At 41.3% G+C, this 231,190-nt stretch overlaps 2 protein-coding genes across 11 annotated transcripts; both read right to left on the bottom strand.

The window, feature by feature from the left end:
- Positions 1–31,464: 31,464 nt before the first annotated feature.
- PARVA (parvin alpha) lies at positions 31,465–101,831 on the bottom strand. Of its 3 annotated transcripts, XR_008238735.1 has the most exons (14): positions 101,548–101,831; positions 57,097–57,186; positions 56,927–56,997; positions 56,185–56,287; positions 54,099–54,239; positions 51,980–52,095; positions 46,485–46,543; positions 45,394–45,413; positions 43,951–44,012; positions 43,209–43,277; positions 41,481–41,582; positions 40,567–40,639; positions 33,240–36,542; positions 31,465–33,208 (listed from the first exon to the last, which is right to left on the bottom strand). XR_008238735.1 is itself a non-coding variant. In XM_052811295.1 (13 exons), exons 1-13 carry the CDS (start codon positions 101,681–101,683, stop codon positions 36,466–36,468), a joined length of 1,119 nt encoding a protein of 372 aa, XP_052667255.1. In that variant the 5' UTR covers positions 101,684–101,831; the 3' UTR covers positions 31,465–36,465. The 3 variants fall into 3 exon arrangements, 2 of the variants coding, with proteins under 2 accessions (XP_052667255.1, XP_052667256.1); XM_052811295.1 differs by having other exon boundaries at positions 31,465–36,542; XM_052811296.1 differs by lacking the exon at positions 101,548–101,831 and adding an exon at positions 68,553–68,595 and having other exon boundaries at positions 31,465–36,542.
- Positions 101,832–107,781: 5,950 nt separating this feature from the next.
- On the bottom strand, positions 107,782–230,126 carry MICAL2 (microtubule associated monooxygenase, calponin and LIM domain containing 2). 8 transcript variants are annotated; one of them, XM_052810461.1, is made up of 36 exons: positions 229,958–230,126; positions 222,456–222,813; positions 201,218–201,425; positions 200,262–200,378; positions 199,024–199,125; positions 197,152–197,307; positions 196,101–196,201; positions 194,178–194,435; positions 193,235–193,350; positions 191,855–191,981; positions 191,561–191,651; positions 191,316–191,463; positions 188,959–189,158; positions 188,336–188,448; positions 183,984–184,055; positions 183,241–183,390; positions 181,955–182,059; positions 180,209–180,427; positions 179,883–179,984; positions 179,107–179,238; positions 170,585–170,692; positions 170,052–170,147; positions 168,459–168,645; positions 167,318–167,406; positions 164,755–164,854; positions 144,914–145,106; positions 141,119–141,291; positions 139,768–139,842; positions 135,660–135,757; positions 132,109–133,459; positions 123,963–124,057; positions 121,779–121,871; positions 119,725–119,818; positions 113,575–113,674; positions 112,253–112,326; positions 107,782–111,290 (listed from the first exon to the last, which is right to left on the bottom strand). In XM_052810461.1, exons 2-36 carry the CDS (start codon positions 222,717–222,719, stop codon positions 111,106–111,108), a joined length of 5,892 nt encoding a protein of 1,963 aa, XP_052666421.1. In that variant the 5' UTR covers positions 222,720–222,813; positions 229,958–230,126; the 3' UTR covers positions 107,782–111,105. The 8 variants fall into 8 exon arrangements, with proteins under 8 accessions (XP_052666421.1, XP_052666422.1, XP_052666427.1 ...); XM_052810462.1 differs by having other exon boundaries at positions 170,067–170,147; XM_052810463.1 differs by lacking the exon at positions 170,052–170,147 and having other exon boundaries at positions 107,783–111,290; positions 229,958–230,125.
- Positions 230,127–231,190: the final 1,064 nt, after the last annotated feature.

Here is a 231,190-nt window from a genome sequence, read left to right as displayed (position 1 = left end):
GGACAGACCCCCGCCAATCCCGAGGAAACGCAGGCCTGCCCCCGGAAGGCCACCGGCAGCACCCCGGGGCCCAACAGAGCCCCGGAGCAGGGGGGGGAGTAGGAAGGCTTTGTACGCATCGCGCCCCAAAGCAACGTGGACGTGGCGTGGCCCAGGGGTCCGCAGTCTTCGCCCCGGACCCAGGTCACGACTTCTCTCACAAAACCGGCCCCAGCTTCAGATTTCACAATGCAAGTGTTGCACCGCTCTAGTTGGGAGCCTAAGTGCCGCCAGACTCTCTTTACCCTTCCCGCACTGGCGCAACCCATCCCCCAGAAACGCTCCCCAGGCGTTATCGGAAGGCACGTCTCCTTCGGTTAACAATCCGCTACCTTATGGAAATAATCACAGGGCAGGCACAGCTGTTGTGCTTGTGAAAATTATGCAAATACGGCATAAGCGAAATGGGTAACTGGACACCTCGGTGCCTGTTTGTGAAATAAATTGCCTATTTTGATGTGCAAACAGACATTTCTATCCACCTTTGAAAGTTTGCCCAGCAGGGCCACCACTTTTGGAGATGTCAGGAAAATCACATTACAACCTCAGTAGAACCACATGTTGGTGTCATCAAACGGCATTAACATGCTCACATCACATATGACTTCATGGCATGCTGGGGGAATTCACAATAAATGCCCTGTATATTACTTTTGTGTGATATTAAGAAAAGATGTTGAGCGTGTCTCTCTCTGAATACCAGAAACGTGCTCGTCCTGGTGCTTTCCCACTACCAAACTTGTAAGACAGCCATGCTGATAACAGCCACCATTTTAGCCTGTGACCGACCCAGGAGCCTCTTGAAAATGAGTCACTTAAAGCTCGCGTTGCAGTTAACACAGGGGCTGCAACTGTTTTTTACCTTTGTGGACGAGGCACAGAGTGTGTATGATAGGCAGTCCAAGCAAAAGATGTAAAGTTCCCACTGATCACACGAGTGATACTGACTGAAATCTACTGAAACCCAACCCTACAGAAATGGCATGCAACAATGGCATGCAACAATACCAAATGAAGCCAAAGTTTGAGCAGGTCAAAGGATTGGGAGAATGCAAAAATGAACATATTTTAGGATATTTTTTCCCCACACCATTCCGCACTGGCTGAAAAATTTCTTCCCCAAAGTAGGCTACAAGGAACACCCTCACACACAGAGAGAATTTCCTTTCTCTTCCCCTCCTCCTTTCCAAATAGCACTAGTAATATTGTCTAATAACTGTCTAAGTGCCTGCACAATTTGTAAAATTCAGTCACTCTGCAGAGGTCTATATGAAAGCCATAGTCTCTTGAATGTACCCGAAGTTTACCAACTCTTTTCCGAAGCCAGAACAGAAAAATGGGAAAAAACATTGCCCCCTAACACCTATACCATAGATTTTTTGGTCACTAGACTTAAACTCACTCCATTATGTTCACTGTATGCACAGAAATGTGAAATGTCTTTAAATGAATGTGATTTTTTTTTTTTTTCTTTTCCATAAGGCTTGCAGAGAAAGTACCAAGAATACTGACTCTAACTTCCATGCCTGTGCAGGGCCCAAAAGGTATCATAGCTCTGTAGACATGGAGGGACAATAGCAAATTTTCGGACAATGGATAAACCGAGTTTGAAAACTTCTTACCTATAGCAGGTCTCACAAATGAAAGTGAAGAAAAATTTGCAGGACTATGCTCTCCTAGTGGAAAAGAAAAAAAAAGGGGGTTGTTTCTACACCAGTGGTTGTGGATGAACACAAATCAAACTCAAACCAGGTTGTAGCTGTTTGACCACATCTGCAGACAGACAGTTCAGTAGCTCTTTTGCCATTCAGAACTCTTTCAAGAAGAATAATTAAATTTACCTGATACCTGCTCATTTTGCTGTTACCTGCGAGCAGCAGGGAAAGCTCACAAAATTCTGATTATTTCTCAGGTTCTGAAACTTCATATGTTAGTGTTCTTCACAGGCAGTGAGCTCTCAAAAACAAATGCTTGGGGAAGACCGGAGGTCTTCCGTTAGCACAGTGTAAAAGTTCATCCACAATCCACAGTTTCCAACTCAAAGCTGAGTCCTGACAATAAATTGCTCACAGACAACTATACCAATTAACTACCAAAACTGAGGCCAAGATGAACAGCAAACTAGTATGGTGACTAAATCATGGCACTTGCTGAGCATAGGTCTGTGGGCCAGTGAGCTCCCGATAAAACCAATAGCCTCTGAACACTGAGGTAAGGAAATTCTGTCAAGTATTGATCTTTCTTGCCTCTTGGCTTATATAACCTGTAGGTTGTCATGTCATGCCATGTCATAGCATACCATATTGGCAGTCACTTCAAAAAATACACACCTGGAATCCCAATGAATTTCTGACAGAAAAAAAATCTGTACTGGGGAGAGAGAGGTCTGTGTGTTTTGACAGAAGGTGAGGATGAGGAAAGACAACATCAGTATCATCCAGCCTGTTGGTCCAGCCACTGCCTTCATGCGAGGGTAGGCTTCTTTGGAGGCCCTGTGGATGAAGAAGGAAGGTACATTTGGAGGCACATTCACGCACAGAAAACTTTCTCTAATGAACTGCTGGCCCTGTGTTTATTGATGAATGGCTTCTTCAGGCACACAGGTGCGCTAAGAGTTACAAAAGCTGAAGAAAACAAAGGGACATTGGGACAAGCCCAGACAGGGGCATTTCCTGGGGACAAATGCTTATCTCAGCTAGAAAGGAGACATACAAGTGGGGAATATGGGAAAATATAGTAAGAAAGAGAAAGAATGAGACTCAAGAGACAGACACCAATAAAAAGACTTCAGGGAGAGAGACTGGGGAAAGAGAAGAGACACAGAAAAGAGGAGAGAAGGGAAAGTGAGAGAAATATTTGTCACTATAGAAGGAAGGCAGGAAGAATAAAATAAAAAGTTTAAGAAGGGGGATAAAAATGGAGAAAGGGAAACCTGAAGATGAAAAGGAATCGATCGGGGCAGAAAGAACAGCTCAAGGGAAATCAGCTGGGAGAGCAAGGGAGATTGTAGTTTATGAGAAGAAAAATAAGAAGTAGTAGAAACAGGAAAGCTTAACAATAAAAGGACTAAGCTAAGGAAGGCTAGAAAGAACAAGCAAAAGAATATACAATTAGAGAATAAAGATCTACAGTACTATCAAGTCTTGCATTTGTCAGTGAAATATTATTTTGAGTGCAAGTCCTATTGAGACTGGGGCAGAGGCAAGTGTGAACATACTTAAAGATAAGATGGAAGCTGGATTGTAGTTTACATATAGGAACCGCTTTTGTCTTCATTAATGAGACCACTGATAGTAGGGGGCATTAGGGAGCCTAACAGAAGAATTGTAGTTCCCTTTCCCTTTGCCGTTAGCTATGCCAGGTACAGGGCACATAACTTCGATGTTTCATCCCAACACCCAAAAACAGATGATGCTTTTAAGTCTCCAAGAGATGAAACAGTACCCAAAGATACAGGGTTAACAGAATTCCTAGTTTACTCTAGGAATAAGTAAATTCTCATCTGCCTAGAGAGTACTGTCAGACAAAAACAAGATGGACTCTGCAAATTCTAGATCGAGAGCCCATTTTGGACTTGGAATGAACCTAAAAGCTCAACCATGCTTGGATACAGCATTTTGGTTACAAATACTGAAAGGATTTTAAAACTTTGTAACTGGATTGCAGTTCAGATTAGGAAAACCGCTAATCTCAGGAAATGCTTAAAAGCAGTATGTAGATTAGGATTAATCTATAGTGTGCAAAGAATTAAATACCCAAATCAACGTGTTGTTGAACATGCCAACAAAAATACTACAGGGAAGCTGTAATGTAATGGAACAGAGCTCTCCATATTATAAATCTAGCTGCTGAGCTTTGTAAAGCGGCAGACAGCATAAAGAATGAAAACAAATAACAGTTTAATAATGAATTACAATAATTGAGTCAAGAGGAAGCCAGGACATGAACCATGGCCTCAGAGCCCAACTGAGTTAAAATAGTACAGAGAGTGGGTATATATAATTTCAGACAATTCTGGTTGCTTATTTCTAAAGGTGAACTGAGAGCTTTTTAAAATTACACGACCAGAGTCCAGGGCTGTGTATTCCTCCCATTGATGAAATCACTAACGCCAAAATGGTGTGGCTCTTGTCCTGCTTTAAAGCAAACAATGTAAGCACAGCAGCCTATTCCTTCTACTGATAGCAATAATTCTTAGCACCACTGATTGAAACAAATTGCTGTGAAAACCACTTGGGTGGTTGGGGTTTTAAAAAATATTTTGCACTACATATTTTGTTGTGTTATCATCATTTTCTGCTGGAGGAAAAAAAGGAGAAAAAAATTTCCTATTCAAATTCCCAAAGAATCTCTTTTCTTTGATTCATCAAAATTTCAGGTTTCTGAGCACTTCTCAGCCTGCTTAATAGGCAAATGGCATATTTTGTTCTCTCCCTTCACTTTGGCCCACATTTCTAATGGTATGTAGATGCTTGAAGTTAGGTGTAGGTATTTTTAATCCTCTTCAGTCCCTAAGTGCCTAATTTCTTTTGATTTCAATGGTTTTTAGGTGGGTACCTATTCTGGAACTCTCAATACTTATCTAGACACCTGAATAATAATAATAATAATAATAATAGCAATAAAAATAACAATAATAATAAAAGACACCTTAATGTTTATCTTAACCACTTAAGTACCGTTAAAGGCTTCCTTTAGATCATGCTCAAAATTTACATCCAAGGAATATTTCAAAGCACTTAAAAGCACCACCTGCTGTGAGATCTGGTGTACAAGGTCATTCGCAAGCATTCATTTATCTCACCAAAATGACTCCACATATGACTTCTACAGGAAGAGGCAGGGGCCAGACTTTCTTCTTTCCAAGATGAATTATTTCTAAGTAGGCCTTTTCCAGTCACCAAGAAGGACAGGCAAACACCATTCCTGGTGTCAGTTTGTCCCAGCACACCTCTGTGGCAGCGCGGCCAGCTCTCTACCCTCTGTCTCTGCCTTGGAGGCTGCAGTGTGTCCTTTCACGGGCAGGCCTTGCCTTTGTCCCCTGTAATGCTGCTACTTCCAAATTAGCCTGTGGCCACCTTGCCAGCACCATAAAGGCAGTGGGTCCCACTCACCCGGCTCCCCGCTAGGCCTGCCCTGGGCATCTGTCCGCACCATTTGTATGGAAAGAAGTATGTTGTGGGATGGTAAAGTCATTAACCAACCACATTTCAAAGAGCAGCAGCAAACACAGGAGTTGTTATACCATCTTAACACTTTCTTGTGGAAGATATTTCACTAGAGAAAGTGCCAGGCAGCTTCACCAGAGATAGCGACTCCTTCTGTAATACGACAAATTCCACTTTCACAATCGACTTTGCTGAGACTGCAAAAGGTGTAAATCAGTGCAGCATTTGGACCTATCTTTATAAACAACTTTGGGCATAAGCAGGCACTTGGGTGACATGGAGCCACTGGCAAAAAGCTGAGCTGCGTTTCCTGCTGAGGCTCCTCGGCCTCAGGTCAGGAGTGCAAAGGCTGCTTCCCCTGTCACACCACGGACAGTACACCTAGGGGCTCCCTTGGCTGCTGCTTCATCTAATCCCTGGAAAGCCATATGCTAAGGGAGAATTTGCCAGATACTGGGAAAGGCTACCAAAACCAGTGAACCACAAGTGACAGTGTCTAAAGTGAAAACAAACTCTCCCAAACAAGGAAGAATTGTTTAATGCTCCTTATCCATACAGGGTCCAAAGTATCATTGGAAGCTCTGATAAATACAAAACCAAACTTCACCTGAAGTAGAAGGGATACCCAGTATATGATCAAGGCAGGTAGGACGGACTGCACACTTAAGGTCCAACTAGAATATAGTTACCCTTATTTTACACTGATTTTTCCATTTCTCCACTCATAATGCAGGTAGAATCATACATGGTAAATAAAACTGGGAGAAAACCAAAGTGAGAAAGTCTGAGCTGTGCAGAGGTGTTAAGGGTGATCTTGCTAAGAAAGGAAAAACTCAGAAGACATACGTCCTCACGCTCTCTTCTGTGTCATCTGCATAATGAGACCTGCAAAAAGTACCCGAGTTCCTCTTGCCTCATTATTTTCTCAGTGCATATTCTTCTGGTATAATGTAGAAACTTGTTGCAGCCACCTGCAAAGCTCAGGGTTTGTTCAGGACAGAACTGGAGAGCTGAGAGAGCACAGCACTCTTTCTGAGGTGATTCAAACCTAGCAGGATTCAGTCTTTCTACTTTTGAAGGTGGGAAGTGGGACAGCAGAGGCAAAGAAAAGGGACTCTTAGAAGAATATGCTGCTATTTCCTGTTAAACTTGACTATTTGGATGTTCAAATGAGTATAAAAGGAAATCTAAAGAGAGGTAATGCACTCCTTACTGCAACTAATCCTTGAAGGCCAGGCTTCCATGGCTTTTTGGTAGGAAAATTACAAAGAGTAATTTGCAGTTGGTTGGGTAATGAAAGAAGAAAAAATTACCTAAAGCTGCTGGGAAATCATAATGGGGTATGGGTATGTAGTTAGATGGACTCAGTTCATGGGGATGAGAACTACAAGTTTCTGGAATGGCCATTGCAGAACTTGTAGTAGTAAATATCACCATGTAAATCCCGACCTTTCCTCATCCTTCCCAGCGGGAACCACAAATACTTCTCATCTAGCCTGTGTTTAGGAAGACAGTTTTGGAAACAGGAAAAAGGAAAGTCATCTGAAGATGTAGGAGCTACTGAGGCTAGCTGCTGCTGTAGTCTATCAGAATAGGATCCCCACCTTTAATTTTTAATTTTGGACTGCCTCTTCTCTCACTGCTTTTTCTCTGTCATGTTCCAGTAATGACAAACAGTAACCAAACTGACAGTGTTACTTACTTGAAATTAAAACAACTGCTTAACGCTCTTAAAATTCAGAGTTTTGTAGCTTTGCAAGCTGCAGTTGATGGACTGGATGCTGTGAAGCTTAATCGTGATTGCAAATGCTCTTTGTTTCTGCTTTTCTGCTCATATGCTCATGATATGTTACATCCCATAGAGAGCCAGTCAGGATACATTGCCGGTGTTTGAAATGGTCCATGGAAATGGAGGACCACCTCAAACAGGTATCCTGCAGGAAAAGCAATGCCTCCCAAAGGTGGGGGAATAGCTGTACAGTCTTAATGAACAGGTTTTGGCAGAAGGAAGATGGGGGTGACCAGAAGTCATGCTAGTTTGCAAGTGTTCACCACTCAGGGCCATGTGCCACACAGCACACAGGGCAAAGTGCTCTGCCCACACTGGGTGTCACAGGTAAGTGGGACACATAAGGAACTGTGAATCACAGGTCCTGTAAATGGTCATTAAATAGTTGGGTAGAAGTGTGTCAAACAATGAGATGATGTAATGGACAAATGCTTATCATAAACATAGAGAAACCTGACCTCATTTCACATATGATTTCATCTTGCGTGACCTCACAAGTGCAGTTACTCTACCACCTGCACAGCCTTGTATGTTTTATGTGCTTCTTTTACCCTCTAGATCCTGAAGAAATTAGTTAATTTGTTGTTTTTCACAATCAATCCCAGATGGATGATGTCTGTCAGCATTTCCTGATTTACATAACATTTATCATTTTCAAAGCACTTTATAAACACTAAGCAGTTGATCCTCACACCACCCCTGTGCCCTAAGCATTAGTACTTCCTTTCTACCAACTGGAAATTGTTATGGAAAGTCAAAGCAATCCTCACAGTAGCTAAGGTAACAGCAGAACTCAGTACCATCCAATTTTTTAACTGCTCTTTATGCCTCTAGCATGTCACACTTTCCTAATGCAAACGCATCTACCACACTGCCCTCCAGTAGTTCTTTTTTCTTTCTTATTTACATATAAAAATCTTCTCCCCAGCTCTGTTAGTTCTTGCAACTTTTTGGTCTCTGGTATAGTTAAAAGCCAAGCTCTCAACTTGTCTACAAGTCAACTTCCAAAATACTCTAAAAACAAATGAGTACAACTTTTGTGCCTTAAGGTATTGATCCCAAATGTCTGTCAGGTACAATTAATAGTTTTAAAAAGTCATCTTTTTAATTTATTCACTTAATATGAGGTCACAGAGTCATCTAAGTTCCTTGTGGGTACAGAATTGAGGTTCACTGAAAATCAGGCCCCAGCTGAGCTTTGGTAAATTTTTAAAGAAGTAAGCAATTAAATGGCTTGTAAAATAGAGGTATTTCAGAACTGACATCAGTAACTGTTGGAAAGAACTGAAACTCAGAACGGCTGCATTATTAGCTGCAGTAGAGCATTCAGCAATGTTAAACTCCTTCCAAGTACATACAAAGGGAATGAGTTTGATTTATTAATAATAATGGCCTTACATACAAAGTTATAGGCAGGTGAAGGCTTTTGAGTCACTTCTAACTGCTGAAGGCAAGTAAAGAAGAAACACTGGGTAGTAGCTAGACAAAATTAGAAGCCTGTAACCCCTTCTTTGGGCAGTGTTTCTTCATCTAATCTTGTCTATACTAGCAAAGAGTAGTGGTGCATGGCTGAACTCTGCTAGTACACCACCACCTGACAGCCCCTCAGCACAAAAAGGCTCTATAAGCCCTCCACACATTTGAGTCATACCATTCACACAAAAAATTACCTAAACAAAAACACAGCACAAGAACTTTTGTTTACGATATTGCCTTTTCCTTCCTTCCTTCCTTTTTAAAATGTTTTCCCCATACCGGCATAGGTGACCCCAGACCTGATGCTCTTAAGGATAAACCTCCCTAACATTCAGTGTTGCAATTCATGACTTATGGGTTTGCTTTCATGTTAGATGCAATGGACAATGCTTGGGAAGAGCCAGATGCCTGAGAATAAGATTCACCACAGGTAAGTTAGAGGTACCTAGAACTAGCTAAAAGGGAAATTCTTAGGAAAGCAGGTAGAGATCTGCCCTCTGTCAGCATAATGACACCTTGTTTGGCATAACAGGAGGTGTTCTCCTCTTGCAATTCAGACCCTAGTTGCCTCTGCTGAGGGTGGGTGTCTCTGCTCTTGCTTTTCAAACTGGCAGCTGGCCTCCATGCTTTACAGCAATGAGAGGAAGAAGGTGACATTGCCATTCAATGTCCTCTGGTAGCAAAGTAGATAAGCTTCAGTCCACCTAGGACTGAAGGAAACTTAAATTTGATGTCCTTCTCCACCTGAAAGAAATAGATTCCTCCAAGCCCCATGGAGAAAGCACTCTCTAGCAGGAGGCAGATCTGTTGCAGAGCTATTCATTGCATTTTACTGTGCTCCCTGGAGAAGAAAGCAGTGGGTCTGTCCCAGCTTTTCTGGGCAAGCCATTAGTGGATGTAGCCCTCCAAAATGGGAACTGAACTGGCACATAATCTCTCCGTTCCACAAGACCAGGAGCATGGCCACCAGTATACCTTCTCAAACAGGTAAGCGGGCTTCATCAGTTTTGTGGTCTTGGTGTAGCCTGGGCAAAATTTACTTTCTGGCTGCATCTGGACTGGAATCAGGCACTAAGGTATCTCTGCATTATAACTCCTGCTCACTCTGCTCCCTTTTGCAATAAAAGAATTAAAGGTTGAAAATGGGCCATAGGGAATAGGAAATCTAAAGCCAGTTGGAAGGGCCAACTGCTCAGAGGGAACATTCATTGACTTTACATTTTATATCAGTAGGCTAGCCATGCACGCTCCTTCTGACCATGCATTATAGCAAAACAATGGGGAAAATAAACTTGCGTGGGATCTAGAGTTGCTTTAGTAACATATCAATATTAACATCCTATATGTATAAAACATTGTCCATACCTTTTTGTTCTATTTTCTCTAGGTGACTGTTGTCTAACCTATAGGTGTCTCATGAATTCAGGCCAGTGGAAAACAGTAAGTAAAAACTGTTTGTTTGAGACATGGGTTTGTTCTGCTGCCCAGGTTTGAAGGGGGTGAGATATTCACCTACATTTTATTCCAGCATGGGCTCAGACACACAAGCCAGTTACAGTGGCTTAGCAAGGCAATGCATATCAGCTGAACTATGGCTGCTCAGTTACGTCAGAGCTCTTCATGGCATATATGTGAATCCTACATACAGAATACGAAGTAGGCATCCAGGCTGCAGCATTGGGAAGGGACTTTTACTCCTGCCTACATAGTTTTTAATCGCCAAAACCATGAAAGGAACTACTACAGTATGGCAAAGGAATGACTGGGTAACACGTTTTGTGCTTCTGTGGCACCACTATTAATAACTGATGGCTTATGTTATTGGTGAGGAGGAGAGTTAAACTATTAAAAACTTAATTTACGTCTCTCTCTTCACTGTGTGACTCAAACCAGTTTTGCAATCTGTTACAGGTTAACTAGCCAGGGTTAGGCAGGGTGGGGCCTGTAGCAGATTGCAAAACTGGTTTATTCAATTCACAGAGCGACAAAACATCCTTAAAAATAGGCAGTCTAGAAGAAGACCAGATACCTTGCTGTCAGTTATGGCACATCATGCAACAAAACAGATTTTCAGGCCCCTCAGCTTTTGCTGCTGCATTGAGTGAGACACTGCATGCAAGTCACGTGCAAGCAGAGGCCACCCAGTATTGTGCTGCAGCTGAAGAGCGTGCCTTTCTTTCAGCTTGGAGCTAAGCTCAGAGGCACACCCTCACCTGCAGCCTCTCTCCTCTCCTCCATAACTCTGTGTGCCAAGTGCAGCTGGTTAATAGATCACAGATCAGACCGACCAGCTGCTTCCAGCGTATGGGGTCATGGAGAAGGGGAAGCTGCAGGGTTGCTCTGCAAATGTGTGAGATGCAGGTCTGGAGCTGTCTGGAGATCAACAGGTGATTTCAAGTAGGGAAAGAAATGGAAAAGAGCTGTACTGTTTTCAGCAAAAGAGAGAGGGAATGCAATCTGTTGTCTCCTGCAGAGTTTTGCTCTTTTTGAGAGGGTAGGCAGAAATGCAGATGATGAGAGTTGCAGGCTTACCTTTTGGGGTATCTTGTACAGCTTCATCTGGATGTGGGATGTATCACACAAGGCGGTGACATAGGTGTATCTGAAAGCTCCCCTTTGATGTTAAACTGAGGAAGATGGAATACACAAAGCATGGGAAAAAAACTATTAAATTACATCAAAAGTCTATTGTATACATGTTAAAATATGTGGCAGATGATAGTTTCAGAATCTTGCACCCTCTCTTGTTATCAATGCAGTTCTTTTTATTGCTTCCTGACAATTCAAATTTTGGGACTGTACAACACTGTCAGAGAAGAGATGCAGTATATGATCTACCTTTCTTTATGCAGCCAATACCATCATTGTCCTAGGGAGTATTCCTAGTCTACAGCCATAGAAAGATCATCAGAAACTGAGCGCCTCACTTTCACTTACATTAGTGGGCCCTTCATATTGCTCTGGCAATATAAAAAGGTCATAAAGTTTAAGTTAAACCTAATGTGAAACTCACTTTAGCAATCCTTTACATTGCCATGGCAGTGCAAATTTGTCCCTACCATAAACATAACACAGCCATGTTCTGAATCTCTGTTATGTTGCATTATAACGGTGAGACACCACAACAGACCAACTGGGGAGCCAGAGGAGCTTCCTTCACGGGAAGTTTTTGAGAAGTTAGGATGTGCATGTGCCAGGGTGATCTGAGAGTATTTGTTCCTGCCTCAGTGCAGGGCTAGACTGAGTGATTTTTCTGAAATCCCTCGCAGTTCTGCAGTTCTGAATGTTTATGTTTTCTAAAGAGACAATTTCTTTGTGTGTCAGTCAGTGTGGTCTGGTCTTAAATGTTACTCTGTATTTTTGCAAAGGCTATCAGTTTACCCACCGTAGTAGCGAAAATTAAAAACTACATTCTTGAAATTGGCCTGTTTCCTAACAACATACCAAAGAAAAGCAAACCGAAAAGGTATCACACATAATTTAGTTAAGATTGCTTCTTTTGTATTTGCTACAATGTAAACATATATTCCCTTCTTGCTTCCCCACACTGTCCAGTCCAGCTGAATTGTGAACTGTGATTCTAAGGACATCCAACTTCTGAGCTTTTTTAAAATGTAATTAAAACTTCCCCCTTTCACCTATAAATTCCCCAAAACTGCTTCAAGTCCTGCTCTATCTAGATGGAAGACTGTTTTTTTTTTCTCAAAACATGTCAATTTTTAAATGAGGCTGTTTGTTACCTTTGTTTCTAATCACAGTAGCCCCTATTTGTTTCACAGCAGCAACTGTTGGGAGGGGACTTTCATGATGACTCTCAGCAAAACTCCAGATTTAACAGCTATAACATCTAGAACCAAAATCAATGTTCATGTCAAGCGTTAATCCACAGCTCTCCTGTCACTTCTCCATGGAGGTGGCCAGTTTCAAACCCAAGCTGTTCAAATTTCCTCATGCTGCCCCACAGAAGAGGCATGGGAATGCCCTCACTGCAACCTACAGCGCAGCAGAGAGAGACAGGTAAGCAATCTGGCTTGGGTAACAAGAATCGCTTCACTGTCATCTCACAAAGCTGCTTTGCAGGGTAACTAGCCCACATGGTGTTTTGGCTTGCTGTGGCTGGGCTACCTGCGGTACTCAGACAAGCTCTGTCACCCCCTGCAATATCAGGTACCTCTACAGTGCCAGTGTAGCCCTTCTCCCAAGTTCCGATGATGAAGAAGAAACTTCAGGTTGCATATACGTTAGTGTCAGCCTTTTGTAGTGTCACATTCGTGCTAGAGACAACAGTCCCAAAGGAATTGGACTAGTGCTAGCATTTCCCTTCCCTGGAGTCAACGAAGCAGCCCTTGGTTAGAGCTGAGGTCTGGGTGACTGGAGTAACGAGGTTCTGCAGTCCATAATTTTACACTGCGCACTTCCTTCCTAAGGAGTCGCACGGCTGGTTTATTGAAATCACACACAAATAGGTCTTAGTGCATTTCTTAGCGATTGATATTAGAAAAAACTCAGATAGCCTAATTGTGAAATATGCTGGTGGAACCTGCAGAAATGCAGGCTTTATTCCTGGCTTTGTGATCAGTTGGAGGGCTGACTTCAAACAAATCTTTTAACCCCTTTGTGTTTCAATTCCCCTCAGTGGTAGAAGAGGGATGCTCACTCCCTCTATGCTACTGCCATGTGCCGGCTTGGGCCGAGCACATTCTGGGAGCAAGGCTGGGCAAGCCTGTCCTACTGCTGACCTCCAACACCTGTTCCCCGGATAACTGGAGAGCTTCAGCTCCAATGGCAGCCAATACAAGACCTTTACCAGCACTCTATTCACTAAACAAACATGTCTTTTTATTGTTGTTATGATTGCAGTTGGTTGACAAAAATCCCATAAAACTTGATGTTGTAAAAAATAATAAAAACATTTAATGGTAGAAAAAACTTACTTCGATACTAAGCGCCAAGTTGGCATGACTAAGAGTGTAGCGTCACACACAGCAAAACTACTAATGCTCCTTCCACTCATTGAGAGGCTTTGGCCACTGTGGCCAGGCCCCTTGGGTCCCTAGACCCCCTCACCACACACCTTCCAGGAGAAATCCTCAGCAGACCCTTCTTCCACTCTCAACTGAAGCTACTTCAGTAGCTTTAAAAGTGGCTCTGGGCTGTACTGCTCAACTCCAGTTCAGAAATTGCACTTGATGAAGCACAAGACACCTTATTCTGCCACGACTTCATGCTCTGGACCACGAGAAAACCTAGCAGTGACGTGGCTGTTCCCATCCTCTGTCCATGTAATGGCCATATCTGATCATTTGGTGTAAGCCATTTTTTAAGCTGAGATCCTAATTTTTAAAATGCTGCTCTGCAGGTCAGTCATTAGATTTGATCTGCAGTTATTTCTTATCTTGGGATGATCTTTTATAGCATGTGAAGTATTATGAAAGTTAGCATTTTTTCCAGGGCAATAAAGTTTGCATTTCAGAAAGTTTTGAATAAATATTTAAGAAAAAATATAAATATGTTAGTTAAAGTTTAGTTTATTTTAAATTTTATGACTCCTCTGGATGGCAGAACAGCTGTATTGGCTGCATAACATATTTTTTAGAGTTAGAAATATATAGCCATCTGTTCAGCTCGTAACATGTGTTAATAGGTATCTCAAATTTCAATTCAAGAAATAGCCATCTTAATAAATAACGTAACAGCAGGAAACTTGGGTTAACTAATGGAGACCTAGCTGTAGTAGTACTACATTTGTTTAAGTTAGTCATTACAGAAATATTCAGGTAAGAAGTACTTGTCTTAAATGGCACCTTTAGCTAAAAAGCATTAGAAAACTGCATTTCCTGGAAGTTTGGGACTGAGACTAAGAAAAAGACCTAGCCAAAAGATTTCCAGCTTTATGTTGAGATTTGGATACATTTTACAGAGATCAGAGATCTTTACTAACAATATACCCACCCAAACTTCATAAATTTCTCCTGTGGACTTGGTGTGCCAGAGATGACCCTTTAGATAACTTCAGACCCACCTGGATTTGAAGTTCAGACCACTTACTCTAGAGAAAGAAAAAAGCCCATGCAAAATGCCTGAGTTAAGACCACCATTAAATTAATCTCAAATTGTGCAGCCCCTGTAGGACAATATCCTGCTTAAGTGGTCTCAGTGCAGATAACGGTCAGCTCTGAATTTAATCTGACAGGTGAGTTAGTACTGGATGATAGTACCCTATACTTGCATGGGTATACATGAAGCAAGACAAATTACAAAATAAAGTAAAAGTATGCTCCTTTTTTCTCTTTTTTTTTTCTTTTTTTCTGCTCCAGAAGGCTCCTTTTGCTGCACAGTAACAGGCAGTGTAAAGGGCTGTAATTCTAGGTCTTTGGCTGCCAAGATGAAGAAAATGTCACTCTCAAGCAGATGGTACTGCTCATGCAGAAGGTCATAGACTTGGAAATTCATTTAAACAACCCAAAACAAAAGCAAGGGAATGGTAGGGATAGTCCGTTATTATCTTTGAATATTGAAAAGAGGGTTGAGGAAGCACAACAAAAAAGGAAGGCCAGTTTATCCTTGGATTAGCTATAGAAAATTCATTTGATTTCCTTAACAGGAACTAGAGGGAAACATAAGCCACCAAAAGAAATCATGGTCAGATCCTTGGACCTCTACAGATGAGGATCTTATCTGAGTATGGGGAACCAGAAAGGACAGTATCACCATAATTAATGGTCCCTATGCCATTTTCCACTGCAAGGGTGCATTCCATTCCCCCACCAACCAACTGGATGCTGGAGGGGCCTAAGCACCCTAGTTGATGCTGTTCCTGGTTCTGCCCTTAATTTTAGCACTGAGAAGCACAGAGAGCAGTTGACATCTTCCTTTCCCATCTCCAGTCATCTTCCAACTATAGCTCAGCAGTCTGGTGAATTCTAGTCCTTTGTGGCTAGCATGGGGCAGATGTCATACTGGAGAAGTTACAAGAATATGACTTTATGATTTCAGAAAGTACCTTCACAGGAACTAATTAGGGGGCAACTTATTAATGGAGAAACCACCAAGTTATGAATGAACTGTCAGTTGCTGTGCCAAGTAACTTGCATCAGCAATTACAGTCATAAACATTCTGGGTAAAAGCACACTTAATAGGACCCTTTCATGGGCTGTGCAGTCTCTGTCACAGGAACAATTTAGTGATTCCTTTGTTTGTGCCAGCTAAAGAAGGGCCTGGTAGATCTGTGATCTCTATTCAACTTCTGTGACATGAATTTGCACCCATCTTTGCTATTCATTAACCACTTCCCTCCCCTCCCCCAACTTTTTAGATCTTATGGCTGTGGAGAAAATGTGATTCAAACATATTTTGAAACAGCAAGATCTTCCTGAGTCTGTGCCTGAGTCTGAACTGCCCTATTCATATTAACCAGTAGCTTCATTGCTCTTGCAGCCATGGAACTGGTAATTTTTCAACAATATACTAAAACTGAATTTTTCATGTGGGCTTTGCCACAGACACAGGACATTTCACTTTGTTTCTACACTCTGCTGGAATCTCTCAGCATCTGTTTCTATCTTAGTGCTCTTCCTACAAGCAGAAAATCTGTGGGATTATGGTACATCACTCCTGCCCTCTCCATTCAGTTAGGCAGCTGTATAACTCACCTCTGGCTCAGCCCCTGGTAGTGTGGCCACACTGAAGTGACACCAGTAACCTGGAATCCACAGCAAAGTTACATCTCCTGGCACCCACATCATGCCTCTGTATCTTTAAGCTTGCCTACAAATTGGCATTATCACATGACAGATTGCCAAACCACCTACCTATAAGAGGCAAAATCAACCAGTATGTTGTATTTTTTCATGCTCTTCTCATCATTAGGACAATTTGTAAACATCTGAGCAGCTTTAAACAGTTGCACACTAGAGCATACAAATCTGACAAGCTTTCAGAAATGCACAGCCCCAAACACAGAAATACTTCCCACACAAACAGCCTTCCATAGCTCAGCAGCAGACACAGAGTTTGAAAACTTTTGCAAATGGAAAGAGACGTGGCATCTGACTGAAAAAGACAGCTTTCTATCTTAAATTTAAAATTGAGTAAAAACCATTTTTATCTTCTATTCTTGACTTTCTCTCCCAGATTGCATTTTGTATCTGTCCCTTGTTAAGAATCACATCAAAAAAAGAAACACCTTCAAGTTTCCTAAGCAGCTAGCTGTTGGTACAATATTTCCTATGTGTTAGTATTCAAGGACTTCCAGAATATGATTAAAATATTATGAGCTGCTTTTATGAGAGCTGAAGTCATGTAAGGAGATTTATATAGGCCATTGCAACCTTCCTATCAACTGTAACTTTGCTTAAGGCTACTGTTTATGCTTTCAGAAAATACTGGAGATATCTAAGGTCTAAGGCACCAGAAAAAAGGAAAGGGAGACAAGCATCTGTCATAGTACATGGAAAATGAATCCTTCTGGCAACTCCTGCCCAGCCCTAGATTAATATGGATTTACAATTAACATCATCAGTGAATCAAGCAGCGTCGTAATTGTTTCTGCAGCTATTCCAAAACTTTCTTCTGCACAGACGTAACCTAATTCTAACTTAGTAAGACAGAACAGCTTGACACATTTGTTATCTAAAGACCACTTCAGCCAAAGAACATAATGAAAAAGCATGGGAACTTGACTCAGGAGCAAAGGCTCTTCTTTAATATTTGTTCCAAAAATAAAGCAGCCTCTCCCCCCTACATCTCTCATTATTTTTTATTCTTGTAGCTCTAATTTTGCCCCAAGGACTGCTTCAAAAATACATTCTCTTTGATAGGATTGCTTAATACTGCTCAGTCAAGTGGGATTAGAGCCTTCTGAGGGAAAGAACATATTTCTTATTCATTTTCTTGACTAATTAGTAAAAATTAATTTGGGAAACCTTCCTTGTAGAAGTATCACTCACCTCTTCTTCACAGTGGGGATTAATAACCAGCACGCGCTATTGCTCGACACCCGAGTGCAGTTGGCAGGCAGTTCTGCCACACCAGCCCCAGAGCCTTGTGGAGAAAAGCACTGCGGCTGCAGTCTTCACGCAGCGACTCAGGTCGCTGAAAACCTGTTATTCCTTCTCACAGGCACACTCTTAATGATTTCATCACTACAGTATCTAAGGGCTGCTACAAAGGGGAACTAACCAAGCGTAACTCTGCTCTGGAGTCATTCCTCCAACTAGTCTTTAGGGAGAACTGAGTGAATGCTCTGCTTACGCACCAGTCGAGGGTAGGGAATATACCTGTGCCCCAATTTCTGGAAGTAAAGTGACAGGAAGATGAGCTGGAAAGGACCAGACATGATGATGGAACCAGTTTCATGTCCTTCGTTCTCCATGCTATGGCCAGACATAGCCAGTCTTCGCTGAGAATTAATTGGCTAAATATTCCTCCAAAAGCCTGTAAGTTTTTTTCCTTAAACTGAAAGAATTTGTGAAGACACACATAGTAAATAAACAGAACATGCCTGAATCATGCAAACATTGAAAGTTTACTTCCATAGTTTGTTCAGCTATGAAGTTTAAGAAGAAAACAAGGACTATCACTATGTGTGGTACTATGTTTTCACTGTGTATTCCACCATCAATACACTAAGGTATTGACACTTGAAACCATTTCCAGTAAGGCTGAGACAAGACAAAATCAAACCCAGGGATCTGAATCTACAGTCCTCACTAAATCAAAAGCAGGATTGTTGTTGTCATGTATACAAAATAATGACTCAGACCTTAAAAATCCATGATGTTGACTTACATTTGTGATTATTTTTTGATACACACGACTGTATTTAGAGTTCTTTACACAAGGTCCAAGAATATGGCCGGGGCATTGCATTTCCTACAGTTGATTTGCTGGAGTGGATTTGTAGTCTGGTACATAAAACTGTCAGGGTGTGATGCAGAAAAACAGGCTTTATGAAACAGCACAAGACCAAATTGAAATTAACTTCTCAGCAAAGGGAGAAAGGGGTTTTTCTTGTTCCTCAGCTCCACTGCCCACCGGCCGAGCTTGGCTGGAACAGCCACACTACAAACAGCCACCTCAGAGGTTTGGTTGAGCCATAAGGTCACAAAAGGTCTCCTGACTTCCTTGGAAAGCTGTAGCTCTAAGTATTTCTCTCTGGCTTTCTCTGCTAACTGTGGATGTCAGAGCAATGCTCAGAGTTAAGAAGATAACACAGATCCCTGCAAGAAATGTTAATCTTTTTGGTGAGAGAGAAAAGTATTCTAGAACAAAAGAACCATGCTTTGCGGCACATCTTCCATGCTGCAGTTACTGAAGAAAGAAGGCTTTCTTCCTTTGCCTAAGTGTCCAGTCATTAGTAACACACTGAAAAGTGGTCTCTAGAACCATATGCACCAATCTAGGAAATGCCAGGGTAACATGGTGGGAACTGTCATTTCCTCATGCCCAACCAGCATTTTTGCTTGCCGTCGCAAGTCAGTTAGATGCAAAAAATAAAATTAAATAAAACAAGAACAAAAAGAACCCAACACATCATTCTTAAAGCACTGCCAGAGCTTCCACTCAGAGAAGAGCAGTTGGGCCTATTGAAGCAGGTAATGAAATCCACTTCTCTGTGACAAAATGGGACCTGATCATAAGATCTTATTGCTCGTTTCCCTTTCCTGAAGAAGTTCTGTCCTCAAAAATTGTCTCTGAGCTTGACAATATTAATAATATTGATTCTGCTTGACAATATTTCAGGACTTTTGCAAAGACCCCTCAGCTAGAGCTGAGCTGTAAAAAAATCCTATTTTTTTACAAATGTAGCAGAATATGATGTTTTGCCATGTCCAACAACTGTGAACATGACTTTTCATCAGCTATAAGGATTGATTTAATACAGCTGTAATCATGAGGCTTCTGAAAAGCACAATGGGACCTCTGGGACTCTGCAAGCCGCCCTGACACTTCAAGAGAGGCACTCCATATCCAGATTTCTCTCTTAGGACTAAAATCACCACACCAGGCAAAAAGGAATCTGCGACAGCTTCAGAGCAATTCTGTTCCTGAACAGAAGTGCTGGCTCTGGGAAGGTGAGAGTGGGAACCACAGAGAAGAAGGGGCCAGGAATTACTCCCTTTCTTCAACAGTGCACAGCAGTGACGACATCTGCAGAGCAAGCACAGGGTGGAGTGCCAGGCATAGATTCTGTGCATATCCCACACGCCCAACAGAAGAGTCACTTCACCTTCATCTTGCTTCACCAGTGCTTTGGAACAGCCGTGGGGAGATAAAGACTGAGCCTATGGGAGAGGTGGCTTTAGGGATATTTCTGGGCAGGCCTTCAAAGCTCATTTCTTAGCCGTATTTCCATGGGTGTCCATGAAGACTACAAGGAATAGTCAGTCATCTTGATCCTTCCCCAAGTCAACGCAACCGATCCCAGGGAGAAGGGACTCAGTTCCAGGTTCTTTTTAGAGCTAATGGTATCTCATGGTTGTTTCATTCCTCACACCTTGGCAGCATGTGCTAGGGCAACATATGACACTGAGGGTCTCTCTCCCTCTCGATCTCATGACAAGCCTGAAGAGATCAAGAGTCAGTCAGTCTGGGGTAGGAGTCAGTAACAGTGATTCTAGCAGACGGCCTACCTGCTTCTCTGTATAGGGCATAAGGAAAGGGAATAAGGACAGCCCACAAAGCTAACTGTCAATTATGGAGTGACTCTTTTGCTTCTGGTGGGTACAGCAGCTACCCGCCTGTAGCTTGCCTGGCCCAGCAAATTAATTCTGAGCATGCTGGGGATGGAAGAACCAGGATCTTACAGACTGCACAACTCTGAGAGATACAGGCATGTGTGCAGTCCACTATCTGTGCTAGCTTCAAGTCTGAAAGATTCCAATACAGCATTTTACCTTCCTCCAAAATATCAGAGCCAGTCTGAAGAGGCTGCTACATAACCCCTTTGCTAATACACCTGCACAGAGCAAAAGAACATCCATCAAGGTCAATACTAGAAACATCACACCACAGGGCTATCCCTGGAAGAGCCAGCTCCTGTGGAAATGTGGCATGTTTTGCCCTGTTTGGTTGCACACTCACCATGGATCATATGAATGGCTCTGACTTTACTGCTGTGGGAGCACAACCGGCATTTCTGAAGCTTGCTGCTGAACTCCTCTCTATTGAGGAAGAGGATAGGCCCTTTTCTTGACAGATATCCTGTTGTCATGAGGCTGCTGTGGTGCAGGCTAGCTGTGCTGTCTTGTGGGCTGTTGGCAAGCCCTGGCTCTCCACGCATGTATTAGCTAGACTAACATGGGTGCATAGGACAAATGTTCTACGTTGATAAGCATTTGTGATCACATAAAAAAATCTTCCTTAAATCAAGACACTTTAATACCCACATATTCTCTATCTAGCCACTGGGAAGCAGGTCCTGTGGGGTCAGGTATACCACTCTGGGCTATTTCATAGCAAAACAGTTAATCCATATCACAACAAACTGTCACACTTTATGAAAAAGTAGTTCTACCATGGTGCATTCTGAATTACAGACAGGCCTCAAATGGTCCCCACAGATGCCAACTCACCAGTAGCCTGATTCAGATATCCCATCTGTCTGAATGTCTACTGCATTTCTTCAGATCTTTGGGTACACAAAAAAAAGTATTTTTTGCTACCTCTCTTCCCCTCTCCCCCTCCTCCTCCAACATCACCTCCTTTAGGATGTAATGCCCCCAACTGGCTTTGGGTCAGCTTTTACAAAGAAGTCCTATTTTGGATGCTGTTCTGACTCACCACAGAAAGAACAGTCCTCTCCCCTCCTCACACAGTAGTGTGAACTCTTAATTTTGTAATGCAAAAGCCCTGAACCAAATCCATCCCTAATGTAACTCTACTGAAGTCAGTGAAATGACTCCAAGAATTGGTTTGTCTCTTGGTTTTAATACCAGAAAAGTGCCTCATCCAGCATAAAAGTAGAAACTTAATACACTTCAGTGTGTTAGACAGCCTCGTCATCACAGCACTGTATTTGCTTTAGAATAGGCTTATTATCCATATCTGTGTTACTTCTAAATCTGGATATTGCATTTGTTACGCAAAGAAAGAAAATTAGTTTTACTACTTGAGATAGGGACTGCTGAAACAGCTGAGTTTCAGCATATGTTAATGGTACAACTGTCCTCATTTACAGAGACATCCAAACCTCTAATAAATTTTTCAGTTTTAAAGATTTCCTCCACTAAAGTAAACGTAACTACCATGTACCATTGCCATCTAGTGGAAAGGTAAGTAAGAACACAGGTTTCCTTCACTTTAATAGCTACCCGTGATGATCATTGATGATTATTTTAGCTGATTTGGAAAATGTCTAGAAAGCATACTGTAAAGTCCATACATCTCTCAATGCCTGTCCTTCTCTCAGGGAAATCGATAGCTTCCTGTTTAATTTACCTTTTGGTATGGTAAAAAGAAGTGTTTGAGTGCTGTTAGCAATCTTACTGATAAAGAGTTTTTTCTTCTGAAACAGAGGAAACTTAGCTTGTTTCCTTATCCTTGATTAAATATAACATTCACTAACTTAATTGAAATACAGCATGTTAGTGGATACACATGGTCAATAAGGATGTATTTCCGAGATAACTGCTGTGAAAGGGGAGGTGGGGGTACAGCAGAAATAGAAATAATGCTATAGAAACGCAGCTTCTCCTTGGCTTGTCTAAAAGAATGAAATTAACACAGCTTTTTGCAATTAAAAGCATATGCAAGTTTCAGGCAGCTGGCAGATTAAGCATTAAATTGAGGAGCTTCTACACAAAAACTCTGGTCAGGCTAAAAGACTTATTTCTTGTAGTCATTTGTTTAATGAGTTTACATCTGCTGTAACATTCAAAGAAGTCAGTAGAGCTCAAGTGTTTGACAGCTGCTCTTAAAAAACCCAAGGAGGATGCACTTTGCTCATCTTCCTCACAGACTTTAGATAAGGATGAGAAATGTTACAGAGATCCACTGGAAAGCCTCAAAGGCAAAATACACGATATCTAGTTTTACTAGATTCTTGATCATTTACAGTTCACCCTAAAACTCCCACACATTTGTTTCTTAATGTCCCTCACGCTCCGTTAAACCTCACTGCAGCAATGTTCCCATAGGAATGTGGCCACTTGCCAGACTCTCTCATGAACATTTCATTAATCTTCTTGGCTCTCATACAAACTACAAAACATTATTTGTTAGCAATTTAACTGTTTTGCTCCCAAATGTGCCAGAAATGTGATCTTTGCTATGCTTTCATTCAAGAATACATGAGGATAATTATATAGTAAATGAAATGAGGGGTTTTTTACATTTAGCAAGATACAGCGCCAAGAAAGGTAAACTGATTATATCTTGTTTCTGGAATTAATTCTTCTGCTATCCTAAAATCCAAATCATTCTCAAATGTCAAGATCTAACTTATGCTTAGCAAAATACATCTTGAGATACAGTTTTATTTTAGTACATTACACAATGATCTCTGACTTCTCTAATAATTCAGACCATACCATATAATCTACCTACTTCAGAGGATAATGTAACAGGAAATACTGACTATTTCTGTTTTCTGGAAGTCTGGCCTGACCCATGTCCAAAGATGTTGAGAAAAGACTATCACTGGCTTTGCAGTAAATATGAAGAGTCTGTTAGCATGCAAAGCTTTGAAAGCACACATGACTTGCTAGAGAGAAGGAAAATTATTTAGAGAAAAGCAACTTCATCCTCTGCAGAGCAGGGAGGACTTAATCCTAGGTATACAGATACACAACTTTTATTTCATAAAATGGGAAGCTTCACAGTGGTATCTGTGGATAAAGCTGTCCTCAGGTGCATATAACACTAATAGTATAGAAGCAGGTTTTATCACTCAGTTTCATCTGGGCTTAAGAAACCAACAGTATCACATAAAGAGATACGCACATGCAACTCAACTTCATGTGACACGTGTTAACCTCTGCATTTTCTAACTTTGCAGTATTGCAAGTAATAACCTTCAAGTGTGTCAACTCCATGGGTTTTTTTGTAACTAATCCATAAGAAATTCAGTTAATTCCTCAGATCCCATTTTCACTTTGCAACAATGTGACTGTTTTCAACAATTTGATTCCATGGCACTGTAGGCAAAGTGGTATGCCTCTGCAACGGAGGTATGAAAAGAAAAGTAAGGAGTGAATAAAGACTGCAGCCATTTAAAATGACAGGATCAGAGAATTAAAGGGAGGGGAATGAACAATAGCACATTTATAGGTCTTTCTGTTTTCTCTTCTGACTTCTGTAAGTGCACACAAGAAACCAAAACATTTGGGATGTATCCAAACCCAGGCACTTTTGAGGTTTTCCCAGCACTTTTCTGGCTTAATAATGTTCTGCAACGTAATGGGCAGAGACATGCAGCCATACTCTCCATATTGTGCAGTCTGCATGAACAGACACATATTTGATCAGCCATGAATGAAGCAATGGCCACAGGCTCTTTGCTGGGTCAGAATTTGGATTCTTTTTCTTCAAAGAATCCTTAGGGCAGAAAAAAAGGGTATTGCAAATTATGTTGCAGAATGTGCTGGATTGTGGCAAAAACCAATTGATACATGCTCTTTCAATTCTACGTTTTAAAATTATAGCAGGGGCATGAGTGGGAAAGTGTTATGAGTGTGTCCATAGAACATGAGAGGCTGATGACAGAAATAAGATGCTCTATCAGTGGTTACATGCAGCAAGATGAAGAAACCATTCAAAGCTTTTAATGTTGCTTGGAGAGAAGGAACAGGAATGACATAGTGCTTAAGACCAGTTGGAAAAAAAATAGGGTTTTGGTGAGACAACAGCATGATCAGCTGCATGATTTTGATTGTTTGAATGTTGGGTTGATCAACTACCTTAACCAGAGAGAACGGACACCTAGAAGATGAGGTAGGTCATAAGGTATGATCAGATGAAGGGAGGTTTGGGAGCTGGGAATTTTTGAAGGGTTAAAGTAGGTAAGAAAAATTTGGTAGAAAGGCTCATGCAAGATCTCAGGAGAGTCAGTCAAGGAGGAAGTAACCAATGGAGAGGGCAAGGCACCCAGGAAAGTATCTATCATTCTTAGATGGTGATGCAGCTCTTTTAACACTGGACCAAGAGTACTCACCTGCAGTGTTGCAAGGGTTAAAACGAGTCCAGAGACAAGCACATATGTAATTTGCCATTTGGAATGAGCATTCCCAATTTAACTTTCAACCGGTGGCAAAGCCTAGTCATAGCGGTAAGATGCCAAATATTAATTTAGGCAAAGCTATGCTGCTATATACTCTTGGAAGCTGTATGATTAGAAGTCGTCAATAGAGTATAACTGACCTAATTTCTTATTTTTATTTCATAACTAAAAGCAACTCAAGGGAACCCTGAGCAAAGAGAGTTTCTCAACCCACACCATAATTGGACTGGCTGATTGAACTAGCTGGTTGGCTAAAATTGTATTCTGATTAAATTGTAAGACCTTTTTTCCAAATGGCAAAGCTCTCCTCCCTGTAATTCCTGAGAGTCCCATCCAAGAATTACAGTGTAAAGAGAAAGAGTGCACAATGTCAGACAGCCTCTGTTGTTTCCCCCAACAAGTTATAAATAATTACAGGATACTTACAGTGCTCTGTACTAGAGAAAGCCAACATCAAGGCCAAGTGTCACAGTCCTCCCTGAAAATAATTGCAGCATGCAATATAATCCTACATACTCTAGCAATATGTAGTCTAAATAGAAGCAAACAGGATAGCACTGGATTGTGGGTGGTGGAATTGTACCAGACCCTGGGAATTTTATGTTAATTAAGAAATGCTGATTAATAGAGAATGGTAAGTTTTAATAAGCCAGTAATAAAAGAGAAATTGTGTTTAAATAACAGGCGTGTCTTGATTCCCTGGAACAAATCTTCTGATTTTTAATCGGGGGAATTCACCTGGTGGAAAATTTTGCCTGACTTAAGACAGCAGAAGTTTTCTGTTGGTGTTAGTCACTGCGGTTTAACTCCCTATCCCAGAGGTCTGCCTGGGTAACTGAGCCATTGGGAAAGAGGTCGTAGAAGCAGCAGAAGTTAAGAGTCCTGGTACCAAAATTACTGGGTGAGGTTGTGTCATACTAGAGGAGAGAATAGAGGATCACAAGACTTCTGGGGTTAAAGTGTTAAGGTACCTGCAAAAGACCCAGCAATACAAGATAGTTCAGCTTATTTCCTGAAGGTGTTCAGAATGCAAGTTACAGGTCTGCTAGGAAAGAGATTAATAAAGGTGCTGGGACTGTGCTGCCCCAGCAAGATCCATCCTCTATCTCACATCTGGGTACAACTGCTTCTTCCCTTTTCTAGTAGTACAACTACACATAACTGTCATAACCAAGTAAAGGAGAGCCCTGGATCTTTTCTGTTACTGAGCACACATAGTAACAGGAACATCCTGAAGCTTGATGCAGGTTTCTTTGTACATATATCCCAAAAGGAGGCAGAGGTCACTCAGAAAAACTTGCCCAATAGTATCCTATCTTTACATCATGCCCTGCACCCTGGTGGATCATACAATACTTTGCAGATTATATAATGGAGCTCTGTTCAACAGAGGGACGTTATTATAAGCATAAAACAGGAATCCAGACAGTTTTGGTAATCCAACCTCAAACAAGGCATAGAAAATCTACTGTGGCTAATGAAAAATGGAAAGTAAGGTCTAGCTATCAGCAACGGAATTTCAGAAATTAACACTCAAAACTTCCAACTGAGGAATACGTATGTTCCTGAACAGCAGTGTAACTGTTCAAAATATCAGTAGATGAATCGGTGCCTTAAATCTGCTTCCTACCAACTCGGTAACTTTCCACAGTGATTGGGAAGTGCATATTGTAACAAATTTACTGCCAGACTATCTTTCTTGCATGGGAGGACAACGTTCCTCTAAGACAGAAAAATCTCTGAATCTGGACATGGAGCTCTGGCTAAATGAAGCTGAGTCTGCTACGTGCCTCTAATTTCTTTGCTTTGATGAAAGTCCTAATGTCACCACTTAGGCAATGAGAAGGCGAGTTAGGGCTTTATCAGGACTAACTGGCAGCAGGCAGAGTTGAAGGCAGATCTTGATTAAGTCCTCTAAGCAACTGGAATTAAACTGTGGGACTGCAGAGTCTGGGAAGTAGTGGTCCACATGCAAGTTTTCATTTCAGACCCCCTCAAACTAAGCCCCTTTTAAAACCTGACCTTTTTCCTCCAGCTCTCCTCTTCATGCTACAAGTAAACTCATGGAACCTGCCAAAGTAGAAAACTAACTTATTAGTCACAGGACAGTTGGTGGCACACAGAGCATACTCCTGATTAATTTATCAGTCTAGGTTATTTTACGGCCAGCTGGCCCACCCTCATTGTGTTATATGAGCATGTTACAAACTATAAAGTGTTCACACAAAGATACATTTCTCTCTCTTCCCCTTGCTCTCTGCTTTTATTCTGCGCTTGTTCCTTTAGAGATTGTGGTGTTGTGGGAAGGCTCCACCAAGTATCTATATGCCTGCTTCTGATTTGCATTAAGAGTCCCTAAGGTGCCATGAAGAAAGTCTAGCATTAAGTAAGATTCAGGCCTTGATTTCTGTGAGGGTCAGAGGAGGGGTGGTTTTGTTTTCTTGTTTTTATTTTAATTCTTCTAAAATTGTGTAAGTACAATTAGTATTGCTTCCATTTTGACAGGCTACACTCAGTAGTAGCTCAGATTACCCTCTCTGCATCTCATATTTGAGGAGTTTATTTTATTTTGATATTGCTTTATTAAGAGAAGGCACAGTGACCCAATTAGAAATACTGATAGGGATCCTGACCAATTCAATCTTTACATTTTATCTTAAAAAAGAAAGAAAGAAAATAAAAGTTCCCAGAGAGCAAAATTATGAAAATCACAAAGGGAAGTGCCACCTAAGACTGTACTTCTATCAAAAATGTAGCCACCACAAATTTGTTTTCCAGTCATCTGAATCAAGACTGGGACTAATTTCCCAATGCGTTAGAATTGTGCATTTTTTTTTTGTTCTCTTATAGCTTGCAAGGCAAACAAAAAACCAAAATTAATTACAATACTTTAACAGTCTGTCAAATAAGGCAGTCCTGTTTCTTACTTTTTAAGCTAGTGCATTCATGGGAATATTTTTTTTTGTAGCATTATCTCATAAAAATACACATGTAAGTTTAGCACAAACCATAAAAATGTATTGTAAGACTTCAGTTAATCTAGTATCTTTCATTTGTAAGGAGGATTTGGGTGGAGGCCAAGTTAATTAAAACCAGAATAGAAATGTGTTCTATTCATATGAGTCATATACCTCTGACTCACAATAGAGTCTGTGCAGCTAATGGGTTAATTTGTCCCGATAACATAGAAAAAATGAAGCTAGAGGTTATGACACTGTTTGAACTGAGTGCTGGTTTCAGACAGTAGATGTACAAGGTTTTTATGCAATTAAGAATACAGATCTGCTCTAATGATGTCCTTTCTGTCTACTCAAGTGCCGTTACAAACAGTTCAGAAAGATCTGGAGGTACAGAAGGCTTAGAAATCCAGGACTGACACCTTCAATACTCTATTATTGTAACAATATGCACATGAAAGTGTTTAAGCTACTGTCACATAGAGGAAAGCCTAAATCACATGCATGTAACTTGTAATACTGGCAATTTCCTCCTAGCCAATGGCCCTGCAGCACTTCAATGGGAAAAATTCCTCCCCAAGCAACCTAACAAACCCATGCACTTACTTGCCTCAGTGGCCTGATGCTGAGCACCTACACCTCTACCAGAGAAAGTGTGGTAATCTTCTAAGCTAGCAGCCTTTGTAACTCCTCTGGTCCCTTTTCCCTGTGGAATGGCATTCCACACAAGCCTCACTGGTAACTTCCTAGTTCCTTGTTTTACACCCCAACTTGAAGGCACAGATAGGGTACAGAAAGGGGAACTTGGTTCCTAATCCATACCTATCATGATCATCTGTGTAAAGCTAGAGAAGTTCACTTACAGTTTTCCTCCTCCCACATTCCTGCAAGACTATGAACGGTTGAAGACAAGGACTGTATCATAGCGTGCATTCATGGAACTGCTAGTGCAACAAACCCTGTAGGCATGGATATAAACCAAACAGCAAATAAGCATACCTGAGTTATATCTGCCTAAAACTTAGTGCCAAGGTTGAAAGCAGACAACAGCATTCTGCTGCTCTGCAGTGGATTTAGTTATCTGATCTCCAAGGGCCTCACAAGAGAAGACATAAATTATCCTGGTTTTTCAACCCTCATGCAGGTGAAACTCTTAATGAATACAAGAGTGGACAAGAAGCATATATCTTTTATGAGCTAATTTACAAAGCGGCTATAAGGGATCCTTTGAGGAAAGCAGGTCTTAAAAGTTATGGTTTTGTGGGTGTAATTATATAGGATTGTGCTAGGATGTAAAGACAATACAACACAGGCCTCAGTGTAAATGTGACTGAGGCTTCCCACGGTGATACGAATATTTATCCATTTCTAGGTAAAACAGACTCAAAAAACCACAAGGACTTTTCTCACATATTTAAAGCTAATTCAGTATTTTTGTGAATTGAGGCTACAGTCCTCAGCACCTTGCAAGTTTCAGACTGTGCACGGGAATATAAGTACTCCCCCCGTACCCAAGTATTGTGTGTGCCCCCCCCCAATCACATTTAAGAAAAAAAGAAAAAAAAAAAGTTCTGATCACAGCAATTTCCCCCCACCCCTCTGCATGTAATTTAATAGCCCTCATCTGTTCATCTAATATAACAGTTATAAATTTGGCATGTGATCCAACGGACTAATCATTCAGAGACATGACCACAGTCAGCACTGTTCATTCCTCCCAGCATCAAAAGCCCTGAGCAGTGGATGGTGCTGATTAGTCACAGCTGAAGACTTCAGAGCCTCAACATGCTAGTTTAGTATTAATTTTCACCTAACTGAACAGTGCAAACATCCAGGAGAGGGAGGAATAGTTAAAGCATGTTTTCAGGCTTATTCCCAATAAAATTAAACTGAGCCAAGTAGGAAACAGTCTGTGCAGTCTGCCACAACATGGAGATGTCAGAAGGGAAGCAGAAGATGCTCTTCCTGTTTTCCCTCCCCAGCCCATATGAGGAGCATGGCCCCAGGCAGATTTTCTGCTCTTCGCACAGAATATAGGCACCAAGGTTGCAATCCTGGAAAATCTGTCTGAGCACCACCTCCCCCTGAAGCCATCTAAATTTCACCTTTGATTTTCCGTTGAAAAAGCCCTAGCATTTTATGCCTGCACATGCTAGAAGCTGACCCAGTCTCAATGGGACTGAGTAATTCTAGTTTTAATCTGGCTGGGATCCAAAAATGAGATGTAGCATTCAATCCAGTACTTGTGATCAGAGAAGGCCCAAGAAACCTCAACCGGCTTTACAGACAAAATGCAATTGTGTCTGCCATTTTCCTAAACCACAGCTTGTAGATGTGGTCCTCACCTTCCCATGTGAGCTCACCTAATAGCTAGAGAACAGGTAGGAAGCAGGGGCTAAAACTATTATTTGCTTTGCCTGAGGAAATGCAAATCTAACTCAGGCTGCAGGCTGTGTGGGGCTATTTTGACAACAAGAGAGGAGTGAGTGACTAAAGCTCAGCAGGAACTTTGTATTGAAACAGGTGATGTTAGTCCTAGTTCCTCTTCAGAATGTGTTTTGGTATTTTAGCACCCTTTGATTGACTAAAATACAGAAGCAGGCCTTACAGGAGGCCCAGAAGACAAGTTCTTCCCCCAAATCCTCTTCCACCTTTTCAACAACCTAAACACCAGTTATGCTCCCTCTTCTGCTCTCTTTCTCTCTCAGTCAGTTAATGTGGAATTACTTTATACATAGAGTTGTAACTTCAGCTTATTAGTCAATAGTGCCTCTCCAACAACACTAAAAAAAGCGTATCACCTTAAATTCATACTGCAGGTTACGGCACTCTTCTAAGAAGGAGGAGGAGAAATAACTCCCACAGGTGCAGAAGGGCATTAAACCCAGATCTTTTACTTTCTGGTTGAATAGCGATGAAGAAATTGAGGTAGCCAGACTGTGACCTTTTTGTTGTACTGCAATGTTTGAAGAAGAGCAAGTCTACATGCTCTTCAGGACAAAATCCATAAAATTCAGGACAAAAGCCGTAAGTGCATATGGTGGGGCTTAAGACCGTGGATTCTAAGCAGACAGAGATACCTCTTTCCAGCCCCGAGTAATAGGCTGGGATTGAAGAATAGCATTAAAACTCACCCTGTCCTTAGTGTTCCCTGTTGATTAGGCAGCTCTGCTTGGTGGTTTCAGCTTTACAAACAGCCCTAAAGATCAAACACCTGCTTCTGGATTCATTCCAGTAATTCAGTGGCTAAAATTTCAATCTGTAGCACTTTAGATGCCTACATTTTTGACTGGTTCCAAGTTCTGCACTGAAGCTCCTGCATTAAAGGGTCACAACAAAAACAAGTTTATAAAAAATAGATCTCAAAATCTTCCTAAATGCAGTTATTTTCTGAAATGGACAGTTTAATTTCGATCATTTTAACATTTCACTAACATTTTGTTAAATTTCAAATTAACAAAATTACTCTGCAAATTGCATCATACCCAGCTGCAATGTCACCACTAAAGTGTTCAGCACAGTAATATTAAAGCAAAGGTATACTTTCCTATTTTGAGTCAATTACGGCATTTTCCTGACCTGCTGCTGTTAATCATTTCAAGCATATGTTTACGTGGCTGTTTTTGCCAACCCACTTTCAGCTGTCACCAGCCCCCACAGAAAATAATAATAAAAACCTAGTACACCCACAAAGACGTAACTGAAAATGGGTTAGATGCACAGAGAGGTCTGGAGGCTCTGAGAACATAAACCATACAGCCTTCCTAATTTTTTGTCATACCTCTCATACTATGACCCAACAACAATATACAGTGTTGATTTTCAGGTGCAAATTTTATTGTGGATCATAACAAAGGTTTCAGAAAAAGCACAGGAAAAAAATCAGCAATAGAGTGTCTGTTACTTACAGAATACATAAAATACATTCTGTGAAAGCTACTAACTCTGCAGTTGAAGGGAATGCAGCTTAATTTAAACTAACCACTATTTTCAGATAGACGTTAAGAAGAAAATTTTGCAAATGTTCTTTTTTCTCAATTAGTTTGTTATTGAAAATGAGAACCAAATATTTCAACGACCCTAACATTGCTGCAGAGTGTGTAGTATTAAACTATTAGACAGAAAAGAAAATCTCATTATTGCAAAAAGAAATAGTCACACAGACAATATTGTGAAAATACATGAAATTAGCCCTAGTAATGTTAAATGACTCAAAACCTCTTTGGAAAATCTGTGGATGCTGAGGTATGCATAATTTTGGAATTTTGGTGCTGTTATCTCCATTTTTCATGTAATACATGAAAACAAAATATCTTATTAAACTAATTATCATTTTCTACAAAGGACTTTTTCAGCCTTTAATTGTACTTTAACTGTAAAGAGAAAACCCACACTAATTCTTATAGTAAAATGACAAAAGTCTATTAGGTAACAGTGTAGAAAATCTTGCAAGAGGTCTTCAAGGCACTGTTGTCTCTTTGGGTGCTTGGCACACACACAGCCCATTCATGAAGGCTTTAATGACAGGAAGACAAGAATAACAAAAACTAGACCTAAAGCTAGTATCTAGTGTATTAATTATCATATATGTCCTTCTCTAATGAACTAAAACTCATTACCTTTAAAAGTCATTTTGCTTTACAACACTGTGGCTTGCAGTAAGGTGTCTGCTAAATTAATCTGAAACATGAATTTTAAAACACACTTTAAGAAAATAAGTAAGAACAAAAGTCAACCAAGTAGCATTTATCTCAATCAATATAGTCTGCCTGAATGTAACCATTCCCAAGTACTGTAACCCTCTGTAACACAGAAAGGACCAAATGCTCTGTTGATTTAATGCCACCGGTTTATATGGAGATATGCCAATCAGCAACTTGGTCCACAGTCAATCGAAGTAGATTAGGACCTTATCCAGCACTTGCTGGTCCACTTGAATTCCTGAACTATGGAGCTGCAAGGGCTGCTGCCCCCCTGTAACAGGAAGATACCTACTGACTAAGAAATGCAAAGAACTAGATATTCTGCAGTCAGCTCATTTAATAAGAAACTCGGTGCATCTGTACTCCATTGGAAATATAGAGCAATCCAATTCTGGACTTTATGCCTGTGTCTCAAGTAAAATTTTGCAAAGATTCCTTCCATACCTTTTTTCCAGGGCCTGTTCTTTATCGCAACTAAATGCCAGTCAGCTGGGAAAGAAATCTGAAAGGAGTTGACCTTACGATATTAGGATCTTAGTTAATTATTTTGACAACAGCTTTTTGACATACTATTAAGAATATGTAGTTCCTTTTTGAAAAAAAAAAAGTTTTGTGTGGTTGACAGAGCATGCCAGGATCCATCAATAGGGAAAGGATGCCCATCTCCAACCACAAAATAAATCTGGATACCACATTGCTGGATGCAACGGGTGGATTAGAATTCAGAGAAGCACAGAAAACTCTGTTCTTTTGGCAGTTTCGTAGTGCCCCAGCAGCGGAAACATTTACTGTTTGTTTGTTACTCACGGCAGGCTGGTAATCTGCCAGTTTTCGGTGGACTCAGCTACCTGTGGGCCTTCATGTGACAAAGCACAACAGACAAGCACATTGGTCTGGTGGATGAGATCCAAATACTACCATGAGATTTTAAGGCAGTGGCTTGGATTCATACTACCTGGCTTTAGAAACCTAGCCAAAGTGCTGAGATAGCAGCCTTGAGATCAGAGGCTCCCTCTGGGACCAGTAGAGAAACTGGCCTCTCCAGGTGACCGTTCATATCTTAATGGGCTAAACCCACTGATTTGGATCTATTTAATCATTTAAAGTAATTATAAATAAAACCAGGATTGACCTAAAACTTAAACAACTTCTATCTTAATATAAACAGGAAAATTATGCATTCAGCTGTGCATCAGTATACACTGCTGTGTATCAAGAATAAAAGCATTGTAGGTGTCAGCAGAATTTGGCCCAGCTAACTTAACATATCACTTCCCTGAAGGAACGTGCTGGCCTACGCTGATTGCTGAATAGCAAACTGTCTACAGTAGTATTCTATATTTCTATAATATTCTGTATCAAAGCAATAAATATTAGATATAATCTGTATATTAGATTTCATATTTATCTGATAGCTATTTAAATCTACACTGTCAAAAATATAAGCAGTGACCCACTCCTACATGGCGGCATATACTATTTGTGTGAATGTGTTAAAACTATCACATGGGTCTATATTTACATAGGACACTCTTGTTTACATAGCAGATTTTAATTTACATAAATTCTTACCACAGGATAGGTTATTGTGTAAAGGTTGGATATTGTTTAAATGTTTCTATGGTTCTGCATAACTGTATTTCAGCATGAGGATTTCATCATCCTGCCTCAGTTTTATGTTTTTTAAGGATGGAAAATGGAGTCTGACAGACTTCAAAATCTCCAATAATGTTATACCAATATAGCACAGGAATACTTATTTTCAAGTCCAGGCAAAAACCAGTTTCACTGTTCCTAACCTTTTTCCTTTACTATATAAATCTCCTCTTTAAAAGGAAGTGTGCTCCTGAAAACAAGAGTAATCAAAATGTTTTGGCATTGTTGAGATGTAAAAGAGTGTTTCAGCTGAGTATGACCTGCAGAAAAACCATCATACATTTTTTAATTAACTATTACAATTACTAAAATCTAGCTGTGCAAATGAAAAACTTACATGTTAAACATTAAAATAAGCTGAAATTGCTGCTGGTATATACATTAGAAGTTCTGCCTCAGTTTGCTCAAAAAATGCTTGGTTAATTTCTATCATTTAGCTTCTCAGATATTAAAGACACAATGAAAATATATTCGTTTTCACCAAGGTCAAAATGTCCAGTTATTTCCCTCTCTAAAAGGCAAATAATGGTTATTTTTTGTACCTCTAATTTCAGAAACTCAGTTAAAAATATAGAGGCAACAAAATATTTTAATAAAGATATTTAGAATGCTTATAACAATCAGATAACAATTTCTGAGTTCAGAGAACATCCAGGTATTGTCCTTTGAATTAATTAATGACTTTCCTTTGCAAAAGTTGGTATTTACTTCTCAGAAGAATAATTTCTGTAGCCCCCCAGCAGAAGTCTGTATCATCTCATTATTAAACATCAGTTAGTGTTCATCAAAGACAGAACATAATTGCTTGTCTTCCCTTTATGCTAATGTTGCACTGGAAAGCTCTACATTAAAAAAAAAAAGCCCTGGAAAATTGAAAAATATGTAATGCTTTATAATAAGTAGCATACAGCTGTTATTGACTGTTCTTGCCAGCACTGCATTTCTTCAGATGAACAGACTCAATAGCTGACAAATTGCTTTCCCTTTTACCTATACTAGTTCTGCCATAATTGGATGACTATTAACAAGTCTCCTTCCTGCACTAAGCAGTCCGAAGATTTCTAAATAGTCCAGTAATTTCTGCCCGAGGATTTTTTCCTTTACTGTGTAACCCAGGATCCCAAGAATCTGTGGTTGCTTTGGAACACTTCGTTTAGAAAGGTATCTAATACTAACATCAAGGCTTCTAGCAAATGATTAATTTACTCTTCAACTTTTGCCAGTGCAGTTTTTGATGATTCAGGCAGTCTCTTTCAGCTTCTTTATGGAAACGTAACTGGTGCCTGATATCAGTCTAAGGGAAGAATCAGCTCCCATTTCTCTTTTGTGTGTTTGTTAAAGCTAAAACCAAACAGATAACAGCTTATACTTGGTGATGATTAGATAAAAAGTATTCTTTATAGCCATGTAAAATGACCAAAGAACCTTACACTGTAACTGAGTCTTTGCAGATGGGAGTAGTTTTGACCAAAAAGCAGTGCTTTTGTATCTGAAATGCGACAGGAATGTTTCTAGAAAATGAATCTTATTTTTTTGTGTTGGACATTATGCAGCAAAATACATTCACCATAAAATCAACCAAAGGGACAAATTCTAAATCTTATTTAGCAATAAATCTAAACTTGCAAGCTAGTAATCCTGTGTTTAAACTACTAAAAGAAAAACAAGCCATTCTTTTACTTTCTAATACTATGTAATAATACAAATATTATAGGGACACTGTATTATACAGGTGTGTTTTCCTGAAATGTGTACTTTGCAAAAAAGATCTCTTCCTTGAACAAAACCAAGTGACAAGCTGCATAGTGTGCTTATGCGGAATGCTTAATAACATATATTTAAAGCAGAGTATCACATTATAATAAGTCTGAAGGAAAGAGTAGCCACTTCAGTTTGTACCCATAAAATTCAAGCCTAATAGCACTGGAAATATAATCAGGTTAAGTGCTTGAGAAAGTCTCTTCTTTTTAGCTGTGTGTGAACAAGAGTATTTAACTGTTTCTCCCCGTGCACATTTCTCATAATTAGAATGCAACTGTCTTATCATGGATAGAAAATATTCTTCCCCTCCCCAGATTAGAAAAGATATGTGTAAAAAATATTAAAATAGATACTCAGTGCAGAATCTTCCTATGATGGACTTCAAAGGCTGATTTGAATTAAAGTTACTAAATCTTTTTTTCATTGTTGCTTCACCTACTGTGTGAAGACAGTTACTATTAAGACATTAATTCTTCCAGAATATACCCAATTACCTTCCTCCAAACCTTATTTCTTCATAAGTTATATTACTTTTAAATCTACTATGAAAATAGTAGTGCAAGAATAATCAGTTAAAAATTCTTCAGATAAATGGTTTAGTTCCTTTTAGGATAAAGATGCAGAGGAATACCGATGAAAAATATGCTAGTTATGATGCTTTCTTGTTAACACTCCTTTACAACCCAAATCAATTCTTCAGTCCACGTTCCTGTATTTGGTAAACAAATTGTACAGTACTCTCAGTGTAGACTTCAAGTCACAATTTACAATATCTAGAAAAAAGACAAGGGAAAAAACAATTAGTAACTTCATTAGCTCAAAACATTTTTCAGAAGAAGTGTCTACTCTCTACTCCTTTTCCTTACTCAAATCCATATCCATGAACATTACAATCACAAGGGCAGTAAGAAAGAATAGAAATATAAATAAAGCAGTTTTTAAACTGGCAACCCAAAAAATCAGTATTTCAACCACTTTAGTTAGGGATACAAATGGCTAATGGTGCTGATGTAGAAATGCAACCAAGGTTTAGATGCCCATGAGACAAATTGTGCCTAGGATTACGTAAATTTATATGACTGAATCTTCAGTCAGTTGTGGCTGAAAAGTAACGATTTTGAAAAAATCGTCAGGCAGGAACCAATGGAGCTCTTCTCTTATGTAACAATTGTAGGACTTGGCCCATTTTGTGCTGCAACATCCTTTATTAGGCCTAATTTCAGCAAGATAGCTAGAAGCAAGTTTAAATTTTCTAAAGGATCTAAAGAAGCTAGATATACAAGTGCCCCCTCAAAACACTTCTGAAAATGCTTTGGGTTACCTGATGTACATGGCTGAATCAGTCCTTAGAAACTCAGTGTCTAAAGTAAAGGATTTGTATGAAACAAAAAGCTAATGAATACCTTCTGTTTTGAAGAGAAGTTCTTGAGAAAGTCAATATTATTTCACAAGAAATCTATAAAACAAACTGTCAAGTACTACTGCAGCAGTCTACGCTAGTGCTTCAAGGAATATTCAATCTCAAATAGTGACTTAGAATTGCCCTCAGAAAGAATAGAATAGAATTAGAATTGTCCTATCTCTTTCTGTTGACTGTATAGTAACTCAATCTCCTAACTTTGATTCTTGCAATTGGCCATGAAGGTGTAAAGCAGATGGTGTGTGTACTCCCATTATCTTCAAAACCTCCAAGTAAGGCTAGTAAATTGTGTATGTAATCATCAGATAGTTTTGCCATTATATTTATCTACACTGATGTTTATCATAGATTGTGAAGGGGTTATACTTTGAAGAATGAATCCAATCAAACCAAGGCCTGGTGTCCCAACTGTCCTGGTTTCAGCTGGGATAGAGTTAACTGTCTTCCTAGTAGCTGGTATGGTGCTATGTTTTGAGTTCAGTATGCGAAGAATGTTGATAACACTGATGTTTTCAGTTGTTGCTCAGTAGTGTTTAGACTAAAGTCAAGGATTTTTCAGCTTCTCATGCCCAGCCAGCGAGAAAGCTGGAGGGGCACAAGAAGTTGGCACAGGACACAGCCAGGGCACCTGACCCAAACTGGCCAACGGTGTATTCCATACCATGGGACGTCCCATCTAGTATAGGAACTGGGAAGTGGGGGGGGGGGGATCGCCGCTCGGGACTAGCTGGGTGTCGGTCGGCAGGTGGTGAGCAATTGCACTGCGCATCATTTGTACATTCCAATCCTTTCATTATCACTGTTGTCATTTTATTAGTGTTATCATTATCATTATTAGTTTCTTCTTTTCTGTTCTATTAAACCGTTCTTATCTCAACCCACGGGTTTTGCTTCTTTTCCCAATTTTCTCCCCCATCCCACTGGGTGGGGGGGAGTGAGTGAGCGGCTGCGTGGTGTTTAGTTGCTGGCTGGGGTTAAACCACAACACCAATGTAGGCAAACTTTGAAGGGCTAAAGAGATTAGCTACATGGCAAACTGACATCCACGGACCAAGGGTGGAAACACTCAAACCTAGATTTTATGCCGAGCTTACGCATGGTCATGAAACCACAGCCACATAGTTTTGTGGCTCTTAATAAATAAGATCAAAAATGCTTGGTATAAAATGAAGAGAAAATGCCAAAAGCTACAGCAAGGGCACATTGCTCCCAGAATATCATGTTATATTCTGCAATGATGTTTGCATGTAACTCGGGAAGTTTCCTCCTTCAGGCCAGCAGCAAGCTGCACAACACCTTCCTTTCCTAATACAGAACTTCAAATGAATAAAGAGATAACTTTGACAGGTCTATGCAAAGTTACCAGAAGACTCCACCACCACAACAGAATTCCACAGAAAGGTCCAAACTAAAAAGAAGCACACTCCCAGAGAAAGAGGAGTTATTTCCATTGCTACATGTATTTGACCAACATGTATAGCATTTTACCAGTCGCAATTTTCGAAAAGAGAAACTCGAATTTGGCTTTGATGTACACATCTCAAGAAGTAATCTGAAAAAGCTCAAACTGCAAATGAATTCGTTATAGACTCAGTAGATTAATGTTCCGGCCATTTTTAAAGTAAAAGGTCACGGAAAGCTTTTTAATACCTTTTCAATTATATTGCAAATAACCCAAATAAACTGTTGACCTCATAAAAATCATTGGTTTTCATATTCATTTACTTAACTGCATTCTTTTTTCCACTAAATATGTTTTTCATATTCTAAAGCACTTTTCAGCATATTTTTTCCTCAAGAACCTCAAAGAAACAGTGTAGGAATTTAAAGAGTATTTAGTATACACATTTAGGATAAGATCCTTTTCAATACTCTTTTGCTCACTGGAAATTTTAAGTACGGGCATTGTGCCCAACGTAACAACACATAAAACAGATGTGTTTTTCCATTCACATTGGGCAGGAAGTTTCATATTAAGCATTTCAATAATTGCCCAAGAAATGTCTTATATATGCTGAAATATCCTTATGGCTTGATTTATACTGGAAAAATTAGCTGTCCCCTAGAGCAATAAATACCTGAAAAATTAAATGCCATAAGAATTTTAAATCTCCATGGGGAGTAAGGGATCACAGATACTCTCTGTTTTACTTGGATCCCTAGATTTCACTGTTTCCCCCTTTTCTCTGACTCTTTCAAGCATAAAAGTTTGTGATAAAGTCACCACTAGTTTTGTTAAGGATGATTGTGGATAAGAGTTCAAGCAATCAAAAGAAGTGAAAAAATAGGCTAGGTAGGTCCAGATTAAATGCATAGGCGGCGTAGGCTCAATCCTGAGACATATTTTTTGTGTGTCTGCATATGTCTGCTGCTGCTATGATCTGCAAGTTGGGAAGGATGGAAAATAAGCAGAATGGAGCAGAACTTGACTCAGTGATGTGTGCCTGAATCTCCAGAGAGCCCTTACTATTAGAAGCAAAACTCTGAGCATTAGCTTATATCAATTCCTCAGGGAATGACAATTCGATATTGCAGCAGGAAAAGACTGTGTGCACCATAGAATGTGAATCTGCAATGGGTCTTGAAAACGCATATATATTGATTATTATGGTAGGTAACCAGCAGAAGCCCAGCTACCGCCCCTGTTGGGAAGAGTGGAGCAGAAGCTGCATGTCCAGCTCCTGCATGGTAAGAAGTGGTAACTTCTCATGGGAGGAACTACAAGAGCACCCTGTATCATGGTGAATCAAGGGCTCTATATCCAGCCCGCTAAGCTGGATTTAAACCCTGTATTTATATGAGCAAAAAGGAGTGGAATCCTGGTCCTGCTAAAGTCAGCAGCAAAACCTTCATCTTCCCTGAAGACACATTTTACTTTCAGTCTCCAGCTCTAAATCTAATTTAAATACGCACGATTAGGTCCTGCATTCAAAGGCAGTTATGTGAACATTTGAAATTCTTCTTCCACAACATCTACCTCTTTTGTGAAAATCTTGTAAATTACACTGGAATACTTGAGGTTTAGTATGAAGATGTGGGATGGGGGAAAATGGAGCAATTGGAGCAATTCATATCTGACAGTGACACCATTCACAATTGTATTCTTTTTCTTTCAATGAATATCTGAGTATTACTGCATATGTTTGGTCACACAAATCTTGCCCTGGCCATTCGAGAATGGAAGCCTTGCAACATTTGCAGGAGTGTATCTATCAGCCATTTAAAATACAGAGTTACCTGAGCACTTCAAAATGTATCTTGCCTTTCGCTCTTGGATTAATGTTTTAACCTTCATTTAGCTATACCATAATCCTATGAGATAAGATCTGGATCCAATGCAAATTTTTAAGGAGATACAAAAAAAGTAGAATAGATACCTTCTGGTCTTGGCTTTGGTTTTTCCAATCCACCATCTTGCATTAGCTCAAACGCAAAGGATACATTGAGGACCTAGTAATATAATAAAGGTAGTCATTATTGTGAACTATATACAGTATAGTATAAACGGTCAAAACAAGATGTATTTAAAGCTGCAGACCCAGATGCTCAGAAAGAAAAAATAGCTGGGGCTCCGTGTATCAATCCAGTCCATGGAATCCAGACAATCCATTGTTTTATTTTTTCTGGGTGGTGATGGTAGTTTCAGAAATATAAAAGTAATTGAAAAATAACATGTGACCTAATATTACCCACAGAAAAATTACTTACAAGTAAGAATAGCCCACCTCCCGCAAGTTTAAAAATTGGAACGTGGTGGCCCATGAAGTGCTCTTGTCTTTAATAGTGGAGACGTGTCTTTAATAATGTGGAGACGGAGTTGCAATATCGCAACAACAGCTGAATTGCCTGGATAGCAACAGATACCGAGGTAATGGTTGGTCTTAAATGATACATCATAAGTATATGCCTTTATGCTTCCAAAAAACTTGAAACATTTCAAATGTTAAATTCTTGGATTTTAGACACAAAAACCCAGTTCTGTCACCAATTCATGTGTATAATTCTTTATACACTTAATGAACAGTAAGTCTGGTTCAATGACAGCATCACACAATGGCTGCCAAAATCAGTTAATACTTGCTAACCACCCCATCGTTAATACAATTTTCCTTTTTATTCTGGATAAGCATTAATACTGAGATCTTAAAATGCTTGGAAATGGTTACCAGTACAGTCCTCTCTTGATTTCAGCTACTTATATCAAACTTACGTGGAAAAGTTTGTGTCATCTTTGTACTACTAGACACATTTATGTTTATTTGCTTTTAACAGAAAAATGAAATCTAATTACCTTTTGTTCAAAACTATCAGGAGTCAAGAAAAAGCTGTGTAGAGGAACAAAATAGCCTTCTAGGAGACCCATTAGCAGGACTAAGTACACACCATCTGCAAACTGTAAAAAAGACATTTCTCAGTACATATTTCTGAAGAATAACTCATTGCTTTGCTTAATGAACAAGATATATATATACTGTCTAATGCAGAACTGTCAACAAACTGCTAATATAAATATTTTAAATTGCAACTAAAAGATCTCATCTCACTTCTTTGATTCCTTCTATTTAGTTATTACATTCTGTTATGTCTCCTCCAAAACTGACCTAATGCTAAAATATACATGCAGAATAAAGTTCCTGGAAAGAGAGGTGGTCAGTGGCTTTGATCTATGCCTTTCGTTTCTATTCTACTAGAATCAGAACAGCCACCTTTCAAGCTCTCATTACCTGAGCAGAGAAAAGCAGAATGAAGGTGCAATCTTATGACTACACTGAAATTCAGTATATTGGAGGAAATAAAGGAACAAAGAATCACCTTCATCTATGTTCTGCAAGTCTGTGTCAATCTAATTTTAAGTATTTACATATGTAATTACAGATGGAAGATACCTGATTGATATACGTTCATTTCTATCTAAAAAAAATAGCAACATCCATAGGATTTTGTTAAAGGCCTCTCATTCTTACCTCTGTGGCATCAGGTCTATCAGTGCAGAGATATCCTCACAATCAAAGTGAGTTATCTGAAGCAACCCATCACCCTCCTGAGGTAGATAATTTTCTTTCAACTGATAGAAGTACAGTCTCTCATCTCAGGGAACACTGTTTCGGATAAATGCTTAAGGGGTTTCTAGGTACATTTGAATAATACATTTTTTCCAAAAGTAAACAATGCAATAAGCTGGCATAGGGAACACCTTTCTGAAAGCCCTTACACATTATTTCCATCTATATCTTAATTTTACCTTTGAAAAATCTCTATCAGATTGATAGCTATTTAAATAAACCAGAGATTCTTAATAACATGAATGAAGAATAAAATAAAGCCTGTCCTGAAGACACCTGGGTTTCTTTGATAGTGCAGATACCATCCTTCCTGCCTGACCTTGTAATTTTCTTATGATAACTGCTGCAATTGTTCACATGGAGAGGTATTAATACAGCAGGATTAAGCTTTTCTTTTAGCTTCTTTTCAGCCAATTTAGCAGCTGAGAACAAGACGACCATGTACCACATTATTTCTGTGGTGCAATCAAGCCTGCAGCCCAACTGTACAGCTGCCTATACACTTGAGTAGATTTACTTTCAAGAACGTATCTCACTGAATAGAGTCATTGTAATCCCATGGGATTGCATGCTTGTGTAGAGGTAGGCAGGAAACAACTGTTCAGCTTGACGTTGGATCAAATCAAGCGGACAGAGTTCTTTCCTGACCAAAACAAGCACAGGTTCTGCTTACAGCACTTGGCAGCGCCCAAGAGGTAGCATCTGTTAATTGATTTTTTTGCTAACAGAAGTACAAAACTGTTTTAGAGAAATTTAGCTGCCCTCATGATTTCTTTGCTTAATTGGTGAGGGTCTTCTTCACACAAACATATTTAGAATTGAAGGGTTTCCTGCTGAAATAACATCTTAGAGGTCAATCAATAACAATTCAATGAAATTTCTGGATAAATTTGGGGGCATAGTGCATAACACAGTGCAACTATCCCTCCCCTTTAAGAAAGGTTGTAAAATCCTACCTGGGTCTCCAGTTCAGTCACCTCCAAATTCAATTTATTCAGATGCTTGTTCACAAAGGTGATGAGAGTCTGAAATATGAAAACAATGGAGTGAAGGCCTATTCAGGAGGGCAGCAGTTCAACACATGCAATATGAACTCCACTCAGAAGAGAATCTGCATGAGTGAAGAGACTGCAACACAATTTTTAAGTTTTAAAACTGAAATGTGACATTTAAAAAAAATTTTTTTTCTAGGAATGAAGAACAGAAATAAAATGAATGAGATGTATAGAAATAAAAATACACTGTTAAAACATAATAATTCTTAGAAAAAAACTTGTAGCAGACTATAGGGAAGTGGGTAACTGGACTCCACTCAAATCTGTCAGCAGCCAAAATACTCTAGGTCAGAACCCTGGCAGTTGTAAACTGGATACCTCTTTGGCATCAGTACACTCAATCTACCAGTTGGGTTTTACTCAACATACACTTTTTGAGAACTTCTTTTTGATGGAAATTTTGATAACTGCATGTTTTTCTGTGTTCCAAAGTTAAATTCATGCTGCTAAATATTAATAAAGAGTAACATTATAATCACGAATTTGTGTATTTGTTTAAGCATAAAGCTTAATTGTATTTAACGTATGTAAACTATGCCAATTGTATATTATATACATACACACTCACTACATATGTACAAACAGATACACACAAGCATGCACATGCACACATTATGTATTTTAAAAATAAAAACCTTCCAACCTTTTTGACTACATTGAGCTTGTCTGGGGCATGGTCAAATAAAGTGTCAAATGCATCTCTTTCTGAAAAACATTCAGAGAGGTTAATATACTGAGTAGCAGTTGTCCAAACAAAGGATAAACACTTATTGAGGCACATACTCATTTGAGACAGCACAGTCACCAAAGGTTTCAATACAGCCTCTTTGCATTCCAAGTACCATGTATTTTGGATACTGCTCTCTTGCTATAAACTGCTAGTAACTTATTCTCTATTATTTACAAAAAGCATAATTTTCAAATAGGATTTGGATTACCTAATAACCCCGTTTCTCAAAAATGAACAAAGAATGGTATCTTTATGCATAAAACCTTAAACAGCCAGATAAAGGGAGCTAAGTAACCAAACCATTTTGTGCGGAAGAACATGAGTTTACATCTAGAGTCACTCCATCTACAGAGGAAGATTTTCCCCATGGGCCACTGACTGCATTGTGCTATATTATTAACCATCTTGAGCAAGCTTATGGTTACACAGCTGCAATACAATCCTTTGTACAGATGTTTTGGGGCCATTCTGATATGCAATTTAGGACATTGTGAGCAGGACAGGCAACCTAGGGTAGCATGACTGGAGTGCTACTGTAGCCACCTTCTGACGAAAGCAGAAAAAAAATAAATATAAAAAGGCACCAGAGTCTTTTCTGAGCAATTTCCATTTCGACAATCACCTGAATGATAGCGGATGACTCCACAAAAAGCTACATTCATATTCCTCAATAAAAAAATGCTAGAGCAGGTCCAAAGGCATTTGCAGAAGGCAGACTTCATACAAAGTAAAACTGCCCAGGGATATCATTGGCAAAAGAGGTCACACATGTAGCCTTTTAAATCAGCTGTAAGGCAGCCATTGAAATAATACAAGAAGCAAATGCTAAATTCTTGGTGGGACTCCACCTAAGCTCCTCAGGTGAGTGTTTTCTGTCAGACAGGCATTTGGCCAGTCTCAATACTAGCAGTAAGACATACTAGGCACAGGAACTTTCATGGTGTTTAGGCCTGCTGAATAATGACTCAAAGTCATTAAAGTGTAAGCAGGTATTGTATGCAAGAATGCCAACAAGTTCACCAGCTAGTTTATGATAAGACATCATTTCATATTATGCTGGGAACTTATGACCATTAATACTATTACGGTAATGTTTTGGAGGTTAAACCACAAAGCACCTGCAAATTAGCACGTGCTGAAAAGCAATGAAATGTGTTTTAAAGATGGTCAGACTGATTTTAATGCTTTTTTCTTTTTGTTAACTGCCACAATAGCCTGTGGTGCATATATTTATATATTTTCCAGGGCAACCTGAAATCTCTACTTCCTTGCAGTTTGATCAATGTGACCACCCATTTCAGAACTAATGTATACTTTGGCTGCCTCAAGAAAAAGATAATAATCAAATGAACTTACCATGCCTTCCTGATAATGCCCTATGAAAAAAAACAAAAACAAAAACAAAAAAGAACAAAACAAAGTTATATATAATTGCAGATATTGTTCTGTGAAAGAAAACAGCGTATGTGGGCAGATCTTCAGCTTGGTGAAAACTGGAGTAGATCCACGGAAGTAAGAAAACCTTCATCAAGTTACTCCAACTGAGAATCTGGATTAGTCTGGAGTCCATCAGTATAATATCTCCTGGCTTCACTAAAGTCTCATGGGAGGCCAGATCTCAGATTTCCTACTATTGAACCAAATCAACACACCTTGCCTGAGTGAAGAAAGCTTTTTCATGTTGATTTTGTGAAAACTTTTCCCTTTGCTTTAAAGATGCATTTACCACACCAACTACAATGCAATTCCAGCCAAAACAATGCTTGGACTGGGTTCTTAAGGACTGCAGCATTTTGCTCCAGTTGATCCCTCATATAACTATTACACATAAACAAATCCATAAAGATTAAATAATAAATCAATAGTCTGGTTTCTCTCCATTCTATTAGAAACTAGGATTTAGCAACTACCATTGCTTTCTGTTGGTTTGGAATAACTTTTCTGTTATAAATTGTTTGGTGAGATGACATGTACAGGGCTTACTACCATCATTTTATATCCCCCGAAGTCCAAACACCAAAAACCAGTGATATCACATTCCTTTTTGAAAGAATCTAGTTCTCTATCAAATAAATACCAACATAAAAGAATGAGGCATATCCTTCTTGTTTGTTTGAAGGACTTTTGAATAAAATAATAAGAAATATAATAAATACAGAAATAAATTAATAGTAGATAAATATAAAAGAGATTTTGTCTATCTTCACTCTGTCTTCTCTTTTATCCTGGTCTCCTGCTTTTAGTTCCCCAACTCTGTATTTCCTCACCCTTTTGTATTTTTAGATGCATGTTTGCCACTCCTGAAAAGGCTAAAATACAGTCACTGGCTGATGCATCATCTTCCCTGGAACCCCAATACTGAAATCTAAATATCAGCAAATGTTTGAATTTCTGAGACGCATCTGTGTTCAATTACTAAACTGCTGGCAAAAGTGGTGTTGACATACTCAGTGTTACCAGTTATTTCCTCTTGGATTTGTCGAGACTGGAGGATTCCTTCTCGTTTCTGGAAAAAATAAAAAAGTGACATTTTTCTCTGTAAAGTTTAATGCTTAGGGTACAGTAAAAATTTATTTGTGATCTACAAACATAATTAGATAAGAAACCTGCAAAATAAGAACTTTTTTTGAACAAACTTACAGTAATATATTATTTCACCTTGCAAGTATTTCAGGAAACTCTTTTGTACATTAAGAAACTTGAAACTCCACCTGTAGAAGGAAGTATTTCTTTTCCTTTCTCCATTGTTTTTAATTCACTTTTCTTTTAAAGGCCCCAATTCAGCAAGACATTTGAAACACCTAAACACATATGTATGTATTTTAGTAGAGGTATGTCTAGGTGAGTTGAATTAAACCTTGTATTTCAATGAACAACTTGGCAGATGGTGCCCATGCTTCTCTTTTGCAAAAAATCTTGCTCCCAGGCTATCTGTTCATTCTGCCCTGTTTACAGACTTTCTTTTTTGCCTCAGTGTTTTCCTTTTCTGACTCCTCTCCACACAAAGAGTTCTATGTGCTTGTGATGGAAAACCAAAATGGAGGCTAATCCATTCACAGCCTGCTCCAGACCCTAGTCATCTTGGTGTTAGTATCTGCATTGACTCCAATGTTCTTCAGATGCGAGAAGCCCTTCGTACGTGGTGGTGAGTGGCCTGTGTCTAGAAGCTGTACACAAAATGGCAGAAGCCAACTCAAATGGTTGCTATTTGAGTCAGTTGGAAAATGAAGGAGTTCAAAAATTTGACATTGTTTCCAGTATGCTGATCACAGTCATCTGGTGGTGGTGTAAATACCGCACATATGTTTTGCCTCTCTTTGTGTTCTCTCTGTTAATTCTATTCACTGGAATTAGTAAAATTTTGCAATACAGAAGAAAAAGTCAGGCAAATGCTGACGACTGCATGTAAAGTCTAGACATTAGGCAATTATTCATGATTCTTCACTCCCTGTTATACAAGGAAATGAGAAAAATAAAGTTATGCTGGTCCTAGATTTGCCTGCTGTGTGGAAAAGAGAAAAGGAGAATAACCTTTTGGAAAAGCCCTTCATGGGATGTGAACTGGGGATGCTGCTCTTCCCTGCCTTGGAGAAGATAGCACATCCCTACCTGAGGTAGTCCTTGGTGTATGATGTGCTGAGGATTTGGCCAGGCTTAAGCCTATTACTTCTATACTGCATTACTAAAATATATGAGGATCAAACTTACTTTCTGCAAGAAAGCCATACGTAGCACCCTCTGGGTCTCTCCAAACTGGCACTTGGAGTAATCTGAACTGTCCTTTTAGCTAGATGATAGTTTCATGGGTTTTCTGTTATATTTTTTTAAAGCCCTGTTACTAAACATCTTGCACATGGTTAAAAGTGCATTCAGGGAGGACCTCTGAACATTAAAAAGACAGAGTGGAGTCCAGTGTGTTACATACTGAAAGAGAGGGCACAGAACAGCTGCTGAGACATCTTCTGTCACATACCTTGGAAGTCTGAAGAAAAACTACATCATTTAGGACTATCTTCATTTCCAGCTTGTGCAGACAGCAATAAATACTTGCACTTGAAGTTACAATCTAGTTCATGCTAGCTCCAATTAGAATTCCGCTGTTTGGGATTTTTGTTTATTTTTCCCTTTGCTGCAGGGTGAAAGGAAACTTTTCTTTCCCCCAGTGATGACTCTGACATGCCAATGATGCCTTCTGGGACAAAAGCCCTATCCCTCTTGTCTCCTAGAGGAGTGAGGCATCATAGCAATGGCAACTGTACTTCTCAGTGCCCAGTCTGGTGATATGGGAGAAGAAAAAGGCTTCCAGTACTCTATCTTCCTTCTGCAAACATGCAAAAATAGCCTAAAACATACTGCAGTACCAATATAAAACATATTTCCCTTTTTAATAAACTGCACTGTTGACAAAAAAAAAAAAGACATCAAGCCCTAGTTTTGTGCCTGGCATCTTATCACTAACATTAATGGAATTTCCACACTGCCCAAATATGACATGCATCCACTGCACACTTATTTGACCAGCACATGTCAAGATAGACTATGCTTTTGATTTGTAAAAAGACTGGTGAAAAAATCCCAATGGCAACAATCAGAATGGACCTTAGAAACACTAGTCTAAGCACCTTCTCTGTGAAGGCTGCTTCCCATACGTGTTTCACACTTTAAAAACTCTCCACCTCAAAACTGACCCTAACACTGATGTCACCTGTTGTGAAGTTTGTTTTATACTAGACAGAGAATGACAAAATATTCCTAAAAATACAAAGAAGTGCTACTGAGAACTGGAAGACTATCCAGCAATGCTCCTTAAAGACAACAGTAGCTGTAACTGGAATAATAAATGATAAAAATGAACATCTACTATTTGAAAGCCACTGGGAAATGAGGCATGAATTAAGATTACCCATTAAAAAGAAAAGCTGGACACACATTCCAGTGACGACAGAAGACTTTATTTGGACAGGCTTGGCATTTTCTTCCCTCAGAGCTGAAAGGCTCCACTGAAGACCATGAAAGATCTTCCTAATCACTTATTTTAAATTGGCAACTACCCCTAGAACGAAAAAATACATCTGAAATTTGGGTAATATGTCTGGAGATGGAAAGGGTCTCTTACTCATCTCTCTTCCCGTCAGCTATATGTCAGCAGTTTTATGTAACTGAGGGACAACTGCTTAATTTCCCACACAAAGTCCCACTCTGAAAACCTCCCCACTCTTTAAATGGGTTTTGTCTATGTATTGTTGCTATCCATTTCATTTAGAGGATCATGTTTTATAATTGCCTCACCAAAATGAAATGCAGAACTATTCTGGAGCTTGAAAGAACAAATACATTTGTCACAGGTTCAGAAAAAGACTTCTTAAGAACCTGGAGGCAATGCTGCTAGGAAACGTTTCAGACCTTCCCAGGCAGTGGGACCAATGATCTCGGATTAAGTTTGTGATGTACACCTTCTTCTAATCTCATTAATTTCCTAGCTTTGCTTAACAGTAACTTATGCACCCAAGAATTGCTGTCCCAGTGCTCAGAATATGCTGAAGCCATTCTGGCTGCTCTGCCAATGCCCCTATACTCTCTGACTTAGATCTCTTGTACAAAAACAATCTGTAATTTAACCATTTGTGGATGGCATAAATAAATAATTTTTAAAAAGAGGCAAAATTATGGCAAGATCCAGCTCTCCACAAAAGCTTTCACTTGTTTCAGTAGAAATGATCAAACAAAGCCTGGACTTTGTTCAAAGTTATTCATTCTATTAGTATGGCAGGAAAAGAAAATAATATAACAAAATAGCTACAAAAGGTCCAGCTATCACATTTCTTCCCAAAGCAGCTTATAACCCAGATTTTATACTACTCTCATTGCTAACAGCTTTTGTACAAAACAGCCAAAGGAAACAAGCTTTCATAAGAACTGTGCTGATTACCTGTTGGGCATGAGCACGTTTTTTGTTTCAGAAATATCTTTGCTTCTATTTCAATAAACTACACCCAGCCAACACGGCAACCCTCACCTTTTATGTTTTTCTAAACCTAACAAAATCATGGAATGAATTAAGGTAGTCTCCCTTAAACACTTCACAGAAGTACCTGGTTCTTTTATTTTTCTCTCTCTACTATTCCCTTTATCAAACTGTATAGAGTAGAATTTAAAACCAGCTACCACATAGTCTGTTAAGCTTCCCTAGGCATGACCTTACTTTACAGAATGTATGAGGGTTTAGAACATGAGGCGTGCAAGTCTGAACACTAAATTAGGCTTTAGGATCTGCCGATTGTTGATTAAAACTTTCATTGAGTTCAAAGTGTACGTAATGAATTATATAGAACCAATCCCACAGGACATGAAAGACAGATTTAAAAAATAGAAATAAAAAAAATACCCACCATAAAATAAAAATGAAAAATGTCTCAAACACAATTACAATAAGAATACTGGCCCCCACCCTCTTGGCATAGCCTTGGAGTTCTACTGATTGGCTTTCACCAAGGACTCGTCTGCTGAACGAAATCTTCTGCAACATTACTTGATTTTATTCTGGTGCAACTGCTTTCTCTGCAGTTCACTGGTGCCTGAACTACAGCTGTGTAGCTAAGAGGCAAAGCAGTGAGCCAGATTCTCCCACTACTTATTGTTTTTAAATTGGTTTATCTGTACTGACTTCAATGGATTTGCTGTTGAACTACATTAGCCTATTAAACAAGAGGACAATTATGTCCATTGATTTCAATGGGAATTTTTTCTGGCTGTATGCAGTGACAGCAGAATGCAAGATTTCGTTCTTTATTTTAGGACTGTGTTCTTTTTCTGGTTTAGTTTCTCATCCCAAACATGCCCTGATCACTGCACTCCTGATTTCTTAAGCTGGTTTTGGTAGAACTTTGAGATAAACCAGTATAATTAATATATTTATAATAGCCCAAGGAAAGTGCTTGAAAATTATGTTCCTCTGAAGCCTTAGACACATAAGTGCAGATTTGCTGGAGTTCTCTTTCATTGTCTGTAGAGAAACCCATGAAGCAGAATCTGAGAGTCAATGAGTCATTATCAGGCATCAGTGACACATCTACCAGAGACTCTCCTTCAGATTTCTCCCCAAATTACAAAACTTGTCTCATTTGAATTCTAGAAAAAGGAATGGTTACTTTCTCAGATCTGTCCCACAGATTTTCAGTCACGCAACACTTAAGCAATAGCTCTTTGCACCAGATACTTCAGGGTAACATCAGTTAAAATACATAAAGACAGACAGTTACAGTGTGAAAAATAAAGGCAAAGTTAATTGGAGAGAAACAAAAACAGATTAAATGGGAAGAGGCCAAATAAGATAGAGCAAGCACAAGTCCAGCTGAAAGAAAAATGATGAACAGAATAACATGAAGAGTTTGGATGGATGAGGCTCTAATAAGGAGACTGACTGACACAAAGGATTCAGTTGACAGGGGTTTTTTGCATGCTTATGAGAAAGCCAACACTGTAATCAGACTAAATTAGCATGCACAAGGCTGAAAAAGAATATTTAGTCACCTAACATGAATCTGAATGTAATAAACAGTGACAATTCATCATTCAGTGCCAAGAATGATTTGAATCTCTACACAAGTAAGACGACCATCAAAAATGGGAAAAATAATAACTCTAGAGATCATATTGGGTGATAAACACATTCCAACAAAAATAATGCTTCATATATTTTTAATGTCAGAGTCTGGCCACTTCACAATCAAAATAAGATATTCTGAGCCACAGCTCAATCTGGGAAAGCACTTCTGCCTTTTTCTGGTTGAAGCATTGTCAGCAGGGAAGACACACGTGTGTTTCTTGTCAGCCAAAGAGACACACGCATGCCCACCCAAACAGAAACTCTAGATGTAATTTTTCAAGAAAGCCCTTAGCCAATTACACAACGTGGCCAAGAGCTGTTTAACACCTCTCTTACCTGCACAACAACCACCTGAATGGACACATGATCTGGGAGTCTGATTGGTGCTCGAAAATACTGTGATAATGCAACCAGAAGATGAAGTATTGCCACGAGACTTTTAGCATGAACAGCTGAAATAGATATTAAAAGCACAAGTTACAAACTGCAGAGTAACTAGGGCACATATTTTTACTTTTTAGGATGTAGGGATTATGGGACTTTTTCCCTCTTGTACCTGGAACCAGGGGGCACTTTTAAGGCACCTTGCCTTTACTGGTCTCCTCGTGCTCAACAGGTCACGCGAATGCAGCCCAGTCACCCAGTCAGTAATATGCATCAGCACCAAAACGTTACATTTTGCAACATGTCTGGATGCCATAGGCTTGCGTAGATGGAAACGTAAAGCTAATCCAAAAGCCAGATTTCATGTACGGCAGTTTAAGTGCTGTCTCCGCATTCTCCTTGCCTTTCCTTTATTCCCTTTATTTCAATAAGGATTTATGGACTATCAGAAAGATATTTTTGTACTCATAACATGCACTTATTCATTTTTAAGTGTCACAATGTCTGCAGGATGATAAACGAGCCTATTTTGGCAGAAGCCTTAAGCAATAACTTACTAAACTCAATGACTCAAACATTCCTCATGAAGTTGTTATAGTTCTTGTTATTGAAGCTTTTTCACAGCAGGTTTCATATCAGTAGTTAACACTAGCACAACTTAAAAGATATCAAAAGCCATACTGTAGGAAATTCTTAAGTATCAAACCATTGGCATGAAAGTGAATAATTTCTAATTCTTATTATTGCCTTTCTTCTCCTTCTATTTTGTTTTTGCATTTATAGTCTTCCCCAGAGTAGTATTCCTAAATGATCTTTGATAGCTACAGTATACTTAGGTTTTTTGTACTTCAACTAACCAGTAACTACTACCGTACTTCATTCGTAAAGCAGGATCAGATTCACTAAAATATCCTTCTTCATTATCTTCCAATGCAAGTCTCAACTATGCCACGGAGATACCCATTCATATAAAACAAGGCATCGCTGTCAAGTTTTGCTGGGGTGCCAGTGGTCACAGATGAGGTGCTTTAGCAGAACACTAAAAAGATGTCTGTCTGCCTAGCACCGGTGTGTACTGCAGCTGGCTCCAGCTGCTGCTGTCTATCTCTACTTTAGCTCTAAAACACATGTAAAACATTAAATTAAAACTAAAAGTTAAATTGTCAGGCCACTCCAAACACCCTGCCTCCAGCTGCACAACAGAGAATGGAAAAAAACGCTGGGGGGGAGATTGAAGAGAGATGGGGACAGAAAACTCAGTGGGACCACACAAAGGGGAAAGTCAGAGATGCCTAATGTTCAGTCTTCCTCCCTCAAGCTATTTCTCTCCCTCTCACTAATTTGTTGTGAATGGAATGGGATACAAAACAGCTCAGCTCAAGACAGGTATAGGAGACAGGGCAACTGCTATACACTGGTCAAGGTATTCACCAGTGTGAAATGATTCTGGATACCAAACTTAAACCAGATTAAGAGGCCTAATTTTCTAAAGCAGATTATAACCTGCTTTCTGCAACACATATGCACTACTAGAATGTCTTGTGTTGGGCCACTGAGGGCATTTCTATTAGATATTACTATGTTAATTCTTAATACAATAAAACAGGAAGGGTGCAGTCCTAATCTTGATGAGAGTTTTGTAATCAAAATCAGTGGTTCGAATTTAGCCTTAAACGATCAGAAATATTATTCAAATCTATGTTGCAAATTTTACACAAAGAGTCCTAGGACCTAACTCTCCTTCTGTCTATCTACTGCATTTATGCAGGTACTTGCCTGTTTCAACAAACCAATTTAGTAAAAGAAAACTTAATCTGGTATGCATATAGATTGAAGAGCAGAAATACCATACTTTGACAGACTCTGAAAAGACAGTTTATTTAAATTGGAGCTTGAGCATCAGTAAAGAGGGTAGAGTGTACCACATCTGGAAGTGCCCTGCAGAGCAGCTCCTACCATAAATACCAGGTTTCAGCCTTCCCTTATCATTGGATATTTCAAAATTCCAGATAGCAGCTATAAACTCTCAGCTGTCAACAAATGAGAACAGCATAAAAAGCACACAACATACAGTCAACGTTCCATTTAATGTTTCTTGGAGGAAGTTTAAGGGTTTCGTTGATCTTTTCAAGTACTGTCTGTAGCTTCTGTTTCTGAGCAATTTCAGACTGAGTAACTTCAGCAACATTCAGCTTCTCACTTTCAAGTTTCTCTGAAGTGATAATAGAAGAAAAAACAGAAGAAAAAACATTGTCAACTCCATGAAGAATGCAAAGCCATTCCATGCATCCAGATGTACAGTCAAGAGACATTAGACTTCCTGGTTTTAAAATTACCTGGTTTTCCTTCCAAAGCCACTTTCCTCCACAATTCTGAGCTCCTAAAGACACAGTTCACATTTTCCCATTATTTAGCCATTGCCAAGGGGAAAGCCAAGTATTAATGAAAACCACAGTACTGGCTAACAAATATTTGCTGCAACTCCTTTTAGGGAAAACCAGATTCGAAGGTAAGGCCCATTGCTTCTATTGCTACTGGATAAAGGGTATTCTGTATGCAAGTGGCTTGTACAGCAGACCATCAAACCTAGGAAACAGATACCAACTTTAAGATTTATTTCATCAGTCTCAGCCTCCCAGCTTCTCCATCAGACTCAGGAGATATAAAAATTTTATTTGGCCCGTTTCTGATAAAAGTGAAGTGACACCATATTCATAGAGGTGGAGGATGCACCCAAGAAATGTGAACAAGTATTTCTGGAGGTATGAAAACAACTAAAACCTCAGGCACTTTCTTTCTATGATACCGTGGCCCTTTTCTGCACTCAAAATTTGCAGTAGATTTTAAAATACTTTAAGAATTGGTTTGTTATTAATTAGTACAGATTGCTAGGTATATACATACACGGCTTATTGTTTACCATTAAATAGTAAGCAAAGAAAATTTAGCAGTAAAAGCTCCCTGATAAAAACACAAGAAACAAAATGCTTGGTCACCTATCAGTTTACTTCTATGAAAGAGTATCTTATTAAAAGATATCTTAAGAGATATCTTATTTGGTAAGAGCTGACCTTGTTCTCAAAGCCAACTGATTATTTTCCCAAAGAGCATGAACGTGAGCTACCAGCCTATGAATCCTGCTTAAGAGACTGCTATCTCCATGGGTTTCTTGTGCCTCCACAGAAATCAGTCTGTGCATAGTCTCACAACAAGACCAAAGTCTTTAGTTAGCATAGACCTGATCCACACAGAATTAAGGGTAATGGAAAAGATTCCACTGAAATCAATAAGTGCTGGATCAGTATACACATATTTAAAGTCAGGCTGTATCTGATACGTATTTTTGGGGGTTTGAGTGAAGTCAGTGGAGGTCTGCCCATGAGAATCAAATTGCTCAGTCTGGGGCATATCCAGTCCATCACAATATATTCAATAGCTTAACCATTCATAGAAGGGAATAGTCTGTGTAGTCTTTATTAGAAGTGCTCACATGATGTTTCAAGATTCATTTAAGATACTGAAAAGAAATTTACTGGAGACTTTATGAGCTGTAATAACTAAGAAAATGGCTTCCAAGCCAACAGTTTAAAAAGCACATGCCAGCTCTGCATTAGCAGTTTCTTTTCTCTATCTGTTTCTCAGCTGAAGCTCAGTTTGCAGTCCACTGGGTACCATTACCTCAGTAACATTAAAAGCCAGACATCAAATCAGAAAGAAATTCCAACTTTCCAGAGGAACTTCGCGATGTGAATAAACTATAGTATGGAACCAGCAGAGATTAAAAACATCCACCGTTGTACTGAAAAAACCCTTGCCTTCAAACTTACTTTCCACTTGTAACACGGTTAAGTTTGTACAGCACATATGCAGATAATAAATTTAATTGGAGTGAATACTGTTGCCAAGACAAGAACCCTCCCTCTCTAGCACCCCAGGTAGGCTTTATGCTGTTCTCATCAACTACAGAGCACCACACATTGCACTGTAGCTATAAGGATTGTGCATACAGCCTATGGCTCAAGGGTCTCATAATACAATGCTATTTTTATATCACTTAGTGGCATAAATGTAAGATGATACCAAGGCTCCTAAGTAGGAACAAGTGATCCACTTACTGACAAAGTGCCCCAACAGCGTGCACATATATTTTTTCTTACCAAATAATTTCTGCAATACTTGTCCATCATACAGGTCTTCAGCCAAGTCTTTCACAATAATCCTCTCTCCTACCAACACATCATTAATCCAGTCAATTAATACCTATATGGGAAACACAAATTTGGCAGTATGATACACTATTCATTTGCAATTTAAAACACATGTCATTTTGTACAATGATGAAAATATTTAGCAGAAAGAATACCAAAGCTGCAATGGCTCAAAATACAATCAGTCTGAAATACCATCAGAAGAAAATAGGAAGGACTTAGGAAGGACTCTTCTAAGGTGGCTATGTCAATGCACCACAAGGTCTAGACAAATACCGGATTGATGCAGTGCCTTCTGGAGTGAACTCTGTCCTTTACTTTCAGTAATATTTTAACATTTTATTGTGAAGCAAAAGGTGTTGAAGTCGATTCTAACAAAGTTTCCTGCTAAAGTTCTAACCCCAAGAATGACAAAGACTATAAGGGAAGTCAGTGTAGTCTTAGATTGGGTGTGGGATGGGACTAAGAATCTGGACTCAGGATTTTAATCCAAATTCTTAAGTTTCTCTGTGCCATATCTAGAGAAAGATACTAAAACAAATGACCTGCCCATTTCACTGGGATGTACACACCACGTGGTTTCATTTAATTAATTTCTAAACAGTGCTTTGAAGTGTTCAAATGAAAGAGGCAGGGATAGTATTAAAAAATAGTTCCACTTTTCTGAAAGTGTTTACATGCTTTTCATTACCTTCATTAGTTCTTGTAATTTTGGGTCATTTCTTGAATTTGGATCAACCATTGTTCGGACTTCATTTTCCTCTGGAAGGTTTAAAAGAAAGATATTAGAAACTGTTACAGGTATGAAGCTTTATTTTACATCAAGCTTTTATGTTGAGATGTAAAATTGTTGTGAATTACCTAGCATAGTGTCCTCAGGGTCTAGTTCGAATGGAATTGGACTGAGAGGTAAGTTAATGGCATTTATTCCTTCTTCCTGTAATTCAGATACTAGGAAATAAAAAAAGAAGAGCTTGGTCAAATTTCAATTCAATTTTAGTTACTATTTCACTCTTGCTAAAAGTAGCATTAATTGTCTTAATTTCTTTATAAGAATATGACTCTATTAGATAAGCCACTAGGTGTAATTACAGCAATAGAATATAGCTAACAAAAATGGAAAGCCCGGCCAACAAACCTTTACTTGTATGAGTAGATTTTTCATACTGGATATGCACTGGATAATGGTACTGGAATCAATGCAATTTCCTCAAATCTTTTCCAGGATAAGGCCCATTATCCTCAAATTTTAAAAGGCTCACTTGCATTTTAACGGTCCTAACATTTTAACGCTAATGAATCATTTTAGCTGAGGAAAATTATTATTGCTCTCAGCTATTTCACCCTTGCTCTGGAGATGCTTCAAGTTTAGCTACTTGAGAAGAGCTAGGTCTGGCTATATATCCACACAGGAGCTGCCAGACTGATAACTATTTAGGATTGAAGGTGCAGTCCCAGCACACGGCTACCTCCATTGTTCAGGTCAGGGACCAGCAGATTGCGGGATGCTTCTGGCCTGTGTTCTTGGCCTTTCTTTAGCAGAAACCATGGCAGCAGGACCCAGGTGTTAGACAATGAACCCTCGTAAGTAACGCCTTAGTGTGGAGTCCAGATATAGGTTGAGAAAGAGCTTGGACGTGGTAATGGGGAAGTAATGCAAGATCCCACAGTCTGGAGATGCCCACAGTTGTCAGGAAATACGGATGAGTTCTTACTCAGCCAAAGTTCCCTAATGCTGCAAAAATCAATGTTCTTGTAATACATGCTCTGAGAACATAGGAACAGAGAGATCCAGAGAAGAAGTGTAAAAGCAGTCCTGCCACTAGTTCTGTACTATACAGGTTCTGTACCTGGTACAGTTCAGAGCAACTTCATTCATTCCTCTGGGTGACCCAAACTTCAATGGGTTGCAAAGACAAAACCCTTCCTTCACTGCCTAAACATGCCTCCATAACAGAAGAGAATAAATACAAACAAGCCAATACACTAATCCTACTGCTATGGAAGAACACATAGCACTGTGCAGGGAGGGCAACCACTTTGGTGATCAGACAAGTTTGTATCTTGCTGTGTAACCAAGAAATCAGTGCAAACCTGATTTACCAAACCAGGAAAAGAGCCTCGCTGCCTTATGAATGACACGTAAGTAATGTTGTTTTGACCACTCATTTTCCAGTGTACAGACCTTTAATAGAACTGGTTGTTAGCACAACTGTTCCAGTCAGAGTTTAAACTTAATAACTTAAATCAACCATCCTACGTGTGTCCTAAAGATTCAGGTAGCTGTATACACCTTCTGACACGAACTAAAATACATGTTTTATGCGCAGATGCAGATTCACCATCTAATATTTCAGATTTACCACCTGAAGCTTTCCTCAGTTTATTTTGAAAATTACAGAAACAATTTTGGTTTGGAGAAAACAGAAAAGTAGAAAGTGACAGTAGAGATCTTGTGTTTTGTTCCTGGCCCCATGACTGCCTTGTAACTTAGCTTTCGGAAAAAAGTTTTACCTTTCTGCCTTAACTTCCTGTGTGCAATAAGTACAGCTATGTTTCACATGAACACTGTGATAATTAGTCAGTTGGTGTGATAACAGTACTTAAGACTTTCCAAATATTTTCTACGCTCTGTGAAATGTTTTGTGCTCTGCCAGATGAAATGCCTGTGCACATTTCAAGAGTCTGTATTCAGGCATCTATGTAAGATTCATAGCAACAATGGCTGTTAGAGTGTTTATTACTTTTAATTGTACAAAAATAACCTTGAAAAATCCACTACCTTCACTACTGAAACACTAACTTCACCCCATACACTCACCCTGCTTGTGTATCTGTAAAATACAAATACTGAGCAGCTCTAAAGAGTCGTAAAATAATGTTGACAATAATAGTTCCCTCGATTGTTGTATATCCTCTAAAACTGATGGCTGAGAGCAACGGACCAAATTAATCCCTCATGTAACTCCATTGAGCTCTGAGGAGTTATTGCAAGGATGAATTTGGTCTAGCATGTACAATCTCAGGAACTGTTTACACTTAATTGCAATTTTTTGAACTGCTAGCACTCCTTAGAGAAAATCATTGTTGGTTTTATTAACCTCTTTGGGTTTGTTTTTTGGGGTGGTTTTTTTTTTTAATTTTAGTTCAAAATGGGCATAAAAACGTCAGTGGATAGAAAACTTCCATGTGGAGGTCCTTCTGTTCTGAAATGTTTAGTTCATGGAGGACTTCTGCACAAAGGTTCCTAGGCAGAAAATGTTTTTTTCACATCAGTCCCAAGAGGGAGCATAGTAAATAAAATCTGTTCAAGCCAACTGGCTCCACTGAGCTCTCCTATCCTGAAGGGCTGGATGCTCTGCTTGAGCAAGACACACTGGAGGAAGCAGTCAGCTCATTTTCCTAGTGACGGACAGTGGGGAAAGCTTTTGGCTCCTCTCTCAAGGGAGCGACCCACTGGCAGAGCTCACTGACACTTCTCCAGGGAGACGGAGTGGACCATTCAGGGCTGATTGTTGTGTAAGGCATTCTTTACAGGCCTACTGAACCTCCCCATATTTGTCCTCCAATGTGCACAACTATTACATTCTACTTTTAATAATATGACCTTCATCATATTATCAGAGTTTCTGAAAATAAGAGAAAGCAAACAAAAACCCACCATATCTTTGCATGGAAAGGGAACATAAAATACAAATAAAATAATAATAAATATACATGAAAAACTAATACATTGATCTGTTCTAGAATGTACTGCAAGTGTTACATTTGTTGTACAGCAGGGGCCAAGTCCTGCCTTGCTGTACGCAGGTATACACAAGTGGTGGTCTTGTTCCCCCAGGCAGCTCACCCAAATTGCATACATTTCTCACACTTGCCTGAGCCATATGCAGAACCTACTCAATACACCTCTGGATGATCCAAAGATCCCAGATGGATCCAGTTTACCAGAGAGGACAGCTCCTCCTCAGCCACTGCATTCTGTAGTGCACAACCTATGCCCAAGGTTGGTATTAGTCCCATAATAAAGGCTCCTGCCCTCCTGTACCCTACAAGCAGAAAACATGATGGAGAAACCCTGAGCCTGATAGCATCTTTTTAATTTCTTTCCCAATACTGAAGAGGAAAAGATTTAACTACAGATTAACAATAGTACTAAAAGAAGCAGGTAAGAACACATGCATTATATCAAGTTGTACGTAAAGGGAGAGAAAATGTATTAGGTAGTATAGCCTCACTTTCTAAGAATTTCCATCAAAAAAGTTCCATGACAAACCACTATTATACACTTAGGTGTTTATAGAGGAACCACAAAAATGTGATTGAGGTTAAGAGTTTGCATACTACAGTTTCAGCAGAGGAATCAATTTTTCAGCTGCTTTTCATTTATTTTTTTTAATTAATTTTCATGAAAATCACTTCAGCAATTTAGTATTTTAATAAAAACAAAGCACACAGGTTTGGGACAATTTTTGCAGCAGCTGAAATGAAAATAAAATCATCTAATTTCTTGAAATACTTCAAGGAATTACTTGGAGCATCACTAAGACCTCCACTCTGAGTCTTACAGTGTAAAGACCCAGGAAGAGAGGAAGGGACATAGCTGCAGCAGTTTGTCTATAGCACACCAGCTGCCAGGACCTGTAGGAGTTCCTCTGAAGGACAGTATCCACAGAGTTGTCTGCTTGACATTGGGCATGCTTGGCCACTGGATGACCCCAGCAATTAGAGTTAAGAGCACCCTTCTGTTCTCACCCTCTGCTGCAGCCCAGATACAGCCCAGTGCATCAGCTACCATGGAGCTTGTTCGCGTCATGCTTATATTGGCATGATTAAGGACTACATCCTTTTGGACATGAGAGGAAAGTCTAGTTCTTCATGGTTTTTTTACAGTCACCATGCTGAGTAGAACTGGTGGTTGAATGTACTTTTAAAGCAAGACCCTTAAAAGCAACCAAGTTACACGTGGGCCAGACAAATCTCTGTGAATTGGCAATGTGAAAGTCCCGGTTTTAACTCTGGATAAGGAATGGACACTTCTGCTCAGACTTCGGATTCGGCTCCACATGCCAAATTTGTTATGATGTAATGAAGTGCAACTCCACTGCTATCAGCTGTCAACAGACTTCCTCCTATCATGCCAGCACCAAATTTGGCCCCAGAGCTGGGGAGCCCACAAGCTTGTATCAACAGCAACTACAGCAACTATTTTAAGCTGGATAGAGTTCTTACTGGTTTAGATGCTCTAGGATTACAAGGTCATAAACCTATGCTATCAAATCCACGCGGGTGCTCTGAGCCAGACTTTGCCCTTTGATGCGTGCATCCAACTGCCATTGCAACTGTTGGACGCTGAGCACATCTGAAAGTGGAGTACTGCCCATACGGTTTAAATTGGCTTAATTCCTCTAGTACATGCGGCCTGTTGCTCCACATTGTATTTATTAGACAGTTTCATTTGGGTTTTTTACTTGTTTATTTTGTGTGCTGAAGGCTTTTTGCTGCCCTGTTTAGTATTCAGGGCTTAATGTTATTCTGATTTGAATGAAACACATCTTATTATTTAACTGAGCTCAGAAATGCCACATCACCCAATGCACTCTCTGTGGTTTAGACGTATTTTAGCATATCTATCCAAAGAATCATAAAATAAATACAGCAAGATGTAGTGTTAAATGGTCTCTCCTCAGAGTGCTACAGCCATGTCTTTCCATGTAATTGATTCCGTACTTACAAAACTAAAATTACTCAAGTGCTACAACACTAATGGATCGATTCTGAAAGTTTGTGATTAACTAGAACCGAATCCTAATGTTGGAGGAACACAGTGACACAATGTTTCTAACCTCAATCTTTCAAAACCAGGAGATTTAAATATATGCATATACACCTACATAAATATATACATACACACTTCTGTAGTTCTTTAACTGCCTTTCTAATTAAGGGGTTTTCATTCAAGGTCATCTTTGCCATTTTTAAGGTTGCAAATACTTTCGTTTGTTTGGAGGGGGTTTTTTTGTGGAAGCTGAGATTTGTTGACATTCACATGACTCCAGGAGTTTAAGCTTTCTACAAAAAGTCAAAGGACAAACTACCTGATGTTGTAAACTACTATGGTAGACAGTAGCTTTACGTGCTGTGTCTCTATCTTAAGCTACTCTTTCCTGGGACAAGCACAACTTGGAAGGCTAGCTGCAGACATCATATGGCCAGAGTAACACTGGATATTTGTATATACACCCACATTCAAACATGCATGTTTATGCTATATATGTTTATGTATGTAGCCAGAAATTACAGCTAGTTTAAAAAAGTGCTGATTTTCAATAAGAAATGTCTTTACTGCTCTTCTATAAGACAGAGATATTCACTCAATTATAGTTGAGCCAAATTTAAATGAATCATTTTTGTTTCATATTCTCTTTACTGGGTGCAAATTTCTGATAAATGCTCATGACCGTGATGGCTTGCTTTTTGCAACCACTTGTGCACAAGAGCAGCTTTACTTCTTCTACAGACTTGATAGTCTTCAATGCAGGCTTGAGTGTAAATGACTGTATCTGCACAGATTTCAGTGGATTTATGCTGATTTATACCAGCTCACCGGCTCAGTGTGATTCCTATTCCCCCTCACATACTCCAGTTTTATACCCTGATATAATTCCAGTGGAGTAATTCTGAACTTGTACTGGCAAATGTGAAAAGAGATCTAAATTACCTAAGATGGTCAGAGAATGAGAGAAAAAACAGCAAAAGCATTTTCAAAAAGTATTAGTTTAAGCTTTTACAGAATGATACTATTTAGTCAAGCAAACTTATGCAATTGCTTTCTGGGCCATGCATGCAAAATGTTATTTTCCAATGCTTGTGTGTGTGCATCTTATAAGTCCACAAAGGGAAAAGAAAATATTAATCTAAAATGGTACTGCCTAATTTTCTTGAATACATAATTCATCCAATATGGATTCTGGCAGCTCAGCTTTAACTCCGAAACAAAAGAAATCCACACAAAAGACAATAAATCTGCATTACACATGGTACTAAAATGATCCAATGCATTTATAGATGTTTACAAGTTTGCAGAGTGTGACACAGCGTCCACCAGAAATTTGATATTCACAGCACAAAACATCATAAACATATGTCTGCAACTACAAAGGGGCCTTTTTATGTGGGGATCATTGTTAAAATTGTCTTCAGAACATAAACCTTAAGTTGTAAATGCTACTCCCCATTTATTCTCCAAGACATAACAAATGAGGAAAGAAAAGCAGAGATATGTTTGTAATTGAAAATGTTTCTCAGGAAATGATCTGTACAGGAACATCATTCTCATTCCATTAACTGCTGACTCCAAGCCAACCATTTGTAAAAGTAAATAAATATGCAAACTGGCTGACAACAACGTGCCTGCCTTTAATGTTACTGCTTTAGTACCCAATCTCCAAAAAAGAATCTATTTTCTTTTCTCATTTCTCCATTACACCAAACATGGCATACACACAAAAAGAATGGGAGAAATGCTGTTCACAAAAAAGAATGGGAGAAATGCTATAATTTAATTTTCATGTATGCAATACAAATTAAATGCTTATTGCCTTGAACTTTCTTTAAAGTCCAAAGCTACTCTGAAGTACCTCAGTGACTAGCTTGCTGTTCCTTTCTTTTTTGCAATTAGAAGGGAAAAAAACCCCATAGACAGACAGATCTCTGGTCTGAGTAGGTAAAAAACAACAACAAAATAGGGAGCAAACTCGATCCTTTTAAAGAGAACACATGATTTTCTTCGCCATGCCACAAGTAGCTTCATTAAGCCTTACGTGCTTTCACATTTCATTTGCGATGAAGGTTCTTCTCAGAATTTTCCTGTAGTTTCTAAGAGGTAACAAGTGGTGCAGTGTCAAGCTAACACACAGATGTCATTCCATTCATTCCTTCAACACATCCTCTAAAATACATAAGCTATATCTGCAGATGTTTTGAAAAGCCTGTCACCCTATAGGAGTGTTTAAAATATCACTGAAAAAAACCCAAAAGACAGTGTTGGGAACAAATACAGACAGAAGTTCAAGTGACACTGACTTTTTTTCCCTCACTGAAGAACAAGCCATGCATATGAGAAATGTTGTGACCATTCGAAGTCCTTATCAAAACGTGCTGCGCTGAATCTGATCCCAGCCTGAAAACTCCTCAAACAGCCTCAGATATGTTGGTAGGGTGTTCGTGCAAAAGATACCTACAGGTTGTTAGCTGGTCTGCACATGGTATCCCTAAATGCAAAATATTTTATTGAAACAAATCCTTTGACAGCTAAGATTTCCAATTTATTGAGATTTATTGAGAGATCTCAGAACTGATTTATTGAGATATGTCAGAACTACATGGAGTGCTTGGGGCTATATGGAGACAGAAGGGAGAGCATTTGTATTCTCCTCACCAATATTTTGATATTTCTCGAGTTATAACAGATCTGCAGGTAGCAACATCCAGAAGAGGGTCAGACAGACTTCTTGGTGTAGTCCTCACCCAAAGCAAGTGGAGACAATTGTTAATCCTATATGCTCACCAGCTTGCTGCAACAGTTTTTTCCAAATAATGTGGAGAAGCTGATTTTATAGGACTGACTTGCCTCGTTCTCTGAATCACCAACCAGCTAATAGTAGCTATTCCAACATCAACAAGAGGCGCTCATGCAGAAAAGACAAAACCAAAGATCTGTTCCAAGAAGTCTTTCCCAGCTCAACAAGTTCTAGCTATTCCTAAGAGAAAACCCAAAAATAGTTCTTAGGAATGTGAGGGCACACTAGTAGCAAGCTGAGGATTTCCTGAATTTCTTGCTCTTTTCTTCTTGTGTATATAAGCCTTGTTTTTGAAGGAGAAAAAATTAGGTGTCAGACCCACTGCATCTCAGTAATCTAGATGACTACTTCTTCTTGGAAGAATTAGAAAAATTACTACATTTACTGGAAAGTAAAAGTTCCTTTTCAGGGATTGCAAATTGGTTTATGTATCACACATGGCCAGTATTTTCAAACTGTAGTTCCTAGAGCTGCTTGTGTTTTAATATAAGCATCTGGTCATCTTCAAGGAATGACTTTGTGACAAAGGATCAAAAGATTTGTAGTAAGTGGCCAAGTATTTCTAATTTCCAGAAGGAAAAAACAAAACCAAAACCACCTTAACATCTTCTGAGAGCTCCTCATGCTTCAAGATCTTTCTTTGGTATCAAAGTGTCCTGGTTTCAGCTGGGATAGAGTTAATTGTCTTCCTAGTAGCTGGTATAGTGCTATGTTTTTGAGTTCGGCATGAGAAGAATGTTGATAACACACTGATGTTTTCAGTTGTTGCTAAGTAATGTTTAGTTTGAAGTCAAGGATTTTTCAGCTTCTCATGCCCAGCCAGCAAGTAAGCTGAAGGGGCACAAGAAGTTGGGAGGGGACACAGCCAGGGCAGCTGACCCAAACTGGCCAAAGGGATGCTCCATACCTTGTGATGTCATTCCCAGTATATAAACTGGGGGGAGTGGGGCTGGTGGGATCGCCACTTGGGGAGTAACTGGGCGTCAGTCAGCGAGGGGTGAGCAATTGCCTTGTGCATCACTTGCATATTCCAATCCTTTTATTATTACTATTGTCATTTTATTAGTGTTATCATTATCATTATTAGTTTCTTCTTTTCTGTTCTATTAAACCATTCTTATCTCAACCCACAAGTTTTACTTTTTTTTCCCCGATTCCCTCCCCCACCCCACTGGATGAGGGGGAAGTGAGCGAGCAGCTGCATGGTGCTTAGCTGCTGGCGGGGGTTAAACCATGACACAAAGTCAACTAAGATAAAGTCTGAGGGTGACACCAAGGCTGGACAAATAGCAAACACAAGGAAGATGGGATAAGGGTGACCCAAAGAAATTAAAATAATAATGGATACAAATATGCAGATGTATTACTTATCTGCATAACTGGTAGCTTGCCGTCCATGCTTTGCTCTCTTTGCATCAATCCTGAGCATCTAACCATGGTTCTCAGATTCAGTACAACAAATGAGAATTGACTTGTGACATCTAATTCTTTTTCCCCACTCCATTTTAAGGGTTTTCAATTTCTTGCTACGTTTAATATTTGTGCCTAACACACAGATGTTTTCTAGAAGTCTCTGCAGTGTGTCCTAGGGAACTGAAGTTTCTTGTCAAGGACAGAATCAGGATCTAATTTGGGAACTGGGGTCTAAAGACCGGCCTTCAACATGGAAAAACTAGGCTGTGGCTTTGGCTGTATGAAGAGAAATGCAGCTACATTCTTAAAGAAAATGGGCTGGATTTGGTGAAGGGCAGAAAATTGAAACCTTAAAATGGCAGAAATATATCTTCTAGCATACTGAAGAATAAACTACCCTTTGGGTTTCTCTTGACCAACGTGGAGGTTAGCATGCATTTGACAGCAGAAAAACTTCAGGCTTGGACAGTTACAGCAAGGAGTACAGAAACTGTAAACTTGTTTCCCCATCCTTATTTCATATGAGTGTGCATCATCAAGATGCAGATCTGATGTGTGGAAGCCCTCCTGTTCCTACCCAGCCATACAGCGTCAAGTGTCATTTCAGGGACAGAGGGGAATTGCCACGGGCTGTGGCAACCCCTGCCTAGAGGGAGGACTTCAGTCAGCTGGCATAAATCACAGTGTGGTGGGATCAGTCGTATGGCTGTGGTATTCTCCTAAAACACATTTACACAAAAGTGTAAGATGATGATGATGCAAGACAGGACTTCTTTGGTAGCACAAACTGGAAGCTACGTTTGGCTTAGGAAAGCAGAGTTAGTTCTCAACTTGCACAGGAACTAAATCAACACTTTCCAGTCTAGGTTCTCAAATCCCTTAATCAGAATTAATTCATTTAACATCCCACCAACAGAAGAAAACAGCATTATCCCCATTCTGCAGCATAGAAAGTGATGCACTTCTATATTAAGGGATACATTTAATGTTTTCTTTCTGGAGACACACATTGCCCTTGTAAAATGGAAGCTAGGCACTTAAAAATACAGCCTTAAAAAACCTGTCTATAATGTTACACTTAGCCTGATGTAGAATGGACAGGAATACCCACACCTCTTGCCTCCCAAACCCGTATCATAGTAAAGAGAACACCCTTCTTTTCATATAACCAGGAGTAATGATTTTCATCCAGCCCTGTGCCTTGCTTTTCACAGGCACTGCCTGGTACCCTCCTGTGCATTCCTGATCTTGCTTATTTCCTTATAAAACTCAGACAGCTGCTCCAACTTTGAAATGCCCTGTCTCAAAAAAATTACCTTACTGAACTGTCCATCTGATTATGGTGTTAACGTGTTTCTGATCAGGAAACAAGTTGCAAGCAATGCAAGCACCAGCACTGTAAGGGTAAACCCACAGCTCTGAACTGTACATGCATCTCAACAGACTTTTCCAAGGTATCTCAAACAAGCTGTAGGTTCAGAGCGGCACTTGCTACCACCTGTCAAGCACTGTCAGACAAGGGAAACACCTCTGTGTAAACTCCTACCTCTTCAGTGCATTTCATGGGTTGCTGTCATTACCAATGTATCAATTTCAGCATGCAAAACATTCATAGCAATAGTAGCTGTGGCAGTATTTCCTACTTCACAGGTGAACACACCAAAAATTGCAATTCAATTGTCCAAGTAAATAACCTTAAATGGGTTTTACTTCATAGCACTAACACATTCAGAGTTTCCCAGATATAATCTGCAGCCTTCAGTTGTTGTTGTCATAAATGAGTTTATGTTAACATTCCTATTAGAAAGTGTTTAGTACTACAAAATTTTCATTTTAATAAGCATGAATATTAAAACTTACCTACTGCATGACACATAGCCTATTCGAAAATTGCTATCTCAAGCATGCTTTTGACTACAAATTACAATTTTCCCTGAGTGGAAATTCAGCTAATAAAAATCACTATTTTCACACTGGATCCAGTAATACTTAAGGACTGAATTTGTACCACACTGAAGCTAACAGAAACATACGAAATACCACTAGCATGAAACAGCTAATTCCATCTCACTCATATTGCAGAAATATTTTCATGGAATAGCATACAAAATTAACAAACTGCTGTATTTTCTTCCTCTTTTACCCAGGAAAAACAAAGTCTGGCAAGGGCAAGAAGAAAATAAACTCCCATTCTTATATTCAAAATATTACAAAACAAAAATAACTTACCATTGCAAAAATATAAGGTCAGAAAACAATACTCCTAAAGCATCACAGAAACGAAGATGAAAAATAACTGAATGAGTTGGTCTAGTCTCCTACCTTTAGGGCAAAATGCTCCACAGCCCATCATAGGGTCCCTGGGCCACCCTCATAGTGCATCACAGGGAAAACTGCAGTCTGTAAGGTGTTTGATGCCCCTTGCTATGCAGGCCACTTTGCTGCTGCTCTTCAGAGAAGCTGTATTAGCTTTAGAGCCTGTTTTCCAACAGAATAGTCCAAGCACATCTCAACTCTCAGCTCAGAGCATCGCTTCAGAACAAGTGACTGACTGCCTATATAATTTAATATGATGCCACATGAGACTCATAGACCATCTGCAAAAGAAACTAAATCGGCTTTTTGCAGCTTGGTAAGTTGCATTCTGAATGCTAGGATGCAGTTTTGACTGTGTGCTTTTGTTATCAGTCATATAACTGAACAAAATGCTCTAACAGCAAGCATAAAGCCCATGTTTTCACCAACTGCAGTCCGTTTCTGCTGTAGTTAACTTGTACCTTTTCCCCTTACAATTGAATAAAGTCATAATTCCCCTCAAAGCATAGGAAAGGTCTAGGCACAGACATGGCAATATTGGAAGTGAAATTTCCTTTTTTTTTTTTTTTTGGTGAAACAAAGGCTAGTCAACAAGAGCTACAGAATCCTTGAATCCTGATGCCAGAATTGAGATGCACATGTGATGTTACCAAATTCAGGTCCTGACCACAGTACTCATTTCTCTATAAATACTTTCCTACTGAAATAATTAGCAAAACTCACATGGAAGGAGGATTGAGCTCTAAAACAGGTAAAAGCATATAAAAAGCTAAACAGAAGAAAGGAGAGGTATGAGCCATCAAAAGAATAAAAAACTACTGGTAAGAAATGAACTAGTTTTATAGGCTATGCATCCTTCCAAAGACAGCAGTAATTAAAAGATAATCTAAAGCAATCACTTACTCAGGCTAAAAATCAAATTGCTATGAAGTTTTCTACAGACTAAAATTTTTCAGAAGCTGTAAAATGTTTAAGTGCCTGTTTCAACTTGGTGCAGGATGAGGGAAGTGACACTTCCCTGGCTCATTTCTAAGTCGTGAAAAGTGGTTACCTTTCTAGCTTCCAATTGAACTTAACTTAAAATACCAGTGCCAAAAGGCAAGTATGGAGAACTGAGAGGTATTTATTGTTTGGGGTTATTCAGCTGTGCTAAGGAACATTCCTCCCCCAGGTTTCGTATCAGATGTGATTCCTTGCAGAAAAAGACATAGAGCTCTCATCACTGTTCTGAAATCACATTCTTCGCCAGTTTTAAGGAATCTCTGATGCAGATCCGTCTGCAGCTACTGGGTCAGTCAGTCCTAAAAGCAGCCTTTCCCCGTCAACAGCCCTGTTTCATGCTGTACTCACAAGTAGTAATGGGGGTCCCCATCCTGACTCCTGGAGTCCCATTGCTTTCTGGCACTGGGAAACTGGATTGCTGAACTGCTGAATAACAGCATTCAGTTACAGGACAATACTGAGCTGGCAGTTCTTTACCAAGCTTTCCTTTTCTTAACTTCTGAATAGAACCGTAAGTGTCCCAGATACTTTATTATGGCAATCCCATTTGGGAGGTAAGTACAGCTAAAGGAAAACCATGCTCCACTTGAAACAATAAGAAGTATGCTGAAGATGATTATATGTTAAGAAAATTCACAAAGTCTGAAGCCACAGCAACATGCATCATCAATTCAACCTATTTTATAAGCAATTATTTATACCTATTTATAAAGTGGCACTTTTTTACATGCACAAAAATAGCAATTTTACAAAAACAGTAAATGAAAGTTGGTGGGGGTTTTTTTATTATGAGTTTTTGTATCTACAGTAGCAGCCAAAAGATCATGTCCAGGTAAACTGTTCTAATAGGGGCAGTTAGAGTAGGGTAAGAAAGCTGCAAATTAGCTAAAGCAGAGCTGCTTTCTCAGAGGGCATAACATGGCAAGAAGTTGACAATAGCAGGTCTGAAGTGCATAGCTCAGTGACCAAGTAGAGGAATTTCTAATCATAATCTCTGTAATCCATTTTCACTTGCCACAAACATAAATTCAAGTGAGAGTTAATTTCTAATTCCTGTAATCTAACAATAGCAACAACAAAACCATCATTCAAAAAACCTGTGCACTTCCCCTTTCCCTTAGCAGACATCACTGCAGGTTAAAAAACAGCACATTGGTAAGATGCTTTGGGCGTAGAGTTTCCCAAACTGTTCCTAAGGGTTCACTTTCAACCCCGCAATTTTCAGCTTTGTAAAAACAGAAGTATAGCCAGGGAGGACTAAAGCCTTTTTCAAGCGGTTTTGGCCATCAGTACAGGAAACAATTCAAAGGCAACATGACACTGATAGCTTAATTTGTGAAAATGGATAAATACCGTATCTGCCACATAGCACATTAACCCATGTAACAAATAAATACAGAAATAGCACTGCAATACTTGGTTAAAAGGTTTTGGTTCACAGAGGAGGAAATTTAATTAAAGCATGTAATGTCAATTACTGTCATTTGTAATTTTATTTTGCTTCCCTAGAAACAATACAGATGCAGGATTCTAAAGTTACCTGCATCTTTGATGCAAATGCGATAAAATTATCTAGGTTCTGAGAAAATCCAGATAGTAGTAGGAAAAAAAAAAAAAGTATTTTTACCTAACCTCATTCATGGATCTTCTTCAAAGTGTTGATTACATGAGGACTGACATGCCTCCAATTTAAACATATAAGCCAACAACCCAGACCTGAAACAAGATTTTTATATTTAAAAAATTGTGTTAAGTCATCAGAAAGGTTGGGAGGGGAGCAACAGCCTAATTCTCAGCTACTGCAAATGGGCACAGCCTTACCAAAGCCAACAGAAGAGCACTGATTGATATCAGAAGAGAATTTGGCTTAGTGTTTATACCGATTGATTTCAATCAGAAAATTACAGGGCCAGGTCCTCAGTGCTTCTGTCTCCTTCATTCTGCTCTGTGCAAAAGTGACAGAGACCTAGGAGCCATGTAGAAGACTCCAAGTATCTCACCACCACAGTAATAAACATTGCCAAATCTTGTCAGTCTTTCTCCTTTGCCATACTCAATGCACTGCAGTATCAGCATCCATTTCTGCTTTCACACAAACTGCTTTTCAGCAGTATAGCTCAGTGCTGCGCAGAAGCATCCTACCCATATCGTATTCTGTTGAAGTCAGGAAATAATACCAGAAATGGATGAATTAAACTTACTGTAGGTGAAATACATGTCAGATATATTTCTACCTTGTAAACTACAATCTGAGCTACCACTAGAATCAGCAGGAGAAAATCTGCTGTAAAGACCTCCAAGCCATTTTCCTTTAAGTACCACCCCTTCTAAATATGGCAAGCATCCTATCTTTGAAAAATCACACTTTCCTCAATAGTGTAATGCTACAGTAAAATGGTGATTAGAATTATAGGAAAGAGCTAACAAAAGAAAGACGAAACTAATCAGATGCTTTCTTATGTCTCTAAATGATACACATAAATCGTGTCTATCAGGTTCCCCTAGGCTATTTCAGGAGTATGCAGAACACAAAATGATGCAGATTCATTACAAAAGGTCTAAATCTAATCTACTTGAATTTAAAATGCCAGGAATCACATAAATGGAAGATGAGAAGACAGAACTCATATGTTATACATAAACAGAAACAAGAGTCATACAAACTGGGAGTTGCATAAAATGCTCCGTTACCAAGAAATTATTGTTCAGATGTCTGGCAGTGCCAAAGTCTGTTGGTGTACAACTGCAGTGAGGAAAGAGGTGTCTCCAGACTGCCTTTGTGCCTTCCCCAGTCCTCAAAAGTATGACATAAGGCTGGCATCTGGGATTTCAGGGGTGGCTTTGGGGGTAAGGGTGACGCTTAACCTCCCTTCCCCATTCACCAGGGCTAAAATCCAGAAATGAAAAATTCCAAAACAGACTGTGTAATGTAAAGGGAGGAGGTAGATACCAGAATTATATTTTTAGACATGCGAAGTATCAAACTGTGTCCTTCCCAAATAACACAGGTGAATGTTGACAAGTGTCATTCAAAAGGGGCAATTCCAACTAGACCTAGGTGGCAAATGCAAAAAATTAGACTGTTGACAAAAATAAAATACCATTGACATGACACAGTTCACCTATAATATAACTGACAAATGGCTAAAAATATGTTGACAAGGTCCTGAGGGACTACAGCTCCCCCAGTATGTTACTATTATTTGTAGTGTACCTTGCAAGGTCCAAGTGTTACTAAATGCAGGCAGTCCCATTACCTTTTTCCCTAAACACACAGGAGAAAGAGAATGATGTTATAGCTATAAACACACACACTTTTTTATGCCTTATATCATAAACAAAATCTTCAGTACAACCATACACGCACACAAAATCAGATCATTTGGAACACTCGATAATACAGCCTCTCTCTCCTAACAAGCAAGTCTCATTCCATGCCATTAAATCAAGACACACTCTGGTCTAAAACTTTCAACTGGAGCCAGGCTTGTTGACGTGTTATGTGCTGACATTTTAAACTGAATGCAGGAATTACCCTCATTTTCTAAGTTATGCTGGATCAAAATCTAAACGTCAGCAATGCTACTGAAAATACAGAAACAACCTCAAAGTCAGCAGAATCTCAGCGGCATAAAACTAGTATGCAGATCAGACCTAAATCACAACTCCTGCTGATTTCTCTTGCGGCACAAAAATATTACTTAGCAAGAGTAAAGGCAGCACAATTGGTTACCAAATAGCTTACTCAGTGTTATGATATTGTTTCTCAAGTGGAAAACTACGGTGTACTGATTTACAAGGATGTCCAAAATCGGCTCAAAGTTTGTGCCAGAGAAAGGGGAAAAACCCATTGATTTATAGACCTGTGCATTAACAAGCCCCTCTTTCTTGTTACTCTCTCTCTGCCTTCCATTTAGTCTTCACGTTACTTGAGTTGGATTTCCTCTAGGCCTGGGTCCTATTCACTAAACTGCATTAATATACCAATTCCATCTTGAGATCTCCTTTTCTAGAATGCTGCCAAGCTGGCAATATGGTTCCTGAGAGACTACTTTCCCTGACATGCAGTAAGCTATTTATTGACACACCACTGTTCCCATGCAGTTTTGCACCTAAGCAGTGAACTGGATAGCAGTTCCATATGTTGGAGCTGTTACACTTCTCTGGAAAATTGTATTACTTTGGGTAAATAAAAAGCTAAGAGCAGCAGGAAAAATATCATAAAAATGCAGCCGAATTTGTTTCATCCTGCCTCCATCAGCAAATTTGGTCTATGACCTCTGCATATGAGTCATGCAAGTGCTTTAAAACTTGCAGTGATTTATATTTTCAGGATAGGAAGTTCAAGGCTTATATTTCTATTCCCCAACCATACATTATTTTTCTCCATACACAATTTCTTGATAATTGTCTATGAACCAAAATATATAGGTATCTTTTTTTTCTACCTTGTGGTGCATATTAACCAAAACCATTCATCTCAATAACCAGTCTCTGTGTTCTTGGCAGAGTATAGCTGATGTGTAGGTTATTCCTGGAACCATACTAGGTTGATGTTCTCATCATAGTTTTAGTCATGGAAACCGGCTTCTACCAAGACAGGCATTGTTTGTGAAAAAGGAAATTCCCAGCATATCTGTCAGAAACAAGAAGTAGTAGGATATACCACTTTAAAAATAAAAGTATCTAATATTTACATAGTGCTGTTCATCAGAAGACCTTAGTCTGTTCTACAAATCAAGTAATGCTCGTTAGAGCCTAGGGATCATGTCCTGCTGAGAAAGCACTATCTCTATTCACAGCCCCTCTGCAGCACAGCTTCACTCCTTGAGTCCTATGTTTATAAACGGATGAAGAGCAACAAGTCAAAATACCACATAGGCACGAGAAAAACAGAGATCTTCTCACCCATCGCATGCACACACTGATTCCACATTCAGTAACCTAACTTTCAATTAGTTTTTCAGATAAAATCATTAGTACACACGCTACTGTTTTGCTGCCATCCTGCTGATCAAAACCAGTGACTAACGCCCACTGAGGCAACTCCAAACCAAACAGAATTATTTCTAGACTTCTGTAGGCTACTACAGAATTGCATGAAAGCTTCAGTGAACTGGACAGCCTATTTCCAAGAGTTTATAGCACTTCTATTATGTGGGCACACTCTGGAATGGTGAGATAAAAGGTAACTCTACAACCCACTGGGTAAACCTGGTACTTATTCTACATCTTTGAGATCTAGATTTTAATCCCTGAAATGGTAGTGCCAGGGTTCATAGCACATGGTCCATTCTAGGACCAATCTGATGGTCAGTATCTGGGTGACCTAACACTTCCTTGTGTGTCTTACAAGGCTCTACCTGAATTCATAGTCTGCTTTGAAGAGAGCTAGCAGAAGAGGCTACTTTTCTGTTTCTCCAAACATTCTTAGTTGGGTTTTTGGGTCCACAAACCTGTGTTTTCTACAGTCTATTTGACCTGTATCACAACACTTGAAAGATTACAAGGAAGGTCTCACTGACTTGAAAGAGATCATTTGTCTCCTTTGTGATGCAGGTCTATAAGAACCACGGTACTCATCTAGATATAGATATGTTGACTTTACCCTCTAACAACCAAGTTAGGAATTACTGTATTGGTTAGCTGCAACTGATTAAGCACTCTTTGCCTTCTTCCTGTAAAATTTAAGAAATAATCCCTTCATTGAGTAAAGGTGCAAAAATCTATCTCCACAGCTAAAATCTATAGGGCTCTGTGTCTTCAGCACATGCCTCTGTAGGATATTTTATGACAGCAAAAGTAAAGTGTCTCACACATCAGTCTTGACTGCATTGTGTGCCACTGTTGTTCTTCCTGTGCGCTCTCTTCAACTGGTCCTGCTCAGATAATGAGAAATTTTCCATCTTATTTCCCTAGAGTACTAACAGTGATCAATAGTTCTGCTTTATCTAATGGGCAATCTCTGGGGTCTTGTGAATAATGTGTTGGCAGCTTAATCTAGATGGAAATCTGTGCCCATCATGGAAAGCCTTGCTTCAAAACTATTTTCTGAAACATTCAGACTTTAATTGATCTTACTATTTATTTCTAGTCTGAATGAGTTAAAACGCAGGTGAGGCTCCCCTGCTGAATGATCAGCTCAAGCATAAAACCTGATCTCTCCAACAGAGCTGATCAGTTTTAGAACTCTGCTGCAAAATGTTACATCTGTGAACAACTTAATCCTAGTTTTTTTGTTAGGTCTCCAGACATAACCAAGGACCTGAAAGCTTCTGTTTTTCTTCAAATGTTCCCATTTTCATGAGTACTACAGGGCATGTCAGGCAAATCCTGCCCTTTGTTACTTGTGCAGCCCAATTGCAATTAAGTTAACAAGACTGTTGTAGTAGCCAGGATGGCGTCCAAACCCTTTTCCATAGCTGTGGCTGCTCTGCAGTGTTAACAGGAAGAAGAAAGCAAAACCTTAATTTGTCACTGAGGTAAGCATCTATCGACTGTGGGCACAAACAAAGGTCAACACATCTCTGCTGTTTAAGAACTACAGCAGCACTTTAAGCCTCATGATATAACTTTGATGCAGATAATGGTCATTACTACTTTATGGATAAGAAAACAGAGAAAAAAAGAGCATTTGCATGCACCCTCAGAATGGAACCAGGATTAGCACTCAAGGGCTGCTGGCTCCCAGACACAGGCTTAGTCCACTTCAGCAGCAGTCCTCCACCCTGCCTAAGCTTCACTAGCTTGCCACAGCATCACTCTCCTCTCAACCACTTTTTCCTGATTCAAGCTGGTCTCCTGAACACTCCTGTCACCTTGTCCATCCCCCCCTCCAAGGCCCTTGTTTGTTGTCACTTTTCCACTCTCCCACTCTGGTGCTGCTGCTGCCACTCCCACCCCACCTGTGCTTTCATGGCTTCCCCCTTCTCCACCTTACAACTGCAGGCACAGAGCCAGAGCTGGTATGTCCAATAGATCTCTTCCAGATCCTGCACGGACCAGAACCAGAAGGTAAACCATGAAAACAGTGCCCCATGCTGCCAGTCCAACTTATCATATTTTGAATGCAGGTATCAAAAATATGAAAAGGACTATTAACTCTCTCTTGTTCCACTTAGTGGCACATTAAATTGAGTGTTTGAACTTTGCCTTAGAAATCTGTTTCCAGTGTTAACCACTGATTTTACATTACATCCTAGATTGTGTAGTTCTCAGCATAATCTCCAACCTCCTGTGATTCCTGTAAAACACTTCTTCCTGACAATTTTTTAAAAAGTCTTTGAAAATATATTAAAAAGAGAATCTGATAGTCTATGCTTCTAGAAATCAATGCTGTCAGAATTAAGTTTAAAAGCACTGCACGGGCAAAAGAAAGTATTTCCTGGATCAATCAAGGCTTAGTGTAATAAAGGGAAGATGTTGCCTTTAATAGTCAAAGGAATCTACCACCTTGTTAAAGAGTACCAGCCAGCCAACCCATGCTGATGAACAAACAGGAAATTTTCAGTTTCTGGGCCCTCACACAGTAAACCTGTTGGTTTATAATTACAGCTCTCTTTGCTTTGCCAGGGCAGGGGGACAAGGGCAGGCGAGAGGCTGTGCTCCGCCACGGTAGCACCTGCATGCAAATGCAGCGATATCAGCTTAGGGGCTCCGAAGGCAACCACTTGCCATAAGTAAATGCAGTTTGACAGCAGCTCCTAATAAGAGGAAGGAAATGAGGGAGAGAAAGAAAAGTGATGGGAGACAAAAGGACTTTATAAAACAGGGCTTTATTGCTTTCATTTGTAGCATTTTCTCTTTGTTCTGTTTAAGCACTGAGCCTTCCAATTCCAGATACTGCACAAAAGAGCTACCTGTCTAAAAAAGTTTATTTCAATCTGGAACTGTCTTGCAAGATGCTTCACAAACTCAGCAGTCCATTATTAGGAGTAACAATGAGCTACCTCTAATTAATTTGGCACAGCCTTTGCTTCTGATACCAATCAAATCAATATTAATGGGGAGTTTGTGCTCTCTCATTACAGCACAAAATGGGTACCAATCTTCTCATGAAGATTTTTGGACCATAAACTGTGTTTGAGGTCAGTGTAGTTGGCTTGTTCCCACCCCCTTTTTTCAACCAGGATGGAAAAAATATATAATGATGTGCTATTTAGTACCTGGATAAAAATCTACATTCAGGCTGCCTACACTGAGAGACTGAAACCAGTTCAATATGAAGAAATCTCAGTCTAAGAAAATAAAGATTTTAGTAGCTCACAGAGCTCAAATTAAACACTTAAATAGGTAACACTAGATATTTCTCATGCTGCCTCACATTTCTCTATTTATTTTTATCTGCAGGATCAGGCGTGTTAGAGAGGGAGGCCTGGTAAGAATTGCCTCAGCCATCATTCTTGGTTACTTACATCTGTGGTCAATTTTCCACACTTTCTTCCATAAAAGGTAAAGGAGGCACTGTACTTGCAACAGGATAATCTAAACAATATGAACAATGTTACTGTTAAAGACCATCTGGCTCATCAAGCACAGCTCCAGACTTTTAACTCCTTGAATAAAGTGTGGAACCCTACAGTGTTTTTTTTTATCCAAAATTCATTTTTAAAACAGTAAAAAAAGAGCTCCTGGAGAGACAAGGGATTCAGAGTGCGAGGAAATTAATTTTCTGGTTTTATCCCTCTTGTATCTTACACATCCCGGAATCCACTCTAGAGACAAACACTTACACGTCACATTTTTCTACAAAAAAAGCCCTCTAAAATTTTCTGCAAAAAGCCTCTGTGCGTAACTGGTATGTGTGGGCTTGGTGTTTCAGAGGGAAGACAAGAGGGTTAAGTATTTCATAATTCACTTCAGCTTAATGGCCTGATCCTGCCACTTCTTAAAAGGTAATAAAAGTCAAAGAAGGGTCACCAGGAATTAGAAGAAAAAAAGGGGGGAGGGGTAAGGGTGAATGCAACCAAAGGCAGCTTTTGTTAATTGTATGCACAATTTCTTATCTGTTAGATAAATTAACAAGTGGCTGGTCTCTGGGAGAAAAATGTTAAAGCAATGTAGGAACAAAATAACCTGGAAGAGGGCAAGCCAGTAGGGAGAAAACAGAGTGATCCAGAAAGTCCAAAGAGCAGAGCAAGCATTTGAGCTGGCTGTACTCTGTGCACCAGAAGTCAGGTCACAGCTCTGTGCCTCAGTTTCCCCATCCACCCACTCACGGGGGAATCACAGCCCATGGAGGGCACTGGCAGGATTCACTTCAGTTCTGTGAAGTGCTCTGAAATAGAAAGCGGCAGCGTGCCCCATGCCTTTAAGTAAAACAGCTCCACAGACATACAGGAGTTAAATTTTCTTATACATTTAAAAGGCTATGGGCTTCAAAACACACTTGTTTTTGAACTGAACAACAGATAGAATTAAATCTTGTCATCAGTCTTTGTTCAGTTTCTTCTCAGCTCTAACTCTGTGATTACTGTGCACAGAGTGGGTTAAACAGCTCTGCAGCCCCATAAGTGCTGGCTGTAACAGAGGGCAGGGTTTTGGTCCTCAAGAGTTTTTTTTTTTTCTCCACAGAAGTTTTAATGGCATTATAAAAAACCCCCAAAACAACCAAATGGTTTGTTTAAATACTTTAATGCTTTTTATTTAATTTCTAAAAATATTTTTGGAAGGCTAAGCAAAGAAAATTAATTAGAGCATAGTTGGAGTTTTTCTTTCTGGGTAAACACAAAAATTAATTTTCATATGCATTGGTTCCTTGCTTTGAATTCTGCATCTTGCTTTAACCAGAAACATCACCCTATCTGGTTTCTAGGTAGAGCGCACACAACTGAACCTTCCCATACAGTAAGTTCCTCCAGCCACTCCCAGAAACATGTGCCCACAACCCTTTCCCAAAGTCTACTCTAATTTGGATCTAATTTTCATTGAAGCTGTTATATCATAAGCCCACTGCAATATGTACTGACATATATATGCTAAATTCTTAGCTTACAAAATCCTTTTAAGATGCAAATAGGGCTTTTTTTGATTTTTTAAAGAAATTGTAATTAATATATATGCTCATGAGTCATCAATTAAAAAAAAGCAGGGTTACAGTAAGCAAGATAGGTCAGGCAGTTTTATGATTAATGGGGTCAAAAAGTTAGAATTCATATTTAAAACTTCGGTTGCTCACACTGAAACAATTAACCCTATCTACTGAGCACCAACTATACATCAGCAAAAAATACCCCCTTAAAGTTTCAGAAAGAAGCAATATTATATCACAAAACACTTATTTTGGTGTGTGTTCCTCCCCTTCAAAAAAAAAAGCAAAAGACTTCTCCAGTTCATCGAGACATTTTCTGGGTGTAACTTTTCCAAAACAAATCTAGCTTTTAAGTATGAGATGTTATGAGTACAATGTGTAAACTAGACATGCCCTAGTGGCTACTTTGCTGCAAAAGTGTCCTTTTTTCTGGTGTACCTAGTTAAAGTCCCTTTCCTCATACTAAAGCTAATATTAGGATTTAGAAAAGGAAAACAGAAATCATTTGATCAACAAGGAGTCTCTTGCCGTTCCTGTATGTTAATGATAACATCAGTTACAAACGCATCTGCCAATTATATTGTACCTCTGAGAAAAATCATTCTTATTTTAAGTTTATTTTTCTGCTAACTTGACTGAGTGCTCATGATAGTAGTAAGCATCAAATGCACTGTAAGCAACTACTGGATTTTAATTAAGAGCATTCCACAGGAATAATACTCACACGTGCTGAGTGATAAGCGTATATATGCTACCACTGTTCTGTAAAGCCTTAAATTACACGCTTCAGTGCGTTAGATTTAAATCCTAGAAGACATTGGCACCAATTGCTGGGATTACAACTTTCAATTAAACCTAGAAGTAAATTACTGGATTTCAAACCATTTCTTTAAGCCACACCTGTCTGCTAAGCCTTTCCCCACATTCACACTTAATAACCCCTAACAATTTTCATCTAGAAAGCTCAAATGATCTTTCAAATTTAATCCTCGTCACTGCTCCATCTTGCATACCTAGAAACTGAGGCACACAATAATTAAATATCCAAACCTAACACAGAAACCTGTGCTGTGGCCACTGCTTTTTAAAGGGGTAATTGCACCTTGTCCCCAAACTTGTTGCTCATTCTCACTCCCACATGACCATCATCTCTTGCACAAGCATTCACATGGCTTTATGATAAATTACATCAGGAAAGAGTTTCAGATTAAAACTAACCAACCACTCAACAAAAAAAGGTTAGTTTTAACCTATGTCAGTTCCTGATCCCATTCATTCCACAGCCACACAAACACTTGAATTGGCTCAAGGGAGGCGACACCCCAGGGTTTATGATCAGAGTGAGACTCCATCTTTCAGTCAGCTTGTAAGACTAATGAAACTAGAGCATTAATGCTGGAACTTTCTAAAATCCTGCTACGCACATGAAATCATGCACACTCAGGACCATGTGATCATTCAGCAGAGAAGGTGAGGAGGGAATGCACACTCAAAAAACAATATTCCAGAAAATACAGCCAACATTAAGGGATGGGTCTTTAGAAAGCTCATGGTAAAATCAAGAAACTCCTTATGTAGCACACTGAAGGTACCAAGAACTTCACACAGTCAGAGGCCAAATGGGAAAACTCACCCAAGAAAATATTTGGAGAGAGGTTTAGTAAATGTACATAAAAAGAGTTGCCAATGACATGCTGTTGGAGGCTGGCAGAGCATTCTGAAAAGCCATCATATGCATCTCATACTTGTCTACAGCTGTACATCTCTGGCCAGTAAGTGCTGAGCTGGTCAGGCCTTCGCTTGCCTGTTTTTATGTTAACTAGCAGATATAAGAGAGATAGTTGCTATTTATAAAAAAAAATGCTTATTAAGTGAAATATTAAATTAACAAAAGAAATCAAAATCTAACATTCCTATTTAGATTATAAACATTACAGGAGTGCCAGATGGTTATACCCACCGGTGTAATTCAGCTTTTCTTTCAAGACCTGAAATGGTAAGATTTCTCTGGAGCCTTTAGATGGTCTTCTCCAATGAAACACCCAGAGGAAATGCTTACCTTTTGGGCCCAAAGGGAACAGAAATTGCACCCTGGTCCATGAGTGTAAATTAATACAGCTGAGTCTGTAGCCATTATTTAGGAGGCATGGTCTAGGTGGGCACATTTCAGGTTGGGATTTTCAGAGCCAACTAGTAGTAGACTTGCCAACAGAATGTTATATTGAGTCAGCGCAGCAAAATTCTCTAGTTGGCTTCGAAAATCTCAGTCATGTTTCCACCTAATTGAAGAAAAAAGAAAGAAGGGAAAAAAAACCCAAAAATATAAATTCCTTCCTCCTGATCCAGGACTATTCTCTATTTGAAAAAGTGGTTAATTGCTCTTCTAAATAATGTTAAGCTTACTTAGACTAAATCTCACCAAGAAGCATTTGGCCAACTTCATATGAATTTCATACGGCAACATAGTCAAATTTTCTTAAAGCCTCATGCCCATACTCTTGGCCAAGCCATAGTTGAAAAGCTGCATGGATGCTATGCATGGTGGAAAAGCAGTGGAGACACTGGGGAGAGCGTTGCACATGCACTTTCACACCTGGAGTATTGTGCCCAGTTCTGGGCTCTCCTGTGCATGAGACATGGAGCTACTGGAGAGAGTCCAGTGAAGGGCCACAAAGATGATTAATGGCCTGCAGCATCTCTCATGAGGAGAGGCTGAGAGCTGGGACTGTTTAGCCTAGAGAAGAGAAGGCTCAGGGCGATCTCATCAATGTGCACAAATACCTGAAAGGAGGCTGTAAAAAGGCAGCGCTAGACTCTTTTCAGCGGTGCCCAGTAACAGGACCAGAGGTATGGGCACAAACCAAAATACAGGAGGTTCCATCTGAACATCATTTTTACTGTGAGGGTGACCAAGCACTGGCATAGGTTGCCCAGAGATGTTGTAGAGACTCCATCCTTGGAGATATTTAAAAGCCATCTGGACATGCTGGCTCTAGGTGGCCCTACCTGGGCAGGGTGCTTGGACCAGATGACCTCCAGAGGTCCCTTCCAACCTCAGCCATTCTGTAATCCTGTGACTCCAGGCACGCAGTGATCTTTGTAGCTCAGCTGTGACACTATCATGAGTAATTGCAAACGGATGGAGACACATCATCTACCTCCCATCACACTGCCTGTATGAACCCAAAGTCCCAAGGCTCTGTACACACAGTTATTCTCCAACTCAGAAATGCTCAGAAGGTTCAACTATTGATACAAATTGGAGAACAGGACTCCCACTGCAAGAGCACAGAACTGAGCAAACAATCCACCAGGCCATGCATGCCCTCAACAACTCTTTACATGCACAGACATCAAGTAAGTAACTCAAATTAAGGAAATCTAAGCCATGTGTACATACAGGAACACCTCATTCTTTTCTTGAATTCATACAGAGGTAGATTCATTTAGTACCCTGGTAAAAAGCAGTATCGCACAAATATGCTCTGGACACAGGATCTGATACAAATCAAAACTACTAAAAATTATTTTGTCTTTTCTCTTATCTGATGTCTGATATATTTCAATAAGTATATCGAAATCCTTGTACACACCAGGAAGTAAATGACCTGTGTACTTTGAGAAGAAATTGTGAAGCTAACATATCACTTCTGAATAAAGAAATGATCCTCTCCTTTTCTGGAGACTGACATTACAAAAGTGGGAGGTTGTTTTCTGCAGATGAAATCCCTGAAACTGCACATTCTAGCCCATACTCTGTAGTAACTGCTTTGAAGCAAAAATAAAAACGCTTGGGTTGCTGCTTCTTCTGCAAAGGTTTCAATGACAGTAACAACAATGTATGCTAACACTTTTAAAGCCTGAAGAACTAAAAGACGAGGACTCTGCTAAACATAGAATCCTCTACAGTGCCTGGATGAAACAACTGAAGAAAACTGCTGCAGCTGATTGTACTGTCTCTAGGTCTTGGCATTCATTATTTAAGTTCAGTGGAAACTGTTCAGCCTTGAAGTAGACTGACTCATGCACTTTAACTTCCAATTTCCTGCAAACGATCCATTAGTTTTTGGCAAGTTTCATACTGCACAGTACTTCCATGAAAAGGGCAGCTCCCAAACTCTTCCGATTTCAACAATGGTTTTTTGTAACAGAGTTTAATGAAAGTAGAATTTGTACTCATGCCCTTACAAAACTGAATGTGATCCTCACCTGAAGATGTCTGACACACTGATCAAAGGTAAATGAATTACTTTCTTCCTAAATGTTCTCTTCAAATGTTCTTGTTGGGACAAATACTACTGGGCTATACTATACTTCCATATGAGGCAGTGGGCATTTATCAGAGAACAGAAGCTGGGTTTGATGTGCAGTGTTAGGTTTTATCTGACAAGGAAAGCAAAAAAAATGTTACCATGCTACCTACACTTCTTCCAAAAGTGCACTACCTACTCCTATACTTCTCTGGGTTTACAACAGCTGAAGTGAGCCACTTGATAAGTAAATGCTAATTCTGTCATTTGCAACTACGATTGTTCTTAAATTTACCATTCCCTTCAAATATTTTGTCACCAAGTGGTATCTGAAATATGTCAGTAACTCAAAATGGAAAATAACTGTGGTATCTCCAGTGCCACCATTTGGTAACTGTAGATAAATGTGGTCTAGTAAATGGTGACTAGTAAAATTCTTCTCCTACCATCCTCAGGATACAATTATTTAAAAACGAGACAAAGCATCAACACACATACATGTGAATACAGCTTTCAAAGTACTTGGTAGGATTCCAAACCCATATGTGCTCCAGTTCAGCTGATACAGTAGAAGAGCTTTTCACCCAAAATTAATTTTTTTAATTTGCACACCTTGCAGAGTGTGGGGCTGGAGTCTTGTGTTTATCCACACTCTGAGAATACTACAGTAAACAGCAGCACAGATTTCCTCACCTCAGCATATCGAATCTCGATCTACACAAGGCAATCATAAACAGGTTGCAGAGTTTTTATGTTCATTCAGTTCCCTAGCCCTCTCTCCTGGGACTGTCAGCAAGCACAGATTATTAACTGAGATTTGCAAGATACTCTACTCTTCATAAGAACTGACCCAATCTCATCCAAATAATTTTTCTTAAGTGGTACAACCATCAAATGGTAGTGGATTTTTTACCACTATAGGTAAGTTTAGATGAGACAAACTACGCAAGATGGTCTAGTAGCAAAACAGTTTTACAAAATAGAAGCAAGCTCGAGAATGTTTTGAAAGGCTTGTTTTTAAGTGTTTAAAAACACATTGTGTTAGACTAACGGGATTAGACACTGTGGGAACTTCAGTAGCTATTTAGGCACCTAGATCTGGTATGTATTTGGGTGTCCAAAAGATACCTACCAGCTCTACAGGTGCCTGCATCTCAGCTGGTGAAGCCCACCAGATATTTAATTCCCTATTCCTGGAAATGAACACAGACACAAACCTGATTCAAAAAGCACATGCTTATTTCCCAGCCTCCTTTCCCAAGCTAGATGTTGCACAAATATTTCCACTGTAAATAAGATATGCAAAGATAGCAAACCAAAGTTATAATAATTATTACCTACTGCAGAGGGTTACCTTACTTTCTGCACAAGCAATGTGGCATTTGACGTTTCATGGCAACACTGTTTGCCTTATTTTCTTGGTATGTAAGCTCTTACTCTCCACTTCAGAAAGAACTCCTTCCTACCTTGCTGAAACCACTAGGAAGCATCCCCAAAGATTGGTTAAATGCTCAAACAATTAGCATAAACCTAACCCCTTCCTTTCTTTTTTTAATGGACTCTCATTTCCCCGTTTTTTAAAATGTGTAATTTCTTGCAGCTATGCTTAAGGTTCAGTCTGACAGATCTGCTTCACTCTACATTTTCAAGCCTTAACATAGTATGTGCCTGATTTAGTCCTTAAGCTCTGCGCACTCTGACTTGATCCATGTATGCACCTCTTTGAGCACATGAATGGTTTCTTGACTTGTGTACTTGCAGGCTTACTGTTAAGCGAGGAATTAAGTGGTTTGTGAGACTGATCCTAAGTGCTTAGCATCTGAACAGCATGAATTTTTACTCGGTTGAGTAAGAAAACCTTTCCCAGAGCTTTACCTCTCTACCCATGCTAACTGCCTACATACAACTCTACTTTCCTGACAAAAGAATAAAATTTACAGACATTCTTATCTCTCTCTGGGATTTATTACTGAAACTGGAGACCAATAGTTTGAACTGGGGAATCAACCGAAGCAGAGCTGGTATACTAGTCATCTAGGGGTTAAGCTAATTTGTTAGCAGCCTTGCTGTTTCTTGCCGTCAGCCACTATGCATGCACTCTTACATTCTGAAAAGAACACCGACCTTTAATCTGCAGTATTAGTTCCTTTGACAAAATGGAAGATTATGTCTTTTTCCCACAAGCCTTCATGCGAAGCTTAGCCAGCTTCCATCTGGTCTGGCTAATTAAATGTAAGTTAACATTAAGTTAAGAGCCAGCTCCAGCCCACAGACCTTCTATTCTGCAACTGCAGATTTATTAATTGGCCAAACTATTCGAGTATTTAATTCCAATTTTTGATTACTTTTATTTTCTTCACTCTCTCATGAAAACAGGGAAGTATTTTTGAAGACATATTTGCATAATTTCAGCTCAGAAACACAAAACATTAAGACATGCTAATAACATTCTGAGCAGCCATAAAATTGTCAGGTTTTTTTCTTCTGTATTTGACATGTTAATAAAGTACCATCATAACAGTGTGAAGGATCTGCCTATTATGCACAGGATCTGGAATCACTGGAGCTGTACACTTTTAAGCTGGCTGTGACCCACAATCTGGCCCTATATGTACTAAACCTAGAGCCAGTTGTTGTATTCCTTATTCAGTCAAAACTTTCTTTGACCTTAATGGGTGTTCTGTCTGAATGAAGAACAAAGGGATTAGATTTAATATGGGGAGTTACCAATTGTAATCATGCCCAGAGTTAACTTTTGATAAAATTCATTTGTAAAACTGAAAACACAGAGAATCTACTAAGTCAAAATGGTGCTTTGCACTATTTTGTTTTTAATATTAACTCTATGTAGGTCTTGTACCTAATCTGTTTTGTTGTATTTAACATTATATGTTAGATAGGAAAACTATAAGCTTCAAGACTTTTAAAATAAATAATGTGGCAAAGTTAAATTTATGAATTTGTTTTAACACCTGACATTACTTTGAGAAAGATTGTTATTAAATAAAACAGCTTTAACCTCTTAACCAAATCCTCCTTCTTCGGGATAGAGGCAAAGATCACATTAAGAAATGCTTTTTCTTCATATATTTATCTAATATAATGCCTGCTGCAACAGTATGTAAAGCGAATTAAAAAATGCTAAACCCAGAAAACTCCTGCCTAGTTCACACACACAAAAAATTAAACACCAGATGAGCTGTTAAAAAAAATTTTCAAACCAAACAACCCAGTTAAAAGTTCAGTTTCATATCAAAATCTAAACCATATCAAGACATGCAACAGAGAGTTAAAAAAACCCACAAAAACTGTGAATGGCACAAAGCACTATCTAATGGAGCAAGACTAAACACTGAAATTAGGAGACCACCGCTCATTTCCACTTCTTACCCTGCAGAAGATCACATGAGTAAATCAACTCAATTCACCTTTTTCTGCCTCGGTTGCCCCAAGCAGATGGTACAGATAGAACAAACATTTCTCCTTTTCTATCCTCACTCAAAAAGTCTCAGGTGTTTAGAAACGTCAGTCAAACATGTTCCATGTAAGGGCAGACTATCAGCAGCTATTATTATGTTGGAAATAGAAATGGACAAGTAATTCACTTCCAAGAGACTCTGAAAACAAAAATGCTATTCTTACAGAGTACAAGACTAAGAAAAGACACAAAGCATTTTTTATTAAGTTTGGTTATAATATGGGATTTTCTTATCAACTTATTCTGTTCTCTACCATTAAATTTTAATGACCTGCTTGATAAAAACCTCTCTCATGAACGTTTGAATCTCTGTTTTATCCTCTGCCTAGCTTACTTTACATTTCTGCTCTTACTGTATACACCAACTCTGTTTTCTCTGTAGCTTACCCTGGGAATACTGTTCTGCACATAGAGTTGCTACCTTTTACTCTGACAAAAGCAACTTAGCTCAGATTGTCTGATAAAATCCACTGGGTAACTCCTTCAAAAACGAAATACGAGATGCAAAACGCAATCTCAATTCACTAGTCCTAATCTAAATTTACTAGTCGTAATCTAAGACTAGACACAGTCTTGTTCCAAAGACCCATTAAGACTCAGTTCATATTCAAAATACCAGACCTGCAACACAGTAAAATGCTGAGCTCCATTCTGACACACTTCTAGCTGATTCCTGTGAACTAATTCCTGGCACTTAGTCCGCTCACACCAGCTTTCCTCGTGAACTGGAGCCACCTTGTGCCCTACAGAGCACCTGCACCCTGCCACCCGTTTAGGAAAATTTTTATTTACAAAGCATACTGGCATTCTGTGCATGAGACAACTCCTCCTAAAAAATATTTATTTGCATTCTATATAAATTGTTTCATTTGTGAGTAACTGTTTCAAGTCAGTTAAACATGAACAAAAAAATAAATATGCAAATCAACTGGACGCTGACTATTTTTTTCCAATCCAACCCACCACTGCAATGAGTTTTTAGGAAGTGTGCAAGACACTAAGTCACTCTGAACACTCGTGGTATAACGAGGGACACCACCACTATTTTCCAGTATTATTTTGCAATAAAACAGTAAAGTCTCCTCCTCTACAGTAATGAATTTGAGTGCACAGCATATGGCCTTAAAATGTTTACAAGTGCTACAGTTCAGATTTGGGCTCTAGCCATAAAATTCAAATCCAGCTTTGAAACATCCCCAAAACTCAGACTTGAATTTTTCTGTCCCATTATAAAAAAGGGATTACATGCATCAAATAGACCTGGACATATTTCCAGAGGCTACTGGGGCAAATTCTGACTCAGGGCCAAATCTACCATGTTCGTGTTCTTTTATTCTAACAGGATCAATATCAAATGTGTTGAGGGTATGAGAGTACTGAGCCAATACATATTTCCTTTCCTTCTCAAAGCAAGGGTGATTTTCTTTATTCTAAGTGGGGAGGACAGATGTGATGACACCTTCCAGTAAAATTAATACACATCATTTAAACACAAGACCTGACATTTCTTCTTAAGCCTGAAAGCATAGGCTAAAAAAAAAAAAAAAAACAAACAACCCCCCCCACAACAACAACAAAAAACCCCCCACCCAACCACAAAACCCAAACCCCTGAACTACATAGTTACAACAAAAACTGTTCTGGCCTTTTACCATTCTTCTTCTTCATGCACTTTGATGACAAGTTAGACATATCATCTTTTGAATCCAGTACTGCAATACATTATACTGCATTTACTCTGAGCACTCTGACATTATCATTATCTTCTTTTGTGCCCGACAGCAACTGCAGCTCCTATAATGCCATTATTGTAATTAAGAACAATCTGAACCATTGACAGCATTGCCTCGTTTGCTCTAGAATCCCCTGTGCATTAGTGTTCTTCTAAACCAATATTTCACTATTAATAGTTTGCTGCTTTAGAACCACCTACGGTTAAAAGAAAAAAAATTATTAGGCCTCAGCCTAACTCGATGGCCAAAGAAGAAACTTGTTAAGAAAAAATAAATGAAAGGCCGTACACTGGCAAACTGTTAGGCTTTTCTTTATACACATTGAAAATGGATTCACACCCTGCCAACCTATTCAGGCCGTTACCCAGGTAAGGAAGCTTATTTTGGCTTGCTTCAAAAGGACCACCTGTACAGATACAAAAGAAAACATCTCTCTCTTCTCTCACTAAATGTACCCAAAGTACTCCTCTGTCTAAACTCTCCCTTTCATTAATCCAGCTCACAGCTGGATAAGTAGGGCACAGCAATTTAGACATTCTCTTCTGGGAAATTCTGACCTTAACATCCACCCTTGCTGCACACGTGCTCTCTAGGCTGCCTGTACCCCTGTCCATCTGTTTGCAAAGTATGATGCCTGCTTGTTTGCTGAGCCAGGAAGGTGGTCCACCGTAGCCCTATGATTGTTTAACACCCAAGTCTTTGTAATTCCAGAGAAACAATCAATCGTGAGCTAAAGAAGTGCAGGTACAACTGGCAGGAGAGCACTGACACAATCACATGCACCTCTTAGAAGCTATTGCCAGAAAGCCCACAGCCAGGCCATGAGAAGGAACTTACATTTTTCCTCTGCAGTAAATGAGAAGCTGGAGTATTAAGTCCTAACATAAAAGAAACCAGCAGTCATTACCTGCACATTATCTGAAAAGAACTATGTTGAAGTCTACCTGTTGAACATCACTGGTAACATGGAGCTTTATGTATTTTTAGTAGGCACGAACACAGGAAAGCACTATATGAAAATGACCAAAGAAACATGGCTAGTGGAAAAAGCTGGTATCTCCAAAGGTTAATACAGAAAAAGACGTATTAAAAAAATTATTTCACAACTCCCTTTCTCCATCCTGTTTCTAGCATACTTAACTTCACCTGAATTGTTTGCTTGTGCACTGCTGCAGCCACCAAAGCCAAGAGGCCAGCTCTAATTAGAGCACTTAAAAGTTGTCTTACTGCCTGTAAAGGCAGGCAAAAGACATTTAAGTTCAGTACAAATACCAAAGATGTGGTGACTGATTTTTCTTCTTGCGAACACACGTTCCATTAAAAAATGATGAACCCTATACTAAAGAAACATTCAGGAAATTATAATGTTTAGACTACCTTTAGGATTTTTTATGCTTTTGAAGCTTTTGCAGTATGAGATTGTATTTTCATGTCTGGAAAATCTCTACCAATCTGGAGATGAACAGCTGCTCCTCACTCTCCCACGTCCTTCAGTCTCTGCTCAGAGCTTTTAAAGAGAAACAGTGGTCACTGACAACTGTTGCACTGCCTCTCCTACCACCCTGACTAAAGTCCCTTTTTTCAAGTGGAATTTCATAGGTTTCCCTATGAATAAAGGTTAATCTCACCCACCACTGGGTCAGTGCCAGAGACTGCTCTATCACTCCACAGGAAGGGAAAAGAACAGAATCAGCTCTATGCTAAGCAGGAATCAGAGAAGCCAAAAGGACTTAACCATGACTACAACTACCAAGAATGATTCACAGAAATATATATTCCAGGTGTTTTCTTTGGCAAAAATATTATCTAAGAAAAACAAGATGAGTAAGATATTGTCAACCATGGTATACTATGTGGTACTTAACACAAACATCAATAAGAAGTCAGGAAGAGAAGTGCAAAGACTAAAAGAAAAGCAGTACTACTAGCTCATGACCAATGTGCTCTCTTTAATTTTGTATTAAATCCACATATATGATAAGAACGTTTTATAGCACCACATGCAATTATTTCACAGGGACCACTACAAAACTAAAAGGAAAGCAGAACATTTGGGAGACTGTTGAACCTCGTTACTTAACCCTGCAATTCTTTAATATTTTGAGTAAGATCATCACTTGCGTGAACAGTGGCACAATCTAGAGCCAGGTGCAGGATTCGGGTGAACAGATGGTGGCTAATCTTCCTAATACAGCTCTGCCAATACCACTCACTCTTGACCAGTCACATCCCTGTTTTTCTTTTTTTTCTGGCCCTTGGTTTTCTCTGGCCTGAGCACAGGTTGTCAAGGGGTAGTTGCATGGTAGGCTAAGGATTCACATAAGGCTGCTGATCTGATTTTGCTTTTGGTCCAAGACATCTTTTGTTTGTATTTCAATCTGGTCACCAAAGTGAATTAACTCACTGGTGAACTCAACACACACATACACACCCAATCCCAAGAGGGACAAGGGTATTCAAACCAAGTAATGTTAACTATTAATAAGTATTAGCACACCAAACAGAAGATGTATGGTGATACGTATAAAGAGCAAGGGTACTCAGTGCTCTGAATACAGCTACATGCTCAAAAGAAGCACAGGAACTACTACGAGCTGGAGAAGGCACAAGGAATACACAGAGAGCAAGGTAAGCCTTCAGCCCCACTGCAGCCCCACATTTGGAAGAGCTACAAGTGAAAATGTGAAGCACTGCAAAATATCCTGCCTTCCAGCTCATCCTCTCTCACGTGAAATGGCATCACATTGCTTCCAGCACAGCACTGACTACACCTAGTGCAGTGTTAACTGTCCTTTCAAGGTTTTGGCTGCAGTTTAGCTAAGAAAATAGCCTATCATTAGGGATACAAGTCAACAGCACCATATATTTTAATAGGAACTGGTGTGGGGATGAAAAGGAAGAGGACAGAAGCAGCATATGGAAAAGCAACAATATTTTAGGTACACCTCAACCACTGCTTCTCTGGAGTTCCACTTTGCAAAGAACTGTGCCCCTACAACTGCTGATTTTACCTTTACCAACATCAGCATTTTGCTGAAAAAGACTGCAGAACTCTGGATTAAGTGTGGAAGCACTTGATCTCAGATACAGTGAAGCAGCAGCAGAACTGGACTGTCCTTATCTTAATCTCAGTGAGAAAGGCAGAGTCCAGTATTAAACTACTCAGTCTGCAGGGAGGGCATGGTTTAATGGTTATGGAAGGCATTAAAGTGAGAAAAGAAAAAGTAGGATATATCCCAGAGATTCTGTCCAAGGGAGATTCACAGAAGCACAGACCTGTACTTACAGGAAGCTGCCTTTAAGCGGAGGGGTTTCAAAAGATGTAGAGCCTCACAAGCAGCAATCGAACCCAGTGAGAACTTTTCTCTTGGTCAGAGTCTTGGTCTCTTGGTCCTGTCTTACCTTCAGGGCAGGTAATCCCTTAAACGCTAAGGGAAACGTTACGAGTTCTAAAATTACAGATTCTCTTGACAGCACGCTCACTTTACTGAGAATGAAAGAGAGAACTTCATATTTACTCTCTTCTACAGCTTCACTTGGTTATATCCACCTTCACATTGAAAACTGGATGCATGTTTTTATGAGTCTGATATCAGGGATAGCATATTTTAAATCTGGAGATGTAAAGAAAAAATTGTCATTGAAATAAAGGTACATCAGTCTGAGCTGGTCTCTAGCTGGTTTTTTTTCTTCTTTCCGTGACTGTCCTGTAATTTGGAAGCACTGGAGGCTCTTCAACCACTTGTTTAATGCTGATTTTACTTCACCACTTTAATCTTTTTTACCTTTCATCTAGATAATCGCTATGCATCTAGCCAACTACAGCAGATAATGAAAAGAACTGACAGAGTATGCTGTCACCATGCCTTCATCACACCTGGCCAGTCAGAGGTGCAAGCTTGGTGGGCCAGACCAGTCCACCTTCCCTCAGTTGAGATCCTGAACCATCAGACACCTGAATCTTTAGATGATCTCCAGAGGTCCCTTCCAACTGTAACTATTCAGTAATTCTGCAACCCAAGCTTGTCAGTCTCTATGACAGCATGGTCCAGCTGGCAGCTTGTGGCCACCACCCCTTCCCCACAGATGAGGAACAGCTGCTGTAGCAACAAGCACTGCCAAACCACCAAGCACCCTCATCCATGTCTGCTCATAGCACCCTAAAGAGCTCAGCAGTGACACTGCAGCCAAGGCAGCACAAGGAGGGGTGGGGAGCAGCTGCTGCTGAAGAGAGGATAGGAAAGGATGGACACTGCATCCTCCCTCCCCCTGCCCTCCAGCCCTGTCCCTCCTCCCAGCCCAGCAGCACCTCAGAGAGCAGCTGCTTTCTGCAGCCAGACCCCTAGCTCTGCTTCTCTGCTCCTCTTCACCACCCCCCTTCCTTTAACCCGTTCTGTGCATGAAACCTGTAGGCTCAGACAATGAAGAAACTGCTCAAATGGGAAAAACACAGAAAATAAAAGGCATGCTTCTGTAGCAGCTGACTCGCCCACATAATCTAAGGCTGCTTTTGGAAGTCAAATGCAAAGACAGAGTTCAGTGGCTCTATGCCCACTTGCAGGTAGACAGAGAACAACAAAATTAATGGCCATATTGGGTCAGAACAGCAGATCAAAGTTCAGGGACCTGCCCCCTGGCAGAAATGCATTCTTAACAATACAAACAGGGAAAGGCAAACCAACAGAATTTTTTTCCTTGGTATACGCTTCCTAATAGCTGTGGATTTCATGATAGGTACTCAATGATTTCTGAATCTGAAATGTCTATGATGGCCTACATGATTCACATGTGGGCCACTGCAGACTTTTTTTTTTTCATCTAGAATCCACCAGATCCATTTTTAGCCCTCCCTCCCTTTTAAAAAATATTTCTGGCATCCAAAACATCCTATAGCGATAAGTTTCAGAACTTAATCATGCATAGAGTGAAAAAAAAAAATTCTGTGTCACTTTAGTTCAAAAGCAACTGCATGGACTTAACGATTGGAGGTGCTCTTGTGGGAACAGGCAGGAGAGCCTGGCTCTGTGCCCTCTTCATAAACATCCCCTACTGCATGCATGGGTCCTCCCACCTCCAGTGAGTCACCACCATGGGCTCCTTTGCCTCCTCTGTGGCAGAGAAGAGGTTGGCAGTGCTGTGTTTTGTGCTCATCTCAGCGCTGTCAGTGCATTTTATGTATCCTACGTCTTACAATCCTGTATGATCCAACCCCTACACATGGTAGGAGACATTCACGTAAAGCAGGCACTGATGTGCTCAGCCCTACCATGATAGGATACCTCTTGATATAGACTCAATAACCTGTTGGGCAAAAATGCAGGCATCTGGGACTCACACATTCCTACACATTTGATTGCTGTAGACGAAACACATAGACCAAGCATAATTGGACTAGGCCCTACATGAGTACTTGGTTAAAACAATGAATTTTTTAGAATAATTTTGGGATTATCTGTGACTTCTGAGATTCAGAAATGTATTCACAGGTAATATTTTCATACCTTTCTCTGAACCAACAAGAGCCAGAGCCTACTTAAAAAAAACAAAAAGAAAAAAGGAAAAAAAAAGTCTCTTCAAACCAAAAAACAAAGAGAAAATGCAGTAGATAAAATTCTGAATGAGATCCTGAGTCCTAGCAAAACTGAAATGCCAGAAATAATGTTAAAATGCAAATTACAGGAGAAAAAAAAACCGAGAAAAATATGCAAGATCCACAGATAAAGAGCTGTAGGTTGTAAATGATTGCATGCAGGGGGTCTTCGCACGGTTTGTGAAAGTATAGTGTCTAGTATAATAGGACCTTGCCCTCAATTTAGCCACATATAAACAATAATAGATGCTTAACAGTGTCTTACAGATAACAGCTAACAGTGCTGATTAGTTTCTGTTTATTGCAGAGAGCAGCACTTGTGGAAGAGGAGGTAGAGGCAGGAAGGCAAGAGAGACAGAACCAAAAGCTGCCAAAGGCTACAGCAGTTACTCTTTCACTCGCACAAACCCAGCAAAGCACGGCTTGACAGATGACAAACAGCTTCAAGCATGTCAGAGCTGACATTTACATATATGCCTGAGTTGCATCTGGAGGGCTATTGCCATCACAGCGTAAGCAACAGTTGGATGTTCCATCTACACTGACAGAAGCATTTCGGAGGCAATTACCTTCTTTCTACTGAGCAATCCCTTCAATGGTCAGAGCCAAGAGACCTCCCCAGATATCCCCTGACAATTTGGATTCAAAGGATGGAAATAAAAACCCAATGCTCTCCTCTTGAGTAGTTTCTCTTCCTTTCATACACTGTAGACATGCCCAGAAGGCTGATAGCAATGAAATGACAACCAATGAAGCAGCTGAGCCTTCCCTCTATTTTTCTTTTCACTTTCCACGTTCCTTCCACTTAACAGAAGTATTTTATCTACTTAATAGAACTTGCTCCAAGGCAATAATTATTTCAATGGTGGTACTAACAGGTTTTGTCCAGCATCAGCAATGCAGCTGATGTGCCTGTGGCAGTACACCAGGGACATGCGAATATATAACACAGTGCATGGGGGAAAGATTATAAGCACATTTCAGTTGCTACACGCTAAGGTTGAGGTGAAGTGCATTATGTCAGACATCAAAACAGCTGTTCAGCTATTCCGATGGCACAAGAAGGCCTAGGGTCGATGTACTGATATGCTGCAGTAAAAGATAGAAATTCAAAAGTACTGATACAAGAGTGACAATAAAGCCTTCCCCATGCCATTTCCTTTTCATAGAAAACACTACGTGCCATCTTCGAAGTACCAGTATGAAATTAGCATTCAGTGGCCTATTTTCATCATTTGCACTACATACTAGCAAATACGATGGTAGGACATATATCAATTCTTCTTTCAGCTTCGTCTGCATTTTAAATACAGCATCAGGTGAGAGCAGTAGAAAAAGTAAAAGCCTGCAAAGCATTTAAGCTAGTCTGGAATCTCTCACATGAGAAACAGACAAGCAAAATAAAAGACTACTGACATGAAAAAATAGTCCTTTGCGCCAGGAGTGCATTACTCAAAAAGAAGTTGCAGAAGCAGGTCCAAAGAAAATAATTCAAATATGTCAATTAAAATTCAGCAGAACACTTTTGTATACCAAGAAATACATTTCTTTCATCATAAAATGCCCATAGCCAGACCAAGGCATGATCTCTCTGTCAGTGAGTCACACAGCAAGGCATTTTAGTAATGGACTCCAGAAAGACAAAAATTTTACTTAAAACACCTGAAAAGCTCTCATCACCCTACACTTATTCTTAATTTGTATTTTTAATTTGTTCTAATTTCATATTATTCTGTGAAATGCATGATGGCAACAAAGTAAAGATTAAGAAATTTAAGGTTAATATCAAGAAATAGCAGAATCGACAATATTTTACACTGTTAACATGCTCTTCCCTTAGGCATACAGAGAATACGGCCTACTGTGACCTCACACACCAAAATTAAAGCAAAACAAGACATACAAAAGAAAAAGAAGAAATATCGTAAGTGGAAGCTACTAGAAAATTCATTCCTTCTCCTGCCCATCAACACCAAATAAACTAGGCAGAAGAGCAGTCAAATTACTGAAATTGATGTCATATCAATTGGAAAACCGACTGAGCCCATACAATAAGCAGTAATTGCTCTCTGTGAAATTCATGGGTCCAAGCTGCCTGTTTCCCATCTGCTCCTACGCAATTTAAGCAATTCTGAACTTTGCTCTCCATTCCCAAATGTGTCACAGGTTTATTAGCACGTCAGGGGCCAATTCTTAAGATTCTCCACTAAGGTAAGCTATTAGGAGGAGTGAAATTTCTGTGTCTGTAATTGCCAGGCCAGAAAAATTCAAGGAGGACAATCACACATGACCTTAACGAACCTACCATGAAAAACTCAGAAGATAACACAACACACACCCCTGCATCTAAAAAAAGAGGTCATTCTGTTCTCTCCTTGCACATGTATAAAGCTGTGTTTAGTATACAATACAGACTACTGTAAGGAGCTTACAAAAATTTTTAACTTGTAGTTGTTTTTTTGCTAATACAATGAGCTCCGCCATGCATCTTAACTCCTGCTAGATAAGGACTGGAATCCTCCAGTAGCATATATGGGGTGGCTCAGTCTTCGAATGCTTTTCAGGAACAAAAGGAATGGAATCTTGCTATAAACTACAAATAATTTTTGCATAGGACAGTTCAGTTGTAAACAGGTCACCAAATATTCTAGTATTATCTCACAATTTTCTCATTAAAGCTAATTAATTCCAAACATATTTAATCATTTGTAATTTTTCTTACCTCAACAGAATTTATACACTATTTAAAGATGCAGCTGCTCACGCTCTCGCAGGAAAGACTAAAGTACAATGTTCTCATCCTTGAATTACACCAATGGCAATGAGATACTGTAACCGAAAACCAGGCTAAGACCCTATGTGACAGATGACAACAAAAGCAAATTTGAGCTACAAATTTCAGATTTTATGAAATATTCTCTAATATTTAATGACAATGTATTTTTCAGATTAACATATGTCTTAAGGTATGACTAATCCCTGCTTACATCACATGTGGTATCTCAAGTAACAGTATCTTGGGTTACCGTCTTTGTTTTGGTCAATGACTGGTACCGCAATTTGAGAGAATTCATCTCACTTGTCTAGACTATCCTCACCTCTAACATGGGTGGAATACTTACCATTGCCCAGAACTTCAAAGTTCATAAGGAAAGGCTTACTATATATATTTTTATATATATATCTTTATACATATAAATTAATATTACAGAAAATCCATTTCATATTTTATAAATCCATTTTATAAACTACTTCTGCTACATCTAAAACTACAAAGACTTTATTATCTTTATAAATAATCTGCATTACTCTTCACCATAATATCAGTTTAGATCCTAACGGATTTTCATTTGGTGGAGCATTTTGGCACTGACTCTATTGTTGCAATATATAAAAAAATACCATTTTGACAATGATCAAAACGCCTGTTGATGGCATAAATACAAAAACCATATAATCATATACCATCTACAACAGTTAACTACATATATAACAGAGATAGTACTAAAATGTAATTAGTATACTCCCTACAAGAGATAAAACATTTTTGCATTATTTAAAAACACCAATTCTCAGCCCTTGTGGTAAAATATCGAAGTAAATCAGTAAGTTTCTATCTTCTATGTAACAGCAGAGCTTATACCAACTGAAAGAGGGGGAAATTTTCAGTTACCCTTATTTATCATAAGGGCACCAAGTTCCACTGACTTTCTTGACCTATCGCTACGCTGTAAGACCTGAGTATGCTCCTGAGTTTTTGATTCCAGGTGTGCACCCTGAGCATGGTCTGGCTTAACACAAACAGAGGCGCGTGCAGCAGAGGAACAAAACAGAGGTGTGTGTGCCGCAGGCCCTTGGTAGCCCATGAGGGTGCACAGGTTGGGGAAAAAAAAAAAAAAAAAAAAGCCATAGTAGCTCTTGCCAGGTCTATAACCCAGTTGATCAGGAGACTGGGATGACAGAGGCATCTTCTGCACAGTCTACATTCATCTAAAAGAAGAATACTTGTTCTACTGCCCATACATTAAAGATAACAATAAATCGGAATAACCAGAATTGTTGCCTCCTGAAGAAATACTGACATAGATGAAATCCAGAATGTGGATTTACTCTACTGGAATATTAAAATCACAAAGCACAAGACTAAGTAGGTAAAAGGGGAAATTAATATCCTATACAGAAAAAAACCACAGCATTATTTCTAAAGAGTTACTAACAGTTCATCACATTTAGAGACCTTACATTATTAGAGATCAACATTCGCAACAAAATGGGGTAGATATCTATATCAGACTACCAACTGGATTAGAGAATAGATCCTGATGTTCTACAAGAAATATGAAGAGTAAAGGTGCCATCTAAGAGCACTTCATTCTAGTTTACAAAAGTTGAAGGTCTAAACACGGCCAGTAAAAAAACCTTTTTTTTTTCAAATGCCTGTGACTTTACTTGACCATTTTCTAATACGTTATGTGTGCTAACAGTTGAATAACTATCTGCACTCTTATGACCAAGACCTGCCTCTCTAGGAAACCTGCCACTAGATAGGTCGATTAAAGCGGGGGGGGGGGGGGGATCAAAGAACAAGCCTAGATGAACAAGCAATCTGACCTCCTATATGAAGATCCTAGCTAGACTTCAAATACACCTGCAGCCCTACAAACTGTAGCAGCACAACTTAAGATGGAACCCATGTGCATCACAGCCTGCAAGAAACAAGGTGATTCATTAATAGTTTGCAAACCCTTATTTATTTCTAGTGGAGGAAAGATTAGGAAGCATGAAGAGGACAGGCTTCACAGTAAGGATTTACCAGCTTTGAAGCCATTTGAATCTGCTAAAAACAACAAGGAAGATAGCATAATATCATTCTCACCTCTATATATGCTTCCACTAAAGAAATGTGACAAATACATGCAGAAGAAGGATGTTAAAGTGAATTTAATAAAATACTTTTTCATCCATCAGCAAATAACAAGCTCCTCACAAAGTTAAAAAAAAAATTCTCCAAACCACTGTTATTTTTAAATAGACTTCAGAAAATTGGGAAACACAAAGGACAAAGACAACACTAATATTGTTCCAAAATTTCAAAAGGTTAAATATCAACATGATGAGATAATGAAATGGCAAGTGCAGGTTTTAGTCAATAAATTTGATCCAGACATAGAAACAATGAGAAGAAATATGATTTCACAGAATACATCTTTTTGTAAAATTACAAGATTGTGGATAAAAGTAACTGCTGCCTCTAACAGTTTGCTGGAGATTTGTGACTTAACAGTATCTGTCACTGAGGAAAACGGCATTGTTTAATAATAACAACAATACTGGACATATTAAATCTACTACAAATAGGCTAAATTAACAATCTCTAAACATACCTACAATATAGACTCATCACAGAAAATTGTTGCTAGTTCAGTCCTGCTAATATTATGAATACCTTAACAGAATAATATTACAAAGTGGGTAACTAATAAAGTTTGCCATTATTTCTTATTTCACCAACTTCTGGGTCATCTGCAATGATCAGAAAAAGCCAAATAATGTGAGCACAATTGTGCAACATGCATTTTAATTGAAAAGCAAGACCACGCTTCTCAGAAAAATGATGCGATGGTTACAGAATGAGGGGCCATACTCGACAAACTTATACCATCCTTGTCCGCAGCACTCGTGCTACTCTGAAATACTGTGCCTGGTTTTATTACCCAAATACACATGACAGCAAGGGTCTGCTGAGCATAATACCCTCCTTTGCGCTTGCAAGCAATGAATGCTTGCTTGAAAAACTGTTTTGAAGTGACTGTTACTTTGGCTCTATTTGCATCGTATTTAAATTAACATCAGCTGTGAAAATGATGGGTGAGTGAGGTTAAATTCCAATTCTCTGTCTCATGGGATTTTAAATAGGCAAATTCAGGAGGGGGTGGATATTAATTCGCATGTATGGACAAAGAACCAGACTGTTGTACATGCTCAGTGTTCTTTAAAGTCCACTGTCATGAGGCAAAGCTTTTTTGCTCAGTACAAGAATAATCAAGTTAAGTATTAAGCCTCTGAGGAACAATTACTATTATAACCATTAAATGATCAGTTGCGTGTATTGCACTAGTTTCCCAGAGCAATGTGTATTGACCGTGCTGTACACCAATATAAAGCAACACATTACGAGTCACGGGATTTGAGCATCGAGTTTTGGGGGTTTTGCACCATAACTTAAAAGGCGAATACTCCTGACGGGCTGCGAGGCGCAACCTGGGCAAGCCCCAGGCCCTCCCCCAGCCGCGCCGAGCTGCGAGGCGCTCAGGCCCGCAGGCCGCCGCGGCCCTCGCCTTGCCGGAGCGCTTCCCCTGCTGCGGAGAAACGCTCCCCTTCTCCAGCCCGGGCACCCCAGTCCCCCCTGCCCTACCCCTCTCTGACCCCCGGCCCGCGGTACGAGCCCAGCGCTGCCTCCCCACACGGGGGGCACCGCTCACCCGGCCCGCGCTCCGCGGCTCCCCCCGCCCCCGCCCGGCCCGCGGCGCGGCGGGGCCCGCCTCGGCCGCAGCGCACAGCCCGCCCCGGCGCGGGGGGCCGTTAGCAGCGGCGGCAGCGAAGGTGGGTGGGGTGTCTCCCGGCCGGCGCCGGGCCGCGCTCCCGCGTTTCCCCGCCGTGACGCGCTGGCACCGCGGAACGGCACCGGGGCGAGGCGCCGCGGCCCCCGCCCGGTCCCGGCGAAGCCGCGGGGACAAGGCGGCGCGCTCCTCCCCCGCTGCTCGCCTGCCCACCCCACCCCGCGCGTCCTTCCCCAGTCAGCCCCTTCCTCCCGCTCCCCAGAGCCTTTTCCTCTCCCCCGTCTCCTCCTCCTCCCTCCCCCCCCCCCCCCCCATTTTAAGGTAACTCCCAGGAAACGTGCAAACCTGTAATTTTTACCTTCTTTGGCTTTTTTCCTCCTCGCCAGCGTGCCGCCGAGCTTGCCCAGAAAGGAGTCATCTTTTTTTCTGGACGGGGGAGATTTAGGGGTGGGAGACTTGGGGGAAGAAGGGGACTTCTGGGGGGAGGTTGCCATGATGGCCCAGCCGCCGGCGGCGCTCGGGGATGGAGGAGCCGGGTCCGAGGCCCCGATGCCGTGGGAGGCTGCTCCCGGCTCTGAACGGAAGCGGAATTATTTCAAGCATTTGAGGCAGCTCCTGCTCCGCTCTCCCGGCTCTCCTGCTCCTTCCCTCCCTCCCGCCCGCCCTCCCGCCCGTTCGGCGCCCGCTGGGGAGGGCCCGCTCCCCTCGCACGGCTCCCGCCGCCGCCCCCCTCTCCTCAGCCCCACGGCCCCTTCCTCAGCCCCATGGCCGCCCAAGGGCCCCCCTCTCCTCAGCCCAACAGTCACCCCCCTCCTCAGCCCAACGGCCCCCCCCCAGCCCCATGGCCGCTCAAGGGCCCCCTCCTCAGCCCAACGGCCCCCACCTCCTCAGCCCCATGGCCGCCCAAGGGCCCCCTCCTCAGCCCAACAGCCCCCCTCCCAGCCCCATGGCCGCCCAAGGGCCCCCTCCTCAGCCCAATGGCCACCCCTACCTGCTCCTCTCGGGGGCTCAGCCGTGGGCCGAGGGGCCTCGTTTTACCTGCCCGTGGGGTCTGGTCCCTCAGGCTCAGGAAAAGGGCGCCGGGAAGGAGAAAGCCCGGCAGCGGGAGCCCTGAGGAGGGCTGCAGCCCCAGGGTGGTATGAAGGTGGCCCACAGCTTTTTGGGCGGGCGGCTGCCCACTGAGGCACCGGACAGTGCCTCGCCCCACGGTCCATCCACCTTTGCACTGCCTTGCAGTGGAGCGGGTCACCGACTCGGGCTGGTTGGTCAAACGCAGAAACGTAGGTGGCCACATGCAGGAGAGTGCTAGTTAACACCAGTGCCAAAAGTTAAAGGCAGGTATAGACAGGCAGGACCAGGGCTCTGACAGCTCAATTCATCCATAACTATTCCTAAGTGAAGGCTCTGGAAGGATGGGGCGGGGCACAGCTGCAGGCAGATGTTTCTACACCCTGTGGTCAGCACCGATAGAAAAGAGCTAATGAAGTAATAAAGTGTCACTAAATAGTTTTGTGCAAGTTAAAGTTCAAGCTTACTGCGTACATTTCAGCCTTGAGCACATTTTGCAAAGCAGCTTTTCTGCCCGTAGGTTTCAGCTACATCTGTGGTCAGAGGCAGCGGGCATCGTCACATCCACTTCTACAAAAGAAACCAACTGTTGTCAGACCGGTACAAAAGCCAGTGGGAAAGACTTTGCATGACAGATTGCCTATACCAACCCTGCTTTGATTTGCAGATGAGTAGCTTAAGAGAGAAGTATCTTTAAGACAGGTAATTTGCTGTGACTGGTTCAGGAGGCACCCAGGACTGGAACAGCATTAATGTCATCTGGATGCACTACTTTCACTTACCACTTAATCACTCGATTAACAATTCAGGCAAAAAGCCACACACACTTCATGCAAATATCTAGCTATCCATTAGGCATAATAAGTGAAATGAAATTACCATGAGGATAGTTCTAAATCGACTAATAATTGTTGTGTTTTTACAAGCTGGTAACATTGGTTAGCTGATGAGGGGTAGACATCAATGCCTATTTGTTGCATGCAGTTAGTATATGCCCTAGAGAAAAAAACTTTATTCATCCATACTGCCATCAGTTAAAAGCAGGAATGAGCCCAAGCCGTTAGCACAATCTCTCCTTTCCTTGCTCTCTGGCTCGTAGCACCAATTGTGTGGCAGGGCTGTTGTCTACAGAACAGTCCAAATTTCAGACATTATTCTCTTTTTACAGAACTGCTACTCACACAGTGTGTGGATTAAGTGGTGAACAGTTTTGAATAATTTTTAAGAACATAATAAAAGACTATTTCAAAAGAAGGAGGAATAAACACATTGAGCCCTTTTTTATAAGCTTGTGAATCTGTGGCATTTACAAACAGACCAATGACCCAACTAAATCTCTATTTGGACCCAAATGACTATATATAGATGTCAATATAGGATTTCGTGGGCACAGCAGAAGAGACAGCATTTTGGCAAGCACAAGTGTGCTTGCCTTTGTACCACTAAAGACAGAAAGAACAAGCCAGACATCTCATGAACAGTAACGGGTGCTGGGTTGTGCGGTACGGGGAAAGTCAGAATTCAACATGCGTTTGCCAAGCCTCACACAAAATAGCTGAAAAGACCCAGCATCTGTCTTTCCTATTTCACTACACTCAGCATCTGTAAATTAATGACAAATGCAATATTACTTATTTAATAGCCTCATGAGCTATGGGTGTTTCACATCACAAGGAGAAAATAAATTTTAAATTAAACTTAATGTGTTTAAAATCAACTTTATCAGATCTGGAACCACAAATACTGTGTGTTTTAAGTAATGATGTTGAAGCAACAGACTTAAGTTTACTAGGGGTTTTTTATGGGTTTCTTTCAGAATTTATTTGCAGTTCTCTGGGTATAATATTATTGCAGTGTTGTTCCACTTAATGATGTTTCTCTTTGAGGATAGTGACAACGTTTTTTTTTCCCTGAATCTTAAATTTAGAACTATATATGCTACTTTTTTTCTTTTGATCTGGGAATATATATGGTCAATGACCTTAAATTAGTATTGCATTCAGCACAAAAGGCCTTATAGATATGCACAAGGTCTAAGTTATGGCAGATATAGGAACATGGATTTTAAATGCCTTGCTCTTATTTATACAGTCTTTTAACCACAGATAAAAGCTGCAGTAACAGAAATTCGCTGGGGATTTTTGTTTGGCTAGGTTTTTGCTCTGCTTTATATTTGATAATTGAATACTTTCATGATCATGCTCCATGATCATGAAATACTTTCATGATCATGCTCACGCACAGGACACAGTAGTCAGCAGACTGCCATTCAGGCTGGCCCTGCTGCATCTGGCATATAGAAATCTGGAGCAAACCACGAGAGCTCTCATGGTGCTCCCTGTCAGCACCTTGTTCTTACAGATGAGCCAACCAGTAGCTCAAATTAATTGTATCCTGATCATATATTGTATTGCCTTTTGCCAGGCAATAAAAGAAGGCTAAATCCACATACTTCAAATAATTCTTACTCACCTGCATATCTGTCCATGCACACCTGGTTTTTATTTCTTTTACTATGGGACTCAGAATGATCACAAACAGAGTCTTACTTTCCGCATGAGGCAGAAGAGGCAGGGTAAGCAGTATACCAACCACAGGCTAGGCTAAGTAAGAAAGAGCACAGCAGCAGCCAAGCTGGTTAAGGCTGTACAATAAATTATTCATTTCTCTTAGAGTTTTCTCCTAGCATTTTTCTCCTAGGTGTACCTCTGCTCTAGCCTTTTGATCATTTGGTCATTTAAAGAATGAAAGGGGAATTTTCAAAAATGCTCTGTGGACCTACTGCTATTGCTGTGATTGCCTACAGTAACACCCTTCACTGGCCTCAGGAAGAACAGAACTAGTCCAAAGTCTACCTTTTTTATTTTTTTAAGTACTTGCAGTCAGCCTTCTACTGACCTGCCAATTCTGTGTGGTTAACTGCTGAACATGCCTGCCCCGCCCTGAGTAATAGTTAACAGCACATTAAAAGAGCCTCCTTAGAAAAGGCGGCATTTCCATCCAGGTTACTTTGCGGATGTTTAACATCTATTGCTTGATTGGGATTTTCCGGAGAGTGCCCCAAAATACCTGGAGATAAGAGCTCTGGCAGGACCTGGCACTCCCGCACGTGTCCATGAGCGAGACGGGCCAGGCACCTGCTCCCTCAGGTGAGGTAAGGCCATGGCTGATGCTGGCACCCCAGGAGGCTGGGAAGCATGACCTGCCTCCAGCCCTGCCTTGCAGGAAAGTGGCTTTGGGTTCCACCAGGAAGCCCCGCTCCTCTTCACTTGGCTGCAGGCAGCGGCCGCCTCTGCACGGTGCTGGGAGAGGCGGCGCAGGGAGAAGGCTAAAGCACAGCCGCACCTGGCTGGCATTGTACATCCACACCTCATTCCATACCCATACAAGAACGTTTAGACATCCCAAAGGACTTTGCTGCACGTGATTTCAGACCCTATAAGACAGGCCCAGGGTTGACTGGTCATCCCAACGGGGCTACATTATAACAGCAGAAAACATCATTATCAGGGGTAGAAGGGCTCCAAATTTTCATTGCCACCATCATCTAAAACTCACATCTGAGGATAAATTTGTTTCCAGCTCACAAGGTGAATTTAAGATTGAGCGTATGCTTATGCTTGAATTTAAAAAAGAGCTATGATTTCTACTCAACTTGTAACTTCTTTGGGATAAGAATCTTCTCTTTAAATTAATAGTATAAAAAATAATAAACTAACATAGTTTCATAAAAGTATCAGAGTATTTTCAACCAGATTCTTTAAAAGTACAATGTATTTTTTGTTGTACATCAAGGAGCAAAAAAGATAGACTAACATGCAATGAGAAAAAATGCACATGGAAGACAAAAGATAACATGTTGTATACAGTCACAGAGATTAATTATTGGGAAAGTTTCAAAGGAAAGAAAGTGGGTTTTAAAATTTTCAGTAAGATGAGAACATCATCCTGGTATTTAATGCTTCTGATAACATGTTGTTCCATCAATCAGTTATTTATAAATACCGGGCCAAGTTTACCTGTATTTACATCTGGCCTTCTTGAGATAGTTTTAGAAAGAAAACAATGTTATGATTTTTTCTTAATAAGCTTCACTTGTGCCTGTAATTTTGTACGTCTGTGTTACATGACTATTCCAGCAAGCACATTGCTGGCATGCAGGGCCACCAGGTATCTTTTCGTAGTTCATTAGAACCAACAGAAGAAACTACAATTTGTTCACAAATACTAGGCAAAGAGATTTAGGTGAAATCCAGCAAATACCTTAACTCATCACAAAGTATTTGCCAGGATCTACGTTCATGAGATGTGGTTGCCATGAAGACTGCAATGGTAGTATTTGCATGCTAACATGGTAAATCCATCGTGCTAAAATATGCAAAAACTGTATAGTCCATGCAAAAGCCAGCAGAGACAGTTTTAGATCTTAACAGTAGCAAAGTCTTAAAAAATGTACAGAATCTCCAATCTGCTAAGCCACGTCCTGTTACTTGCTCAAGCAAGAAAGAAAACAGAGTATATCTTTCTGCAAAGAGACTACTGAACTGAAGTGAAATCCTTAGTCGAAATCAGATGTGCATTGGGCTAAAAAGCAGAGGTTTCAAAGCACAAGACCTCTAAGTTTGTTTCCTGTGCCCAGAGAAACCTGGCCAAATACCCTAAAAATCAGGGAGGCTTTCCTTTACCTTGGGGGCAAATGGATTGATCTTGAGGCAAATAATGGCTTACAAAATCCTTTTCCTGAACTTCTTGTACAACTGATTTTCTTTAGACCTATGATCTTTTGAAGAGGGGACAAGGGTGGGTGTGTGCTGTGAACAGGAGGGGAGCCTCAGTAAAGTCCTGTGGTGGCATTTCTACCCACATCCTACTCGTGGGCCAGCCAAGTCCTCCAGCTGTTGACCACTTGGCTGAGAAGTCAACGTGGCCTCAAGGTTTTGAACACAGATAAAAGTTTGACGTACTGCTTCCAATAAAGCCAGCAGGCAGTTAATTCCTGTGCAGTCCTGGGAATTTATGTGTGGTATTATCAGAGGAGTCACCACCATGCTCATCTGCCTCCGAGGCACACAAGATGGAGGGGAAAGGACATGACAGTAGAAGAAAAACCTCAGTTCAAATACGCCAAAAATTATCTTGACCTCTGAAGAGAAGCAGCTGTCCATCTGTCCTCTGAAGAGAACTATCCATCAGTTCAGAGTCATTGAGCAGGGGACAATGGTGCAGGCTAACATAAGCCCAAATCTTGCTTATCTACTTCTCTCATCCCGAGCATGTTGATCGCTCTGTAAGGCTTTCCCACTGGTAGAAAGCAACAAAACAAAATAACCTGATAGAAGTAAGGTTAGTGGCATTTGAAAATTGGCAGTTAAGGTTTTGATCACCAATTCTTAGTGATCCATGCAGTGACACTTTTCCTTCAGGTCTTCAGGGAGCTGTTATAATTCGTATGTCATGCCTAACGAAATTAGGTGGTGAATTCCTATGTAAGAATGTGAGGAAGTTGTTGATCTTCTGGAGTTCAGAACCTCTTGTGTTAAAGGTAGAGTCAAATGCCCTCTAACTTCAGAGTGTCATTATTCCTAAACTATACAATGCATCTGTGAACTGCAAGACAGTGTGATTTACTTACCGGTATATGAATTAAGAAACATATAATTTCTTACCTATAGATCTTTCCTAGACACACATTATTACATTGTAGATATCGGTGGAGAGAAGTTACTATGGAAATGATTCAGGGACTTCAGAGAGTGAGATATAATTTTATTTTTTTCAAATAGAAAATTGCTCACATCTATTCCATTTAGAGAGTCAATACGGTCCAGCACATCATATTACACCCAAAAACAACAGTGCCAGGGACTTAAAAATGAACAAATCTATTATAAGTTTACGAGTGAATTTACAGAAAAGACGACTCATAACCAAACCAATGTTTAAATACATTCCTAATACAAGCCAACCATATTAAATTGACCTGTGAACACTGCACATAGCTTCTCTTTTTTTTTTTTCCTTCCTCCTCTACTCTCACAATACATGAAGACCTGCTTTAAATGACTTAAGAGTATGGTTTTTTTTCTAAATCACTTCTACAGTTCATTTTTGGATCTAATCTTGTGAGGTACTTAATATCAGGGTAACAGTAGCCTGACAGCTTTTTCCACCCAAGAGCAGACACACAGGTTTGGGTGGAGCATGTGTTATGACCACATGGCATCCAGAAAAGTATCTTTTTAGCAAAGAATATTTTTGAGGTCCATAAAATGCTGATGGCCCTCAGCTTCTGTTGATGCTAATACTCTCAAGAACTCAAATCTTTGGAGCTAAAAGGAAAGCACCCTTTCGCATTTGGTTTTATAGCCAAACAGGTATCTGCTGTAAACTGAAATCTCAGGGTTTATTTACAATTCAGAGCAACCTGAACCTGTCTGATTGCAGTGTGTCCATCTCCCCTGGGCAAGAAGGCTGGACTTTGGTAGAGGAGAGCAATCTCCTCCTCGGGACTAGGGGCATCATGTTTCTCTGAGGCTGCCCTTCCCCTTCCTCTTTGTACAGCAGCAACACGAAGGTGAATGGACTTTTTAGATTGTAAAAGTGAGGTGAGAAAAATAATCTTTGACTGATATAACTGGAGGTTTCTGCTGAATTCCCCTCCTGTGCAAAGCACTAAGAAGTTTGCTTTAAGACTTTTTTTTTTTAAAAATACCTTGAAAGCATTATGACTCTCCATTTTCTACAGAAAACTGACAGATGTTCTAGACAGTCTTGTTCTATAGGATTACATGAGCCTACTGGGAACAGTGATAAAATCCAGAAATTTTCTCCACAAAACTGGAAATACCAGCAGATCTCAACAGAGAAAATTAAAATATTTATTGCTGCCCTGCCTGCTCCTACTTCGTGTCAATCTTAAGTTAGTTTAAAAATCAATCACTGCAATCCATCTCAATAAAAATGTAAACTGAAGATCAGGTATGCTTAGCCTGTGAAGGACAGAAAAAAAAAAAAAGTCTGATGGTAATTTTGGAACATATTCAAGGATTCTGCTATGTCCTTCCACTGCGATGAAAGACAAATTATATTGTTAAAGCCCTACGTGCTATGCTTTAAGGGTAGCCCTTCAAGTTATGGTAACCAAGAACATTGTTTAAAAATCTTAAGTCATATGTTATTACTGATTATTTACTAAAGCTATCTACTCTACTATGCACAGCTTTACTTACACATAGCTGTTAGAAATAGCATTTCTCAATCAAAATCAGAGACAACATCCAAACTGTAAAATGTAACCAGACACTCTTATCCTCTTTAAACAGTCTAATAAATAAATATAAATACATAAATATTGCAGAACAATAGTATATTCCTTGCACTAAGAGGTATATTATTTATTTGTGGTCAATAGTAAAATCGTGCTTTTATCTTTAGAAAGGGCATTTTAAATTTCTTACAACACAGCAAAAACTTAAGATCATTCATAAATGACTGTGACAGGATCCAGTGTGTCTGTTACCCTACAAGTACTTACCAAGAGGTTTTCTAGTTTAAAGCTTTTGGAACAGGAATGCTTCTAGCTTTGACTGTACCATAGGCAACTGCTGCAAATTAGCACCATTCACGAAATAACAAGAACATCAAATCTTCTCAGAGCATGAGGTAAAATGATATTCAAAAAGAAAGTCTTTCAGTTTCTCCTTGTTTTTGCAGTTTGAAAATGTAGTGCATCATACATACAGTTGGGAATACTCTCAGATTTAAGAAAGTACTTAAATTACACCAAATACTAAGGAGAGTTTCTGCACATCTGCTTTGCCAGTATCTACAAATGCATGTACAAAAAAGATAGGATATAGTTCCCTTAAGAAAAAAATATGCATATATATTCTTGAGCAACAAGATAAATATAGTTTAAATATACCCACAACATTTTCTATCAAATGTTGACATTACAAACTCAACATTTTTTTGCAGCCCTTTTGAGGAATTATACTCAGGGAGATCTTTAACTGCTATACCACTCATCACATCCTATGATACTAGTTGTGATGTATTTTATCAAGCAATTGTAAAGCAGTTAATCTGGATTACTATTTTAAAATTATCTTTTAGCATATTTTAGAGAAGACTTTAATCTGTGACATACAAAAGCTTTTTTGAGCATGTAACAGTCTTAAGGATAGTCACCCCTTTGATAATCCTTTACCATTTTAGAAAACATAGGGATTTAATATTGCTTTAACTTCTTGTTCAAAAATACACAGTGCACTAAAATTTACCAATTCCTGGAAAATTAATTTCTGACATTACATTTACAGTAGTTTTAATGAGTGCTTATATGCAGTTATTAGTCAAATGACCCTTCCTCCACCAGAAATAAAAATTAACCTTATTTTTATATGAGATGCTTGCTTTCTGACCTTTAAATAGTTCAACATGGGTTGGCTGTGCCAAAATATTAACAAAACCACATACAGATTCAGACAGATGGAAGCAATGGCATCTCAAAAATACTAAATTATGTCATCATGTTTCTCAGGAACTCTATTCTCAGCATTAAAATAAAATTCCAAGAAAACAACAGAGCTCTGATTTCCCTTTCACAGACCCTGATGCCTATCAGGCAGGTAAATTCAGTCCTATTCTCTATTTCGGTGATCCTTTAAGCTGATAGTGACATGACTCACTCCAGTATGAGCAAAAGAACTGCTTATGAGCTTTCAATAACAAAACAACACGTTTCCCAAATAAACTGATATTAAATTTGAATTCCTTCATTTTTCAGAAGACTGTATCTCCATGATTACAGATGTTGCTGAAATCATGTTTATTTGCATGTGGCTGTTTAAATCCTGCTCAGCTGATAGCCTCTAGATAATATAATGCTTTCAAAGTGCTGATCTTCTGCTTTTTCTTTCACTCTCTGCTCCTCTAAGGTAGACACGAGTTTGTCCCTTTCTTCAACCACTTTCATCATCTCTGTAAAAATTTCATCCTCCTCATTCAGATCCATGTCATCTTTAAGGCTGTCTAAAAGATCACAAAACAAGAGGTTAAAATCCAGATCACTCTGTTGTTATGCTTTGCATTTTAACTGTTGGTGTACAGGTTGAATTAATATTATAGTCAATGACAAATGAATTCAATAGCAGTTAATATTTTTCATTAAATATTTTTCATTTCATTTTCACAGCTCAGGGAAAATTTCTCTTGCATTTGGGCCATTTAAGGTTGACCATTAAGGCTTCTAAATATCTAGAGTAGATCTTTTAGCAAAACTTAGACTGGAAGGGGTAGAAAGAGCGCTACTTGTTTTGTAAAAACATTTAAGCTGGAGTTTGAATTTAGTTTATACAAGGTAAAAAGCCCAACCATGAAATGCAGTACCTGTAAGAAAATGGAAGGTGTTTTTCACAAAAAGTATTGAAAACTGCCATCACTCACAATCCACACGCTTAGAACACAACAGGATATTTTGGAGTATTCAGTGCTATTGTAACCCCCCCCTTCTCCCTGCATTCCTCCTTCCCATGCTCTCTTTTCTAATACCAAATGAAAGGACAAGCCCAAACTGTAATCCCAAGTACGTAAAAGCAGTTCCAAAATACCGCAGTAACCAGTAAGGCTACAGTTAACATAAAAGCAGATAACCTCTTTTGTGTTTAGCTAGGTGGTGGAAGAAATTACTTTCTCTTGCTGCTCATCATCACATGTTAGTTGGATGTTGCTGCCTGCACGGCACAATTAGTGGAATTACATGTGCGAGTGCTTCTGATCCAGTTCAGTGTAAAACTGGACGGGTTAGCTTAGCTGTCTTGACTAGAAGTCAGATGAGAAGATCTCACAAGTTGCGTTTTGCTGGCCGAGCTGCACTCGCAGAAGAGCACAGGAGGAAGAGCCTCAGCCACTCTAGACCTTATTGGAGCAAGCAGGGACTCATATGGGCATGGTCTATCACTGTGGGCTGGAGCATACTCTCCCCTTTGACTTACCATCAATGGCCATTTTCTCCCTCAGCTTTTGTTCCAACCTGCTTTGGTGGTCCTCCAGTTCTAGCTCTTGGGCTCTAGGTACAATAAAAAGCACGTCGAAGAGTAAGCTTTTTTCAATAGACACACATATGTTAATATTATTTCAACCAAGAAATTCTGTGTTCTCTTTATGCAGTATTTTCTCCTCATGGGCAGTCAAGGCTAAAAGCTTTGCCTGTGCCTATATTGCCACAGCAATGCCAGAAGTCCCACTACCACCTTTTGCACTATGTATCAGATTAAGCTCCCTCATACATCGCAACACTTAAGGCTTTGACCAGCTGTGCTTTGTTGGTGGTACCCACAACATGATTCTGAATAGGACTGAACGCTCCCACAGACGAAGGGCCCCGCCAGACCCTCTGCACAGGAACAGGTCCTGAGGCAAGGGAATGAACACATGTGAACGCATCCAGACAACAACATTTTGTGTCCTGCAGTGCTAAAAACAGCCTGCTTCTGCGCTTTTAACTCTGCTTTGCAGGCAGTGCGAGCAGGAAGCATTGCTACCACAACACTCGAGGACAATCGAAGGGGAAAGAAAAGGTTTGGTCCCTGGCAGCACCAGCACAGCTGGGGAGAAACTGGGGTGTGGCTGGAGCTAGTGGCTGGACTGGAGCCCTTCACACAGCATGGGGGGCTGAGTAAGTGATATGGAAACGATAACTGGCAAGGAGCAGCCTGCACTGGTGTGAAATCCAGGGGTGAGTCATGACTGCTGCAGCTCTCATCGCTTTCCCACGCTGCCCAGAAATAGTGGAGAAAATAGCTGAGAGTCACCTCTGCCTATCTGTTGAGTGCGTTTCCACAGAGGCAAGGTGAGAGAGCTACAGCCAATATTGTTTCCATCAGCCACAAACAGTGGCATCTGAGGTGGTTTTTATTTGCTTGGTGTATCTGCTTGTTTCATTGCTGTAGTGAATTCCTAGATCTTTTCTCCTATGCCCAATAAAAACTGAGATAACTTTGTCAGACTATTTTTCTTCCACAGGAGAAAGTGCCCAAGTGTTCATTAGACCCACATTATGTAAAGGCAGAGCATCTATACGCTCTACTCGTTTACAGTATCATGTAGGATTGAAATAATTGAACCACTGTGGGAGGGAAGGACTAGGAGGGCTCAACCTAACATCTGTGTTCAAAACAGATTGTAGCTACTCTGGGTACGTTTATTCCATGACAGTCTCAAACTGCAGCACGCGGCAAGGTGTTCAGGTGTATTATGAATACACTTTTCTCCTCTCCCCTTCCCATCTTTAGTACTAATGCTTGTCCTTACTTACATAATCAGGAGTTCAGACTCATAACGCATTAATTTATTCTTCTCCAGGACCAGCTGAAACCATTCATGTAGCATCTGAGTTTCATCCTTCGTGCCTGAATCTGTTTAAAATACGAGACTTAAGTGGGCATTATCAGCTTTCCTTCCAGTGCTCTTACCACTTAAGTTCACTTTAAATAGTCCTCATTTGTAAGCCCAGGTGAGTTCAAATGTAGATTTTTTTTTTGCTGTATGTAACTTATATCTGTAATGTCTGGGTAAAATACGTATAACATTCTTGTCTACATTTGGTTGTATGTTGTAGTTTATTGCAGTTAAAGATGCATTAGATTTAAAACTACTTTTGTTTTGGAAGTTAAGTTCTTTCTTTCAAATAATCATATAGGCTTTCTTTTTTTAATGTGCACTTTTTCTTTCTCTTAGTCCTGCCTTTGATAACATAGTTTCTCTGTTGATACTGGACTCCAACAGCTGAACTATATGTGTAAACGGATATCCCATTAACACAATCTGACTTCAGGATGTACATGCTGGCAAGCATCAAGTTAGTCCCTGCTTCCAGTGGGCATCAGACACACAATCAAATCCTCTACAAATTTTCATTCATTTGCCAACTGGCCTCTAAATCTGCATCTGCTTTGAATGACAGGAAAGGCTGTGGGACAGGACAAATGTATTATTACTGCATGGTTTTGTAACACTTTGGGCTAGGGCATCACTGGTAGGCACTATACAGACATGAAACTTGAGATGGTCTCTCTCAAAGAGCTCACAGCTTGACTCTGCCTTGCTGAAGAGCAGGACAGATTTCTCTTTCACCAGGTGAGGGCCTTTACTGCTCCTAAAATGCCATCTATACAAAAATCTTTGGCAATGAAGAAACCCTGTGTGTTTCCAAGTGGCAAGTCAGAGCACATATGTATTTCTTTTCCTCACTGTCCTTTTTTAACATGCTCATCACTTCACATTTTCCATTCATTTTCTTCACAAAACAAAACCACTCCACCACCCTTTGGTGCAGAATTACAGCAGCAGCGATGGCACTGCAAACACACCTCCCACAACATCTGCTCTGCCCATCCGCCATCTGTTGCCACAAAATAGTGATCACTTGTAGGAAGCAAATATCTTACAGTACTCCAGCTTGAGGCAACAATTTAGGTGACACGCTGACCCCTTCAGAAGCATAAACCCAAGAGCCAGCCCGTGCTCCTGCCTCAGCACGTGGTAGTTGCACGCCCCACCACGCTGCAGCCCCATGTTGGAGGCAGGGACAGCCAGACCTGGGACAAAGCAGAAGGAGGTGCTGCCAGCAGGCAGGGGAACACAGCGCTCTCCTCCTCAGTCCTTGCATCACGCTGCTAGATAACCAAGCATAAAAACCCCATAAACCAGCCTAGCTATTTTCTGTGGATGCAGACTTACGTGATTTCTCCTACTTTAAGAGGACTGCACCTTTATTTCAGATGACTGAGAGTGCTGAAATTTAAGCCCAAAGCTCTCAGGTTCAAGCTCCAGAGATGACAATTACAAGAGTATCATTAAACTAGGTTACCAGGTGAAGAGGTAGCCAGAGTCCTAGACAGTTCAGCAGTATTTTGGATGCCTTTCTGTTCTAGTTTTGAAACATGCTTTGTTCTCAACCTGAGGAATTACCCTCTTGCCTCTACTGCTTCAGCTGTCCCTCACTTTAACATCAAAGCCAGGATTTGACTCCACTCCAGAGCAGAAGTTTAAAGCCCATCTCCTTTGGGCAGTAATGATCTCACCCAATGCAGCTCTTTAGCAATCTTCCTGAGCAGGAGGGAGATTGTTGGGTGTTTGGGATCACCAGCCCATTTACCTGCTTTCACCATGCACTGTCATCCCAGAGAGCCTGGGTCACCTCCTGCCAGCGTCGGAGGAATTACATGGGCCCCCACACCGAGGACAGGAGTCATGCTGTCTTAGGTGCAGTTCTGCGATATCTCATTAGGATTTGTCCCCAGTCTGCAGTTACCATGAAACGGGAGGATAAAGCAGCAGGAGAGGGAAGAGCAATCTTGGTCTGATTTCTGCCCGATTCCATTAAAACTTGGCAGTACTGGATGTGTTTCTGTGGGACCTTCTAGGTCAGCAAGTGGTGATAAAAAATGTCTTCTCAGAGTGACTGCTGGAGCAGTTCTCGCTGGGACATGCCAACGGTGGCTTTTCACAGATCTAATGCAGGGATGCAGCATCAGTATTCAGAGCCTTATGTCTTCATATGCCACTATCCAAAGTGTCATGGTTTAACCCCAGCCAGCAACTAAGCACCATGCAGCCACTCACTGACTCCCCCCCACCCAGTGGGATGGGGGAGAAAATCGGGAAAAGAAGCAAAACCCGTGGGTTGAGATAAGAACGGTTTAATAGAACAGAAGAGAAGAAACTAATAATGATAATGATAACACTAATAAAATGACAACAGTAATAATAAAAGGATTGGAACGTACAAATGATGCGCAGTGCAATTGCTCACCACCCGCCGACCGACACCCAGCTAGTCCCTGAGCGGCGATTCCCCCCCACACACACTTCCCAGTTCCTATACTAGATGGGATGTTACATGGTATGGAATACACTGTTGGCCAGTTTGGGTCAGGTGCCCTGGCTGTATCCCCTCCCAACTTCTTGTGCCCCTCCAGCTTTCTCGCTGGCTGGGCATGAGAAGCTGAAAAATCCTTGACTTTAGTCTAAACACTACTGAGCAACAACTGAAAACATCAGTGTTATCAACATTCTTCGCTCTGAACTCAAAACATAGCACTGTACCAGCTACTAGGAAGACAGTTAACTCTATCCCAGCCGAAACCAGGGCACGAAGTTATCATCAAAATTTGATCTACCTTACTCTCAGTAAAAACACTGCAATTGCACGTATGTGTATGTCCTGCACACACACAGAGGGTTACTATTCCCTTTTGGCTGTTTTCTTGATTAGGCAAAAATATTATTCTTTTTAATGTTTCCTCTTTACACTTTAAAATCTCTATATCCCTAATAAAAGACTATGTATCATAGGTTGATTGAAGTAAGCAAAGCGTAATGCACTTTGCAAAAATGCTGCACATTTTCGCAAAATCCTCAGTGCAAACTTAAATAAAAATAGCCCTTGTTTTGCTGCCTCCTCCATCCCACAGAATGCCCCCCAAGTGTCCACAGGGGCATTTTGTCCCTGAACTACTCAAATGTTTGTTAATAATAATGTTAATAGTTATTTAAGTCTGATGGAGTGCTTTTATGCCTTCCAAGGGCAGAACAAGCCAATGAAGTCGTTTGCGTAATGCAGTACGACAGATCTTTTCAAAGGTTAGAGGGAAAACAATTTGTGACTTTGTTTTGTGAGCCATGCTGGCTTTTTCTTAAAGCATTGCTAAAGCAAACCTTTCCTCCTGGTTTACCCAAGTCTCCTTAACCTAGCTCCCATTTGAAAATCAGATATTCTTCTAATTACACCATAGCTATTTCTATTTTCATCACTTTTGAGACAATGCCAGGCTGGAGAGGAGTATTTACTGAATACTGTTCTCCAAACCTCAACCTTCTGTTCTCCAGAGTGATGCTACAGTGTCCCTCCGTACAGCAGTCACACAGTAAAAGGGGCTCGGCCAGTCTGCACCTTTTTAGGAACAGCTAAACTTCATATTCCTTATTCCTACAGGTTTTCAACTGATTTATTTTGACTCTGTTGAAAGGTCTGAGAAACCTTGGATATGCTCCTTATGACATAAAAAATTAGCTGCAACATGTGCAGATATTTGTTCATCTTCCAAAACATGGAGAGATTTCTTAATGTTCTCTCTTTACCATCATTCTACGTGATTTGTTTAGTCAACTGCTTGGTTATGCTAATTTCAGTGGAAAATGTGTTTCAAGATTTTTATTTTTGTATTTTCTTGTAGGCAGAAGATCTCCATAAGCCTCCACAAATGTCAGTGGAAAACAAAGCAACGGTACATCAGTGATTTATTATTTGGTATTTTGAACCAGAATAAAGGGAATAACTGGCATGAAAAATTATTCATAGGACTGATATTATTTTTTTTTTTTTTTTTTTTAAATGCATGAATTGTTGTCACTACAATTAGAAGATCATCAAAGCCTCATTTTGCTCATCAGTCTTCATGGCAGTTGTTTTGCACCCACGCATGTTCTCTTCTAATTCAGTTGAGGAGCTAATGAATAACTCCCCCTAACAAAGGGGCCATTCACCCCGGGCTTACAGAATTATTAGAGGAGAGTTGCGTAAATGTCACTGAAGACTAGTGTTTGCAGGCCTGTCTCTAAATTTGGTTATTCACAACCTTTGCAGCTCAATATTATTGCTGAACTGTGATCGTTTTCTAATTACCTTAATAATACCTATTAAATCACTTGAATTGCATAAGCACAGACCTGCTTAAATACAACTTAACCTAATAAACACTGGTCATTCATTAAATAACAATGCTCATTATTTTTAAGAAGGTTGAACAGAGTATTAAACTCACCAATTCCTGCATCATTACATGTATGTTATTACAAGCAACAAAGCACTGACATTTTGTTTGGGAAACTTACAGCCTCATGCTTTCGCACCAGAAGAGTTATTGAGAGACAGTAACATCCTACATTTCAGTATCTGCCCTATTTGTAATTGGCCACCTACACACAAACAATCAACAGGGAGAAAAAATAGTACTTTCACCTTAATGAGGGCAATCCAATTACTAAGGATGGAAAGAGAATGAGAAGCATCAATCTCTTGGCAGACAGCCTTCTTTAGGAAATGTGATTGTCAAAACAGCAAAAACAAGAGGTGGCTCTAGGCCATTTATCCTGGTATATGGTGTCTATCCCAAGAGCTAGAAGCCTCTTGTCCCTCTGTATTCTTGAGGTTTCCAAAAAACAACCACCCTTATACAACTTAGCAGTAAAGAAAAAAGCTAACACTCCAAATCCTCAAAGTCTTTTTAGCACACTTCCTCACAGGCAGTAAGGTGAGTGTCATTTGATAAAAGGTTATGTTTCCATTTAAGGAAAAAAGATGCTAGCCTTTTAAATAACATTTGAAATAGGTTGGCACTATCAATTATAGGAAATCAGTTAATAAATATAAAAGGTTGGGCAAACGCTCTCTTGCTGAACTGATTGGTTCAGTGTTGGAATAGGGGCAACAACTGCTAAGAAATATGGCATTAAAATAGCCAGCACGTAGAGATTGTGCTGGGTTGCCTAGCTAAGACAACAAGATCAGGTGCCAAAACATATCTAGGTTTTCAGTGTTGTGCAACTGCCTGTCATGAAAGCACGAGGTTCAGCTTTCTAAAACAGAGGTAAATAAAGACACGTTCGCAATCGGGCTGTCGGCTCCCCAGAGTCCTTTCAGCACAGAACCGCAGCCCCCTCTGAAGCCCCTCACACGCGTGGTTCGCACTCCCATCCCCACTGGGAGCCTGGCAGGAGCGCCCAGCTGTCCCAGCCCTCTGCGGGAGGTCCCCCCAGCTTCACCCCATGCGTGCTGGGGGGCAGCGGCAAGGCTGGGCTGGCGGGAGGATGCTGCAGTCCTGGGCGCTTGGGACTGTTGGTTCAGGCGAGGGAAAACCTTGCCTCCGACCGGGGCCAGGACGACGTCCCGGTTTTATCTTCTGCCCATTGGGGGAAAAGCTGTGTAGTTTGGGTCTGTGTGCCTGCATGCTGCTGTTGCTACAGCATGGCCACCGGCTCTAATCGTATTAATGGCATTTCACACTCCGGGAGAAGTCATTAAGGACTCTGTTACTAGGCACGGGCTGCTGCTGGCTTGGTAACTGAGATACAGCTCCTGGAAACCTCACTGCTTCCCTCCAGAAGATGGAATTAAGCTCAGGATGGGATTTAAAAAAAAACAGGGGGGGAATGTAGATTCAGGTTCAATAGCAAGGCAAATAATTCCAAATCTGTGATGACCAACAGAAAATTCATAGTATTCAGCATAAAGGTGCTTGAGCTAACAGAGTTTGAGGAAAAGGGTAAACAATGATTTTTGTCCTTCCAGTTATGATTTCAGATTTTGCACTGAACTCTATTTCTATGACAATCATTAAAACCCCTCTGCTTTGAGGAAGGTTAAAACACCCACCACCAACCAACCAAACACTGCTTCATTTACCTGATTCTCCTCTTAGTTCTCTCTCCAGTTTGACACCGAAAATCTCCAGAGCTTTTTGTCTTTCCTCCAATTCTTCTAGCTGGCGCTGGACTGCCTGCAAAATTGTAATGATACAAAAGCTACAGACATAGCTTAAAAATTCAGAGACAAAAGATGGCCTCAGTGGTTAGAGAAACAGCTTGAAAAGGTCTTAGAGGAGTCATGGAATTTGCAAACTCATTGAGCGTATTAGGTGCCTAGGCAATTTAATAATTCCACTAGGTATCTATTCACATTTTTATGTGGGTAAGTATCGTAGGTACTAAAAGAACCTCAGTTTTTCTGAACTTTAGCTCTCCTGATGTAAAACAGAGATCAGAACGTTTCTGTGTCTCGCAAGGTGTGAAAAGTCAACACCTTACACATTGAGAGGCACATATTCTGAGATGCTACATGAATAAAGCTCATATAAATATTGAAGGTTTACAGCTAGAAAGCTTTGCCAGCTATTTTGTTGTCCATGGGGTTTTCTTATTTGTTTTGCTTTCATATTTCACAAGCCTTTGACACAGGAAGGAAAGGGTCTAATAGCTAAAAAGTGATAATTCAGTGGCACTTCAGGAAGGACTTCTACATTCACTGGTCCATCCCCTTTTAAATAAGATTTTCAGAGATGCCATGTGGATAATAGGCATGAAAAACCTTAAAAGGTTGAATTGTTAAAGATAGATGCTCAGCAGTTCCCATTTCAGGCTGTGTTAGGGCATACCAAGCCAAGCCCTCAGCAACAGCCTAACAAACATGAAAGGTGGTTCAAGAAGTTTGGACTTGATTAGTTCCACAAAGCAGTAAGATAAGAGAAGGCACCTATGCATGTAATTTTACCTTGAGATAAGTTACAATTCTCAGATAAAAACTATAACATAGTTGCTTTTGCTTCAGATTAAATAAGATATGATTTTTTTTTCCCATGGGTTTTATTCTGTCACAGATTTTATAGTAATGGATAGATATTAGCATTTTCTAAAATCCACTGTCTGGTTCAAACACAAAATTTCTCTCCTTTTCAGTCATACATTTTGCAAAAGCACTGATGTCTACAAAAACAGAGATTTCAGATTCACATCTGAAAAACAACGTACTAGTTTTCTTTTTTAATTTAATATTGGTACAGAAATAGCAAGTAGAAGCTCCAACCAAAACTATCCACCTGCTACAGTAATACAACAGAAGACGATGGACAAGTCTGCCTTCAAAAAGCCTTCTCCCCCCACTACCATATCTTGATTACCATTACAACCTGAATTAATGAGATTAAATCTAGCTCGTTTCTCCACCCTATGCTACAGTACAGAAACACACAAAAAGTGCTAATGGCCACATAAGCCATTAAGTTGTGTGTGTGTGTGTGTGTGTATATATATGTATATGCATATAGATATGTATGTGTGCTAAGTGAAACAGATAAACCTGAAAATTTTGACAACTGAGACAACACAGTCTGAGATCAAGTTGTGCACAAGTGCGTTCCCAAATCTTTGAACTCTAATTGGAAATAATAAAGCATTAGCAGAGGCCAGAGCTTTTCCAGCATTTTCTGAAGAGCAGGGCCTCTATAAAGTGAAGTGGCTTTGCATCATTAAGAAAATGGTTCACTTTCATTACGGCAGAGAGACAATAAAAACCATCACTGTATTTTCATACCCTCCTGTAGCATGTAGGGGTAATAGCTGAATTTCTTACATTCTCAGGGGCTGATGTTATTTGCTCTTTCTCTTTCTCTCTCTCTCCAGTGTATTCTTCTCTTATTGCTAGTCATTATTCCCTCTTGTTTTTCATAAGCAATTACACAATTATGATGATCTCCTGGGGCAGACGTGGATTTGTCACATATAGAGGTGCAAGGCCCTGCCACATACATCTTCCTGCTCCTGATGGTTTGGGGGGACTTCAACAGAGAAGGCAGTGAGCTGCGGCGAGGAGCGAGGGGAGGTACAGAGCCCACACTGCATGCCCCATGTCCTCGCTAGTCACTCTTGGGAGACAAATGGGACATCTGGGAGCTATGTTTTCACCTGTGCCTTGTGAAGCCTCTTCAGCTCCTCTTGCTTAATCAATTGCTTTGTCTCCTTCTCCAGCTTCCTTCTCCTTCTGAGAGCTCTTTTTGCCTACAAAAGGGTGAGAGGAAAAAAAAGGCAATCAAAGCATAAGTACACCATTAAAGGTTTCCTCAAACCTTCCCCAGAATCACAGAACCATTGAGGTTGGGAGAGACCTCTGGAGATCATCTAACTCGACTCCCCTGCTCAAAGCGAGGTGAGCTACTGGAGGGTGCTTGGGGCAACCTAACCGAAATGAAAATATTCATGTGGGAATATTGTCATTGACTTTAAATCATTACAAGCTCTTATTGCGACCCTAAGTGAGCGTGAGCTGTGTCTATCAATAAAAAAATGTATGAATCACAGAGTTGACTATATACAACATACCACAATTGATGGCTTCTGCAGACATCACCATGATCAGGGAAGAAGCCGGGCACAGGCAGGGGGAAGCACCAGTTTAAGGAAACTCAACCCAGTTCTATTGCTGTAGCTGCTAAGTAATAAAATTCACTTCGGATCGCTTGTAACACAGTAAAAGGGACGTATCCGAAAGAAACAGCCATCATAGGACACTACCTGAAGCTCTACGAAACCTTCCCCAATGCCGTTTCTCTACTGCATTACGGAGGGTTTTTGCCTTTCCCTGGGGCACCTGTCGCTGCTGCCGGGAAAGCGGGGCAGCGCGTGCTGCCGGGCTGGCTGAGGGAATCGCCTGCACTTGCTCCATCTTGCTTTTGACCCAAGCTATCTAGAAGTGCTTCAGGGCTGTGGTTTTCCCGTTTTGGAGGAGACAGAATATATGAGCACCGTAGACAAGATGATTAAAAAACTAACAAGCCAGGAAGCCGCTAAATTTTTTCCCACCGAATTTTGCCAGAGACAAATGGTGGTACTGGCAAAATAGCAGCCAGAACTGGCATTGAAAGAGGTGCTAGGAGGCAGCCGAGAGAAACAAGCTGAGTGGGGAACATGCATCAAAACTGAATCACTGCTAACGCCCGTGTGCGACAGCTGCTCATTCACCCTGTTTCTGGCAGCTGCCCCGGCAGCGCTGCCTTCCCCGCTGCCAGGTCCTGCCTGTCCCGGCGGCTGCCTCAGCGCCTGGGAGTTGCTCCTATCCAGTTTTCTCCCACATCGCCCTTCTTTTCTCTATTTTGCTTAAACTTTATTTAATTCACCGTAATATTATCTTACTACAGATTGTCTTTCCTGTAACAGGAAAGATGCGTGATGAATTCTGACATCTCAGCGCATCCTGACACAGAGCCACTGGCGGGACGTGCCACCACACGTTGCTGCGCTTCTGCCCTGGGGCACTTTGGTTCCTCTGGAGCTGCGCAATTGGGTTTCTATTGAAAGCCCCACTTAGCTTTCAGCTCAGATGTTTTTTCAGCATACTGGGCAGCCTTTTGCTTTGCTTTCCTTTTCTTCCCCCCTCAAAGGCAACAAATCAAAGGGCCATCTCGTACTATTAATTCCACTTACTGATATTTCCCCTCCACAGGAAAGAGGTAAACACATTTCTGATGAGCTATTCAGGCAATAAAAGCTCTGTTTCTTCACACGAGAGCTGGGTATCAGGAGTTCACTGGTGCTGTAACCCCACGGCTCCTGCTAGCCACAGGAACCCAGTTCAGGCTCGGAGAGCCCGGTGTGCAGCCGGCCCTTTCGGCCGGGCCCGGGTGCGACTTCGTGGCTCACACAGTCGTGCTGATTAGGATAAACACAGCGTTTTCCACACAACCTGCCTGTAGTGCCTCTCAAATGAAGTTGCATTTCCCTAAGGGAAATCTGCATCTGTTTGGTTTAATTTTTTCAACAGTTTGCTTGTTGGGCTACATATTAAGGCCACTTAAGAATGCAGCTTCAAAGTGGTTTCAGTGAAACATGTCTGTTTGTCAAATTAAGACCTCCTCTGTCAACGCTGGTGTAACCTGGGGGAATTAAAGATCCAAAGAGGAAAAAGAAATTTTGATGTTCATCTGTCTTAAAGAGTTTTAATGTATTTTCTCTCCATGACACGTAACCTCCACTGATAAAACGTTCCAATCCCCACTTTGAGAAATTGCCGTATGCTTTAGATCAAAATCATACGATGAATCTTAAATACAGTCCAACTGAGGAAATTTCTTTCTGTTTCCAAGTCAAGATTACCTTGTGTGTTAACGAAGGCTTGGATTCAAATTCATCATCGGAGGAAGAAGTAGAATACTCGATAGCTTGTTTTCTGACAGGTTGGTGTTCACATCCTAAATGCAGAAACAAAACAGTCAGTGAAGCAAAAAATACTGTTCTTTAACTTACACGGACACTTTGCACCTGCCCTGAGTTCTAATCAGCAGCACCTAGAGCAATTTGGAAATTTGGCTGATGGCATTAATTAAATTTTTGATCCCTGTCAAAAACTCTGTCTGGGTATATTTGATTTTTTGGGGGTATTACATACAAATAAATTAATTCCTTGAGCACCCTGCATGTAGCTTGCTGTTCTGAACGCACTCAACATTCATTAAAACGTATATCTGAAGTTAGCCATATTACTCAAATGATTGTATAAGGCTCACTATACAGTGTAATTGAATGCAAAAAGTCTGAGCCAGCTCTTAAACAAATTACCCTTATGTGGCTTGTAGCATCTGGCACCCATTTTTACTACATGACATCTGCTCAGTGTAAAATAGTTGGCGTCAGAATGTCTGGTCATATAAAAAAATCACAAATGTAATCAGAAGCAAATGGACTAAGAGAACAAGGCTTTATCACACAGCCTCATGCAACATAAATATTTCATTAATTATGTCTAAACAAACGTCACTTATTTTTCTGCTTTAGGAATATTATCACATCATTGAACTGTTGATTAGAATGCCATAATAAGTCAGGAAAATCCATACATCACAACAATGCACTCCATAAGGAAAACGCAAAGGCTGCCTTTGGAAGAAGCATGCTTTCAGAATTATAAATTAAATTACATTTAATTGCAGCAATTTTATCATGCCTGTTTTTCCAGCATCTTGTTTCAGCTGGGTGTAAATATTTGAATTTCTTCTTAATTTGTCTAATTCATAGCTTCATTCTCTTTATTTCAGAAAATAAAATTGCTTTTGGAACATCTGTCTCTATGCTTCAACCTGCTACAGGGTTAATGATTAACAGCTGGGCAGCATCTTGGAAACGTACATTATTTAAAGCTAACAGTGCCATTTTTCTTCGTATTCGTGAGGTAACGGTTGGCTTTCTGTGTGCAAGTTGTATTCAGATTAAAATCACTTCCCATTCTCCCAGCGTAAATGTTTCTTCTTCGCCTTGTCCGGGATCCCAGTCCTGATGTAGGACTTCTGTCTCAAGCCCTAATTTAAAAATCAGGATCCATGAAACCTGCCCATCCCAGGCAGTAAAGCGATGAAAGCAAATGCAAGCGATTTGAGGCAGAAATTCTGATTTTTGTCGGCAGTCTCAATTTTAGAAGCACCCAGTCCTTGTGTCAATGAAGCCGCAAGCTCAGAGGGTCCAGTGGAGCAGACAGGTCCTTGGGCAGCAGGAGGTGCAACAGCCCTGCCAGAAACGCCAGGGAGTCTCCACTCCCCCGGGTGATTCCCCTGCTCCAGAATTGCCCACGTCTGCCGACCCACGCCTCCCCGCCTCACGGCGCTCGGAGTAGGGACACAGCTCCTGCTTGCTGGCCTGCCGGGGACGCTCCGAAGGCTCAGGATCGCTGGGGTCACGCCAGTGCCACGCACTGCCCCGCGCTCTGCAGACGAGAGTGCGAATCCACCCACGCCTCGCCTCTGTCCCCAGTGGGGACAGTCAGCCGTGAGGCCCTTCCTAGTGCACAAGATGGAGGAAGGCATGGGGGCATCATAGTTACTATTCCTTTCGAGGAGTAAACTTGCCTGCGTTGCTTTTCCTCTTGCAACCAAAAGTTTGCAGTAACTACCCTGCGGGTCAGGCTGCTGGTGAAATCAATTCCATAATATGCAAGCGGCAAACCCAACAGCCCGGCAGGCCTGGAAACACAAGCAATTACACGCTCCCTTTCTTCTCCCAGCTGTGGGAATAAGTGACTGCTTCCCCGTATCCTCCTCTTTGATTGATATCAATAATTTAAAAAGCACTACAAGGTCTAGAGGAAAAGCAGCCTGCCGTAACACAAGGGCACCTGCCTCCTCCTCGGGGGTGTGACTCGGGAGCTGTTTGCCTTTCTGGGACAGATTGAGGGTCAATGACTTCCCCAAGGACTTCTAAGAGCCATCTCCTGAGCACTAGGAAGCCGATGTCTGCGCATGGAATAGATTCATGACATCTACGATGCCTATCTGCTATAGACAGCCAGGTATTTGCACCTTGCTCTGCAGAGAAAAGCCATTTACATTGCTGCGAAACAGCTCAGCCTTTCAAGAGATGCGGTACCCAAAGCTCTGTGAGACAACAGCCACGCGACTGCGATCAGCAACGTCCTTCGTTGCCTCCACCCGAGAAGCCTACAGGACAAAGGACCACGTGAAACCACCCAGTGATGAGGCATCTGATGGATCTACCTGCGCGCATCGACAGTTACGGTCTCTGTCGCATTTATTGCATGTACATTTCACTGCACCGATGTTCTCTGCTAACATGATATGAATAATTGAAGCATGGGCTGCTCCAAGGAGGTGCCCGGAAACACACAGCAGTGTGACAGAACTGGGATGAGAATACAGGTTTTTGGCTCCCAGATGTGTGGTCCTGCCACATTTCAGGGATATAGGAACAGTGGGACAGTGCATTTCTCTCAACATTAAAAGGGCAGCCACTCGGTGCTCTGCTCAACCATTTTTCTTTGGCTATTTCCTTGTGCGAGAGATCAGAAATATGCTCTAAAATGTACACCAGATGCGAATTTCAACTTCAAGACAACTATAACAAGCATAGTAAGAAATTACCTCACTGAATGAACTTCCTTTATGCAGAGCTAAGAAAAATACCACAAATGTATTTTATTTTTGAAGAAAAACAAACAAACCAACCAACCCCCAACCACAACAAAATAAAAAAACCCCACCACTTTTCTGTATTACAGCATCTATGTGTTCTGCTATAGACAACCGAGCATTAATCCTTCCCATCTCTAAAGGGGTGGGATAGGCAGAATTTAGCCACCAGCTGTGAGGATTTGAACAAGGAGTTCACACATAAAAATGTTCAACTTATGGACTTTTACACTTACTGGGTCATTTAAATCTGAATCTTAGAACTGCAATAGTAAAGTTAGATAATAATAATTTGTCTACTCCAAATATGACAAGCCTTAAAGCTCAATCGCTACAGAAGAGATCTCAAAAGCATACATTTTTTTCCAAATATTAACTCAACTTTTCTAGACTTGGGCTTTCTCTCTCCAGCCATCTCATTCCTTCGAAATGGGAGTTATTTATTACTTATTTCTTAAATACTCCAGCGTCTCCATAACTTCCAAATTAACATATGTTATTCTAGGGCTTTTCCTCCCCAGCTAACATGACTTTGGATCACTAGGAACTGTCAGCCATAGTTTTAGTTCTTAATTATAAAGGGGAAAGGAACAAATATTTCTGAAATCTTTATTAATCTATTCTTGATTTTTACCTCAGAGTAGCTGCTAGGAGTTTGGTCAAGAGCCCTTTCCAGCATACCTGATTTACGGCTGTCAAATCACAGGAAACTGAGCATTAATTATTATTGTTATTGAATCTGACAGTGTCACAGAATACTCTTCAAAGTACAAAGTTGGAGGAAACCTCCAATTCTTGATACTGGGACTTGATATCCTCATATGTGTATGTCATAAGAGATAAGAAAAATTACATCCATAAAATTAAAATTCCTTCCTACGGCCAGTTTGTTACAGCTTGGTAATCCAAGGGTGAGTCTCAAAGACACTTTGCTTTGGCCTAAGCGTGCTGCCGTTGAATGCCATCAGTGGTAAACCCTTGCTGTATTCAGAAGGATCAACTGAATCAAAGTCCAGTGCTTTTGAGAAGCCCTCCCTCAACGTATAAGTCTAAGGTACTGGTTTCCTAGGAAACTTGAGGTCCCCTGAACAAAGAGGGACGTGTCCTATGAAGAGGTGAAGAAGGTGATACCTTCTGTAGGACATGGGAGCACTGCTGATTGTCCTGGAGATGTATAGGGAAATCCACCACTGCCGTCACTCTGCATGTCACAGCTCACCTCCCTTTCCTGGGGTGTTTTTGTGTCACAGTAATGACTGTAGTCTAAATACACAGAAAGTCTTGGAGCAGGAACAGTTTTTATAACATGATGTTATATTAATCTGTTGGCTTCCTCTGTAAATGTCCAAGATTGCATATTTTTATAAGGTCATTGGAGTTAATCATGACTGCTTTAAGTACTTAGGTGTTTTACAAAAGAAAGAGGCAAAGTCACACATATCTCTTGGGGCACTGGTGTCCCAAACCAGATGGGAATTGGCACGAGGTAGGAAATGAAGAGAAAGGCCAGTAGAAATCAAGAGTGGGCTTGGCTATTTGGCTTCACATCTCTGCTTCTCCACAGGGTTCTCATGTGGCATGTAATGTAATCTTGCAGTGCCTCAGCTCCCCTTCTAAATCACCGAGATGACAGTGACAATTCAGCTTCCAAGAATATTGCAAACACACACACTTTCAGCGGTACAAAGATGCAGTAATGGGAACCGTGTATGGACCCAAAATATTTGCAAGTAATCCCTTTTCAATCTAAAGGTGCACAAAACCAGCAGAGTTCATAACATCTAATTTTCTCATCGGCTGGATTCGTAGCTCTGCTTAATGGTGTGAGCCATTTAAAGAACACACAGTCACAAACTGAGCTGTAACAACTCTCACCTCATCTAAGGGATGATTCTAAGGATGTTATCACGCGATTCCTACTCTGTCAGGGACAGAAATATTCCTCCCACGTCTCCATCACTATCAAGAAGCAACTCCCGAGTCCCAAACATCTGCCAATAACCAACCACCTTCGTGGGCTGGTCTCCAAAAGGACTGTCCATAAGCCAAAAGCAACCTAAACCCTGGATCCACTACTGCGTCTCGTTACAAACACTCTGCTGACTGCAACTCTCTCATACAACCTGGCTTAGCATTTTTTTTTACTGTTGTTTTTCTGTGTTACTAATGATTTTTAGTAATTATAACTAACATAGCACTTTGGCATTTTTTTGAATTTCAAAAGGGCAAGTAGGCTTAGGAGAGATCAGTTAGCCATCTCATTGACTGATTTTATTGATCAAGTTTTGGGTTTCTTTTCTTTTTAAACTGCAGGTTGGAACCCAAAGGAGGAATCAAAGGACAAAAGCCTCAAAGATATTTGTGCAGCAAATAAAAAATCTGGAATTTCACCTAGAAACTCCAGTGTGGCTATCTGGGGACATTTGTATATTCTACAGGCAAATTCAGATAGGATTTTTTTTTTTTTTAGACCAATCTCTTACTGAAATCAGTGCATGAACCCCCATTCCTTCAGTAAGATTTGTCCTAGGTCCCACACAGGTAGTCTGTGCAGCCAGATCTCTGCACAGCCCAAAATTTCCAGGTGGCTCTGAGGAACAGCTCTTATAGAACAGAGAGAAAGTGTTAGCCAGAAAGTCTTTAGACCAGGTCTGGATATCAGGAACTGGAATGATCTGTATGGAAGGTGTAACTGCAGGCATAAGTTTGAGTGACAGGCAATCTCCCGCTGAGTAATTAAAATCTCTGTTTCCTCATGCTGAGCTTCAGCTGGCAGCTGAACACTTGGCAGGAGATGACAGAAGGACAGAATATAGTTTTAGTTTGGACAGACACCTGGGTCTGAAACACAGAAGTCATCAGCATAGGAAAGACAACTGGACATGTATTTGCAGATGAAGTAACTAAGATAAGCTGTAGGGAAAGATAAGCAATGTAACATAGAACCCATAGTTGCGTAGGGTGAGACAGAAGGTCCTTCTAGTCTGTCTCCAGCAGTGGATACCTAAAGGAACACTACAGGCACCGGGTAGTCACATGAGACTCCTCCCTTTAACACTCGCCCAGCCTCCAAGCATTTTTTAGTTCAGGAGCTTTCTAAATTGGAAGAGGTTTCTAAGCATTTGGTTAATTCTCAGTGGATTTCTCTTCAATGAGCTTGCCCACTCTCATCTCAAGCCCATGGACTTTTATCACCCAGCTCATTCTTTGGCTCCACAAGCAAAACAGCCCACTGAGGCAGAAAACACCAGCGTAATGTTAGACCAACCATACTTGCACAGGACAAGTCTGTCTGGCCTCAAATAGGATAGAAAAGCCCTACTGCAAAGAGCCAAGAGGAGTACGAGAAAGAGCCTCATTAAACTGATTTCTGCAAGGTGCTGGGAGTATTTTTTTTTTCTTCAAAGAAAAGAAATTTTCTGTGATTCATGGTAAATGTCAAGAGAGAAGAATAATGATATGTAACATGGGCTAAAGCTCGTCATCAGTTCATGTCTGAAGTTTGGCAAGCCTGGGCCTCAGACAAGTGCCAATACAAGACAGAAATGCCATTCTAGAGAGCCAAGCAGGACTTGGCTCTTCATCAGTTTGATTTACTCAAATGTGAATGTTTGAAAAAGTTCAGGGAGCTGCGATGTTGAAACGTTGAAGACGACAGATTATTGGGCAAATGGCTAGATCAAAGCTGCGTTTTTTTTCTTCTGAACAGACTTTGCAATGTCTACATTTGATAATTATAATAAATTAATAATTCCTCTTCTGGCTTGCACAGCAGAGGAATGCAAGACATATTAAACCAGCATGGTTTTCAAAACACTTAAAAGAAAGTATAGTATTATTCAAACCTGACACGAACTTTTCCCATTTTAGTAGGAACACAATGTATTCATTATTGTAATACATCTAGTTAAGAGCAAGTCAGCTTGGCTTAGTTGATGGGTGATGACTAGGTATAGGCTCAGAAAAAGCCTCCTGTTGGAGACCACAGCATGACAAGCGTGAACGCTAGCAACTCCCTGTGGCTTCAGTGCAGTCCTTGGCATCCTCTGGCTCAATGGGGATGTCTGATTTTGCAAGCTGTTAGATAAAGGATGCTCCAAGAATCTGATCCAAAAGTTCAGGAATGAGAGTGGGAGTTATTCTATCGATTCAACGAGCATCAGATCAAGTCTCATATATACTGTATATCTTCCTCACAGTATGCAGTACTTCTGAAGCAGAAAGGATACAAAAAGGATCTGGCAGCTCACTGGGAACATTCCAGTTACTTCACATTTTACATGCAGATTGTTATTTTAATAGTGCAGCATAGGGGCAATTTTGGGGTTGCAGTTTGGGTTGCAATTTAATAAGGTAAGAAACAAACAGGTATGTCAATAAAATTCAATAGGTTAGTTAAATAACCGTGACTTTCTGCAGTGGGCTAGTGGAAAGATGGATCAGAGAAAGACAGGTGGGTGCAGCTCTCATACCCCCTATTTCATACCTGAAACAGTGCTGCACTTAATTCCTTCTGAGCCTATGCTCAGATTACTCAGATTGCTCTTTGTCTGATGTCAATATTTCTTAGGCTCGTCTGCAATTTTAATACTAACCTTGTTCTTGCAAGCAAACATGAAAATTGATGCCTTTTAATCACTGCCCAGATAGCCTCACAAATAGGTCAGAGTAGGTCAATAAGGTGCTATCTCCTCTCAAATAAAAGACAAGGGGATATTAGTGACACCGCAAAGCTCCCAAAAGTATGTCTAGAGTTCGGTCACTACAACAGCAGAGCGAGCTGAAGAGACACCTGCTGAGAAAGCACATACACAAAGCAAAGCTTCTTGCTATTGCAACCATATTTCTTCAGTCTCTGAGCTCCTCATGGAAAGGGTAGCAAATGTACTTCACACTGCACTGGAGTTTGTGGGGCTCATCCTTCGGCCTGCCCGCTGTACTCCCCTTTCCACAACACAGTGTCACAGCAGCAGCTGCTCTGCACAGCATCCCACTCTGCCTCCGTCTTCCTTCCACCTCACCGAGTACATTTTCCTGACCCAAACACATTTGAACAGCAGCGAGCAGCAGACCAAACTTGGGCCCAGCGAGCTGCGCTCTGCTTGCAAATCCGCTCTGCTCCTTTAAACCAGCAGAAACTCCTAAACCTTAACTAAAAAATATTTATTAAGACTTCCTATGTAGAAAGTAACTATAAATGAAATGTAACATACAACAGATAGGTGTTTGCATGATCAGACATGGGTCTTTTAAATGTTAAGTGCTATTACATCATCATCATCATCATCATTTAAGAATAATAAAAATAATTCCACTCAGGTCCTCACCTGTGGAAGGATAACATAGCCTGTCTTCTGGAGAACGGTCCTTCGTGAAAGGCAGAGATGACACAAAGGAATTCCTTTCTCTGTCATGAACTTTACTTCTCAGTCTATCGAAGAGCAACCCAAGACTACCCTTCTGTGCAGAGTCATCCAGATTGTCCTTGGAGGTGTTCTTGGGCTCTGGAGATGAAAGAAGGAGGTACTTTTCATTACAAATAAACATGTCATCCATGGGAGCCCCTGGAGGAGTCTCTTTAAAGGTAAACTTTTCTAGGAGTCCTGGGACATCCTCCATCCTAGTGCAAGATGATTTCTGAGGTATATTGGTTGTCTTGGAAGGCCTGGTGTGAGAACTGTAGACGGGGAAGGATACCTCCTTGCTTAGAGATCTCTCTTCAGAGCCGACAGAAAAATTAAATGGATTTGAGAAAGGGCTCCCATTTCCTAAATATTCTCCTGCCCACTCCCCTACTTCAAGCTGCTGTGGCTGAGTGTTATTTGCTCTGTTATTGTTACTGTTCCTTTGGCTTCGGGAATAGCCAGGAGTACTGGGGAAGCTGAAGAAAGCTTGTTCTGAAGAGGCTTTGACTTTGCTGTCCGAGTCCTGCTTTAGTCCTTCTGGAGATGAGGTTAGAGGCTCCAAAATGGACCTTTTGATAGCATTGGCTATGAGCCTCAGTGGTGATTTCGGCCGGCCAGCTGCGTGCTCCCTGGCAACTGCATCTGGACTCCTCAGAGTATCTTTTGTATCAACTGGCAAAGCTGGTGGAGCATCATCTGCAAATAAGAGAGGCACAGGACAACCAGATAGTTTGACCACATCTTTTTTCCGGTCAGCATCCTTCTCCTCACAGGTCCACAGCGCTCCTTTGTTTCGATACCCTGGTCTGGTTCCACCTAAGTCCGTCCTGTTTGAATCACACAAGGGTCGCTGTTGAGTACAAAGCACCAGCCTCTTTTTTGCCTCCTTCAATTCTTGCTCAAGCTTTTCTTCTGGGTGCCTTGTATTTTTGCCATCTTTCTCTTTCAAATCCAGAGATGACAGCACTTTTGTCTTCCTACTAAAATCTTCTGGTTCAGAGGTATATTTCTGGGGTTTTCCCTTCCAGCCCTGGGCTCTGTGTGTCCCCATGTCATTATCTGTATCTTCAGGATGGGAAAAATCAGCAGCCAGTGTCCCATTCCCAGGAGGGGTCCGTGGAGAACCTCTGGTGCTGCTCTGAAAAGGACAATGGGGCACATAGAGATGGATGTCTTCAGGCATCTCTCTGGTTTTTTCTTTTCTTTGAAATACTGGGCTGTGGGGTTTGAAATGTCCTCTTGTAACTTCTGGTGGTTTCTTGTAAGAAGCCAGCTGTGAAGTACATGAAAAAAAGATTATATTAGGGGTAGAAAAATACAGTTTAGTGTATCTTTTATTTCATGTAATAGTTTAATCAATTTTAATCTTAATGTAATACTAATAAACATAATATTTAATTTATATACACATACATATGTAGATGATAATACAATAAGAAGAAAACCTTTTCTCTCTAAAGGGCTAATATTTCTCTAGGAGCGGAGATCTAATACTACTGGAAATTTTAGTAGTCTAAAAATAACGTTATTCCTGCTAAGAATCTGTCATATCTTTATGAATTGCCTATAATATTTTCCCTAGAAAGAAACAGCCCTATCTACAGGAAAATAAACAAGAGCAGATCTGCTCTATTCTCCCGTGTGCATTCCAGTTGCATCACCTTAGATGAAGCACAAGACACCATCATTCATTCTCTCTAACTGTTTTTATAATGTTGCATGCTTATATAGCACAGGTAGGAATGAATGAAGTGAACCAGAAAAGACTGTAAAATGCAAGACGGTAGTTTTAAACAATTCAATTAGTTCTCTCTCATGATTATTTTTACTTTGGTGAAGATTTAAATTCATTACTCTAGCCACAGAATTCTTCTGCTGGAGTTAGTAACAAGGATAAATGCCCACATTATCTAGCCAGCAGACCAAAACTAGAGGGTTTTTTTCCTTCTTAAAAGGGAGGCATTTCATCCTCAATGCTATGTGATAACGGATGGTGTGAAGGTTCAATTCCTGTTTCCACTTATGTGCCAGATTCCTGAATTCACACGGGCGAAACCATTAATCTGACTTCTCATTTCCCAGGAGCACCAGAAGTAAGGCAATAATGATTACTCCATTTCACAGTTGTATTTGATGGCTAAAATTAATATTGGCCAGGATCTCAGATAGAGAAACATGAGAAACACCAATAAACAAACAAACACGCTCTTAAGCCTCTCTCTTTAGACTAAGAAAAAGGCCGCTAAGCACTGCTTACAGAGTGGGAGCTGCATGGAGTCACCTCTCCTCGTGCGTGGCGTGGCCAGGCAGCATTGTGCAGCTCTGCTCCCCTGGGATGTTCCCTTCCTGGCCCTATTGTCCTGGACCGGATTTCAACTACCACGGTGGACGTGGAAGACTTGATTTTTTGCTAACGCAGACCCTGAGGCCAAGCAATTTTAATCATGTTTAACCCAAGGATGAGGACAACAGGCTGGGACATGGAGGACATGGGCTGGTCCCTGTTCCTCCCGGCTCTGAGTCCAGGGGACGTGCTGCCCTTTGCTCGGGACGGTCAGTCACGACTCTGCTGCAGTGCTACATTTAGGGCAGGCCCACCCTTCCTCAGCCTTAAAAAAAAAAAAAAGAATTAAAAAAGGCAAAAAATACAATGGAAATCCTAGGTCCTGAAGGAAGCTGAAGACGCTCCTGAGCTGTGGGAAGTGTGGAGCCAAGGGCCTGCTGCAAATTAAGAAAAGAAGTCTTCTGCCCAGCAGATATAAGGAGTAAACATTAGACACAGGCACACCTATGTCTAAGGGCTGTAACGCCCTGAAATCCCCAGTCTCCTATGCCAGGTTTCCTATGGCTAGCACTATGCGAGCCCTTACCTCAGCCCCCAGATTTGCTCTCCAAGGCCGGTGCTGGCACTTGCCCTTTGCCTAGTGATGCACAGCGATCAAGTGGCATTTAAGCTACTCAGATGTGATACCCTCTCCCCCCACCACTGGTGGCACGTGGCCTTGCCCAACATGCCACGCGTTTCCATCCAGCCCTGTGAGCACATGGACAGACCGACAGCCAGCTCGGGAGAACCAGCGGACAGAGGCTTGAAGGATTTCCTCTCCTTTGGGCAGAAACTGTGGCACAAAGCAAATCCCCGTGGCAGCTAAACCTCCCGCTGCGAGGGAAGGGCAGCGTGGGGTATGCCTACATGTTGACTGATGCAACAGATTAGTGCCTAACTCTCAGTGCAATCGAGGTCTGAGTCCCACAGCAAATGTGACTTAGCCGCACGATTTTGGAACGGTTATATCAATCAGAGCATCAAAGCCTCTTCCCTACATACAGCACAGGCATAACTCCAACTTTAGTGGTTACTGTGAGGACCAAAACTATTTGAAAGAGCAGAGGATGCTCAGACAGCCTGCTGACAGCAGACAGGCCCCAACAGTAGTTACGCTCATTTTGCTCTGCCCAATTCTCCTTCGTACCTGTGCTTGGGACTGATCCTCTCCAGGACCACTTTGACAGCTGGCTGAGCTGTCCTTCCAGTGTAGCCCAGGTTTCTTGCTGGACAGTAGAGGGAAACCTGCCAAAGGGACAAATTTTACCATCACATTTGTATTGGTTTTGTCTTAAATAAAGTTTGCAAGTAAAGAACGAGAGTAGAAAGTTAAACAATGATCTGGATACATTTGTACCTCAAGAGCTGACCTACAGTAATGAAGTTTATGGCCTCACTCACATGTGTGTGCATGTTGTGCCAAACACATGTTGACATTTTCAGCAGCAGACCTGAACTGCTTCCACTTTTCGGCTGGATGTAGTGAAGCAACTTTTGAGTTCCAGGAAACTTTTGGGAAAACCAGCCCTCTTCAGAGGGCTTCCAGGCCTTAAAAGCAGAGGCAGTCAAAACAACCAGTGACTTTTGAAGCTTTGGGTAGTTCTGAGAAATGAAGAAAATGGGTGACTTCTGAGAGGGCTGTCCGTCAGAATGGGAGAGAAATGAGAAATGCAACCACCTGCAGGCAGTAAGGACGGAAATAGTCCTGTGGTCTCCCAAGCCAGGGCAGTGTGCTGGGGGCTCTCCTAGGATCAGGCAAGGTAAATAATTGCTAAAGGCCTTGAACCAAAACTAGCACAGACAGACTTAGACCTGCTGGAAGAAAAAGTAGGGAGGTAACTTGCACCTGAAGGGAGTCAGGAGAACTCTCTAACATTTGTGCCTGTGGGGATTTTACATAATAAATAATCTTTGGACAGAACAAAAGTATCCCTGAGCCAAGATATTACCATGTCGAGCTATGACATGACAAGTATATTTATAGCTGAATTATTAACTCCCAAACCCAATTATTAGTTCTGAAACTCACAAAGGTTCCCAAAGCAAACTTTGTTCTACACAGGGATTAAAAGCTGCATAAGGACAAAAGCAACACACCAGAGAGAGAAGACAGTTCCTGCACATGGACTTCAGAAAAGGCAAGCCAGGGAGAGAGGCCAACTTTCCTCTCATGCCTCACCTATTCATTCCCAATCTTGATGCAATTTGTTATATTCCGTCAAGAACGGAGGGAAATGATGCGCTGGCGTTCTTTAAGGAACTCCTGCAGGGACTAGCAACCAGGGGCTGACCTTTATATTCTGTAACGTGAATTTAGCCATGGGAAAACATGGGAATCCAGAATTAGGATAAAAAAATCTCACTATCACCTGTATAAGTGAGCCAGGGGGGTTTAGCCTGATCCACTGAAGCCCTGAGCCTCCTGACACAGACAAATGTCATGGCTCAGCACACCGCAGGGAAATGCAACCACTGCAGCAGCGACAGCCGATGAGAGCATAAAACCCACAGCCCAGGGGTCTGCAGGGTAACGGCACGTGGCCGTGGGGAGAACTACTTCCCACTAAGCTCTCATGGGCGTGCATTAGCTTAGAAGGACAGGGCCTGCACATGTGAGAACATTGCTTCACGCAAAGCCACAGCTCGCCGTCTTTCACGGAGATAATGGATTTGTTCCCACCAAGACATTGAACCCGTATTTGCAGCTTCACATTCAAAACAGGATTTTAAAAAAACAAAGTTCTCTAGGGCAATATCATGATCTGCTTGGCCCAAAAGCTACTCCAAGTGACCAAGATAAATTAAGAGTGTGGCGTTCCCTGTGGCTGTGCAGCAGGGATTAAAGATTTTGAAAGGTAATATCCTGCTCTGAGCTTTTCAGCCAATATAACCATGACACTGATTTCCTTTCCTTGGCTGCGTACCTTGTGCTGTTTATGAAACATGTGTTTTGGGAAATAAGTCTGAAGAGGAGACAGATTTTTCTTTCATGTGACTGATGATCGTACGAATTCTTGTAACGAAATATTAAGTGGATTAAATATAGAAACTAAGACTTACAGTGTTCTTCCGGAGAGTAAAAAATGCCTTTATTCTGTTCCCAGTATACACTGAATGTGCTTTACGCCTCGTTTTAACAGCATACTCGAGGTTCAGACAAACTCATACAGCGCATTGCTTCCCTCTCAAAGGCTTTTAGCTCCCTCTAGAGCCCTTCGGAAGCACACGGAAGATTTTAATAAAATGAGGGGGAAATTAATTGGCAAACGATTAAGTAATATACTTCCTAAGAACAAGCTGAAAATGAGTCAAAATTGAGAGTGGCCTCCAGTCTTCTCTTCTTTCCTCTCTCACAATCTTCCTTTTTTCCCCCTCAAACCTGGAATAAGCATCATTTTTTGTTTGATATTTTAAAAACTGAGATGAATTAAGGCAAGATTTTAAACCCAAGCCTTTGGTGAAGCCAACCTCTGATGTATAAGCCAATCCCCAAATGCTGTTCAGTGCTCAGAGACAGCCCTGAGGCTGACACAGCTGCCACGAGACTTTGAGGGCACCCAGCTCTGCCTCCCCATCCCAGGCATGGGACAGCATTACCCTGCGTGGGACATCTCGTGCGGCTGCTCCAGAGAGGCCTCTCAGAGCACGGCAAGTCCCCGTGCCTCAGAAGTGCGGTGAATCCCAGGGAATGCAGCCCCATCGCGGCCACATCTGCCTCTCTGGGGACAGCCCATCACAGGGGATGGTTTGCTGAAGTTGAGCTTGGTGGGAGCATCCTCTCAGGTCCGTGAAATAGCCCTATGCATCCTCTACTGAGATTTACTGAGTTATCCCAGATGTGTGGCATCGGGGGCCTCCAAGGGACCGCGGGGTCGGTAGTGACAGGGCTCCTGCGTACCTGCAGGCATCTGACTCGGAGGCGAGCCCGGTGCCTGGAAGGAGAGATGCAGCTTGCCTCCTCTTCTGACATATAAAAATTCACTCCACAGGGGGTACTTACAAATAATCTTGAAGCTTGCTTGTGCGTTCAAACCAAACAAGCCGAGACGCCTCTGCTTGAATGTTGGTCCCGTAACAGACACAGGGATCCTACTTGTTTCGGGAGCAGAGCCCTTAACTTCTCTGAAGGCAACCGGGGCTCTGAGCGGCTGCAGAAATCCCCCTCATTGCAGAGGGCAGCTGAGGGCAGGGTTAAAGAGTGGCTGTCACCACCATTCCCCAAAACCTGCTGTCTACATGCCCAGAAACCGTGGCACTCGGTCACGCGCACAAATCCCTTCTTTCCGCTGCTGCACATTCATGTTTTATACTTAAGGCCGCCAACACCCCAGTCTAACAGATACAACTACATTTCTAACCAAGTTTTGAGAGGGTTTGGGGTGCTGGTAAGCTCACCCAGCTCCCCTCCTGGTATGATCAACCCTGGCAGGTGCCTGTGAGTCCTTAGTGGGAACTGGGCAGGCACTGTGTGCACCTGCAGAGGAGCTATGCCAAGGCGGGTGGGCAACCCTGTTATGAGCAGCAGAGGTGTGATCGAGGCTTGCTGGCTTGTTTTGGGACCGTAGCCCAGGAGGAAGATTACCTAGACACAGCCTCAGCTGCAAGGGGTGATCGTGCTGTGTTTTGAAAGCGAATTGAGCACAGACCCAATCGCTATCGAAATCACTGCATTCCTCTGCGATTCCTGCAGGCAGAGATGGATCAGCCCAAACCTACCGAAACTGCTAGAGGACAAGAACTAGTAACGCTTATTTTCACCGGCACACCTCTTGGGATGACAGTTAGTACTCTTCTCCCTTCCAGTAACCCAGAAACATCACCTGCTTTTTTCTGACAAAAAAAGAGGTGATAGAGAACCTGTAGACGGGCGTAAATAGGCACCTTCAGAAGCATTTCTAATAAAATGTTAGATCCAGCATTGTACCTTATCAAAAGCAATCAGCGCAGGCAGGCCTAGAGACAGAATAACACAGCTCTGGGATAGGGGGGCATTTTCTCAGCTGGAGAATTAGAGCGGACACCACTTGCTGGTGAGTGTAATAGCATAGGGAACAGTCACACAGAAAGGGAATTTGATCTTTTGAGGACAAGAAAATGGAAAAGAAATATTTGGTGCATTTTAGACCTCTTTTTCCTCCTCTAGCGACTCAAAAATACAAAACTTAAAGGAAAGAAGGAGAAACAGACATTTAAGAGACAGGAAAACAGAAGACAGCACAAATAGAAGACACAATCGCTTCTCAGGCTTTACTCACTGGTTTGGAGTTTCCTCCTCCAATTCTGATACTTATTCAACGCCGTGGAGTGAAAACTGTTGGCTCTCTGTAGCGCTGAACAGAAACAGAAAAGACACGCGGTCAGCTAACGTAGCAAAAGCCAGAGAGCGCAAATAGAGAGGGGAAAAAAGAAAGGGGGGGATGAGGGGGGATGCCCAAGCCGGGGGTTGGGGTTAGCTCGCTACCGGGCCCGTCTCCCCGCGGCGGCGGCCGGGAGGGGGCAGCGCGCACCCGCCGCCGGCCGCGGCTGCTGGAGGGCGGCGAGGAGCTCCCAGCAAAGGAGCTCATGTCCTCCGCCTCCCTTATCCCCAGACCAGCACTGGCTCTTCTCTCAGGGAAGCCGGCAGGAGCAGAGAGGCAGGCAGACAGGCAGAGAGGCGGGCGAGGGGACAGACTGAAGGGGTAAAAACTTCGGGATGCTGTAACGCAGCTGGGTGAGGACGCGGAGCTGGGAGACAGGCTGCTCATGGAGATCTAGATAACCTGGCTGGCATGGTGGGGAGGAAGGTGATGGGGGGGAGGAAGGTGACCTTAGCAGCTGGCGGAGGGGGGAGGAAAAAGGATGAAATCCTTTAGTGACTGCATGGGGTCACACGCTGCTGGGCATGCTTTGGGGTTTGCTGCGGTCCTTTTTTTTTTTGCCCTAAACAAGGGCTTTGTTATTCAAGAGTCAATTTAAATTGCTGTATGAAATCCCCTCTTTTCTGTTTGGATTAAAAATGCATATATGGATGTGGGGGTGGTGGGAGATGGGAAGAAATGAATGCCGATGGCCTTTTATTTTCTGCAAAACCATTTCTTTGGCTGTTTTTAGCACAACTTTTAGTTCTGACCTTCTCCAGCTCCAGAAAGGAGTTTCCATTTGGACGCAGAGTGTTCCTAAACCTCTCCCCACCTCCCTGCTGGCTATATCCCTTCCTCCTTGTGCTTTCACCAGATACAAAAATTTTAAGCAGCTACTGACAGAAATACAAATTGAACCAAGCAGAGCTCTCCAGTGCCTCCCAACGTCACCCTTACCTAGGCAACACAGCAAATACTGCATTAGCTACTAATAACGCTCAAACTTTTTACCAGTGGGAAAACATTCATCTTACCCCTGCAAGCAAAGTACGAGGCACAACTACTCCAGGCTACCCTGCATCCTGGAAATGTTGTTTCAGCTACAGCACCCAAAAGGCACCAATCCCCCCTAAAAAAGGCACCATTAACAGATCCAACCTGGCCACATAGCAGGTAACAGCCTCCACTTTGAAACACCTTCACCCAGCCCCGACTTCAGCCCTCAGGAGAGGCTGCTGGAGCATCCCCAGGTTGGGACACTGCTTACCATCAGCAGCTTTGGATGTTTTGGGGCTTTCCTCTGGCACCACAGGGCTCCTGGCGAGCGATGCCCACCTCCGGACGGGGCTCGTGCAGGCGTGGGGCTCCAGCAGCAAGGTCTGTCCTTCGCTCACTTCAGAGTTTGACAAGTCGCTGTTACAATCAGACTCCAGCTCAGAGCTACGGGAAAAAAGGGCAAGATGAAAAGAAAGTGGGACGTGTCACAAGATGCACGGCATGGAGGTATTTGTTCCTCTTCAGTGCAACAAGCACCAGTGTCAGCCCTGACAGCAGTGCGGGCAGCAGAGAAATGGATGTTTTGCAGCCAGAGCTGACATCCTTATTTTGCTTTTTTCATTGTCGTTATTACACACTGTAATTTGCAGTAGGTGCTACACAGCTGAGATATCCCTATTCCCATCAGACTTCTGCTGCCTGGATTCACACCCACAATTGCTACGTTCAGCACCTGGAATCAAACTGGAATTGAGAGAGACTTGGGGTGAAACACCACACTGCTAGGTCAGCAGGGACGGGCCCTTCTGCCTGCAAGGCTGTACCAGGATGAAGAAAAGGGAAATACCAGCATTGGCAATGCTGTAATCTGCCTAGAAGCAAAGCACGAGGGTCAAAACTCTACACTTTTCACCTTTTTCCCCACAGATTTTTGCAAATAAGAGGCATGCCATAGGGAACTCGCAAGAGGCCAAATCCAGGGCAGCCCACTCCGACCGCGAGGCAGGCTTCACCCACCAATGCAATAGGGTTATTGCTGGACCTCGCCTCATCTCCCATCTGGGACCTGGAACCAGGTCCCCTCCCCGGGCGGCAGCAGCTGCCGAATGCCCACCACTTGGCAAGCAGCGGGGAGGCGCAGCCCCCTCCTGCAACCCGCGTGCTTCTGCACTGGCACTGCTGGCAGAAGATAAAGCCAAGCAGGGTGAAGAAGTGCTGAGGGGTGGAAGGCTCTCCTAGCCTTCAGCAGTCTGGGGGAACCCGTGCTGGAAATAGTGCAACACCAAGCCATTTTGACCCCAAGGTGACAGATGATGCCACGCTGGCATCCGTGGCTCGGATGAGACCTCTGTAAAACTCAGGTATTTTGTTATTGCAAAACTTGGGTATTTTTGTTATTGCACCAGCATCATTCCTTATTGTGTGTTGGGCACCTCGTGGAGTCATGGGGAGGGTTTTGGACCACAGCAAGCTGCTGCGCTTGGTCCTGACTCCACTTCTGGGTGCTGTGATACAGGACAAGGACGGAGCCCGGAGGACAGGAGTGAGGACAGCCACTGGCCAAGCAAACAGGGCTTAGGCAAGAAGTTGGAGAAAATTCTAAGCATCAGTCTAGAGATGAGAAGACCAAGTGAAGCTACATGAACAGCCTTCAAGCATGCAAAAGGCACCTATAGGAAACAATGAAAGAAACTCTTTGGAAGCCAGCTGGGACAATCCATTGAACAGCAAGTGCAATGAGGCACCTGAAATGATCACAGAGGCAGATTTACGGCATCGCCTTCCTTAAATGTAATTAAAAATATGCCACGCAAACACATGTGAATGGCACACATGTTGTGACCTTGCCTCTGGGCAGGAGAATGACCGTTTGAGGTCACTATTAGTCCTTTTTTTCAATAATCATGGGATTTCTTTCATCTCTAAAGGCCAGACTGTAGGGAACAGGCACTTTCAGGCCTTCTGATGTGACCACATTCCCACTGCCATAAATAAGCACGCCACCATCTCACTTGGCCTATTTTTAATGCAAACAATACTGCTAAGCTAATTCATAGATTTATTGTGATGATTAATAGCTCTACCTTAAAAAAAGAGGAGCTTACACCATGAGTAGTCCTGTTGGCATTGCAGGAAAAAACTGTTTCGTGTTTATATAGCACTGCCTTGTAGAAAGTAAAGATTTATTGTAACACCCCAAGGTACAGCCCAGGAGGCAGGAGAAAGAAGAGCTAAGGGAAAGGCTACAGACAGCATAAAGCCAGGGTAAATGCCACATGGGTAGTGCCCACCAGTCCTGCACCACTGCTTCACCCACATCAAACCAGCAGTGCTGGGAGGCCGGGGCCAGCAAGGCAGCAAGGACAGGAGCACAGCTCCAGGTGCGTTGCTCTCTCGGCAGGCTGAATCAGAGTAGCCTTAAATTTCACCACTAAAACATACTTCTTAGGTGTCTTTCAAGCTGTGTCAAGCATACAGATAAATGTAAAAAAAAATATAAATATATGAAGTCTTTGAAGGCTGAGATGCTGTGTGGATGGGGAGATACTGACATTGGGCAGAGCGCCACACAAAAGAAAAAGACCTGCCATTAACATTGATTGATATATTTCTGTTTTAAAGAGCAAAATGTTTATTTTCCTTGGCTGGTAAGTGCTACAGTACGAAGCTTCTCCTCTGATCTCTGCTTGATAGGTAGTCATTATTCACAAGTACCTAAAGCCTGAACTTTAGCAAAGCTGTGTCACCGAGCTGGGCATTTTCCCCGTCCCACCGAGCGTCCCGCAGCCAGCTCAGCGGTGCCATTTGTCACTGGCTCTTTCTCTCATCCCCCCTTTTTAGGCAGGAGCTGGCCAGCCGGAGCGGTGTGGGATGAAGGGCGCCCGAGCTGCTGCAGCAGCGGGAGGCTGACCTCGGAGCTGCTGGCACCGGCCGTGCCGGTGACAGACGCGGCGTCACCCTTCGTGCCGCGTCCCGCTGGCGGGGAACCAGGGGCCTCGCCGTCCAGCCGTGAGGGCTGCCACAGGGAAGGGACCTGATCCCTCAGATCAGAGGGATTAGCCGACTGCCATCGCTGCTCGCACGCCGCAGGGGCACCGCGAGCTGGAGGGTATTAGCAAGGGATACAAGCAGATGCTCCGCAGTGGGGTCTGTCAAACAGGTGGGAAACCCTTTTCTGAGGTCTCCATCCCCTGTGGGAAAGGAACCCCAGAGAGGTTCATCCTTCCCCAGAAGAGCACCCAGACCTATGCAGCAGAGCACAAACGCCATTTAAAACCACCACAGGGAATAGCAGAAAGTTGCATTTCTAAAAGCATTGCTCTCCACAAGCTACACACAGCACCACGAAGAGGTGTTTAAAGGACATCAAGAACTTGAATGAGCTTCCTTACAGAGCAATAGCTCTTTGTTTGCAAGAGCTGGCTTTGGGTTTGCCTTTTTTTTTTTTTTCTCCTTTTTTTCCTCCCCCTCTTCTTTTTTAATTCTCACTAAGGAAAACTGCTTTACTCAGGAGATACCAATCTAATCTTTAGATGGAATGAACTCCCACAAAATCCTGCCCAGAAAACCAGTACGTTCTAACTTGTACACAGAAATCAGGCTTCCTCTGACAGCTCCCCAAGGACCATCAAATTTCAGATTTCTTAGGGGTAGGCAGGCCCTCAAATGCCCTGGCAGAGACCCAGGGTGTGGAGCTGCAGGATGATGCCCAAGGTGGGAGGCGGCCACGTCACAGGATGCACCTTTTGCCACAACACACCTACTGCCCTAATCCCCAAACCGACATTTTTTGGTACACAAAGAGGTGATCAGGGCAATGTTTTTCTCTGATTCAGGCCCCTGTGTGGGATGCGAACGTTTGAAGATTTCCTGCAAAGTGAGTCATGTGTCTGGGGGATTTATGGCTGCGGTAAAGAACAATTGTTATTCTAAGCAGTTCGTCTTTTTCTTTCGCCAGTTGTACGTACATTCAGTACTATATTTTGTTATATTTTTCCTTAGTGTTCCAGAGGAAACCAAGCTGCTCTTATGGGTTTTTTATAGGCTTACTTGTATTTTAAAGTACCTGCTTGCATCACTGGTGACCATGACTCGGATAGCGAGAAGGTTGTGCTCGGTCATCTCCTCCTCAGGAATGACCCTCACGGTGGCCCACTCGGGAGAAGGGGGCGAGAACCAGCTCTCCAAGTCGCGGCACTCAGACATGCTCTTCGCCTTCTTCGGGAAGGTGGGCTCGTCGGCCACAGGCAGGCAGCGGTCTGGGAAAGCACAAAGGCGATAGCAGGGCGTTAGGGCAGGAGGGAGCCCACGGTGGGGGGGGACCTGCTCAGCGGGACGGCCGTCAGGCTGGGGGCCTGGTGGCAGCAGTAAGACATGTGCCAGCCACACAAGTAGGGATTTAGGGTCTCTTTTCAGGCCCCCGATGTACGTGTGCATGTGGCAGGAGGCAGATGGAGCAACCTTGCTCGGGTGGCTAAAACTTCAGCCTTTTATTGCAAGTTTAGGTCAATTTAGGACAGCAGGAGTGAGCAAAATAAACACAGGCTCTTCAGGTTATTTTTGAGTGTGTACAGCACAGACAGACACTGATTTGGGAAAAGAAAAGGCATCGCAGCAGTTAAACAGCACCATCCCTGAACTTCGCATGCAGGCAGAAGGAATAAAGAATAAAGCCATGTTTCCCTCACTCACCCCAGGTGATGTAGATGGAGCCAAAGACAGGAGATCATCTCTCCCTGTGAAATCCTTAATTTCTGAGCAACCTCGTCTATCCACAACCTCCTGCACAAGCAACTACAAACGTATCAGCTGTGCAAGTTCCCCTGGCGCTCAGTGCAGAAGGGACAAATGACAAGCTCCGGGAGAGTCGTTTTGCTCGGTTTCCCTACCATGTGTGGTGCTTTTGCCACATTTAATTCAACACTGTTGCTTCTAATTTACACCTGTATAAGTGGAAAAAATCAGACCTGGGACATGGCTTACTTTCTCATCTATTAGAGCAAACTATCTAGTAAACATCAATTAAACTCTTCTTTAACTTGCAGCTCCTCCATTTATTGCAGGAGCACACTCACCCCTGCTTTCCACCTTGCAAGGGTTTTTAACTCAAATGCCAAGCGCTTGCATGGGTTGAACACAGAAAAAAAACCTGCCAGGAGCAAGAGTGCTACAAGCAAATCCCAGACGCATCAGGAGGACTATATACACCACAGAGCCCAAACGCTGGCCCACGCGACCCTCCGGAGCAGCAATTCCCCACCTGCAGTCCCTGCGTCTGTCCCTGGGCCATCACACACGGCTGTTCACTCGCACCCGAGAGGCAGCGGCTGCCGGGCTCTGCTGCTCCTGGCAGCAGACACAGCAGGTATTGCAGGTGCATGACCCGCGCCATGCCGAGCCCTAACCCCGTCTCGGATCGCCTGGTCCGTCCATCGCTGTCCCATCCCCATTACCCTTTCTGTGGAGCCGTGAAACAAGGTCCTCAAAACAAGCTGTGACAGCGGAGCTATGCCTTTATTTTGCATGATTCGGGTAGCTCCCAGTCTCCCCCAGAAAAAGACAACTGGTGTTCTGAGCTTCTGCAGCTCTCCCAGTTCTTGTTTGTGCTCACCCCCCTTCTATGCAAATAGGCACCACTGAGGAAAGCCCAGCTGCTGGTGGCACGGATGACTGCTCTACAGGTACAACTCTTCTGCTGGCCAGGTGAAGCTCTCTCACATGCACTTACAGACTAAGATGGCTTCGCAGTCATATTTTTTTAGTAGTTTTACTGATTATGCTTCTCCCAAGTGGCACAGAGCATTGCACTTTTCAAAAGGCTGTGGTGAGCTCTGGTTTTTCACCCTTCATAAAAGTCAATGTATTTTCTTGGCTTGAAAACTCCTCAAGACTTCACTGCTCACAAGAGTTTTGTGTGGTTTTGTTTTTTTTTTTTTTAAATTCTGCTATGTACAAGAAGCCAAGGAGGACAGAGGAGTGGCTTGCTGCTTCTCCAGAGCAAGATGCTCCCATGTGAAAACATGTGCTCAGGCTCTACGTCCAGCTCACTAACACAACAGCAGTCATGTGTTTCTTGACCGCAGAGATTTCATTTCCTTTGGGAGATGGAGGAAATTCATCCCTCTCCGATTTTTATGTCTGACTTCTACTTTGGCCCAGCCAGGCCACTCACCCTAAAGCCGCTCGCGGGCAGTGCACAGCAAGCCCGGCAGCACTCGGGTGGCAGCGTGGGAGTCCACGGGTCAGCAGGGCACGGCTGCCCACAGCAGGGCACGGCTGCCCTTCCTCGCACGGGGGCATGAAACCCTCCTGGGAACAGCCCCCTCTCCCCCAGAGCTGGCTGGACCATGACGTGCCATTTCTACTCTCCAGAAGCAAAGGAGAAAGCAGTAATGCGAGCCAATTTGTAAAACCCAAGTCCTTCAACTCAACTTTATCCTTAAAAGATGCTGCATTTTATATGAAAATCAGAGCAAGCAAAACAAGCAAAAGTTTGCCAGCAATGTCTATAAACTTTGTGCCCATGCTGGCAATAAGCACTGCCCAAGGTTGCTGCAAGTGGCTGTTAAAGAAAGTCAGTTTTGTCGTTTGCTTGCACGCTCAGTACGTATTCCCTTCCCATCCCGCGCATTAATGCTTTCCCCGCCACACTAACAGAAAAGAGGAGAAAACATGTTTATGACTAACAGACACACAGCTGCAGAGCATCGAAACCCACAGACAGACAGACTACCTAAAATGATTCCCAGCGTGGTTCCTGGACATGAACAGATTTCCAGTCAACAAGTCCCTCTGCAATAGCCTGTTACACATCCAGTTTTCAACCTTTATAGACATAATAGTCAGACCTGGTGAAGGACCTCAGGATGTCATCCAGGCCACTGAATGACAGTGATGGATGGCACCATCAGCTCTCTCTGAAGAGTTACATTTCTGTGGTTGTTTTTTTTCTTTTCTTTTTTTTTTTTTGTTTTTTGGGGGGTGGGGGTGGGGAGGGGTGGTATCATGGTAGCTTCCGTTCTTTAATTCTGCACCTAGAGGCTGACCCTCTCAGGAATCTGTTACACAGCTGAGTCCTTTCTGAGCAAGATAAGTTTGCATTCACAGCAACACTAGTCAGGTTTAAGATTAGCATCCTGCATTAGCATCTACCTCGATCTAGTGAAAGACGTCCCTGCCCATGGCAGGGTGGGTGGACTAGACCTTTAAAGGTCCCTTCCAACTCAAACCAGTCTAGGATTAGAAAGCAAACCCCCTCCTTACTACCAGATTTAATCAATATTTATTGTGACATATAAAGTTGAATAAACTATATTGCACTCAACTCCATAAAAGCAGAAACTGGACCGCCTTGGTGTTTCACTGTGTGGGACATCCACAAGTGCACAGTAACTCAAACACTGGGTTACACGTTCTGCAGGACATTCGAAAAGATTAAAGTTAGTACCACTGTTTCTCATTGCAGGGCTGCACCTTGGGTAACAGGCTCAAACAAAAGGCAAAGACGTCCCAGACGCCCAAGTGTCAGGGGTTTTTTTGTAGGCTCTGATGATGTCACACAATTTAACTGGTCTCTCCTAAAACGCAGCCCTTCCTGCAGCACCAGACCGATCCCCCAGTGCTGCAGGCAGGCACTGCATGGAGAAACACAGCCCGGCAGAGCACTTCGGGCTCCCGCAAGAGAGAGATTTCAATCCCTGAGAACAAGAGGGGTACGGACCCAGAACAGAGAGCAGGGACAAGCTGCTGCTGGATTCATGTAAACACCGCAGAGAAAGAGCATGGTCAATTCAAACAAAAGCCTAGAGGCTCCACAGGCCTGGGGTCCGCCTGGCAATTATTACCTGCCTCTCCACAGCAATGCAAACAAATAACAAATCCAGTCAGCCATCAGCTGCGACTCCACCGCTAGCCATCACTGCCGTTAATTTTAAAGGAGTATCAAAAAGGAAAAATATGATCTGATACAAACAAGGACTTTAAAACGAAAGCCGGGACTTCTTTAAAGCTCTTATTTTGCACAAAAAGGTAAGAAGGGCTGTTTGAACTAATTTTTCCTGAATCAGCCCAAAGGCTGAGTACTTACACAAAGGTGAGGCATACATTTATGCTCCTGAACAGATGCTAGGCAAAATAAGAAGCAGCGCTCGTACCTCTCCATTCCAGCTGGAAGCCTTGCAGCTCTCCCTGAATCCTGGACAGCCACTCACCCTTGCAGCACGGGCAGTCAGGTCCTCAGTGAGACATCAGCACAGCCAGGCTGAGTGGGAGGACACTGAATTTTTGGAAATCTGACTCCAGGGTGGAAACCAGGCTCTAAACCTCAGTGCCCTCATTCCCACCACACTGCAGGTTGAGAGTTAAGCACCTCAGACTGGCACCTCTAGTGACTATTGCAATTAACCGGTCATGCACCGAGCTGGGTGATAAACTGGCCCTCATGGAGGAGGCAGACAGAGCCTTGCTGGAGGCTGAGCTGTGCTCAGGCAGGGGATAAGCCCGAGTTCTTTGACACTTCTGGGCACGTGCAGCAGCCCCCCCTGCCATCCCTGCTTTCTGGGGAAACTCAAGCTCTTGCAGAAGGATCGAGATGGACATTCAGCTCCTAAATCCAAGGTGGCAATTCCCACATAAGCTCCGAGATATCCAATTTTGCTAGTGCTTGAGTCCTTTCATACGTCTGTGCCTGGCTGTACTTACATTATCCCACTTCTTCACCAGAAGACACAAAATGGCCTTATCATTATTGCCAAAGGGGAAGGGGCACACGGGTGGACTAAGCCACTCATCTGGAATTACCCAGGCAGCCTGTGACACCGCAGGCACATCCGTGGCCAGCCAGCACTCTCGCTCCACATCAGATTTCCTCCCCAGCACAGGAGATTTTCTACTAGAAGCGAAGAGACTGAGTCAGAGGAATTGAACTGTCTAAGATAAACTCATACAATGTAAAAACTAGAGAGACGTCCGGTCTGCGGGACAGGAAAGGGCACGGCGCCGTCTCCTGCCGATGCGAACTGGTGCCGTGCCACTGACCTCCGTGGGGCAGCATCGGACGTTATCGGAGGAGAACCCAGTCCTCAGGAAACAGTCACTCAAAATAGCATTTGCGTAAGATCTTACTTCATTTCCATCATGCTCACTTCAGATTTCCTACTATCTATGTCTCGGCATGCTAAAGACCTCCAGCAGTGAGTACGCCTGCTCCGTAGCAGACTTTGGACTGGAGTCCCTATTAATCCTTTGCCAAAACGTTCAAATAATTTACCCAGAGGGGCACGGACAAGCCACACATGGGAAGGCGTTAATCTTAGGCCACAGTCAGCTGGCCAGATCTGTCACGCGAGTACGGCTGCAGGGACAGGCAGCACACGCCACAAATATCTCGCAGCACACTGCTGGCCAGTCAAAGTGGAAACGTCCTAACAACAACTGACTTGCGTTTTTTAGGTGCTGAAATTTCCTAAGCTAGCCAGTATGAGTGAGCCAGGGAGCTAACGTGCTAATTTCCAAATCCTCCATGCACTTTGGTGCTTTCCCGCGCAGGGGTGAGGGGAAGCGAGCAGGCGGGGCAGCCCTCCCGGCTCTGCTGAGCAAGGAGCAGCAGGTCCTCCGCAGCCTGTGCAACCCGGTGTTTATGCTGTCTGTTTTATGGACTACGCTTACACAACTGTGACTTGCTGTCTGAAGGTCTGGTGGGATTAAGAGAATTTAAGTTTTCCATTCCTTAAGTTGTTGTTAACCTCCTCCTTACTCCACTGTTGTTTCCATGAATCTCCTGATTCTCCTGTCTCCTCTCCTGCCAAGTGCACTGTGCCTTGCCTAACTGATCCCCTACCTCCCGGTCGCCTTTCCCCAGCGGCCCTTCGCAGGGCGATGTCCCTACTGCCACCTGCTAGCCAGCAGGCTCCTGGGTGCTCCCTTCCCTCCTCTTCCAGCTCCAAACCTCGACAGCCCTCACCCAGCTACAGGCTGGCTCTGGTATTGAGCCGGGCAGCTTCTGGGGCCAGGGACATCTTCCTGGCTCCACAGCAGGTGGACCTGGCCTGAGACGAAGGCTTGGAGGGGCTCTGCCCACCAAAGCAATGAGAACAGCTCTGCGGTACCACAAAACCAGCCTCACGCTTCCTCTTCCTAATCCACGTGACAAAACCACAGGTCCCAAACGGAGAGGGAACCAGGCTGGGTTGAAGCGCACTGGCCAGTGGCTGCACTTCACTGCCAGGCACAGCGCGGGCAGGAGGAGGTGAGGTTGTTCTCACCCTCGCTAGCCCGAGGGCACTGAACACACTGACGAAGGGCACGCTGCACCATGGCGTGGCGTGGGCAACCGGCCTTTGGAGAACACGCTGCCTGCCCAGCCAAAGCCTGCAGTGAGTTTATTTGCTTTAGCACCAGACTGGCAGCAGCACTTCCACACACAAGCTCTACTGCCCATCTCTTCAGTGCAAGTGTCTCTCCTTAGTCAGAGGTCTCCTGATCAGAGTCCTTGGCTGACTTGTACTGAGAGCAAATAGCACGGCTTTAGGGGTTTTTTGGTTTGGGTTTTTTTTTTAATGCAAGCAGTGGAGCTTAGCTGCCTTCCGTTATTTAAACGGCAGCAAAACAGCCAGCGATTTCAACAGAACAATCCTGTATTCATCTGGCCTGCCCACTCAAACACGATGAAAAATTTGGATAAACAATTTCTCCTTTATCTGTATTTCAAAACCCACCTCATCCTCCTCACACAGGGAGAGAAACAACTGTTTTCCTTACAAGGCAAGGATTTAGCTAAACCGTGTGGTAACCGAGAAGTATTCCTAAAGCTTCATCCACAGGGCTCGCATCCGGGTCAGCGCTCACCCGGAGGTCAGGGCTGTTCAAAACTCACTCCAATGTATGGGCTTGGCCAAACAGCCCCTGCAGACCCCCCACACAGATGCAAACCTCTTTCCAGTAAAACATACTTTTATTCTCCATTAAGTGTCATGCCAAGTTTTCCCGATTCAATATTGTGCCAGCTCACCCTTGCATTTGAGACAATTTTTGCGCCAAGTCTCGAATGAGTCAGAGGTGCAGCCAGTGAGAGACAAAGATGTTACAAGATCTCTGCAACGCTAGGAAGGTTTATAAAACTTGGAGGTGGGCCTTATTGCAGCTGAACAGATATGGTCACAGAGCACAAATCCTCAGGTTTTCCCCACAGCAACAATAATCCAAACACCACAGTCATTTACTCACTAAAGGTAAAATAGAGAGAACATTTGGACAGGAAGACCATCTTCAGCCAGTTCATGGCTTCTTGGTGGACTTGCAGGAATTCACACATCAGACCTAGCAGAGACTGTGGCTGAGCAGACTGGATGGCTCAGGGAAGTTTGTACCAGGGAGCAGAGAAGGCAACAAAGCAACCCAAACCTTTGGAACGACACAGCAAGGTCACATGCTGGACTGCCAGCCCGCACCCAGAGCCCCAGCCCTTCCAAATCCTTCATCACACTTTAGGGGAGGACGGGCTACACGAAGATGCTCCCATCTCAGCACGGCTGCCAAGCAGGAGCCAGGCAGGGCTGGTAACTTGGCAGGGGCCTGTTTTGAGCTGATTATCAAATCTGAGAAACAAACTGTAGTTTGTTGATGGCTCTGCAAAGTAGCAGCCTCTAATTAGGAATATAATGATGGTATTTGGAGGTCCATGTATATACAAGTCCAGCAGCAGCCCTACTGCAGAAGTTTTTAAGAGACCTTTCCCTTCATCTCCCTGGAGACACTCTCCCTGGCTGAGCCCTGAAGAAAGCACACAGGCTCAAGGCAGCTTCACACTAGCAAAAAGCATGCAAATTCAGTATGGTTCTTCTGCTCACGGAAAGATCATTGCAACGGTGATTTTCTCAATGACAGGCTTGTAAAATTTGCACGCTTACAGAGTAACACCCGGTGATGATCCACCATAACCTAAAAAGCATTTTTGCCTTTTTAAGTAACTTTTTGTACCAGCATCCTCAGTGGTCTGGATGCATGTCAGCATCTAATGGGCCTTCAAGCAGCACCACTCTCCTGCAAAGGCTCTGCGCCCAGCAGGAGTGGCCAAGGAGGGGGCATGGCAGCGAGACCGTGCGTGCAGAGCCACGACCCAGCTCTGCAGCGGGGACAGCCCCTCAAGTCATCCCAAAGCCCAGAAACAAGGATACGGAAATCTCTCAGCATGCGGGATCAGGGATCTCGAGTGTTTTTATGAATACCTCGGTTTGCCTCCCTCCCTCAGGTACAAGGGCAAAGCTGACAGCCAAGCACAGCAGCGGAGAGGTCTTTCTTGTCTGTAATATGCTGCATATTACAGACATGAGCTACGTGAATATTCTTAAAGCCCTGAAAGCTTGCAATTAGTTTTGTTAGTCATTTTCTCCTGGACTGATTTTAAGGCAGTTTGTACCCATGGAAATACAGGGCAGGTCTCCCCACGGCTACCAGGCACCTGTGACGGTTTTGCTCCAGCTAAACAGGAGCAGCAGAGCTGCACGGGCCCGTCGGCCTCATGCTGGAAGAGAGCAAACCCCTCCCTGTGTCGCAGGGCATCACTGCCAGCCCCCGCAGGGACCGGGGAGGGTTTGCACAGGGCACAGAGCTGCGCAGACCCAAATCCAGGACTGATGCTGTCTCACGGTCTCGGCACCACCGTGCCAGCTCTACTAGACCGCTCTGCCAAAAAGCTCAAGCTCAGATTTTTGAAAGCTCAAATCTCAGAGCTGTTTACTGCCCCTCCGTGACTAACAAACTGCTAAATGCAGTCTACCAGCAGGCAAGCTCCCTCTGCTACCCCAAAACAGATAAATGTATCATCACATCCCTCCTCCTGGTCCCAAAGGCTTTGCCAACACACCAGCCCAATTTAATGAGGGAAAGGTGCTGAGTTACAAGCTGGTGTCTCAGGCACACCGTGCCAATTCAGGGCTGCACAGAGAAGCACCGAAACCTATTTCCATGTTATGCCATGCTTGGCAGTGCGATTGCAATGGCTTCTGCTTAGGTGATGAAAACACCATGGTCCTGTGACAGTCCCTGGCACGGCTCCCTTTCAGAAACCTGCCCAGGAGCAGCGTGCCACCGCACACGCGGCAAAGGAGAAACCCCTTCCAAAGGGGCTTAGCGTTCACCCACCCAGGGCTTCGCAGACTGCTCTCAGCACTTTCTATGATTACCGTTTATAAGGCGTTGATCGTTCCAGCATCTGAGTGCCCCCACTGATAACGCCAGGGCCAACGTAAGCAGATGTTATTCATACTGGCGAGTCCTACTTGACAAGGCAGCCTGACTTTCTGTACGGGCTGCTGCTGCTCTCGAGTCATCTGCTAAACCAGCATCAGACAAATCACATTACTGTGACCTGGCAAGGAGATGACAAGGGCTCGGGAACCAGCCAAATTTGGGCAGAGCCAAGCCCCCACTGGGGCAGCTGGACCGGGTTGGCTGTTTCCCCCCACCTTGGGCAGAGCACGCGCCGCCCGTGCCGGCATAAAGCCTGAGCTCTGCCAAACGACGTCCCCCTCCCCACCGGGAGCGCTGGGCCAAGTGCCTCGGACACCAGCTGGCTCAGGGCAGCTGCATTTTATCAGCTTTGCTCAGGAGCGGCTGCTGTGTGCGTGCTTCTGTCTGTCTTGGACAAAAATGGTCAAAGATGCTCCACTGAAAAATCCCCAACCGAGCCAGCTGCAGCAGCCTCCCCATCAAGTGAATGCTGCCGTGCCATAAGCAGCCAGAATCATTCACGTTTATCCTCCCTCCTCCTCTTTAGCTGGTTTTAAGTCATGAGAAGGGAATTCATTTTTAAGCAAGGCACAGTGAGAGCTCTCCCGGTATTTCTTGGCTAAGGCAAGTCAGACCAAACGGGAGCCCTGCACGAGCAGAAAAAAGCGAGCCTTGCCGAGCTAACCAAAGTACTAAAACTTAAACTAATACAAACCCAGAGAACATCCCTGAAGGCAGATGAAAAACAGAAACGCAACAGAGCCAGGAAACAACAAATTTTAAAATTATATCAACCTTTCTGCTTTGGGCCACAACACACCCAGCGTACTGGTGGTCAGGAATAAAGTTTCTGCAGGGAGGCTGGTCCAGAAAATGCCCCCGAGAGCACCCTGATCTGCCCGGCTTGGGGGTCCCCCCACACCAAACACAAGGTCTGGTGGCTGACTGGGTGGAGACCCCCCGGCTGGGCCCTTGGAAGGGGTAAGAAATTGTTCATACCTGCTGCTAGCAGTGAAAGGGGACCCTGCCACAACTGCCCTGCCCTGAGGGCAGGCAGCTCAGCACCTGCTCTGCGGCTCAGGAAAAGCAGACAAAAAAATGACTGATTTCTTACAGACCTTCCCATGTTGCATATCTGCATGCAGGCCTTGTTCGGGGGGGTGGTGGTGGGGGGCAGAGAAGGAAACTGACTGGAATTAGGTGTTGCAACCTACATTTGGGATGTGATGTTTGAGCACCTCCGACACATCACGTTCTTGTGACTCCCTGATGGCTGTGAAGCAGGAGCAGTACTTACCCACAGCTGCCCCAGCCATTCCAGGCTGGCAAAGGGCTTTCAGGTCCTCAGGTGAAAAGCACCACTGAAATCTCAAGTGCTGCTCTTATCAGCAGGAGGCAGGTGCCCGGGCACCCAGGGCTGGCACATGGCTCACTCTCCCCACTGTGCAACTGGCCCAATACAACACGGTGTCTGTCCCCCCCCCAGAAAAAAAGATCCCAGCCTAACCTGCATCCTGCTTTCCTGGCCAGCAATCCTGAGGCTCTTGGCCTGCCATTAAACTGTGTCACCCCATAACTCATTCACAGGATGAGCAGACCTCTGCCTGGCCTTGTATGGAGCTGCTGACTAAGGCAATGACAGGAGTGAACAATTTTAAAGTGGAGTTACTCATAAATGTAGGCAGCTCTGATGGTGAAAGCAAACACCGGTTGGCATCAAAAACTGACATTAAGAAATTCAGTCAGCAGACCACAAATTGATCTGTAGCACACCCAGCACACTTTACTGCCTCTCTGACTTCTTACTGTATAATAAACCAAAAAAATAATTTACAAGTCCTGCTTATAATATAGCAGTGCTTTAAGCAAGCTGCGGGGGCAGAAGGAAGGCATCTTCCTACCAGTGCTGCGGAAGCACAGCTGAAACGAACCCAGCGAGCTGAGGGACGAGATGCAGAGCAGAAAGGGCTCACCAGGGAAGCACAGCCCACATGGGGCTGCAAGAGGGGATGGGGGAAACTATGACACCTCCGGATCGGTCAGACCTTAGTCTTGCTGTAATACACTTGCTTGTCAGCCCACACTGGAGCGCAACTCGAGCTCAAACCTGTTATAGCTTCAGCTGTGCCCTGTAACCTGAGCTTCAAAACACGTAAGGCTGCATGGGAGGATCACCCGTGTTACAGTTTGAAGCTGAAGACATCCCATTAAGGTATTTCACAGATCTGCCTTTGGAGGCTATAGGGCTCCTAGCAGCATTCCCAAACTGATGTCCTGTCCAAACTTGGACTTTTCATCACGCCTGAGAAACCGCCAGGCAGTTTTTCGTCCTTGAAAAAGGACTGCTGTAAAAGATACGGTGTCTGACATTTCACAGATTTCAGTTCTTGCCACATTTCTCCTCCTTTTTCCTCATGCTTGCTTCATACGTCTACAGAAGTCATTTCCATGTTATGGTGGCTAAAAATGGCAAAGAAAAAAGGCAACCGGCTCTCCCATCATCCACGGGGTGGGACACTGCTCCCTGTGGCAGTGGGACCAGACCGCCCGCCTGGCTGCCAACCACCAGCGCCTACAAACGCTTTCCTGCCGCCCCTTCTCCACCCACGGCCCAGTGACAGGCTCCTCCACGGCCCCCTCCTTCCATCCCCACACCAGGAGCCCACCTTCTCCCACTCCCCTGTGGGCCCACGCCAGCATCTACACAAGTTCTTCAGCAGGACAACACTTTTGCCAAGTATCCATTACTTACTCGACAACAGACACTTCTGAATTCAGGCATGAAACATAACCAGGGAATTTGAAATCGGCAAAGCAAGACAAAGCCCAAAGCACACGACTTTTGAATGCATCCGGGATGGTGCACATTAACGCTCTAATACAAACTAAGCAAAAATTAATACAGATAAAGGAAAAAGCAACTCAGTGAAAACCTACTACATATATTGAATGTGTATCTTTATGGAAAATTGCTTCTCAAACAAAAACTGCTGTAACAACCCACTATTTCCGTAATTTTAGAGTAAATACATATTTTATCGAGCAATCTGTGTTAGTCTGGTATATTAATGCATGTAGTAATTGTGAATTCAGAGTGCAGCAACAACAGTTCAATCCCTCGAGTGATCAGTGTCTGTCAAAATAATATTTTTTGCACACAGACTCAAAGCATCAAAAACCTTAAAAGAAAGACGTGAATGAATACCTGCAGAATAAATGCTGGAAGAGCAAATTCAAGACTACAGCAACATGCAAATTTCTTTGTAATTTCACATTTAAAAAAAAAAAAATATCAGAAATTCCATCAATTTCAAACAAGTTTGGAGCCCACCACCTGATGAGATGAGATCAAAGCCTCCCTTCTTCTTATGTTAACACAGTTCATGAAGAAAAGGAAAGAGACTTAGGGAAATATTTACATGACTAATATGTATACTTGGATCAAGCACTAATACAAAATGTCTTCTGATCTTCAGTGACATGATCTTTCATGCAAAAAAAAAAATCAAGTCCTCTGCAAACATATCATGCCTTCAAAAACATGAATATTAATGCAGAATTCAGTTCATTTCAGAACTCATTGTTTTGATCGGAATGTGAGGAATGAGTGAGCCAGCAGTGAATTAAAGCCCATTATAGAAACTAATTGCCATAATGTTGTGGGAAAACACAGACCATAGCCCTTGCTTGAGGTTGGAATACATACAGAAGCAACTTTCACTGGCATTTTATAGCTGTAGCAATCTAGAAGAAACCGAGAGGAACAAAAATTACTCTTCTTGGTAGAGTTAATGAAAGGCTGATGTTTCAATCTGAGCAATTTTAAGAAGTTTTGTCTGTACTCATTTTTTCAAATCAAGTATGTTTAAAAACAGCAAGATCTTTTTCATTATAAAGCATTAACATAATTATAATAAAGGAAGGTTACCTTTACAGAATCCCAACACGTTTGATTTTCATTAATGGACATCTAGGCAGGTAATGCTGCCTTGCTTTGAGAATGAAAGATTAGCCTGGCTTTTCAAAAAAAAGCACATCTGTGTACATATTTCCAATCCAAATTGCCCTAGTGACAACAGACAAATTCAGAACCCATTTGAACCAGTATAAAGAGGAAGAAAGAGCAACTCCTGTGCCTGCCAGACACAGCAAACGTCACCTCTGCACTTCTAGTGCTACAATGGCATCTATAACATCAAGTAGCTTCCAAGTCTTAGAAAGCATTAACTATGGAAAGAGGCATTAGTATCATCTGCTCCGAAACCACGATTTTTGGAAGGCACCCAGTTCAGCGGCAGCTCAAGACCAGAGTAGCAGCCTGTTTGCCTTTCAAACCAGCACCGCTGCCAATTCCAGCTATGCGAAGGGACAAAGCATTACTGCTTTGGTGTGCATTTATAACAGCACGTGCTTGCTGGAGACTGTGAGCACTGGAGCTTTTGGAAAGAGCTCAACACAAGAGCAATAGAAGGATTCAGGCCTCCTACTCACAGGGAGGTCTGCTCACATGGCCAGAGGAGGACAGGAGTCCCAAATTAGGCTTGTTAAATTTGCACAGAACTTAACCCACTACTCTCTTCCTTTAGCAGCATTACTAGGAGCAAAACAAGGAATATTTAGTTTTATCGTGTAATGATCTTGACTGAGAGGGACCTAACACGAACTTGCTCCCCTCAGGTTGCTCATTTTGTCTGTTTTACTTCTTTTCTGTATACTGTGTCCTGTCTCGTCCACTAACATTCCAGGGTATGGACTGTTTACTGCTAGGCATGTCCCTCTAGTGATAGGATTTGCTAGTGATTTGACTTCTACGCCACCACGAGAAACACAATTACAACAAACCTAGACTCTAACATTACCCCAATTCCAAGTTATTGTACTGATATTTTAGCAGGAATAAGTGAAACTTTATGAGAACAGCATGAACATCTGATGCCTCTCAAAGCTTCAGTGCCAAACAATCATCACCTTCTGCAGACACAAAAACCTCTTCTGATGTTTCCATGCCACTGCCTCTGCCTAAAATGATCAAGTAAAGATGGCAGAAATGAGCCTGCTCCAAAACTGTAAATTGTGCAAAGAGTAAATTTAGTTCTACCCGAATTGCTTTGTCCATTGCAATTAAGGAAGTGCCAAGTATTGTCTTAAATGGTATTTGTTGCCCTATGTTTTCATTATGTAAATCATCTCCCCCTCAGACAGCAAACTTCCTACTGTGCATGGTGCTTTTTCTTTGGCAGGGATGATGGAATAGTTCATTGGGAATAACATTCGGTGTTCTTTAGCAACATTGTGTTTTGCAACACTTTCAAAAAATTCATTTCTGTCATTCAAAGAACCCTAGTGAGGCTCAGTTTGAATTAACTTTAAAAAAAAAACACATCACACGATCTCTCCATTAAATTATTGGGACTATTCTTTCTGGGATTTGTTTTTTTTTCTTGAAATACAAAGGAGGAGATTATAGCTTAAGAATTGCAGAGCAAGCAAAAGAAAGAAGATGAAGGGGAGGACTACTTAGGAAAGCTCTTTTGGAAAACCTGCTGTTTAAAAAGAACCACAACACCAGCTTTAAAAACAAAAATGAAAATTAAAAAAAGCCATGGCAGAGCAAAAGAAGGCTAAATAAATAAATAAAACAAGGCCACTGTTAACAGATAATAGATCACCATTAGCTATAGCTTCCAGTGGTCCAGAAGATAGAGGGAGCTTGCAAATAGCACTCCAGAGCCAGTAGCAAAGGTAAAGCTTTACCCACAGTTGTTACCTGCTTTTCCTGTACACGATATAAAATCCCAAACACGTTAACTTAGCATGACCTTTACGACATTTGTTATATGTAAAATAAAAACATAGGGAAAGGTAATAGAAGTCGAAGAGAAGTGCCATTTGTGTATGCAATACAAGCAACCCCCATGCTCACCAACACCAATTTAGCATTCCCAGGAAGGATAAATCCCAACACCAGGCACCTCCTGATCTGCAGCAGATGGGATAACTTCTCAAGGACCCCGACGTATATCCCTTTCAGAAGGGACACACATGCGATTACACCACCACAGTGAAACTCTCCGGCCTTTGGGTCAGGCCACAACAAAGATAACGCAACAGCATCCACCAGAAGAGGAATTTGCAAATGAGTGTGAAGTCACTATTAAGTCTCTGTCCTCAGGAAATATTTTTTAAAGGAAGAGATGAAACAAGGAGACTTAAAAAGAACTACATTTATTTTTGTTTACAGCAGGTATCATAAATAAAGCTAAAACAATTTTCACTGTGTGCAAAATACAGAATTTCCATGTGAAAATTTAAATACAGCATTAAAAACTATTTAATAAAAATATTCAGTTAAGATTATAAAGTAAAATGAAGACAGAAGATTTAGGAGAAGGACAGAATCCTCACTGGCCAGGAAGAGCTAGGAAGACTCTGCAACAGGGGTAAAAAACACAGCAATGGGAAGTGGTTTGAAATGGCAGACCTTCACATCACGGCCTTCATCTCAAAGCATGCTGAGCTTTGTAACAAAACACCGTAGCCCTGAAATACACAGCAAGTCACGTCCTAACCATTTGTGCAGGAAGTGATGCTTAAAATACAGAGAGGTTTCTGCGTGGGCACAGTGTGGGGACTTTCAAAGCCATCAAGACATTTTAGGATACCCACACAAATTAATAATATTGCTTTAGTCACGCAAACATACAGGTCAGCAAGATAAGGAGCGTGGGGCTCTGACCCTGCAGCCCTTCCGCATTCCTCACTGAGGCGTGCGAAACAGGGCAAGTGGCAGAGGGTGTTTGGCCCCTCCCGAAAATTGGTGCTTAGATCAATTCCCAAAGGCCCTTCCCTTTGAAAGGGATCCTCAGCAGGGAAGGCTAGGTCATGACCATGTCGACCAAAACCTTAGTGCACTTGCTTGTCAGACTGAGCCCTTGGTTCTTGTTTGGATTCATTTCCCCTTCTAGATTATCAACATGTGATTACACACACTGGAACTTATGTAAAATATACATATAAATTTGTCATGGAGAGTAGTGGCAATGTCTCATGCAGCAAGACGAATCCATTCATCAGAATGGCAAATGGGGCCTAGTTAATTCGTTAACAAAACAATTCAAAACACTCTGGTTATATAAACCTGGCATTTTGATATTACAGACTAAAAATAGCATGCACATGTACTGCTATTAGGCCTGCCTACTATGTTACTTGGGGTAGAAGACTGGAATTTGCATCGCTTTGGCTACTTTTTCAACAGAATCCTTTTATATCATACTTTTCCAGTATGAAAGCAAAGAAGTGCTTAGGAAGCACCACAGTGCTCAAACGTTGCTTGCTCATTGCGTATTCGAGCTCAATGGAAATAGGTGCTCATGCTAACCAGGAGAATCAGTTGGCTAATCTTGTCCTGACCTTATTTTAAATCTTTCCTTCAATATTTTGAAAGAAGTAAGGCTTTAACTAGCTCTTTCAAGAAACAATTTACTTGCCTAACTTACCTTAAAGGCACAAGGAAGTGTTCATGCACAGACACAGAGAAAAACATTCTCTACAAAGAGCGCAGACGTTACCTTTTCTAGAACCGTGAACTCAGCAACAGGTTAAATGATCATGCCAAAGCGCACATCCATTAATATACCAGACACACAGTTTGCTCCAAAAGTCTTAAAAAAACCACGCAATGAAATGCTGTCAAACAACAGTGTTAGTCACACAATTTTGGAACTGGCAAGCAGAAAAAAAATCACCTGAGAGCAGAAAGGCTTCAGCCAGTGAGCGGGTGCAGCACCGGAATGATGAATTGGACTAAAAGCAACGAGGGAGATTGACAGAGAAGACAGCAGGAAAAAAAACACAGAACTTAACTTGGTTATATAGGAAAGCATCAGAAAGATTACGTAGGCACAAAGAAGAATTGGCCAAAATGAAACTGCCTTTGTTCATTAAATGAGGACAAATAGGTATGAATCTTACTAGTGGAATATTAATATGAAGAGATTAAAAAAAAAATTTATCAATTAGATTGATACCAATAAAAAACCTGCCCAACAAAATCGCCTGCAAAATCCCAGTGGAATATGCAGTGTAATTAAGATTCCTCAGGAAAACGTTTTCATTATGCAAGTTCCTGAATTCTATTGTGGGAATGTAGGGATTTTATTCCCTTTTATATATCTATATAAAGCCAATACTATATTTTAAATTATTTTTTTAACTTATTTTTAAACTTTCTACTAGTAAGATTCTTTTGCTTTAAATTCATTGGACATCAAAGATTTCCAAGTATCTTACTATATCACCATTTTCTGCAAGTTTACCATTATTCTCACTCTGCTGGAAATGAGAAAATTTCCTGTAGTAAACAGCAGGAGGAAATTTCAGGAAAAAGTGTTCCTAAAGACTGTGCTGTTGACAAACTGAAATCAAAATTAATGGCAAGCCCAAATTTTAAAACTGTAGAACTTAGCAGTTTGGTGTGTTGCAGGAGTAACATGGTAAAATGCACTGCAGATTTTTTCCTTTTTTGGATGAAACAATTACTATCATTAGCAAATAATTAAAAAGTATACAGTGTTCCAAAGCATTTTTTTTAAGGGCCATAAAAAAAGCTACAGATACATTTCTTTACATACATACAGATGCCCACCATGTTACTATAATTGTTGCTGTGTCCAGTCAATATTCTAGCAAAGTTTTGCTGAATAGATGTTTGAGCATTAATGGCAATTTATTTCTAAAGAATGCTACCTTATACCTAAACGACTTTTTTCAAGCACTTTTTCAAGTTCTGTGCATGTGCTCACCATTTTTTCCCAAAATACATAATCACTCTAAAATGTGAAAAGCTTTATCCTTGTAGTTTAAAGGAAGTCAAACTATCTAGAAGAAAAATCCAGTTTGTCATTTATTTTAAACAGAAGAGACATTTCTTTTTAATACCTAAGAAACAAAACAATTCAAATCATCTTTTCCCACATTACGTTTAAAAAAAAAAAAAAAAAATCAAAAACTGCTAGTCCATAAGCAGCACAGTCATTTAAGACCACTGGAAGATGATCCTCAACTTTAGTACTAACTGAATGCGACATTATTCCCTATTAAGCCACATTCTTTTGGCTAGACATAAATGCTACAGATGCTTTCAATTTTATGCTATATATATTACCATGTCTATGTATTTACCTATTTCCTGGTTAACTTCTGAATTTAAACATTTAAGTATTTGAGAGGCAGGGAGCATGCTTACCTCACCGGCTAACTAGGTTGAAAGCAGTCAGAATTTGGGATGTTGGTGTCTCCTTGCTATTAAGCTATTCAATAGCTTATTTAACCTGTCCTGACACCTTCTGATTAAGGTAGACCTTGTTGAGAGACATCTGAAAGAAATCTACTTAACAGCTGCTCCAAATAATAGAATTTCACCTTTCTGCCATCAGCTTTACACATCAAAATGAAATACCCAACTAAGAAGTAATCTCCTTAGAATACATTTGTAGGTTTTTGTTGTTTGTTCTAAACTTGTATTTTTAAAAAATTCCAAAAGACAATAGGACTAGTGCCTACCCAGAGGCACAACAGCAGTGATTTCAGTTACAGATGAGTGCTCCATAAATTGATATTCCTCGAATCAGCCACCTAATGAGGAAGCCTCAACTTGAGGAATGGGTCAGGTCTCATTACACTACCAGTTCCTTTGACTTACACTTTCAATCAAGCCTTTACTCCACTAAGATTTGCTCTTCAAATTTATTTCAAAGCTTTGAATAAATTAGTAGTACAGATTATACGCACTATCAGCAAAGGGTATCTATCACATATGAGAATGTAAAAGGCATGACTAGGAGCAATGTGAATTAATTACATGATTTTTTTTAAACATATTCATGCAAGTTATAAACCTCATAACCCAGAGCAAAGATGAAAGCAAGGAAAAAAAAAAAAAAAAGATATGCGCCATATTCAGGTTTCAAAACCCAGTCATTTGTCATAAATATTCCCCAAATATCTGAAAGAACACACATTTTTTCTTGGTCTAATGAAAAAAAGAAAAAAGGGGGTAGGGTGGGAAGGATGGTTTTAAAATGTACCACCCTCCCAATGGTCTGATTACAGGATAAAATGGGGAAGAAAAAAAACAAACCAAAACAATCTACAAAACATCCTTCATCTGTCTCCGTGTTCTGGAAATGTGTCTGGACACTGCCCTTCATGCTCTAACATACAGTACATTTTATATTGAAAATTTTGATTGCACCTCATTTATAGCAGAAGGAATCCACCGTTCATTGCATGAAAAGTAAAAAAGCAACCAAACAAAAACCCTCAAGAAAACAATGAGGCTGTTAATTTTGAAAATCTGAAAGGCACAACTGAGCAAGACACTTAGAAGAATTTAAACCCTATAGAATTTTTTCACCCATTCAAGCACATTTTCAAGTGATAGCTCTGCTTCCCGGTACATATGAGCAAGTACCTCTAGAAGAGCACAGAGGAATGGCACACCAAGGCTCAAGAGTTCATACAAGTAGGTATAGTTATATGCATTGTCCCTGAAATGAAGATTGGTAGCGTGCAGAAAACCATGCATCCAGTTAGACAGGCGTCTGGGGATGTCAAGCAGATCCCTTGTCACCCGAAGGGGCCAGCTTAGCGTGCCCCTAAAGAAGGAAGTCAGGATACCTGGGGACCTGTCCTCTGGACTGCTAGCAGTAGACAAAGTGCTTTCTGTGGTGGTCTCTGTGGGTTTGGGTTCCTCTTTCTTCCATGCTTCTGTTGCCTCCTTATATAAAGCATTAAAAAAAAAAAAAAAAAGTTAAAGATACTTCTAAAATACGGAAAAGCCCAGTTTCCGTTACTGTTTTCAAGTCTTCATATATATTTTCACTTCCAATTGCTCTTAAGTTCAACTTTACTTTGTATAGGAAAAGCTAAATTCCATTGAGAACCAGACTATAAATATGCCAAACTAACAGAACCAGGAAGTTATATTTTAGTATTGATTTTATAGAATCATAGAATCATTTTGGTTGGAAAAGACCTTCAAGATCATCGAGTCCAACCATCAACCATGCCCCCTAAACCATGTCCTGGAGTACCCTGTCCACTCGCTTTTTGAGTATCTCCAGGGATGGTGACTCAACCACTTCCCTGGGCAGCCCATTCCAATGTTTGACAACCCTCTCAGTAAAGAAATTTTTCCTAATATCTAACCTAAATCTCCCTTGCCTCAACTTGAGGCCATTTCCTCTCGTCCTATCTCCAGACACCTGACAGAAGACACCAACACCCACCTCACTACAACCCCCTTTCAGGTAGTTGTAGAGAGCGATAAGGTCTCCCCTCAGCCTCCTCTTTTCTAGACTGAACAACCCCAGATCCCTCAGCCGCTCCTCATAAGACTTGTGCTCCAGGCCCCTCACCAACTTGGTTGCCCTTCTCTGGACACGCTCCAGCAGCTCAATGTCTTTCCTGTAGGGAGGGGCCCAAAACTGAACACAGGACTCGAGGTGCGGCCTCACCAGTGCCCAGTACAGGGGAACAACCACCTCCCTGCTCCTGCTGGCCACACTATTTCTGATACAGGCCAGGATGCGATTGGCCTTCTTGGCCACCTGGGCACACTGCTGGCTCATATTCAGCAGGCTGTCAACCAGCACCCCCAGGTCTTTCTCTGCCGGGCAGCTTTCCAGCCACTCTTCCCCAAGCCTGTAGCGCTGCATGGGGTTGCTGTGACCGAAGTGCAGGACCTGGCACTCGGCCTCGTTGAACTTCATACGATTGGCCTCAGCCCATCGATCCAGCCTGTCCAGATCTCTCTGTAGAGCCTCCCTACCCTCAAGCAGATCGACCCTGCCTCCCAACTTGGTGTTGTCTGCAAACTTGCTGAGGGTGCACTCGATCCCCTCATCCAAATCATCAATAAAGATATTAAACAGAACAGGGCCCAACACCGAGCCCTGGGGAACACCACTTGTGACCCGCCGCCAACTGGATTTCACCCCATTCACCACAACCCTCTGGGCTCGGCCATCCAGCCAGTTTTTCACCCAGTGAATAGCGCACTTATCCAGGCCACGAGACGCCAGCTTCTCAAGGAGTATGCCATGAGAGACAGTGTCAAAGGCCTTGCTGAAGTCTAGGAAAATAACATCGACAGCCTTTCCCTCATCCACTAGGCGGGTCACCCGGTCATAGAAGGAGATCAGGTTGGTCAAGCAGGTCCTGCCTTTCGTAAACCCGTGCTGACTGGTCCTGATCCCCCTCTTATCCTGGAGTTGCCATGTGACTGCTTTCAAGACAAACCGTTCCATAATCTTTCCCGGTACCGAGGTCAGGCTGACAGGCCCGTAGTTCCCCGGATCCTCCCTCCGACCCTTCTTGTAAATGGGAGTCACGTTGGCAAGTCTCCAGTCCTCTGGGACCTCCCCTGTTGACCAGGAACGCTGATAGATGATAGAGAGTGGCTTGGCAAGGACCTCTGCCAGTTCCCTCAGTACTCTTGGATGGATCCCATCAGGTCCCATAGATTTGTGAGTGTCCAGATGGCGTAGCAGGTCCCTAACTAATTCCTCCTGGATTAAGGGGGGTATGTTATGCTCTTCATCCTTACCTTCCAGCTCATGGGGTGGAGTACCCTGAGGATGACTGGACTCACTACTAAAGACTGAGGCAAAGAAGGCATTAAGTACCTCGGCCTTTTCCTCATCACTGGTTGCTACGTTCCCTTCTGTATCCATTAAAGGAAAGATATTCTCCTTGGGATTCTTTTTACTGTTAACATATTTGTAAAAACATTTTTTGTTGTCCCTTACGATAGTGGCCAGATTTAGTTCTAGCTGAGCTTTCGCCTTTCTAATTTTCTCTCTGTATGATCTAACAAGATCCCTGTACTCCTCCCAAGTTGCCCGCCCTTTCCTCCAGAGATGATAAACTCTCCTTTTTTTCTTAAGTCCCAGCAAAAGCTCCCCATTCAGCCAGGCCGCTCGTTTTCCTCAGCAGTTCGACTTGCGGCACATGGGAATAGCCTGGTCCTGAGCCATTGAGATTTCCTTTTTAAAGAACGTCCATCCCTCCTGGACCCCTTTGCCCTTCAGGACCGTCTCCCGAGGGACTCTCTCAATTTCACTACTTCTGGACATCAGGTAGAAAACATCTTCACACACATACATACACAAGTATTGCACCCTGCTCCAGATAAAGCTGCCTCAACATTTCCTGCATTAGTAATATAACCAATACATACCTTTCCTTGGGTTTGTAATGTTGCTCTTCTCTTTCTGTGTTTAGTACTGACTTTGCAGTGCGTAAAATGAGGTTTACAGTAAAATTTACCTACAAAAGAAAAAATAAATTATATGCTATTTTATCTATATGTATACAGACTGAAAACCCACTGTTGTGTCTATAAAAAGATGAAATCAGGATAATTAATGGTGGGGCAGCAAAAGGAATGGGAAACATGCCACTGACTCTGAATAGCTCACCGCTCTGAATGGGTTTCTTTTACAGTACACAGATTTGCACATCTGTTAAACAACGCAAGTTCATTTACCTGCCACACGGGTTTAAGATTAATAAATAGCAGAAACCAACACAAGACATCAAGCAGCAAAAAGTCAAATAATCAGTTCAAAAAAGTCTTTGCAGAAGATTCTCTGGACTGCAAAAGAACTACCTTTGGCCTTGAGTCTTTAATCCTTTTGTAGAAGGAGATCAGGTTAATACTCCGATCTACTCAAATCACGTGGAAGTGGCAAGGGAATTTCAATTCAGTTTAATAATTTTCTTCTAAACTTAAAAAAAAAAAAAAAAAAAAGGCAAAAAATAATTCCCCATCTCCAAACTGCAGGCTGTAAGCGGGATTGAGTGCCCAAGATCTCAACCCCCCCATTCTAAAGCAGACTGGAATAAATTACATTGCTGCTTGGCCAGTACTACTGCTTTCTACTCCTGAGCCATAACATCTTGAAAGAAATAACCTATATTCCCCCCATCCATGTAAATCTGCCACTATCATGGCTTATCCTTACAGATCACATTATTTAATGGCCAGTTACAATGAGAGATGAGAATAATTCTGTACTGTTGGAGAAAAATCACCTTTTTTCCTCCCTGCTTTGACCTGTGATTGGACAAACTGCATTTTGGTCACGCAAGTTATTTTCCACTGAGGATTTCTTCATTTAAAGCTCAGGTCTGTCATAACTGGATTCTTTTGAAAGACTAGAACTGCCAGTACAAGACTCAAAGATCAGCATGGACGCAAACAACATACTTGGCAGACCTCCTCCTGACCGAGCTACTTGGCTAGGTCTTTTTCCCTAGTTCCATTAAAAGCATCAATACTCAGACATTTTAAAATATTCTTAAATAGCTCCTATTACCTTCTTCAACATCAAAGGCATAAATTCCTAAACGGAGTGTTGTAGAGCATATTTCACACTTGAAGCACTCCCTATGAAAGAAGTGGCCTTCTGCACTCAGCCGCTCCATAACATATACCCGTTTTTTGCAGAAATAACAAATGTCACTCCCCCCGATAGACTGAGGAAATTCTTTTCGCAGAGATCCCTGTTAAAAGATAAAAATAGAAATGCACGTAAAACCGTTGCACTACACCCAGATATAAATTGTTAAGTGGGCAGCTGCTTTAGCTGCTCAAAGTTTTACACAGCACCCTCCACATACAATTAAGACAAGCATCAGTCAGCTTTTTTATTACTCATTTGCTGCAATTCTGTAGGTTTATGCAGCAATTCATAAATCAGACATCACAAGGACTTTAAGGGGTGAGTTTTCAGCTGGACTTGCATCCAGCTTCCCTCTGGGAGTTCACCGACATTTTGTGTTTACTCGGGCACAAGGGCAGCATCAGCTCCAAACGCTCACTCATCACCCTGCACCGCGCTGGCTCAGGCACTCGCGTCTCACGGCTCTGCGCATCGGTTTCTCAGAAGAGGGCAAAGGCAGACCTCGCCAGCCTCGAACAACGGACACACATTTGGAGCTAAGACGACAGACACCCTGAATACTCAGTTCATACACACTCCAGAGGAAAACTTAGGCTCGTGCCTTAAGGCCCAGGAAAAAAAACCGACAGTCTTCGATGCTGGTGTCTGAATTACCATTTACATCGCTGCAGACAGGCTTCCCCTCTCAGCCATGTTCCTCCTGAGATGACAGCCCAAGCTGGGACTTGGTTTGTTTTAAACATCAATTAAATTCCTACCACAGACATTCAGAATATTTTTAACTCATTGGACTTTAAAATATGATCCATATTAACAACTTGAAACTATTTTGAAAGTTTTTGTTGAATTTGGGCTGGCAATTAACATTCTTTAATTGCCACAGATCTCATCCTCTCTGGATATACATGCAAAAGGTACAGAAGAATAAACTATAAATGGATTAGATGCCGCTGGGCTTCCCTTTTCTTATTAGAGGCAGGTATGAGGATGTTACTTTGCATTGTTGTATTATGCTTAGTTATAGGTCGGTACAGAGGAGCATCCTGTATCTACCACAGCCATCACCATCTCCCTCCCCTTCCACCATGCCCACTGCCACAGGAGAGGTCCCACACATGGGACAGAGGAGGCGCAGGCTTGGCAGAGTCCAGGCACATTCAGACATCAGCACATCAGTCCACACAACTCATCTTTAATTTGCCAGCAAAAGAAGGCCTTGGAACAATTTCTCAATGTTAAGTGCAAGTCACAATTGTCATTGTCACATTGTCTTGTGCTTAAGAATTGAGAATCCTATTCCAAATCTGCCATTAGTAATCCATTTTGCTGTGATGGATCATTTCAGAGCATGAAACTTTCTAAATGAACAACCATGCAAATGGAAAAATATACAAATGCATTTTTAAAAATATGATGTTAATAGAACAGAGAGTTACAATGAAGTGGAAGCAATTGGGTTTAGTGCTGGCTAATAATAAGTGTCATCACCACAGCACAACATCTTACTTTGCTTCCCAATACCTGACAGCTTTGAGCAGTGGAGGCAAGAGATGGCAAATGAGGAATGGGGCGAGAACCTGTAGCTCTCTCCAGAGACCGCTTCTGAATTCAACACAGAACAGTGTCAGAGTTTAAAAACAGCTCTCTTCAAAATGAGGCACGGTGATTCAGCATTTGTGTGTTAAAAATAACTGCATAAACATGTACTGTAAAAAACTTTCTTTAGAAGCCACCCTGATTAATAATCATCTTCTGTTAGTAATTGTACAAGTAATTACATTTAATAAAAGCCTCCTGAAGTTTTAATTCATACAGACAAGTAATAAAAACATAAATAGAAGACATAGCGAGCAACATTTCCAACACATCCACACATCAGCATATTTTGCCAATATGCACTTGGTTCCTTAGTAAGCGTTAGACTAAGACCTTTCATAATGCTTAAAGCGCTCCACAACCAGGGTCTTAAGTCAGGATGACATTTTGGAAACACCACTCTTTTCAGTCAAGTTATTGTTTCTTTGTGGGTTTAGTCTTACCAGTTCAAGGGGGGGAAGCTGTGGCTTGGGTCTGTGATCATTCACATACAGATTGACAAGAACTTCAGCCACAGCTCCAACTGCACTTGAGACCTTTCCTACAGTCATCTAACCAGAAAAGGGGAGAAGATGAAGAATAGAAGGAAGAGCTTTAGTTATTCTTGAAAAAGAACTTAAGGAGAAAAGGACAAGAATGATCTGAAAACACACAAACAACAATAAAGAGAGGCTAGGAGAAAGAGCAAAGGCAACGTCTAGCAGAGCACAAGCACGTTCATGCATGATCAGCATGGTCCAGCTGGTGGCCACAGAAGGCTTCCATGCAGCCCACACACTTCTCCCTGCGGATGATGGAGAAATAGCTGCTGGGAGCAAACACTGCTCCCACAGCACAAGGCCTCCCACTGTGTCCACGAAAGGCTGAGCTGGGAACTACTGCCTGGCTATCAGGGTTGGACTATTCTGACAGCTTAAAAAAAAACCCCGTTGTTCCCTTTGACTTCTTGGGACTTTGTTGTTGTATTTCAGAATCGGAGTGGGGACTAAACTTCACATTAACGGACCAAACTGTGGCATTTCAGGAAACATTCTACAAAAACGTACTAGAAGTCCCGCACAGAAACGTTTTGTCGATGCTCACAGAGCAACCATTCTCCCTCTCCCCAGTGACTCATCCTAACACCATGGAAAACTGGAGAAATTACGCTCATGAAAGGAGGACATCTCCTTTAATCTGCTTCATCACACTATTGCAGCCACAAATATTAGCCTGTTTCTAACCAAATTTATCAGACAGACAGGCCTGCAAGGAGACTGCAGTTCCTTAGGCTGTGGCTCCAAACGCACCATAGCCAGACCACTGACTGCACGGTCCAGGCTTCCTTGCCAAAACACATGCCTGGGGACTGGAAAAGAAAAAAGACGTGTGTGCGTGTGCGTGGCAGGCAGATAGGCAGGTACTCTAGTTCTCTGTTCCTGGAAAAAAGACTGTGAAGACTTCATAGATTTACAGAAATATTTTCTACCCTAAACCAAATTTTCTGTAGTGATTTTGATTTTAGTTTTATAGTCAATATAGGATCCCACGACCTCTCAGGTAGCAAAGGCAGCAAGGGCCATCCTGGTACAGCCAGGGATCTGATACTCTGCTTCTGAAGTCAGGACATTTTTTTTTTCCCCGAAAGGATCCATGATTTCATATCTTATGCTCTATTTGCCTCCCACAGAGCCCAAATTTTATCTCCCACACTTCTCAGTAAAATGATTTTTCTACTGCCACTACACCAACTCTTGCTAATTGAAAGGTTTTAAAATATCAAAGTTACCATGAAGAAAGGAGAAAAACATAAAAGCAATGGTATTCATGATACTTTAAAATAATTTTAAAGCATTTTCTGTCAAGTTTAAAAAGAACTTTAATCCGTTGTGGATGTGTTTTCAAAAATTATGATGGATAAAAATATTCTTGCTAATAAAAAAAAAAAAATTCAAGGGAACATGTCCAGCCCATTACAGGTGCCCTTATAGCTCCCCTTATCTTTTGAGAGTTATCCCATAATCAACTTAATATCCAGGCAGATATAAAATATGTATGTCAAGATGACAAAGGCCATTCAAGGGACAAATTTCTGTACTATTTGGTTTTGTTTAATATAAAAAGATTTTTAAATATTATTCAATATCTGCACAACTTGTGGGGTAGCAACAGCAAAGTAAACTGTTAACTACATACCACAATGCTGTCCTAAATGGTACATTAAATTATAAACCAATACAAGAAGTGAGATTACTTGCTACTACAGCAAAACTACGTTCCTTTGTATTGTTTAAGATCACAGAAGACAAAATTTTCCTCCCCAAATTCTGTACCTCTGAATATGCTGAGCAACTTTTAGGCCACATACAACTTATTACCCATGAGCTCCTAGGTAAAAGAAAGCATTCAAAGTCAGCTGAAGCAGAAAGTTTACCCTGAAATAGTTAAATGCTGGAGCAATCAGTTAAACAATAAGGCTATGCGTAAAGTGCAAGTAGTTGAATTTCAGGAAAAGTATCCTTGAGCCTGAACTACACCTTGAAATTCATCAGGTTGGTTGATTTCTGTTCTCCACCCATTGGAACAATCTATGTCAACATTAAAGCAGTCAAAACAAGAAAATTGCACCTTTGTACGTGCTTTAAAAAATGTTATTAAAAGGAAATGTTCCTGTAATGAATGTGAACTCACATTCCACGTAAAAGCAAATGGGATTTCAATTTAATCTAGCAACCAAAAGATTGTTGACTGCTCTGGTCTCCTAATCAACAACCACCAACGCAAGCATTGTTGCTACTCACCAGCAGCGAGGGCAGGAAGCAAGTGGACTTGAGGACTAATTAGATCTCATTTTAGAGAACCTGTTTAATAAGGACATATTACTGTGGGAAGATCTCTACTCGTTCTCCTTACTGAATTGGATATGTGGGTAGTCAAGAGGAGATCAATTTGCTATGGCCTCGGTACGGCACCTTTCAGATGCCTTGCAGAGGCATCTAGATAGACTGGAGCATTGGGCAATGATTAAGGGGATGAAATTTAACAAGTCCGAATGCCAGATCCTGCACCTAGGATGGAGTAATGCTGGGCACAAGTGTAAATTGGGAGAGGAGTGGCTGGAGAGCAGCCCTGCAGAAAGAGGTCTGGGTGTGCTGGTTGAGGGCAGGCTCAATAGGAGTCAGCAGTGCGTGCCCCGGCACCCGAGAGGGCAACCCGCACCCTGGGGTGCATCAAACACAGGCTAACCAGCCGGTCAAAAGAGGGGACTATCCCCCTGTATTCAGTGCTGGTGCAGCCTCCGCTTGAGTCCTGTGTGCAGTTCTGGGCCCCACAGTTTCAGAAGGATGTGAAGGTCCTTGAATGCGACCAGAGGAGGGCAACAGAGCTGGTGACAGGGCTGGAAGGCATGTCCTGTGAGAGGCGGCTGAGGACTTCGGGTTTGTCTAGTTTGGAGAAAAGGAGGCTGAGGGGCGACCTCGTTGCTCTCTACAGCTTCCTCAGGAGGTGAAGTGGAGAAGGAGGTGCTGAGCTCTTCTCCCTGGTATCCAGGGATAGGATGCATGGGAGCAGTTCAAAGCTGTGCCAGGGGAGGTTTACACTGGGCATTAGGAAGCATTTCTTCACCGAGAGGGTGGTCAAACCCTGGGACAGGCTTCCTAGAGAGGTGGTCGATGCCACAGGCCTGTCAGTGTTTAAGTGGCATTTGGACAACGCCCTTAATCACATGCTTTAACTTTTGGTCAGTCCTGAACTGGTCAGGCAGTTGGACTAGATGGTCATTGTAGGTCCCTTTCAACTGAAAATATTCTATTCTATTCAAATGCCATTCAATCACAAAATAGAAATACCAGGGCAGGATGAGAATCCACCAGGGCAGGCCCAAGAGCACCTGCCACCATCAGAAACCCACAGAGAACGGGAAGGACGGGGCATGCAAGAGCAGCGCTGCCCTGCAAGGCTCGTGACTTCTGCCCTCATACGACAACAGCACAACTGCCGAGCAACCCCCTGTGCCTTCTCTAAACCTCACCCTGCTTATGGACAAGGACTTCCATAACATCCTCACCCATTTAATCGAGTAAGTGTAATAAACTCCAGTTGCAGGAGAGAGGGTCTGACCCCAAATCTACACACATTCCTTTAGAGAACCTGTCAGCTCTTACACGGCTTAGCTTTCATCTACAGCACACAGATCTCTGCCTGCCTGATGCTGCTCATGTACCTTAGAAACTCAGTATACACATAATAGGTTTTATATTTTGCTCATGCACTTACTACCCTTGAGGCTACTGGTGTACGTGAAGTCCCACACATGCACGCAATTTTGTAGTGCTGGGGCCACCATCAATATGTAACAGGCTACTACTCACAATTTAGGCAAGTTTATACCAGTAGCTTTAAATCCTTTGTTGGAAAGGAATCTTAAAGAGTTACCTTACATGGTGAATTTCAGGAAACAACCATGACGACACTTAAAAATCCCCCAAGTGTTTGTGATTTACTAAGACTATTGACCCATCAATGACATGTTGCCAAAGCTTTTCAGCAAGTTGATCGAGGTGGTTATTAATGTGGGAAGAGAAAGCTGCCTTCTGTATTTCCCTGTGCTATTATTTATAGCACCACAGCCAACCAACAAGTAAGCCTCAGTAGTGTTTTCATAAAACAAAGGAAATAAACTCTCTGCCTCCAAAAGCATACAATGCTTCCCCTTTGTTGTTTCATATCCTTTATGATTTTCCCAGTCTTATTTTGCTCTGTGGGTGATTTATTTACTTTTGGTACCACCTGCTACATATATTTTACCTCTGAGATAAACAACATTTGAGTAATAAGTTACTGCGTGTAGGAAACACCCCAGCTCTGCTTACTGCTGGTAATTAGAGTCACGTCACTGAAGGGAAGTAGTTGGTCCAAACTCTGGAGGCAGTAAAGCCTACTGATTGCAACATCTTCATAGTTCTTATGACGTATTGTGTGGATTCACTCATGCAAAGCTCAGATGAACACAGTTTTCTGAAGGTCAATCCAACTTTAAACAGAAAACAAGAATAACCAAAGCCCAGCCTGTAATATAATATTTGCTAATTCATAATTCTACCTATGTGAAATTTGACAGCTGATTAAAGCTAGAAGGTAGTTTTGATCATTACTGGCAACTTGCATATAGTGTCATATAGAAGTTAATTCTTAATAAGTTGTAATGACTATATGTCTTTAAAAGAAACAATATGCTTCCACAGCCTTCCTTTCAAGTGCTCCTTTCAGGACTGAGGCTTAATAACAGGTTTCTGTAATAAGACAGTATGATTTCTTAGCCACCATAACTAACACTGTTCCAATGTAAATTCAACAGATGTAAGGGATCGTCATGTCTGATAATCTCAGTACTCACTTGAAATTCAAATGACAGTACAGGATGGTAGGGTGCTAATATTTATAGGTTGTATCTCATGAAGTCTTACAAAACTCAAAAGACTTCTATTATCTTTTGCTCTTCTGCTGGGAAAAAGCAGAAACACTGAGAGCAACATCAGGGAGCTCTTTCTGTTGGCTTACCAATCCTGAAGCCCTTTTTCATACTGAAGTCTAAACTTACCTAGCGATATCTCTCAGAACAGAGACCAGAAATACAAATCCTGAGTCTTATAACCCCACCTTCAAGATAACACAGACACAAGCAATTACCAGTACATATTCACAGCAGAGAGGTCCAAACATACTGTTAAATTATCACGAACAATACTTGAAAATGTGCACTGTGCACCCGAAATACTATCAAATTTTATTTATATAGTGCTGCACATTTAGCCAGTGTTTTATGGAGTATGATAAAATTTTCATGCTCGCAAAAGTGTGCAATCTTAAAGATAAAACAAGGGGACAACAATTTAACCATGGAAGGGCATGGACATACTGCTTTTTATGAAATCAAGGCTGCAGCAGGTGTTCCCCCAGGGTTTAATACTCTTACAGTAAAAACTGCAGTAGGAAATCTGCTTCTGGAAAAATTTTGCTTGAGAAGTAACAAAAGGTAAGCCAAAACATGGCCTGTGTAACTTCAAGATGAACAGAACTTAAGTTGCCAAAGAGAGGTAAAGCTAAAGTAATAGGGGTATCACAGGACTGAATTGACCTGACAGCACACGAATAGTGTGGAGAACAAAAGTCTGGCACATCCATTAACACCTCACCAGCACATCACCAACGCAAGTAACAGTCCTGGACATAGGTCCAAAGGGCCACTGCATCCATCCCGTCCCCAGGGCAGGATCCATTTTACTTGTGTAAAGTAAGTGCACATTGGCATAACCTGCTCCAAAAGGTGTCCATGCTGCAGACTGCAGGCCTGCCCCAGCACCCTGCTCTTTACTAGTCAAGGGTCCCCTATGCCCATCCTCAAGCCTCACCTGAATCTCCATTTCCATGGTGACCTTCCATCACCCCTTACTGTGCCAACAGTGGGCATGGGGGACCGGTACCCTCCCCTTCTCCACAACAGCCTTGCACAGACACCATGGCTGACTGACCCTGTCTAACCCCTCCACTCCCTCTTAGTTACCCCCATAGCAAGGGCAGTACCAACAATGTCACTTGTACTCACTGGCAACCCTGGAAAGGAAACTCAAAGGGGGTTTTTGCCTTTTTTTTTTTTTTTTTTTTTTTTTTTTAAATCCACTTGCTACCTTTCCCACTGAAATATCTACAGCAATCCATCATCACTTGGGCTTCAGCATCATCACTTGGGGTTCAGCATTGCAGCTTTCTATTACCACATCTGCCTCGAAGGGGAGGAAAATAAAAGTTTGCCTGTTCATTATCAGACCTGCTATTTAAAAATTCTCAAATATGCCATGCCAAATGCACCATGTTTAGACATATGTAATGCATACAGTGTACAAGAGGACCTGGGCCTGTACAATCCTATGGAGCAGTATACGAGGCATCAAGACATTCATATGTGTAGATCTGCCAAAGAATACATGTAGTCCTACCTAACCAGACAAATGTTTACCAAATGAAATTAACATATATTTACTGTGCTGGTGACAGAACAAGATTTTTCTTGCCTCAGCTGTGCTGCATTCTGCCATTACTTCTGGAAAGAGCATTTTTCAACTGAAGTAAACTCAGCCTGAGTGAAATCAAGTCACAACAAACTATTGCTACACCATTTAAATACAATGGCAAACTAATAAAAGGCTGTGAGTGCACTTTAAACTAAACGCAGTTGAATTAAAACATCCAAAAATGAGCGCTCAGGCCAAATGTTCTCTAAGAAAAAATTTAAAAATCCCAGTAGAATTATCGCTCACAGAGTTTCCATATGATTAAGAGCCTAGTTCTCATGTTCTAAAGGGTTGTTCACATAGTTTGGGGTTTTTTTATTCTTTTTTCAGTGTCACAATAGCTCTCCAAATCAAATGAGCAGCAGGCCCCAATATTTTGGAAACCGCTACTTAGCTTAAAACCCATCACATGCTATACCCCCTAAGTCATAAAAAGTAAGAGGTAAATCCAGGCAAAGGAATTATTTTGAAGCTGAAGGGAATTAGGGGATTACCGCAGTAAGGTACATGCTGGGCTTGCAGTGTCCTTGAAGGGCTGTGTAGCCTGTATTTTCCTAGGGAATGAGAGGAAGGGAGTCTTTTCAACACAGCTTTATCTCAGCTGAGGAACGTGCCTTTGCAAACTGCAAGTCAGCTCAGTATCTACCTGCTCAGTTACTGCTGAGGCTGTGAGCCTGATTTCCAAGGAGCGTTGACAATATGGTGCAAAATAACCTAAAAAGATATAGACCAATTCCACTAAATGATCCTGCTGAACACCCACCAGATGGGAAATTACCTTCAGCCATGGCTTATCCGAAGCTGGGCAATACTCATGAGTATTTCATAAAACTACTGTTATTTAAATACAACAAAAGCAGGCAGAATGCTTTGCTCCTCCTCACAGCAAATGGAGACGATACCCAATTTTGCTGAATAGCACTTCTTTCATGTGTCAGGCAGCAAAGCCGCCAGCTCCAGCAGCACCTGCATTGGGTCACAGCAGTCGCCTTCAATACTTCTAGAAACTCGATGTTTCCACCTTTATTTCCACACCAACCCTATTCAACACTGCAGTCTTCCAGACTGCTGCTACATAAATCTGTGGGTGAAGGAAACGGAACTTGGGCCTTCACCTGCCCTGAAAAGCTGAAAAAATACCAAACTTTCTTCAATTAAAATCCTTCTAAAACAAGGGGAGTTCGAAGCCAATGTCATCTTAACTTCCAGAGATAGAAGCACAGCCCATTGTAACATCAGCGTAAAGTAGTAAGAGCTGCATATCTCTGATTCAAGTGTTATCTAATCACTTTCATTCAGAGTATGCATGTTACCTCTCTGTAAAGTTTGCTCTTACAAAGAACTGTATTCTAGCAATTAATGTGCAGAAGCAAGTTTAAAGTACAAATAAGCAAACAAACAACACAACAGTAAAATCTGTCTGTATTGACATGTGGTCATACAATTCTAAGACATGTCTTCTAGCTAAAATAACTATTATTGTGCAGGTTCTCCCCTGCGGTCCAGATGGATAGTCTTATAAAAAGAAACACAAATGCCACCCAAGAACAACTAACCGATCCCATAACACCCAGTTAGCTATACAATGTGAAGCTCTTTCTCTGCTAGCCATGTCTGTGGTATTATCCAACAACACAACATTTAAAATAAGCAGCAATGCAAAATTTTCAGAATTGAAGCAAAAATTTTGTTAGCTATTTACTTTGTTCCTCAGCTTTATACCTGAACTGTTTTTAACGACAATTTTCCTCTTACAAGCATGCAGAATTAACAACAGTGAACAAAGTAAAGTTTGATTCAAATGTGAAATACAACCTATACAACAGAACTGCTGGCAGGACCTTCCATGTGAGCCATTTCTCAAGCAGCTTTAGCGCAAGTTTGGATTTTACAGGAAAAATCTGTTAGAAGAGTACCTGTCTAGAAGGAACAGCAGGGGAAGCTGAACCGACAGATGATGGAGAAGAGGCAGCAGCTGAATCATGAGGTGGAGGGCAAGAGGGAGTTGGGGGCTGAGAATGGGATAAGCCTTTAGTAGGTAGCTTATTCTGTGTAGAGCAGAAACAGGAGAGTTATCCAAGAGACAGTGACATTAGCGCAGGTTAAGAGAATAATTTCAGTCATGCATCAAAAAAAAACCCAAACCAAACCAAAAGAAAGATAGTAACTACAATTCCACTATTTTCTCTATTTCTGCACAGCGATGAGCCATGGAAATCATCATGGCAAAACCTTCACGGCAAATGATATTATTGTACTCAGTTTTCTTATCAAAAATATTTACAGTAGGCAGTAAGGTAAGGTAGTGCTGGGAAAAAGCATAACAAAACATAAGGAATGCCAGATTGCCCTAAGAGCTACTGTTCACCAATTCATTAGAAACTGTGAGCTACCAGTGTATACTTAAGCACAAGACATGGTTTATTCTAACATATTTCTCTTGTGCTAAAGTACTCTGACTAGCTTTATGATTTAGATTGTGTTTTACCTCAATTAAATTATGCAATAATATTTAAACAAAGCTTTTTACCAGTTTCAGTGGAATCCACATTACTTTTCAGATCCACCCAGGATGAAAGGAAAGTTTAAAACAAAACCACTGCAATTTCCGCCCCGCTCCCCCCCTCCCCACCATGAATCCTTACACGTCTTCTAACTCAGCACTTCTTCAGGTGCAAAACCTAGTATTCACCTTTGGAAACTCCATGTATCCAAACATTGAGGCAAGATGTGCCGCTTTCTCTTTAATGTTCTTTTTATGGAATTCCCTATTTGCTATGGTCTGAGCTCTTTTCTGCAATAAGAGCCAGGGTAGGAAAGCCAAGAAAAGAGAAAGAGAGAGATTTCAGTTAATGTCACATACATCATCAGAATACAGAAAGTTTGTAGAAAGACTTTTACAGTCTTATATTTAACCTAAATTCAACAGAGGAAAAAGCCAGCATATCCAGGGAAAATACAGTATACAGATTAACATATGCAGGTAAGAGATAGAAAGGAAAAGAAATTGCTTGTCACCTGTTTCATTTTCTCCTCCAGGTGCTGAAGACGCTCAAGCACTCCAGAAAGTACAAATGCAGCAGAACAGGCAGATGCGAGATTTTCAGAGGTTTCTGACAGACTGGGCTGGGTATCTGTTTTTTGTACAGTCTTTGCTCTCCTGGCCATATGATCAGAACCACTTAAAGACTGTTTGGGTTCCCTGACCTCGTGTTCACTCCTAGCTACCACCTGAAACTGGGAAACACTTGAAGTGAAAAAAATCTGCTTTCTGCACTAGCATGCAGTATATGCAGCTTTTAAGGATGCTTCCGAAAGCGCAGCACAGTCATGCACATAACTAGAAATCAAATGTTCTCACATCACTCTTTGCACACTATCTACTGCATCTCTGATGCTTGTGTCCAGGCACCGAAATAAATCAGTCCTACATAACTTATGCAGGCCCTGACATCCTTCTCTAGGTTTGTGTCAGTTTTTATGAATATCCCCAGATAGCATCAGTGCAGAAGAACATGACATTACATCTCCTTCTAGGTTTTTTAGCAAAGGTTTAGGGGTTTTTTTTTAGCATCACATCTGCCTGAAACTAAACTTAAAATCAAATTGTAAGAATATCAACAGCAGTTCTTGGCATAATTCTAGATCTAGTCTGACCCAAGTCAAGCTATAATGTATTTCAGATTTAAAGCATTTTCTGAGGAGTTCAGAATAGGTCTCTGAATTTAAGTCTTCATATAAAGTAGCTTTTGAAGTAAATGAAACATTTGAACCAGTTCAGCTTTATCAAATTCAGTCTTAAAAATGACCTTCCAGCTGGCCTTTTCATGACAGTTTTCTACTTCATTCTATCTGTCCAATTCAAATAAATACACAAATTTTCCAAATTTCTCAGAATTAAAATTAAAAAAACCTAATGCCAATCAACTTGCAGTGTGCTCCTGATGTTTCAGGATAGCACACTTGCCTTTAAAACACTAATTCTCTGCCTGTTTATGAATCCACATTTTTCATCAAGCTGATCTGCAGATTTCCACTTGCAATGCAGATCTCATTTCACTGCAGACCACTCTTGAAATGCCACTACAGGATATTTACTTCCATTTAAAACTCGAATGTGAAGTGAATATCAATACTATTGGATATGAGATTGCTTTCATTGGAAGTACTAAGAGAAAATTTTAGACAATGTCTTAAAAAATTTTGCCCCGTGTATATGATGCCACAAAAGAGCTTTCAGCAGAAATTCTTATTGCAAGTTCTACTTAAAGAAATAAAAAAACCTGGGCATCAATATCAGCTTTTCAACACTCAAGCTTTTATCAGAGACTTTTTTGCCAGGTTTCTCAGAGTGGAAAACCACCTTTGCCTTATCATTACAACAGCCCAAAGTGTCAAGTAACTACACACACAAATTTTCAGGTACTGCTGTAGTTTTCTTGCATGTTAAATGTAGCTATGTAATTATATTTATACAATTTGGAGTCTAGATGTGATAACACAGAAATCAACAACTATGTTTTTTAGGGTTTTTTTCCACACAGTTACTAATTCTTTCAAATAGTTTTCTCATCTGGTCAAGCAGGTGTAAAAGAGCCTTGAAGTTTAATGTTGTTTTCACAATTCTCAGCTAAATATATCAATTAACTCTGCAGATTACATCCAAATATTGTTTTATATGTTCTGTAGTTATACAATAACACTGAGTTCCCAGCAGTAAGAGAAATGGTGTGCTTGTTAAGTGTTACCCACATGAGTTCCTACCTGCCTTTTTGGTTGAGGTGGAAGAAGACTTGGATCCTTAGGTTTAGCAAAGCGAGGATTAACAGGAGGGTCAGAAGAGAGCAGGGCTGGTCTATCTATTAGCTCCTTGTAAAGCATTTTTAAAATTATAAAGACAGAGTGGGGGGGGGGGAAAGGAAGACAGTAAATAGGATTCAAAGATCTTTTGAGGCAGAAAGAAATAAAAGCTGCTTTTAAAGACACGTTACTATGGAGCTTAACAACATGTTTTGCAGATTTTTGTCACCTACCCATTTTACTAACCCTTTCCACCATCAAACATATACTTAAAATTCAGCACATTCAGTATTCTTTAAGAGAGGTTATGATCAAAAAGTAACACATCAAGGCTTCCTTCAATATGGCCCAGCAAACCGCTGCACACATATTGCACGCAGAAAGCTCAGGGCATTGACAAGCAGCCAGGTAGAGTGCAAACAACAGTGGTTCACGGACTGAGAAAGTCACTTGACATCTATAAAGCCTACACTTCTGGAGGAATTAAATATGTAAATAAACAAATGGATACAAGCACAAAGATTTAAGAAAGCCACCATCCTTGACAGAACCTCGACACCTTGCTCATCCTTCCTTCAGATCTTTTAGGTGACAGATCTGAACTCACCTGACTCAAACCATCACTGACTCAAGTGTGGTTTTGAGCTTATCATCCCTACCTTGACAGCACTGGATTATTTTTAAAACACCACTAGTCACACTAACAACAAACCATGAAAATGCTGTGGAATGTACAAATATATTCCATTATGCCTACTTTAGGAATGGAAATGGAAGCCAGACACATGTTGCAAAAAATTAGGTTCCCTTCTTACACTTTCTTAATTTTCCACAAAGAAAGATTCCACTGGATATGTAGTGTCCTTTACTCACAGAATATAGGGGGGGGGGGGGGGGCGGGGGGGAAGTCCTCTAGCAATACCATATGCAGCCAGCTTAAACTTCCATACAAAGCAAAAATTCTACAGACTAGCTTACAAGAGATTTCTAGACATTGCAATTCCACTACACTTTATTAATATAATAGATTTTAATACATTATATTAATATGCATTAGTCAATCTATATTAGTCATATTTGTTCGCTAAGTATTGAGAGGAACACCTTTAATTTGCATAAAGTATAAAAAAAGACAACCCACTTCGAACACATAACACATCCATTTTTTCCCTTGGAAATCTGCATCATGTTCACAAGAAGGGACTACAGTTTAATTTCAGAGATTACTTTTATGTTCATCTATGACCTACCTGCCTCCGAAAAATTGTATTTGGAGCATTCTCTTCAAACTTTGCCAACAGTTGAGTTGCCATTGATTTAACTTTATTCTGGTTCATTCCTTCTCTGCCATCACTCTGTTCTTTCCCAGCATTTGTCCCTTGGCTTGAAAAGCCTGAAGCCTACAAGAAAACAACAAACTATGTTTTTCTGGAGTTTACCTATGACACTTACGAAGAGAGAGAAGGAGAGAGATAACATCCTGATCAGCAAAGTGTGAAAGGAAATACAGTCCACAGTACATTAAAAATGACATTGTTTAGCATGCAAAAATCACCAAAAAAATATTTTCTTTGGCCCCAGAGCACAGTAAAAAGAGAACATTAATTGGTGCGGGTGATGATAAAGCAGGTAACTAATCAGAGAGGGGCTAGGAACCAAGCTGCAATGCAAAATCTTCAAACAAAAATTTGTTTAAATAACTGAGTTGGGAAAAGATAAAAAAAAAAAAACCCAAACCCAACCCACAATACCTTAAATGTTCTTGGGTCAGAAAGAAAACTAGTGCAATTTAGGTAATGCCCTCTTCCCAACCAAATGATTTAAACAAATTTAGCTTTCCTTTAGTGCACACCACAGTAAATTCAAGGTTTTAAGGGGAAAGGCTTTTGTTCCCACCAAGCACAAGAGGCCTTGGCCCCCCGCCTCCCGCTGCCTCTGCAGCTCTGGTGCTCATCAAGGAGCTGGATACGTGTGGACACCACTGAACACCAACCTCCTCGAAGACACCAAAAAGACCTTTTCGACGTCTTTTGTTAGTCTCATTTTCTTCCGTTTTCCCTTCAACCTGAAACGGCAAAGGCAAAACGAGTTCTATGGATTACTGCAGCAGTTACCAGATTTACCCAAGCAGTTCCTCCCAGGTTATTAACGTTCATAACCAGGCAAGTGTGGTCTGGCCTGCGTTAAACAAGGCAAACACAGGTGATCAGTGCCAGCACGCGGGGGTCCTCATTGCACTGGCACGCCTCGTTAGGCACCCCCCCAGCTCAGCAGGATCGTTCCTCATGCGAGGAGCCTGGTGGCCCTCGTGGCAGTTACCATCTACGTAAAAGCTGCCCTGTAACCCCTGACTGGGAGCTCTCGCTGGACTCTGATGGGTGGAAATACATGCTCGTCCACTTTGTTGAACACAGGCCCTACAATATTGGCGTTTACCTTCTCCTCTTTCAGTACTGAAGAGTTTATAATTCATAAAGCACTAGCACATCCTTGAAGAAAAAGGCATTACGGCATCAGTTATTCTGTGAATTTTAATCTAGACTACACTGGTTTCCAGATAAGTAACAAAATCCAGACACCCCTCAGTCTTTCCCTATAGCCTCCACATCTCTTTTAACCTAGATATCTGCATGCAGATTGTGTTCACAGTGCAGACTTATCTCCTTTTCTGGAGCAATTATTGTCTGCCTTAAAGGTCTGTCTCCCTTGTAAGGTTCATCTCTCTGACTACGGCTTTAGATTACAGTACTTAAGCAACCAAATTGCCTAATTTGTGCTCAAGCTACGCACACATTTCATTATTTTACTGAACTAGAGATTACACAAATAATAAATAACACTTCATACTCAGCCTGCACAAACTTGCAAAATAGTCAATGCTTAAAAAATTTCTATCAGTTCTTATTAAATTCAGTCTTGAAGAACTGGTACAATGAAGAGATTTTTTGGTCTGATAAATTTCATGTTAGGTTATATTTTATGAACAATAAACTACATTCCAATTATTTGCATTTGCCCACACTGTAACTTAGTGATTACTCAGCCAACTTAAGAAAAAAGAATAAAGAGAGAAAGATCAAAGAATACAGGCTTCATTTTTACATATACACTGTTTTTAATAAATCATTATGCACTGAATAGAAGTAATCCCAAACAACTTCTAGGCAAACACCAGAAGAATCAGATGACAATATTTTCATTACTTTGTATGCTTTGGTACATTGTCTTTCAAACACCAGCTCTCAATAACCTAGCTTTGCACTACCTATAGTCATTAGTCTACCAAGGAAGAGCAAACAATGTAACAGCACAATGTACTCTGCCTAATAATCTGTACCACATAAAAGCAGAATTTGCCTAAGTGAACGGAGCAAACAAGATGTTGCCTTTCAAAAATCTTACATAAAGGACTTGCATTAACATATTTACAAAGAAGTGAAAGACAAAGCAATTTAATTGCCTAGCAAAAACTCCAAGAAAAAGGACTGTGCCCTTTATTGTATAAACACCTCCATTCATTTATTAGTCTGGAGCACAGGAAATCTCAGTTCCTCTCCAGCCCAGCCCTTGTAGGAGAATGAAAAACATTATCCAGCCCAGCACACGCTGCCAGAACAGCTACCGCCACACCAGCTCCGAGCCCTCGCTTCCCAGTCTCTCACAACCTATGCCCAGATAAGGATCCCTCTTCCAGCCAAATAAAAGGACAAACTAGAAGGTACGGAAAGTTTAGTAAGCAACACTGCTACCCCAGCTGGTTTTTGACTCTGTGATATGCAAGTGCTCTCCTATTGTCACACCTGGGTAACGCTCAGCACCCCTTTTTGCAGGGGAAAGAATCATAAAACTGAAGCCACAGCCAAACTCTTAACTCAAGCAGTTGCTTTCCAAGGAGCTTCATTTCCCAGCTAGTTTCAGGTGGTTATGGCACTCGCAAGTCTCTGTCCGAACCCAAGTACTGTGTTTCTCGCTTAGTTTCACACCCCATCCATGACAGGGCTGCAAAGCCTCATACAAAATAAGGTCTCGACAGTCCTGCTCCCCAAGCTGATTTGGAAAATACCGCTTCCACTTCTCATTTCAAATGAGCCCCTGCAGTGTGAAACCAAAGGGGCCTGTCAAGCAAATCACCTCACGCTTTCATATAGTGCCAAGAACTATACCTCCTCTTATGACAGAAGACATATTTCATGACGGGAGTTTTGTCAGAGGGCTGTACGGCTTAGTAATGGAAAGCTCTCCCCACTACTAAAAGTCTATTTACTTCTGCAAATAACTCATGGAAAAACAACAATAATGTGGTCATGAAAAAGGTTCTTCGTCTAAAGAAGTCACCCGCAAGAAAAAGTAATGTTTATTTTGCCTATTTGGTTTCTCGCTGCTTGGTTAGCTGGGAAACATGTCACTTGGTTTTGTGTATATGTGGGTGGCAAGGAAAAGTTATTTCTTAACAAGGATATATGAGGTTACTGGACAATTGACTGTCCACAGGTTTTGAAAATGTGTTTGTGGATGGAAAATATTCAAGATGTAAGTCAGTCTAGGAAATATCTGAAAGTTCTAGAGTAATTCTTCATGTGGAAAAAAAATAAAAATCATATTTCTACCAAAATGGAGAAGATAGCAACAAATTTAAAAAGCAATATATTAAAATACTGAAAAATGCAGTACATATATGTACACCTGAACTTTTATTAAGGACACTGAATTCCAAAAGAAGTAGGAAATCTGTACTTTTGGAGGCAAAACTTAAGAGTCTCTGCTTAGGTGTAAATGAAGCAATACAGTTAAGCATTAAGGAGGTCTGTTTAAAAAAAAAAAAAAAAGAAAAGAAAAAAAAAAAAACAAAGAAAGAACTTGAGAATCATCATAGTCAATATACAGTTTATGGCTAGCCCAGGAAACTCAAAACCTGGAACAGTTTTGCATTAAGCTGTGTTTCAGAACATGCAAAAGTTAAATTCATTTTGGTAGAGGAGTATATGCTGCTGTCTAACTTGTGCTGGTTAATCTGCAAGAGTTGTACTTGAGATACTGCTGCTTCTGAGCCAGGCTGTGCAGACACTCCCCATTTAAATTGAAGTTAAAATGAAGGTAGGCTTGGCTGTGAAAGAAAAGCCCCTCCTCAAGGTCTCCTTTCAGGAGAGGACCAAGCTAATGAATAGGCAGAAGGTAAAACAGTTTATTACTGAATAATGTCATTAGAGTAACTTTTAAATTAAATCATATAAAACTTTTGAAGTTATAATCCATTCAGAAACATATACACAATATTCTAGCTGCACACAGTCCTATGCCAGACAGTATTAACTCAGGTTTCTATAACTCTTCAAGGCCCTGGAGTCTTTAATTGCAACATGTATGGGCATGGATGTGTTTTATACAGGGACATAAACAGGGCCTGTCAATAAGTTTTCATTAATAAGTGACCAAGAGAGAAAATTATATGGGTATGACTAAGAGATCATTACCTCAGTCATGCTAGTCAACCTGCCTACTGTTTGTCACCATTGCAGGCTTTATACATCTGTAAGGGTTTGAAAGCTTCCACAGCATCCACAAACTGTTCAAATCACTGCTTTCGTTAAAAAACAGCACTCCCTCCCAATCAATAAGCATTCTAGCATACCAGTGATTATTTGAACTGATATTATGGCTGTATATTTAACTCTAGGAACACAGAACTACAGTACTATTTTTCTTAAAGGTAGAAATAGCCAGAAAAATCCCAGACCTTCCTGTCTCAAAAAAAACAAACCCAAAGCCCCCTAAAATAAAAAACTTAGCATCTAGCATTGCACAAAACATCCTAAAAACACCTTTTGAAAAATTTCCAAAAATAAAACATAAAAGACAATGCATGTAACAGAGCCAAGATCTCAAATATTTCAAGTTGAAAATGGCAACTTATAAACACACCAAATAAAACATCCTCCTCCTGTCACTTTTACCTACACTGAAGAAGACTGACACAGACAATGGATATGGATTCTCCCCAAGTACACCCAAATTCTCATTGTGATTCGCAATTTTGCATTTGCACAGAGTGCTTAACTGGGACTATTATTAATGCTTCAGCAATTTGACACTGACAGTGCTTCAGTTTTATCCTTACAAACATCATAATTATTGAGTGTGCATGTGTGTGTTAGCTTTGTTTACTGTGAAATCTTATTTTACTTTTTTAATATGCTCAAAAATCATCTTCTACAGGTCTTTTAATACTGGGAGATAGATATATATAGATAGATAGATATAAAACCCCCTTATTTCTGAGCCTGACACTTTATTTCCATCTTTTTAAAAGAGAAAGATTTATAGGGCAAATCTTCCTTCACAACTTACCTTTGGTACTCGTTTTCTTGGTAAAGTTAAATTGATATAATTATTAAAGATGAAGTTCGATGATTTTGCTGAACAAAGATCATTATTTTCTCCATTTTGCTTGTCGCCAGCATCTGCTCAAAAAAACAACTGCTTATGATATTTATTCAGATTTCTTTTTTAAATACTTTGACTAAGCCAGAACTTTCCAGTTGAGTGCTGGTAGCAATTATATATAAGAAACCCAGACAAATAAAAGTAAATACATACAACATAGGGTGACTTTAAAAAACGGAAGAGAAACACCCTGGAATGGACATTCTGTATGCAGTCATCCTTACAAGAGAATCACTCTAACAATCTGATACATGAACTTCATGATGTCAAGCAGCAGTTATCCAGCTGCTCCTGTTCTCTGAAACCATCAAGGACCCACAAAACTCTGGTCTTCAATCAAGTTTTTCCCTCTTTCCTTTTTTAAGCACAAGGTAACTATTGCAGACAGAAGCAGGCACGCTCACATGCCAGAATGACTCAGCTGGGAAAGGGCTCTTGGCTCAAGAGCAGTGCTTGTAAGCAGCCTGGATGAAGTGCTTCCACTCCCCAAACTTGCAAGAATTGGGAGCAGTCTGGGTTCGGCTTACCTACTGCCCGCAGAGGTGTGCCCCTGAACAGTTCGTAAAACTTGGAGAGGTACATGACCATGCTGAGCTTGTCGGGCTCCCCGGCTGACCCCACCTCCTTCCCCGTGGTCACAGGGGGGATCCCAAACTCTTGCTCAGCAACGTCAAACGCCAGCTGGTTGTTTTTGACAACGTCCTCTTCATTCAGAGCATCAAAGTCGCTGAGGGGACAACACACTGGCATCAGTGGCAATTTGCTCTCTGCCCCCCTCAAAGACACAGTGCTCCCCTGCCCGTCGGAGAGGTGCAGAACAGCACCGTGAACGAGGGCACCGGCATTTCACTGGGTCACATCTACAGAGCCTACACACTGCCAAAAGTAAAAGTCTCATACAAATCCCGTTATTACAAATGCTGGCTTTGCCAGAAATGTGATTTAAAAGCTATTTCACTGAAGTGGATTTTGATGTAGTCCCATGAAAAAGGATTCCCTTATTTATGAAGCAATGCAGTTCCTCCTCAGAAGTGCTTTTTCCTCTCCAAATACAGCTGTGGTACTACAGATTTCACCTGTTAGCAATTGACTTTTTAGTTTCAATTAGTTCTATACATCATCAAAGCCAGAAGGAGTAAATTTAGACTAGCATTTTATGAAACAAACATGTTATATGTGTGCGCACACACATGCAGAGGCACTACATTTCTTTTTAAGGTGTTATACACACAGTTTGGATGACAACCTCCTGCCCATGTTGTAACGGATTTAGCAGTGCACTAAATAAGCACATCACACATCTGGAAGTGTATTATCTATCCTCTAATCCATTTTCTATGGGGCCTATTCTAAGACTCTGACCCCTTGAACAGCGTCCAAAATTCATGATTAAAATAAGCATGTGAATAAATTACAAAGCTCCAGGCAGGGTAGTTTCTTTCTCCTCATAAGGAATGTGAGTTTTTGAACCCCCAAAGAATTCCTCTCTCTCCCCGCCACCCACACACTCTGCCTATTTCTGGAGCCAGGGGGCCGCAGGCAGCCCTCTGCCCCAGCCCTGCCCACAGCCCACCAGCAGCCGCCTCTCTTGCCTGCCCAGCTTTCATCCGGCCAAGTCCTTCAGCAGTTCCATTTAATACAAGAACCCCAAAAGATCCAAACACAATGTTAATTAAAAAGCTCGAGGTCTGTTAGCTCAGGAAGCTATAGAGAGCAGTGCTTAACAGACATGCTCTCCACAGACCGCAAAGATTGCTTCGCTTTCTACACTCTCTCTCCCCCCACTTATAACCACAAAACCATCCATAATTCCTATTTTTTAAAACTAACTTGAGGCAAAAAAATATCTTATTCTTACAATGTTAGCTCTTCCTCTGGCAAAGCTGCACAAACAAGCACCCTGGGTATTGCTCCTATTTTTTCCAACTTATCGCACCTCATAAAAGAGCTCATTTCTTTCATTTATCCACAATAAAGGGAGACTAACAATAATTCATTCGTGACGCCCAAGTCCGTGTACGAAGGCAAGACAACGTATCCACTGCATTTTGGAGGCTGGTGAGAGGACAGAAGAGTCACCCCACCACAGACTGCATCAAGCAGGCCCAGTAACCCAGTGCCAGCAACTGGCTTTTCCTGACACTTGTTAAACACTGACCCTCTTGTATCTAACCAAGGAACCTTACAAAATATTCATACGTAAGAAGTCGGGTCTTGTAGGGTTAGGAGCCCAGAAACACTGTCAAAAAGGGGAATGCTGGCTTACATTCAATCCTTAAAGCAGTTAATTTTCAAGGGCTAGTCCTTGTTGCATAGCCCACGTGCAAGGGCACTGCACTCTTTTGGACAAAGAGTTGTGCAACGCCACCACCTCCCGTGCACCTCCATGGCCCAGCGTTTCCCTACACGACTGTCACAACAACCACTGCAACACACTGAGGACGGCTCAGTTAAGGTTCATCCAGGTATTTCTGTAACTCAGTATGTGCCATTATGGCTGTGGTTTTAAACATACACTAAAAACCTGTCTCCAGGGACCCAGGAATGCAACTCTCACGTTCTCCAAGCACTGCAATTTTTGTTTTAAATAGCCATGTGACTCCTACAAACATGATCGTAAGTCGTAAGGTTCAAAGCCTTCCTAGCTCTTTGAAAGCATATATATTTCATTTTAAATGGCATGCAAGGACATACAGAAAAACCAAAGCAAAAACAACCCCACCCTCTCCATCCCCCAAACCTGGCAATGGTGTGCACCTCCTTGCAAAAACCAGCAATAGAAGGGGACTGTAGAGTATCAGTGTTCTGGTTAGTCTTACACTATGCTTCGGTAAATGCTTAATACATCCTACACTCAGGGTCTTGACCTACAGATGTCACTTACATGAGGTCAGGTCTGAAGCGATGGATAATTGCACACAATGCAAGGCCACTTTTCCAGGAGGTAGTCAGGTCTGTAACGTTAACATTACGGTACCCTTCTGTCTGTTTCTGACACCAGGTCAAAAGCTTGTTAGGTCGAATATCTGACTCTGCAGTTACAGCGGAGAGCAAAAACATTTCGATCAGTTTCTGTATGCTCAGAAGGCTCCAAATATTAAGCCGCAGCAAACACAAGATGTAACATACCATGTCTTGAGAGATTCACTGATCTTCTAATGGAGCTTACTCTTTCAAGAGGACATTGTTGTAACTCATTGGTAACATATAATTGTCTCACCTACAAGTACAATCAATTGGCAGCATAATGTTAGAATTGCTTGGAGAGAAAAAAAAGAGTTTTCTTTCTAGGTTAACTTTATCAACAGCTGGATCCAAATTAAGGAGTCTCCTGAAGATTTTGATTATGCACTACTTGTGGCCCTATTTCTCCTGGACAAAAAATTGACTGTGATTTCACAAGCAAGCCTTTTAAGTACTGACCTGGTGAGGCCGCACACAGCTTGAGTTCAAGTTCGGGTATCTTGTTCCTGGGTCAATGGTATACTGGTCAAAGTTCTTGTTAATATTTTCAGGGGTAGTCTGAGGCAAGAGTCGATAAATGCTCTCTCTTATAGAGAAAAAAGATGCAAGAAATATTGATTAAAATAAATATTTATTATATAAAGAGTATTTTATTTTTTGCAGCTACGTGCACCTTATGATTCTTCCAGGGCAAGTGTTATGCACTAAATGCATAACGTATCCTTAAATACATAATGCATTTCTTATCTCTGCTCAGCAGAACAACGATGCCAGACAGAAAAGGGACAACAAAGAGACAGACTCTTAAAACTCATGCCCATATTTTCCTGAGGCAGGAAGCAAGCAAGAAGAAGAAAAAAAAAAAAAAAAAAAAAAAAAAAGGAGGTTACATCATTCAATCATCTGGTTTTGCTTTAACCTCCACCCAAGGAGTAACTTCTTTATCACATAACAGCACTAAATCCCATCATTCTGTAATTCCTATAACCACCACAGCCTTTTTTATTATGCTGTTCAATTTTCCATTTGGGACTATGCTGTGTTTGAGTCATCCCACTGGCTTCTATCTAAAACTCCTCAAAGCACTGTGCTTAGTAATGCTTCTACTTGCATAACCACAACCATGACTATTTCTATTGTGTATCTACCCTGAAACAGCCGGGGCAGCTGTAGCGGAGCAGGGCAGTTGCCATCAGGACCAAAGTCAGAATCTTCAATCATCAGATCGTGGTGGACACCAGGATTGCTGGTATACTTAACAACAGATTTTTTTTGCTCTGGTCGGAAAGACGTTACATAAAGAAGCTTATGACGCAGCTTTATAGCAATTCTCCTTTGCCACACATTTATCAGTCTAAATAAAGAGGGCTTCAGGACTACTAAGCTAAAACACTGAGTCAAAGTCACAGATACCAACTATGAAAGCTGTTAGTGTTAAAGTATTCATTTAGACTTGTTTCAGGAATTTTTTTTTTTTTTAGTTTAAAAAAAACAGGTGCTGAAATGTTTGGAGGGTTAGTCTTTTGACACAAAGTATCTTTTGTTTATTTCCTTAAGGATCACACTTAATTCCAGTCATTAGTGACTTAAATTAGTGATTTAAACCCATGTCAGGCACACTGCTGGATCTCTGTATTAGTGTGCAGAAGCTTACAGAGCAACAGCCTACTGCTATTTTAAATTGTTCAGTAACCTGAAGGAATGGATAATTTCAACCCAATGCCATTGCAGTGAAGAAGAATATTTCTTCTTTTGGCATTGTGAATTCCACTGCCTTCTACCAATACTGCAACTCTTCAAAACAGTGGAAATGGTGGAGAAGACAAAAGCAGCACTCACCGTTCAGCAAGGACTTCTAATGGGGGTTTTCCTTGAGCCCAGCTCCGTACCATCCATGCAGTATCAAAAGCAGCTAAGAAGCCTCTTGCACAGCCCGTACCCATTGGCCAGAAGGGCTGTAAGAAGCATTTACATTTTAATTCTTTGTATTTCTTAAGGTCTTATTACAAAAGTAACTTGCAATATGAATTTGGAGTCTAGGGTTCCATACTGTGTTAGAAAAATAGCCCAGAAAGAGTTAAAATACGACATAGCCAACTCTTGTAGTTTTTAGATGTTTCTCTCCTCCAAGTCTTAGGTAATGAAAAGACTGCTTTAACTTTTTCTTTTTTTTAACTTCTATATTTAAAACAAATTTCTTAACCTCAAAAGGTAAAAGCTGAGAAAAAAAAAAAAGACTCAATACTCAAGAATTAATCAAGGAAAAAAAAGGAAAAAAAGATGCCTTTCTTCTCATCTCCTAATTTTGCTTTGGATTGATCTTTTCAAACACTTCAGGCTGTCAGCACGAGTTTTAAAAAAAAAAAAAAAAAGTAGTGGCAACATATACTTTTCACTTCAGAAAGAGAAAAAGAGAACATATTAAGGCAAAGAGACTGCAATAAAAATTTGGACCAAGTTTTTTCTCTGTGATGGAAGTGAGGAAAATTACGCCATGCACCCAAGCTGAGGACACACAACTCTCAGTTTTCAGACAGAAATACAACTTGCATAAAGCAAAACAGGATCTCAGCCAGGGAGACTGCCAGCCAAGCATTAGTTTATGACATAAACTATGGCATAAAAAAAGGAAAAAAAAAAAAAATCTATTCCAAAGAAGGTACCGTTGTTTCAGGACATGTAAGAGAAGACAGTTTGTTTTAGAGGATAGATTGAAAGGCTGGATTAAAGGGGGGGGGGGGGGGGGGGGGGAAGACTCCTTGGAGAGCATTCCAAGATATACCTCAAGCAAACTATCTCCAACAAGCGCCACCAGGAGCTGATGTCTGTGCCTCTCTCTCACTAGTGCAGCATTTTCAGATGCATACATGGAAGTAAAATCAAACATTGCTACATCTGGTTGCCCATAGTGATTAATTGCAAAATCCAAGGATGGCAGCTGGTAATTGGTTGCAAAGTCAGCAGCTTCTCTCGCATAGGACAGTAAATTGCTCTGGTTCACATTTTCCCCACAGAGGAGCAACTCAGTATCAATATAGTCCTGCAAGGAGAGAAGCATACAGGATTAGATACTCCAGCTATCCTCTCTGGATCGGAACGTTGCAGTCTCATAGCATCAGTGCTGCAGCTACACATCTCACAGCATAAAGAACCAAGTGAGATTTGTCATCTCCTTCAAAATTAATACACAAGCACAGGTTACTGTACTGCCCCAAACAGGAACACTCTCTATGCCAACACTGAATAAGCACCTTTATTTGCAATAGAAGTTTACAGTGCCTCCCAGTTCCTCGGTTATGTGTTATTTTCATAACGTACTTCCCTCCCATCAAAAGATGTTATCATCACCACTGCAATGCTTTTCTGCATGTGTGCACCCCACATCCGAAACCACACGAGAGCAGAAGTACTGATGGACCGATGATACGACATGTGGGTCTCAGTCTGAAGGTTTGACTTAGTGTCTCAGTAGTAACACACTCAAACTTAGATCTTAGAAGCTTTTCTGTTATTCTGCTTTAGGCTGGGGATTTTTTGGCCTTTGTGGTGAAGGACCCTGCCTTTATAGGTCATCCTACTCAAAGCCAGTGATTATTAATACGGCTGTTTCTATTTACAGCTTAATCGTGGATGAGACCCCTAATCGTAGGGATGATACCACAGAACTGCTCTTAGCCCAGTTGTTTCAGACAGACTGGTTTTGTTTTGTTCTTTGGGGTTTTTTTTCCCCACTCAGACCTGAGCAGGTCCAGGAAAACAGCCCTGACGGGCCACAGCTGCTGCCTCTCTTCTCCAATCTCCCCACAGACCTCCTGGGACTGCGCCCACCTACAAACAGCCCCTCAACCCCAGGGCCCACCTCCCACTCCCCACGCACTCTGCTGGGGGCTGCCCCCCTTCCCTTCCCTTCTCCCGCCCCGGCTGCTCTGTCCCGGGAGCACCCCGTCCTGCAGAAGGGCAGGGAAAGTGTGGCACCGAGCGTAGTGGTCCATCAGAAAGCCAAGAAGCCTTCTGATAGCTCCCCACAAGTACTTCCTTCGGGAAATTATACTCGACTGTTTTGGCACCGTCTTATTTTACAAGAAAAATTGACCTCTCTTGGGTTTCCGGGAAGATAATTTTAAATGGTGCCAAAACACACTATTGAAACAAAAGAAAACAGCCCCTCACATCTTACAGAAGAAGGAGGAAAAAGAAAAAAAAAAAAAAAAAAAAAAAAAGGGCTCAAAGTCCCAAGTACCTTTCAAAGTTCAGGCCATCGCGTTTACAGCCTCCACCTATCATGTTTCACCCACTTCAGAGAATTTGCAATTTAGCCTGGGGTAGGTTTTAATACTTCCTTATTTGCCTGATAAAACTGGACATAGCTGTTCTAAGTTCTCCTTTAAATAAATAAGGCTTTTATTTGCTGGTGAGATGACCACACCAGGTATTTCCAAGGTGAGTCAAGATTCCATTTCAGCCAGTTTCAGAACGGACAAATTTAGAAAGTATTGTTTTCAGTTCCCTACAGAAACTTGGTGCTGACTGGAAGGAAAAAACAAACAAACAAGTCAGACTAAGACATAAGTGATCTGAGCCTTAAAGAAGTGATCTAGTAAGTCTATAAACACCCTCTATAACATGCAACAATGTTTATGTTAATGTTCACACTTATTCTGCTCCAAGTAAATAAAATAGGGTTTTAGCCAGCATTTTTACATACATTAATAATCACTCCTTTGTCCAGAAGAGACTGCTTTTTTGCTGTCATCACAATATAATGAGTGCTATCTTTGTAGTAAACAATATTCTCCAGGTCAATTCCTGAAAAGAGATAATACATTTGTTATGAAGTACAGCGCACTGTCTGTGTCATTTACTAACAATTCCCTCAGGTGTGTTTCCTTCTTGGGATACATTCACTTTCCCAGCTGGGATGAAGCATTAGTGGACAGGATGCTCTAAACCAAACCAAACCAAACCAAGAGGAGATCAGCCTTACCCCACAAGAGTTTGTCTCAGCATAATTTATTTAGCATCCTTTTAAGGAATAGCCAGTTAACTACAGCCTTAATCTTCTGAGGTAGAAAAGGGGAGCTAAGGGAACAAAGTGCTTTTTAGGTTGCTAGGGCTCTGGCACTGGGTCTAACCAGGAGTTTGGGTTTCTATTATTATAATAATAATTAAAAAAAAAAAAATCAGCTGTAAATCAAGAATGGAATTGCTTTTACTGACAGTGGATGCAACTATTCTGAAACCCCTTTTCATGCAGATGTATTTCACAGTTTATATTTTAAGTACTTATGGCAGATTCCTGTCTCGTTCTTTTCAGTTTATCAGATCTACACATCAAAAAGCAAGAATAAACTCCTCCCAGAAGAGCAGAGCCTTTTTCACAGGGTTTAAGCTGTTCAGTATGTGAACGGATACAAACAAAACAAACCATGTCTTAAGGGAAATCTTTGGGCACTGAAAATGCTCTTCTACATTTGTTCAACATAGCAGACATTTTTACAGTTGAGAAAAATTTAAACATTAAAACAAGCTATGATGTGGCCACACCCAAGGTAAAAAAAAATTTTTAAAAATCCCACTGTACCATAAATAGACACCTCCATCTGCAAGATTCTGACATCAACAGCATTTTATCACTTTTTTTTTTAAACAGTATATTTAAATTGATGTTAATAGGAATAGGAGGGTGGCCTGGCAGATAAATAATTCCTCTATTGCCTCTTGTATTTGGTTGTGGGAAAAAATGAGGATGCACCCACCCGTTTCTTCCTTAAGGTCCTGGAAGAACTTCTGATTGAAGATGAAAGCAACACCACTAATTTCTTCTACCTTGGCTTCTGCAGTTGTATTTCTATTTATAAAATTGGCAGTGATAGCTATAGCCAGCTTTCCACGAAACTCCTTCCTCCTGAAACCTGGTAAGCAAAGAAAAGAATTAAAAACACTGGAAACTTCACATTGGACTTTCAGGGAGGGTCAGCTCAAGGCAGCTCAGTCTCTTTCCTATGTCTAGTCCTACACTTCATCAAACAACACAACATCAGCAGATTCCATCATACCTCAAAATTTCCCTTGAATGCAAAGAGTCTTTTCTCCCCCACTCCCAGCTCCAAAACTGGAGCTGTACTGCATTCGAGAGAAAGTCTCACTAAAAAGCAATAGGACTGGGGGGAAACTATGGGAAGAAGTAGAACATAGGAAGAAGTTAAGGACTGCAAAAGGTCAGCAGTCAAAAGCAGCAGAGAGATCTGAAAAACAGAAACCTCTATAACAGTGCTTAGGTGCACACACTACCAGCTAATGAGATTTTTCAAAGATATCAGGGGGTTGAAAAAAATTCAGTGGCTTAACTGTTAGATTTCCAAGGTGAGACCAACTGTGAAGTTACTTGCTCTCTCACTCTATCCTAGCTTCCTCTTTTCACAAAAAAACCCCCACTAGGCCACAATCTTGCAATCACACATTTAAGTTTTTCCCTCTGCATATTCCCCTTATCTGTGAGTAAATTATGAAGTAGGACAGAGGGTCCTTAGGGTATTTTTAGCCAATTGCAGATGACTTTTCAGAAAATACATGTATTTTCTAAGAAGAAATGCATCGGCTGTGAATTTTTGTCTCTGCACTTCTTGATATGCTCTTGTTAATTCATTGGGATAAATTTAGTATAACAATACCAGCTTCTGTATGTAAACAATCTTCAGTGCATAAATATTCCCTTAGATCCTGGTACTACAATAACCATTAAGTTCTCAATAGACTCTGCAGCTGAGGCAAGAATAATTTCGCTTTGCTGATACCTGACTATTTAAACAGTCTTTTATGGGAGATAGCTGGACAATAGTGTGGGGAAATTTCTAATAGAGCATTACAAAGAATTAACTCTAAGCACATTGTGGTTGCCAGATATAAGAATAAGCAAACTATGAAGCTAATAAAAAAAGGAAATAGTGTACTTGGTGAACTGAAACTAACATGGACATAATTAAAGCTACGAGGGGAATATATAATTAATTAACAGGTTTGTTCATGTGATACAGGAGCACCTTAGCTAGTGTCTTGCTAAGAAGACAGCTCAGGTGGTCTGAATTCTCAGCAGTGCCTCAAGTTCATGAAGCATTTCCCCCCCTTTCCCCCACCACCTTAGAGTTATTTATTATCTTCTGGTATCCAAAGTAATTGCTTCTGCAGTTAAATCACCTCTATAAAAGAGTGATACCTCTGATGCCTTCATTAAATACCTGGCAGTCACAGTTTGGTTATTAGTTCAAACATATAGTGCAAATTTACAGCACAATAGCAAAGACTATGCAATTCCTGACATGTATCTTGTCAGCCTCCTTAAAGTTAAATCATCATGTAACTACTTAACCTTGAAGCAAGCCCAATGGCATCATGATGCATTTTGGAACCAATGCAGATATACAGTGCTGAGAATCAGTAATGACATAAGATGTCTTTATTTTGAGCTACAGCTTAACAACAAAAGCAGAAGATACCACATGAAAAATAGTTTCCACATGAACTTCACTGGATTGAAAGGTAGCCTGTTGCTTTGTGTTCTCGTCTGACTTTCAGGCCTTCCAAAATACCCTAAAGACCATTAATATGGCTAAAAGCACACAGTCACCTACCTTCTAACGTGTTCCTGCGGCCATCTGCACCAATAATAACATCAAATTCATACTCTGACAAAGGGTGATCCATGGGGAGAAATTCGGCCCTCCAACCTATCTCTAAAAACACAAAGAGTAATATTTATTCATTCTTCAGTAATGCAATGGGGAAGTGTTTTCAGAGTCTGAAGAAAGGGCATTAAGAGTAATGGTCCATTTCTCATTCAAAGGGAGCTGAATTCTGCCTCAGTTTGATGCAGGGAAGTTCTGCTGCGGTGAAAGATATGTTCAGGCTGTATTAGCAAGGTGTCAAGCTTGTAAACTGACAATAAAAATAATGGAAGCCTTCATTTGTATCACCTAATGCACTAAACTTCCTCTCAGACCCATATCACAAGAATATGCCTAAGCACTTCGTTCTCACAGAAATAGCCCCACAATGACCTTATCGGGACAGTACATATATGTGGTAACAGCAAGGAAGGGTTGGGTTTTAAAAGAAGAAAAATAGCATTCCATCATCAATACTTTTAATTGTCTTCTAAATAGAAATTAAACAGAAGCATACTCACAAAGCTAAACTTAATCTTTGCATTAACACAGAGCTGATTAAGTGAGAATGTTTGTATTGTCCATATTTAAAAATTATATAAGCTTTAGCTCCTTAAACCAATATATTTGTTCTACTGTCCCTATATGACCATTTAAAGAGAGATAGCACAGTATTTTAATTGAAGTAAAATTTCAAAATATTCTATTGCTACTACACCCTAAATACTAATCTTTAAAAAAAAATTAGAACAAAAGAATGAGAAATCATTATTTTATTTAAAAATCTTGCATAAGATGGCTGGTACAACTCTGTGTGCCAGTGGGAGTTATATCAAATGTGAAAGCAAAATGAGGCCCAGGGAGCTTAATCCATCCTCAATATTTATGTTATCAATCAAAAATTGTTTTTGCAAGAAGATACCAAAAAGCCACACCAGACTCCCTACAAAGCCTCAAACGCATGCCAGAAGGCATAGTGCAAAACCTCAACTTCTCTATGACTAGGTCATATTTTAGGAATTATCAGCGCTCTGTTGCAATGATACTTATAATGCATATGACTGCATATAGCAAACCTAGCTCAATAAGAAGAGAAAAAACCTCCCACTTCTTTAAACAGAATTCAAATACCTTGAATGATTTCATATAATGCCTGACATAAAAAGAAGTTACTGTGAACAGAAATACATTATGATAAACAATACTTTGGTTTTCTTGATCTTCAGGAGGTTCCAGGACTTTCACGAATTCTAGATTCACATGGATTTCAACTCCTAGTATAAGTGCAACTTTGAAGAGGATAAGTTGAAGTTGTCGAATACCTGCAGACAGCGAGTAACAAAGATGTATTTAATATGTAAGTAATCACAACTGCTACCAGCATGCCACTCAACTGATATCCATCGTTAACACAAGGATGCAGCATTATTATTTCCCACACTGTGACAAATGCAAACATAGCAACCACCACAGGATGTTGTCCTCTTCTGTCTCATCTTCCTCTTACAGCACCATCTCATAGGTAATAAAACTCATCCCAGTGAGTTTTAGAATACTATTTCGGAGCTTTCCTTCTTAATGATATTTAAAAGATCTGCTAACCAATATGCTGACCATTTTAGGATAGAAAATTTTACAGCATATTTCCCTGTAAAATATCCCACCTTTGCATATTTTCTCATTAGATTAAGGGTTAAATCTGCTTTCAATGTTCTAGAATGAATATCAATATTCCTCATACTTTGTAATAAAAACCTTTTGTTTAACAAATCATAGAATCATAGAACGGTTTGGGTTGGAAGGGACCTTAAAGGTCACCTAGTTACAACCCCCCTGCCATCGGCAGGGACACCTTCCACTAGACCAGGTTGCTCAAAGCCCCATCCAGCCTGGCCTTGAACGCTTCCAGGCCAACAAAAAAGCTAACTAAAAAGCTTTTTTCCCAGACTAACAAAAAAGCTGCTCCATAAGACTGTCATTTGTTCAATTGCCATTTTGCTTAAATGAGATCTTTATTTTTTTCCCCTCTGTGTGTGTGCATGCACGTACTCGCACATGTTTAAGGCAGATGAGCTTTCTGCCAAATCAAGAAAGTCTCCATTCATCTTCTGACTTTGGTACACCTCTTATCTGAAGAGTGCCCATGCCCTCAGATACTTACTGATGTGATCAATAGATCCTGCACAGAATTTTCCATAAAATTTCTTTGCTCCCAGTCCCCGGAGGTCGTGGATTGTATATGGCCAAAGATGCAACACATTGTTTCTTGAAAAAGTGTCCCGCTTCTCCACGACGACAACTTTGGCTCCCAGGAAGGCAAGTTCTATGGCAGTCCGCAAGCCACATGGGCCACCTCCAATAATTAAACACTAGCAGAGAAAAGGAGGAGTCTTACATAAGGTTTTGTATTGACTTCCACATAGTTTCTAACTTGCTCTATTGGTATGGCTTGATATTCAGCCGGACTTATGCTACTGAGAGTGTATTCAAGTAATCTATTTAAATCAATAAACATTCAAGGTTTGTTTGCATGTGATGTTCAGTCAATTTATACAAGAGGATAAACCGTGCTTCATGCAGACATAAAAGCATCTGAGCAAAAGGTATAACAGAAGAAACAGCAAAAAGCCAAACACTTTTGAGCATCTGCTTGTACATTTCTAACTCACTTGCATTTAGTGTTTCAAAAGTGCTTGCATAAACAGGATTACAGCTACATGAAAGGGAGGGGAAAGGAAATAAGTGGTCTTTTTTTGTTGTTTTGAAGAGGGAATTGGTGTACATTTGCTACACTTGTTAGACAAATCTATGATAAGCCAGTAGTCTTACAGTATTAGTTACTTTCTATTTCAAGCGAGGGCATATCCCAAATGTAACAGCCTAGTTCACCTCCTGCTGTAAAGCAGGGCATGTTAAGAGAGGTCAGCAGGCTTGTCCTGCTTCACCAGAGCCGGGGAACTCGGCCTGTCCTATTCCATTTCACCCAGTGGTCACCATCCTCACCTTCAGGAAGATCACATTTTATGAGCTTAAATCTAAGTTTGGGCGTCCTCAGAAGAACTGCTTCAGAAACGATTACAGAGAATTCTCACCCAAATTTTAGCTGACAGCTGTAAGTTTTCACAGACTAACAAGCAAAGGATTTCCAGAAAGCAAACTAATTGAAACTCCAACATATCTAATGCTTACATTTTCCTGACTGATTACCAAAACCTGATTAGAAACAGTCTAATAGCTGGACAACGTTATTGTTCCACACACACCCCCTCACCCCAGACCCCTCAAAACCCACACAGACTTCACAAAACCGATGCCATCAGTTCAAGCACCGGGCTCAGCCCGAGCAGAGGGGAGAGCTCTGGCTCTGAGGCCGAGCTGTGCCACGTTACAAATCCAAACCCATTATCTCACACGCCAGACATGCTCCTGTGCGTCCCGCACACATAGCCAGACAGTGATTACAGTTTCAAAGCAAGCACGGACTGTATCTGGAGGCTCGTTGGATATGAGTCTGGTTCCCATTACATTTCAATTTCATAAAATAGAGTCATTCATTTATTTTGGTTTGTTCGTCATTTGTTTTCAAATTTAACAACTTAAGCAAAAATTCTGGTGCTGACTTTTGTCCATGACTTTTGTCCAACCCAATCGTAAAAGTGCAAAAAGTTTTTTAAAAATTTAATAAGTAATTCAAATTCCCACTGAAAGGAGAGCTCCTGTGAAATACTTTTGCTTTGCTTTAGGCAAGTGTTTTGTTAACTAGAGATATTAAATAAGTTAAAGTTAGGTTGTTGCATTAGCCACTTGGCTTTCTTCCTCCTAAAATAACATATTTAATTCATAATTTCGTAAGAACACTCCTCACTACATGCTAAATATTAAGAAAACATCAACAGATGTAATTATATAAAGGAAGAAAATGGAGTGCAGATGTTATCCTGACTCAAGAGGATCACTGGTGGAGTCTGGGTCAGCTCTTTTCTGCACATGCTTGTTGTGATTAACATGGGAACTCTGAGCTCTGACAAGTAAGTGACTGTCTTCACAGCTACACAGTTCTCCAGTAGTGTTTAGCAAGCAGTTAGAAACATTTTACAAATAAAGACCATACATGGTTTGATAAGGTGGGGCTGTTTTTTTGGCTAACAAACTGTAGTATATATAAATAAATGCAACTTTTTAAAAAAGCAGTCTTTTGAGATTTAGTCATAGTGGATCCTGCCAAGTAATAAAACCCACAGAAAACACTGTTAGTTCCTCCTGGTGCTCTGCAACACAGCATGTTACAATTTTAAGGAGGATTCTGCCCTCTCCCCTCCTCCTATCACCATTGACAAAATACCTTCCTAATTGCCTAGAGACACTGAAAAATGATTGTATATTTACCATCATCCATGGTTACCTTCCATAAACATATTTATCTACATCTCAGAACTATTTGTTCTTTGATTTATTAAGGATGCTTCCTGCTGGTGGAGAGCTTACTCTTGGCACTTTGTCATCTTTTTTGAAACTCCTGGGGTCAAAGCCAGCACAAAACCCTGGCAAAGCTAATACCTACTGTGTTTATATTCTTACCTTTATTAAGTAAGGAAAGGGACCGAACCACTGTCCTGTCCCTGCCCTCCCTCCCCAGCTCTCTGCTTGCAAAGTCACAGGAGAAACCTTCTTGCAGTCAGCCTAGAACAAACCTTGAATGGCTTCCTATTTTCACCTCCTATTACCGCCGTCTCCTGGCTCATCAGGGGCTGCTTTTGAAATTAATTTCTTGCAATTTAACAGATTGTGACAACTGACATCACATACGGAAGTCTCAAATGATCAGTCCTGAAATCTAACAAACAGGGTTGGACAAACACCAACAGTTTCTTGACAACCACACCGCCATTCACAGCTCAACTGTCTTTTAGTGGTGCCAGATCATGTCCTAAAAAGGTAAAGGGTAATTTGACTTTTCAAAGCATCTTCTGCAAATTAATTGAAGTAACAGTTGCTGAAGAGGACTGACAAGGAGCTTTTACGTATTTCTTGTTCAGGCTGGAAATGAAGGGAGAAAGACTTGTATAGATTACAGAGCAGCTTATCCAAGAATAAGATCACAAATAGACTTGTGTGACCTGCCTGAAAAATCAGTATCATGTTGGATGTTCTATTCTGTTTTACTACCAAGAGTATACCATGTTAGTGCAAGATAGCAATACTGAGAAAAGACATTTCTCTCAGTGAAAACCTCATAGTATCTTCTGCCTACAAATGTAAACACTTCCTGTCAAATGAGAAGCTTCATTAAATTTAATGCGCTCCCCAAGAACACCACCTACGTTACAAGACAGGAGCAGGCAAAAGTACAGAAAGAATACATGAGGATGGAGAAAACAACACAGATATGCATTCATGTGGCAGATTAAAGCACATGATATTAAAATGCCAAGTTTCCTCCTTTATCCTTTATGAAAATAATTTATCTTTGCACAAATGCGTACAATACTGAGCCCGCGTCCTCTAGAAAAGGAAACGCACACACTGAGGAAGGGAGCCATGACCAGGACTGCGACCAGGCCGTTCCCTGTCCCTGTCCCTCTCCGCAGCCCCGTGCTGTGCCCGTGAGTTCCCCAGCCGAGGGGAGAAAAGCCGGGTGCCATGAACGCCCTGCACGCACCCACAGAGTGGCTTGCCTCACACAGACACCTGCGCTCCATCACCTCATCAGCAACAGGACCACGTAAGGTTACATACATCAAATTTCCTGCATCAAACTCCTGCTACGCAGTAACTGGCAGTACTGAAGAGACTGCCCATAAACACTAACTCCTACAGGCAATGGTCACCACGAGTACTTTTAATGAGAATTTTATGTGAGCTAAATTCATCTACTCTTCTTGCAAATACCCTGGATATGAATGATACTAATTACTGGTTACGATAAATGCAACAATGAAACTTTCACACTTACGATATAAATTATCAGAAGTAAATGGACATGCTGGTTTGAGTTAAACTTCTGCAAGAGCATTTTTAGAACACCAGTTACAAAATTCCCATTGAAGAGGACTAACGAAAGTTTACAGGCCAGTAATAGTTGCTTAGTGATAAACTTAGGAGTATTTCAGTTTAAAATTATAAATATTAAGTAAAGCATAGAAATTTTTCTACTTCAAAATAAAACACTAATAAGCCCACAGATATGTTATAGAAGTTGTCTACTTAAGCTGCTGAGTAAATACTGTGTTTCTACAGTACTGTTAAAAAGTACTGTACTTTTCCCTAAAATATAATTGTTTCTGTACAAATCTTGTCCCACACTGTAAGCGAGCACACCACTCATTGCATTATTTATCTTCAGACTGAAATAGAGCAGAAAATTCATGTATTTTTTTGCTGGTACAATTAAAAGATATCAGAAATTTTCACCTGTAATAATACAAACATACACAGCATTTGTTAAGTCTCATAAGCTTGATTCTACTCAAAGGTCTATCTGACTGTAAGAGATGCTACTTTCTCTCTATTAGTATGTTTATGAATGGCAGTGCCTTGAAAATCTCCAGGAAATGTTTCTACACTAAGAAGAGCAATTCTTGTTGAGCTAAATGTAAGCAGAAGTTACCTCTCCAAAAGCAGAATGACTTTTGTGCCAGGCACAGGTTTTCAATATGATCTCCTGTCTGGATGTACAAATATAACTTCCAAAATAGAAGGGGAGGAAAGGGAGAGAGGGATGTGAAGTAGGAGCCTCTTGCAACTCTTCCCGTCCCCCACTATTAAATCAGCAGCCTGTGAATCCAGACACCTACATCCCATTCTTGAAAAACCATATGCAGTTTAACAGCTGAGAATTTGCAGAATGCCTCTATTGGTCTTCACACAGTAAAGTAAGCTTACAGAAACAACTGAGGTTTTGAGAGAAAGGAGGGGGAGAGCAAGAATACCAGCACTATGTTTAACAAAAAACAAAGTAACATTCCACAATGACCTAGTCACAAAAACCTCATTCACCTTAATAACTGAAAGGCCAAATCTACTCAACGACCTTGCAAAAGGGCCACCAAGATGATCAGAGGGCTGAAGCATCTCCTTGTCCTGGTTTTGGCTGGGACAGAGTTAACTTTCTTTCTAGTAGCTGGTATAGTGTTATGTTTGGGGTTCAGTATGAGAAGAATGTTGATAACAAACTGATGTTTTCAGTTGTTGCTAAGTAGTGTTTAGTCTAAGTCAAGGATTTTTCAGCTTCTCATACCCAGCCAGCAAGAAGGCTGGAGGGGCACAAGAAGTTGGGAGGGGACACAGCCAGGGCAGCTGACCCAAAATGGCTAAAGGGATATTCCATACCATGTGATGTCATGCCCAGTATATAAACTGGGGGGAGTTGGCCTGGGGGGGATCACTGCTCAGGAACTAACTGGGCATCGGTCAGCAAGTAGTGAGCAACTGCACTGTGCATCACTTGTTTTGTATATTCCAATCCTTTTTATTATTATTATTGTCATTTTACTGTTATTTAATACCATTATTAGTTTCTTCCTTTCTATTCTATTAAACTGTTCTTATCTCAACCCACAACTTTTACCTTTTTCCTTCCGATATTCTCCCCCACTCACTGGGGGGGGTGGGGGGGCAGTGAGTGAGTGGCTGCGTGGTGCTTAGTTGCTGGCTGGAGTTAAACCACAACACTCCCCTATGCGGACAGGCTGAGAGAGTTGAGGTTGTTCAGCCTGGAAGGGAGACCTAAAGGGGGTCTCCGGGAAAGATGGGGAGGGACTCTGTATCTGGGATTGTAGTGACAGGATGAGGGGTAACGGTTTTAAACTGAAAGAGCGTGGATTTAGATTAGATGTAAGGAAGAAGTTGCTCACTGTGAGGGTGGTCAGGCCCTGGAACAGGTTGCCCAGAGAGGTTGTGGATGCCCCATCCCTGGAAGTGTTCAAGGCCAGGTTGGATGGGGCTTTGAGCAACCTGGTCTAGTGGAAGGTGTCCCTGCCCATGGCAGGGGGGTTGGAACTAGGTGGTCTTTAAGGTCCCTTCCAACCCAAACCATTATACGATTCTATGAAATGTAAAAAAATGTTAGCTCGCAGCATTTACATGCTCACAGTCAAGGATTATGTACCAGCTGGTAGTAGCATGCGGGTGTGGTATGCAACCAAACAGCACCTCTTTGCACAGTTAAGAATAGATAAATCCCATTGTAGCTCAATGCATTACACTGTTATCATCCAACTCTAAATCCCTCACTCCTCTCCTGCCCAAGGTACCCAACCACTAAATTTGTCCTGGAAAATAAAAGTGTGTTCAATTATGATCTACTCTCCATATGTTCTTGGGATGAAGACAGAAGCTACAATCACTCCAGGAATTCAAGATTTTCTCATTTCTACCTTTCAGTTGTTTTGGAGTTGAAAAAGAGGAGATCAGTTTTAGATTCCAGCTCAACAGCAACTGGATAGACACAGAGACACCCTTCATTCTCCTAAGGCACACCAAGTCAGAAGCACCACTTCTACTCCTCAGTGGAAATGTACACATATACTAGTGAAAAAATAGTGAAAACGATCTGCCTAAATTATTTAACTTCCTTTATCTTATATGTAATATTTACCCAAATCACCAACTGGAAATCAAAACCTATAGGAATGGATCTTGCTACTAGACATGAGCACCAAGGGGTGGCTTTCCCCACGCGCCTCAAAGCCCTGCCTGGTGCTGCAGGTGCCTCCAGCGGCTGTGGGCCTCCCCACACAGCAATAAGAGGCTCTGCCCGTGGCCAGACAGCCTGCGGGACGCAGAGGGACAGAATGCTTTGCTTTTCCATGGCAAACCCTCTTCCATCATATGCTCTGGGCCTCAGGTGCATTCATTTCCATAGTCACCAGACCTGGGACTTCACACCAGCCCTGGCCTTTGTGCAACGTCCAAAGCAACAGGGATGCACCAAGGATTAATTTGACTGACTCCACAGGATTACAACCTACATGGATTTGGGCAAGTGTTTATTCATGATCGAGCTAAATGTGATGCAACATGAGATAGGCACAAAATGTAATGAAACAACACATTTTCTGGATCAGCAATGACTGTTCCCCTGGAAAGGCTCCAAAGAGAAACAGCTGCATAAGCAGCTAAGGCAGACGGCTACTAGAAGCTGCAGCGGGAAGCTCTCTCCACCACAATGCTTTTCACTTCATCCCCTTTACTAGACATGAAAATGCTTCTGGCAAAAATAGGACTGCTCAGTAGGACATTCCTGACTTACTGACTTACAGTTCATCTTGCATTTGTAGTCTCAGACTTTATCACATAAATTCATTGACAGTCACTGGATACGACAGTGCAGTCAAATGTACCCTGAATCTACTGAAGAGCCAACATAGTTTTTAAAGTTTGAAACATTATACTTGAAGTCACTGAAAAATAAAACTATATGCCACTTCAGATGTTAAAAATGTCAAGAGCTAAAGATTTAAAAAAAAAAAAAAAAAGAAGGAAAAAAACAATTAAGCTCACAAAAGGCATGATGCATTTTGTCAATCTAAGATGCGAGTCTAATCTTGCTACAGCCCTGGTCTATCAAAGCACTTCAATATATGGTTGCTCCCCTAAACTCAACAACCCTATTCAGGTACTCACTGCTTCTCTATACAAAGACCCCCAGTACAAAGTCCTTGTCATCTCCTTTTCTACAAACCAGCCCAGCCACTGGCACCAACAAAGTATGTGTTGCTATAGAATAGCATGGTTACCAGACACATTAGAGCCACACAAGTATAGCACTCTCTTAACAGTAACGTGCCCTGCATTGCATGAGATGCTTGTACTCGTTGCCCGTTGCCTGAATTGCTGAACACTGCCATACCTATACAACTGGTTTTACTAAAAGGCAAGAGAACATGACCCTGTCAAGAACAGTGATGATAACTGTAACTACATATGACAGTGATTTGGAAGGTGTCCATTCGACTACACACATATATAAAAAAGGGACAATGCCAACCTAAAACAAGAATTATTTTCTTCATTTTTAGAAAGAGGCCAGATACTGAAACATATACCCAAAACTTCTGTGGTTAACAGAGCTATACTACATACAAATATTAAAGGAAAAAAAATTAATTCTTCCATCAAAGTAAGGGGAAGGAGAAGGTACAGGAGCTAATTAAACTCACCCTACAAAAATTAAGTAATCTTTAAAAGCATATTTTCCTCTATTATTCTATGTTTTATGAGCTCCTTATAAAATTAGTATGGTTAAAAATGTTCCATTTGACAAAAATAATATTCAGTTAAATGTATTTTAATGACAGGTCCTAACTCTCCAAAGGGTTATGTGAACACTACTTAAATGCAGTACAGATAGTTCTAAAATCTACCTTAAAATACTATTAAGACTAGCTGTATCTTGCTGAACAGACATTATTAGAGAGTGAACACCACAAATACCACTGCTGGGGAAGTTCAAAAGCAGCTGGGAACAGCGAGGCTCACGTACCCCTAATTGCCACCAACTGAGGCAACAAAACCCTGTCCCAGTGCAGGAAGCGCAACATGGCAAGTCCATTTCTGCTTTCGATCCCAGCAGTATTTTATTTTACCCTTTGTATCCCCAGCTGAGCACCTGAGAAATACGCAATTTCGTCATCTCCTTCCAAAAGCACCCGTATCGGCAATTGGCAAAAATGGAGCCATTGCTATTTTCCTTAAAGCCTGTAACATGGATTTGAGGCTACCTAATCTAGGCTGATTTTGGACAGAGCTCTTTCCCCAGCACTGCACCCTGCAGTTGCTGCACTTGCAGCTGGACGCGGCACAATCCGGGGATCAGAGGACCTATCTTTATTGCCCTCCTGTTTTATTGGGTTGAAATGCCAGAAGTGAAACGTTAGTACATTTATTGCATTCATTTGGCTCATCTTCACTGGGATTTTTTTCTCTTTTTTGGAAGATAAGCTTCTGCATGGAAAAAAAACACATGCCTTCATTTTTCCTGGATGAATTTGGACACACTTGTCCATCCATCCTCTCTGTCTCTCAGATATATGTACTAATATTAGATTTGCATATAAAAACCTTTCCATAGTTTGAAATTAAAACAATGGTATGAAAGACATCTGAAACTTATAGTCTGCTATGCAATACACTGAAGAAAGGCTGTATGCATTCAGTGTGCTAGAAGGTCAAGAGTTTCTTTGTTGATGCACCAAAGCTGTCAGGACTTTGAAGCTTTTCTGAAGACCTCTCTCAGGCAGCATTGGTCATATTTAAATATGTTGACTTGATCTCAGAGCTTTTATAACAATTTACAAAAATGAATTTTTAAAAATTGCAATTGGTAGACATAATACAGAAAAGTATCTCTACAAACTTCCAGTTCCCCTGCACCACAGTTACAGTTAACTGAAGAAAACCTGCACATCATCTGACAAGAAATGTTATACTATTTCTAATAAACAGATTATCCACCAGAAATCAGGCAAGTGCTTTAACCCCTAAATCTTCTCAAATAAAGCACAAAATAAACCCTCTAACATCCTTTGGAATTAAGAGCATATTTGCTGTTTTCTTACCTGTCTTTCGTTGTAATCAAAACGGGAAAAAAAAACCAACCACACCCAAAACCCAGAAGAGATTGCTTTCTTTTCTTTTTTTTGGCTAGTTGCTTAAACAATCAAAATGAAAACAAGATAAACCTTGCAGAAAGAATGTTGCCTGACTATCCCGGTCATGAATATAATTGGCAGCATTTAAGTACCTAGCCTTTTTTTTGTAGGCTTACGCCTGTCATGCTGACATAATGCTTTAAGGCTATCCTTAAAAACTTAGCAAAAAACCCCAAACCCAACCAATTCATCCAGAAACAGAGAACTGGTGAACAGAGATGAAGAAACAAAGGCACCAAGAGCCTCACCTCCAAGCACAGCAGAGACCAAGCCTTGAGCCTTGGGAGCCTTGCAAGTAGTGACACTCGTGAGATTGCAATTGCAAGAAAATAATTAATCCTCTACACGGTTTCAGGGTCAGGGGTTGACCAGCCAGTAGAGGACTTGTCTACAGACCCAGAGAAAGGGATTTCTCATGCTTTATGGCATCCAAACCACGCAGGCAAGTTGGTCAACAACCATGGCTTTGCTACAGGAAGAAGTTGGTAATATACTTTTAAAAAAAAAAAAAAAAAAAAGGCACTGCTGCTACAGCCTGGTCTGTCTACAGAGATGAAATGCTACACTGAACCTAAAATTTTTAACTAAACAACAATTACAACAATCTAATAAATCAGCTAAGCTTCTGCTTCGAAACTGGCTTTTTAAAGTAAGTGGTGAGTCAAGTTATTTCAAGGTCATTTCACAGAATATTTTAAAATATGTTCTAAAATACATTTTTATATTAGGTGAATTATTAACCAACCAATTAAGACTTGGCTTATAGGAGCCAGTACTGGGTAAATGAGCTCATACAGACCTAGCCATCAGGTCTGAGTCAGAATCCAGATTTTTAATTTTTTATTTATTTATTTTTAAAGAGCTGAATAATTTAATCCCATCATTTCTAGCTTTCCTAAGCAGAATGACTGTACAGTAGTGTATGGCAGCTATAGTTGAGGTCAAAATGCAATGCTGTACAAGGCAGCAGCAATTCTGGGCTTCTGGGGTCTATTTTCTTCCAGCTCATCATGCAATCTTCAAAGTCACTGCATTTTCCAGTGCTAGCATTCACAGCCACTTAACCAGTAAAGCCAAATACAGCTCCAAAGAGTGATAACCTGATTTTTTTCCAGTTTATTTAACTGGTCACTTGCACATACCAGTTTACCATGGGTAGACAATGCTTTTACTTTCTACATTTTTATTTACAATTTGAAAACACTAGGAATTGACCAACCAGCACCTCTTAGCAATATGGCATCCAATAGAGTCAACAAGCAAGATGGACTTGAACAGTTCAAACAACTATAATTAGAAAATGTATCTTTAGCGTAACATTTTGTAGGAAGGTTGCTGGTAGCAGGGAAAGTTAACAGCACTCATACTGAACCAACAAACCAGGCTGCTGGCAGAGTATCACATAGTGAAAATTAGATTTCAGCACCTCTAGCTCTTATTTCCAAAACCTTTTTGGCTGAAAACAAAGAAGGTACATAAGAGCCCTTATTACTGAAGGAGAGAGTCTTGAAAAATAAGAGTAAATATAAAAAAGTTGAAAAAACATGAGAAGGAACATGCTTCAAAAAGAGGGGCGGAGAGTTGAAGACATAAAATTTGGCAGCAAATTGCACATCACGAGGTGCAATAGTCTCTTTTACACCAACATCCGACACAAGAGAAGGGAGATAGATAAACAAACATAGAAGATCAGCGTTTATTTACACAGCCACATATTAATGACTCTGTTTTCACATTCCAGCCGGGGTGAAATTCAGACAGAGGCACCTGCCTCAACAACACCGGCTGCGCTTGTTCCGCCACTACCCGGGCTGTATCTGGGCTGACAGGCAGCGAACGTCCTACCCCAGATGCCTACAGCCAAGAAGGAGATGGAGCGAGCTGGCCCAGCCCCGGCAGCCCCACGGCCAGGCAGGCGGCGAGCAGAGCCAGCGGCAGCCTCACCGGTCACAACAGCCCTCACCTGTCATTCCTACCACATGCAATTATTTCCTACTTCGCTAGAAAGCAAACAAACACAAGAAAAAGGGAAAAAAAAAAAATAATCTGAGAGAAATGGCTTTGCCTTCCACTGAGCACTTGCTGATCAGCATAACTTGTTATTAATGATCTGGGTGTGTAGCCCTTGGCAGGAAGCTCACTACCATCTCTTGCAATGCTTTCTAATCTGAGTTGCAATTTACCCTGGGGCAGTTGTTTTATCTGAATTGTAAATCCAGCGAGGATGGCAGAGAGCACAGGCAGGATGGGGAGGTGGACACCAGTCACAGAGAGGAGTATTTGCTGTTGCACAGGTCCTTCTAAAGCTGCTCTTGCAACTTATTCAAAGGGGCAGTGGAAGTACACAACACAAGACTAATTCAAAGTGTAGCATAACCACACGGTTCCTTCTAAGTTAGTATCTTAGTCAAATGAAATCCAGAGAGTGATGCAAGACCAGCAAGGCAGTATCTCTTGGTTGGTTTCTTAAGCAGAAACAGGCACAACCTTGGGAAACAAACTGTTCTTCAGGGCTGAAATAGGAGCAGCAACTGTCCATGGCAAAATGCAAACTTTGAAAAATAATCAGAATGTGATCTAGCAGTGTTAGGCAGACTGTTAGAGAGAGAAAGTGAAATGAATAACCATTCTGGTTGTGCTCCAAGTAACTATGAAGTGTTCCTCTTCGGGTCTTCTCTAACATAGATTAGTGAAGGTATTTAAGCCTCTTCTACAGGTCACATTCTTTAAAGACCATCCTTGCTGCTCTGCTCTGCACTTGCTCTAGTTTATCTGTCTCTTGCCTATAACACATGTCAAACCGGGCACAGTATTTTAGCTGGGGTTTCACCTGCACCAACTACGTGGAAAGGAAACCGCCCCAGTCCCTGACACACCACAGGCCTCCTTAGACAGGCTCCCAGGATCAGCTCCCCTTGGGTCAGCACTCCACCCTATGGACCCAGGCTTGGTGTGTGGTCTGTTATAAGCACCAAATAATTTACTGCAGCATATTCCCAATTTTTTCTGGGTGTTGCGCTCCTTTGTTATAAGGGTCATAATTCTCCAGTAGCTTTTAGAAATTTTATCCTCTTGATCTCAGACCATTTCTTCAAATTTTCAGGATTTTTAAAAATTCTAATCCCACGTTTCAAAGCGCTTGCAGCTCATTGCAGTTTGGTTACATCTGCACCTCCTTAATCCAGCACCCAGATTTTTAATGAGCATAACAAGTACCAATCTACAACAGGAATCACCGAAATCCCACTTAATGCATTTCCCCAGTTTGGCAGCAAACTATTGCTAGCACCACTGTAAGTACAGTTCTTCAGCAGCCCATGTGACATAATGTAAACCATATTCGCAAGTTTGCTCATTAAAGCAAGGGCTCTGTGAGGGTCAAGTCAGAATTGCAACTTCTGCTTCCCTCACATATGCTGGGCGAATTTCTTCATAAAGGAGAAAGATACCTATATCTGGCTGTAGCATTCACAATCAATGCAAGATGTCACCATTACCCACTTCATCCCTCATCTCCCAGGTGGTGAGTATAACAGGCCCACAACTCTCATGTATGTCTAATTTAAAACTTCTGTAGCTGTAAAGCATAGCTCTTCTGTTAGCTGAAATGATACAACACTTGTCCTTTCCTCTGCCATCACCCAGGACCCAGAACGAAACCAAGGCCCATTTGGGTACCTACCAGACTCTCACAGTTTGGGAAGACTTGAAGCAAGATGTAACCAGCTGCCAGGACAACAGCTCTCCTTGCAAAGGCTTTTTCACCAAAGAAATACTTAGTCCCCCCCCCCCCCCCCAGTTTGTTTCAAAACACAGCTTAAACTCACCCAAACATTTCCAACCTGAGGAAAAGGTTAAAAGACCAAAGAGTACAAACTCAGATTATTTTTCAATAAGCACTCTTCATCAGATATACAGGTTAATACACCAATATCCTAGAGACCTGAAGTGGCAAACAGGTATCTAGGTTAGTTTGCAGAAACCTGGCTGTTTGCAGACACAAACAGATTTTGTGTTTAAGTGTAGACATGTTAGGGACTGTGGGAATTTTGAGAACTGACTGACACAAAACAAACCACCTTTAAACGCTGTAGCAGAGAAAGTAAAGCAAATTAACCATATCTCATGGGCATTAAAAGGGAATTTCTACTTTGTCTGTACAACAGATCCCAGTTAATTTTTTTTTTCCACCATGGAGTCCCTCAATATTAAGGCTTTTCAGAGAGAGAATGCAAATAGAAATTCTGTCGCTTGCTTAAGACAACCAGCTTCTACCAAAATATTTTGCACTTTCACCTCTTATACAGCACCTTTTAGAGCTGTGGTATTTTACATTCTACTAAAAGTATATTAAAAGCTATGTGCACAGATGCCTAAAACGGAAAATAACGTAGAATTAGATTTGGCAGCAGAAAGAGGAAAGAGAGCAGGCAACCACGTCGCCAAACCCCCAGTTCTCAGGACCAACATGGGAACCTCGGGAAGGACCTGAACTGTAGGAGACAGGAAATTGCCTTATTGTCTGCAATCTGGTTTTGAGCAGCCAAGTGTTTAATCACCTCTTGGTAGCAAAAGTTATGTATTTCCTCACTTATCAGTACGCAAACATTACGAGATCGAAGCTGGAAACGTAGCTAACGACAAACCCCTAACAACCACATCTGGCACCGTCGGGGTCTCTCTGAGGCCGGGAGAAAGGCCGGACCCGAGCACAGCGTGGGCACAGGCTGCGCGGGGGGGCCACGCAGGAGCACCCCTGGGGAGCACCCCTCGCCCCACTCACACCACCCTGCCCCGTGGACGGACACACAGCCCGCCTGCTTCACGCAGCCAAACCCCCAAAAAGCACTACAAAGCCACGGTTACAGGAACACGCCCTGTCGTAACCTTTTGTTTCATTCAAACTTAATTAAGCCACTTGTGGTGACAATAGTAGAGTTTTGTGTGAAAGTAACTGGGTGTCACTCCCTGTGGGAATCTCTATAAAATATCTAGGAAACCAGGTCAGGGTGGGACAGTTCCCTTCTGTCCATTACTTGCAAAGCCATTAAGCAAGGGACAGAGAAACAGCACAGCGCTGTTGAAGTACAGATGTAAAGCTACTGTTATCTCGCAAGCCAAAAAAATTTTAAAATTCCCAAATGTCTCAAAAAAGTCTTATTTAGGGTGTCTGATTATGTTACTTTGGCCGGGCTTCATTGCTTTTCATGACTGATAAAGCTGAAAAATCGTGTGTTTGTGGAAATGTCTGTAGGATAATAAAAATAAAGTGATTTCATTACCAAATCGCATGCCAAACATTAGCTTTTGCTGACGTAATTTGGCCCAATCTCAGTTTAAAACACAGCTCCAAGAGTCAAATACTTTGTTTTGTTTTCAAAGAACCCTGTCTGCTGTGTGTCCTGTCATCGCCCAAGCTTCTCCCCATCCCCTCTCTAAAAATCCTTAGAGAAATGAATGCATAGACAATGTTCAACAACTGCGGTTTCACTGCATGTTCAGAGGTGATCTGCTGCTTCTCCCCTTGTCTCAAACAAATCTTCCTTACCACTCATTCCCATTAGTCCCATATCCTCTACTACTTTGAAATAACTCTGTAAAAGTTACTTATTAAAATTCTTAAAAATAAATTTACAATGGAAATCCACTGCAAGGCTTTAGGTGTCCTACCCTAAAAGGCAAAAGCAAAGCATAGATACCAAAATAAACAGCTTGTCTTTCAAGTGTACCAAACACACCTAGGTGCCACTTAAGTCAGCAGAATATGTGGTCATTAATACCCCCAACACCTCAGTAGGTTCTGGATTCTGCTGTTCAAGCACTGTGTGTGTGTTTGGATTAAGGGGAAAAAAAAAAAAAAAAAGGCAGCTGAATGTCTTTTTGTGAAAAGTCACAACCTTTCATTCACTAAACTTCCTATAAATATGGCAGTCAACTGCTAGGTTCAAGTTTTATGACCTTCACAGGAATGCATTTTTATTGTATAAAGAGAGTTAGCAATGCTATTTAATACCTCCAAGATAAGTTTGGTGTGTTCATTATAAACCCTGATTATCGGGTTCGGAAATCTCCCCATTTCAATTATTATTTTGAAGAGATTAGTATGTCCAGCAAAAGGGATGTGCCATCTAGATAGTCACTCTTTATAACATAAACAGGTTAAAGTTTTCATTGTAATAAGGATATTTTTTTAGTTGGAGCACAACAGGCATTCCCTTCTTTCATCTTATAATTCAATTACTCTCTTCCAAAAAAATATTTATCTCAAGGGACACAACCAATCATGACACTTGAACACGTAAACTCACTGGCTTCTGTACCACGGGAGAAACCTGGCTGAAAATCCAAGTTGCCTCCGAAGGATCAACAAATGTCAGCACTTCAGGAGGAAATTTAGCCACAATACCAGCAGGTTTATACATGCTGGACGATTTGCTTAATTAAGAGACGATTATTTGTTTAGCGCTACAGAGGAAGGTGGAGAGAGGGGAGAAGATGACATCTAGAAGCCAACCTGTCTCATTTACTGCAGATTAGGATGTTTGTAAACAACTGAGGACTGGTAGGAAGCCAATTTCTGCCTAATAACAAGGAGAGAGACCTGGTATCCGCTCCTCATCCGGCTGATTACCCTACGGCTATGTAACACGGCAGCACCCAGCACGGCCCCGGAGTACCTCTCCCTTTCTCAACTCTGTGGGAAGGAGACCACCAGGTGAAGCAGGTTTTATTAACTCCCAAAGCATTCAGTTGACAGTCTTTGGAAATGAGACAATATGAAAAGGAACGAAGGGGTTTGGCAGATAAGGTTCGATCATTCACGGGTACACCAGTGCGGTTAGTACAGGGAGATGAGGCTCAGAGCCAGTGCTGAGTCAGTCACAAAACCTCCAGCCTCCATCCCCATTTCTGACCAGGGCTCCTCCTCAGCTGACTCACACCCTGGCCCCCGACTCCCCTCCACCCCCGTCCCCCCCTCACGCCACAGGCTCTCTGTAATGCTGCCTCAGCTAAAGCATCACCCCACCAGAGGAGCCCCTGGAGCCCTCCCTACAGCAGACACACCAATGCCACCGAGGCTGGATAAGGCTGACGGCACACGATGCTACTGAAAAGAGCCACTGTGTTTTTACATAAGCCCTGAAAACATGGTCATAAATAATTTTAGAGTCATTCTCTTGGAATAAGTTTCCCAGCAGGAGTTTTTGTAAGGGAACCTCATCTATCACAAAACAAGCTTTGAAAGGCCAAGTCCAGGAACAAGAAAAACTAGACCGGCCAACAAGGACCAAGTTCAAGATCATTTAATTTGATTTTCAGGAATTTATATGATTCTATATATACGCATACCTACAAATGCACATATGTATGTATGTATATACACAGCACTCAAAACTTCTTAGCTCAGTTTCATTTACCTGCTTTATGCTAATGTCCAGTTAGGCCTCGAAACCGCAGCTCAGACTGTACAAGTTCTCTGCCCAGGAACTGTGCCCAACGTGGGGTCTACAATGGAGACAATGCTTAGGAGACCAAAGCTGTGCACAGGAATTTGTCACTGCCCCACCTGCAATGCGCAACACATCATCCAAAACTTGATACATCCAGAGAGAAATGCTAGAGTCCACCAAAGCAACCGATAATTACACGTTAGCACTTTAAACGAAGTTTCCTTAGTTCTCCTTAAGTGTATGCATGTTTTTTGAAAAAACAGCATACACGTTTGAGGGGAAAGATGATACCACATTTGCATGCGTTAGAGAATCAACACCTCCCTTCAGAGCAAGTCTGGGATGTTTCACGCGCAGCAATCTCTGCTCTCCTCAAGCATCAATCTACAGTCATGAGAGAGCCAGAATTTCAGGTGCACAGCATGAGCCAGGTTCTACCCTCTGATACGTACACATACATATCTCAAACATCAGTGGGAGCCTCATTTATATGTGCATGCACATATTTATATCATTTATGCAGGTAAACTGCCAGTAAATCATGTGCAAGAATCTACTCCATACAGAGAGGTTCAACTAAATGGTTAGAGAACACTCACATGTGTCTTAAAAAGGCTATTGAATACACTCTGCAACTAGCTGAATGAATTCTTGTTCATCATTGTATTACATTTTGCATGTTCGAAACTTTAGAGACGTTCAAACTGCTAGCATGGTGAACAACATATGTTAAACCTTTAATCTTCTTCAATTGTCTAACTATGCTTCATTCCATGAAGAAACAAATAATCATTACAGATTCCGAGCACGCTACTCTGCATTGATTAGTAAAAGACGAAAATGAGAGAGAAACTTTGCCAGGATAATAAATTTGTGCTCTTTTTCTAGACATATTTGCAAAAAATCACAGTATGATTTCTAAAGTTTTGGCTACTTAGGACAGGCTTCTGATTCTAATACTGGTGAACTGTGCAAGTGCCACAGCTCCAGAAACAGCAATTCTGAAGAGTACTCATTCCCATATTACAAGTTTGTGACGGAAGGAAGTATATGCTTCATACAGATTAACCATACATACAGGTGGATTCCTACAGTTTCAAAAAAAGTTTGTTTCTGGCCCAATTTTGTGCATGTCTTTCTACAGCACTTTGGTTTTATTTTGGGGTGGTTTTTTTATTCTACAAAGAATTAAAGAGAAAATAATGTCCACAGTAAGGCAACTGTGAAATAGTAGTGGGTTTGAACTTCTTGAAAATTGTTCAACCGTTTTTTTTCATGCAGCTTAAAATCATATCATTGTAGAAACTTTGAAGGCCATATTTGGCAATGTTCTTCAAGACCAGTTAAGACACAGGATTATTGTTATTTAGTTGGAGTGGAATGTTATGTATGCATAAAACTTGTGTATATTGTAATGAGTAACTTAAGTGTGGTTGAAGAGTTTATAAGCACAAAAATCAACAAGTACAGCATTCAGCTCAAATACTGTGCAAAATAATGAACATTTTTTGGGTGAGGCAGCAGGTTCTTTTTAAAAAAAAAAAAAAAGTCTCCGAGTAGTTTTGATCCCTATTGCATTTTATCTCCTTTATCTCCTCCAAAGATTAGGAAGATTGCAAGAAACCAAACAGATTGCAAAGCCACATCTGAGAAGAACTGTGAGCTGTAGACTCAGCTACAGAGCTCATGGCCACAACCTCATATAAAGCCTTCAAGTCATATATTTTTTTAAAATGATGCCTACTAGCAACCTTGGCTTCGTTTACAGAACTGCAATTGCACAAATCCACTTAGCTCATTTTGCGATCCTGCTTTAACAAAGAAGATTTTTACTCCAGGCTGATCTACTTCAACCAGTCCCCAGGCAGCTCCTTAAAGGTGCGTGCTGGGCACCACTGTCAGGACTTAGACTGCTAACTCCTGTTTGCCTGCTTCACTACTAAAAATGGTAGCTGGCATAACATGCAAGACTGACAGTCACTAGTTGCACCGAAGGAAAATCATGGTATGTATACTGTAGCCTAACTCTCTCTGCACTGGCATTTTGGTTGGACTGCCAGCATTTCTGAGAATTCCTTATCTGTAAGTGGGGCTGTCAGAGTACACCACCGCAATGATCCGGGAGTCTGCGGTCTTCTCGCAACATGTCTCCTCTCATTCACGTTGCACAGATAGGCTTTCACAGCAGACTGTGATTCACGTGTGAGGAATGTTTGGTAGATATCCCCACAGACTGTGGTTACTGCTTTCATTTGCAGCAATCTGAAGATTCATGTTTCTCTTGTTAAATCAGTGATGACACAGTGAAGTACAGGTCTGGGCATAGACCAGGTTCATAATGAACATCTACAAGTATTTCACAGAATATCTATACACACACTGTTCACATACAGACATTCTATATTCATTTACAATTTGATCATATGTGCATCATAGATATGTCCATTAATTTCTGCAAATACTTATACCATGCCACTCCAAATAGATCTTTACTCTCTAAGAGTAGTAATACCATACTTTCAACACTGCAGAAGGTGTTGATTAGCCTCCTGCTTGGCAACCTTGTAAAGCATTACACAGGCTGTATTTTATGTACCAACCAATTTCCATGAGTATTCTCACCACATATAAAAATTAATCACTTTGCTTAAGAACTTTGCAGAACCAGACCTTGGCTTTGTAATGTCACACTTGAGAGAGAAGGGCTTCATTTTTATATTTCACATGGGTCTTAAAACTGCTTTTTTGTGTTGCAAATACTTCCTCAAACTAACCATGGAAATTTGGACCTGGGGCTGTATGTGTAGGTGAGGTGCATGTGGAATATCTCCTATAATTTGTTACTCATCAGACGCTTTTTCATTCCTTCCCCTTCCTGTCTGTTTTCATCACAAAGATGCTCAATGACATACGTTCGAGGCCTTTTCAAAAGAACAAAAGGGAGGAAGGAAGCACAGGTCAAAAAGGGAAACAAAGGGGAAAAGGAAAGGAGAAAAACAGAGGCTGTCAGGAAAACAGTGCAAATAGCTGTAATGGCACTCTTCATTTTCTAACAAAAACTGTAGTAAGGACATTTATTACCTTAGAAAGAGTTAATAATCATTGGGAGCTTATTAAAAGTGAATAAATAAAAGCAGAGGCCTCTATATGTACTGAAGGTAACAACATGGTGTCCTCCTTGGTGCTTTTGAGAAGTTTCAATGCAACGATGCAAACAAGAAGAAAAAGAGACTTTCAACACTGCTTGTCTACTGAGTCCATAAAAATAACACTTCAATGATAGTTTTAATTAAAAATTCCTCCACAGTTTGGTGTCTAGTTACCCTCCAGTGTGCCCTTCCTCTCTGTTCTACCTCTATACAGTCAAGTAGCTTCTTAAACCTTACCCTTCTTGGGGCAACTTTTAGCCGTCACTCAGCAGTAAATAAGTGAATTGCTTTGAGACAAAGCTATTAAAAATATTCTGTGATAGCTAGATGAAACAAGTGGCATGAACTAGAGTATTTTGTACAGTTTTGTCAACAAGATTTATACCAATGTTCAGTGGTTCTCTCTATCAAAATACGGTATTGCATGCTCTGCTGAAGAGAAGATAATTTCCTGCCCTTTCCACAACCAAGCACACCGTCTCCTTCAGTAATTACCATATCATAATTATCCACATTCTGCTTGTGAAAAAGCAGTTACAGGAAAGTATTTAAATCCATAAATAGTGCAGGATTTTCTTTTGCTGTTGTTTAATAACTAGAGCCAATGCTAGGTGACAAAGACTGAACCCCAGACCTCCGAGCAGCACTTTCCAGAGAACAGTTTAGGACCTGCTGTTGAAACACATTCGGCCAGCCCTAGTCTCTTACAGCATGCACCAAGCAGCAAACTGAGGAGCCTGCTGAATATGCTATGATTTGCACCTTGCAAAACCCCGTTTAATAAAGCAAGTAGTTCTTGTGAGCCTGGAATGAATGAAGCCTACTGCCTCATGAGTTTACAGCTCATGCCTGATTGATGCTGATATCTAAAGAGGGCAGAAAACTTTTTTGGAATGATTGAGGCAGATTGTAAAGCAGAGTGCTTTTAAGAACGCTCTTACATGCTGTGTGTTTCCACAAAACTTGCAGAACAAAAATACCTGAAAATTTGTCTAAATCAGTTGATGCCAGCCATGGTTTCAAAAAGTATATTAAAGGGAGGGTTACATGAATGGACACATTGCATGTGATGGTAGAAACCTTGCTTCTGCAGAAAACCAAGTTTAAAAGAGTCTAAGCCATGAAATCCAAAACTGAACTCCACTTACCTTAGTGTTCATACAAGATTTTCCACGTTTATATTCTTTGTGACTTGCTCTTTTATCAAGCTTGTTCCACAAAGCTTTGGCCTTCCATGTGGTCACTCTTGACTTCAGTTTGGTGTAAAAGTTTCTATTGTCCAAAGGATCTAATTCAAGTTGGCGAGTGAGGATATTAAAGGCCTGAATGGTACCTTTGCACGTTGACGCTTGTACAAAGTTTTCAAATATCTGGCCAGCTTGACTGTATTTTTCATCATCATTCTCCCCCATATTCTGAGAGAAGTGTTTGAATAGGATTAAGCTGGAGCTCTCGTGCTGGGGTACAGGTAATCAACACTACCAAGTACTTCCAAGCATGTTATTCCTAGAAAAGACAAACACAGGTCACGTTAAAGCAGGTTCTGCCTAAGAACATTAAACCCACACACTGCATATCCAATATGAACACAAACACACAGCATATGGTGACCGGACAACCAGGTACAAAAAGTTAGTAGTGGCATCCAAGTGTTACAAACAAACAAACACAACATATGTGCGCTGTCATGACATGTACTTCACAAAGACTCTTACAAAAACCCTACAAACTCAAGTCTACTGCTTCAAAAACAACCAGCTTCACTGAGAGCAAGAGGATTTCTTTAATTTTTGTTCAGTGATAAGTGCTAGGTAACAGATGAAGAAAAACCCAATGTCCAGATGCTTTTCCCAAGCAGAATTTATGTCACAGCAAGTACATCTCTGGTAATGTTTTGGTCTTAAGAATTCTTAGAAACCTGACGTCAAAAGTCAACACGATTTGAGGGAATTTTCTCCTGTTGCACAAGCTAGGGCCAAAAGCGCAGCTTAGCCAGAGCAATTTAGAATTTGCACAATTACTTGCAATGAGCAAATGCACAAAACAGGCTAGGCAGAAACATTATTACAAGTTACACCAGCACTGAAGAAACAGAAAACAAGTAACCACAGAGAGCTCCCCTTTTTCTAACTCTCTTGCCAAAACGAGAAAGGGTTTGGTGCTCTAGTGCATAGAAAGGAATTTTATCTCCACGTCTCCACATGTTAAATGCTAAAGTTATGTGTTTGGAGTCTTACCTTGTCATGTGCTGATAATATAAAGTAATGATGTTTGGCCCACTAAGCCCCATTGGCTTTTCCTAGTAACATGATCACTGTCAAACTGTGCCTGATATTCCAGTTAAATAACCTTACATTCTGTAAAAGTAATGCTATTCAAAATTAACATAAGTTTGAAAGAACTAAAATACTTTCATTGTGGCACTCCCTTATCCTTCTTTAACCTTGCTCTCAATCTCTAATGGGGAGCATCTTAGAGTCAGCCAAGGTGCACAGAAAATATCCAAGTGGCTTTCACATTTTCCAAGAAAATTGTTACAGGTTATGTATAAACTTGTCCTCAGAAGAGGGTCTACCTGGACTCAGGTCCAGAGATTTAAGTCATATATTCTTCTTCTTGCTATTAAAGAATTATCTGCCAGTCCAAGAAACCAAAAACTAAATCAATGCTTGCCTAACCTCCCACATAATTAGTTATTTTGCTTGGAACATCATCTGTTGGCTGATAGTTTTAGAATAAATTGTTAGAAAGGCCTTTGAAGTTATGCTTTTTAATTTAACACTGCTCACAAACTATTCATTCTCTGCTTGCATTTCCTTCAAAGAAGAAAAGAGAAAACATAACCAGTGTATTTAAGTAAAGAAGAGACCTGCCATGTCTATCTTGCAATCCTCTTAATACAGAAAAATATTATGCAACTTATTAAAGAGATCCCATGGGGAGATATAAGGAAGCATTTGGAATACTCACATTCCCTGGCTGTGCTCAAAATAAATAACCTTTGTGTGCACATCATCAGTCTGTTGTTGGTTTGTGGGTAAAATAAATTGGCAATGTTGAGAGTTTGTACATTTTTTTAGACCAAATGTCATGATTAAATATTTGGTGCCAAGAATAAGTCAGGAAATTTTTGTTTTCCCCTCTGAATACTTCATATGTAGTATGTTCCATGCCCTTTTCTGAAGAGCTTTGTGGCTTTGTGAGGTAAAAGCACAAGCATTTTATATGCCCCAAATTCCAGAAGGTATAATTTTTCAAGAAACTGAGTGCAGTGAACTTCCATTGACTCCAAAGGAGTTCAGCACATCCAGCACCTTTCCAGGTTCAAGTCCTCAGTGATTAACGAGCAAACCCCTCCAACAACTGCGTGCTGGCAGAGGGGAGCCCAGCTACCTTTGCTACCCCAGTGCGGGTGCGAGGGGGGGCCCAGCATTACCCTCACCAGCCCCAGCTTTGGGAACACAGAGCTACACAGCAGTTTTGGGGTTTGCCCAAAACTGGCCAATAGATCCAGAAGTTCCTAGAGGAAGGGAGAAGGTAGAGGACTGCCACGGGGAGAGGCTCATGGATGTCTGGGCTTAAGCTGTACAGATGAGTGCTATTACAAGGGGAAGGCAACACAGGGCAACTGAAGATAGCACAGCACAGTGCAAGATGCTACAATGTGGCTTAAGCAGCTTGATAGACAGGCACCCCAGGATTCAAGGCCCATTGAAAAAAGAATTAAAATCAAGGATAAACACTTACTTTACCCAACTTCCATACCTGCCTGAGAGTTTTTATAATAGAAAAAACCAAAGTATTTTTCTTTTCTCTCAAAATAATTATGAATAGTTTCTCGGGGAGTGGGGAAGTGTCAGTGAAATGTTCCACTTTGGACATTTCAGCTAAGGGAGTGGCAGACAGATTAGGTTTTCTTACTTAATATAAACTCACATCGCTACTGCCTCAGTGCTACCAAAGACTCTGACTGGCTTAATAGCTATAAAACAATACTTCCTCTCCATTGTTTTCATTAGCTCACCACAAGACTGTTATCATGTTCATATAACACAAATATCTTTAAAAGTTAATTCTGGCATAATTCATAAGTAAGCCTGGTCACAAGCTCTTTAATTTAGTATCTTTTCTGCTCACAGAGAGGAGATTTTTATAGCCTCAGCTGTTTCCATCCAGCAAGGAAAGGGGGGAAGAGAGAAGCTAAAAGAGTAGAGCCATATCTGAACCAACCAATGAAGAAAAGCAGCATGTGCCAGGGCTGATAACGGTGAGGAGAAGACAGAAGAGATGGTCAGCAAGAGCCACTGTAGGCAAAGAGAAGGAGAGGAAAATATTTTTGGCATATTGCAAACCAGTGGAAGTAGGTGTTGCACGCACATGCACACACGCACAAAAACAGGCAGCAAGCCTCGGCTTCCTCCGCCTTTCCACGGGGGAAGCAAGCAGCTGGGAAGGACAGGCAGGACACCTTCCCCAGCCTTAAAACTTCCCTCCTCCAACACCGCAAAGCCAGGACTGAGGCCATTCTTTCTGGGCACAAAATCTTCTCCTCATGAACTTCCAAAACACTCCCATCTTGCCCACACTGAAAAGCTGTGGAGTGGCATCTCAGCAGAGACATTTGCTCACCAGCAAAGCATTTCTCCTCACTGTGTCAGAGGTCATGTTCTCCAAAAAAGCCACATTTTGTGGTCAGAAAGGCAGGATGAGACAGGAGACTCTGGTTACTGGGGTTTCTGGCTTGCTGGAAACACCATTTTTTTCTCTTTTTTTTGGCATGAACACTGTGTTGACAGATGACAGAGAAGATGATGGTGCTCTAAGTATATGCAGCTTATGGAAAAGCATGCGTCTTTTTCTGAGGAGTCACCAATATTTCACTACAGTATTGTACATAACTCACTAGAAACAATGCAATAAGGACAAGAAATTGAATGGAGTAATTCTTAACTATAATTAAAGTTTCCTGTTCTGTAACCGTCTCAAAAGACTTAAGAAACAATGCATAAACTGCTTACCTGCAGTGGAAAAAAAAAAAACCAACAACAACAAAAAAACTCCAAAATTGAGGAAATACTTGAGTTCTTAGAGTATTATCATTTACCCTTTTTCTTCCTTCATCAAATAGATTACTCTAGGGATGAAATATAGATCCAAAAGCCTCATCAAGGTGAGTATTGATGCTGAAACTGCAAACTATGCTTTTCAAAGTGACCATTGGACTTCCTCTGGGAGCATGATCCAAAAATCTAATGACGTTTATTTGAAACTTTACTGAAGTGGTACAGACCCCAATAAAAATTTGGGCCACAGAACGTAAAAGAATTAGGGAGCAGGAAATAGTCTGGACACACAGTTCTTTTAAGTCAGAACTGAAACATCCATGGGTTAGATTCACAGCTAACAAGAACTGTCATTTTAGGTCCCGTGCATGATGTATTAAGCACATTCAAGAATTTGGCCTTCCATGCAGCTTCCCGTGGTGTTACAGGAGTCTCTGGAGGGCTCCCAGACACAAAGCACAGACACTGGGAAGAAGAGGGGTTGCATTTTGATGATCCCTTCTACTGTAATAAGTTAGTCCAAGCTCCTTTCTGCCTCCAGTCGGGAGCAAATAGGAATGTCAGATAAGAAAAGCTGAGAAGTGCCGTTCATGCCTCATGGCTACCCAAGGAGAAAGTGAAGATCTTCTTACAACTTAAAGGAGAGCAGTGCAAAAGGGACAGAGAGAAAGTAGAAATTAAAGCAATAGTGCATGTACAGTTGTATACATATGAAAGCAAATGCCTCCAAGTCTTGGCTGATTTTCCTGTCAGTGAAACAAGCTCTCTTACTGCAGATGATTTTGAGAATAGTGAAAAAATGCCTCCACTGTCAGGCTAATTCCACTAATTATCACTAGTTCAATGGATGTATGGAGCTGGTTCACGTCTGCACATGAAGCCTTTCAGCATAACAAAGCAAGCAATAAAGTTGACATATAGGAGTCATTAAATGAAAATAACTTAAATTTTTTGACAGCGGTACCATGTGAATTGCTTGTCAGTAGTGTTGAGGTAGTATACTAAATATTAAAACACTTTTTTGGCTTATTTTTTGGCTTTATTGTCCCACTGGAGAGAGAACAACCCTAATTTTAATTCAAACTTGCAGCACTTAAGCCCTTCCTTAGTCCCTTAATGCTCTGTTTCTAATGTTTGAGAACATGTTCCTCAGGGAGATTGGAAAAGAATTAAATTCCTCACATTTCAATACCACTAATCCTGATTCCATTTTCAATACGGCCCTAATTCTGCCATGTTTACTGAGAATAAATTCTTTTATTAAGACTTCAGTTTGGCATGCAGGATACAATACATTTATTGTTTGCCTAAGGTTAGAAACACCAACAGAAAGAGAAGACTGGATTCTGCAGCATCTGTAGTAATCATTTACTTTGGCCCTTCCTCATCATGAGTAAAACCTACAGTATTTCTGCTGTCTCTTCCCTGACCTAACTGTCTAAAATCTCAATACCATTACAATAAGTGAAATTTTCAAGTGAGACTGGCCGTGTTACAGGACCTTCTAGGTTTTTCAACTTAGTTTCTACTCACATTAGGCACTTTGTTTTCATGGTGACCATTTAAAATATAAATATTTCTATCTGGAGGAAACATAGCTTTTTGGTGGTTTGGTTTCTTTGCATGTTTTCCCAGAACTGACATAAAAGGAAGAAAAAAAATTTTAAATGTGATTCTGGTTACAACCAAATCTCTCCCTTGCTTTGCTTATAAAACTAGTTAAAAACCACAAAAGTACATTTGCCTAAAATACTTGTTTTCTGTTGGTGACAAATAGAAAACACATTTCTTAAGATGCACAATCCTAACAGAAACATCAATGAACAGAAATTGCTTCTGAACAAAGCCTCACAAACAGTCTCTCTTTATAAACAGACAGATTACTTTTCTGTATTTTTATTAAAAGCTGACTTCCACAGAACTCCTGCAGAATAACTTTTCGGGCCAAGTATGGAATTCAAAACAGTTCCTACCGAGACACTCTGTGCCTATGAACTTACAAGGTTACCGTACATGCTATCGGCTTGTTTTGCCGAAGTTACATGAGACATTTCAAACATAAGCCTTCCAACAAGTGCTGCTGTGCCGATTTAACCTGCTACATCTGGAATCATCCCACAATAAAATATAGCTGGAAGCACGTGTACAAGGACACTAACACTTTACAGTAAATATTTTAGCTACGTTCACAGGAAGCATAAAATAAAATGACCTATCTGTAGGATTTTATCCGTCCCACAGACTAAGTCACATTCCACACATTTTAAAGTTGAAGCTTTAAAAATAGTCCAGCTTGTTTCTTGATGTTACTGGTCTGAGCTTTCCGGTTTTACTGTGGGAATACACTAAGACACTGACAAGTAAAATAAGATGAACCACATAAGCCAGCAGCTTGCATATGTCTCCATTCATGCAAGCGTACAGTGTTGGCATGGATAAAACATGGGATGCTGCCCAAGGGTCCACAGGCGTAACCCCAGAGATGGAGGCTCAAACGTCTGCCCCTTCCACAGCCGTGGGTGGGCCCAAGGCACGCTGCACTAGCTTTGCCATTCGGCCAACTCTTGCAACCCAGATTTCAGATAACACAGAACAGAAAACGGGCAATCGCAGGGTTCACACCATTCTGCCGCCTGTGCAGGAAGTCCTGTCTTGTGAGCACCACTAAAACCCCCGGATGCTCATTTTGCAAAGCACAAGCACAAGTATTTCAAATGAATGACAAAACATAGTTTTCCAGGCATCTGAATGCAGCATATACTTAAACTACTCATCAGAAATACTGATGCATTTCAGAGGCGTGAGTTGTAAAACAAAGAAATTTTCTTTTTCTTTTTTTTTTTTTTTGTGAAGTAATAGTGTTGTACCTACACCACTGGAAATTGTAACTCTGAACTTTTAAGTCCAATGGTTTTGAGGAAGAATGTCTCTAGCCCAATTATTATTCTGTGCAGGTTACAGTGAGTATTTAAAAACTATTATTTCTAACAGGGGTGCTAAAAGGTCTATTACAAGGTCCCAGGTTTCCATATAGTCTACATCTTCAAAGCTAACTGTAGATGATTAAGCCACAGTCACTAGGGGTTTATGTTATGCATAAACAAGATATTAAAACCTGACTCTTGTTTAGACTGGTTACAAGAAAGAACATTTTTCAGCTCTGTTGCAGTAGATTAGAAACAACATAAACAACAATAGAAAGTTTATGTTGATGTTTTCCTAGGTTAGGATCACAAGAGCAAAGGAAAAAAGTACACCATAAGGATAACATCAGCCAGCAAGTAAGCGTACCTCTTAAGAAAAGGCACCTGTTATTTAAGTTAGAAAGATGTTATGAAAATACTGTCAGTGAAAACAATGAAAAGGACAAACTTTAAGGTCTTTGAAAATCCTGCCTTTCTTTTCCTATAGTGACACTTACAATTTCAAGCTCACAAACTGGAACAGCAGAGATATAAAAGTTAATCACAGAACAAGCAGTGGATTGGTTGTGTTTTGATCAGTGCAAGATTTTCTACTTTCAGTAGGATGTTAGGACATTGGGCCAGACTAATTCAGAGCGCAAGTAATATCCTATCTACCACTACCAAAACCACATCCAGCAGGGAGGCGGCAGGGCCAGGCGTGTCGAGCAGGGGCGGACGACACAAGGGGATGACGGAGAGGGAGCTCTGGCACCACTCTGCCCGACTGCCAGGGGAGCTTCGGCATCCCACTCCCTCTCACAGCCCCGTGTCCTCCTCTCTACTCCTCACCCACAGGTCACAGGGAGAACTTAGATGGCACAACTGTGTCTGTGAGGAACAAGAAAAAAAATGTATACACACTGGCTGACAGAGCTATCTATGTCAGCAAAACCCCTGGTATAGATACGGCTATACCAACAAAATTGAGCCACATTTGACAGCAGCATTTCCTCTATTACAACTTTCCCTTTGTATGCATGGGGACATAAAAATGATGGAGGTAAATACACCATGAAAAAAGAATAAACGCATGAACCAGGAAAAAGCAGACTCTCTTAGTCTGCAATCACGGAAATGATGTGGGTTCGTGACGCTTTGAGAATAAGGATAATCCAGAAGGACGGGGCAGCGAGATAGGCTATGAACCGACACAGCAACATGAGACCGTCAAGGCCTCTGGCAGTGCCCGAGGAGGTGCCACCACATTTCTAGGCAGCTGGCAGCCCCCAGCAAGGAGCATGGGGCAAAGGGGGCCACCGGTCTCGGTGCCTTCCTGCTCTCTCCAGCTGGGAGCCACCCAGATACAGCCTGTCCCCTTACTGTGGCCACTCTTGACTCAGAGGGGCTGCGGAGCAGAGAAAGGTGACCAGCACTGCTGCTGCTCAAACCGAGAACTGCCCAAAGACATCAGCCGGAGACACCAAAAAGCGCCTTGCGGTGAGGCACCAGAGAACAGTGGATACCGAAGTAAGACTGTCTTTTGTTTCCCCTCAGGATTTCTGTGAGAAAGGAAATTAATGTTTGTTTGGGGTTTTTTTAAGCAAAAATATGAAATTATGGCTGTGCTGAAGCAAACTGCCCAGGATATGTCTTGGGGGAAGAAAAAGAACAGTACCAATGTTAGCTTTCATAGAATACATGCCAAAAGCTCTCTGGAGTATGTTTCAGATTGCCTTTCCAAGTGTGGATCTCTGGTTATATGTCTTGTCTCCAGTATGTTTCCCTCTTGTTATTGGGGCTGCAGCAATTACCCAAGAGCTGAACAGGGGAAATAAAGTCAGCACAAGGGCTGCAAGACCCTGAGGGCTCCAGGCCATGATAATTCATTTGGCAGAGCTGCCCTCATCTGTAGAC

Source organism: Harpia harpyja, chromosome 16 (assembly GCF_026419915.1).
Source record: "Harpia harpyja isolate bHarHar1 chromosome 16, bHarHar1 primary haplotype, whole genome shotgun sequence".
NCBI classification, from domain to species: Eukaryota; Metazoa; Chordata; class Aves; order Accipitriformes; family Accipitridae; genus Harpia; species Harpia harpyja.
This window is presented reverse-complemented; position numbering and strand designations above follow the sequence as displayed.

Bases quoted from the DNA above. Each gene is read 5' to 3' on its own strand.
- PARVA (XM_052811295.1), bottom strand. From the start codon at position 101,683: ATGGCAACCTCCCCCCAGAAGTCCCCTTCTTCCCCCAAGTCTCCCACC. The intron at 44,013-45,393 runs GTAAGTTCATTT...AATGTTTTTCAG, and splicing joins GGCATTATCAGGAAGGCATG to AAAGAGATGCATTTGACACT. The intron at 43,278-43,950 runs GTTGGAAGGTTT...TTCATATTTCAG, and splicing joins AGCTCAATGTAGTCAAAAAG to ACTCTCATCACCTTTGTGAA.
- MICAL2 (XM_052810461.1), bottom strand. From the start codon at position 222,719: ATGGGGGAGAATGATGATGAAAAATACAGTCAAGCTGGCCAGATATTT. The intron at 183,391-183,983 runs GTTGGTGTTCAG...GTTTTCTTGTAG, and splicing joins TTTTTGGTGTCTTCGAGGAG to GCTTCAGGCTTTTCAAGCCA. The intron at 180,428-181,954 runs GTAGGAACTCAT...AGTGTTTCCCAG, and splicing joins CACCTCAACCAAAAAGGCAG to TTTCAGGTGGTAGCTAGGAG.